Source organism: Urocampus carinirostris, chromosome 12, assembly GCF_059441175.1.
Source record: "Urocampus carinirostris isolate Australia breed hairy pipefish chromosome 12, RoL_Ucar_1.0, whole genome shotgun sequence".
In the NCBI taxonomy this organism is placed as follows: Eukaryota; Metazoa; Chordata; class Actinopteri; order Syngnathiformes; family Syngnathidae; genus Urocampus; species Urocampus carinirostris.
The window spans coordinates 32,501,569-32,714,866 of NC_142360.1; the positions used below are offsets into that span (position 1 = coordinate 32,501,569).

The following is a 213,298-nucleotide window of genomic DNA, read 5'->3' on the forward strand; positions in this document are numbered from 1 at the left end:
CATGTCAAGTCGAACATCGCACATGCAAAGCTGTATTTATACAAACGATTTGATGGTTCGGTCCAGTATATATAGGACACAATGTTGCACACATTTGCACTTTAGTTTGGTGATGGGGTGATGTGATGGGAATTTTTGGACAATTTTACAGGCTTGAAGCTTAGTTGCTGTCATGCACTTTCTGGATAAATTTCAACATATTATCTATTGTTTTCTTTTATTGATGTTCACTATGTTTTGTATACTGTTACCCAATGCTAAATCTATTGCACCCTGGTGGATCCTGGAAGGGTAATTACCACTTGTGAAGCCACTTCTCCAAGTTTCTTATTCTTCTTGCGCTGAGGTTTTGAGATTTTCCTTGTCCGCATGCTGGTTTAAGATCAGGGAATGGTGTCATTGTAACCTGTGCAGTCCTTTATGACATTTTGTGATTAAGGGCTATGCGAATAAATGTGACTTGACTTGACTTGATGTGACATACAAACCAGAAAGTACGGCAAATCGGATCGGCAAATGTCGAGTGCGAAAGACACCACTGGTTTATAACCTAACTGTTCAACTAACAGCCAGCTAAGTACTCACTACTCAACTAACGGTCTCTCCAATTAAATATTTAACAAACAAACGTGAACACAAATCAAAAAAGTTGTAACCTGTCATGGTTGCCCATTGCCCTCACCTGGGCCCGCCCGTTTGGCGCCAGCTGCGACTCGTTGCCTGAATTGCTTCCCTCCTATTTAAACTCAGTTTTCTCATTCACTCCTTGTCAGTCCGTCTCTGAACCTCTGCAATTGCAAGCCGTGTAATTTGACTCTATCCGGTATCCTGCTCGTGTATCCAGTGTCCGGTATTGATCCCGCCTGTCTCGTCCTGTCCGGTATTTTGCTCTAGTCTCCAGTATCCGGTATCGATCCCGCCTGTCTCCTCCAGTCCGGTATTGTGCTCCAGTCTCCAGTATCCGGTATCAATCCTGGCTGTCTCGTCCTGTCCGGTATCGGGCTCTAGTCTCCAGTATATTGTATCAATCCCGTCTGTCTCGTCCTGTCCGGTATCTTGCTCCAGTATCCGGTATCGATCCCGCCAGTCTCGTCCTGTCCGGTATCTTGGTCCAGTCTCCAGTATCTGGTATCGATCCCGTCGGTCTAGTCCTGTCCGGTATCTTGCTCCAGTCTTCAGTATCCGGTATCGATCCCATTTGTCTCTTCCTGCATCGATCCCGTTTGTCTCTTCCTGCATCTTGCGCCAGTATCCGGTATCGTTCCCGTGTGTCCTGTCCGGTATCTTGCTCCAGTGTCCGGTATTGGTCCCGTCTGTCCCGTCCTGTCCAGTATCTTGCTTGTGTATCGATCCCGTCTGTTCCATCCTGTCCGGTATCTACTTGTGTGTCCTGTATCGATCCCATCTGTCCTGTCCGGTTTTGATCTTGTCTGCCTATGACTTCTCTGTCTCACTTCTTCTGCCCAGCGATCGCCGCATCACTGCCCCATTCCCATAAAATAAAGCTTGTGAGAAAACTTTACGCGTCTGGGTCCTCCGTCTGTTTTTTCAAGAAGCCCATATTCGGCATAATTGATCCTTTTTGTGTGAATGTGTGTGTGTGGTGTGTGTTCAATGCACAGGGTGTGTAGTGTTGAAGTAGTAGTATATAGATGTTGGTAATTACTGCATGCTGCTTTTGCAACTACCGCCACCAGCTAGCCCCTTTATTGGTGAAAGAAAGAGCCGAGTGCGTAAGCCTCCTTTGCTCGTACATAGCCTCTTCACCACCAAGACTATTGTAGTGCCTCCTCTCAGCCACACATGGATACTGGGATCCCTGCAGTCTCAGGCCAAACAGCAGGGGATCGTGGAGCATCTGCGGGCCTCAGAGACATGGTGTATAGGCCTACCGTCGTGTCGACACTTATATGGCAACACTGATAGACCCCTTGCTAAAGAAAATGTAGAGAGCAAACTGGTCAACCTTAAGAAACCCAACTTCCAGAAGTATCAAGCAAAAATGGCAGAGAGATACACTCGAATTATGCAGAACGAGTGGTGGACAAAGAAGGCACAGGATATCCAGTCCTTTGCTGAGCACAACGACATACATAACTTTCAAAATGATGTTAAGACCATCTATGGCCATACAAACACTAAAACAACCTGCTTAACCAGGAATCTGATGTAGACATCACTACCCTTGATGACCTGCCAATACTCCTCCTGATAGTTCTTAGAAGATTTGGATGCACCAGTAACATCATACGCCATTTCCATGATGGGATGACAGTTCGGTTTGAGTACAGGAGGACCATAGTCCTCCTCCTTCCCTCTACGTACAGGTTTCAGGCAAGGGTGTGTACTGGCCCAAGTACTTCTATGTGTCACTTGGGTTTTTCACAAGGATAATGAGGACAACATCGTTGTGGCAGTAGACTTTTGTCTGGATGGTAACCGATTCAACTTAAGGAGGCTGCAGGCAACCATCAAACTGCAGAGGGAGAGCGTCATAGAGCTAAAACATGCAGATGACTATATCCTGGTATCTCACAGACCTCAAGACCTCCAGTCTGTTCTTAATGCTGCGGTGAGAGCATACAGAAGGATGGCACTGGCCGTAAACACCAAAAAGACAGAGGTAGTATGCCAATGGAGTACCAACACCCCATCTACACAACCTTTTACTCTCACTGCTGAAAAACTGACTGTTGTTTCATCCTTCAAGTACCTGGGAAGCATCCTGTCTGAAGACAACAGAGAGAGGTTCAAAACAGGGCATACCATTCATCAAAAATAAATTTCATGTTTGTTTCATTTAAAAAAATTTATTGACAGTAGAAACGTTTTCTCATCATTTGTTGTCATCATGGCTCAGCAGGTTATTGATATTGTTGCTGTAATTTTGGATTGTATTATATTTTTTGTTAAGACTAGGGTGGTGTAATTATAACCTGTGCAGTACTTTGAGACATTTTGTGATTAAGGGCTGTACAAATCAATGTGACTTGACTTGAATTGACTTGACTTAACAATAATCAGCTTGGGTTAGGAGGATCTGACATCGGGTCTCTGTGTACAAAGCTGCCCTTCTCTACAGCTGTGAATCCTGTGTTACTTAGAGTCGCCACAGCAGGGCCCAAGAGCAGTTCAACATACGCTGCCTTCAACGCATCTTGGGGATCTATTGGCAAGGCCGTGTGCCTCATTCTGAAATACTCGCTAAGACCAACTGTAGGAGTATCGAGGCAACCATTACACAGCACCAGCTACGGTAGATGGACCATGTAGTGAGGATGCCAATTAATCAGCTGTCTTGCAGGGTGCTATATAGGCAACTACATCATGGTCAATGCTCTGCTGGGGGGCAGAATAAGTGCTACAAAGATCAGCTGAAGACAGCATTGAGGAAGTGTAGGATTAGGCCTGACGATGGTGCTGCTGACCATAGCTCATGGCGTCGGCAGTACCAAGAAGGAACACGAATGACCGAGGAGGCCAGGACAGCCAGGAGATAGGAGACGAGACTCAGGAGAAAAACATTATCAAAAACATGTTGTACTGTCAAATAATTTTTCCTCTTTTTAACTATTGTTTTTGTTATTTTTTTGCATAAAATAAAACAAAAATATAGTCAAACTTAAAAATAGGTTAAAAATAATAATCAAATCCGAATTAACAGCAACACTATCAATAACCTCTATTACTTTCTGAGCCATGATAACAACGAATGATGACAAAACGTTTACACTGTCAATTAAGCTTTTAAAATCAAACAAACATAAAACTGGACTCGACGAATGGTGTGCGCCATATTTATAAATGGAAAAAAGTGTGCCTTGGCTCAAAAAAGGTTGAGAAACAGTTATTAAATCTATTCTTGCTAATGTGGATTGCACTGTGTAAAATACTATTAAATACTATATTTTGCTACTGTACATTAGTATAGAGTTTTGATAGCAATTAACACATCAAGAGTAAAACAATAATTTGGCTTTTTTGCAACAAGCACAATAAATTGTGGTTACAAATCCCCCTCCTCATGGTCTGATTTTAAAAATGGTGTTTCACCATCGCAACATTTTTTCCAAACAATTAATCGAATGCAAAAAAGATGCATTTGTTGAAAACCTGTATGTGTGCCACAGATAAATAAAATCAAAACATCGTGATGCTGTGTTTTTTAAAAGGTTAAAATCTTTTAAAAAACAAAACAGTTTTACTGCCATTTGAATGCATTTTTAATACACTTTTACTTTGATGATAACACATAATAATAAAGATAAATAATTACAAAAAACCCCACCACAAATAAATAAAAAAAACATTTAAATACAGTATCATTAGAACACAGCACCTGATTTTCATTGTAAGTCATGGTTAATATAGTATAATACAGTATAGGGGATTTTGCAACTGAAACCTCCCTGTTCTGTTCATTTTTGTCTTATCTGATGCTCCTCCTGTTTGTACAGGAAGGAAATATCTCCACCAAGATGACCATTGCTATCTGTTGCTACTGGGACAGTCATCAACTTTGGCCTTTTTCTCAGTTATCTCTAAAACTAAACACATCAAACTGAAAACCTATATATTTGCTTTTACATATTTTCCAAATATCTCACTTTATGTTTACATGGAAAATCCCAAAGCGTGAGGCATAATGAACAGCATCCTTATCTTCTCACTACTCGGTAAGTAAATTAATGAATAAAAGAACAAAAAACTTTACAGGTAATTACATTTTTTAACACATTTTCTTTCCTCATTAATATTATGATGGCCTATTGGAAGGCTGTTGTTGGACTAGTTATATGGTATAGTGTACGTGCATATACAGTATAAATGATTTTGCTGCTCATCCTTCAAAGTGGAGTGCGTCGTTTGAGGTATCCTTAAAAAGTTGAAAGTAACATATTTTTCTCTATTGATTATCTGTGAACAATGCTCAACTGAGTTTAAAGAGTCTTTATATTCTTCCCATTGCGCCTATCTCGCAACTCATTAAGAATCAGGAAAAGGGTCAGGGGGTGACATTGATTTCTTGCTCGCCTGTGGGTGTTTTAGTTAGAATGAAAATGGTAAAAGTAAGGCCCGTATCCAGGGTTGGATAGGGTTACTTGAACTTGATTACTTTCAATTACCTTTGGATTACTCCAATACCAAATATGCTAATAAAAGACAAAAGAAACTAAATATGAATAAAATTATGACTCACAACAGGTGGTAAGCTTTCTCTCCTGGCTTTGATCTGTTTGAGCTCCGGCAAAACTAACATAAAATGCAACAAAGACAAAATGAAAATAAATCCAAACAGCTTGCCAAGATCATTTTTGCCATTCCATGTAGTCCGTTACTCCCCTAGCCTGCACAAAATTTAGTCATTTTATTCATATTTAGTTTCTTTTGTCTTTTATTAGCATATTTGGTATTGGAGTAATCCAAAAGTAATTGAAAGTAATCCAGTTAAAGTAACCCTACCCAACCCTGCCCGTATCAAATAAAGTCCAAACACCAACCCAAACCCCAAAAAAGAAGAGTTTATTCGAGCACGTCTAAGAAAGGACCAACTGCGATCATGACATCAAGCCAGGAAACGGTGACAGAGAGTAACAAAGTTTGGAATTCTGGACATTACACTTAAAACAATATGTACTGTGCAAAAAGTGTGAATGTCTGTCATTGTAAATGTTTGTGTGAGTGGGGGGGATGATCACGCATTATGTAAATGACACATTTTTTAGGCTCCCATGAGGACAACGCGTGTAAAAGATTAATTAAGAAATGAGAGGCTGCCCTGTGTTACATTACACATGTGTAAATGGCTCACAAGCAATGTTACCTGTAATTTTCCACGGGTCTGAGCGTTCATACAAAGTCGGTGAGCAACGCTTGAAACAACAGGGAGCAACAGCAATCCCAAGTGTGGCAAGATAATTGATTATCAAACAGGTCCAAAACTTGACATTTTGCTGAGTTTCTGGTAATGCAAAATGATTTTTCTCTTTTGAATGAATTGACTCATGTACTATTGCAAAGGTTGTACGGCCTACAAACGTCATTTGTTCTTAAAATTCTTTCACAAGATATCCATTTCTTTTTTTTCCTAATATATTTTGTCACATAATATTAACATTTTTGGGGGCTTATTTAGTCGGTTGCGAGATACAGAACTGTACTTCATCACATTTTTAGTGGAAGTACATTGTTGGCAACAAGATTCACTTGATATAATTGGAAATTATTTGAATGCAACACTAACTTTTTCTTCTTTTTTCCGTGTTTTTTTTCTACTTTTTTTAAAATTCTTTAAAAAAAAGTCTCATTGTGTTTATTCTTTCCGAGCTGTTACTTTTTTCTTTTTGTTCTCTATTTCCTTTTTTCCTATGTTTCTTTCTTTTCTTTTTTTCTGGCTTTTTTTCTAAATTTTTCCTTCTTTTTTTCTCTTCATTTTGTTTCTTTTTTTCTCAGCTTTTCACTACTTTTTCATTTTGGTATTTTTTTCTTTTTTCTTCTATTCCCCCCTTCTTTTAAGTCATTTTGTGCATATTTTTACATAATATTTGGTCATATTGGGATTAAAGAAGCAAAAACAACCCGAAGAGCCGTTTAGAACCCGAAAGAGCCGGTTCCTTTTAGTGAGCCGAGCCGAAGAAGCCGGTTCTCGACAAACCCTACTAACTTTACTCAACTTCGTTCTACTTCAGCTCGACTTCAAAATACCGCATTTAGGACACAACGTCAGGGGAACCCGTGTATTTTTACCTTCACGCACTGTAACTTTGACTTAAGTCGCTTCTCAATTAGTAATTTTGAGCCCTCATTTTCTGCGCTGGCTAGATTTTCTAGTGCGCTGAGAATGTGCGAGCAGTGCGCAATTGCGCACGCGCGCAGCTTACAGGGAACACTGCTCACAAGGATCACTCCAACAGTGCATGTGTTTCTTTGTGTATAATGCTGCTCTTGATTAACCAAGCATATACAGGTACATACCATTTGTTTAATTAAGTCAAGATAATGTGTGTTGGTATCTTTGTGTGAAAAATGTTTCCTTCATTCCAGGTGCAGCAACATTTATGCTCCTCACCGCTTCGAACGGTAAGCAGCACTGAGTGGAAATTCGAATAAAATTCAAAAATGTCCAAAATGAGCATTGTTAGACAAAATAGATAGGACAGCAAAAATCACAGGTTATAAAGTATATCAATACAATCATGCGTTTAATGCAAAACCCTGGTGAAATTATTTCATACAGAGGACATCAGTCCCAAAATTTATCATATTTTCCAAACTATAAAACGCACCAGATTATAAGACATGACCCCCAAAAATAGACTAATGTCATTTATTATTCATACATAAGGTGCACAGGAGTCCTTATGGCGCATACAATTGAAAGTCTGTATTTGAGTCATACCTGTCAACCTCCACGGCTCCATGCCCTTACAAAATGTTGTATTTTCCCTTTCAAAATACAAAATAATCTTACACCGTATTTTTTTTCAAACGTGTTTATTTATGTCGTTTAACATCTTATATTGTACATGTGTTTCGTTATATCATATATATTGTTCATTAACATTTTGTTGTGAGATACTGAGTTGCTCGACATGAATGAGGTTTATTATAAAAAAGTTCAAAAATTAAGTAGCTTGGACGTTCACTGTAGAAGGAAAAAATACATGCAAATATAATTAAGTAGAATTTTCTTATTCAAATTATTAATTCATTTTCTGCATTCAATTACTGTTGGGAATATTCTGATTAAAGGGATAACCACAAACCTTTTTCATTGTCTCCTTTTATATTTCCTTTTTTCTGAACTTCTTTATGCAACATAATAATTGGTAATATAATACATCAAAGCAAGTGAGCCGTTTGAGAGGCGGCTCTCTTTAATGAGTTGAGCCGAAAAAGCCGGTTCTCCAAAAAGAGACAAACTTCCTTTCACTACACAAACTACCACATGAAATTCGAGGCGGCAGACGCATGCACACAGTAGCATCAAACGGCTCACTTCGTTTGCAACGGAAAAAAAAATACCGAGATAGAGGCTACCGCACCGAACTGGTTTGACTTGATTGGTTTGCCGTTTCGTAATAGTCGTTGTATACCGGATGGTACACATAATTGATAAATTTGCGTTTTTCTGTACAGATTTACTTGTATGTCGTAAACGTCTTAAAATACAAAATAAACGTACTTTGTACGGCAAAAACGTACAGGTTGACAAGGTATGTTGAGTACACTTACAGTAGACAGTATATTAATGCAATGGTTAATCAGTCTTATCGGGGCACTGAACCCCAAATGCCCTAGATAAGCAGGTAGTCCCCTGTGAAGAACATTGTGGGAGGTCTTCAGTGACTTGAATAGAAGAATAGCGCTACATAAAGTTAAGACCCTTTTTCATTTGCTGCATCACAAAACATTGTATGCAATAGAAATGGCGGTGACCTATGGATCGGAATTAGTCATTACATTATTATCACACTATTCTAACTCACAATGCCAGAACCATTGATCTATAGTGTGGTTTAACAGACTGTCCACTTCTTCACCTGTGCGTGAAAAACATTCCAGTTGAATGTGTATATGTACGTGAAAGAGCTTTTACGATATTTTGTTGAAATACTTTGTTTTCTTTATGCTCTAACTTTGTTGGTGAAGAAGTGGAAAGAGTGTTATCCTATGCAGTGTTCCTGGCCCCGTAAGTACAAAACGTGTGATGACAAGATAATCTCTAAAGCCTTTTGTATGGAATGTGATTGCAAATAACATGGGAGTGTTAGCATAATACTCTGTTACATCTGTATCACTATTGGTCGAGTGGTAAAGTGTCAGCGCTTTCACGGACACTGTTTGGCCATTAATCCCATGGCATGCATTGATTATTGATTCAAACCAGGTTTTGTCATAACACATACCCATAATTACTGTATGCATTTTTAATCTTGTCCAATGTATTCTGTGGTATACAAGGTATATAATATTGTACCTATATACATGGCCACATTTATTTCTTTAGGTGCGCCTTAAAGCCGGGAAAATACATTATATAAAGAAATAACAGGTTTGTGTATCATGATTTGATACTGAGTTACAGTTTATATTAGTGGTGCATGTAATGCGCTGAGTTTTTTACCACTATGAGATGTACTATTAAGTCACACATTCAGAGACAAGGACGAATTGACTCTTTGTAAGTTACAAAAAGTTGTTTATTGCCATCTACAGTTAAGGAGTGTCAGTGATCCTGAGTTTTTTCTTAGGAATATTTTCCGAAGGCAAAGGCCTAGGGCCCACTGAAAACGGGTCGGTGACCCATTTTTGGGTCCCAACCAATGTTCCCTCTAATTTTCCACGGGTCTGAGCGTTCACACAAAGTCGGTGAGCAGCGCTTGAAACAACAGTGAGCAAACATAATCCCAAGTGTGGCGAGATAATTTATTATCAAACATGTCCAAAAATTGACATTTTGCTGAGTTTCCGGCAATGCAAAATTATTTTTTTCTTTTGAATGAATTGACTCATGTACTATTGCAAAGGTTGTACGGCCTACAAACGTCGTTTGTTCTTACAATTCTTTCACAGGATATCCATTTCTTTTTATTTCCTGATATATTTTGTCGCATAATATTAACATTTTTGGGGGCTTATTTAGTCTGATGTAAGATACAGAACTGTACTCAATCACATTTTTAGTCGAAGTACAATGTTGGCAACAAGATTCACTTGATATAATTGCAAATTATTTGAATGCAAACTTTTTCTTCATTTTTCCGTGTTTTTTTCCTGCTCTTTTTAAAATTTCCTTTAAAAAAATCTCATTATGTTTATTTTTTCCGAGCTGTTACTTTTTCCTTTTTGTTCTCTATTTACTTTTTTTCCTACATTTCTTTCCTTTCTTTTTTTCTGGCTTTTTTTCTAGTTTTTTCCTTCTTTTTTCTCTTCCTTTTGTTTCTTTTTTTCTCAGCTTTTCACTACTTTTTCATTTTGGTATTTTTTTCTTTTTTGTTCTATTCCCCCCTTCTTTTAAGTCATTTTGTGCATAATTTTACAGAATATTTGGTCATGTTGGGATTAAAGAAGCAAAAACAACCCGAAAAGCCGTATAGGACACGAAAGAGCCGGTTCCTTTTAGTGAGCCGAGCCGAAGAAGCCGGTTCCCCGACAAACTCTACGAACTTTACTCAACTTCGTTCTTCTTCGACCCGACTCTAAAATACCGCATTTAGGACACAAAGTCAGGGGAACCTGTGTATTTTTACCTTCATGCACTGTAACTTTGACTTGAGTCGCTTCTAAATTAGTAATTTTGAGCCCTCATTTTTGTGCGCTGGCTAGATTTTCTTGTGCGCTGAGAATGTGCGAGCAGTGCGCAATTGCGCACGCGCGCAGCTTAGAGGGAACACTGGTCCCAACCCACTAGTTGAGAAACACTGCTTTACTCCTCTGCATAGATATACTTTAGAATTAAGTGAAAAAGATCAATCCAATTTTGTAATTCAAACACAATAAAACTTCAAACCCAGGAGACCCAAAGGTTAGCGTGACCGTGTGGCCACCGGGAATGCAGATCTTTCTCCGTGAGAGTGTGGTGCTGCACTGCTCAGTGGAGTCCAATTCCTCTTTGGCTTGGCGCTACAGCTGGTTCCGAGATGACCAAAACGGTACCCAAATGGGAAGAAACCTTCGACATTTGCTCTCTGGTGGCCCCTTTTCCATCACCGCCGTGATGGGAGAAGATTCCGGAAGGTATTGGTGTAAAGTCGAGCACTCTGAAAGTAACATCACAGTCTCACTCCTAAGCAGCAAGATTACTCTGAATGTGTCAGGTGAGTATAAGTTTATTGTTCAATGGAAGTAATGAACAAATGAATGAATGAATGAGCAAATGAATGGACAAATAATTGAATGAATGAATATATGTAGTTCAGGCACAGCACCAAAATAACATAACCAACCACTAATTAACAAGAGGGAGCAACAAACTATTTGCACAAAAAACAGCTGAACAATACGATAATATGATACATGAACATTTGCCATAAGGGAGTAGGCTGAATGAAAACTTTATTTCGAACATTAAAATAAAAACAGGACAAAAACAATGAGTCAACAACAAAATAACGTTACATAACATGTTCAAAAAGGGCTAGTCAGAAGCAATGTTCCCTCTAATTTTCCACGGGTCTGAGCATTCACACAAAGTCGGGGAGCAACGCTTGAAACAACAGTGAGCGACGGCAATCCCAAGTATGGCAACTAAATCATTATCAAACATGTCCAAAACTTGACATCAAGTTATATTTTGCTGAGTTTCCAGCAATGCAAAATTATTTTTCACTTTTGAATGAATTGACTAATGTATTATTGCAAAGGTTTTACGGCCTACAAACGTCATTTGTTTTTACAACAATTCTTTCACAAGATTTTGTTTTTTTTTTTTTCCTAGTATCTTTTGACGCATAATACTAACATTTTTGGGGGCTTATTTAGTCGGTTACATGATACACAACTGTATTTAATCACATTTTTTTAGTGGAAGTACAATGTTGGCAACAAGATTGACTTGGTATTATAATTGGAAATGATTTGGATGCAACACAAACTTTTTTTTTTGAATTCCTTTAAAGAAATCCCATTGTGTTTATTTTTTCCTAGCTATTACTTTTTTCTTTTTGTTCTATATTTACTTTTTTCCTTTGTTTCTTTTTTTACTTGTTTAGGGCTTTTTTTCTGAAATTTTCCTTCTTTTTTCTCTTCCTTTTGTTTCTTTTTTTTCTCAGCTTTTCACTCCTTTTTCATTTTGTATTTTTTTTCTTTTTTGTTATATTCCCCCCCCCACCCCCTTCCTTTAATCCATTTTGTGCACAATTTTACATAACATTTGGTCGTGTGGGGATTAAAGATGCAAAAACAACCTGAAAAGCCGTTTGGGACCCGAGAGAGCCGGTTCTCTTTAGTGAACCGAGCCGAAGAAGCCGGTTCTCTACTGACTTTACTTTTCAACTTCGTTCGACATTGACTTCAAAATATCACATTTAAAACACAGCGTCAGGGGAACCCTAGTATTTTTACCTTCATGCACTGTAACTTTGACTTACTTTTCTTCTTAATTAGCAATTTTGAGCCCTGATTTTTGTGCGCTGAGAATGTGCAGGCAGTGCGCGATTGCGCACACGCTTAGCTTTGAGGGAACATTGGTCAGAAGCAGATGCTTATTTTACCTACCCCTTTATCTTCCCTATTAAATACATTTTACAAATCCTCTTCTCCTCTTGTTTCTAATACAACACAATCTCATGGATATACTTATTACATAGGTCAGATATCAATAATTATAATAATTACAGTAATCACATATTTTAGAAAAATAATCTTCGTAATACCCATCCCTCAACGTCATAATGCTACTAGTTACCAAACATCACTGCGGCACCAATGATAATAATAACAATAAAAATAAGAATAATATTTATAATAAAGTGATATAATAATAGCAACATCAACAATAAAGTTAACCATAGTTTTAAACGCAGTATTTCCAATCTCACTCATATTCCATTTTATTCATCCCTGTATTTCGCCAGGAATGGTTTTTTTTGTATTTAAATTTGAACACATGAATAGTTGGACATTGTTTGATCTCATCTTGTAAATTATTCCAAAGTTTGACACACACATACTTTTCCTGGTTGTTCTCACCTTTGGGATTTTGAATTTACTACAGCCCCTCAAGTTATAATTTCCCTCTTTCTGAATGAATACTTTTTGGATGTTTTCCGGCACCATGTTTTGTTGACCTTAAATAACAGTTGTGAAGTGAAAAAGAACATGAAATAATCCAATTTTAATAATTAGGACTGCATGAATAAAATATTATCTTGCAGAGAAGACATATTCAAAATCAAATAAACAAATCAGAACTTTACCCTACAAAGGAAAATTAAAAACTCACTAGTACAGGATACACAAGGAAAATCTTAACATATTAATCTTTAGTACTAGGGGTAAATTAATCCAAAATAAGTATGATATGTAAACGTTTTTAATGAAATAAATATGTGACCTTTTTGATGTCATCACATAACTCATTCCACGAATGAAAAGTTTTTCAGGTTAAGTTATTTATTCCCCTGCGATAATGAGTGTATACTCTAGAGAGGAAATACTGTTGAATATTTGTTGGTAGTTAGTGCTTACTTGCTTTGTATACTAATAATAGGGATCAGGGTTGGGTAGGGTTACTTTAACTTGATTACTTTCAATTACTTTTGGATTACTCCAATACCAAATATGCTGATAAAAGACAAAATAAACTAAATATGAATAAAATGACTCAATTTTGTGCAGGTTTGGGGAGTAACGGAATACATGGAACGGCAAAAATGATGTTGGCAAGCTGTTTACATTTTTTTAAATTTTGTTACTGTCGCATTTTATGTTAGTTTTGCCGGAGATCAAAGCCAGGAGAGAAAGCTTACCACGTGTTGTGAGTTATAATTTTATTCATATTTAGTTTCTTTTGTCTTTTATTAGCATATTTGGTATTGGAGTAATCCAAAAGTATTTGAAAGTAATCAAGTTAAAGTAACCCTACCCAACCCTGATAGGGATTGAAGTTTCACTGTATCTTTGAATATGTTAATTTTTATATCCAGCCATATGCACGATCATAATAGCTCTCTTATGTAATCGAATAAACAATTATAAATTGCTTTTCCATACAATAAGTTAAATAAAGCAAAGTAGATGAACTGTAAATTCACTGTACAATCAACAATTTCCTATGCTGGCCACTCCCTGTTGAAATCCCTACCCACCAGGAGGCGCCATACAACTACGTTATATTTAAAAGGACATAGTGTACTTTTTGCGCCTCCTACTGGTTATAAAAAACTTAATTTAGTAAAAGACAACGATGTTGATTTTAGTCATAAGTAAAAACATGAACAGTAATATGAACGTGCATTTTTAAATACTATTGAGTGGAGTCATTTGTATTTATCTTACATTTCATGAGGCTCACCAAGACATGTTTTGCTGCTTAAGGTACCTGCAAAAAACAAAAACCTTGTGAAAGGCTAAACAAAAATAAATAAACGTAACTGTTTATTTACATAACATGACTTGACTATTTATAAATGGGGCTAAATGGCTCAAAATCTAAAATTAAATGTTTGTGGGGACTAATTTATGTCATTATAGAAGATGCCGTAAAGGACTGTCAGAAAAATAGAATATTATGTTGAATTACTTTATTTTCTGTAAGCAAGTTAGAGTTCTCTGAAAAGTGTTTTAAAATTAAATTTTTTGATGATAATTTTGATCAAGACCAAAATCGGATGATAATTTACATTAAAGGGCCATTAAAGGGAAAACCTGGAGGTAGATGACATGTTTGTCCGCCATTTTGCAACAAAACACCAATTATTAGACAGTGTCCCATTAAAGCAGACATTGCCACATGCTTTAATACTGATAATTCCAAGCTCCTGCCAGCTTGCTAACAAGCTGATGCTTCATCACCTGACTTGAAGAAGAGAAACCTCAACATGTGGCCCTCGAAGACTGGAGCGCCCAGGTCTTCTTTAAAGGTTATTTTTCCTTAAAAATAAAATTAAAGTTCTAGAGTTGAAAATTATCCAAATGACAAGCTTGTCGTGAAAAAAACAATCTATATGCACTTTCCTTAAAACAAAGAAATTGTGTTTCTCTTCTTTCTGTAAATTGAGCAAGACTAATGCGATTTTATACTTTGCAGTTTGTGCAAAAGAAAAACAAACCCTCTTATAAATGTAACCCTTTCAAAAACGGGTTTGTACAACTTAATCATGTCCAATTTCCAGCACTTTTTAAGGACTTATATGGTTGAAAAAACAACATTAAAATTCCTGCATATTGAAGATTCTCAAGCAGCGTGTAAGAATGAACAAAACATATGTTTGGAATCTCCCATTAATGGATTTTCAGTACAGTGGAACCTCGGTTCTCGACCATAATCCGTTCCAGAACCCTGTTCGAAAACCGATTTGTTCGATCACCGAAAATCGTTTTTCCCATTAAAAGTAATGTAAAATCTTTTTAATCCGTTCCAACACCCTGAATGCTTACCATGAACGTAAACATGAAGCTAACTCAGGCTAATCGTACGTTTGCGTTAGCGTAATCTTCCGTACGAAAGATTACACTAACATGAACGTGTACAACTAAAAGAATCAGGTCGTTTACACGTCATTTAGCACCCGGGTCTCCACAAAAAGTGGTGAGCGGTTAAAGGATAAAGAAGAGAATTATGAATAGGATTTCTTACCTTTGTGTAGGTCTGCAAAAGCCATGCTCTATTCCCTCGAAAGAAGGGAAACTTGCACACCTTTTTCATATTTTGCTATTATTTCTTTCTAAAATGCAATAGTTGTATGCACTACCCTTCTTTTTTCACCTGTAGCAACTTTGCTGCTTGCACCGACCTTCTTCGGAGGCACAATTAGGGGCTAAAACATTCCGTTCACCGATATCTAAAGCGAAAGCAAAAAGAAGTGCGCGCGCACGTTATAACAGTTCTTCACGAGGGGTAGGGGCAATCTACACCCGTACGCCACTCAGCATCGCACCCTAGCGTACCGGCGTTCGAACTCCGATTTTTTGAACGAAAAGCGAAGCAAGAATTTCTCGAAATTTTGGGTCGAGAACCGATTTGTTCGAACTGAGAGGCGTTCGAAAACCGAGTTTCCACTGTACTTGTTGTTTGTATTTTTACGTGTGCTTTGTTGCAGTCAAATATTACACAGTCAACATTTGACCTTTTTTTCTGTGTGCCGCAGAGCTGCCCCTACCCTCACTCACTCTCACCCCCAGCACCAGGCATATGTTTGTAGGGGAGCCATTCACCTTGCAATGCCCCGAGACCCTGACAAACTCTTCTGTCTGGGCCCTGAGGCAATTTCCTACCAGCCACATAATAAAGGTCGCTGATTTCAAGACAGGTGCCTGCTCCCCACCAGGCAATCCTAACAGATGTAGCACCAGCTTTGTATCTGCCACCAGGGGCCACAGTGGGCTGTACTGGTGCAAGGGGGCAGAAGGCCGAAGCAATGCGGTCCACATCACCATCATTTGTGAGTCTTCAGAATGATGTAAACACGTCTTTTGTCATTTTTTTATGACATCTCCTTTTTTTCAGCTGGTTCCATCATCATGAGGACACCTGCTTTTTCTGTACCGTACGGTGGCAGTGTGGTCTTAGCTTGTCGCTATCAGAATGGCAACCACACAAGGACCAGCTTTTTCAGGAATGGCGTCAAAATCACTACCTACAGTTTGCCGGGTCCAAGTACTGAAATAAAACTGACTATTGATAATGTAAGCGAAGCACATGAAGGCTTTTACAAATGTGCATCTGAGGATAGAAAATTGGAGAGCCTGCAAAGCTGGTTGTCAGTCCAAAGTAAGAACTTAATACAGGTAGATTATCTTTCTCCCTGTTTTTCTAAAGTGATGTTATGATTTTATTCATAGGCTATTTACCTGTGTCACCTGGCTCCACTTCTGGTAAACACTTAACCATATTTCCGTGATCTTGATTTTCTGTGAAGGGAATGTAATTATTCACCGTACGTTTTATACAAACATGCAAACGTCCCCACAAACATCTCATCTCATCTCATTAGCCGTACCGCTTATCCTCATTAGGGTCGCGGGGGGGCTGGAGCCCATCCCAGCAATCATCGGGCAGTGGGCAGGGGACACCCTGAACTGGTTGCCAGCCAATCGCAGGGCACACGGGGACAGACAACTCACTCGCTCATTCACACCTAGGGACAATTTGGACCGGCCAATTCACCTGAAATGCATGTTTTTGGAATGTGGGAGGAAACCGGAGTGCCCGGAGGAAACCCACGCAAGCACGGGGAGAACATACAAACTCCGCACAGGAAGTCTGGAGCTGGATTTGAACCCACGACAGGTTCCCATGACATGAACTGTGCCGCACAAGCGCTAACCACTGCGCCGCCGTGCTGCCCCGTCCCCACAAACATACACTTTCCAATTTAAATTGGAGGATACTTTTTAAATATACCTCCACCCCCTTTTTTTGGATTTTTGGTCACCAGGGTTACAAACACAAAACTATTTGAACATGTTCAATGGTATTACAACATTTAAGGTGACAATATAACAGAAACAATAAATAACCCAATACACACACAACAACTAAACCCACAACAACAGCAACTGCAACAAGACAGTGGGAAAAAAACTCAAATGAAATAAACTCAAATAAACCGTCCTTATGCAGTGGGTGGCTCACCGGACGTGAGACCCCTAAATGCATTATTGTACGTAAATGTATGTTAATAAATACATAACCTTGCGTGGCACATTATACATTTTGTGAAATGAAAATAGAACATTGAGCCCTTTTTATTTACAGAAAAAGGGTTAAAAAGAGTTTGTAATATCACTTTTCCCGTTTAACCTTAAACCAGCTAATTTCAGCAGCAGGGCGACGCAGTGGTTAGCGCATGTGCGGCACAGTTCTGAGGTCATGAGATCGAACCTCCTGTGTGAAGTTTGCTTGTTCTCCCCGTGATTGCATGGGTTTCCTCCGGGCACTCCGGTTTCCAGGGTTGGGGAGGGTTACTTTAACTGGATTACTTTCAATTACTTTTGGATTACTCCAATACCAAATATGCTAATAAAAGACAAAAGAAACTAAATATGAATAAAATTACTTAATTTTGTGCAGGCTCGGGGAGTAACGGAATACATGGAACGGCAAAAATGATGTTGGCAACCTGTTTGGATTTATTTTCATTTCGTTTCTGTCGCATTTTTTGTTAGTTTTGCCGGAGATCAAAGAGATCAAAGCCAGGAGAGAAAGCTTACCACCTGTTGTGAGTCATAATATTATTCATATTTAGTTTCTTTTGTCTTTTATTAGCATATTTGGTATTGGAGTAATCCAAAAGTAATTGAAAGTAATCCAGTTAAAGTACCGTATTTTCTGCACTATAAGGCGCACCGGGTTATAGGGCGCACCCCGAAAAAATAGTTTTTGGTCCTATTTTTGACATACATAAGGTGCACCGGATTATAAGGCGCTACAATGGGAACGTCAACAAAACAGTCAGATAGTTCAGTCAAACTTATTACCCCCTTAACATTCCAAAAGCTTGCAAAGACGCAAATACGTGTCGAGAACACGTGCGGATGCGGTGTCCGTACGATGTCACTCAAATGCATCGTTCCATCATTCGGAAGGTTAAAGTCTTGGGATTTAAGAAATGCCAACCATTCCTTAGTTTCTATTTTCTTTTTCGCTCGCAACTTTACTGTGCATATGACAATAAACACTTGGAATTGAGTTTAATTTAAAAATAGACACTCTATTCCATCCATTATCTGCACCGCTTATCACAGAAACATCGAGTTCAGTCTGAAACAAGATTCAGGGATAATATATAGCCGGAGTAGCTCACCGAAGTCGTTGTGTTCATACTAATGTGCAGCCAATGTCCTCTTATATCCGTGAGTGTAGTAAATCCAGGAGAATAAAATATTTACAAATATAGTATAGTAATAAATGCTTTCTGTATGCCGTCAACCACGTGCTATACACATTAATCTTTTTCGGCCATTTGCAGGCTTTGTTTTGCCGTTTAAGCCAATGCCAGCCTGTAAATGATAAAAAGGATCCGCCCCTTGACCTCCGAATAACTTTAGCCAATAGTGATCGATTCAAATGATGATTGACACATTGGTTAGCCAATGAAACGCCGGTAAATAAATCCCAGCATACACCGCGGACTACTTGGCGTTGGGGGGGAAATCTAGTCGGCGGCTGCAAGTTAGTTGGAAGACTTTGCGACTTAATGTTGATCCATAAATAAGGCGCACTGTATTATAAGGCGCATGGTCAGCTTTTGAAAAAAATAAAGGCTTTTAGGTGCGCCTTATAGTGCGGAAAATACGGTAACCCTACCCAAATTGTCCCTAGGTGTGAATGAGCAAGCGAGTTGTCTGGACCAGTGTGCCCTGCGATTGGCAGGCAACCAGTTCAGGGTGTCCCCTTCCCACTGTCCGAAGATAGCTGGGATGGGCTCCAGCACCCCCGCGACCCTACTGATGATAAGCGGTGCAGATAATGGATGGATGGATGGACAGTTCATTTCACCAAACATACACACACAGCACTAACCCCCATCAATAATACTAAATATTGTAAATAAATGTCATTCTAGATTAATCAAAAGAGGGAAAATTATTTTGTAATATCAATTACTTTTTAAGGATTTAAAATTATTATGTTACCATCCAAAAAACAGTCTAATAAAATTAAATGAATCACAAATTCCAATTTTTTTGGGAAGCATTTTTGAGGCAAAAAATTGCCACTCAAAGTGCTGTATAAAGACATAGCATACAAGACAGTAAAATCCCCATTAATATGAAAGTCCCCTAATATGAATGTATCGAATTAATCGACAAACACAATTAATATGGGGGGACATGATGTACCGTATTTTCCGCACTATAAGGCGCACCTAAAAGCCTTTATTTTTTTCAAAAGCTGACCATGTGCCTTATAATACAGTGCGCCTTCTATATGGATCAATATTAAGTCGCAAAGTCTTGCAACTAAGGCAAGCAGCCGCCGACTAGATTTTCCCCTGGAGGCGAAGTAGTCCGCGGTGTATACCGGCGTTTCATTTCCTAACCAATGTGTCAATCATCATTTGAATCAGTCACTATTGGCTAAAGTTTTTCGGAGGTAAAGGGGGCGGATCCTTTTTATCATTTACTGGCTCGCATAGGCTAAAGGGGCGAAACAAAGCCTGCAACTGGCCGAAAAAGATGAATGTGAATCACACGTTGGATTGCATAGAGAAAACATTTTTTACTATTCTGTATTTGTAAATATTTTACTCTCCTGGATTTACTACACTCACGGTTGTAAGAAAACCATGGTTACGTATCATTATTGAACGTGATGGTTGCAAGAGAACTTAGGTGAGCTATGTGGCTTTATATTTTCCCGGTATCTTGTTTAAGAACGATCTCGATGTTTCTGTGATGAGTCTATTTTTAAACTAAATTCAATTCAAAGTGTTTATTGTCGTATGCACAGTAAAGAACCTCGTTTCCATGCACAATAAAATTCTTACTTTGCTGTCCACACAGTTGCCAGCAAAAAATAAAATGGAAACTAAGAAATGTTTGGCATTTCTTGAATCCCAAGACTTTAACCTTCCGAATGATATTTGGAACGATGCATTTGAGTGATTGGTGACATCGTACAGACACTGTTTCCGTACATGTCTGAGACACGTATTTGCGTCTTTGCAAGCTTTCGGAATGTTAAGGGGGTAATAAGTTTGACTGAACTATCTGACTGTTTTGTCGACGTTCTCATTGTAGCGCCTTATAATCCGGTGCGCCTTATGTATGGAAAATATAGGACCAAAAACTATTTTTGGGGGGTGCGCCCTATAACCCGCTGCGCCTTATAGTGCTGAAAATACGGTAATTGTTTTCTTTTTTGAATTTCACGCTACAATATCACTTTACTCCACAAATATAACGAGTTCTTTTCACAGGTTCCTGGAGATGGGTTCTTCTTTCTTGCATTTCTATGATCATCATAACGCTTGTTATCTTGCCAATTCACTTCTTCAGGTTTGTTTCATCTTAAAAATGTCATCTTTAGTAGAGAGAGGGTCCATGGTTTATGACAAGGTTTTGCCTTCAATGGTTTATATTTATAAACAAGACAGAACGTGGCATCATTTATCACTAAGGTGTGCCAACACAAAGTCATGGACAAGTGGATTGTTTTTCTTCAAATTCTTATGGAAAAAAAAGTGACGCACAGGAGTACTGAGCAGTTATTTGTATGCTTATGCCGAATAACCATGTCATTGTTCTCCGACCATGTCATAATGTTGTATGCTAAGATATGGACTGTCATAAACCGAGGACCCCTTCGTCACAGTTCACATGTGTATAGAACTGGTTTCTATCAGCATTCTTTTTGATCAGTTGTGAAATTCTTAAGGTACAAGATACTATATACACAAAACTGTTGGAGAGCTTCTGGTGAAAAAATCCCAGCTGCTGTTCTTCCAGCCACTAAGCAGGACGTGACGGAGGTGCAGTGGGATTTGTCCTGGATGGAAATGTCTAACCTGCTGTATCCAACGAAATGAAGGTTTCCACTCGAGTCGACTGAGGATGTGAAGCTAATTTTTGTCGCATGAGCAATGCAATAAATTACGGTATGGTGAATTATGCAAACAATGTTTTCTTTTATTATAAATGATTTTCATTTACACATGCAGATGCACAGAGCTGTAACCCTGCAAAAGGTACATAATACGCACTGCATAGGGCATCAATTGCCCAGGAGGGCACAAAAACAAATCGGGGTCGTAAAAAAAAAGTTTAAAAAGTGTTAAAAATATGTGCTACTATGGTTCAACTATACAAAAGCAACATAAACCAAATTTGCAAGGAAAAGGGGTGAATCTGCTTTAAGCCCTGGCCTATCTCCAGTCTCATTGTGCCCCTCTCCCCAGTGGTATGTTCGATTATGCCTCATTCACAATTTGGTGAACATTTGTATGAACATGGCCTCGAAATGGTAACATGAGTCTGGAGCGAGAAAAAAAAAATTAAGAAACGAGATGAGGCTCATGCAGAGAGGCTCAGTCAATGTTAAAATAAAAAACTTCACCCATTTGGCGCACTGTTTTAAAGGGCACACTCTCCTTGGTTCCTTTTTTTTTTGGGCGGCTCATATGGCGCACTGCCCTATTGGATGCGACCACTTTCGGCGCACTGGCCTTTAATACCAAAACAAGTGTGCATATTAAAAAAATAATTGTATTTATCACAAAGTAAAACACAAGAATGCAACAAAATTGTAAACAAAAACAAAGACCAAACAGTTTTCTGCTTAGGGCACCCAATGGCTAGCAAATCTCTGTTTACGCTCACTAATCCACATTTCAGCCTTTTTTTACCCAATATAATTCAATCTTTGACGCCATACACATACCTGAAATGGGTGTGTATCAGTGGGAGAAGACATCCCTGACCATATGCATAAGAATCATGAATATACAGTATCTTTAAATGTATATGTGTTCTAAATTAAGAATCTTTCACCCTGGAATCTATGCACTGTTGGTTAAACACTGTAAATTTGTGCAGGGAAACTTATCTATCATACAAAGTTGTTTAAACCTCGTGGCATACATTTTTTTTGTTACACAACGTGTGCCAGTGTACATTATTGGGACGTGAACTTGAAGCGTGATAACTCAGCCATTTATTGATATTTTTTATTTCCAACCCCTCAAGAGTCAGCCCCCTATAGACATCTTCCCAAAGAGCTCACGATCCAATTGGATTCAAACAGCTGACAAATAATAGTTGAGATTCGAACAAGTTTTTATTTGAATGGTTTCCAAAGGAATCATTAAGATGTTTATCTTTCCCGTGGCAATCGATCAGGTGTTTATCCTTTGAAACAGCCCATTAGTGTTTTTGCTGTGCCAAGAGGCACACAAGCAAATCAAGTTTACGACACTATTTTGCAACAACAAGGTAGAAAGCGCAATATCTAGTAAAAAAAAATACAAAAATCCTGGGAAATGCATTGAAATACACCAGGTTTATGATAAGTCAAAGACTATCAAGTATAATGTATGTCTATACGTCCCAATAGTGTACATAGAACACTTTGTGTATTCTATTTGCAGGGATCAGAATGGAGATTTTCATTTTCAGCTGAAATAGCCAGGGTCCAGGGGCCGCAGGCCCCGGCCAGGTCCAGGGCGGAGCCCGGTGGGGGGCTCAGGGGGGCAAACCCACCCGAAGCTGACATTTATCTTATTTGCTATGTGAAAATTGCACTAGAATGAATTAAATCCAACCAAACAGAAACCATGTATTTTTTTCAGTTTTAAGATGTTTAAAACAATTAGGGGATTACAATGTTACAACCATCACCATTGTTGTTGTGTTTTGATGATGAAGATGGACCTTGTATTTAGCTACTAATCAACAATATATATGAAAATTTATACATTAATAACCATTCATCATTAATTTGAAAATAGAATGCACAAACTGAACATGCTTAAAGAAAATACATGTCAGTCTGTGACAGTCTTCTCCAGCCATGACCACTTAAATTTATTCTTGATTCCTTTATCAATCTCGGAGACAAAAGCCTCGTCTTCTTTTCTTAGTATTTTCATATTTACTTTTTCAAACACTCATTTCACCGTTTGAAAAGACCGGAAGGAGCGCCATGTTTGAGAAAGCCAATGCTCTGAACAAAAGCTCCGCTGATTGGTTATCAGCGAACCTATCGACCAATGGTAGGAGTCGATCTATTTGTTGTGTGTTATAGATCTAATGCGCTGCGCTTCTTTTTGCTGATTTTTCTAACTGCTAACTTGGGGTGATGAAACAGTCACGTATCATACCTCACCTCACCCCCCCCCCCCCCCAAAAAAAATATTTTCTCATCGAATTTAGACGATTTACGGAAATGACCTTTGGGGTTCAAAAACAGCGGAAATCCGCGGATCCGCGGAAAATTCTGATCCCTATATTTGGGTGAAATAACATATAAATCACAGCACAATGCAATTTCAAACATCTACATCAGGGGTGGCCAACCATTCAGCGACTAAGAGCCAATTGTTCGTCTGTGTTACTACAAAGAGCCACATTATCGGGGGCAATTTTTTTTTGGTTTTGTTTTTTTCTTTGTTACTAAAAAGCCACATTATACACATGGGTACACATAAACATAATATTTTAATCATGTGAGTTGGTTAACACACCCGACTGAAAGAGAAACACGTTGAACTAGTAGGACAGGATTCCTTTACAAGGATCGTTTTCTTGAAACAAACAAAGCCCATATTCAATTTAGAACTACGCGGACGTGGATTTGTGTGGATGGACGGACTCATGGCAGAAGACGTGGGTAAGTTCACCCCCTAACATAAATAATAGACATCATACTCTCAACCAGGTACTCATGTTTTACATATGGTGTATAATTCACTGGCTTCATATTAAAAAACACCATTTGAATGGCTCTTGTACAATTTTTTTCTTCGCTGTGGGTGTTACCAGTCAAAATAATGTGACAATCAAAACAGTAAAACTTGACTTCTGTAAAGTCTTTTTGATTTCCAACCGATTGGCTATCCGGATTGGCGTCAGTGGAAATGTTTAAATCTAAGATTAAAAGTCACTTCTTGTCAGACAGGACGAAAGGAAGACTGAGATCACTTGCGCTCGTTTTTTGGTTTTATTGAAAGGAAGGAAATGACAAGGTGGGATTCTTCGATCAGTTGGTTGGCGGATTGTCGGAACTTGACAGGCGGGTGAAGGCTTGGCGGGAATGGTCGCGGACAGGCATAATCGTAGTGTTCAGAAAAGAGTTCAGGAGTCAGACGGGCAGGGCAGATTTACAGAAACGGGTCGGCAACGGAGATCATTTAGAAGAGAACAGGGAGCAGGCAAAGAGTCAGAGGTACGGGCTTACTGAGCTGAAGGCAACAGGTAGCACGAGTTCAATCGAACAAAGTATTACCGGAAGCTGGGGATTTAAATATACAGGGTGCGCCAATCAGCTGTCCTGGCTGTTGGCGCCAAATCCTGAACACAGGTATTCCTGATCCGGGTGATTGTGACACTTCTACTCTATAGCATATGAATAACCTACTCTTCTCGTCGGCTCCAGAGCAGGGGAATGTATAATAATATTCTGAAAAATAGTCTGTGTAATATAGTGTAATAATCTGTGAAGCCCTTTGAGACTCTTCGTGATTTAGGGCTATACAAATAAAAATGACTTGACTTGACTTGACTATCTTACACAGTGAACTCCAGGCTTAAATATTTGCAGTAAACCTGGCGCCAGCTGCGGCTCGTTGAGAGATTGGCTTTATGTCTATATTAAGCTCAGCGCTCCCTTGCTTCCTTTGTCAGCCCGTCAAACAAACTTCTACCCCACAAGACGTGGGTTCTGACTCGATCCTGTTTTTCTGTTGGTATTCCCAGTCCGGTATTGTTCCCGTTTATTTTTGTCCTGTTTAATTTCGGGTTTGAGTTTTGTTTCCGTCTGTTTTTTCCTGTTTGTTATTTTCTCCAGTTTTTGTTCCCGTCTAGTTTCTCCTGTTTATTTTCGATATCCTGATTCGTTATCTATGTTGTCTGTCCCTTCGTGTCCGGTATTGACCCCATCTGTCCGGTATCAACTCGGGCAATTGGAATCGATGTCGTCGGCCTCTGGCTTCCTGTCTTTCCACGCCAGACTGGCAGCCTAACGTGCATTTACCGTAAAATAAAGGCTTGTGTCAGAATGTCACGCGATTGGGTCCTGATCCTGTTCTGGTTCTTGACAAATTGATTCATTCTTGTTTTTTTCTCACATTGATGATTTACCTAAGAATATCATTTTCTTTTTTTAATTCAATTTCAAAAGTCAAACAAAACCCTTAAAAAACTGTCGGTTGTGGTTTACCTACATTTTTATTGTACTTTAATAAAAAAAGAGTTTAAGGAAATGTAAACAATTTGAATTAATAACAAATAAAAATAACTAACACATCAAAATTGTGCATTCAAAGGGGAAATTAACTCACAAAATTAAATTGCAATAACATTTAGCATGTGCCTTAATGTGATGACCAGAAAAATACGCCTGCTTGCTTTTTTTTCGTCATTTGCTGATGACAGAAAATAATAATACAGTTACTGTATATTATTTTGCTTAGCAGACGTAAAAAAGATGCGAGAGAGAAGACTGGTCATCGTTGGTTCTAGGCGAAGTGGTAAAAGCTCATCTGCAAACACAATCCTGAGAAAAAAGAGAGTTGAGTGTGGTCGCGTTCGAACAACTCAATTGGAAGCCCGACATGAAATTGTGGAGAGCTGGAACCTTCTGGTGGTCGACACTCCAGGATGGAAGACTTCCACCTTCCCCCCTGAGATTCCAGAAAAAGACAAGCTACAACTCAAGCTCTATGCCTCCAAATGTCCGCCCGGACCGCATGCATTCCTTCTTGTAGTAGCCACAGATTCCAGATTCTCCTTCAAGCAAAAAGAGACCGTGGAAGAATACATGAAGCTTCTGGGAAAGCAGGCATGGAGGTACACCATGGTGCTGTTCACCTTTGGAGACTATCTGGGCAAGAAAACCATTGAAGAGTACATTGCAAGTGAGGGAGAGGCGCTCACTTGGCTGATAGATAAATGCCAGAACAGGTACCATGTGTTTAACAACAAGGACGAGAACAACACTTCCCAAGTAATTGATCTGATGGAAAAGATTGATGACATGATACAAGAAAATGAAGACAGCTTCTACATGCTAGACACACAGATGTTGAAAGACATTCAGATGAAGCAAGAAAAAGTGGCTCAGAGGGCCGAACTGAGAAGGAGACGAGCTTTGATGCAAAGACAGGAAATAAAAACGATCATTTCAGGTAAGAATGTGAAAAAAAACAGGGCTTATGTTTTTGTTTCACTTAAGGTTTTTTTTTTAATCACATCAGTTTTGCCTGTCAATTTTAACTATTAATCATCTTTGTCACCCATTTGAAAATCTGATATTTTCATTCTGATAGGATTAGAAATGAAATCCTTCCAGAAACTTCGAATTGTTCTCCTGGGCAGCCAGTTTGTTGGGAAAACCTCCGTAGGGGCCACCATTTTGGGAATGGTGGATCATGAAAAAGCAAGAACATTGCTTTCTGAGGTATATCAGGGTTCTCGGGGAACAATAGAGATAACGGTCGTGGATACACCAGGATGGCAGAAGGGCTTTCCCGCATGCGAAACACCCGAAATGATCAAAGATGAGATCCTGCAGAGCATGCTTAAGTGCACCCCTGGTCCTCACGTCTTCCTGCTGGTTATTGATGCGGACGCCTCGTTTGACACCACGCACATGGAAGCAGCCACAACCCACGTGCAACTGTTAGGGGAGAGTGTGTGGAAACACACAATGATTGTGTTCACGCGTGGAGACTGGTTGGGGTCAAACGGGATCGAAGACTACATTGAGGGAGAGGGAAAAGCCCTCCAGACTCTGGTGGAACGATGTGGCAACAGGTATCATGTCCTAGACAACACGAACAAAGACGACAGTAATCAAGTTGATGAGTTGCTGTGGAAAGGCATGCTGACACTGGCAGGGAATGGATGGCAACATTTTACACCTGATCAGAATATGCTAAATGCTTTAAAAGAGAAAGAAAAAAAGGTGAAAATAGAAGCCCGACTTAGAAGTCAAGCCAAGGCCACCAAATCATTGAAAGGTACTTATCACAATATTTTGTGTTTGTAAAAAACATGTTAAATACCATGGAACTAATTTGAAAAATGAAAGACATTTTTTCTCATGAATCGGTCCTGTTTGCCTCATATAAAAAATAAGCATTTAAAGAAACAGTCATTTCTCATGTTCAGTTCAAAGAAGCTAAACTTTAGCGAAGCCTTATGCAACACTTGGCACAAGGTGAAGATTTTTCAGTCAACTTGTATGTTGAATAAATTTAGAAGAAACCTGGCTTAATATATTTTTCAATAATAAGTAAACCCACCCTCCATTCAGCCCTACATAGTTTACTTTATGAAAAAAGTGTTCAAATGAAGATGCTATGGCATTTCTTTGTAGGAAATATTTTAAGTTGTAACTCCAAAACCATTACCCTGATTAGCTAGACAAAGGAAATATGGCTAGGTAATTTTGGATTAGTCTTTCAGCTATTAGACCAAGTTTCATGAGAAAACCTTGTCAGTTAAACACAGTTGTTTATTTGCCAATAAATATGTTTTAAATTAGTTTTGGGTTCGAATCTGCAATCAAATATTATTTTGCAGTATGTACCATCTACAGTATATATGTTTTTAATTTTCCAACTTTACTATTTTCAGGTCCAGCAAAAAAGTTGATTGATGTGAGAATTATGCTTTTGGGTGAAAAGATGTCAGGAAAGACAACAGCAGCAAATTACCTCCTACAGGGAAAAGTGTTCCCCACTCACCCAAATGAAGGCTGCATCGTCCGTGATGTGATGTTTCCTGGCAGGCGAGTCACAGTAGTAGACACCCCAGGCTGGTACAGAGACCCAGATTTGTGCACTTTGAAACAGGATCAAGAAATATTCCAAGGCCTGCTCCTGAGCCCTGCAGGGGTAAATGCCATCCTGATTGTATTTTCATTGGATTGCAAATTCAACCAAGCCAGTCAAGATGCCCTGGAAGATCATATTAACCTCTTAGGTGACAAAACTTGGAACCACATTATGGTTCTGTTCACAAATGTGGACACTTTGGGAGACAGATCCATTGAGGAGTACATTGAACGGGAACAAAAAGCTCTACAATGGTTGATAGACAAATGTCAAAACAAATACTTCTGCCTGAATGTCACTGATAAAACCAATGACGACCAGCACAGCAATCTGTTTGACAAGATAGAGGACATGTCGGCAATGAATAAGGGCTCTCTCTTCCACCCTGACATGAAAGACATTGAGTTGAAGATTGAAGAAAAGTTCCAGAAGAAGTATTTCAAAAACGCAATTCAAAATCTGATAGACCAGGCATTGAGGAACAGAGAGGCCGAACTGCATAGGGACTTTAAGAAGAAGCTTGAATATCTGTACCAAGACATAAAAAAGATTGTTCCTGCTCCGCTGGAAATGTGTAAGTACGGTTGAATTCCGTTGATTTTAACAGACTATCTAAATGTTCTTTCATTTTCACTTTTGCCTTTGATAAAGGGAGCGGTGCCAAGGGCAAGATCAAGAAGAATGATGTGCTGTCTGCTGTTGAACAAGAAATTCAAGAGCTGAATAAAAACATCATGCTGTTAACCAAACAAGATCGAAGCAGCATTGACTTTATGATGCCAACCTGTATGTGTACATTACTCTTTTTTAATTTAGCAAACAAGCTCTTTTAAGGTCTCCAATAAATTTTAAGTCCTTATTAATTTGCTTTTGTTATATGTTTGACAGGTTAGTGTTTTTATTACTAATAGCTGACCACAGGGCACGGTTAAAAATCTGTATTTACCTCAGGGACTGTTTTCTTCTTCTGGCCATTGTAGTTAAAAAAACAACTTGGGTTTTTAGCTAATTGCGTAACAGTGTTTCAAAGTCTTTTAAGTATTCCTTTGAGTATTTTCCAGCAGTAATGACAAGGGATAATTTATCCATCCATTTTCTTTCACTAGGGTCGCAGGGGGTGCTGGAGCCCATCCCAGTTATATTTGGGCAGTGGGCAGGGAACACCCTAAACTGGTTGCCATTCAATCGCAGGGCACACAGAGACAGAAACCTCACTCGCATAGTCACACCTCGGCCAATTAACCTCACAAGTATGTTTTTGGAATGTGGGAGGGAACCGGCGTGCCCTTTTCAGCTATTTTGAAATGTTTATTATTATGAATAATAATAAAATATTATTATTTAGAACTATACCAATACCAGTAACTTATTAATTTTCACTGTGGTATTTTATCTTGTAAATGTTCTTGCATCATCGGGATGGGACTCTTGGATTTTATTGTGCATTTGAAATGCTATAATGATAATGAATTAGGGGCGGCAGTAGCTCAAGAGGTAGAGCGCTCATCTTCGAATCCCGGCTTGTCCATGTTACATTTCAAAGTGTCCTTGGGTAAGACACTGAACCCCTAATACCCCCAATAACCAGGTTAGCGTCTTACATGGCTGCAATACAAGGCCGCTATTGGGAAATGTGAAGCAAACTGTAAAGCGCTTTGGGAAGTCATTGACTTGAAAAGCGCTATGTAAATGCAGATCATTTCATTATATTATTTTTTATTATGTGCTATGTGGAATTGATACTTTACATTAAATGTTTTGTTTTCATTTACAGTGAGTCAATCCACCCAAGAAATGGATAAAGTTCTGAACTGGATTTCCAAGCTCGAAGTCGGCAAAAGTCAGGGTTCGACCCTGACACTCAACTATTCAGTGTCATCAGGATATAGATCACAAACAATTTCTTTGCCTGATGACGAGAAGTATCATTTCATTGGAGTGTAAATCTGGGTGAGGAGTCTCAACTTTTTTTTAATCTCATCTCATAATTTGAGTTTGATTTGTTTTGACAATATTATCTCAAATCATATTTATGTTTGGATTGATATCTTCAACAATCCAACAGAAAAACCTTTAGAATATTTTCCAAAGGTTAACAGACTTACAAATGATCCATCCATCCATTGTCTGCACCGCTTATCTTCAGTAGGGTCGCGGGGGCGCTGGAGCCCATTCCAGCAATCATCGGGCAGTGGGCAGGGGACACCCTGAACTGGTTACCAGCCAATCGCAGGGCAAACAGGGACAGACAATTTGGAATGTGGGAGGAAACCGAAGTGCCCGGAGGAAACCCACGCAAGCACGGGGAGAACATATAAACTCCGCACAGTAAGTCCAGTAGCTGGATTTGAACCCACACAGGATGTTCCCAAGACCTTAGAACTGTGCCGCACACGCACTAACCACTGCGCCGTGCTGCCCACTTTTTTTTATCATTATTATAATTCCATTTTTTTGTTTTGGATTTCATGTTTAGCAATGTTTTTTGTGATGAATTTTGATGTACATTCTCTGAATGAGTAAATTAATTTTGTGTCATGCAAATTTGTTTATCATTAAAATTGCAATTCAAAGTGCTGTGTAAAAACATTCATTGTACTGTAAATGAGGAAGTAACTTGGAATGCTGCACTTTCGCACACGCACACGCACACACACGCACACACACGCACACACACACACACGTTATTTAATTTAAGAAAATAAAATGAATAAAAAATATAAAAATAGTAAAATACAATTACTGCACAGACTAACCAAGTGAGGAAAGGCACCCGAGTTAGGCTTATGCACAGTGATAGGGATGGCAGCAGACAGCCGCAGGAACGACCTTAAAGCAACACTTGAACAGCCTGTCTTAAATGAGGAAACACTGAAATTCAGGGAGGGGATAACACAATATGTTAGTAAACATGTAAAACATTAAAGTGTGAGGTTTGAAAAACTAATTTCTGGAGTAAAGATCATTGGAAGAAAAAAAAATTGAACCTGCATGCCTGAGGATCGACATTAAGTCTGCAGGGACCCTTGATAATATTATAAATAGTCAAGTCAAGTCATGTCAAGTCAAGTCATGACAAGTCATGAGTCTCAAAGGGCTGCACAGACCACAGATTATTGCAAACGGCAAACTATTATTACACCACCCCCTGATCTAAAACCTATATTACGGCAAGGAAAAACTCAAAAACCTCAACATGAGGAAAATGAAGAGAATGAAGAAATCCCCCTATCAAGATGACCAGGCTGAAATGAATTTTGCAATAACAAATAAAAAACAGATATTGTCAACATAAAATAAAGGTTATTCATATGCCATAGAACAGAAGTCTGTTTTAAGTTGCTGAAGTTGCAGATCGAATCTCAGGGGGAGGAGCAATCCACAGCATCGGCCGCAGATGGAAAACGCTCTCGAACCTGCGGATCTCTTCTTGGCTCTTAGGATCCCTAGCGTTGTAAGGTCGTACATTTCCATATTGTTTTCCAAAGTAGATGCACAGAGAACACAAGAAAAATGGGTAAGTGGTTGGGAATCAAGCCAAAACCTCAGCCCCGGAAGAAAGATTCAAAAGAAGCAACATTTATGACGCTACAAAACGTAAATGACATGATTACGGATTTAGAGCACCTGCGACTGCTTAATTGGCGCCAACAGCCTGGACAGCGGATTGGCTGATGCACTCTTTTTAAACCCCCGGCTTCCAAGAGGAAGCCGTCAGATCGTTATGCGAACTGTTGCCACCAGCTCAGTAAGCCCTTACATCCGACTCTGTTCCTGCCCTGCTTTTCTCTGCCTGACCTTTGTTGCCAACCTGTTTCCGGACCTGACTTAGCCCCGTTCTGCCTGCCTGTTACCTGGTCTGTTTTGCCCCGTTACCTGCCCGCCTCCTGTTGTCGACCTTGTTTCCGAACTTGACACCGCCTTTGCTCTCCAGTCCGCCTGTCTCCGATCCTCCTCGCTTAACACGGAAAGGCCACTTCCGCATCAACCGCTCCTCTGGTCTGTCAGTCATCGGATCGTGGAAGCAAGCCCCGCTCTCCCTCTTTATTAATAAAAACTGAGAAAACGAGCGCTATTGGGTCCTGTGTCCGTTTCTGGTCCGTGACAGCAAATGTACATTAAAAGCATCGTGGAAAGAGGAGTTTGCGTGGCTTGTAGCAGATGAGGCAACGCAAACATTGCATGAATGAAGATGAGTAAATACAGGTACATACTGATGGCAGATGGAAAACAGCGATGTCATATACATGCAATGGATGTTATAAGAAGATTTAGAATAAATTTAATTTTAAAGTGTTGTTCTGTTATATATTCCGATTATCAATCCTTAATACTTTGCAACAATTGTTTTTTTTTTTTGCGATTACGTAGTCTTCTTATTGTGTTTCAAGTTGTGAAAAATGGGGCAGGCAACTTTATGGCTGGGCAAGCAACTTTTCAGAGTTTTTGTCATGAGTTTCATACACTGTTATAGATTAGGAAATAAAAAACTATCTGTATTATTCAAAGGTTCAATATTATCGCACAACATTAAAAGGCTATTGTGCTACCCAAAACGGTATTCATTTATGGAATGATTTAAATGATGACCTTAAAAATGTCCCAGTTTAGTGGTATAATTGTATGCCTGAAATGCCATTTTTATTTTATTTTTTTTACATTTCCTTTCTGTGGGGTAGCCTTTGGGTTTATTGTTTGGACTTTCAATATGTTTTCCTACAATAGGAGGCTCAAGACATATTATTTTTGTTATTTTTTTAAAAATGCATTTGAATTGATTTTTTTTTTCATTTAGTTTCATTATTTTGAGTTCAAACCTTTTAGTACAGTTCCACCGTAAAAGGTTTGAAATCAAAATAATCAATGATTCAAAAAAATGTCTTGGGCCTCCTATTCATAGTATTATCAAAGGTCCCTGCAGAGCCAATGTCCTCAGGCAGGCAGGTTCCGTTTTTTTTCCTTTTTTGCAATGATCTTTACTCTAGAAATTGGTTTCCTGTAGATTTTGGGTGAATTATAATCATCCCTTCCAGACAAACTTCTTGAGAAGTAAAAACGTTTAAAGTTAAGTGGATTTGATTGCACTGGAAATTATTTGAAGAAAATATACAGAGCTGATTTTCTCTATATTTGAGTTGAATCATGTATTCAAACTAATGTTTGATTTGGACAATACTTGGACTGTCCTTAACGTCGTCTCATTTTCAGTAAACATAACATCTCGCTATCACCTTAAATTCCACGAGATGGCACTAAATATCTGGTTTTATATTTGAAGTGAGCTCTTGAACCAAGCTATTACTGAAATGGTGAATACTGCATATCCTTCCAAAATATCTTTCCATACTTATGTGTCACTTGTTTTCGGCATTTAAATGCTTCTGTTGGGTGATATTATTGGCAAGTATATTATTTTCCATTGCTATGCAGACGACACTCAAATGTATCTGCCAATTGAGGAAACTGCTTCATTAAATTGTGGAAATTTGCAGGCCTGTATCACTGAGATAACAAAGATGGACATCACTTAATTTATTGTGCCTCAACCCTGAAAAAAATAAAATCTATTGGTCCAGCTCAATGTTGTGACTTGTTCTCAAACACTGTTCTGAACCTTGATAAATTTAATAACAGCCATGAAAAATAATATTAGACCCAAATCTGTCGATTCAGTTACAAGTTAAGAACATTCCTAGAACAGCCCTCTCCCATTCTTTCAACATTGTAAAAATGAATTATATACGGTCCCAGTCAGATGCTAAGATTATAATTCATACGTGTGTTAGCTCCTGTCTCGATTACTTTAATGTACCACTCTCCAGTCTCGCGATGTTAAACATCAAAAAATTGCAGCTAGTAAAAAGAAATGCTGTTGCAAAACTAGGACAAGAAAGTTTGACCATATTACCGTTTTTTTCTGAACTGGATGGTTCTTTACTAAATTACTCACTGGGTAGCAATGCAAGACGTTACGTTTGGCGTAAAAGCAGCACAGCTCATCAACCTCAACACACCATCCCCACAGTCAAACATGGTGGTGGCAGCATCATTATCTCTTTGTTTTCCTTATATCCTCACTGTAAAATGTGGACAAAAATGGTGTAAGATATAAGACAGCCTCTAAGGGCATGGAGCCGTGGAGGTTGACAGGTAGGTTACTTTAACGTTGATAATGAAAGAGTTGTGTTTTAATCCCAGTTTTTATGTACAGTACATCATATTCAGTAAGTACACTGCATTGTTTTGACATCTGGTTTATTCCCTCCGCTAGATGGCAGTAAAAACACTTGAAAGGCGTGTCGGTGACGTCATTTAAAGGAGACGGAAGTAAACGCGGATGACTGTCATGAACCAATTTTCCATTTAAAATTGCCTTTAGACAGCACGGTGAAAACAAGGTGCGTGTTTTTCGGGATTATTTACCTTTATGTCTCTCTTTGTATTTCATGCAAACAGCTTTGAGTAGAAGTGTATTTGTTGTTGTTTTATTACGAATGGAGCTTATTGGGATGCTTTTAAAAATTGATCAAGTGTGCACGGACCTCATTATTTTCCTATGTTACTTCATACTTCATATATGTTTTTTTTATGAATTAAACAGGGGTCTCGTTAAATATCTCTCTCTTTTTTGTTGTGTCCTGCTAAATATGTGATTTTACAGTTTTTCAGGATAATATCTTTCCCAAACAGTATAACATGGTGAGTGATGGATTTCTGCCTGTTTGTCACTATATCATATTTGCATATGACGTACAATTTTTAATTTTTGACAGCACGGGCGAGTGAAAATAAAGTCAACCGCCCAACAGGAAGAGGAGAAAAGAAAGGAACGGGAGAAGAAATTGAAGATATACACAGCAGCGCGAGATGCGTGTTTTTCAAAGGTGCTTTTTGACAAAAGAATTTGAGTTATTGAGGATTTACACAGTATTTTATTAGATATTCGTTCGTCCACAGCAGCCCTATCGTGTTGAATGTATCTACTTTCAGGGTGATTTACTGCAAACATATTTTCCTTATAAATTTTTCATAGAGCTTTCAACCTCAATAACGAGAATGAAAACCCAAACGTTTGTATTGTGTAACTTCTGATAGGAACTGTAGCTTCTTGGGCGTGATGCACTTAAAATATTATTATTTGTAATCTTATAATGCCTATTTAAAATAATGTTCTGTATTTTGGATTGACATTTGTTGCAGGCCTAAATAAATTTTAACCACTGTGTAAACGGCGTTCATAACTCTATTAGGCTTTTGTGAACATCCCAGAAACGCACATCTCACCCTTCACTTCTTACACTGAGTAAATGTAACTTTTAATTTGCAAAATGTGGAATTAATATGAACTTTTTAGTTTACAGTCAAGTCAAGTCACATTTATTGATATAGCCCTCAATCACAAAAATGTCCCTAAGGACTGCACAGGATTACAATTACAAAATTGCACAATTACCTGATCTTAAACCAGCATGCGGGCAAGGAACAACTCAAAACCCTCAGTGTGAGGAGAAAAGAGAAACCTTGAGAAAGGACCTCACATGTGGTAATCCCCCTTCCAGGATTGACCAGGGTGAATCACCATTAGCATTACTGTACACAGAATAGTAAAAACTAGGTAAGATGTTGAAAATGTCCGGAAAGACCATGACACCGACGCAGCTTCCCATCTCTGCCAGCTCGTAAATGCAGGGGTTGACATGCTTCAGGTCAGACGCTGGTCGGCTGAGTCATCTCAAATCATCTTTCTCCATGCACCAAGAGGCTCTGTTCGTAAACTTATTCTGAGCAGATAAAACTAAACTGTGTTTACTTTTTAATTTTCAAACTGCTTACCTTTTCCCGGTACTGTTTTACCAATAGTCACAAATTAATTCACCCATCAAAGTGACCCGCAATAAGTAGTGAGGGAACACTAATTGCTAAAATGTATATGTGACAGAGGAAGGAAGGTATTTGTGATGAAGAGGCCCTACACCTGACCCAGCAGCTGCTATCATCGAACCCTGATTTTGCAACCCTTTGGAATTATAGAAGAGAGATCCTCATGCACCAAGAGGCGGTCAAGTAAGCTTGTCTAGACTTCTGAAATTGTTTTCATGTGTTCGAAGCAGTGTCTGAAATAACGTCTGCCCAGACGCCCGAGGCGTGCATCTTTTACGTCGGGCATACAACTTACAAAACGTCTCTGCCTGGGTGGCCGACAACTTTTTAAATTTGTTTTACAAACAAAACGTTTTATTCCGATTTCGAAATCTTTATGCGTTTTGGAAATTTCGGAATTTCGGTTCGTTTGGCAATTTGTATACTCTGCAGCCAATCAGAATCCTGCATCGAATAACTTCTTGCTTCCGGACTTTCCCCAGCGTTATAAGCTCACCCATTTGCATATCATTTTCCAAAGTAGACGAACATAGAACACAAGAAAAATGGATAAGTGGTTAGGAATTGTTAAGATTTGTCAATTTGATAGTGCTCTTACTCGTGGTATTGCGGTAAGACATTTTCCATTGTGTGACGTCATTACGCACGCACCATTTTTCGTTTTGCTAATTGTTGATTGCCATGTTGTATTGAATGGAGCCGTGTTCTTGTTTGCTTGCTGTTGAGGAAAAAATATGCTTAAAGGCTGAACCACAATGTCCTGCTTTTCTTCTCACGCATGAGGAAAATGTACACTCTGACATATCCTTACCAGGAATCAAGCTAAAACCTCAGCCCCAGAAGAAAGATTGAAAAGAAGCGAACAAAATTTATGACGCTAAAAAACGTAAACGTACATTAAAAGCATCGTGAAAAGAGGAGTTCACAGGGTTTTTAGCAGACCAGGCAACGCGAACATTGCATGAATGAAGATGAGTAAATACAGGTGATGGCATATGGAAACCAGCGATCTCCTATATGCAATGAATGTTCTAAGTATTTTTATAATAAACTTAATTTTAAAGAGTTTTTCTGTTGTATATTCAGAATATCAATCCCTAATACTTTGCAACAATGGGTTTATTTGCGATTAGGCGTCTTATTGTGTTTCAAGTTGTGAAAAATGGGGCAGGCAACTTTTCAGAGTTTTCTGCCCTGGTGTCCGGTAACTTTTTGTCATGAGTTTCAGACACTGTTTTGAAGTCATGGAAGGTGACTCAACAGGTTTAATATCATGTGATTTCAGAGATGAGATCGAAGTGCAAAAAATGTACCAAGTTGAGCTATCTTTTCTGGAGTCTTGCCTGAAAGTCAACCCAAAGTCATACGGCAGCTGGCACCATCGGAGCTGGGTCACGGAACGGGCGCCTGGAATGGATTGGGCCCGAGAGTTGAGCCTCTGTGACCGCTGCCTCAGCCTGGATGACCGCAACTGTGAGTATCGCTCTTTAAAAGAAAGATCATTCACACTTACAGGATTTTTCATAGTTGAAATTGAAGCAGAGGCGGTATCAATTTCATGATTTGGTAGTGATGGGAATTCGGCTGTTTTAGACGATTGGCTCGGATTACCAAAAAGAGTGAGCTCTTTCGGCTCCCAAACGGCTCTTCAGATGTTTGTTGTTCCTTTTAATCTGTATGTTATCAAGGATATTGTAACATAATGCATTAAAACAAATTAATAATTTTGGAAAAAAGATGTATAATATTACTATGTATTATAATGGCTATTCTTTTATCATGCTACAGTAAGATTTTAACTTTTAATAATTTATTATTTTTGTATTTTTTTATTGTAACTTTTATTCTAGGCAACTTTAAAGTCAAGCAACATGGAATCCCAGAAATACACATGACACAACAAAATGTTAATTAAAAATGTTTACTTTTCAGTGCCACAAAAATAAACTACAAAACAGATTAAAAGATTAAATATCTGAGATGTCTTGAAAAAAGAAAAACAAAATATACATAATATCAACAGATGTTGGTTGGTTGGTTAGTTGGATCCCTTAACTACGAGAGTCCTAGGGGAACTATTTCCTGTGGTGTGTCTTGGGCAAGTACATCCTGGTGGTGTCCATCCTTCTACAAGCCGAAACTAAATCATACAATACAAAACAGTTTTAACTTTTTGTATACTAAATTAGTTTAAAGTCAAACAACAATAAATCCATTAGAAGAAATAGTACTTGGCTATTATTCCTATTGAAAGTATTTATTTTTAAATTAATACATTTATTTTTACATTTTGTTTCGAAACAAGTGGATGAAATGATCCCTTTTATAAAGAAATAGACTATAAAACACATCTTGCGCAGGTAAATGCAACAAGTAAAAAAGGGATTGTGTATTTCAATCTATTTTCCTCATGTATTACTGAGGTATTAGATTTAAAACTTTCTATCGGCATTTACAAAAAAATCATTTAGATCAGTCAGCTGTTTTGTCTTCTTCCAACAAATGTGGCCCACTACCCAAAATGTTTGCCAAACCATGCTCCAAAGGATCAATTATTAATTCAAGAAAAGTCAATAAAAATAATAAACCAATAAAGAAACACTTTGAAAATGATCCTTGGGTCCGCACTCTAGTTAATGCCAGCAAGGAGGGCCTGGCTGGGCTTAATGGCTTACAGTACTACAGATAATTCCTCCTTTTTGTTGTTTTTTACCCAATACCTGCAGGAAAGTAGAAAAATCTGGCTAATTAATTAGGGTACCCTGCCTTTGGCCATCTGACACAGTTTTGGCCATGTCTCACTGTCTCCAACAGTTCACTGTTGGGATTACAGACGGATTGTGGTGAAGAAATCCGCCGTCCCAGCGAGAAAGGAGTTGGAGTTCACCGATCGTCTCATCAGCTCCAATTTCTCCAACTACTCCAGCTGGCATTATCGCAGTACCCTCCTACCTCTGCTCCATCCGCAGTCCAACTTGGGGTCCCCATTGGGGTCTTTGCCTTCCTCACTGCAGACACACTCCCATCGCGTATGTGAAGAGCAGCTGCTCAAAGGTAAATCGTCTGAAGACCGTCCAGATGGTATTAAATAGCTCCCACCCATAGGGGGCAGCCTGACTCCAAAATTGAAAGATGTGTCATGCAGCTATGTCTTGGACTATTGCAGGCAAAGAATATTGCTGACTTAAAAAAAAATCCACCTACACCGTTCTAAATGAGTAAGCACTGTACTTTATTAAAGTGGATTTATTCCACCGAAGACAAACGGTGCATGTCAAGAGAAAAAGTGACTGAGACTGTAATGCCTTACAGTAATTTCCCACTATTCGCACCATTGGAGCAGTGGGAATTGTGGAAAGCCCTTAGTAATTGACACCCCTTCCCTAAGTTTATAATTGACTGAACATTGCCGGTTCAAATTATTAAGACAAACTTTTTTCTTTAGAGTACCGCATGGGTCACAAAACAATGATTTCTAATGAAATTAAAACACTAACATTGGTCATTCAGAAAAGCAGTGGAAATCCATCCCTACATTCATTTTGTCCCAGTTGTAGTCTCAGGTCAGAAAACATTTTTATACAGGAAAACGTAAAACAGAAATGAATATTTCACCTCTGAGGAAATCCCAGCCATCTCCGGGCAGTGGGCAGGGGACACCCTGAACTGGTTGCCAGCCAATCGCAGGGCACACGGGGACAGACAACTCGCTCGCTCAGTCACACCTAGGGACAATTTGGACCAGCCAATTCACCTGTAATCCATGTCTTTGGAATGTGGGAGGAAACCCACCCAAACACGGGGAGAACATACAAACTCCGCACAGTAAGGCCGGTAGCTGGATTTGAACCCACGCAGGAGGTTCCCACGACCTCACAACTGTGCCGCACACGCGCTAACCACTGCGCAGCCGTGCTGCCCTCTTTGGCATGTTGCTCTCCCTAAAACAACATCAAACAGGCTCAGAGACCGTTTCTTCCCCAGGGCCTTAACCATCATTCCACAAGTGCGCAAAACTATGAAAATACATTTGTAGCAACTTATTTGGGAATTTTGGTTGCTGCTATGTTACTGCACTACCTTTCACTGCACTTCACTGATAATATGTGTATCATTTGCCCTCATGTTGGTTTTAGATGAGGGGATGGTGTCATAATAGTCTGTAATAATAGTTTGCAATAGTCTTTGATCTGTGCAGCCCTTTGAGACTCTGTGATTAAGGGCTATACAAATAAACATGACTTGATTTAACTTGCGCTACTGTCACAATGCACTGTTCTTTCATTGCATCTGTAAAACACTACTTTGTGCAAATTTTGCCTATTTATCCCGTCAGTCTTTTCTTATTTTTCTCTTTAAAGTATTTATTAAATTTTTACCCTGGAGTGCCATGTCCAATATCGTTGCATACAAAGTTTCACAACGCTGATTAAATGAAAAAGTGATTGACACTTTGTTTAACTAAATTTAAATATTCTAATATTACTGGTCACTTTGACAGCGTCATTTTTTCTTCTCAGAATATGAGCTTGTGCAGAATGCTTTTTTCACCGACCCCAATGACCAAAGCGCTTGGTTCTACTACCGTTGGCTGCTTGGCAGAGGTATTACTTTTTGAGCATGCTAATTTGTATGAAAGTGCATATAATTGGATGTGTTTGGAAAGGTTTTAAAGAACGTGCTTGAAAAGTGGGCATGTACTTGTCAATATTTGAAGTATGCATGTCAGTTCGTTTGGATATGTTGCACCATTTTTTTTTTTATTTTTTTTTTGTGCATGAGTTCAACTCCCTTTGGGAATTGGAATGAAAAGGAAGCAAGGTTTGCTGCAGAATCCATCGTCTTAATACTATTTGTGTATGTTTTGTAATTTCAGTTGTGTGTTTAGGGTTGGGGTATAAATAAATTATATTAGCAATAAATTAATTTGATGACTTTGTCATTTTAAAAATGGACAGTTTTATGGTATGTTACTTTTTTGAAATGAAGGGTTGAAATGCAATGGTTATTTTTAAATGACTCGGACATGCTGCTAATTTTCAAGCTTTAGTTAGTCATTAGTCAATTAGCAGTCAAAGAAACGGTATGTTTTATTTAGCGCCTCCTAGTGGTAAAGAAAGCTTAACTTATTTAACAAACAATATGATTAAAAAGAAAACATGGAACTATGATATAAAAGTACACTTTTGAAAATACTCATAGGTCGAGAAGTTTGCCTTTATTATAAATAAGATGAGCCTCACCTAAAAGGAGCTGACATTATTGTCTGCCATGTTACTGCTAATGGTACCCAATAACCTAAGCAAGATACTATTTTTTTTTTTGCAGTGTACTGATTCAAAGTCTTGTCTAAATAATGTTCAAACGATGTATTTTTATTTTATACAGCTGTCTTAAATTTTCGTCAGGTGCAGATTTTTGATTGAAAGCAATTGTAATTGTCCCGATAAAGTGTGTGTGTGTGTGTGTATATAAATAATATATGTGTGTGTGTATATACACACACACAAAAAATAGCACATGTTCAGTATATTTAATTCTGATGGTCCCAACTTTACGCTTGCGTCTTTTTTTGTGAAACAGCTGAGCGTAAGGAGATGATAAGTTGTATATACATCAGCCGAGAAGAAGAGACTGTGGCGGTTGCCTTTTCAAGACCGGTTCTGGTGGGTTATTTATTTACTTACTTACCTAGTCATATGTATATTACAGTGTTGCACATTTTTGTTGTTGCCCCACATGCTTTCATGCAGGCGCTGCCCGGGGACCTGCTCCTGATGCTTGATGGGCAACCGCAACAAGTTGACTGGAGGAGCGTCCACCCAATATTCAAACACAGTCCCGTCTGGGTATCCTTTTGTTTCCAAGTTCTGATTTTCCTGGATCGATTTTCCCAACAATCCCATTAATATTCATGTTCGATATTCAACAACTCCTCATGTTAAAAAAAATCAAGGCTAGACTTGACTCCAAGCACTTGCGTCTTTTTGGCTACCTCAGAATCAAAGTGTGAGTTGGTTAAAGTGCGAATGCCTGTTGATAGGTGACTGATCCAATGTGTCTCCCGGCAGCCTGAAATGGCCTCCAGCTTAGCTGACCCTATTAAGACGATGGATACTACAGCAAGCTTTGCTTCCTTCTAGTTCTAATTCCCGCAAGAGCCCATTTTATCAGTTAACTAGTCGGGCCTAGATTAATTAACACTGATGAGATTGTCTGTGTCATGTGCCAAGATTGTTCACCCTGCCGCTTTCACAAAAGGACTTTTCCTTTTTTTTTCTTTAAAGTTTTCAGGAGCTACCAGCACAGAGCTCCTTAGTGTTTACTTAAAAAGGCAGACAACTGATGTCTTTTGGGAGTTATAACTTTTGTGTGGTGCAATTCTCTTCGTGATTTGTTTACAGGCCTGCTGCTAGGAAAAGCCTGGAAAATATAAGACCAAATACCCTTATCTGTTTCCCATTCTGTTTAAGCGGATTGGTTTCTTGGTAAGAAACCATTACTGCCTTAAGGACATTGGTTATAATTCTGCCAAATATGCCATGAGAGTGCTATTACCCACTGGTTGTTTACACATTGGATAGGGCATGATTGGTTGGTTTTATATTTGAGGATGCACTAAAGGCCTGCCATTTTTAGAGCAATAGACTACCATAGAGACTACTTCACGCCCCCATCAAAATAACGGCCATTGGCTGCAATGTTCTTCCAGCCTGTCCTCAGTCACTAGTGGTTAGAATGAATTGCACTTCAATAGGCCAGAACTGATGAGGATCAGTTCTGTGAAAAGTATCTTCCTCAGCCTACTAATAAGCAAATTGTCAGTGGGGCTGAATAATTGTCTTTGGAAGGACAGTGTAATGGAGAATACTTGAACCATTCAGAAGTTGTTGTGCGTCCCATTTGTGGCTTAAAAAAAAAAAAAAAAACCTTAAATCGGGTCACTCTCACTGTTAATGAGCAGACTCCGTATGCAGTCTCATGCAAAGAGGCTCAGGTCGCTTTTGCGCTCCTGTGATCAATTGGTTCCAGTTATCATTCTCACATTTTGAACTGAGTTTTTTTTTCCGTTCCTGCAAAACTTTTCTTAAGCACAACTCAGATATGCAATCTTCCTCCTGGGTCCATCAGTGACATCTCTGATGAACACAATCTAATGGTGCACTGGTCTGAAAAAAACATCCGTCGAGACTGCGCGCTGTACACTGGTGAAGCAATGATTGTATTCATCCATCTCTTTAGGACCAAATGATTAAAATGGACTAGCGCACGGAGAGTGTGTCACATTGTTAACCGAAGCTAAGGCTCTTCTATACTCGTAAAATAGGTGTAGTTGTGACCAGAAAGGAAAATTTAATTCAGGAGTTCAAATAAGAACTTGTGCTATTCTTTTCTATCAGAATCTTTTGTAATTTCAATTCCCATAACTCCTTTAAAAACATTTTACAGAGATGGAGGTGTGAAAAAAAATCATCTTTTTAAGTTGGTGCCAACATATAGTTAAGTGTTTGGAGGTTTTGAATGCTATACAATTTTTAAATTTGTCAAAAAATGGCTGATCTTGCTGTTTGTTATAAAGTGACACAAATGGTTACGATTCTGCAAACCAAAAATGCCTGTTATTCATATGTATTATTGTGTCAAAGGAGAAATAAGTGTTTTTTTTTCTCTTTTTATTTAGTTTGAATTAATAGTCTGCTTAAATTGCTTACCAACATTGTACCTACTAAAATGCACCACTGATTATTAAATGAGAAAATGCTAAACACTTAATTTGTTCACTTGAGATTTTGTTCAGTAGATGAGTTAAGTTTCTGCTAATCTGCTTTTATAGAAGACATAAAAAACTAAACCAAATAACCACCTGTTTTAGCCTACTCAAATTTAAGATCATTGCGAAACTTTCAAAACAAAGTTCCCTTCCTCAGGTCGAAGTGAGAGCTGGTGTCGGGATTCTGCCACTGATCAGGAGCTTTTCAGGTAATTATTTGTTTCATGATGAAAGTGCCACTTTCACCCCTCTAGAAATGGTTTTAGAATTTTTAAAGTGTTGTCTTGTCTTTTTTTCCCCACAGGAGTGAACTCTCTGTGGAAAAGAGTTCCGTTTTGCAGTCTGAGTTACAATCATGTAACCAGCTGCTAGAACTGGAGCCGCTCAATAAATGTAAATGCTTTTAAATGCCATTTTTTTGTGCACGTGTTTCATGGTGCTGCAATGTCTTACTTGCCATTTGGTACGGTTTCTCTCTTGGTGCTGTCCAGATCAAGAAATAATAGATAGTTTTTCAAAGCACCTTGTGGCAAGGATGCAGTTTACAATCTGAGGAACTTTCATCGTAAGGATGAATGTATCCTGACACATTTATAATAGTCCCGCGGTATTGAAGTAGAGGAGTTTTGAAGGAGACATGCAATTTTAGGTTCTGTATTTGATGTTTGTCTCCACTAGTAACCTTTTTTCTAGATTTATTTACTACGGCATAGTTATTGTATTTGCTGGGGTTAGTAAGAAAAAGCCTGGTCATGCAAAACTAAATACTCAACTACCTCTTTTATTTTGTTGTTTTGTAATTATTTTCTAGTAGAGTTTTTCATTATTTGTAGCAAATTTAACTTCTAAACAATTTGCCACCCATGTGTTTTTATTCATTATTTTCCCCCCACAATTTTTCAAATAAAAAATAACATATGTTGATGTATTTTTTGCATATTAAAATTTTCGGGTGTTTATATAATTCAGTGTTAAAATCCACAGCGTTAGTTGTTAAATTATAAATTACAAAGGGTGTCAGTTATTTGTAGCTTATCTCAGAACAGAAGCTGATTAATTGACAATTGACTTTTGGGGATTCAGTGATAGTTTCATACTGTGGCAGACTTAGCATTGATTTTTCTTTTTTCTGTCCAAGGCTGTGACTTTAGGACACACTCTGATTGATTCTTAACAAAGAGGTTCTGTAGCAATAATTTTGTCCCCAAAGTGTAATTAAAGTTCGATGTTGAAGTTGTCATCCTGCAAGTTCTCTAATCAGAATGGAAAACGTGTTTGTCCTCTTCCATCGTCCGAATATTGATCCTTTCACAGCAACTTAGAATCTTCCTTCAGCCAAATGACAGTCGAGAAATGCAGACTGCATTGAAAAAAGGATCTTATTGAATAAACTCCCCCTCTGCGGAGACATCTCTCTGGCAAATTAATTTTCACTATATCAAAGTCATACTTCTGCAAGTCCACATTTGGCTTCAGATATCAGAGGGCAGTTTTGTTGCAGATGGACTCAAAGCCTATGGTGCGGGCCACCCCCCAAAGAAGAGGGCAGAGTCCATCAGGTTTTCGTTATTGGTCCCCGGCCAACCACATCTGGCTTTTGGTTCATTTTGGAACTGGCAGTGGTTGCGTTCAATTGCTTGTGTGTATCTGAGTTTTTGTGTATTTTGTAGAGACCTTGGCTCAGGTTATATCATATCCTACACTGCACCTGGTTTCAATTCCACATGGTGTGCTTAAAAATTGTGACATTTGAAATGTAGAAATCAGAGTTACAAAATTGCCAAAGAAAATGACTTAAATTGACCTATTCACAGATAACAGATAAGGTGAGGTGTGTAGTTTGAGGTGATGTTGAAAGTAGAATATTTTCTCTATTATGTGTTAACAATGCCCAACTTAGTTCAAAGAGCTCTTGTGTCTTTTTTCCCACCTAGCTTATCTGTTTTAATCGTTGTTTTAGCAAATGCGGTCGGGGGACAAGGGGGAGACTGGTCACATGCTTGTCACCGTGTTTAATTTTTGTTTGTTAGTGTAGCACGACAATGGTTGAAGTAGGAATAGGCCTGTTTCCGGTACAGTCATAACACCAATGCAACCCCCCAAAAGGATGCAAAGCATAAGTGCATTAATTTCCCTTAGCAGTTTGCTATAAACATGGTACCATTCTTGAAAGTCACTGTTGGCTCTCCTGTTTAGCCACAAACATTTAAAAAAATAGTCACACCAGTGTTACCAGTAAAAAGATTACCTTAAAGGTGGCCGCAATTTGAAATGTTCTACTTGCTGATGCCATTTTTCTTGCTGAAATCAGCAAAGGCAGCCTCTGTCAAGCTACTTGTGGGGTGCGTGCAAGTACATGTCTATCTTGGATGCACCTGAATAAACCCTTTTTTCATCTTTTGGGGGATTTGGGTTGGAATTTGTGTTTGAAACCGTCCTTTTCTTACTTTCACCATTTTCATCAGCACGCCCATAAAATCACTGTCCTTGACAAAAGCTTTTTTATTATTATTTGGACCTAGAGTAAGGATAAAAAAACAATCATTTTATAGTATTGTAATTGGTACTTCTTATCATTTTAGTCATTTGGTGTTGATTTTCAGACCCATCGAATACATATGGCTCAGTGTATTCTGTTTTTCCCTGCAGGGTGCTTGCTGACCATTATCCTTTTGATGAGGGCGCTAGACCCCCTCGGCTATGAAAAGGAGACGCTCAATCATTTCCAAACTCTCAAAGTAAGCGGTAGCATCTACAGCAATTTGATATATGTTCTGTTAACCGGCAATATATTCACACACTGCACGCTGAATTACCCACACCCCTCGGCCCCCTCAGGAAGTGGACTCCATGCGCTCGGCCTATTACAGCGACCTGTGCAGCAAATTTATGATCGAAAACACCATTTTGAAAATGGAGTATGCTGAAGTGCGCGTCTTCAGCGTCTCCGAAAAGGTTTGCGCGTAACAACTCTCGGCACTTTAGTCACTACGGGGGACGATCGCGCAATCAATTCTGGCTTCTTTCCACATCCAACAGAACCTGACCACCTTGTGCCATTTGGACCAGCTGCTCCTCATCACTCACATGAATCTGTCCTCTAACCAGCTGCGTCGTATTTCTGCTCAGTTCTCTATGTTGCAGTGCCTGGAGGTAAAAAATCAAACAACTTCGATATGTGTCCTGTCGGGGCAGTGCTCACTATTTACTTTGTTTTTTGTGTGTGTGATTTGCAATATGTCTCCTTCCACTTCATGAACCTCCACACTTGTAGGTGTTGGAAGCTGATAACAACGCCATAGATAATTTAGAAGGAGTCTACCGCCTACCCAAACTGGAGGAGGTCCTCTTGAAGGATAACAGTATCCTTCCTACTTCAGCATTTGCCACTTGAGAAAGTCGTAGTGCTCCATCACACAATTTTATTTTCAGGGGAGGGTAAAAGGAGCTTATCACGCCTGAGAGGAGGTAAATACTCACCTTTTAAAAGTAAAAATATTGCACTTTTATACCTATGACACACATGCAATTCGGCTATGATGTAAAGAGGTGCAGCAACTCATTGTTAGCCATCTTTTATTAATTGGTATATTTTTTAAAATTTTCATTAGAGGAACATTGTCAAATTTATCACCGACTACTTTTATAATTATCCAATCATTTATTTCACCTTTAGGATTACAATGTCTCAATAGTAGGTATTTGTCAGGGGAAAAATATTTTACATGGATATAAAATGTGTATTCTTTTCAATTGACAAATACATAGTGTTGACCATATATTTGCAAATATATATATATATATATATATATATATATATATATATAAAACGTGTATATATATGTTGTGTGTGTGTGTGTGTGCATATGTGTTTGTATATGTATATATCTATGAATATGTTCGCTTTACTTTATTTTGGAAAAATATTTTTTCTCAATATTGTGACGTGTAAGAGCCAACTAGTTGGTAACTAAAATATAATCCGTTTCTTACAATGATAATTTGAACTACTGATTTGTTTTAAAATTTGGGCATTGACATTAAAACGCATACAATTTATTTGATGAATCCACAAAATAACAAATGTTTTTGAATTTAAAATTATTTTTGGATGCTCTAAACAGTTTAAAGATACAAAGTTAGGGTAAGTCTTAGCACAAATAAACACAGCAACAAATTGAAAGCTACAGTACTGATAGGATTTATTTTTATATTTTTGAAACTGATAATTGAACCACACCTACGCTGCAATAAGGTGTTCTAACTGAGCTTCAAACGGGAAGTTATATTCCCTGTAGCTGTGCCTTACCTTCCCAAGTGCAAAATGTACCCATGTTAGTGAGAGATTGTGGACACAACGACACAGTTCCCTTTTGGTTAGCACAATTTCTTGTATTGCCATAACCTCGCTCTTTCAATTTGGATGTGTTTTTTTTATTCTGGTTCTGTTCCTCATTTAGAAAGAAACATTTTAGGTTCATAACAATTTTTATCTGTTTTTATGTGTTTCCCGTGAGCATTTTTTCAGTGTTTTGATGACAAATGACACTGAAGAAGCCTTTTTAGATGCAATTCAGTGAAAATGTGTTTCCCCCTTTCTTGATTTCTGTGTTTTATCACTCACAAAGGTTTCAGATCTTCGAACCAATTTGAAAATAACACATAAACAACCCCAGCAAATATGAAGTGCAGTTTTGAAATCTTCATTCCATTTATTAAGGCACCCCAAAAATCAAAAGCTATCTAGCTTTTTGTGAAAAAGTAATTGCCCCCTGAACCTTATAGCAAGTTGGGCTACATTTGGCAGTGATAGCAGAGATCAAATGTTAACAAGTTTTTCCACTACGCTGTTTGGGAATTTTGGACCACTTTTCTTTGCGAAATTGTTTCAAATCTGCCATATTGGAGGTTTCTAGCATGGACATCCCGTTTAAAGTCACACCACAGCATCTCCAGAACCTTCATTCTGTTTTATTTTTGGAGCCATTCAGAGTTTGACTTGCTCGTGTGTTTCAGATCAATTTCCCGCTGCATGATCCACACTTGAGGTTGAGGGTACAAACTAATGGCCAAAACGTTCTTCTTCAGCATCTTCTGGTAAACACTAGAATTCATTATTCTGTCGAGCACAGGAAAGTGTCGTGGTCCTGAGGCAGCAAAGCAGACATCGACCACTACACTGCCACCACCGTGCTTTACTGTTGGCATCATGTTCTTTTTGTCAAATGCTGTGCGAATTTTTTCACCAGACGTGCGGCACACCTGCCCAAAAAGTTACATTTTTGATTCATCAGACCACAGAATGTTTCTCCAAGTCTTGAGGATAATCAAGATGCTTTTTGGCAAATACAAGACGATTATTTATGTATTTTTGTGACAGCAGTGGTTTCGAACTCTCCAGTGTCTTTCTCATATAGGCGACTCATGAACACTTAACTGAGGCAAGCGAGACCTGCATGTCGTTGGATGTTTTTCGAGGTTCTCTTGTTAGCTCCTGGATCAGCCGTGGTATCACTCGTGGAGTAGTCTTAGTTGGTTCATTACTCCTGGGAAGGTTTGCCACGTTTCCCAGTTTTCTCCATTTGTAGATAATGGCTCTGACAGTGGTTCACTACAGCCTTACAACCTTGAAAATGGCTTTGTGAAGTTTTCCGGACTGATAAATTTCAATCATTTTTTTCTAATTTCCTCTGGATCTCATGTTCCTGAGATTTAGTATCCTAATTCACTTTCAGATTCAATTTAAGTAATTTTTTTGATTCAACACACGTGATGGGAATACATTCTGGTCGTTGCCTGTGGAATTGAACTCGGCCTTCCCAAAACTGTTGGTAGTTACAGTTACCTTGTGATGTGACAAGGGGGACAATTACTATTTAACCTAGGACCAGATAGGTTTTGATTTAATAAATTGAGTCAACATTTCAAAATGTAATTTTGTATTCCCTAAGGTTGTCTATGTGATGTTAATATTTGTTTGATCATCTGAAACCTAAAAAACACAGATATCAGGAAGGGGGGGCCAATACTGTACTTTTTCATGGCATTGTGGTTATATTGAGTGGGCATATCCACGAGCTGAAGCTGATGTTCTGAATAAAAAACATTGCAATAATGCTAATTACCTCCAGACAGTCTAACAAAACCGTTAGACATGATGATCTGGCTGCTCTTAAACCCACCAGGTCCTGTTATAGTCTGGTTTTATTGTACATTATTGAGCCCAAAAGCATAATCGTATTTACACACCAGAGCAATGCCAGTTATGTTCAGCCAATTGCCCATCTGCTAACAAAATTGACCTCGCAACAACCTTTTCAGGCTACGCTGTTGCCGCCAAAGAGTTATTTATTTATATTATTTTGTAAGCCCCTATTTGTATTGTTGCCCAGAATAATAAACATAAAGTCACATTAAAGTGAAAAAGTAGACCTAAATCCATAATCCATTCATGGAAAGGCATTCTCTCCTCTGTGGGGCGGTGTTGTGTTTACACGTTATCACTGTTCTCAAAGGAACGTCAACAGCATTTAATCCGCGCGCACAGTTGGCGGTGACTCAGTAAACGTTAGAATCAGGCCCTAACCTGCCAGGCTCATGGCTGCAAAGCAATTGTGAGCATCAAACGCCGTCATATATATATATATATATATATATATATATATATATATATATAATATGAGAGAGAGAAATCATTTAAACTTTGTTGAACCACGCAGAACGACTTGCTTTCTGCGGAATTAGAAGCCAGACATGAACAAATGGTCAATAAGTATTTTATACCCATTTCCTAAACATCGTCTGTGTTTGTGTCTTTTAATGCAGGATGTTGGTTTATTTATAAATCTTCCCAAAGATGTGATTCGCTTGAGAGAGGACATCAAACAAACGGATTGTGTTCAACTAAAAAGTCCGAGATAACTTTTGGTGTTGATATAGTCTTGTTTTAATAAAGATCAGGAAAACATTTACTACGTTTACATGGGGACGGTAATACAATAGTAATATTTAGGGTGCATATGGGTGCTTGAAATCATTACATTTTAATGTTGCTTTTTTTAGGATTGGAAAATGCTAGAATTCTGGGTGAAGTGCTTTTAAACATGTGAAGTTGTTGGCATGTTTCTTAACAAGTCTGCTTAAAATTGGCTCGCTGGCCGCTTGGCTTTGCCATTGCATTTCTTTTTTTCCCCAGTGATTAATGCCTGCTGGCATAAGTTTGTAAGGCAACACTTCCGGACTCAGGCAAAGTTAAGGGGAATCCATAGTGTTTCTTTGCTACTTTTATTTCAAACTACACTCATAACCTAGCAACCATCACTCATCTAAATTACTCGTAACACAGTTCAGGGATTCGTCCAGAGAAACACATCACTAGTCATTATATTTTGACTGTTTTCTTTTGGCGAGCTGGATGAAAAAGACTGACGGGCCTCATGTGGCCCGCAAGCCATATTTAGCCGAGATCAGAATGCACGTTAACATGGCTTTCCATAATCTGAATACTGGCAAGATTCCGTTTCAATCAGGTAAATGCTTGCATCTAAACATACCACCCAATTTTGATCATTTAAAAAAAATCCACAAAGACTAAGCGACTAAGCAAGACACATTCGTCCCCACTTTCAACCTTTTAGTGTGATAACTTGTCTTCATCGGATCGCTTGAGTGCCCGCACCTTAAATTTTTGGTTTCACAAAACAAACGCGCATCATTAGTTCACTGTGGCACTGTGTCCTACATGCTTCATTTCCTCCATTATTCTTAGCGGCGATTAACGAACTCTGAAGGTTAGAAGGTATTTAGTGTACGTACAGTATATCTTTGTTTTTCTGTTTGGACAGGCCTCCTGTGCAAAGACTTTGGCGATAACAGGTCAACACAACATTGTTGAATTCACATTTTTGGAATCTTGTAAAGAAGCTGCCGGTAATGTATATTGTACAACCGTGTCGCAATTATTATTTTGACTTGGTACACATTTTCTAAATTATGGTTTAAAACATAGAAAAGTTCCATTTGATCTGTCATTTTTTCTAGAAACAAACAACAACTATTTCAGTTTGATTTGGTTTGCCCACTAAGGAATACATTCATTTTCTTCTCTTCAGCTTTCTTGCAGGCGAGTTCAACTTTTTTGCCACATTTCCTCTATTTTGAAAAGCTTAAAGAAAGCTCAAAGCACACTGCTGTCACCACCTTGCTTCACCATGGGATATAATGTGCAATGGTTTTGTTTAGATTTTTGATTTATCAGATTACTGGATTACTTTCAATTACTTTTGGATTACTCCAATACCAAACATGCTCATAAAAGACAAAAGAAACTAAATATGAATCAAATTACTCAATTTTGTGCAGGCTTGGGGAGTAACGGAAAAAATGATGTTGGCAAGCTGTTTGGATTTATTTTCATTTGGTTTCTGTCGCATTTGATGTTCGTTTTGCCGGAGATCAAAGCCAGGAGAGAAAGCTTACCACGTGATGTGAGTCATCATTTTATTCATATTGAGTTTCTTTTGTCTTTTGTTAGCATATTTGGTATTGGAGTAATCCAAAAGTCATTGAAAGTAATCCAGTTCAAGTAACCCTACCCAACCCTGCTTACAAATATCGTATTCCACATTTTAACGTGAAAACATAAAGTTCCGTATCCCGGAGGTCTACTGTATAACCGCTATTAGTAGCGAATAGAAAATGCATTTCTTGTCTTTTCACATTCAAATCCAGTTCTTTGTGACACACGTGTACAAATAAACCAACTGCTCTCCCTTAGTGATGTTTATGGAGGACGATCGACAAGCCCTGCTGCTGAATTTTCGCATCCCACAATCCTTTGCGCGACGCAAGCCGGTGCTGCTCTTGATCCTGCAGAGTCCCGTCAAAGAAAACGACTGGGACCGGTTCACCTTCACTAGTCCATCTCTGCAGCCCAGGACCCAGGTCGACTCTGTTGCAATTTGATGTCCTTTTTGTTATAAAACACTTAGCAAAAAAGTGTGGAATCACCAGTCATGGGCAGCCCCTTACTCTGACGTTCCTTGTTGTGGAAAAAACTCACAAGCATGAAACAATTATAGGGTCATTCCGAAGTGCGACATCCTCAGAAACTGTAAAATAAATCGAGAAAAAACATTGCAATCAATGTTTCCTCTAAGCTGCCCGAGTCAAGTCAAGTCATTTTTATTTGTATAGCCCTTAATCACAAAGGGCTTCACAGGTTATTACACAGACTATTTTTTTCAGACTATTATGACACCATCCCCTGATCTGGAACCAACATGAGGGCAAGGAAAAACTCAAAAAACCTCAACATGAGGAAAATGATTCACGCGTTTGTTACTTCCAGTCTCGATTACTGCACTACTCTCCGGTCTCCCGAAGTCCAAAATCAAGAGTCTTCAGCTAGTAGAACATGCTGCAGCGAGGCTTTTAACTAAGACAAAGTTTGATCACATGACTCCGATTTTAGCTAACCTGCATTGGCTCCCTGTTAACTTAAGATGTGACTTTAAGGTTCTGTTGGTAGTATACAAAATCATACATGGACTTGCTCCCTCATATCTTTCAAATTTAATTTCCCCCTATGTTCCGGTCCGGAGTCTTCGCTCTGAAAATGCTGGTCTACTAGTGATCCCAAGAGCCAAGAAGAGATCTGCAGTTTGTAGCGCGTTCTCCATTCGATCTGCAACCTCAGTGGAAATGTTTAAATCTAAGCTTAGAACACACTTCTGTTCTACAGCATATGAATAACCTGTATTTTATGTTGACAATATCTGTGTATTATTTGCCCTCATGCAGGTTTTAGATCAGGGGATGGTGTCATAATAGTCTGCAGTTTGCAATAGTCTTTGATCTGTGCATCCCTTTGAGACTCTTAGTGATTAAGGGCTATAGAAAAATAAACATGACTTGTATTTAGTGGCACCACCTTTGGCTTTTAGGACAGCTTGTAGTATTCTTTATCAATCTGGTGCCAACTCTCTTTGATTGCAGTTGCCAGATAGTCTTTGCAGTCCGGAGCTTTACTGTGGACAATTGTTTTCAATTTCCACCACAGGTTTTCAATTGGGTTGAGATCTGGGCTATTTCCAGACCATGACATTGACTGGATGGGTCTTTCTCCAAGGAATGCTTTCACAGTTTTTGTTCTGTGGCATGATGCATTGCCATCTTGGAAAATGAGACATTTTATTTCAATTGACGGAATAAAAAAGCGGTCCAAAATGTCAATCTAAACCTGCGTCGTCAAATAGGCAGTCCTCTTTGTGAATTTCACCGGAACGGCACCAAACAAAATTTCCAGCAATAACACCTTGCCCAATGCAGATTTGTGACTCATCACTGAAGATGACGTTCATCCACAGTCCACAATTGCCTCTCCTTAGCCCATTGCAGTTTTGTTCTTTTGTGTTTAAATGTCAACAATGGTTTCCTTTTCACCTTCCTATACGAAAATCCCATTTCCTTTAGACGATTTTGCGCAGCTCTGTCACATACATTGACTCCAACTTTTTCCCATTTCCTCTTTATTTGTCCTGTTGTGCATTGTCTGTTTTCAAGACGTATGGCCTTTAGTTGTTTGTCCTGATGCCGACATGTCCTCCTTGGCTTACCAGTACTTGGTCCAAATCTTCGACTGTGAACAGCCCACGTCTTTGGCAACCATACGAGTAGAGTCTTTGGTCTCAAGAGACATCTCTCTTGTCGGAGCCGTGATTCTTGCCAATCCACTTAGTCCAGGAGCCCTCCAAAGTGGGATAACTGCACTGTTTTTAGCTACTGTCTAACTGGCAGACTTAATCTAAGCTAGGAAGGAAAGGATATCGACTGGGTGTGTCCTTATTTTCTACTCAAAATGCACTGATTTTTTTCTCAAGAATAAAATGTCTGGTGATTCCATACTTTTTCTCGGGGTTGCATGTTGAGTTTGGTTTTTATATTGTTTTTTGTGCAGACTGTGTGCATGTCAGAAGGAACGCAATATATTCTACTGACGGCAGAATCGTCCACGGAAGACCAAAAATGGACACTTGTCATCGACTCCAAATCTCCTACTATGAGTATATCTTATCCTTCTTCTTTTTGGGTTATTTTATTAACACTATTAAGTTTATATTGGTATAAAAAGTCTGTTTTTTGGGGTTTTTTTTTTCCTTGAAAAATCCTATTTCAATTAGATAAAAGCAACTGTAACAGGTTTTTAGTTATTATTAATAATTTTATTTGAAAATTTTACAAATGTAGTATAAGGCAGCACGGCGGAGCAGTGGTTAGCGCGTGTGCGGCACAGTTCTAATGTCTTGGGAACCTCCTGTGTGGGTTCAAATCCAGCTCCAGCCTACCTGTGCGGAGTATAGTGCGGAAAATACAGTACATGCAATAAATGTTATAAGTAGATTTATAATAAACTTAATTTTAAAGTGTTGTTCTGTTATATATTCTGATGATCAATCCTTAATACTTTACAACAATGTTTTTTTTTTGCGATGAGTCGTCCTATTGTCTTTCAAGTTGTGAAAAATGGGGCAAGCAACTTTATGGCTGGGCAGGCAACTTTTCAGAGTGTCCACTAACTTCTTGTCACGAGTTTCAGACACTGATAATAATAATGGGTATAGTTTACGTTTATTACTTTCCTTATCATAAATACTATTACAGTATTACAGTACTTTTTCTGTGCACATTCTCATCCAATTGTACTTCTTCCAGAGATCAAGATAAAAGAACTCCTTCTGGGTGGAAGTGCAAGAAGTAGCAGCGTGACGCCGGTTCTTCTTCTCACCCGGGAAGACGACATCAGGTTAGCCCGCATCCTTTTTTGTGCTCTCAATGTTTTTCTATACAACTGGTAGCAGTTAGGAACACTAAAGATTGAATCATATAGTGGTAGCCAATGTTCCCTGTCATTTTCCTTACGGGTCTGAGCGTTCACACAAAGTCGGTGAGCAACGCTTGAAACAACAGTGAGCAACAGCAATCCCAAGTGCGGCAACTAATCCATTATCAAACATGTCCAAAACTTGACATCACGTTGCATTTTGCTGCGTTTCCAGCAATGCAAAATTATTTTTCTCTTTTGAATGAATGGACTCATGTACTATTGCAAAGGTTGTTCGGCCTACAAACCTCTTGCACAAGATATCCATTTCTTTTTATTTCCTGATATATTTTGTCGCATGATATTAACATTTTTGAGGGCTTATTTTGTCGGTTGCAAGATACAGAACTGTACTTAATCACATTTTTGAGTGGAAGTACAATGTTGGCAACAAGATTCACTTGATAGAATTGGCAATGATTTGAATGCAACACAAACTTTTTCGTCTTTTTTCCCGTGGTTCTTTTTTCTACTTTTTTTTCAATTCCTTTAAAAAAAAATCTCATTGTGTTTATTTTTTTCCGAGCTTTTACTTTTTTCTTTTTGTTCTCTATTTACTTTTTCGTACATTTATTTCTTTTCTTTTTTTTCTGGCTTTTTTCTGAATTTGTCCTTCTTTTTTTCTCTTCCTTTTGTTTTTTTTTCTCAGCTTTTCACTATTTTTCATTTTGGTAATTCTTTCTTTTTTGTTTTATTCCCCCCTTCCTTTAAGTCATGTTGTGCATAATTTTACATAATATTTGGTCATGTTGGGATGAAATAAGCAAAAACAACCTGAAGAGCCGTTTAGGACCCGAAAGAGCCGGTTCCTTTTAGTGAGCCGAGCCGAAGAAGCCGGTTCTCGACAAATTCTACTAACTTTACTCAACTTCGTTCTACTTCGACTCGACTTCAAAATACCGCATTTAGGACACAGCGTCAGGGGAACCCGTATATTTTTACCTTCAGGCACTGTAACTTTGACTTAAGTCGCTTCTTAATTGGTAATTTTGAGCCCTGATTTTTGAGCGCTGGCTCGATTTTCTTGTGCGCTGAGAATGTGCGAGCAGTGCGCAATTGCGCACGCCCGCAGCTTAGAGGGAACACTGGGGGTAGCTCTTCTTACAAGCCTAATCCAGTCCAGTATCATGCTCACCGCTCCCATTGCTCCTGTTCGAGCAAATGTTCCAATATGAAATAATAGCTAATTGGTCCGCAGGGATGTGATTTTTCCGCTAATTCGCGGAATTCCGCTTTTTTTATCTCCAAAAATAAAATTTTAAAATTTCCGGTGTTTTAATTGGTAAAAAAAAAACGATTTCGTCTCGACAGCATGCCATTTGAGTGTTTCCGTAACTGAAATGAAACGTACTTGCGATTGGTTGAAGTCTCGTGTTGACCAATAAACGCGCTTGTTATAGGAGTGTGCCATTGTTCATTTCTCACACGTTTTTGCCGGGTGTTTAAAGAAAGATGTCCGTGATCGAACGCAAAGATGCTCCGCGAGCTAAAGAAATTGATAAGATTGTAAAAAACAAGTTTCGATGGGACTGGTTGGAGAAGGAATTATCTACGAATGTTGGAAAGAAGACTGTGACGAATTTGTTCAATGACTTTATTCGGAAGATCGATCGTGCCGGGAAAGCACTTTGCATTTGGTGTCATGATACCATCGACTATGGTGGGAGAGGTTTCAAAGCTCTTGAAAGTCACGCAAAGAGCAAAAAACACGTGAAAGAACTCCAGTCAAGAACGACAAATTATTCCATCGCTGGAAGTTTCGGTGCCCAAACGAAAACTCCAAAACTTTACGGCCTCCATCCCTTATTGACATCACAATCGGAAGCGGTAATAAAGAGACGTGATCCACCCCAACAACCTGTACCAGTTGCTGATAGAGTCGTGAATTTTGAGGTAGGTGGTAAACTTTTCAAATTTATTTGACAGTTTTCCCATTTTTTTCGAAAATATTATAACGTAATAAAAATGGCCATAAATATTTAACAATTACAATAATAGATTTTCATGTGTACATTACACCAACACTTTACTGTAGGGCCTATACTTATTGTACTTTTTACTGCCCTGGTCCTACCTGGTTTCCCCCCCCCCCCCCAGCTAGCAATCACCCCCCCCCCCCCCCCGCTAATTTTCAGATAATTTCACTTTGGTCAAATCACATCCCTGGGTCCGCTTACGTCCTCCCAAAAGCATCCAAGTGAACCCTAAAGGGCTTTAAAACGTATTTTCCTGATCACTAAGAACACATGCAAATAGTGATTTAGCATAAAGAATACAGTAATAAAAGAAATAAAATTATCGAGATCAAATTTCCCCTGCCACTGCCCGGAGATGGCTGGGATGGGCTCCAGCCCCCCCGCGACCCTAATAAGGATAAGCGGTACAGCTGATGAGATGAGAAAATGTGAGTTTATTATGAGCACTGTATTAAATGTGTGCGCGTTCTGCAGAGTAAGGGGTGGGGGTTGCAAGGAGGAGTCCCGGAGATCGCATACCTCTCTGGGGTCGAAGAAGCAGACCACTTACATGTGGGAGAGCTATAAATTGGCTAACGGTAGAAAAATCATCAGGCAAAGACTTGTTAAGTTTTTAACCAGCTGCAGCGGGGGGAGTGCGGTGAGGAGCGGACAATTTGCTCGCTTTCGGCTCACCAGTCACACTCACACTGGGTCACCCCCCGTCTGCCTCTGTGTTTTATTGAAACCACAAGACAGGAAAAGTACTGGTATGTTTAAACAAAGATAAAATACCGCCCCCATGGAAAAGTACCGACACCTTTAAACAAAGACAGCAAGACTAAGAAACGGCCAAAAGGAACATCAACTGATTAGAAATACACACCTTGAGTCAATACGTTTAAGCCTACTTTACAACCTCTCAACTTATGTTTTCCACGTGTTTATACATATATTTCTTTTCATTATTTTAATTTGTGGATGCTGTATATCAAAAAATATGTAATTTTTTAAGAACAATCCCGTTTTGCCCATTTCCCCGTCTCGGTCACTAGTAGCAGACGACAAGGTCATAGAAGATTGCTAATATTGTCGCGGTATTCTACAGTGTGTCTTGCTGTGAGTAAATAGGTGCTGAGTTGTGCTTACAAGGTTTATATGGCTTAATAAGGAGGATTTCGCAATCATTAACAAGGGAAGCAAAGCGCTTACTGTACACTTAGTTACTGTAACTTAAGATGAAAGTATAAGATAAAAATTTGACAGCACTTTTTCCCCCTGTAGTAGTTTGCATGTGCAAACTGGACAAGCAGATGCTGGCGGTTAGCCACGACGAGCGGCCTGTCGTGGTAGCATCTGGCACTGTTCGTGAACTGGATTTTCCTTTGTGGATTTATGGATTTTTTTTACTGATGTTCAACTGATGAAACTTACACAGAACAAAAAAAACAAGGATAAGAAGATAAAAGAAAGAAAGATGGAAGTTTGGATCTGGGATGGCAACACTAGGATAGGAAAACGTTGGCTTAAATTGTATTTTATATAAGATTTGAGGCAATTAGACATGATTGTAATTTAATAGGATTTCCCCCTATAGTCACGATTTATACCTGACACCATGAGATGGACTTGGGTCTTGGTTCTATGCTGGTGGCGTGCAGTTCTGATGTCCTCGGTGGTAGGGAGGCAGTTCTCGAGTCTGTGGGCCCAGTCTTGCTCAGGATCACTGCACGGCGTCGAAGCTGGGGTTCTTTACTGGATCCAACCGACTTGGTCGTGGGCTCTCTCAGGCTTGGATGCCGGCTAAGCAAGGTTCTTTGATTGTTAGCTTTGTTGGTACTATTCCGAATTCTCTTTTTCTTGTAAGCCAGAACTCTTGGAAGCCGGGTCCCTCTTGGCTCTTTGCTGGCTTAGGAGAACTCTTTGGTTTCTTTGCATGTTAAGATGGGCCTCTTGCAACCCAGACCTCCTGTCCGCTCGCTGGCTTACTTCAAAACTGAAATTTAGGTGCTAAGACCGCTCTGCTCTGGCCTCCTCGGGGTGAAGTGGGGGATCACCGCTCTGGCTGGTCCCTGGGGGAAGTTGTCAAGGCAACCTTTGCTCCACACATGCGAGATAACGCCAAACCTCACGCCAGTTGCTACATGAGCTTGTCAGTCACAGTGAATAATTATTGTTAATGAATTAAAGCGTAGCGTTCAATTGCCTGTTCTGGCATTATTTCATCATTTTGTTAACATTGCAAGACGGAATTCTTACCCAACGTTGAATTTCCTACTAGCAACAAGATTTTAAAAAACTTTTAGTGTTTAGAGGGGCTCAAATTAAGTAGTACCTCTGTATAAGTTTTTTGAGCAAGCAAAATAATAGGCCGACATAAAAATTCTCATTTCACACTGTAAAGTGAAAACATTTTAAGGCGGGGATGCCGTATCCTGGGGGCAATGTTCCCTCTAAGCTGCGAGCGTGCGCAGTCGTGCAATGCCCGCACATTCTCAGCGCACAACAAAATCTATCCAGTGCAATGTTCCCTCGAAGCTGCGTGTGTGAGTTTTTAGAGTTTTTCGAGAACCGGCTTCTTCAACTCGGCTCACTGAAAGGAACCGGCTCTTTCGGGTCCTAAACGGCTCTTCAGGTGTTTTTTGCTTCTTTCATCCCTATATGACCAAATATGTAAAATTATGCACACAATGACTTGAAGGAAGGAAGTTTAGAACAAAAAAGAAAAATGAAAAAGTGGTGAAAAGCTGAGGAAAAAAAGAAACAAAAGGAAGAGAAAAAAGAAGGAAATTTTCAGGAAAAAAAGGAAAAGAAAGAAACAAAGGAAAAAAGAAAATAGTGAACAAAAAGAAAAAAGTAACAGCTAGGAAAAAAATAAACAAAATTAGATTTTTTTAAAGGATTAAAAAAATCAGGGCAAAAGAAGAAAAAGTTTGTGTTGCATCCAAATAATTTCCAATTACCGTATTTTCCGCACTATAGGGCGCACCGGGTTATAGGGCGCACCCCCAAAAAATAGTTTTTGGTCCTATATATTCCATAGATAAGGCGCACCGGATTATAAGGCGCTACAATGGGAACGTGGACAAAACAGTCAGATCGTGCAAACTTATTACCCCCTTAACATTCCGAAAGCTTGCAAAGAAGCAAATACGTGTCGAGAACACGTGCGGATGCGGTGTCCGTACGATGTCACTCAAATGCATCGTTCCATCATTCGGAAGGTTAAAGTCTTGGGATTCAAGAAATGCCAAACATTTCTATGTTTCTATTTTCTTTTTCGCTCACAACTTTACTGTGCATATGACAATAAACACTTGGAATTCAGTTTAATTCACTCAACTCATCACAGCAACATCAAGATCGTTCTAAAACAAGATACCGGGAAAATATAAAGCCGCATAGCTCACCTAAGTTCTCACGTTCAATGATGATACGCAATCATGGTCTTCTTACAACCGTGAGTGTAGTAAATCCAGGAGAGTAGAATATTTACAAATACAGACTAATGAAACATGTTTCTTTATGGCGTACTTCAGCAAGCTTGCTACGCCATTGCTAAACTCGGCTGATTGCAGGGTTTGTTTTGGCCATCTAGCCAATCCGAGGCGCCGAATAAGTTCAGCCAATAGCGATCGATTTAACGGATGATTGACACATCTTTTTCGGTCAATTGCAGGGTTTGTTTCGGCCCTCTAGCCAATCCGAGGCTCCGAATAACTTCAGCCAATAGCGATCGATTTAACGGATGATTGACACATTGGTTAGCCAATGAAACGCCGGTATATAAATCCCAGTATACACCGCGGACTTGCTACGCCATTTCTAAACTCGGCCGATTGCAGGGTTTGTTTTGGCCATCTAGCCAATCCGAGGCTCCGAATAACTTCAGCCAATAGTGATCGATTCAAATGATGATTGACACATTGGTTAGCCAATGAAACGCCGGTATATAAATCCCAGCACACACCGCGGACTACTCCACGTTCGGGGTAAAATCGAGTCGGCGGCTGTTGAGTAAGTTGCGAGACCTTGCGAATTTAATATTGAGCCACATATAAGACGCACTGTATTATAAGGCGCATGGTCAGCTTTTGAAAAAAATTAAGACTTTTAGGTGCGCCTTATAGTGCGGAAAATACGGTATACCAAGTGAATCTTGTTGCCAACATTGTACTTCCACTAAAAAAATGTGATTAAATACAATTGTGTATCGTGCAACCGACTAAATAAGCCCCCCAAAATGTTAGTATTATGCGACCAAAGATACCAGGAAAAAAAAAGAAATGAAAATCTTGTGAAAGAATTGTTGTTAAAACAAATGACGTTTGTAGGCCGTAGAACCTTTGCAATAATACATGAGTCGATTCATTCAAAAGTGAAAATTTGTTTTGCATTGCCGGAAACTCAGCAAAATGTAACGTGATGTCAAGTTTTGGACATGTTTGATAATTAATTATCTTGCCACACTTGGGACTATGGTTGCTCACTGTTGTTTCAAGCGTTGCTCACCAACTTTGTGTAAACGCTCAGACCCGTAAAAAATCAGAGGGAACATTGCCTGGGGGTTTATCGTAATTCTGAATTCTTTGATCTCTCAAAAGCGACGTTTCCAGTTCCTCCCGACCTCTCCATTTCCTGTGCGATCTGTGCCGCTTCCTGAGAGACATCCTCCCCGGCCACCGTCCGGACGTCCCCCGGGTGAGACTGGACTCCCTTCAGGCTCAGCCCCCGGTCGCTTTGGGCCCTTCCTCCAGCGAATCGTTGCTGGCGGAACTCATCAACTCGTCGGCCCCCACATTCTTCTCCTTCACCGGCTCTTCGGATCGGGTCCACCGAGGGGAGCTGGCCATGTCTCCTGGCCTGATAGCTGCGCTCAAGCAGGGCTTGGAGCAGAACCTGGAGCAGATTACAGAAGTTCTACGGAACAAGGAGGACGGGCAGAAGAGCATCAAGAGGCTGGGCAGACTCTGCCAACTCTGCAATTTATCTACAGAGGATGTGGCTTCAGGTAATACCACAATTTTTAGAAAAATACAAAGGGTCATAAATTATTTGTTTCTGTTCATGTGCGCAAACTACGGCCCGTGGGCACATACACGTCAGTCTTATTATTCTGACCCGCCAAACGAAAGTGCTAAAAATTTTTTTTTATTGTAAATGGTCAATGGACTGCGTTTATATAGCGCTTTAGCAGTCACTGAGGACCTCGGAAGTGCTTTACAACACACTTCACTCTTTACCAATTCACACAAGTGCTCACACACCATTAGCTGAATCAGCAATGCAAGGCTACAGCCTGCATACCGAAGGGATTCAGTTATTTTGTCCCCCCCTTTGTGTGTCTCTCAATACATCAGCTAACCATCAAACCATGAGACCTATGTAAGCAAATTACGGAGTACTAATATCCATTGCATAGCAGATAAATAGGAACATTGGTTTAGTAGGTGGTTAAAAGCCAAAAGGAGTCTGGTCCCACTGAGAGTTGAACTCAGATCACTGTATTCAGAGTCCAGAGTGCTAACCATTACACCATGAAATTTACATAATTATGCTCGGAGTACTCCTTCTCGTTGCATAGCAGATAAATAGGAACCTTGGTTTATTCTGTAGTTAAAAGCCAAAGGACCCTAGTCCCACTGAGAACTCAAATAACTGGATTCAGAGTCCAGAGTGCTAACCATACTACCATAGGACCTTCATAACATTGTTTGGAGTACTGGTTTTTATTGCATAACAGATAAAAAGAAACTGTGGTTTGTTCATTGACTAAAAGCCTAACGGAGCAATGTTCCCACTGAGAGTTGAACTCAGATCACTGGATTCAGAGTCCAGAGCGCTAACTATTACACCATGGGACCTACATTAATTTATTTGGAGTACTGGTTTTAATCGCATAGCAGATAATTAAGAACATTGGTTTATTCTGTGACTAAAAGCCAAAACAAGCCTGGTCCCTCTGAGAGTTGGACTCAGATCACTGGATTCAAAGTCCAGAGTGCTAACCATTACACCATGAGACCTACATAACCACGTTTGGAGTACTGGTTTTAATTGCATAGCAGATAATTAGGAACATTGGTTTATTCTGTGACTAAAAGCCAAAAGCAGCCTGGTCCCACTGAGAGTTGAATTCAGATCACTGGATTAAGGGTCCGGAGTGCTAACCATTATACCATGGGACCTACATAACCCTGTGTGGAGTACTGTTTTTTATTGCATAGCAGTTAATAAGGACCATTGGTTTATTCTGTGACTAAAAGCCAAAAGGAGCCTGGTCCCACTGAGAGTTGAACTCAGATCACTGGATTCAATGTCCAGACTGCTAACCATTACACCATGTGACCTACATAACCTTATTTGGAGTATTGGTTTTCCTTGCACAGCAGATAATTAGGAACATTGATTTATTCTGTGACTAAAAGCCAAAAGCAGCCTGGTCCCACTGAGAGTTGAAGTCAGATCACTGGATTCAGTATCCAGAGTGCTAACCATTACACCATGGAACCTACATAACCCTGTTGGAAGTACTGGTTTTCATTGCATAGCAGATAAAAAGAAACAGAGGTTTGTTCTGTGACTAAAAGCCTAATGGAGGATGGTCCCACTGAGAATTGAACTCAGATCACTGGATTCAAAGTCCAGAATGCTAACCATTACACCATGGGACCTACATAACCTTATTTGGAGCACTGGTTTTCATTGCATAGCAGATAAAATGAAACAGTGGTTTGTTCTGTGACTAAAAGCGCAATGGAGCATGGTCCCACTGAGAGTTGAACTCAGATCACTGGATTCAGAGTCCAGAGTGCTAACCATTACACCATGGGACCTACATAACCCTATTTGGAGTATTGGTTTTCATTGCATAGCAGATAAAATGAAACAGTGGTTTGTTCTGTGACTAAAAGCCCAATGGAGCATGGTCCCACTGAGAGTTGAACTCTGATCACTGGATTCAGAGTCCAGAGTGCTAACCATTACACCATTGGACCTACATAGCCTTACTTGGAGTACTGGTATTCATTGCATAGCAGATAATTAGGAACATTGGTTTATTCTGTGACTAAAAGCCAAAAGGAGCCTGGTCCCACTGAGAGTTGAACTCAGATCACTGGATTCAATGTCCAGACTGCTAACCATTACACCATGTGACCTACATAACCTTATTTGGAGTATTGGTTTTCCTTGCACAGCAGATAATTAGGAACATTGATTTATTCTGTGACTAAAAGCCAAAAGCAGCCTGGTCCCACTGAGAGTTGAAGTCAGATCACTGGATTCAGTATCCAGAGTGCTAACCATTACACCATGGAACCTACATAACCCTGTTGGAAGTACTGGTTTTCATTGCATAGCAGATAAAAAGAAACAGAGGTTTGTTCTGTGACTAAAAGCCTAATGGAGGATGGTCCCACTGAGAATTGAACTCAGATCACTGGATTCAAAGTCCAGAATGCTAACCATTACACCATGGGACCTACATAACCTTATTTGGAGCACTGGTTTTCATTGCATAGCAGATAAAATGAAACAGTGGTTTGTTCTGTGACTAAAAGCGCAATGGAGCATGGTCCCACTGAGAGTTGAACTCAGATCACTGGATTCAGAGTCCAGAGTGCTAACCATTACACCATGGGACCTACATAACCCTATTTGGAGTATTGGTTTTCATTGCATAGCAGATAAAATGAAACAGTGGTTTGTTCTGTGACTAAAAGCCCAATGGAGCATGGTCCCACTGAGAGTTGAACTCTGATCACTGGATTCAGAGTCCAGAGTGCTAACCATTACACCATTGGACCTACATAGCCTTACTTGGAGTACTGGTATTCATTGCATAGCAGATAATTAGGAACATTGGTTTATTCTGTGACTAAAAGCCAAAAGGAGCCTGGTCCCACTGAAAGTTGAATTCAGATCACAGGATTCAGAGTCCAGAGTGCTAACCATTACACCATGGGACCTACATAAGCTTCTTTGGAGTACTGGTTTTCATTACATAGCAGATAAAAAGAAACAGTAGTTCGTTCTGTGGCTAAAATCTTAATGGAGCATGGTCCCACTGAGAGTTGAACTCAGATCACTGGATTAAAAGTCCAGAGTGCTAACCATTACACCATGGGACCTACAAAACCTTCTTTGGAGTACTGGTTTTTATTGCATAGCAGATAAAAAGGAACATTGGTAGGTTCTGTGACTAAAAGTCTCAAGTAGCATAGTCCCACTGAGAGTTGAACACAGATCACTGGATTCAGAGTACAGAGTGCTAACCATTACACCATGGGACCTACGTACCCTCGTTTTGGAGTACTGGCTTTAACTGCATAGCAGATAAAAAGAAACTGTAGTTTGTTCTGTGGCTAAAAGCTTAATGGAGCATGGTCCCACTGAGAGTTGAACTCAGATCACTGGATTCAGAGTCCAGAGTGCTAACCATTACACCATGGGACCTACATAACCTTATTTGGAGTACTGGTTTTCATTGCATAGCAGATAAAATGAAACAGTGGTTTGTTCTGTGACTAAAAGCGCAATGGAGCATGGTCCCACTGAGAGTTGAATTCAGATCACAGGATTCAGAGTCCAGAGTGCTAACCATTACACCATGGGACCTACATAAGCTTCTTTGGAGTACTGGTTTTCATTGCATAGCAGATAAAAAGGAACATTGGTTTGTTCTGTGACTAAAAGTCTCAAGTAGCATAGCCCCACTGAGAGTTGAACACAGATCACTGGAATCAGAGTCCAGAGTGCTAACCATTACACCATGGGACCTACATAACCTTATTTGGAGTACTGGTTTTCATTGCATAGCAGATAAAATGAAACAGTTGTTTGTTCTGTGACTAAAAGCGCAATGGAGCCTGGTCCCACTGAGAGTTGAACTCAGATCACTGAATTCAGAGTCCAGAGTGCTAACCATTACACCATAGGACCTACGTAACATTCTTTGGAGTACTGGTTTTCATTACATAGCAGATAAAAAGGAACATTGGTTTGTTCTGTGACTAAAAGTCTCAAGTAGCATAGTCCCACTGAGAGTTGAACACAGATCACTGGATTCAGAGTCCAGAGTGCTAACCATTACACCATGGGACCTGTACAAGTGTATTTGGAGTACTGGTTTTCATTGCATAGCAGATAATTAGGAACATTGGTTTATTCTGTGACTAAAAGCTTAATGGAGCCTGGTCCCACTGAGAGTTGAACACAGATCACTGGATTCAGAGTCCAGAGTGCTAACCATTACACCATGGGACCTGTACAAGTGTATTCAGAGTACTGGTTTTCAATGCATAGCAGATAATTAGGAACATTGGTTTATTCTGTGACTAAAAGCCAAAAGGAGCCCGGTCCCAGTAAGAGTTGAACTCAGGTCACTGGATTCAGAGTCCAGAGTGCTAAATATTATACCATGGGACCTACATAACCCATGTGGAGTACTGGTTTTTATTGCATAGCAGATAATTAGGAACATTGGTTTATTCTGTGACTAAAAGCCAAGAGGAGCCTGGTCCCACTGAGAGTTGAACTCAGATCACTGGATACAAAGTCCAGAGTGCTAACCATTACACCATGGGACCTACATAAAACTAATTGGAGTACTGAGTTTCGTTGCATAGCGGATAAAAAGAAACTGGTTTGTTCTGTGACTAAAAGCTTAATGGAGAATGGTCCCACCGAGAGTTGAACTCAGATCACTGGATTCAGAGTCCAGAGTGCTAACCATTACACCATGGGACCTACATAACCTAATTTGGAGCACTGGTTTTCATTGCATAGCAGATAAAATGAAACAGTGGTTTGTTCTGTGACTAGAAGCGGAATGGAGCATGGTCCCACTGAGAGTTGAACTCAGATCACTGGATTCAGAGTCCAGAGTGCTAACCATTACACCATGGGACCTACATAACCTTATTTGGAGTATTGGTTTTCATTGCATAGCAGATAAAATGAAACAGTGGTTTGTTCTGTGACTAAAAGCCCAATGGAGCATGGTCCCACTGCGAGTTGAACTCAGATCACTGGATTCAAAGTCCAGAGTGCTAACCATTACACCATGGGACCTACATAACCTTCTTTGGAGTACTGGTTTTTATTGCATAGCAGATAAAAAGGAACATTGGTAGGTTCTGTGATTAAAAGTCTCAAGTAGCATAGTCCCACTGAGAGTTGAACACAGATCACTGGATTCAGAGTACAGAATGCTAACCATTACACCATGAGACCTACGTACCCTTGTTTTGGAGTACTGGTTTTAACTGCATAGCAGATAAAAAGAAACGGTAGTTTGTTCTGTGGCTAAAAGCTTAATGGAGCATGGTCCCACTGAGAGTTGAACTCAGATCACTGGATTCAGAGTCCAGAGTGCTAACCATTACACCATGGGACCTACATAACCTTATTTGGAGTACTGGTTTTCATTGCATAGCAGATAAAATGAAACAGTGGTTTGTTCTGTGACTAAAAGTGCAATGGAGCATGGTCCCACTGAGAGCTGAACTCAGATCACTGGATTCAGAGTCCAGAGTGCTAACCATTACACCATGGGACCTACATAACCTTCTTTGGAGTACTGGTTTTCATTGCATAGCAGATAAAAAGGAACATTGGTTTTTTCTGTGACTAAAAGTCTCAAGTAGCATAGTCCCACTGAGAGTTGAACACAGATCACTGGATTCAGAGTCCAGAGTGCTAACCATTACACCATGGGACCTATATAAATGTATTTAGAGTACTGGTTCTCATTGCATAGCAGATAAAAAGAAACTGTTTTTTTCTGTGGCTAAACGCCTATTGGAGTATGGTCCCACTGAGAGTTGAACTCAGATCACTGGATTCAGAGACCAGAGTGCTAAACATTACACCATGGGACCTACGTACCCTTGTTTTGGAGTACTGGTTTTAACTGCATAGCAGATAAAAAGAAACGGTAGTTTGTTCTGTGGCTAAAAGCTTAATGGAGCATGGTCCCACTGAGAGTTGAACTCAGATAACTGGATTCAGAGTCCAGAATGCTAACCATTACACCATGAGACCTAGGTACCCTTGTTTTGGAGTACTGGTTTTCATTGCATAGCAGATAAAATGAAACAGTGGTTTGTTCTGTGACTAAAAGCGCAATGGAGCATGGTCCCACTGAGAGCTGAACTCAGATCATTGGATTCAGAGTCCAGAGTGCTAACCATTACACCATGGGACCTATATAAATGTATTTAGAGTACTGGTTCTCATTGCATAGCAGATAAAAAGAAACTGTTTTTTTCTGTGGCTAAACGCCTATTGGAGTATGGTCCCACTGAGAGTTGAACTCAGATCACTGGTTTCAGAGACCAGAGTGCTAAACATTACACCATGGGACCTACGTACCCTTGTTTTGGAGTACTGGTTTTAACTGCATAGCAGATAAAAAGAAACGGTAGTTTGTTCTGTGGCTAAAAGCTTAATGGAGCATGGTCCCACTGAGAGTTGAACTCAGATAACTGGATTCAGAGTCCAGAGTGCTAACCATTACACCATGGGACCTACATAACCATATTTGGAGTACTGGTTTTCATTGCATAGCAGATAAAAAGGAACATTGGTTTGTTCTGTGACTAAAAGTCTCAAGTAGCATAGTCCCACTGAGAGTTGAACACAGATCACTGGATTCAGAGTCCAGAATGCTAACCATTACACCATGGGACCTACGTACCCTTGTTTTGGAGTACTGGTTTTAACTGCATAGCAGATAAAACGAAACGGTAGTTTGTTCTGTGGCTAAAAGCTTAATGGAGCATGGTCCCACCGAGAGTTGAATTTAGATCACCGGATTCAGAGTCCAGAGAGCTAACCATTACACCATGGGACCTACATAACCTTCTTTGGAGTACTGGTTTTCATTGCATAGCAGATAAAAAGGAACATTGGTTTGTTCTGTGACTAAAAGTCTCAAGTAGCATAGTCCCACTGAGAGTTGAACACAGATCACTGGATTCCGAGTCCAGAGTGCTAACCATTACACCATAGGACCTGTATAACTGTTTCCGGAGTACTGGTTTTCATTGCATAGCAGATAATTAGGAACATTGGTTTATTCTGTGACTAAATGCCAAAAGGAGCCCGGTCCCACTAAGAGTTGAACTCAGATCACTGGATTCAGAGTCCAGAGTGCTAACTATTATACCATGGGACCTACAAAACCCTTGTGGAGTACTGGTTTTTATTGCATAGCAGATAATTAGGAACATTGGTTTATTCTGTGACTAAAAGCCAAGAGGAGCCTGGTCCCACTGAGAGTTGAACTCAGATCACTGGATACAAAGTCCAGAGTGCTAACCATTACACCTACATAAAACTAATTGGAGTACTGAGTTTCGTTGCATAGCGGATAAAAAGAAACTGGTTTGTTCTGTGACTAGAAGCCTAATGGAGCATGGTCCCACAGAGAGTTGAACTCAGATCACTGGATTCAGAGTCCAGAGTGCTAACCATTACACCATGGGACCTACATACCTTATTTGGAGTACTGGTTTTAACTGCATAGCAGATAAAAAGAAACGGTAGTTTGTTCCGTGGCTAAAAGCGCAATGGAGCATGGTCCCACCGAGAGTTGAACTCAGATCACTGGATTCAGAGTCCACAGTGCTAACCATTACACAATTGGACCTACATAGCCTGATTTGGAGTACTGGTTTTCATTGCATAGCAGATAATTAGGAACATTGGTTTATTCTGTGACTAAAAGCCAAAAGGAGCCTGGTCCCACTGAGAGTTGAACTCAGATCACTGGATTCAAAGTCCAGAGTGCTAACCATTACACCATGGGACCAACATAAAGCAAATTGGAGTACTGAGTTTCGTTGCATAGCGGATAAAAAGAAACTGGTTTGTTCTGTGACCAAAAGCCTAATGGAGAATGGTCCCACTGAGAATTGAACTCATATCACTGGATTCAGAGTCCAGAGTGCTAACCCTTACACCATGGGACCTACATAACCTTATTTGGAGTACTGGTTTTCATTGCATAGCAGATAAAATGAACGTTGGTTTGTTCTGTGACTAAAAGCGCAATGGAGCATGGTCCCACCGAGAGTTGAACTCAGATCACTGGATTCAGAGTCCAGAGTGCTCACCCTTACACCATGGTACCTACATACCCTTGTTTTGGAGTACTAATTTTAACTGCATAGCAGATAAAGGAAACAGTAGTTTGTTCTGTGACTAAAAGCGCAATGGAGCATGGTCCCACCGAGAATTGAACTCAGATCACTGGATTCAGAGTCCAGAGTGCTAACCATTACACCATTGGACCTACATAGCCTTACTTGGAGTACTGGTTTTCATTGCATAGCAGATAATTAGGAACATTGGTTTATTCTGTGACTAAAAGCCAAAAGGAGCCTGGTCCCACTGAGAGTTGAACTCAGATCACTGGATACAAAGTCCAGAGTGCTAACCATTACACCATGGGACCTACATAAAACTAATTGGAGTACTGAATTTCGTTGCATAGCAGATAAAAAGAAACTGGTTTGTTCTGTGACTAAAAGCCTAAGGGAGTATGGTCCCACTGAGAATTGAACTCAGATCACTGGAATCAGAGTCCAGAGCGCTAACCCTTACACCATGTGACCTACATACCCTTGTTTTGGAGTACTAATTTTAACTGCATAGCAGATAAAAAGAAACAGTAGTTTGTTCTGTGGCTAAAAGCTTATTAGAGCATGGTCCCACTGAGAGTTGAACTCAGATCACTGGATTCAAAGTCCAGAGTGCTAACCATTACACCATGGGACCTACATAACCTTCTTTGGAGTACTGGCTTTCATTGCATAGCAGATAAAAAGGAACATTGGTTTGTTCTGTGACTAAAAGTCTCAAGTAGCATAGTCCCACTGAGAGTTGAACACAGATCACTGGATTCCGAGTCCAGAGTGCTAACCATTACACCATAGGACCTGTATAACTGTGTCCGGAGTACTGGTTTTCATTGCATAGCAGATAATTAGGAACATTGGTTTATTCTGTGACTAAAAGCCAAGAGGAGCCTGGTCCCACTGAGAGTTGAACTCAGATCACTGGATACAAAGTCCAGAGTGCTAACCATTACACCTACATAAAACTAATTGGAGTACTGAGTTTCGTTGCATAGCGGATAAAAAGAAACTGGTTTGTTCTGTGACTAGAAGCCTAATGGAGCATGGTCCCACTGAGAGTTGAACTCAGATCACTGGATTCAGAGTCCAGAATGCTAACCATTACACCATGGGACCTACATACCTTATTTGGAGTACTGGTTTTCATTGCATAGCAGATAAAATGAAACAGTGGTTTGTTCTGTGACTAAAAGCGCAATGGAGTATGGTCCCACTGAGAGTTGAACTCAGATCACTGGATTCAGAGTACAGAGTGCTAACCATTACACCATGGGACCTACATAACCTTATTTGGAGTACTGGTTTTCATTGCATAGCAGATAAAATGAAACAGTTGTTTGTTCTGTGACTAAAAGCGCAATGGAGCCTGGTCCCACTGAGAGTTGAACTCAGATCACTGAATTCAGAGTCCAGAGTGCTAACCATTACACCATAGGACCTACGTAACATTCTTTGGAGTACTGGTTTTCATTACATAGCAGATAAAAAGGAACATTGGTTTGTTCTGTGACTAAAAGTCTCAAGTAGCATAGTCCCACTGAGAGTTGAACACAGATCACTGGATTCAGAGTCCAGAGTGCTAACCATTACACCATGGGACCTGTACAAGTGTGTTTGGAGTACTGGTTTTCATTGCATAGCAGATAATTAGGAACATTGGTTTATTCTGTGACTAAAAGCTTAATGGAGCCTGGTCCCACTGAGAGTTGAACACAGATCACTGGATTCAGAGTCCAGAGTGCTAACCATTACACCATGGGACCTGTACAAGTGTATTCAGAGTACTGGTTTTCAATGCATAGCAGATAATTAGGAACATTGGTTTATTCTGTGACTAAAAGCCAAAAGGAGCCCGGTCCCAGTAAGAGTTGAACTCAGGTCACTGGATTCAGAGTCCAGAGTGCTAAATATTATACCATGGGACCTACATAACCCATGTGGAGTACTGGTTTTTATTGCATAGCAGATAATTAGGAACATCGGTTTATTCTGTGACTAAAAGCCAAGAGGAGCCTGGTCCCACTGAGAGTTGAACTCAGATCACTGGATACAAAGTCCAGAGTGCTAACCATTACACCATGGGACCTACATAAAACTAATTGGAGTACTGAGTTTCGTTGCATAGCGGATAAAAAGAAACTGGTTTGTTCTGTGACTAAAAGCTTAATGGAGAATGGTCCCACCGAGAGTTGAACTCAGATCACTGGATTCAGAGTCCAGAGTGCTAACCATTACACCATGGGACCTACATAACCTAATTTGGAGCACTGGTTTTCATTGCATAGCAGATAAAATGAAACAGTGGTTTGTTCTGTGACTAGAAGCGGAATGGAGCATGGTCCCACTGAGAGTTGAACTCAGATCACTGGATTCAGAGTCCAGAGTGCTAACCATTACACCATGGGACCTACATAACCTTATTTGGAGTATTGGTTTTCATTGCATAGCAGATAAAATGAAACAGTGGTTTGTTCTGTGACTAAAAGCCCAATGGAGCATGGTCCCACTGCGAGTTGAACTCAGATCACTGGATTCAAAGTCCAGAGTGCTAACCATTACACCATGGGACCTACATAACCTTCTTTGGAGTACTGGTTTTTATTGCATAGCAGATAAAAAGGAACATTGGTAGGTTCTGTGATTAAAAGTCTCAAGTAGCATAGTCCCACTGAGAGTTGAACACAGATCACTGGATTCAGAGTACAGAATGCTAACCATTACACCATGAGACCTACGTACCCTTGTTTTGGAGTACTGGTTTTAACTGCATAGCAGATAAAAAGAAACGGTAGTTTGTTCTGTGGCTAAAAGCTTAATGGAGCATGGTCCCACTGAGAGTTGAACTCAGATCACTGGATTCAGAGTCCAGAGTGCTAACCATTACACCATGGGACCTACATAACCTTATTTGGAGTACTGGTTTTCATTGCATAGCAGATAAAATGAAACAGTGGTTTGTTCTGTGACTAAAAGTGCAATGGAGCATGGTCCCACTGAGAGCTGAACTCAGATCACTGGATTCAGAGTCCAGAGTGCTAACCATTACACCATGGGACCTACATAACCTTCTTTGGAGTACTGGTTTTCATTGCATAGCAGATAAAAAGGAACATTGGTTTTTTCTGTGACTAAAAGTCTCAAGTAGCATAGTCCCACTGAGAGTTGAACACAGATCACTGGATTCAGAGTCCAGAGTGCTAACCATTACACCATGGGACCTATATAAATGTATTTAGAGTACTGGTTCTCATTGCATAGCAGATAAAAAGAAACTGTTTTTTTCTGTGGCTAAACGCCTATTGGAGTATGGTCCCACTGAGAGTTGAACTCAGATCACTGGATTCAGAGACCAGAGTGCTAAACATTACACCATGGGACCTACGTACCCTTGTTTTGGAGTACTGGTTTTAACTGCATAGCAGATAAAAAGAAACGGTAGTTTGTTCTGTGGCTAAAAGCTTAATGGAGCATGGTCCCACTGAGAGTTGAACTCAGATAACTGGATTCAGAGTCCAGAATGCTAACCATTACACCATGAGACCTAGGTACCCTTGTTTTGGAGTACTGGTTTTCATTGCATAGCAGATAAAATGAAACAGTGGTTTGTTCTGTGACTAAAAGCGCAATGGAGCATGGTCCCACTGAGAGCTGAACTCAGATCATTGGATTCAGAGTCCAGAGTGCTAACCATTACACCATGGGACCTATAAAAATGTATTTAGAGTACTGGTTCTCATTGCATAGCAGATAAAAAGAAACTGTTTTTTTCTGTGGCTAAACGCCTATTGGAGTATGGTCCCACTGAGAGTTGAACTCAGATCACTGGATTCAGAGACCAGAGTGCTAAACATTACACCATGGGACCTACGTACCCTTGTTTTGGAGTACTGGTTTTAACTGCATAGCAGATAAAAAGAAACGGTAGTTGGTTCTGTGGCTAAAAGCTTAATGGAGCATGGTCCCACTGAGAGTTGAACTCAGATAACTGGATTCAGAGTCCAGAGTGCTAACCATTACACCATGGGACCTACATAACCATATTTGGAGTACTGGTTTTCATTGCATAGCAGATAAAAAGGAACATTGGTTTGTTCTGTGACTAAAAGTCTCAAGTAGCATAGTCCCACTGAGAGTTGAACACAGATCACTGGATTCAGAGTCCAGAATGCTAACCATTACACCATGGGACCTACGTACCCTTGTTTTGGAGTACTGGTTTTAACTGCATAGCAGATAAAACGAAACGGTAGTTTGTTCTGTGGCTAAAAGCTTAATGGAGCATGGTCCCACCGAGAGTTGAATTTAGATCACCGGATTCAGAGTCCAGAGAGCTAACCATTACACCATGGGACCTACATAACCTTCTTTGGAGTACTGGTTTTCATTGCATAGCAGATAAAAAGGAACATTGGTTTGTTCTGTGACTAAAAGTCTCAAGTAGCATAGTCCCACTGAGAGTTGAACACAGATCACTGGATTCCGAGTCCAGAGTGCTAACCATTACACCATAGGACCTGTATAACTGTGTCCGGAGTACTGGTTTTCATTGCATAGCAGATAATTAGGAACATTGGTTTATTCTGTGACTAAATGCCAAAAGGAGCCCGGTCCCACTAAGAGTTGAACTCAGATCACTGGATTCAGAGTCCAGAGTGCTAACTATTATACCATGGGACCTACAAAACCCTTGTGGAGTACTGGTTTTTATTGCATAGCAGATAATTAGGAACATTGGTTTATTCTGTGACTAAAAGCCAAGAGGAGCCTGGTCCCACTGAGAGTTGAACTCAGATCACTGGATACAAAGTCCAGAGTGCTAACCATTACACCTACATAAAACTAATTGGAGTACTGAGTTTCGTTGCATAGCGGATAAAAAGAAACTGGTTTGTTCTGTGACTAGAAGCCTAATGGAGCATGGTCCCACAGAGAGTTGAACTCAGATCACTGGATTCAGAGTCCAGAGTGCTAACCATTACACCATGGGACCTACATACCTTATTTGGAGTACTGGTTTTAACTGCATAGCAGATAAAAAGAAACGGTAGTTTGTTCCGTGGCTAAAAGCGCAATGGAGCATGGTCCCACCGAGAGTTGAACTCAGATCACTGGATTCAGAGTCCACAGTGCTAACCATTACACAATTGGACCTACATAGCCTGATTTGGAGTACTGGTTTTCATTGCATAGCAGATAATTAGGAACATTGGTTTATTCTGTGACTAAAAGCCAAAAGGAGCCTGGTCCCACTGAGAGTTGAACTCAGATCACTGGATTCAAAGTCCAGAGTGCTAACCATTACACCATGGGACCAACATAAAGCAAATTGGAGTACTGAGTTTCGTTGCATAGCGGATAAAAAGAAACTGGTTTGTTCTGTGACCAAAAGCCTAATGGAGAATGGTCCCACTGAGAATTGAACTCATATCACTGGATTCAGAGTCCAGAGTGCTAACCCTTACACCATGGGACCTACATAACCTTATTTGGAGTACTGGTTTTCATTGCATAGCAGATAAAATGAACGTTGGTTTGTTCTGTGACTAAAAGCGCAATGGAGCATGGTCCCACCGAGAGTTGAACTCAGATCACTGGATTCAGAGTCCAGAGTGCTCACCCTTACACCATGGTACCTACATACCCTTGTTTTGGAGTACTAATTTTAACTGCATAGCAGATAAAGGAAACAGTAGTTTGTTCTGTGACTAAAAGCGCAATGGAGCATGGTCCCACCGAGAATTGAACTCAGATCACTGGATTCAGAGTCCAGAGTGCTAACCATTACACCATTGGACCTACATAGCCTTACTTGGAGTACTGGTTTTCATTGCATAGCAGATAATTAGGAACATTGGTTTATTCTGTGACTAAAAGCCAAAAGGAGCCTGGTCCCACTGAGAGTTGAACTCAGATCACTGGATACAAAGTCCAGAGTGCTAACCATTACACCATGGGACCTACATAAAACTAATTGGAGTACTGAATTTCGTTGCATAGCAGATAAAAAGAAACTGGTTTGTTCTGTGACTAAAAGCCTAAGGGAGTATGGTCCCACTGAGAATTGAACTCAGATCACTGGAATCAGAGTCCAGAGCGCTAACCCTTACACCATGTGACCTACATACCCTTGTTTTGGAGTACTAATTTTAACTGCATAGCAGATAAAAAGAAACAGTAGTTTGTTCTGTGGCTAAAAGCTTATTAGAGCATGGTCCCACTGAGAGTTGAACTCAGATCACTGGATTCAAAGTCCAGAGTGCTAACCATTACACCATGGGACCTACATAACCTTCTTTGGAGTACTGGCTTTCATTGCATAGCAGATAAAAAGGAACATTGGTTTGTTCTGTGACTAAAAGTCTCAAGTAGCATAGTCCCACTGAGAGTTGAACACAGATCACTGGATTCCGAGTCCAGAGTGCTAACCATTACACCATAGGACCTGTATAACTGTGTCCGGAGTACTGGTTTTCATTGCATAGCAGATAATTAGGAACATTGGTTTATTCTGTGACTAAAAGCCAAGAGGAGCCTGGTCCCACTGAGAGTTGAACTCAGATCACTGGATACAAAGTCCAGAGTGCTAACCATTACACCTACATAAAACTAATTGGAGTACTGAGTTTCGTTGCATAGCGGATAAAAAGAAACTGGTTTGTTCTGTGACTAGAAGCCTAATGGAGCATGGTCCCACTGAGAGTTGAACTCAGATCACTGGATTCAGAGTCCACAGTGCTAACCATTACACCATGGGACCTACATAACCTTATTTGGAGTACTGGTTTTCATTGCATAGCAGATAAAATGAAACAGTGGTTTGTTCTGTGACTAAAAGCGCAATGGAGCATGGTCCCACCGAGAGTTGAACTCAGATCACTGGATTCAGAGTCCAGAGTGCTAACCATTACACCATGGGACCAACATAAAACTAATTGGAGTACTGAGTTTCGTTGCATAGCGGATAAAAAGAAACTGGTTTGTTCTGTGACCAAAAGCCTATTGGAGAATGGTCCCACTGAGAATTGAACTCATATCACTGGATTCAGAGTCCAGAGTGCTAACCCTTACACCATGGGACCTACATAACCTAATTTGGAGTACTGGTTTTCATTGCATAGCAGATAAAATGAAACAGTGGTTTGTTCTGTGACTAAAAGCACAATGGAGCATGGTCCCACTGAGAGTTGAACTCAGATCACTGGATTCAGAGTCCAGAGTGCTAACCCTTACACCATTGGACCTACATAGCCTTACTTGGAGTACTGGTTTTCATTGCATAGCAGATAATTAGGAACATTGGTTTATTCTGTGACTAAAAGCCAAAAGGAGCCTGGTCCCACTGAGAGTTGAACTCAGATCACTGGATCAAGAGTCCAGAGTGCTAACTATTATACCATGGGACCTACATACCCCATGTGGAGTACTGGTTTTTATTGCATAGCAGATAATTAGGAACATTGGTTTATTCTGTGACTAAAAGCCAAAAGGAGCCTGGTCCCACTGAGAGTTGAACTCAGATCACTGGATTCAAAGTCCAGAGTGCTAACCATTACACCATGGGACCTACATAAAACTAATTGGAGTACTGAGTTTCGTTGCATAGCGGATAAAAAGAAACTGGTTTGTTCTGTGACTAAAAGCCTAATGGAGTATGGTCCCACTGAGAATTGAACTCAGGTCACTGGAATCAGAGTCCAGAGTGCTAACCCTTACACCATGGTACCTACATACCCTTGTTTTGGAGTACTAATTTTAACTGCATAGCAGATAAAAAGAAACAGTAGTTTGTTCTGTGGCTAAAAGCTTAATGGAGCATGGTCCCACTGAGAGTTGAACTCAGATCACTGGATTCAGAGTACAGAGTGCTAACCATTACACCATGGGACCTACGTACCCTTGTTTTGGAGTACTGGCTTTAACTGCATAGCAGATAAAAAGAAACGGTAGTTTGTTCTGTGGCTAAAAGCTTAATGGAGCATGGTCCCACTGAGAGTTAAACTCAGATCACTGGATTCAGAGTACAGAGTGCTAACCATTACACCATGGGACCTATACAACTGTGTTTGGAGTACTGGTTTTCATTGCATAGCAGATAATTAGGAACATTGGTTTATTCTGTGACTAAAAGCCAAAAGGAGCCTGGTTCCACTGAGAGTTGAACTCAGATCACTGGATCAAGAGTCCAGAGTGCTAACTATTATACCATGGGACCTACATACTCTATGTGGAGTACTGTTTTTTATTGCATAGCAGATAATTAGGAACATTGGTTTATTCTGTGACTAAAAGCCAAAAGGAGCCTTGTCCCATTAAGAATAGAACTCAGATCACTGGAATCAGAGTCCAGAGTGCTCACCCTTACACCATGGTACCTACATACCCTTGTTTTGGAGTACTAATTTTAACTGCATAGCAGATAAAGGAAACTAGTTTGTTCTGTGACTAAAAGCGCAATGGAGCATGGTCCCACCGAGAATTGAACTCAGATCACTGGATTCAGAGTCCAGAGTGCTAACCATTACACCATTGGACCTACATAGCCTTACTTGGAGTACTGGTTTTCATTGCATAGCACATAATTAGGACCATTGGTTTATTCTGTGACTAAAAGCCAAAAGGAGCCTGGTCCCACTGAGAGTTGAACTCAGATCACTGGATACAAAGTCCAGAGTGCTAACCATTACACCATGGGACCTACATAAAACTAATTGGAGTACTGAGTTTCGTTGCATAGCGGATAAAAAGAAACTGTTTTGTTCTGTGACTAGAAGCCTAATGGAGCATGGTCCCACTGAGAGTTGAACTCAGATCACTGGATTCAGAGTACAGAGTGCTAACCATTACACCATGGGACCTACGTTCCCTTGTTTTGGAGTACTGGCTTTAACTGCATAGCAGATAAAAAGAAACGGTAGTTTGTTCCGTGGCTAAAAGCGCAATGGAGCATGGTCCCACCGAGAGTTGAACTCAGATCACTGGATTCAGAGTCCACAGTGCTAACCATTACACCATGGGACCTACATAACCTTATTTGGAGTACTGGTTTTCATTGCATAGCAGATAAAATGAAACAGTGGTTTGTTCTGTGACTAAAAGCGCAATGGAGCATGGTCCCACCGAGAGTTGAACTCAGATCACTGGATTCAGAGTCCAGAGTGCTAACCATTACACCATGGGACCAACATAAAACTAATTGGAGTACTGAGTTTCGTTGCATAGCGGATAAAAAGAAACTGGTTTGTTCTGTGACCAAAAGCCAAAAGGAGCCTGGTCCCACTGAGAATTGAACTCAGGTCACTGGAATCAGAGTCCAGAGTGCTAAACATTACACCATGGGACCTATACAACTGCGTCTGGAGTACTGGTTTTCATTGCATAGCAGATAATTAGGAACATTGGTTTATTCTGTGACTAAAAGTCAAAAGGAGCCTGGTCCCACTGAGAGTTGAACTCAGATCACTGGATTCAGAGTCCAGAGTGCTAACCATTACACCATGGGACCAACATAACCTTATTTGGAGTACTGGTTTTCATTGCATAGCAGATAAAATGAAACAGTGGTTTGTTCTGTGACTAAAAGCGCAATCGAGCATGGTCCCACTGAGAGTTGAACTTAGATCACTGGATTCAAAGTCCAGAGTGCTAACCATTACACCATGGGACCTACATAACCTTCTTTGGAGTACTGGTTTTTATTGCATAGCAGATAATTAAGAACATTGGTTTATTCTGTGACTAAAAGTCAAACGGAGCCTGGTCCCACTGAGAGTTGAACACAGATCAATGGATTCAGAGTACAGAGTGCTAACCATTACACCATGGGACCTATTCAACTGTGTTTGGAGTACTGGTTTTCATTGAATAGCAGATAATTAGGAACATTGGTTTATTCTGTGACTAAAAGTCAAAAGGAGCCTGGTCCCACTGAGAGTTGAACTCAGATCACTGGATTCAGAGTCCAGAGTGCTAACTATTATACCATGGGACCTACACAACCCATGTGGAGTACTGGTTTTTATTGCATAGCAGATAAAAAGGAACATTGGTTTGTTCTGTGACTAAAAGTCTCAAGTAGCATAGTCCCACTGAGAGTTGAACACAGATCAATGGATTCAGAGTCCAGAGTGCTAACCATTACACCATGGGACCTATACAACTGTGTTTGGAGTACTGGTTTTCATTGCGTAGCAGATAATTAGGAACATTGGTTTATTCTGTGACTAAAAGCCAAAAGGAGCCCGGTCCCACTAAGAGTTGAACTCAGATCACTGGATTCAGAGTCCAGAGTGCTAACTATTATACCATGGGACCTACATAACCCATGTGGAGTACTGTTTTTTATTGCATAGCAGATAATTAGGAACATTGGTTTATTCTGTGACTAAAAGCCAAAAGGAGCCTGGTCCCACTGAGAGTTGAACTCAGATCACTGGATTCAAAGTCCAGAGTGCTAACCATTACACCATGGGACCTACATAACCTTCTTTGGAGTACCGGCTTTCATTGCATATGACCTCACCTTAGTGGTCATTAAATAGTATTCCACAGGCTTGCGTATACTAATGTCTGATATAACATTTTGATAGATGTATCCTGTTGGGGTGCACGTTATACACGATGCTTTATGGCCGGGGTCACGTATGGCTCTTTTTATGAGTATTTCATGGGTATGAGATAAAATTTTGATTATGAAAATTTCATCTACAGCGTTCTAATTCTTATAAGTGCAGAGCCGAATTTGCATAGCCCACATATTGCATACGAGTAATTAAGCATTTTAGGAGGAGATCAAGGTTCAGACAGACAAGCTGAAAGAGGGTGTCGCCATATGCAGGCAATACACAAAGGGGTAAGTATTAGTTTCAGGAGCGAGCAGCAGCAAGTCAACTGCAGGAGAGAGAGTGGGAAAGGTGAGATGGCACAACATTCATTTGGACAGGTAACTTAAAATTAGTTTTATCTGGTTATATCAGTATCAGAAATATTTTATTAACACTCCACTTATTGAAACATGAATATTTTGTTTGTTTGTTTGTACATGATTCAATTGTTTGTTTGTTTGTAAATGATTCAAATTGAATCTTTTCTTCCGGCGCCGTCACGAATGGCAGCCACTCCAGCAGCTCCCGTGTTATTTTCGATTGTTCTCGATTGTTCTCAGCTCAGGGATGCTGCTGGAAATGTGAATTTCCCTTCGGGGATGAACAAAGTATCTATCTATCTATCTATCATATTCAGTAAGTACACTGCATTGTTTTGACATCTGGTTTATTCCCTCCGCTAGATGGCAGTAAAAACACTTGAAAGGCGTGTCGGTGACGTCATTTAAAGGAGACGGAAGTAAACGCGGAAAATGTACCAAGTTGAGCTATCTTTTCTGGAGTCTTGCCTGAAAGTCAACCCAAAGTCATACGGCAGCTGGCACCATCGGAGCTGGGTCACGGAACGGGCGCCTGGAATGGATTGGGCCCGAGAGTTGAGCCTCTGTGACCGCTGCCTCAGCCTGGATGACCGCAACTGTGAGGATCGCTCTTTAAAAGAAAGATCATTCACACTTACAGGATTTTTCATAGCAAACTTGTATGTTGAATAAATTTAGAAGAAACCTGGCTTAATATATTTTTCCATAATAAGTAAACCCACCCTCCATTCAGCCCTACAAAGTTTACTCTATGAAAAAAGTGTTCAAATGAAGATGCTATGGCATTTCTTTGTAGGAAATGCCAAATATTTTAAGTTGTAACTCCAAAACCATTACCCTGATTAGCTAGACAAAGCAAAAATGGCTAGGTAATTTTGTATTAGTCTTTCAGCTATTACACCAAGTTTCATGAGAAAAACTTGTCAGTTAAACACAGTTGTTCATTTGCCAATAAATATGTTTTAAATTAGTTCTGGGTTCGAATCTGCAATCAAATATTATTTTGCAGTATGTACCTTCTACAGTATATATGTTTTTAATTTTCCAACTTTACTATTTTCAGGTCCAGCAAAAAAGTTGATTGATGTGAGAATTATGCTTTTGGGTGAAAAGATGTCAGGAAAGACAACAGCAGCAAATTACCTCCTACAGGGAAAAGTGTTCCCCACTCAGCCAAATGAAGGCTGCATCGTCCGTGATGTGATGTTTCCTGGCAGGCGAGTCACAGTAGTAGACACCCCAGGCTGGTACAGAGAACCAGATTTGTGCACTTTGAAACAGGATCAAGAAATATTCCGGGGCCTGCTCCTGAGCCCTGCAGGGGTAAATGCCATCCTGATCGTAATTTCATTGGATTGCAAATTCAACCAAGCCAGTCAAGATGCCCTGGAAGATCATATTAACCTCTTAGGTGACAACACTTGGAACCACATTATGGTTCTGTTCACAAATGTGGACACTTTGGGAGACAGATCCATTGAGGAGTACATTGAACGGGAACATAAAGCTCTACAATGGTTGATAGCCAAATGTCAAAACAAATACTTCTGCCTGAATGTCACTGATAAAACCAATGACGACCAGCACAGCAAGCTGTTTGACATAATAGAGGACATGTCGGCAATGAATAAGGGCTCTCTCTTCCACCCTGACATGAAAGACATTGAGTTGAAGATTGAAGAAAAGTTCAAGAAGAAGTATTTAAAAAACGCTATTCAAAATCTGATAGACCAGGCATTGAGGAACAGAGAGGTCGAACTGCATAGGGACTTTAGGAAGAAGCTTGAATATCTGTACCAAGACATAAAAAAGATTGTTCCTGCTCTGCTGGAAATGAGTAAGTACGGTTGAATTCCGTTGATTTTAACAGACTATCTAAATGTTCTTTCATTTTCACTTTTGCCTTTGATAAAGGGAGCGGTGCCAGGGGCAAGATCAAGAAGAATGATGTGCTGTCTGCTGTTGAACAAGAAATTGAAGAGCTGAATAAAAACATCATGCTGTTAACCAAACAAGATCGAAGCAGCATTGAATTTATGCCGCCAACCTGTATGTGTACATTACTCTTTTTTAATTTAGCAACAAGCTCTTTTAAGGTCTCCAATAAATTTTAAGTCCTTATTAATTTGCTTTTGTTATATGTGTTGACAGGTTAGTGTTTTTATTACTAATAGCTGACCACAGGGCACGGTTAAAAATCTGTATTTACCTCAGGGACTGTTTTCTTCTTCTGGCCATTGTAGTTAAAAAAACAACTTGGGTTTTTAGCTAATTGCGTAACAGTGTTTCAAAGTCTTTGAAGTATTCCTTTGATTATTTTCCAGCAGTAATGACAAGGGATAATTTTTCCATCCATCCATTTTCTTTCACTAGGGTCGCAGGGGGTGCTGGAGCCCATCCCAGCTATCTTTGGGCAGTGGGCAGGGAACACCCTAAACTGGTTGCCATTCAATCGCAGGGCACACAGAGACAGAAACCTCACTCGCATAGTCACACCTCGGCCAATTAACCTCACAAGTATGTTTTTGGAATGTGGGAGGGAACCGGAGTGCCCTTTTCAGCTCTTTTAAAATGTTTATTATTATGAATAATAATAAAATATTATTATTTAGAACTATACCAATACCAGTAACTTATTAATTTTCACTGTGGTATTTTATCTTGTAAATGTTCTTGCATCATCGGGATGGGACTCTTGGATTTTATTGTGCATTTGAAATGCTATAATGATAATGAATTAGGGGCGGCATAAGCTCAAGAGGTAGAGCGCTCATCTTCGAATCCCGGCTTGTCCATGTTACATGTCGAAGTGTCCTTGGGTAAGACACTGAACCCCTAATACCCCTAATAAGCAGGTTAGCGTCTTACATGGCTGCAATACAAGGCCGCTATTGGGAAATGTGAAGCAAACTGTAAAGCGCTTTGGGAAGTCATTGACTTGAAAAGCGCTATATAAATGCAGAACATTTAATTATATTATTTTTTATTATGTGCTATGTGGAATTGATACTTTACATTAAATGTTTTGTTTTCATTTACAGTGAGTAAATCCACCCATGAAATGGATAAAGTTCTGAACTGGATTTCCAAGCTCGAAGTCGGCAAAAGTCAGGGTTCGACCCTGACACTCAATTATTCAGTGTCGTCAGGATATGGATCACAAACAATTTCTTTGCCTGATGACGAGAAGTATCATCTCATTGGAGTGTAAATCTGTGTGAGGAGTCTCAACTTTTTTTTAATCTCATCTCATAATTTGAGTTTGATTTGTTTTGACAATATTATCTCAAATCATATTTATGTTTGGATTGATATCTTCAACAATCCAACAGAAAAACCTTTGGAATATTTTCCAAAGGTTAACAGACTTAGAAATGATCCATCCATCCATTGTCTGCACCGCTTATCTTCAGTAGGGTCGCGGGGGTGCTGGAGCCCATCCCAGCAATCATCGGGCAGTGGGCAGGGGACACCCTGAACTGGTTACCAGCCAATCGCAGGGCAAACAGGGACAGACAATTTGGAATGTGGGAGGAAACCGAAGTGCCCGGAGGAAACCCACGCAAGCACGGGGAGAACATACAAACTCCGCACAGTAAGTCCAGTAGCTGGATTTGAACCCACACAGGAGGTTCCCAAGACCTTAGAACTGTGCCGCACACGCGCTAACCACTGCGCCGTGCTGCCCACTTTTTTTTATCATTATTATAATTCCATTTTTTTGTTTTGTATTTCATGTTTAGCAATGTTTTTTGTGATGAATTTTGATGTACATTCTCTGAATGAGTAAATTAATTTTGTATCATGCAAATTTGTTTATCATTAAAATTGCAATTCAAAGTGCTGTGTAAAAACATTCATTGTACTGTAAATGAGGAAGTAACTTCGAATGCTGCACTTTCGTACACGCACACGCACACACACAGCGTGGCTTGTAGCAGATGAGTCAACGCAAACATTGCATGAATGAAGATGAGTAAATACAGGTACATACTGATGGCAGATGGAAAACAGCGATGTCATATACATGCAATGGATGTTATAAGAAGATTTAGAATAAATTTAATTTTAAAGTGTTGTTCTGTTATATATTCCGATTATCAATCCTTAATACTTTGCAACAATTGTTTTTTTTTTGCGATTACGTAGTCTTCTTATTGTGTTTCAAGTTGTGAAAAATGGGGCAGGCAACTTTATGGCTGGGCAAGCAACTTTGTAAATGAGGAAGTAACTTGGAATGCTGCACTTTCGCACACGCACATGCAAATGCGCGTGTGCGCACGAACACACACGCACACACACACACGTTATTTAATTTAAGAAAATAAAATGAATAAAAAATATAAAAATAGTAAAATACAATTACTGCACAGACTAACCAAGTGAGGAAAGGCACCCGAGTGAGGCTTATGCACAGTGATAGGGATGGCAGCAGACAGGCGCAGGAACGACCTTAAAGCAACACTTGAACAGCCTGTCTCAAATGAGGAAACACTGAAATTCAGGGAGGGGATAACACAAGATGTTTGTAAACATGTAAAACATTAAAGTGTGAGGTTTGAAAAACTAATTTCTGGAGTGAAGATCATTGGAAGAAAAAAAAATTGAACCTGCATGCCTGAGGATCGACATTAAGTCTGCAGGGACCCTTGATAATATTATAAATAGTCAAGTCAAGTCATGTCAAGTCAAGTCATGACAAGTCATGAGTCTCAAAGGGCTGCACAGACCACAGATTATTGCAAACGGCAAACTATTATTACACCACCCCCTGATCTAAAACCTATATTACGGCAAGGAAAAACTCAAAAACCTCAACATGAGGAAAATGAAGAGAATGAAGAAATCCCCCTATCAAGATGACCAGGCTGAAATGAATGTTGCAATAACAAATAAAAAACAGATATTGTCAACATAAAATAAAGGTTATTCATATGCCATAGAACAGAAGTCTGTTTTAAGTTGCTGAAGTTGCAGATCGAATCTCAGGGGGAGGAGCAATCCACAGCATCGGCCCCGGATGGAAAACGCTCTCGAACCTGCGGATCTCTTCTTGGCTCTTGGGATCCCTAGCGTTGTAAGGTCGTACATTTCCATATTGTTTTCCAAAGTAGACGCACAGAGAACACAAGAAAAATGGGTAAGTGGTTAGGAATCAAGCCAAAACCTCAGCCCCGGAAGAAAGATTCAAAAGAAGCAACATTTATGACGCTACAAAACGTAAATGTCATGATTACGGATTTAGAGCACCTGCGACTGCTTAATTGGCGCCAACAGCCTGGACAGCGGATTGGCTGATGCACTCTTTTTAAACCCCCGGCTTCCAAGAGGAAGCCGTCAGATCGTTATGCGAACTGTTGCCACCAGCTCAGTAAGCCCTTACATCCGACTCTGTTCCTGCCCTGCTTTTCTCTGCCTGATCTTCGTTGCCAACCTGTTTCCGGACCTGACTTAGCCCCGTTCTGCCTGCCTGTTACCTGGTCTGTTTTGCCCCGTTACCTGCCTGCCTCCTGTTGTCGACCTCGCTTCCGAACTTGACACCGCCTTTGCTCTCCAGTCCGCCTGTCTCCGATCCTCCTCGCTAAACACGGAAAGGCCACTTCCGCATCAACCGCTCCTCTGGTCCGTCAGTCATCGGATCGTGGAAGCAAGCCCCGCTCTCCCTCTTTATTAATAAAAACTGAGAAAACGAGCGCTATTGGGTCCTGTGTCCGTTTCTGGTCCGTGACAGCAAATGTACATTAAAAGCATCGTGGAAAGAGGAGTTTGCGTGGCTTGTAGCAGATGAGGCAACGCAAACATTGCATGAATGAAGATGAGTAAATACAGGTACATACTGATGGCAGATGGAAAACAGCGATGTCATATACATGCAATGGATGTTATAAGAAGATTTAGAATAAATTTAATTTTAAAGTGTTGTTCTGTTATATATTCCGATTATCAATCCTTAATACTTTGCAACAATTGTTTTTTTTTTTTGCGATTACGTAGTCTTATTGTGTTTCTAGTTGTGAAAAATGGGGCAGGCAACTTTATGGCTGGGCAAGCAACTTTTCAGAGTTTTTGTCATGTGTTTCATACACTGTTATAGATTAGGAAAAAAAAATCTACCTGTATTATTCAAAGGTTCAATATTATCGCACAACATTAAAAGGCTATTGTGCTACCCAAATGGTATTCATTTATGGAATGATTTAAATGATGACCTTAAAAATGTCCCAGTTTAGTGGTATAATTGTATGCCTGAAATGCCATTTTTATTTTATTTTTTTTACATTTCCTTTCTGTGGGGTAGCCTTTGGTTTTATTGTTTGGACTTTCAATACGTTTTCCTACAATAGGAGGCTCAAGACATATTATTTTTGTTATTTTTTTAAGAATGCATTCGAATTGATTTTTTTTCATTTAGTTTCATTATTTTGAGTTCAAACCTTTTAGTACAGTACCACAGTAAAATGTTTGAAATCAAAATAATCAATGATTAAAAAAAATGTCTTGGGCCTCCTATTCATAGTATTATCAAAGGTCCCTGCAGAGCCAATGTCCTCAGGCAGGCAGGTTCCGTTTTTTCCTTTTTTGCAATGATCTTTACTCTAGAAATTGGTTTCCTGTAGATTTTGGGTGAATTATAATCATCCCTTCCAGACAAACTTCTTGAGAAGTAAAAACGTTTAAAGTTAAGTGGATTTGATTGCGCTGGAAATTATTTGAAGAAAATATACAGAGCTAGTTTTCTCTATATTTGAGTTGAATCATGTATTCAAACTAATGTTTGATTTGGACAATACTTGGACTGTCCTTAACGTCGTCTCATTTTCAGTAAACGTAACATCTCGCTATCACCTTAAATTCCACGAGATGGCACTAAATATCTGGTTTTATATTTGAAGTGAGCTCTTGAACCAAGCTATTACTGAAATGGTGAATACTGCACATCCTTCCAAAATATCTTTCCATACTTATGTGTCACTTGTTTTCGGCATTTAAATGCTTCTGTTGGGTGATATTATTGGCAAGTATATTATTTTCCATTGCTATGCAGACGACACTCAAATGTATCTGCCAATTGAGGAAACTGCTTCATTAAATTGTGGAAATTTGCAGGCCTGTATCACTGAGATAACAAAGATGGACATCACTTAATTTATTGTGCCTCAACCCTGAAAAAAATAAAATCTATTGGTCCAGCTCAATGTTGTGACTTGTTCTCAAACACTGTTCTGAACCTTGATAAATTTAATAACAGCCATGAAAAATAATATTAGACCCAAATCTGTCGATTCAGTTACAAGTTAAGAACATTCCTAGAACAGCCCTCTCCCATTCTTTCAACATTGTAAAAATGAATTATATACGGTCCCAGTCAGATGCTAAGATTATAATTCATACGTGTGTTAGCTCCTGTCTCGATTACTTTAATGTACCACTCTCCAGTCTCGCGATGTTAAACATCAAAAAATTGCAGCTAGTAAAAAGAAATGCTGTTGCAAAACTAGGACAAGAAAGTTTGACCATATTACCGTTTTTTTCTGAACTGGATGGTTCTTTACTAAATTACTCACTGGGTAGCAATGCAAGACGTTACGTTTGGCGTAAAAGCAGCACAGCTCATCAACCTCAACACACCATCCCCACAGTCAAACATGGTGGTGGCAGCATCATTATCTCTTTGTTTTCCTTATATCCTCACTGTAAAATGTGGACAAAAATGGTGTAAGATATAAGACAGCCTCTAAGGGCATGGAGCCGTGGAGGTTGACAGGTAGGTTACTTTAACGTTGATAATGAAAGAGTTGTGTTTTAATCCCAGTTTTTATGTACAGTACATCATATTCAGTAAGTACACTGCATTGTTTTGACATCTGGTTTATTCCCTCCGCTAGATGGCAGTAAAAACACTTGAAAGGCGTGTCGGTGACGTCATTTAAAGGAGACGGAAGTAAACGCGGATGACTGTCATGAACCAATTTTCCATTTAAAATTGCCTTTAGACAGCACGGTGAAAACAAGGTGCGTGTTTTTCGGGATTATTTACCTTTATGTCTCTCTTTGTATTTCATGCAAACAGCTTTGAGTAGAAGTGTATTTGTTGTTGTTTTATTACGAATGGAGCTTATTGGGATGCTTTTAAAAATTGATCAAGTGTGCACGGACCTCATTATTTTCCTATGTTACTTCATACTTCATATATGTTTTTTTTATGAATTAAACAGGGGTCTCGTTAAATATCTCTCTCTTTTTTGTTGTGTCCTGCTAAATATGTGATTTTACAGTTTTTCAGGATAATATCTTTCCCAAACAGTATAACATGGTGAGTGATGGATTTCTGCCTGTTTGTCACTATATCATATTTGCATATGACGTACAATTTTTAATTTTTGACAGCACGGGCGAGTGAAAATAAAGTCAACCGCCCAACAGGAAGAGGAGAAAAGAAAGGAACGGGAGAAGAAATTGAAGATATACACAGCAGCGCGAGATGCGTGTTTTTCAAAGGTGCTTTTTGACAAAAGAATTTGAGTTATTGAGGATTTACACAGTATTTTATTAGATATTCGTTCGTCCACAGCAGCCCTATCGTGTTGAATGTATCTACTTTCAGGGTGATTTACTGCAAACATATTTTCCTTATAAATTTTTCATAGAGCTTTCAACCTCAATAACGAGAATGAAAACCCAAACGTTTGTATTGTGTAACTTCTGATAGGAACTGTAGCTTCTTGGGCGTGATGCACTTAAAATATTATTATTTGTAATCTTATAATGCCTATTTAAAATAATGTTCTGTATTTTGGATTGACATTTGTTGCAGGCCTAAATAAATTTTAACCACTGTGTAAACGGCGTTCATAACTCTATTAGGCTTTTGTGAACATCCCAGAAACGCACATCTCACCCTTCACTTCTTACACTGAGTAAATGTAACTTTTAATTTGCAAAATGTGGAATTAATATGAACTTTTTAGTTTACAGTCAAGTCAAGTCACATTTATTGATATAGCCCTCAATCACAAAAATGTCCCTAAGGACTGCACAGGATTACAATTACAAAATTGCACAATTACCTGATCTTAAACCAGCATGCGGGCAAGGAACAACTCAAAACCCTCAGTGTGAGGAGAAAAGAGAAACCTTGAGAAAGGACCTCACATGTGGTAATCCCCCTTCCAGGATTGACCAGGGTGAATCACCATTAGCATTACTGTACACAGAATAGTAAAAACTAGGTAAGATGTTGAAAATGTCCGGAAAGACCATGACACCGACGCAGCTTCCCATCTCTGCCAGCTCGTAAATGCAGGGGTTGACATGCTTCAGGTCAGACGCTGGTCGGCTGAGTCATCTCAAATCATCTTTCTCCATGCACCAAGAGGCTCTGTTCGTAAACTTATTCTGAGCAGATAAAACTAAACTGTGTTTACTTTTTAATTTTCAAACTGCTTACCTTTTCCCGGTACTGTTTTACCAATAGTCACAAATTAATTCACCCATCAAAGTGACCCGCAATAAGTAGTGAGGGAACACTAATTGCTAAAATGTATATGTGACAGAGGAAGGAAGGTATTTGTGATGAAGAGGCCCTACACCTGACCCAGCAGCTGCTATCATCGAACCCTGATTTTGCAACCCTTTGGAATTATAGAAGAGAGATCCTCATGCACCAAGAGGCGGTCAAGTAAGCTTGTCTAGACTTCTGAAATTGTTTTCATGTGTTCGAAGCAGTGTCTGAAATAACGTCTGCCCAGACGCCCGAGGCGTGCATCTTTTACGTCGGGCATACAACTTACAAAACGTCTCTGCCTGGGTGGCCGACAACTTTTTAAATTTGTTTTACAAACAAAACGTTTTATTCCGATTTCGAAATCTTTATGCGTTTTGGAAATTTCGGAATTTCGGTTCGTTTGGCAATTTGTATACTCTGCAGCCAATCAGAATCCTGCATCGAATAACTTCTTGCTTCCGGACTTTCCCCAGCGTTATAAGCTCACCCATTTGCATATCATTTTCCAAAGTAGACGAACATAGAACACAAGAAAAATGGATAAGTGGTTAGGAATTGTTAAGATTTGTCAATTTGATAGTGCTCTTACTCGTGGTATTGCGGTAAGACATTTTCCATTGTGTGACGTCATTACGCACGCACCATTTTTCGTTTTGCTAATTGTTGATTGCCATGTTGTATTGAATGGAGCCGTGTTCTTGTTTGCTTGCTGTTGAGGAAAAAATATGCTTAAAGGCTGAACCACAATGTCCTGCTTTTCTTCTCACGCATGAGGAAAATGTACACTCTGACATATCCTTACCAGGAATCAAGCTAAAACCTCAGCCCCAGAAGAAAGATTGAAAAGAAGCGAACAAAATTTATGACGCTAAAAAACGTAAACGTACATTAAAAGCATCGTGAAAAGAGGAGTTCACAGGGTTTTTAGCAGACCAGGCAACGCGAACATTGCATGAATGAAGATGAGTAAATACAGGTGATGGCATATGGAAACCAGCGATCTCCTATATGCAATGAATGTTCTAAGTATTTTTATAATAAACTTAATTTTAAAGAGTTTTTCTGTTGTATATTCAGAATATCAATCCCTAATACTTTGCAACAATGGGTTTATTTGCGATTAGGCGTCTTATTGTGTTTCAAGTTGTGAAAAATGGGGCAGGCAACTTTTCAGAGTTTTCTGCCCTGGTGTCCGGTAACTTTTTGTCATGAGTTTCAGACACTGTTTTGAAGTCATGGAAGGTGACTCAACAGGTTTAATATCATGTGATTTCAGAGATGAGATCGAAGTGCAAAAAATGTACCAAGTTGAGCTATCTTTTCTGGAGTCTTGCCTGAAAGTCAACCCAAAGTCATACGGCAGCTGGCACCATCGGAGCTGGGTCACGGAACGGGCGCCTGGAATGGATTGGGCCCGAGAGTTGAGCCTCTGTGACCGCTGCCTCAGCCTGGATGACCGCAACTGTGAGTATCGCTCTTTAAAAGAAAGATCATTCACACTTACAGGATTTTTCATAGTTGAAATTGAAGCAGAGGCGGTATCAATTTCATGATTTGGTAGTGATGGGAATTCGGCTGTTTTAGACGATTGGCTCGGATTACCAAAAAGAGTGAGCTCTTTCGGCTCCCAAACGGCTCTTCAGATTTTTGTTGTTCCTTTTAATCTGTATGTTATCAAGGATATTGTAACATAATGCATTAAAACAAATTAATAATTTTGGAAAAAAGATGTATAATATTACTATGTATTATAATGGCTATTCTTTTATCATGCTACAGTAAGATTTTAACTTTTAATAATTTATTATTTTTGTATTTTTTTATTGTAACTTTTATTCTAGGCAACTTTAAAGTCAAGCAACATGGAATCCCAGAAATACACATGACACAACAAAATGTTAATTAAAAATGTTTACTTTTCAGTGCCACAAAAATAAACTACAAAACAGATTAAAAGATTAAATATCTGAGATGTCTTGAAAAAAGAAAAACAAAATATACATAATATCAACAGATGTTGGTTGGTTGGTTAGTTGGATCCCTTAACTACGAGAGTCCTAGGGGAACTATTTCCTGTGGTGTGTCTTGGGCAAGTACATCCTGGTGGTGTCCATCCTTCTACAAGCCGAAACTAAATCATACAATACAAAACAGTTTTAACTTTTTGTATACTAAATTAGTTTAAAGTCAAACAACAATAAATCCATTAGAAGAAATAGTACTTGGCTATTATTCCTATTGAAAGTATTTATTTTTAAATTAATACATTTATTTTTACATTTTGTTTCGAAACAAGTGGATGAAATGATCCCTTTTATAAAGAAATAGACTATAAAACACATCTTGCGCAGGTAAATGCAACAAGTTAAAAAGGGATTGTGTATTTCAATCTATTTTCCTCATGTATTACTGAGGTATTAGATTTAAAACTTTCTATCGGCATTTACAAAAAAATCATTTAGATCAGTCAGCTGTTTTGTCTTCTTCCAACAAATGTGGCCCACTACCCAAAATGTTTGCCAAACCATGCTCCAAAGGATCAATTATTAATTCAAGAAAAGTCAATAAAAATAATAAACCAATAAAGAAACACTTTGAAAATGATCCTTGGGTCCGCACTCTAGTTAATGCCAGCAAGGAGGGCCTGGCTGGGCTTAATGGCTTACAGTACTACAGATAATTCCTCCTTTTTGTTGTTTTTTACCCAATACCTGCAGGAAAGTAGAAAAATCTGGCTAATTAATTAGGGTACCCTGCCTTTGGCCATCTGACACAGTTTTGGCCATGTCTCACTGTCTCCAACAGTTCACTGTTGGGATTACAGACGGATTGTGGTGAAGAAATCCGCCGTCCCAGCGAGAAAGGAGTTGGAGTTCACCGATCGTCTCATCAGCTCCAATTTCTCCAACTACTCCAGCTGGCATTATCGCAGTACCCTCCTACCTCTGCTCCATCCGCAGTCCAACTTGGGGTCCCCATTGGGGTCTTTGCCTTCCTCACTGCAGACACACTCCCATCGCGTATGTGAAGAGCAGCTGCTCAAAGGTAAATCGTCTGAAGACCGTCCAGATGGTATTAAATAGCTCCCACCCATAGGGGGCAGCCTGACTCCAAAATTGAAAGATGTGTCATGCAGCTATGTCTTGGACTATTGCAGGCAAAGAATATTGCTGACTTAAAAAAAAATCCACCTACACCGTTCTAAATGAGTAAGCACTGTACTTTATTAAAGTGGATTTATTCCACCGAAGACAAACGGTGCATGTCAAGAGAAAAAGTGACTGAGACTGTAATGCCTTACAGTAATTTCCCACTATTCGCACCATTGGAGCAGTGGGAATTGTGGAAAGCCCTTAGTAATTGACACCCCTTCCCTAAGTTTATAATTGACTGAACATTGCCGGTTCAAATTATTAAGACAAACTTTTTTCTTTAGAGTACCGCATGGGTCACAAAACAATGATTTCTAATGAAATTAAAACACTAACATTGGTCATTCAGAAAAGCAGTGGAAATCCATCCCTACATTCATTTTGTCCCAGTTGTAGTCTCAGGTCAGAAAACATTTTTATACAGGAAAACGTAAAACAGAAATGAATATTTCACCTCTGAGGAAATCCCAGCCATCTCCGGGCAGTGGGCAGGGGACACCCTGAACTGGTTGCCAGCCAATCGCAGGGCACACGGGGACAGACAACTCGCTCGCTCAGTCACACCTAGGGACAATTTGGACCAGCCAATTCACCTGTAATCCATGTCTTTGGAATGTGGGAGGAAACCCACCCAAACACGGGGAGAACATACAAACTCCGCACAGTAAGGCCGGTAGCTGGATTTGAACCCACGCAGGAGGTTCCCACGACCTCACAACTGTGCCGCACACGCGCTAACCACTGCGCAGCCGTGCTGCCCTCTTTGGCATGTTGCTCTCCCTAAAACAACATCAAACAGGCTCAGAGACCGTTTCTTCCCCAGGGCCTTAACCATCATTCCACAAGTGCGCAAAACTATGAAAATACATTTGTAGCAACTTATTTGGGAATTTTGGTTGCTGCTATGTTACTGCACTACCTTTCACTGCACTTCACTGATAATATGTGTATCATTTGCCCTCATGTTGGTTTTAGATGAGGGGATGGTGTCATAATAGTCTGTAATAATAGTTTGCAATAGTCTTTGATCTGTGCAGCCCTTTGAGACTCTGTGATTAAGGGCTATACAAATAAACATGACTTGATTTAACTTGCGCTACTGTCACAATGCACTGTTCTTTCATTGCATCTGTAAAACACTACTTTGTGCAAATTTTGCCTATTTATCCCGTCAGTCTTTTCTTATTTTTCTCTTTAAAGTATTTATTAAATTTTTACCCTGGAGTGCCATGTCCAATATCGTTGCATACAAAGTTTCACAACGCTGATTAAATGAAAAAGTGATTGACACTTTGTTTAACTAAATTTAAATATTCTAATATTACTGGTCACTTTGACAGCGTCATTTTTTCTTCTCAGAATATGAGCTTGTGCAGAATGCTTTTTTCACCGACCCCAATGACCAAAGCGCTTGGTTCTACTACCGTTGGCTGCTTGGCAGAGGTATTACTTTTTGAGCATGCTAATTTGTATGAAAGTGCATATAATTGGATGTGTTTGGAAAGGTTTTAAAGAACGTGCTTGAAAAGTGGGCATGTACTTGTCAATATTTGAAGTATGCATGTCAGTTCGTTTGGATATGTTGCACCATTTTTTTTTTTATTTTTTTTTTGTGCATGAGTTCAACTCCCTTTGGGAATTGGAATGAAAAGGAAGCAAGGTTTGCTGCAGAATCCATCGTCTTAATACTATTTGTGTATGTTTTGTAATTTCAGTTGTGTGTTTAGGGTTGGGGTATAAATAAATTATATTAGCAATAAATTAATTTGATGACTTTGTCATTTTAAAAATGGACAGTTTTATGGTATGTTACTTTTTTGAAATGAAGGGTTGAAATGCAATGGTTATTTTTAAATGACTCGGACATGCTGCTAATTTTCAAGCTTTAGTTAGTCATTAGTCAATTAGCAGTCAAAGAAACGGTATGTTTTATTTAGCGCCTCCTAGTGGTAAAGAAAGCTTAACTTATTTAACAAACAATATGATTAAAAAGAAAACATGGAACTATGATATAAAAGTACACTTTTGAAAATACTCATAGGTCGAGAAGTTTGCCTTTATTATAAATAAGATGAGCCTCACCTAAAAGGAGCTGACATTATTGTCTGCCATGTTACTGCTAATGGTACCCAATAACCTAAGCAAGATACTATTTTTTTTTTTGCAGTGTACTGATTCAAAGTCTTGTCTAAATAATGTTCAAACGATGTATTTTTATTTTATACAGCTGTCTTAAATTTTCGTCAGGTGCAGATTTTTGATTGAAAGCAATTGTAATTGTCCCGATAAAGTGTGTGTGTGTGTGTGTATATAAATAATATATGTGTGTGTGTATATACACACACACAAAAAATAGCACATGTTCAGTATATTTAATTCTGATGGTCCCAACTTTACGCTTGCGTCTTTTTTTGTGAAACAGCTGAGCGTAAGGAGATGATAAGTTGTATATACATCAGCCGAGAAGAAGAGACTGTGGCGGTTGCCTTTTCAAGACCGGTTCTGGTGGGTTATTTATTTACTTACTTACCTAGTCATATGTATATTACAGTGTTGCACATTTTTGTTGTTGCCCCACATGCTTTCATGCAGGCGCTGCCCGGGGACCTGCTCCTGATGCTTGATGGGCAACCGCAACAAGTTGACTGGAGGAGCGTCCACCCAATATTCAAACACAGTCCCGTCTGGGTATCCTTTTGTTTCCAAGTTCTGATTTTCCTGGATCGATTTTCCCAACAATCCCATTAATATTCATGTTCGATATTCAACAACTCCTCATGTTAAAAAAAATCAAGGCTAGACTTGACTCCAAGCACTTGCGTCTTTTTGGCTACCTCAGAATCAAAGTGTGAGTTGGTTAAAGTGCGAATGCCTGTTGATAGGTGACTGATCCAATGTGTCTCCCGGCAGCCTGAAATGGCCTCCAGCTTAGCTGACCCTATTAAGACGATGGATACTACAGCAAGCTTTGCTTCCTTCTAGTTCTAATTCCCGCAAGAGCCCATTTTATCAGTTAACTAGTCGGGCCTAGATTAATTAACACTGATGAGATTGTCTGTGTCATGTGCCAAGATTGTTCACCCTGCCGCTTTCACAAAAGGACTTTTCCTTTTTTTTTCTTTAAAGTTTTCAGGAGCTACCAGCACAGAGCTCCTTAGTGTTTACTTAAAAAGGCAGACAACTGATGTCTTTTGGGAGTTATAACTTTTGTGTGGTGCAATTCTCTTCGTGATTTGTTTACAGGCCTGCTGCTAGGAAAAGCCTGGAAAATATAAGACCAAATACCCTTATCTGTTTCCCATTCTGTTTAAGCGGATTGGTTTCTTGGTAAGAAACCATTACTGCCTTAAGGACATTGGTTATAATTCTGCCAAATATGCCATGAGAGTGCTATTACCCACTGGTTGTTTACACATTGGATAGGGCATGATTGGTTGGTTTTATATTTGAGGATGCACTAAAGGCCTGCCATTTTTAGAGCAATAGACTACCATAGAGACTACTTCACGCCCCCATCAAAATAACGGCCATTGGCTGCAATGTTCTTCCAGCCTGTCCTCAGTCACTAGTGGTTAGAATGAATTGCACTTCAATAGGCCAGAACTGATGAGGATCAGTTCTGTGAAAAGTATCTTCCTCAGCCTACTAATAAGCAAATTGTCAGTGGGGCTGAATAATTGTCTTTGGAAGGACAGTGTAATGGAGAATACTTGAACCATTCAGAAGTTGTTGTGCGTCCCATTTGTGGCTTAAAAAAAAAAAAAAAAACCTTAAATCGGGTCACTCTCACTGTTAATGAGCAGACTCCGTATGCAGTCTCATGCAAAGAGGCTCAGGTCGCTTTTGCGCTCCTGTGATCAATTGGTTCCAGTTATCATTCTCACATTTTGAACTGAGTTTTTTTTTCCGTTCCTGCAAAACTTTTCTTAAGCACAACTCAGATATGCAATCTTCCTCCTGGGTCCATCAGTGACATCTCTGATGAACACAATCTAATGGTGCACTGGTCTGAAAAAAACATCCGTCGAGACTGCGCGCTGTACACTGGTGAAGCAATGATTGTATTCATCCATCTCTTTAGGACCAAATGATTAAAATGGACTAGCGCACGGAGAGTGTGTCACATTGTTAACCGAAGCTAAGGCTCTTCTATACTCGTAAAATAGGTGTAGTTGTGACCAGAAAGGAAAATTTAATTCAGGAGTTCAAATAAGAACTTGTGCTATTCTTTTCTATCAGAATCTTTTGTAATTTCAATTCCCATAACTCCTTTAAAAACATTTTACAGAGATGGAGGTGTGAAAAAAAATCATCTTTTTAAGTTGGTGCCAACATATAGTTAAGTGTTTGGAGGTTTTGAATGCTATACAATTTTTAAATTTGTCAAAAAATGGCTGATCTTGCTGTTTGTTATAAAGTGACACAAATGGTTACGATTCTGCAAACCAAAAATGCCTGTTATTCATATGTATTATTGTGTCAAAGGAGAAATAAGTGTTTTTTTTTCTCTTTTTATTTAGTTTGAATTAATAGTCTGCTTAAATTGCTTACCAACATTGTACCTACTAAAATGCACCACTGATTATTAAATGAGAAAATGCTAAACACTTAATTTGTTCACTTGAGATTTTGTTCAGTAGATGAGTTAAGTTTCTGCTAATCTGCTTTTATAGAAGACATAAAAAACTAAACCAAATAACCACCTGTTTTAGCCTACTCAAATTTAAGATCATTGCGAAACTTTCAAAACAAAGTTCCCTTCCTCAGGTCGAAGTGAGAGCTGGTGTCGGGATTCTGCCACTGATCAGGAGCTTTTCAGGTAATTATTTGTTTCATGATGAAAGTGCCACTTTCACCCCTCTAGAAATGGTTTTAGAATTTTTAAAGTGTTGTCTTGTCTTTTTTTCCCCACAGGAGTGAACTCTCTGTGGAAAAGAGTTCCGTTTTGCAGTCTGAGTTACAATCATGTAACCAGCTGCTAGAACTGGAGCCGCTCAATAAATGTAAATGCTTTTAAATGCCATTTTTTTGTGCACGTGTTTCATGGTGCTGCAATGTCTTACTTGCCATTTGGTACGGTTTCTCTCTTGGTGCTGTCCAGATCAAGAAATAATAGATAGTTTTTCAAAGCACCTTGTGGCAAGGATGCAGTTTACAATCTGAGGAACTTTCATCGTAAGGATGAATGTATCCTGACACATTTATAATAGTCCCGCGGTATTGAAGTAGAGGAGTTTTGAAGGAGACATGCAATTTTAGGTTCTGTATTTGATGTTTGTCTCCACTAGTAACCTTTTTTCTAGATTTATTTACTACGGCATAGTTATTGTATTTGCTGGGGTTAGTAAGAAAAAGCCTGGTCATGCAAAACTAAATACTCAACTACCTCTTTTATTTTGTTGTTTTGTAATTATTTTCTAGTAGAGTTTTTCATTATTTGTAGCAAATTTAACTTCTAAACAATTTGCCACCCATGTGTTTTTATTCATTATTTTCCCCCCACAATTTTTCAAATAAAAAATAACATATGTTGATGTATTTTTTGCATATTAAAATTTTCGGGTGTTTATATAATTCAGTGTTAAAATCCACAGCGTTAGTTGTTAAATTATAAATTACAAAGGGTGTCAGTTATTTGTAGCTTATCTCAGAACAGAAGCTGATTAATTGACAATTGACTTTTGGGGATTCAGTGATAGTTTCATACTGTGGCAGACTTAGCATTGATTTTTCTTTTTTCTGTCCAAGGCTGTGACTTTAGGACACACTCTGATTGATTCTTAACAAAGAGGTTCTGTAGCAATAATTTTGTCCCCAAAGTGTAATTAAAGTTCGATGTTGAAGTTGTCATCCTGCAAGTTCTCTAATCAGAATGGAAAACGTGTTTGTCCTCTTCCATCGTCCGAATATTGATCCTTTCACAGCAACTTAGAATCTTCCTTCAGCCAAATGACAGTCGAGAAATGCAGACTGCATTGAAAAAAGGATCTTATTGAATAAACTCCCCCTCTGCGGAGACATCTCTCTGGCAAATTAATTTTCACTATATCAAAGTCATACTTCTGCAAGTCCACATTTGGCTTCAGATATCAGAGGGCAGTTTTGTTGCAGATGGACTCAAAGCCTATGGTGCGGGCCACCCCCCAAAGAAGAGGGCAGAGTCCATCAGGTTTTCGTTATTGGTCCCCGGCCAACCACATCTGGCTTTTGGTTCATTTTGGAACTGGCAGTGGTTGCGTTCAATTGCTTGTGTGTATCTGAGTTTTTGTGTATTTTGTAGAGACCTTGGCTCAGGTTATATCATATCCTACACTGCACCTGGTTTCAATTCCACATGGTGTGCTTAAAAATTGTGACATTTGAAATGTAGAAATCAGAGTTACAAAATTGCCAAAGAAAATGACTTAAATTGACCTATTCACAGATAACAGATAAGGTGAGGTGTGTAGTTTGAGGTGATGTTGAAAGTAGAATATTTTCTCTATTATGTGTTAACAATGCCCAACTTAGTTCAAAGAGCTCTTGTGTCTTTTTTCCCACCTAGCTTATCTGTTTTAATCGTTGTTTTAGCAAATGCGGTCGGGGGACAAGGGGGAGACTGGTCACATGCTTGTCACCGTGTTTAATTTTTGTTTGTTAGTGTAGCACGACAATGGTTGAAGTAGGAATAGGCCTGTTTCCGGTACAGTCATAACACCAATGCAACCCCCCAAAAGGATGCAAAGCATAAGTGCATTAATTTCCCTTAGCAGTTTGCTATAAACATGGTACCATTCTTGAAAGTCACTGTTGGCTCTCCTGTTTAGCCACAAACATTTAAAAAAATAGTCACACCAGTGTTACCAGTAAAAAGATTACCTTAAAGGTGGCCGCAATTTGAAATGTTCTACTTGCTGATGCCATTTTTCTTGCTGAAATCAGCAAAGGCAGCCTCTGTCAAGCTACTTGTGGGGTGCGTGCAAGTACATGTCTATCTTGGATGCACCTGAATAAACCCTTTTTTCATCTTTTGGGGGATTTGGGTTGGAATTTGTGTTTGAAACCGTCCTTTTCTTACTTTCACCATTTTCATCAGCACGCCCATAAAATCACTGTCCTTGACAAAAGCTTTTTTATTATTATTTGGACCTAGAGTAAGGATAAAAAAACAATCATTTTATAGTATTGTAATTGGTACTTCTTATCATTTTAGTCATTTGGTGTTGATTTTCAGACCCATCGAATACATATGGCTCAGTGTATTCTGTTTTTCCCTGCAGGGTGCTTGCTGACCATTATCCTTTTGATGAGGGCGCTAGACCCCCTCGGCTATGAAAAGGAGACGCTCAATCATTTCCAAACTCTCAAAGTAAGCGGTAGCATCTACAGCAATTTGATATATGTTCTGTTAACCGGCAATATATTCACACACTGCACGCTGAATTACCCACACCCCTCGGCCCCCTCAGGAAGTGGACTCCATGCGCTCGGCCTATTACAGCGACCTGTGCAGCAAATTTATGATCGAAAACACCATTTTGAAAATGGAGTATGCTGAAGTGCGCGTCTTCAGCGTCTCCGAAAAGGTTTGCGCGTAACAACTCTCGGCACTTTAGTCACTACGGGGGACGATCGCGCAATCAATTCTGGCTTCTTTCCACATCCAACAGAACCTGACCACCTTGTGCCATTTGGACCAGCTGCTCCTCATCACTCACATGAATCTGTCCTCTAACCAGCTGCGTCGTATTTCTGCTCAGTTCTCTATGTTGCAGTGCCTGGAGGTAAAAAATCAAACAACTTCGATATGTGTCCTGTCGGGGCAGTGCTCACTATTTACTTTGTTTTTTGTGTGTGTGATTTGCAATATGTCTCCTTCCACTTCATGAACCTCCACACTTGTAGGTGTTGGAAGCTGATAACAACGCCATAGATAATTTAGAAGGAGTCTACCGCCTACCCAAACTGGAGGAGGTCCTCTTGAAGGATAACAGTATCCTTCCTACTTCAGCATTTGCCACTTGAGAAAGTCGTAGTGCTCCATCACACAATTTTATTTTCAGGGGAGGGTAAAAGGAGCTTATCACGCCTGAGAGGAGGTAAATACTCACCTTTTAAAAGTAAAAATATTGCACTTTTATACCTATGACACACATGCAATTCGGCTATGATGTAAAGAGGTGCAGCAACTCATTGTTAGCCATCTTTTATTAATTGGTATATTTTTTAAAATTTTCATTAGAGGAACATTGTCAAATTTATCACCGACTACTTTTATAATTATCCAATCATTTATTTCACCTTTAGGATTACAATGTCTCAATAGTAGGTATTTGTCAGGGGAAAAATATTTTACATGGATATAAAATGTGTATTCTTTTCAATTGACAAATACATAGTGTTGACCATATATTTGCAAATATATATATATATATATATATATATATATATATATATAAAACGTGTATATATATGTTGTGTGTGTGTGTGTGTGCATATGTGTTTGTATATGTATATATCTATGAATATGTTCGCTTTACTTTATTTTGGAAAAATATTTTTTCTCAATATTGTGACGTGTAAGAGCCAACTAGTTGGTAACTAAAATATAATCCGTTTCTTACAATGATAATTTGAACTACTGATTTGTTTTAAAATTTGGGCATTGACATTAAAACGCATACAATTTATTTGATGAATCCACAAAATAACAAATGTTTTTGAATTTAAAATTATTTTTGGATGCTCTAAACAGTTTAAAGATACAAAGTTAGGGTAAGTCTTAGCACAAATAAACACAGCAACAAATTGAAAGCTACAGTACTGATAGGATTTATTTTTATATTTTTGAAACTGATAATTGAACCACACCTACGCTGCAATAAGGTGTTCTAACTGAGCTTCAAACGGGAAGTTATATTCCCTGTAGCTGTGCCTTACCTTCCCAAGTGCAAAATGTACCCATGTTAGTGAGAGATTGTGGACACAACGACACAGTTCCCTTTTGGTTAGCACAATTTCTTGTATTGCCATAACCTCGCTCTTTCAATTTGGATGTGTTTTTTTTATTCTGGTTCCGTTCCTCATTTAGAAAGAAACATTTTAGGTTCATAACAATTTTTATCTGTTTTTATGTGTTTCCCGTGAGCATTTTTTCAGTGTTTTGATGACAAATGACACTGAAGAAGCCTTTTTAGATGCAATTCAGTGAAAATGTGTTTCCCCCTTTCTTGATTTCTGTGTTTTATCACTCACAAAGGTTTCAGATCTTCGAACCAATTTGAAAATAACACATAAACAACCCCAGCAAATATGAAGTGCAGTTTTGAAATCTTCATTCCATTTATTAAGGCACCCCAAAAATCAAAAGCTATCTAGCTTTTTGTGAAAAAGTAATTGCCCCCTGAACCTTATAGCAAGTTGGGCTACATTTGGCAGTGATAGCAGAGATCAAATGTTAACAAGTTTTTCCACTACGCTGTTTGGGAATTTTGGACCACTTTTCTTTGCGAAATTGTTTCAAATCTGCCATATTGGAGGTTTCTAGCATGGACATCCCGTTTAAAGTCACACCACAGCATCTCCAGAACCTTCATTCTGTTTTATTTTTGGAGCCATTCAGAGTTTGACTTGCTCGTGTGTTTCAGATCAATTTCCCGCTGCATGATCCACACTTGAGGTTGAGGGTACAAACTAATGGCCAAAACGTTCTTCTTCAGCATCTTCTGGTAAACACTAGAATTCATTATTCTGTCGAGCACAGGAAAGTGTCGTGGTCCTGAGGCAGCAAAGCAGACATCGACCACTACACTGCCACCACCGTGCTTTACTGTTGGCATCATGTTCTTTTTGTCAAATGCTGTGCGAATTTTTTCACCAGACGTGCGGCACACCTGCCCAAAAAGTTACATTTTTGATTCATCAGACCACAGAATGTTTCTCCAAGTCTTGAGGATAATCAAGATGCTTTTTGGCAAATACAAGACGATTATTTATGTATTTTTGTGACAGCAGTGGTTTCGAACTCTCCAGTGTCTTTCTCATATAGGCGACTCATGAACACTTAACTGAGGCAAGCGAGACCTGCATGTCGTTGGATGTTTTTCGAGGTTCTCTTGTTAGCTCCTGGATCAGCCGTGGTATCACTCGTGGAGTAGTCTTAGTTGGTTCATTACTCCTGGGAAGGTTTGCCACGTTTCCCAGTTTTCTCCATTTGTAGATAATGGCTCTGACAGTGGTTCACTACAGCCTTACAACCTTGAAAATGGCTTTGTGAAGTTTTCCGGACTGATAAATTTCAATCATTTTTTTCTAATTTCCTCTGGATCTCATGTTCCTGAGATTTAGTATCCTAATTCACTTTCAGATTCAATTTAAGTAATTTTTTTGATTCAACACACGTGATGGGAATACATTCTGGTCGTTGCCTGTGGAATTGAACTCGGCCTTCCCAAAACTGTTGGTAGTTACAGTTACCTTGTGATGTGACAAGGGGGACAATTACTATTTAACCTAGGACCAGATAGGTTTTGATTTAATAAATTGAGTCAACATTTCAAAATGTAATTTTGTATTCCCTAAGGTTGTCTATGTGATGTTAATATTTGTTTGATCATCTGAAACCTAAAAAACACAGATATCAGGAAGGGGGGGCCAATACTGTACTTTTTCATGGCATTGTGGTTATATTGAGTGGGCATATCCACGAGCTGAAGCTGATGTTCTGAATAAAAAACATTGCAATAATGCTAATTACCTCCAGACAGTCTAACAAAACCGTTAGACATGATGATCTGGCTGCTCTTAAACCCACCAGGTCCTGTTATAGTCTGGTTTTATTGTACATTATTGAGCCCAAAAGCATAATCGTATTTACACACCAGAGCAATGCCAGTTATGTTCAGCCAATTGCCCATCTGCTAACAAAATTGACCTCGCAACAACCTTTTCAGGCTACGCTGTTGCCGCCAAAGAGTTATTTATTTATATTATTTTGTAAGCCCCTATTTGTATTGTTGCCCAGAATAATAAACATAAAGTCACATTAAAGTGAAAAAGTAGACCTAAATCCATAATCCATTCATGGAAAGGCATTCTCTCCTCTGTGGGGCGGTGTTGTGTTTACACGTTATCACTGTTCTCAAAGGAACGTCAACAGCATTTAATCCGCGCGCACAGTTGGCGGTGACTCAGTAAACGTTAGAATCAGGCCCTAACCTGCCAGGCTCATGGCTGCAAAGCAATTGTGAGCATCAAACGCCGTCATATATATATATATATATATATATATATATATATATATATATATATATATATATATAATATGAGAGAGAGAAATCATTTAAACTTTGTTGAACCACGCAGAACGACTTGCTTTCTGCGGAATTAGAAGCCAGACATGAACAAATGGTCAATAAGTATTTTATACCCATTTCCTAAACATCGTTTGTGTCTTTTAATGCAGGATGTTGGTTTATTTATAAATCTTCCCAAAGATGTGATTCGCTTGAGAGAGGACATCAAACAAACGGATTGTGTTCAACTAAAAAGTCCGAGATAACTTTTGGTGTTGATATAGTCTTGTTTTAATAAAGATCAGGAAAACATTTACTACGTTTACATGGGGACGGTAATACAATAGTAATATTTAGGGTGCATATGGGTGCTTGAAATCATTACATTTTAATGTTGCTTTTTTTAGGATTGGAAAATGCTAGAATTCTGGGTGAAGTGCTTTTAAACATGTGAAGTTGTTGGCATGTTTCTTAACAAGTCTGCTTAAAATTGGCTCGCTGGCCGCTTGGCTTTGCCATTGCATTTCTTTTTTTCCCCAGTGATTAATGCCTGCTGGCATAAGTTTGTAAGGCAACACTTCCGGACTCAGGCAAAGTTAAGGGGAATCCATAGTGTTTCTTTGCTACTTTTATTTCAAACTACACTCATAACCTAGCAACCATCACTCATCTAAATTACTCGTAACACAGTTCAGGGATTCGTCCAGAGAAACACATCACTAGTCATTATATTTTGACTGTTTTCTTTTGGCGAGCTGGATGAAAAAGACTGACGGGCCTCATGTGGCCCGCAAGCCATATTTAGCCGAGATCAGAATGCACGTTAACATGGCTTTCCATAATCTGAATACTGGCAAGATTCCGTTTCAATCAGGTAAATGCTTGCATCTAAACATACCACCCAATTTTGATCATTTAAAAAAAATCCACAAAGACTAAGCGACTAAGCAAGACACATTCGTCCCCACTTTCAACCTTTTAGTGTGATAACTTGTCTTCATCGGATCGCTTGAGTGCCCGCACCTTAAATTTTTGGTTTCACAAAACAAACGCGCATCATTAGTTCACTGTGGCACTGTGTCCTACATGCTTCATTTCCTCCATTATTCTTAGCGGCGATTAACGAACTCTGAAGGTTAGAAGGTATTTAGTGTACGTACAGTATATCTTTGTTTTTCTGTTTGGACAGGCCTCCTGTGCAAAGACTTTGGCGATAACAGGTCAACACAACATTGTTGAATTCACATTTTTGGAATCTTGTAAAGAAGCTGCCGGTAATGTATATTGTACAACCGTGTCGCAATTATTATTTTGACTTGGTACACATTTTCTAAATTATGGTTTAAAACATAGAAAAGTTCCATTTGATCTGTCATTTTTTCTAGAAACAAACAACAACTATTTCAGTTTGATTTGGTTTGCCCACTAAGGAATACATTCATTTTCTTCTCTTCAGCTTTCTTGCAGGCGAGTTCAACTTTTTTGCCACATTTCCTCTATTTTGAAAAGCTTAAAGAAAGCTCAAAGCACACTGCTGTCACCACCTTGCTTCACCATGGGATATAATGTGCAATGGTTTTGTTTAGATTTTTGATTTATCAGATTCCCAAAAGCTTAGCCTGATTTTCTTTTTCTGCAGAGGTGAAAAACATGAATTCCTGAGAGGATTGCGAAGAACAGACTATCTCAAAATCAGATAATTAGACTGCAGTAGTTATTAAAAAATAAGCTAGGATTTAGGGTGTTTAATCATTGTCTAATTTTTATTTGTGCCATTTTTGTGAATCAGACATTAAAGGCTTAAATCGGATTTTCCAAAAATAACCTCTTTATTTGTATCAAAGAACAATGTAACTTAAATCTACCCTTCCACCTGCGCACATTAATTTTTCTACCAGTAATTACTTTTTTCAATTTAAGTATAATTTTTACTACTTTACTGGATTAACTTGTTATTGTTGTTTTTTTAATGAGAAAACTGCTCGAATATGGAAGTATGGGGGGTATAGGGTATGTCTCTATCAGTTTTGCACATCGATAAACTGATATTTTTGCCCATTCCTCCTTGCAAAACAGCTCGAGCTCAATGAGGTTGGATGGAGCGTGTTTGTGAACAGCAGTTTTCACTTCTTTCCACAGAATGTCAATTAGATTAAGGTATCGACTTTGACTTGGCCATTCGAACACCTTGATATGTTTTTGGGTGAACCATTCCATTGTAGCTTTTGCTTTGATTTGGATCATTGTCTTGTTGGAAGACAAATCTCCGTCCCAGTCTTAGGTCTTTTGCGGACTCCATCAGGTTTTCTTCCAGAATAGTCCTGCATTTGGCTCCATCCATCTTCCCTGTCCCTGCTAAAGAAAAGCAGTCCCAATCCATGATGCTGCCACTACCATGTTTGACTGTGAGGATGGTGTGTTGAGGGTGATGAGCTTTGCTGCTTTTACGCCAAACATAAGTCTTGGATTGTTGCCAAAAAGTTCAATTTTGGTCTCATCTGACCAGAGCACCTTCTTCCACATGTTTAGTGTGTCTCCCAGGTGGCTTGTGGCAACCTTTAAACAACACTTTTTATGGATATCTTTAAGAAATGGCTTCCTTCTTGCCACTCTTCCATAAAGGCAAGATTTGTGCAGTATACAACTGATTGTTGACCTATGGGCAGATTCTCCCACCTCAGCTGTAGACCTCTGCAGTTCACCCAGAGTGATCATGGGCCTCTTGGCTGCATCTCTGATCATGTATGAGCTGAATCTTGAGGGGGGCGGCCCAATCTTGGTAGATTTACCGAGGTCTGATACTCCTTCCATTTCAATATTCTTGCTTGCACAGTGCTACTTGGTATCTTTAAATCTTGGGGAATCTTTTTGTATCCAAATCCAGCTTTAAAATTCACGACAGTATCTCGGACCTGCCTGGTGTGTTCCTCATTCTTCAGGATGCTCTCTATGCTTTAAACAGACCTCTGCGACTATCACAGTGCAGGTGCATTTATACAGAGACTTGATTACAAACTGGTGGATTCCATTTATCATCGTTAGTCATTTAGATCAACATTGAGTCATTCAGATTATATATATTTATATATATATATTTATATATATATATCTCATCTCATCTCATTAGCCGTACCGCTTATCCTCATTAGGGTCGCGGGAGGGCTGGAGCCCATCCCAGCCATTTCCAGGCAGTGGGCAGGGGACACCCTGAACTGGTTGCCAGCCAATCGCAGGGCACACAGGGACAGACAACTCATTCGCTCATTCACACCTAGGGACAATTTGGACCGGCCAATTCACCTGAAATGCATGTTTTTGGAACGTGGGAGGAAACCGGAGTGCCCGGAGGAAACCCACGCAAGCACGGGGAGAACATGCAAACTCCGCACAGGAAGTCTGGAGCTGGATTTGAACCCACGACAGGTTCCCATGACATGAACTGTGCCGCACAAGCGCTAACCACTGCGCCGCCGTGCTGCCTATATATATATATATATATATATATATATATATATATCGATCTGTGTGTGTTTGTACAAACGTATGTATAAATTTGTGTATATACGTCTACGTATACGTACATATATATATTAAACCTGGGACCTCTGAACTGGGAGGCTGAAGCGCTGTTCAGATCCATTTATCCCTTTTCTCATGCATTCATACTTTCCACCCCATTTTTACTGGCTTGGAGAACTACCACTGATTGCTGATTAGTATTGCCCTTCATAATTATCTTTAATTTTATTGAATTTGCTGGGTAATAAGGCAGTGTAGTGTAACCCATCTTTGTTTCGCCGAGATCTGAATTGCATTGTTTGTTATCTTGTGGCATTGCCCTCTGTCATTCCTGCTGATGATGAGACATATGCATCAACCCGTCTCAACAACTCGCCCATAAAAAGTTTCTCCTTTAACCCTGCACGCTCAGACATCTCCACGCTAGCTGTCCTGCGTCCGCTCGCCACCTGCCCCAAGCTGCGACACCTCGATCTCCGCGGCAACCCCGTCGCTCAGATTGCCGACGCCGAGTCCCTTTTGATGGAGCTCCTGCCTTCCCTGGTGTGTCTCCTGCTCTGATGCGCAGTCTTTAAGCATCCTGCCCGTCACTCAGAGGACGCCCCCGCCTCTGCTGGACTGTTGCAGACGGTGTGAGTGGATGATGTTTTTATTTTTTATTGTGTAGTGTCGCTTCCATTCGTTTGGCAGGAATTTCATCAAAACAGCCCCCACTCGTCTGAAGGCGGATATCAAAACACCTGTAATGAAAAGTCTGCGTTGGTTTGTGTGTTTGTGAACATGTGGGTGTGCATGAGTCCTAAGCGCTTTTTATCTCCAAATGTGTGAATGAAGGTCTAATAATATCTCCAAATGCATGCTGCAACACCTCTGATATTGGGGAAAATGGCAATTTATGGAATGTGTCAGTGTGATCACATTTTGGAATCTTTTAAGTTAAAGCAACAGTAAGGATCAATTATGAAACTTATTCGACCATGTAACAGAAGATGAATATTAAGCCCGCAAATAAAAATGGACTATCGACGTCTGTTGGCATAAATGGTCCTTTGTGTAAATATTAGAAAAATGGATTTGGCTCAGAAAATATGGCAGAAAATCCAGTATCCTGATGGTATCTCTTTCCAACCCAGTGCCGTAGGTTTGAACAGGCATCGGTGACCACAAGTTAGCTTAAACCAACAAGTTAGACCAAAAAGTAGGAATATTAGATCACAAAAGAAAATAAATATGTATCCACTTGTATGTGTCTGTCCCAAAGCTATAAATCTGACTGCTACTGAAACATTAGGTCAATCACTTAAAAAGGTTTTGCACACAATTCTGAGCTTGTACGGGTGCTAAAAATCCTTGAATATCCTGGAACTTTAATGTTCTGTTTTCAAGGTTTGAACAATACATGAATTTTGGGTAAATTGCTTGTAAATGTTTGAAATGGTTGCCTTGTTTCGCATTAAGTATGGTTAAGATTATAGCTACACTGCTTTCTTGTGGCTTGGCCATTGCATTTCTTCCATCGTGCTTAACGGCAGCTGCCATTAATTTGTATCGCATTACCCTATGACGTCATTGTGCCCTACAGTTCGCGCCAAATAGTACAGGTGGATGCTGCACCTAACTAAGGCACTATGAAATGTGTATTAGTGCAAGGATCACGTATCAATTATGGTCATGTTTATTGGGTCATTCAAAAAATTAAGGGAGCGTTTTCCATTAGCGACTTGTAGAGAGAAATAATTCCTGCAACTGAAAATGCAACTTGTATATTATTGTCATTTTACCCAACACCTATAAAGGGAGAGATTTGTCTCAAGAGTATTTACCGGTACAGACATATTTTTCTGATTCACAAATATATTTGCGATCTACTCAATTAAATAATGCAATATGTTTTGATAACGCTTACGCAAGATAACAAATTGTATATCTTCATCGCAGACAAAAAGTGCTAGAATTTGACTATGAAAAAGTGTATGAACCCTGACAATTGCTCAATACATAAAACGGTTATAAACATTAAATACAAATGTACTGAAGTTGAATGTTAAATGCATCTGAACAATATTTTGACAGCTGTTTGCTTCATCGACTGCTCTGGAAACTCCAAGTACAACTAGTTTTGTGATAAGCACTCCAAAAGAGTCACTGAACCAGAGCCTGACTGTAGTTTCATAACACTAATAGACAAAAAGCACTTTAGTGAGTACTGAAACCTCACAAGTGACCATTATAAATAATTGACTATATCAATATTTAGTTAGTAAATATACCACTAACTATAATCAAGCAATGCTAAATTACAGTTTTAATTGTATAGTGATACCGTTGAGAATAATGGTTTATGAATTTGGACATAGAAAGTGTATGTGCAATGATGACTCCCTAACATCCCTGCTTAAAGCTTATGAGCCCCTGTATTGCTATCCTACTGACATTAGATGTGGCCTTTGAAACATTTTAGAACAAGTGAAACAAGAAGAGGATGCATTGAAATTAACCTGTGGGCTTAAGTCAACCTGTTTAAATAAAACAAAAACAGTCCCTCCCCAAAGCATCCTGTTTTTTTTGTAATGCCATCCTCGTTTGATTCACAGAAGTCCTTATCTACAGTATATACAATGCATTCTTTTTCAATATGTATATAATGGCCAAAACCTAAAAAACACATCACAAGTTTAGGTTCATATTACAGCAGTAAAGCTCCTGGGTCAGTTTGATCCAATTTTATCCAGAAGTTTCTAAGGAGTCTAAAAAATGATAAGCACCATCATAAGAGCACTGAACAGGTCAGTATGACTTTTTGTCAGAAATGGATAAAATAAATCCTAATTAACATTTAGATATTTTAACCAATAGTGAGAGAAAATACTCCATGGATTTCATTTCCTTTGGTATTACTGCATAGTATATTATTTCTACGCAATAACTTGTTATCATTGATCAGACTTTTAAAGGCCATTAGACTCACTACTTCACAGGAGTCACCAACATTTTGAAGCTGAGATTTTTTTGCCTACGAAGGCTGATCAGTTTTATAAACATTTCTAAAATAATAGTATGTAGTTACAACTTTATAGTTTGTAATTATTAGACATACTGTAAAAAATGGGCACAGTCCGCTAGTAAAACATCAGCCTTGTATTAGGGGACTGAGTGATCTACATATGTAGATTATAGGTGAATTTTTAAAACAATCTTGGAAGAAATCATGTATTTAAAGACCGATTAAAAGTCAAATCTCCTAGAAAATCGCAATAACCCATCACTGGTAAGCTATTTTCAGAAACTCTGTGGGCTACTCTGGTGTTCCTGGGGGGCTACCTGATGCCCGTGGGCACTATGTTGGTTACCCCCAACTTATGGATAAAAAAAAAAAAATCAACTCTTTTAAAAATCAGCTTTCTTTAACCCGCCACATCAAATCACGTCTAAGTTTAGTTTTCAATGTACAAAAAGTTTTGTGCAAACTGTGACTCAGACTAACGCAAAAGCTGGCAATTTATTTTTTTGCTCGTTTCTTATTGTTGCTTTAACAGCCAAGGTTCATGAGTGATGATCACGGCGTCGTCTACTTGTCACGTGTCGTGTATTTTCAATCACTCTGTGGCCAAAATCATTTTCTGTATTTATTGTAAATGTCACCAGAAGCGTCTATACGAAAACATTAAATGGTGTCACTTGCCTTAACATGGAATGCTTCCTGTGTGGTTTATGTACTGTGCTCAGGTATTTTCAAGAAAAGGAGTGTCCTCTGATTCAACCTGCAGGAATTGTGCTTTTTTTTTCTTTTCCTTTTTTCAAAGATTCTCTTTGTTGCTCATTCCATGAGATTATGCAACCTGAATTGTTAACATGTAACACACAAATGGTTGTATAAAAATTAACAATTGCTCCAAAAACTAAATTGGAATGAGCTGACGCAAAGTCGACCTATTTTCATTTTGTGTATTTCTTAATAAACATACAAAAAAAAATCAGATTGAAGATGATATACCGTATATTCCGGACTATAAGCCGCTACTTTTTTCCCAAATGTTCAGCCTTGCGGCTAATTCAGTGAAGCGGCCAATTTATTCTGTCATGTGTTCTACGGGCGAATCAAAAAGAAGGGGCGGCGCAAACGCGGGCTGATGGGAAGTGGGTTAAAGCTGAGTTACCAGTAGATCTGTCTGTTGTCGCAGCGGACATTAGTGGATCGATATTTTTCCCACCCTTAACTTTGGAAATATACATTTTGTTTCCTTGGATTACTTTCAACGGGACCCGGACTTTACAAGTCTGCATCATACGTTAATTACGGGTATCATTTTCTATTCATGATGCCGACTGTTGTTCTAGGATTGTGTACTATTGACTTAAGGATTGTGTCGATCCAAGGCTAGGATTTTGACTCAGCCTCTTGGCTGGGGGCTAGTGTCTCGGCCTATTGGCTTTGTAGTGTATTATGATTTGACCGATAACGGACGATGGATAATTGATAATGAATATAGAACAATCAACCCCTACAAAATCACAATTGTGGAATTTACAGCCTGGTCTGGATTAAACTTGTGATAGTATCAAAGTTTTGATGCGGGCGCATGCGGCTTATACCCAGGTGCGGCTTGTGTAAGTACAAAAGTGGAAAATCACTTTAAAAGTGGTGGGTGTGGCTTATAATCAGGTGCGCTCTATAGTCCGGACTTTACGGTTCACCCCTCAAAATCAATCACTTTTTAGTATAAAAAAGGTTTCAACACCATTGTTCTCCTGCATTACTTTTTTGCATGTGTATGAAAAGAATGGTAAAATCTATTCACTGTTGGACCAAAAACCTGTCCATTTCACATTATCGTCTTTCCTTTTCTTTCTTTGGTTCACCGCAGAATCGATATTTGTATTAGATACTGCAAATTGATTTCAAAGAGAACAATCCAAATCTATTTGTATTGCACTTTTCATACACCGAAATGCAACTCAAGTGCTTCATCAAAACATTCAATATACAATGAAATAAAACAACCACTCAGCCGCAGTGCTGCCTTCGATTTTTTTACATAACTTATAAAACATTTTTCAAAAGATCTTGATTAAATATACTCTTTGTACATTATTTATATGGAAAATCAAATTTTGCCACTCTTGGACTTCCTTACTTGTAGAATTTGACATATGACAAGAAACAAACATTTATGTGTGACAGAACCAGAACAGACCGAGGACCCACACGTGTAACGTTTTCACACAAGCTTTATTTTATGGGAATGGGGAAGTCGTGCGCATAGACACAAACGCCAGTGATTCGGCGATCGCTGGGCAGATGAAGGGAGACAGAAGTCCAGGACAGGACGGGACGGACAGGATCGATACCAGATACACGAGCAGATACCGGACAGACTGGATCGATACCAGACAGGACTGGACAGATGGGATCGATACTGGAGACTGGCGCAAGATATCGGACAGAATGAGACTGGCAGGATCGATACCAGATACTAGAGCAAGATATGAGACAGGACGAGATAGATGGGATCCATACTAGAGACTGGAGTCAGATATCAGATGGGACGAGACAAACGGGATCGATACCAATTACACGAGTCGATACCGGACAGAAGGGATCGATACCAGACAGGACTGGACAGATGGGATCGATACTGGAGACTGCCGCAAAATATCGGACAGAATGAGACAGGCAGGATCGATACCAGATACTGGAGCAAGATATGAGACAGGACGAGACAGATGGAGTCCATACTGGAGACTGGAGTCAGATATCAGATGGGATGAGACAAACAGGATCAATACCAGATACACAAGCCGATACCGGACAGAAGGGATCGATACTGGACAGGACAGACTGGATCGATACCGGACAGGATACACAAGCAGGATACAGGACAGAGTTAAAATACATGTCTTGCGGGTGCAGAGGTTCGTTGACGGACTGACAAGTGCTGAGTGAGCACTGAGCTTAAATAGGAGGGAAGCCAATCAAGCAGCGAGCTGCAGCTGGCGTCAAATGGGCGGGGCCAAGTGAGGGCAATGGGCAACCGTGACAACGTCCATATTTTGTACATCATTTATAAATTAATGGGCAAATAGTTTGTGCTCTTAATTAAATGAATACTTTGTAAATAAGTTTATAAATCACAGTTGGTCAAAAATGACAACAGCACGACTGCATATTATCCCCTTATACTGTATTTTTCTTTATTTCAATAAAGGGGGTAATTAATTAAAGGGAAATAAAAACTTTTAAATGTACAAAAAATTAACTAGGAAATCTGCCACCTCGTCAAGTAATAAATTTGCAAAAAGAAATTTAGAAATTTACAAAAAAACAATCTTCTGTATGAGAAATTGTGAGATTTTCTTCTTGCAAAGTCGTCACTTAAAAAAAACACCCGTTTTTAACCTGACATTTTTATCCTTTTCCCCATCAAAAATATTAAATCTCCCTAAAAATGACACATACTGTATGTACATATTCTTTGCTATCCAATTATTCTTGCTATTATTCAAAAATACTTTATAAAGTGGCGAGTCTGCGTGACGAATTTCACAAATTTAAGAGACAACAAACTTTTGTATGAGAAATAGTTGACTTTTTCTTGTGTATTCAGCGTTTTAATGAATCAGCCATTTTAAACATTATCTTCCTTTCCTTTCCTCGAAATTCAAATATAACCGGTTGTAGAAAAAATGTATTTGTGCTGTACTATATGTTAATATTATTTTTAAAAATTTATTTTTGTCTACATAAAGTAAAAATAATTTCGTTATTACTTAAAAATATGCCATACACCCAAAATATATTCTACCCCTAACACGCTGTGTAGTTTTTGTTTTCCACAAAATATTTTTTAAGAAACACATTTTAAAATATATGACCCTAATTCTTGGTTAGTGCGTGTGTGGCACAGTTCTGAAGTCATGAGATCGAACCTTCCTGTGTGGAGTTTGCATGTTCTCCCTGTGCCTGCGTGGGTTCCCTCCGGGCACTCCGGTTTCCTCCCACATTCCAAAAACATGCATGTCAGGTTAATTGGCCGGTCCAAATTGTCTCTAAGCAGGGTTGGGTAGGGTTACTCTAACTTGATTACTTTCAATTACTTTTGGATTACTCCAATACCAAATATGCTAATCAAAGACAATACAAACTAAATATGAATAAAATTATGACTCACAACACGTGGTAAGCTTTCTCTCCTGGCTTTGATCTCTGGCAAAACTAACATAATATGCGACAGAAACAAAATGAAAATAAATCTAAACAGCTTGCCAAAATCATTTTTGCCGTTCCATGTATTCCGTTACTCCCCAAGCCTGCACACAATTTAGTCATTTTATTCATATTTAGTTTCTTTTGTCTTTTATTAGCATATTTGGTATTGGAGTAATCCAAAAGTAATTGAAAGTAATCAAGTTAAAGTAACCCAACCCAACCCTGTCCCTAAGTGTGAATGAGTGATTGAGTTGTATGCCTCTGTGTGCAACTGGCTGACAACCAGTTCAGGGTGTCCCCTACCCACTGCCCGAAGATAGCTAGGATGGGCTCCAGCAACCTCCGCGACCCTACTGAGGATAAGTGGTGCAGATAATGGATGGACGAATGGACCCTGAAAGATTTTATCCATTTGACTATAACGAATATCGTAAAATTAACTACAAAATAAGTACATGTACTCAGTTTGATGCAGTAGAGAGATTCACTGACTGTTTTTCTTCAAGGTACATTAGAAGGTTAGGCTGTCTGAAATCCATCAGATGTCTTTTGATAACAGAATTCCTGTGAATGCTGACGTAAGAATGCCAGACACACATGGACAAACATCCGCGACGCCCTTCGGCGAGGCGGCGGCACGCCCATGGGAGGAGTCAGCACACCCATGGGAGGAGTCAGCACGCCCAATGGGGGGTGGCCGATGCCCCGACGTGTCAAAAAGACAGAAGACGGGAAAAAAAAGACAGACAGGAGCAGAGACAAAAAGATGAGAGGCTCGACAAGACTAATTAGACTAATTTGACAATAATTTGGCAAACTTCGATGGAATTCACTTAATAAATGATATAAGAAAATAAATCTGCCCCCTATGGAAAAGCCTGTCTCTTGTCAATACGTTTCCCTAAAATTAAGAAAATGAGCATGCATTGTTAGGAGAATAAAGTTTGTGTTTGGTTAATGGAGTCAGATAACTAATCCGAACAATTTGGTCAACGATATATTTGTAAATATAGTTTAATTCCTAACAACCCTAATTCTTTTTAAGAAAAAGAAACATTGTTTGAATGTATTTCTTTTTATGACATGTTCATCTCATTAATGTACTGTATCTATTTTTGCCATCCACAAAACATTACTAGTTTTATCATCTGACACCTTCCATCTCCATTACATACCCTGCTGGCCATCTTCACCGGGTAAGTTGTCCTTTCTACTTGCTGAAAGCCACTTAACCTAACAGTGCAGATAACATGTCAGTCTGTCATCTTATGTGTGATCTCCGACACAGAATGTATTATATGGACCATTACCTTCTCTTCCTCTATCCTCGCTCTTACAAAGATGAGGACGTCCATTTTGGATGGCACCGAAATGATGAGCAAAAGGGTTACGTTGAGGTCAAAGTCAAGTAAGAAGGTTCCTGACTGGATAAGTAAACTGCCATACGGCAAGGCATTCCTGTATTTTTAATTTTATACAGTGGTTCTCGACTATAATCCGTTCCAGAACCCTGTTCGAGAACCGATTTGTTCAATCACCGAAATCATTTTTCCCATTAAAAATAATGTAAATCGATTTAATCCGTTCCAACACCCTGAATGTTTACCATTAACGTAAACATGAAGCTAACCCAGGCTAATCGTACGTTCGCGTTATCGTAATCTTCCAGACGAAAGATTATGCTAACATGAACGTGTCAAAATAAAAAAATCAGGTCGTTTACAAGTCATTTAGCACCACAAGTGCCTAGTACTTCATTGGAAAGGGGCTCCGTTCCAACACCCTGAATGTTCACCTCGAATCATAAAGCTAACCCAGGCTAATCGTACGTTCGCGTTATCGTAATCTTCCGTACGAAAGATTACGCTGACACGAACGTGTAGAAAAAAAAAAAAGTTAAAAGAATTATGAATAGGGTTTCTTACCTTTGTGGTGGTCAGCAGAAGGCGCATGCTGTATTCCCTAGCAAGATCGGAAATTTGTACACCTCTTTCATATTTAGCTATTATGTCTTTCTTAAAGGCAATAGTTGTACGAACAACTTTTCCTTTTTCACCTGTCCTGCTTGCACCGACCTTCTTCCGAGGCATAGTTAGGGGCTAAAACACTCCGTTCACCGATATTAAAAGCGAAAGCGTAAAGAGGCAAGTGCGCACGTGGTTGGTCACGAGGGGTGTGGGCGATCTACACCATCTACACCCGCACGCCGCTCAGCATTGCACTCTAGCGTACGCACTCAGGCATTACCGGCGTTCGAACTCCGAATTTTGGACCGAACAGCGAAGCAAGAATTTCTCGACATTTCTGAGAGGCGTTCGAGAACCGAGGTTCCACTGTATAAGCCTTTGGAAACACATGGCATCTTGGTGAAGTTCCTATGCTCTTTATTTGTACGGTATTTGTATAACTGCTGTACTGTGTAATATAATATCCATGCCTTATTGTATATGCAGCAAGAATCATTTGACTTACATGATAATAAAATATATTACTAGCAAGCACAATGCACAAATGCTTTGATGAGGATTTAAGTATCAAGTTAGTTTGAATTTTACTTCTGGTTATTATTTTCATTTGCTGCAACTTAAAATATTGGTTACCATGACTTAAGCCCCCCAAAATGTTAGTATTATGCGACAAAAGATACCAGGAATAAAAGAAATGGAAATCTTGTGAAAGAATTGTAAAAACAATTGACGTTTGTAGGCCCTGCAACCTTTGCAATCGCACATTAGTCAATTCATTCAAAAGTGAAAAATAATTTTGCATTGCTGGAAAACTCAGCAAAATGTAACGTGATGTCAAGTTTTATTTGATAATGATTATCTTGCCACACTTGGGATTATGGTTGCTCACTGTTGTTTCAAGCGTTGCTCACCGACTTTGTGTGAACGCTCAGGCCCGTGGAAAATTACACGGAACATTGGTGACCAGATGATGAAGATGCTGCTTCTGAGTAAGATCAGGAGGTTTTTCCCTGATACTGGACACCATGGAAACCAGTGGTATCTGTTTCATTTGGGGGAAAAACCCCTACCTCAAAAAAACTGCCTGGAGGGGGATGGGCGCCAACATGCTATATTTGCCCAAGACACCACAGGAAGTGCCGCCCCGACGACCATGGTGGTTAAGGGATCCAGGTGAGGCATAGTCTAACTAAAGGGTAGAGAACCTATGGCTCGGGAGCCATATATGGCTCTTTTCATGAGTACATATGGCTCCGAAACTATTGCACATCTCTCTGTGGCGTTCCAAAGTCAAGTGATTTCATCCCGATTTTGGTCCATATAAAGCCAAAGCAACTTAACGCAGAGGTTCGATAACGAAACCATTTAAACTGATAACTAAAAACGCTGACAAACGACTTTGATTGGGTGAGCAGTACAGGTGGGCGGATCCCTGCACACAGCGCAAGGCATTTTCTTCTTTCTCTCTTGCTCAGTGCAGTCTACACCGAAAGTGGATATGACGATATGCTTATCGTTTGCAGTCATTTGTGACATTTTTACAAAAGAACTTTGCATGCACATTGTTTTGAAATCGTTATTGAGGACAAATTTCATGGAAAAAATTGCCTCAACACTCTTAACTGAAGGTGGAAGACAAATTGTAAATGGCATATTTATATTGATTTGGGACACAGGATTTGGCATTATTATCATTTCATACATTTGATTAAATCATCAAATGACACACAATGAAATCAAATGTGCTGAAGAATTAGCTTTTGTCCAGAGAGCGTGTTTGGCAGCTTTTTCAATTTTGTATAAAAATATATGATGTGGCTCTCTCAATTTTTTTTGAAACATTTTTTGCTTTTATGGCTCTTTGAGTCAAAAAGGTTCCCTGGCCCCTGGTCTAACTGCACCTCACTTCAACATACAATGGAAAATTGAGTTTTGACGTCTATAATCTTCAGATTGAATTTGAATTCGGCGTCTTGTTCATCACGGTTTAAGTCAGAAGCCTGCATTAAAAACATACTTTTGGAAAAGTTTTAAGACTCAAATGAGCGCGTGGGTGTGTAGTAAGAAGGGAGTGCCCTCAGCGTGAGCGCACGACTTAAAAGAGGCGTGAGCAACCAACATGCAAGCCGTCTCTGAAAACACCACAAAGCCTTCGGGAAAAGATAGACAATTTTTCTTTCTTCCTCCGCCCCCGCTCGCCATCCTTTTTTGTGTCCCAATTCGACTGCCAGTGCCCTGAGTGAGTCGTTCTATGATATCTTTATTTGCAGTTTTGGGGAACTCCTGGGACTTTCGGTGGAGACTTGCTGTCAGACTTGCTTTGTAAACAGTTTGTCCTGGAGATTTGAATCTGTTTGTTGTTTTGATGGCCAGGCTGTGCCGTTACTTTGCTGCATCGCGAGGAGAAATAGAACAAGTCAGTGGCAATTAAAGTCTCTTTCAGGATCTTCACTCGGAGCCAAAGCAAAAACAAAGGCCAGCTGTACTTTTATAGGATAAAATTTGCCACAGAGGGAAATAAACAGTTCTTTTTCCCAACTTTGCATCTTGTTCTAAAGCAAAAATAGTTACCGATGTGGCGTTTTTTTTTATTAACTTTGCTATGCCACTTATGAAACACTTAAAGGGACAGTGTGTGTCATTTAATGCCTCCTCGTGGTAAAAATCCTGTCATTGGAAAAATAAACCTATCAATTTAAATAATAAACAAAAATGAATGACCTACCATAAAAACATGCATTTTAAAAAAATACTTGTAGATCAGAATCGATAGCATTCACATAACATGAGCCTCACTAAGAGGGAGCTGACATGATAGTTGGCCATCCTGCTGCTAAGGGTACACCAAAAACCTTGTGGAATGTCATGTCCTGCACGGTTGTCATGGCGCCCAGCTGGCCCCGCCCCTTGACACCGGCTGAGACGCATTGGACTGATTGCTCTTGGAGTACTTAAGTGCGCTCCTTTGTACTGTGCGTTGCTGGAACGTTTGTTAAACCTGGTTAAACTCTGCGAGACTTCTGTTAAATCCTGTTAAATGCCTAGTTCTGTGAATCTGCCCGTATTTTGTCCTGTTTTGTTTTTGGTCTGATCCATTTGCTCGTTTTTGAGAACTTTTCTTTTGTTTCCTCCTCATCCTTCCCCCAATAAATCGTGAGTACGTCTACGCGAATGGGTCCTTTTTTTCCTGTTTCCCGCTCCGCTCCGTGACAGTGGAAGGCAGGACAAAAAAATGAGAAGTAAATGGGGCGTTTTGGTCACTTTAAGTCTCTGTACTTTGCATTCTTCCTTGTGCTTTTAAACACTCATTTTCTGTTGCATTTGATTAAGTTCCCTAAATAGGAGTTAAACTTCTGATATTTCCAAAGATAAAATTAATAAACACTTTCTATAGCAGTTTTCAAGTCATTAAAGACCTCCAAAGCACTTTACAATTTGCTTCACACTTACCTATCCACACATTTTTTGACAGGTCTAAAAAAACAAATATCATTAATATTATATTTGTGTATGATAAATAATAATAAGGGCAGCACGGCGGCCCAGTGGTTAGCGTGTGTGCGGCACAGTTCTAAGGTCTTCGGGAACCTCCTGTGTGGGTTCAAATCCAGCTACCGGACTTCCTGTGCGGAGTTTGTATGTTCTCCCCGTGCTTGTGTGGGTTTCCTCCCACATTCCAAAAACATGCATTTCAGGTGATTTGGCCGGTCCAAATTGTCCCTAGCTGTGGATGAGCGAGCGAGTTGTCTGTCCCTGTGTTCACTGCGATTGGCTGGCAACCAGTTCAGGGTGTCCCCTGCCCACTGCCCGCTGATTGCTGGGATGGGCTCCAGTACCCCCGGGATCCTACTGAGGATAAGCGGTGCAGCTAATGAGATGAGATGAGAAATAATAATAATAATGATTAATTCATGATCATAAATATGTTATTTTATGTTATTTTACAGTGTTAAAATCATCATGTTAAGTAAAACTTGAGACATTGTTGTTTGCTTTTCACATTTCTACTGCGCAAAAACTTTACTTTTTAATGATATTTTATGCTCAACAGTATGAACATTGTCACACCATGAACTCTCAAAGGCCTGAAACAACACCCGTTTTGTGTTTAAAAAAAAGTAACACAAGGAGAGGTTAACTCTAATTTGCGTGCGTATAAGACATTCCAGTTTGAATTTTACACTATAAAATGTGCTTTATTTGGCACGTGACAACAACAAAAAGGTAAACAATATATACAGAAATAGATTATGGATTCAAATGTGCAGTTTTTGATAAGAATGAAAACATTGCTATCCATTTTTTCCTTTATTTTTATGCAGATTATTCGTCCGTATCTTCTTTTTTCAAGTTTATATTTCATAATCCATTTTCCGTCCCTCATTTTCTGAACAGCAAGCTACATTTTTCAGTGTAAAACATAGCACTTATGGGCTACTTGATTTTACATGTTAGTTGGCTCAGCCCATTTGAATTCAATCCGAGGCGAGCTGACAGCGAGCACAGTGCGCGTAATCTTTGCAAGGCTGGCAAGCCTTTAAGCCAAACACTCCAAAAGTGAATGTTCCTTTTTGTTTTTTTCGACAGTCAGCCTCAACAACAAGCAGCCCGCAGGCGAAAGCAAGTCTCAAATGGTCCCCCTTGTTTCAGAGGTATCATCTCGCAAGAAGCCATGTTGAATCCGACATCACGCGGTAGGGGGTGGGCGTGTCTTTTCTTTTTTTTTTTTTTAATAAGTGGATGATCTTCATTCATGGGATTTTTTTTGCGCTCTGGGCGTTTGGTTGCGTGGAATGTCGCGCACCAGGTGATACAATCTGTCATGTGATTGTTCGACATTGACGGAATATCGCTGCAAAACACAGACAATACTTGTTTTGCTACCTGCAGTCTCTCTAGTACAGCATCATTGCACAGGGTAGAGTGCTTGAAATATTTGAAATGGCTTGAAATTCGTCTTCAAGGATTGAAAAGTGCTTGAATTTTGGGTGAAGTGCTTGTAGATGCTTGACATTGTTGTCATGATTTTCAACAAGTCTGCTTAACCCCATGCTGTATTGTCTACACCAGGGGTAGGGAACCTATGGCTCGGGAGCCATATATGGCTCTTTTCATGAGTACGTATGGCTCCGAAATAAAATGTAACTATTGAACATCTCTATGTGGCGTTCCAAATTCAAGTGATTTCATCCCAATTGTGGTCTATATAAAGCCGAAGCAACTTAATGCAGAAGATTGATAAGAAACAATTTAAACTGATAAATAAAAACACTGGCAAATGATTTTGATTGGGTGAGCAGTGCAGGTGGGCGGATCCCTGCACACAGGGCAAGGCACTTCCTTCTCTCTCTCTCTCTCTCGCTCAGTGCAGTCTACACCCAAAGTGAATATGTCGATATGCTTATCGTTTGCAGTAATCTGTGACATTTTTACAAAAGAACTCTGCATGCACATTGTTTTGAAACCGTTAAAAAAGCGTTACCGCTTTTATGGCTCTTTGAGTCAAAAAGGTTCCTGACTCCTGGTCTACACAGTTTTTGCCATTTTTAATATTTTGTTTTTGAATTAAATACAAAGATTATAGAAGAAAAAAACTGAGTGCTGACATTCCCATAGAGTGTTTAAATTGTTCTGTTACTTTTTTCTTTTTGTTCTCTATTTACTTTTTTTCCTTTGTTTGTTTCTTTTCTTTTTTTCTTTTCCTCTTGTTTCATTTTTCTCAGCTTTTTCACTTTTTTCTTTTTTGTTCTATTCCCCCTTCCTTTAAGTCATTTTGTGCATTACTTTACATAATATTTGGTCATATAGGGATGAAAGAAAAACAACCTGAAGAGCCGTTTAGGACCCGAAAGAGCCGGTTCCTTTTCGTGAGCCGAGCCGAAGAAGCCGGTTCTCGAAAAACTCTACTTACTTTACTCAACTTCGTTCTACTTCGACTTGGACTTCAAAATACCGCATTTAGAACACCGCGTCAGGGGAACCCTTGTACTTTTTACCTTCATGCACTGTAACTTTGACTTAATTCACTTCTCAATCAGCAATTTCGAGCCCTGATTTTTGTGAGCTGGCTAAATTTTCTTGTGCGCGGAAAAGTTTTGGGTAGTGCACAATTGCGCACACATGCAGTTTAGAGGGAACATTGCGCTGGATTTTCTTGTGCGCTGAGAATGTGCGGGCAGTTCGCGATTGCACACGCGCTCAGCTTAGAGGGAACATTGCTTGTACCTCAACTGTGTATGCCTGCCGGTCATCCATGATCATGGGTCTCCTGGTTGCTTCTCTGATTAGTTTTCTCCTTGTTAGGCCTAAAAGTGGAGAGAGATTGCCAGGTCTTGGTAGCTTTGCAATGGTTTCTCGTTTTTTTATGTTATCGCTTGCACAGTGCTGCAGAAGAGAATTGTAGGTGTGTAAATGTATGGAATCTTCTTGTATTCCATTCCTGCTTTGAACTTTTTCACAACTTTATCCCGCACCTGCCTGATGTGTTCTCTGGTCTTCATAATGCTGTCTGTTCTCCAGGGTTTGCTCCAGGTATGAGCCCATCACAGAGCCGGTGCTTTAATTTGAGACTTGACACGCGTGTGCACTTTATTTGTCATTGTTAACCATTTAGGTTGACATTAGATCATTCAGAAGTCATCGGGGAACTTCCAGAGTCTGTTGACTGAGCTGAAAAAATAGAGGGCCAATATCTTTGCAACACCTACTTTTCCTTTTTTCGTAGTAAATATAATGTAAAATGTTGAAATAATTTGGTTTTACTTCATGATTGTGTCGCACATGTTGATTCTTAAAAACGTTTTGAAATTTTAAGCCTGAATTTCAGCAATATGATAAAAGTTCTGTATTTTATTTTTGAAACCCAACTTTAGGAGCGTCTGTGTCAGCTTTTAATTACATTATGATCAGAAACTATAAAATGGTGTCAGTATTATTGGTATTTGTATCTAAAAAAGCCAGTGTGAGAGATTTCTTCTGTACAGTGTCACTAATTTAGGTGAATACAACGTTTTACAGGATTCGTACAGGTGTTTGAAATCCTTGAAAAGGCTTAAATTTTAATGTGTTTGATGTTTGAAAAGTGCTTCAATTTGAGTGATGTAAACGCTTGAAATATTTACCATGTTTCCCAGCAGTCTGACTCAATAAACCACACTTTAAATGAAGAAAGATAAAACAAGTCTGCTGAAAAGTGAAGCCGACATGCCCGAGTTCACACATAAGTTAAACTTCAGAAGAATTGACTTAACCTTTTCTATACAGTTTGACGTCACCAATAGGCAAGGCAAGGCAAGTTTATTTGTATAGCACAATTCATACACAAGGCAATTCAAAGTGCTTTACAGAAATGGCAGACAGGTTAAAAACACACAATAAGACATTGAACATTTCAAATGTGGTTTTAAAAATCCATTAAAACCACAGATAAAACATATTAAAATCAACGAATTAAAATAAGGTAAACGTGAAGAGTGCAGATAGAACCCTTTCAGTTGTATGCACCGTTGAACAGAGCTGTTTTCAGCCTGGACTTAAACATTGTCGGAGTAGACGCCTGTCTGACGTCATCAGGAAGACTATTCCAGAGTTTAGCTGGATGGAACTGAAACGCAGCTTCACCCTGTTTAGTCCTGGCTCTGAGCACCAACAGAAAGCCTGTCCCTGAGGTTCTCAGGGTCCGAGATGGTTCATATGGGACCAACATGTCACAGATGTACTTTGGTGCTAGACCAGGAAGAGACTTGTACACCAGCAGAGCTGTTTTAAAGTCTATTCTCTGAGCAACAGGAAACCAGTGCAGAGACTTGAGCACAGGACTAATATGGTCGTACTTCCTGGTTCTAGTCCGGACCTGAGCAGCAGCGTTCTGGATGTTCTGCAGCTGTCTTACAGCTCGTTTAGAAAGTCCAGTCAGAAGGCCGTTAAAGTCGTCTAACCTAAATAAATAAATGCATGAATATGTTTTTCTAAGTCTGGTTTAGACAGTAAACCTTTGATTCTGGCAATGTTTTTGAGATGGTAAAATGCTGATGATATTATCAATTTAATGTGGCTGTTCAAGTTTAAGTCCGAGTCCATTATTACCCCGAGATTTCTAACCTGATTTTTAGCTTTTAAACTAAGTGATTCCAGATGACACTTTCTCTGGGTTTTTGTGGGCCAAAGACAATGACTTCAGTCTTGTCTGAGTTTAGTTAGAGAGAGTTGTTTTGCACCCACACAGTGATCTGTTGGAGGCAGTGACAGAGTGAGTTCACAGGCCCATGTTCTCCTGCTGTCAGCGAGATGTAAATCTGAGTGTCATCTGCATAGTTATGGTAGGACACGTTATTACTGCGTATTAACTGGCCCAGGGGCAGCATGTAAAAATTGAACAAGAGGGGTCCCAGGATGGACCCCTGGGGGGACCCCACAGGTCACTGCCAATTGGTCTGACACATAGTACTGTCATTAAGAAAAAATTATCAGGAACCTTTGATATAGCAAAAACCTATGAAATGGAGCACAGAAATTTGATTTCATTTTTAATGCCCCATTCAGGAAATGAAAGCTGCTGGTTAGATAGATAGATAGATAGATAGATAGATAGATAGATACTTTATTCATCCCCTAAGGGAAATTCACATTTCCAGCAGCATCCCTGAGCTGAGAACAATACAATAATAAAGCCAAAAGAATACAATATACAAATACCCAGTGTGACGTGCAAATGCCCACTTTAGCATGTTATATAGAGTAACTAAATAGTGCTACACAGAACACATAATACAGTAAGATTCGGTAATATCCAATGTAGGTGGTGTGGTTTAATGTGGGCCTTTACTCTGCCGGGTGGAGTTAAAGAGCCTCATGGCATGAGGAAGAAAAGATCTCTTCAGTCTGTCCGTAGTACAAGACAGTGACAGCAGTCTGTCACTGAAACTGCTCTTCTGTCCGGAGATAATGCTGTGAAGCAGATGCGATGGATTGTCCATGATTGACCTCAGCTTTTTCAGTGCCTGTCTCTCAGCTACTGTTGTTAGGCTGTCCAGCTCTTTGCCCACAACAGAGCTCGCTTTCCTAGCCAGTTTATTGAGACGAGAGGCATCCTTCTTCTTGACGCTGCCTCCCCAACACGCTGCCGCATAGAAGAGGGCGCTTGCCACTACTGTCTCATAGAATATTTTCAGGAGCTTTTTGCAGATGTTGAAGGAGGCCAGCCTTCTGAGGAAGTAAAGTCGGCTTTGCCCTTTCCTACATAGAGCTTCTGTGTTGGCAGTCCAGTCCAGTTTGTTGTCCAGCTGCACACCCAGGTATTTGTAGGTCTGGACAAATTCTACACATTCTCCCTTGATGGTTACAGGAACCGGGTGAGTTCTGGTTCTCCTGAAGTCCACCACCATCTCTCTGGTCTTGGTGGTGTTTAGGTGCAAGTGGTTTGCATCGCTCCATCGGACAAAGTCCTGAATAGATTTCCTGTACTCCTCCTCCTGCCCGTTTCTGATACATCCCACGATCGCAGTGTCATCGGCAAACTTTTGCACATGGCAGGACTCAGAGTTGTACTTAAAGTCCGATGTATATAGAATGAATAGGAACGGAGAGAGAACGGTCCCCTGCGGAGATCCTGTGCTGCTAACCACGGTGTCCGATGTACAGCCCCCCTGTTTCACATACTGCGGTCTGCCTGTCAGGTAGTCAGTAATCCATTCTACAAGGTGTGAGCTAACTCCCATCTCTGTCAATTTCCTACTCAGTAGCAGAGGCTGTATGGTATTGAAGGCACTAGAGAAGTCCAAAAATGTAATCCTCACAGCCCCCTTCGCCCTATCCAGGTGAGAGAGGGATCGGTGTAACATGTATAATATAGCATCCTCCACTCCCACCTTCTCCTGGTAAGCAAATTGCAGTGGGTCGATGGCGTGACTGACCTGTAGCCTCAGGTGGTGCAGCAGCAGCCGCTCCATGGTCTTCATCACATGTGATGTCAGGGCGACTGGCCTGAAGTCGTTGAGTTCCTCTGGTCTTGATTTCTTTGGGACTGGGATGATGCAGGATGTTTTCCACAGCTCAGGGACCCTCCCCTGTTCAAGGCTCAGGGCTCAGGTTACGTATTTGGCTTAGGATTTATCAAATTTTCTGGTTCTTTTTCCTACATGCAGCAATAAGTAATCTCAAACAACAGGGATATGGAGTGAACCACATTGGATTTCTTCTTAAAATAGTACAGGAAAAATGTTACTTTAAAAGTCCTTGAAAATTGCTTGAAATTGGCAATGAAAAGGTGAATGAACCCTGGTTATAGTGGAATTCTCCCATTCCTTCTAAGCTAGTACACTGATCGGATTAATCTTCAGTGCAAACTCTGCATCTAATACATGAAAGATTGTCATCTGGTTTGCGTATATTAGCTGTTCATTGGGTTGTTGTGGATTTTTTAGAGCGCATTGTTAAAATATGACAGAGGCAGTCGCTAGCGGCGTGCCACACTCGAGATTCAAGTTGTTTTCTTTGCTGTCTGTCTGTCCGCTCGCAGCCCACTCATTGTCTGGACGCCATTTTCATATGAATGCAGCGCCAGCCCATTGTCGTCGCATAGCGATTTCCCTACAAAGGGCCGGGATCAGCGAGGCGGCGCATCACGGCACTCCTTTGAAAACTGTAAATAAAGTACGGGGCAGCATGCAAAAGGAAATCCGTAAGCGCTTTCTATTTTCCAAAATTTGCGGTTCTGCAAATTTTGTTTAAGCTTGGTGGAGAAGCAGGGGTAAAAATCCAGCATTTTTCAAGCAAACTTTTTCTGATATGCTCTTGGGAAAACATCGAGCAGCCTAAACTGGTGAAAATCATTATGGGTTAAAAATCAAATCTGAATAAAGTGCTATCATTAGTGCATTTTTGCTATTATTACCAGCTCGGTGGCTTGTGGGTAAGGCACCCGCTCCGAGACTGGGAGGTCGCTGGTTCAAGCCTCGGCCGAGTCATACGTAAGACTTACAACATTGACGCTCGGCATTATGGGTTGGAATTGGGGGGGTTTGGTCACCTAATGACTCCCAATTGGGTCTAAAATGGCGGCGCCCTGTTAGGCTGCGGCTACATGGGCTCGCTAAAGTTTAACTGTACGGGTCAGATGTATCGACATTTCGTTCTGTGTGCATGGGCACAAGAATGACAATAAAAATAAATTCTATTATATCATAACTGTTATTATTAATATTATTACAATTGTTGTCATATAATTGGTGTGTTTAATAGGGAAAATGAAGGGTAGGGAATATAAGCATTTGCTTTTGACTACCCCTTTTCAAACATATTACGTGATATTATTTTGTTGTTGAGTTATTGTTTTTGTTCTGTTTTTATTTTAATGTTCGAATAAAGTTTTCATTCATTCATTCATTCATCAACATTTGGAACTTGACCTTTTCACTGCAATATGAGAATTGTATATTCCATCTGACATAGCAAACAATTTGACTTATTTTAAATATTATTGTTTAGATAGGAAAACATGTTTAAGTAAGATAATTAATACTTAAAACAAGCCACATTTTCTGCCATTGCATAATGTATATTTTTTAGCACTATAACTGTGTTGTATTAAAAAAAGAAGGTTAGCAAAATGGTTAAACCAAACCTGGTAAAAGCCCCTAAAATAAATTGATGCATGCATGTTTACCTTTTTTATATTTTGGAAGAGGTCTTTTATTTTTTTCTTTTACTTCTCAAAAAGTCAAGTGAAGTCAAAAGAGATAAATCTAAATTAGTGCCATTGATGGCGATATATTCAAAGCTCATCTTTCAATTTAAAGGGACAGTTTGTATTCGACCACTAGATTTACCTATAGTCTGTAGTGCACCTGAACACAAAGCACAGGGAAGAATACAAACTACGGAGACCGAAAGTGTCCAAAACCGGTCTCTTTTCTCCATTTCTACCCAGCCTTTCGCAAGGTTTTAGTTTTTTTTGGGTACCCGTAGCAGTGAGATAGTGGACAATTATGTGATTTTTCTGTAGGTGAGCCTCGTGCTTTGTAAGATGAATAATAATTTCTCAACCGCTGGGTAGTTTTAAAAATCCACTTTTATTAAATAGTTCATGTATTTTTCTTATTATTAAAATGAATATAATTTTTTTTATTAATGTTTTTTCACCACCTACGAGGTGGCAATTAATACACAATGTCCCTTTAAAACTACTGGTCATTGTTCGATGCAATGCTTTTCTTAGCATTGTCTCAATTTAAGTCATTGGTGGACCCTGATCCGGCCTGCTAACCGTATGTTTGAGACCCCTGATCTACATAAAACTTAAGTCCGCCTCCTCAAAGTAATTTGAATCTTAAAAAATACTAATAATAATAAATAAATGCCCATTTTATATATGTTGCAGTGATCCATATGCGTTCATATCACGTCTTGAAAACGTCCTAGTGTGAGTTGGGTTAACTTTAGTGTGAAGAAAACTGGCCAAGTCTTGAAAATCTGAGCACACGCTCACTTCCTCCTTCCTCAAGGCGCTCCCCCACTCATCAATCAAAGTCGGCATCAGTGAATTGGATCTTGAGCGCCTTTGATGGGATCAACACGTTGCACTTCCCGCTTCCTACCACTGGGGAGGAAGCCCGGGATGAAAGACTAACGATTATATCTCCAGAAACTCAATACTTGTCAGGACTTCTCAGTGTCCTCTTGAGTCAACAAAAACCGTCCGTTTTTCGAGGCATTATATTATTTTGTATTATATCACATTATCCATCCATCCATTTTATTATATTGCATTTTATCATATTATACATCCATCCATCCATCCATTATCTGCACCGCTTATCCTCAGTAGGGTCACAGGGGTGCTGGAGCCCATCCCAGCCATCTTCGGGCAGTGGGCAGGGGACACCCTGAACTGGTTGCCAGCCAGTCGCAGGGCACACAGGGACAGGCAATTTTATTATATTGCATTTTATCATATTATACATCCATCCATCCATCCATTAACTGCACCGCTTATCCTCAGTAGGGTCGCGGGGGTGCTGGAGCCCATCCCAGCCATTTTCGGGCAGTGGGCAGGGGACACCCTGAACTGGTTGCCAGCCAGTCGCAGGGCACACAGGGACAGACAATTATATTATATTGTATTTAATCATATTATACATCCATCCATTAGCTGCACCGCTTATCCTCAGTAGGGTCGCGGGGGTGCTGGAGCCCATCCCAGCCATCTTCGGGCAGTGGGCAGGGGACACCCTGAACTGGTAGCCAGCCAATCGCAGGGCACACAGGGATAGACAACTCGCTCGCTCATTCACACCTAGGGACAATTTGGACCGGCCAATCCACCTGAAATGCATGTCTTTGGAATGTGGGAGAAAACCGGAGTGCCCGGAGAAAACCCACGCAAGCACAGGGAGAACATACAAACTCCGCACAGGAAGTCCGGTAGCTGGATTTGAACCCATGACCTCAGTGTCTGTGACGCACACGCACTAACCACTGCGCCGCCCTGCTGCCCATATTATATTATATTATATCATGTATTTTACTATATTTTATTATATATTATAATATATTATATCATACCACAGTGGACAGTATTCTGGCATACAAGCTTACTGTATTTTTTAAATCTTTCTCTTCTCTTCTCCTCATTTCTATTATGCCCCAAAATATTTAATATTCAGGCAACTCGTTTACAACTACACTTAGCAATTTTAGTGAAATTGCGTGGGAATGCTGGAGAGCTCAACACTGGGCTGCTCCAGAAGCTTTCGTGCAGGGGTCCACAACCTTTTTTAAGCAAAGTGGTACTTTTTGTTTTGTTTTTTTAGAGTGAAGGGCAACCACTTATATATGCATTTTGGTTGGTCAATCATTTAATGCTTATTCAGATTTTTTCTTCTTCTTGGTTACAATGAAAAAATGTGGTACAGTTTTTACTCTTGGACACCTGCAATGTATATTGCTTAGGATGCCAGGGTTGTTGTTATTTTGACTATGTGCACAGTTTACCTAATTGTCCCTATTGGCCAATAATATTCCTGTTCTTTGATTACCCCACCATTTAGGGCTGAATAAAAAGAAAGTCCTTGGGAATGAACCTTTAGTTTGTTGGCTTTTTTGCATCTTCATGGTTCTCCTTGCGAGTTCAAAATTCTTTGATGTCTGCCCTCGTTGTTTCGGGTGTCCACTAAGCTATAAACTTATCACAGAATGTTACTACTATGTTCCCACTGTATTATTATTGTGTAATCACCAGGTAGTAATTATTTCAAAGTAGGGTAAACCACCAAAACACCATGTCAGATAGAATTATTATTCCCAAGAAAACTACAATGACCCATCACTAGTGAGTTCTTACAAACTGCAGTCCACTCAGATGTTCTTATGGGGCACCTCGTTTGAGACCTGCTGCTTAAGTGGAATAATAGTTTCCTGATACTTGATTCAACTAAGTTCTCTGACTTACGGAAAAACAGGAGAAGAAGAAGATTTATACATGACCTGTTGTAAATGACATCTAATTGGGTAAAAACAGCGTAAGATAACACAAAAAATTATTATTGGGGCGGCAGTAGCTCAGGAGGTAGAGCGCTCGTCTTGGGATCAAGGGATCCCAGTTCGAATCCCGGCTTCTCCGTGTTACATGTCGAAGTGTCCTTGGGTAAGACACTGAACCCCTAATACTTCCAATAAGCAGGTTAGCGTCTTACATGGCTTCAATACAAGGCCGCTATTGGGAAATGTTAGCACGCTGTAAAGCGCTTTAGGAAGTCATTGACTTGAAAAGTGCTATATAAATGCAGATCATTTCATAGTAACAATAATTGTAGTAGGATTTCAACCATGTATTGACCGCTTTCCATGTATAGTTTCTACCTCAAGGTTATAATGACTCTTGTGAGAGGGACAATTTGACCAAACGATGAGACGTGTGTCCCACCATGTTCAAACATAAGGGTGTCCATATGTGCACTTGGCACCAGAACAACCTAAGCCACAGTTCGATGATCGACTTTGTGGTCGTGTTATCGCAACTGCGGCCGCATGTTTTGGACACTAAGGTAAAGAGATCACCACCTTGTGGTGAGGTGGCTCTGATGGTGGGGGAAGATGCCAGTCCAACCAGTTGTGAGGGTCTGTTGGGAACGGCTTGCAGAATCTCCTGTCAGAAAGAATTTCAATTCACACCTCCAGCAGAACATTGCCCATGTCTCAAGGGAGGCTGGTGACATTGAGTCAGAGCGGACCATGTTCCATACCTCCACCCTCGAGGTGGCTGATCGAAGCTGTGGCCGTTAGGTAGTCGGTGCCTGCCGTGGCGGCAACCCTCAGACCCGTTGGTGGTCACTGGCGGAAAGGGATGCCGTCAAGCTGAAAAAGGGGTTATACTCCCAAGAGCGCCTTGGGAGTATGGGGTACCGCACAGTCTTACCAGGGCTGTGCAGTCCCTGTATGCCCGGTGCCAGAGTTTAGTCCGCATTGCTGGACGTAAGTCGGCTTCGTTTCTAGTGGGAGTTGGATGACTTCAGGGTTGTCACTGATTCTGTTTATAACCTTTATGGACATAATTTGTAGATGCAGCCTTGGTGAGGAAAGGGTCAGGTTTGGGAGCCTCAGCATTGCATCGCTGCTTTTCACAGATGATGTTGTGTTGTTAAATTCCTCAAGCTGTGATCTTCAGTCCTCACTGGAGCGATTGGCAGCCGAGTGTGAAGCGACTGGGATGAAGATCAGCACCTCCAAGTTTGAGACCACAGTACTCAGCCGGAAAAGGGTGTCATACTCCTTACGGGTTGAGGATGAGATCATACCCCAAATAGAGGAGTTGAAGTATCTCAGGGTCAAGTGAAGGTAGGATGGAGCAGGAGATCAACAGACAGATCGGTGCATCATCTGCTGTCATGCAGACCCTGTACCGGTCCATCATGGTGAGGAGGGAGCTGAGCCAAAAGGCAAAGCTCTCGATTTACCGGTCGATCTACGTTCCTACCCTTACCTGTGGTCATGTACTGTGGGTCATGACTGAAAGAACACAATCCCGAATACAAGTGGTTGGACTGAGTTTCCTCCGCAGGGTGGCTGGGCTCTCCATTACAGATAAGGTGAGAAGCTCAGTCATCCGGGAGTGACTCGGTGTAGAACCGCTGCTCCTCCGCATTGAGAGGAGCAGTTGGTGTGGCTCAGATAAGGATGCCTCCTGGACGCCTCCCTCGGTAGGTGTTACGGGCATGTCTCACCAGCAGGAGGCCTCCGGACGACCCAGGGCACGCTGGAGAGACTTTGTGTCTAGGCCTGCCTGGAAATGCCTCCGGATACTATCGGATGAGCTGAATGAAATGGCTCGGGAGGTCTTGGCTTCCCTGCTGAGGCTGCTGCCCTTGGATGGATGGATGGATGGATGGATGGATGGATGGATGGATGGATGGATGGATGGATGGATGGATGGATGGATGGATGGATGGATGGATGATTGAGACGGGTAATAACAAGTGCTGGAGTTGATCAGTTTTTTTCTTTTTACAATAAAAATTTGAATTAAATGAAACGCATTGTAATGGGCTTGTGAGTATAGAATAAGGCTGCAATGATTATATAAGTGGCCTTTCAAAATGGATTACCATCATTTTTATACCAAAGGGGCTGAACACAGAATTTAGTGGAAAATTCCCTCTGCACCATCTTTACATCTGTCCTTTGTTCGGCCCGAAACTCATATGATTATGACCATACATAGACAGTGACACGATTCACTATTACGACACATGGATGAATGAAGCTGAAAGCCAATGGTTAAAGTACAATTCACGTAGATAACTGTCAGGGATATAGAATAGATAGATAGATACTTTATTCATCCCCGTAGGGAAATTCTCACTTCCAGCAGTATCCTTGTGTTGAAAATAAAACAATAATAAAGTAAAAGGAATATAATACATAAATATCCGATGTAACGTGTTGATATAGGGTATTTATAAATAGTGCTACATAAAATACACACTGTAATAAAAATACGGCAATATGCAATGTGGGGGTGTGATTTAATGTGGGCTCTTACTCCCCTGGGTGGAGTTAAAGAGCCTCATGGCATGAGGAAGAAATAATATCCTCAGTCTGTCTGTGGAACAAGACTGTGACAGCAGTCTGTCGCTGAAGCTGCTCTTTTGTTTAGTAAGTTAGGTCTGTAGGCTGGAGCACATATAGAGCAGTGTTTCCGCACCTTTTTTGAAAAAAGACTACCGTAATTTCCGGACTATAAGCCGCTACTTTTTCCCCAGATTTTCAAACCTGCGGCTTATTCAGAGATGTGGCCAATTTATGTAACTTTTCTAACGGGCCGCCAGCGGCGCTCGAGTATGAGAGGTAAGATTTAGACCGGTGAAATATATGTGCCGAGGAAGATCGCAACTTATGAGCGTAAACATACCCTCGTCGTGCAAATTGCACAAAATGGGCTCATGACGCAGCTACTATGTCAAAGGCAACCGGCATATTACTGGAAAGTATTGAAGTAAGGGAGCGTGGAACGACGTCATCATGGCATAATTTCTTTCCGACATTGAAAAAAATTTTTTGGATGTCTTTACCAATAAGGAAGAAACGGGTAGTCTGCCGGGGATTTTGTAAGGTTTATTGTTCTATATTCTTTATCATTTATCCATTATCCGTTATCGGTCAAATCACTATACGCTACAAAGCCAAGGGGCCGAGACACTTGCCCCTAGCCAAGAGGCTCAGTCAAGGTCCTAGCCACAGAGCAAAGCAGCGTTCAGTGCGAATGCACCGTTCCCGGAGGTACTGCAATACCGGGCCGATGCGTGAAGTGGACAGAGCAACCTCTTATTCCATCTCCCGATTGCAAAAATCAAATGTAACATTATAGATAGTGCACAAAATCGGGACGAAACATTTGGAATCCCACATCTGGCGACTTCATAGATAGTACACAAATCCAGGCCCATAGTAACTTCATAGATGGTACACAAATCCAGAACCACAGAGATTCTTTCGATTACGGCTTTTAGTTCCTTAACGGACTGATTACCAGGTATGCGAGCGTCTTTTTAGTAGCGTGAGGCTACCTCCCAAAGGCACAGTTTAGGATGAAAGTTATATTATTATTATTAAAGCTTTGAAAACTCTCTCGGTGTACCGTCTTTCTTTGTAAATATGTGTAATATGTATTTGTAACTGTATATTTTTGTAATGGGCAGCACGGTGGCGCAGTGGTTAGCGCATGTGCGGCACAGTTCATGTCTTGGGAACCTCCTATGTGGGTTCAAATCCAGCTCCAGACTTCCTGTGCGGAGTTTGTATGTTTTCCCCGTGCTTGCGTGGGTTTCCTCCGGGCACTCCGGTTTCCTCCCACATTCCAAAAAAAACATGCCTTTCAGGTGGATTGGCCGGTCCAAATTGTCCCTAGGTGTGAATGAGCGAGTGAGTTGTTTATCCCCGTGTGCCCTGCGATGGCAACCAGTTTAGGGTGTCCCCTGCCCAGTGCCCGATGATTGCTGGGATGGGCTCCAGCACCCCCGCGACCCTTCTGAGGATAAGCGGTGTAGCTAATTAGATGAGATGAGATTTTTGTAATGTATTTATTTGTATTTATTTGAAACACTTATTCTGCACGAGCACATTTAAAAAGAGGGGCGGAGCAAACGCCAACGCTGATTGGAAAGTGGGGACCGGTAAAAGTGAGTTTTTGTGGACACGGCGGACAATAATGGATATATATTTTTCCCACCCTTACCTTTGGAAATATACACATTTTTTTTTCCTTGGATTACTATCAACAGGCACCCAGAATCTGCAGGTCTGCAACACATTTTAAGTACCTATATCATTTAGCGTTCATTTTGACGGCTGTGATTTTTGGACTGTTGGCTTCAATGAAGGACATTTAGTTCCAATCGCGGGACTTGAAGTTTGGCTTGGATTGATCTCATGTTTGTTTCATGTGGGTTCATGCGGCTTATATACAGGTGCGGCTTGTGTATGGACAAAATCGGTTTTCCCCTTAAAATGTGATGGGTGCGGCTTTTAATCAGGTGCGCTCTATAGTCCGGAATTTACGGTAAATATATATCCCTGAACTACCTAATGACCAGTTAATTGAAATAAAAGAAATAAAATCATAATTTGCTGCCACCTACTGATTTGGATGAATCCTACAGTTACTCGGCTGATCACGGAAAGAAAGCAAATATACCGAACAACTGCAATTTCTTGCGTCACGCTCCACAAGGTTGAAAAACACTGATATAATAGGTACAAAGTCATCCTGTGGGTGTAGCCAATGAAAGGAAATATATGTTCTAATTGAATCAAGGCAAGTAAAAAAAGTTGCCAAGTGGGTGTATTGTTTCAATATTGTCAGGGAACAAGCCCTGAAGAGACGTAAAGATTAATGAGAGGACAAAAGAATGTAATTACCAAAGCGCTGCTATGACAAGAGCATCTCCTTTATTGAAATTCCTTTTCAACGTTTTATTGTTTCTTTTTTAACACCACGGGTTACGGATACATTTTTCTTCCCTTACTACAGAGCGGCAGAGGCTCTCAGCGGGTGGGGGGACCGAAGAGGGAAGGAGGAATCAGGGCTGTCAGGAAACAAAGGATGATAGTGCTAATTAAAAGTGAGTCATCGCTAATGGCGCTTCAAAGCTAATGGTGAACCCTCTTTCAATGAGAAACGGCTTAGGAGGCGGACCGAGCTGTAAGATCAATCGCCGGAGGTGTTGAGCGTTTAACTTTGAAGGCGGGATTTACACTGCGGCTCTAATTATCATTTAATGCCCGATCTGTTTTTATTTATTTATTTTTCTTGTTGTTGTTGTTAGGAGGATTAAGGTGCAGCGGAAACCTAAGAAAGTCCATGTGACATTCAACTATATGGTGAATGGGGATTGGCCCACGCCTGCCACTGGGTTAAGAGCGTCTGATGTACGACGTTTAAAGTTCAGCTGTTCGAGGAGGTTTTTTTTCTCATTTGTTTTTCTCAGCAGAGGCCTGAGACTTTTGTTTCAGAGTTTTTGATTCACTTGGGCAGTGAGATCCGATCTGCAACCTCAGTGGAAATGTTTAAATCTAAGCTTAAAACACACTTCTCTATAGCATATGAATAACCTGTACAGTGGAACCTCGGTTCTCGACCATAATCCGTTCCAAAACCCTGTTCGAAAACCGATTTGGTCGTTCACAGAAATTTTTTTCCCATTAAAAGTAATTGTAAAATCGTTTTAATCCGTTATCCTCACTGTAAATGTGGAACTGGAGTCGTCAATTTCGTTGTCACAGCATACCCCATGTTGTAACAATGACAATAAAGGCATATTCTATTCTATTCTATTCTATTCTATTCTATGACCGTAAACATCAAGCTAACCCAAGCTAATCATACGTTCGCGTTAGCGTAATCTTCCGTAAGAAAGATTACGCTAACATGAACGTGTAAAAATAAAAAAATCAGGTCGTTTACACGTCATTTAGCACCCGGGTCTCCACAACAAGTGGCTAGCGCTTCATTGGAACATTCCAACACCCTGACTGTTTTACGTAAACAAAGCTAACCCGGGCTAATCCTACGTTCACGTTATCGTAATCTTCCGTACGAAAGATTCAGATAACATGAACGTGTAAAAATAAAAAAAAACAGGTCGTTTACACGTCATTTAGCACCTGGGTCTCCACAACAAGTGGTGAGCGGTTAAAGGATAAAATATTTATGAATAGGATTTCTTACCTTTGTGGTGGTCTGCAGAAGCCATGCTCTATTCCCTCGAAAGAAGGGAAACTCGCACATCTTCTTCATATTTTGCTATTATTTCTCTCTTAAATGCAATAGTTGTACGCACTACTCTTCTTTTTTCACCTGTAGCAACTTTGCTGCTTGCACCGACCTTCTTCCGAGGCATACTTAGGGGTTAAAACACTGCGTTCACCGATATTAAAAACGAAAGCAAAAAGGAGTGCGCGCTCACGTGACAACAGTTCTTCACGAGGGGTGGGGGCAATCTACACCCGTACGCCGCTCAGCATCGCCCCCAGCGTACCGGCGTTCGAACTCCTGGACGAAAAGCGAAGCAAGAATTTCTCTAAATTTTTGGTCGAGAACCGATTTGTTCGAACTGAGAGGCGTTCGAAAACCGAGGTTCCACTGTACTTTTCGTGGACAATATCTCTGTATTATTTGTGATTGCGGCATCCTTTGCTGTCTGTTGATCCTGAAAGGGGGATGCCACATGTGCAGTCCCCTCTCAAGGTTTCTTCATTTTCCTCATGTTGAGGTTTTTGAGTTTTTCCTTGCCCTCATGTTGGTTCCAGATCAGGGGATGGTGTAATAATAGTCTGAAAAATAGTCTGTGTAATAACCTGTAAAGCCCTTTGAGACTTTTTGTGATTAAGGGCTATATAAATAAAAATGCCTTGACTTGACTTGACTGCTGTGTGGTGCTGGTAAGGCAGATTCAGATAGATGCATCAATGGAACTAACAGATCCCTAAACCACGTGGGTCGTCGGGGCACCAATGAGGAGGCAACTCGACAGCTTTCTCAACTGTGATTGGTCCCTTGCCTGTTTTTGGGTCATAGATAGATAGATACTTTTTTCATCCCTGCAGGGAAATTCACATTTCCAGCAGCATCCCTTCGCTGAGAACAATACAATAATAAAGCAAAAGGAATACAATATACAAATACCCAATGTGACGTGCTAATACCCACTGTAGCGTGTTCTATAGAGTATTTAAATAGTGCTACATAAAATACACACTGCAATAAAAGTACGGTAATATGCAATGTAGGGGGTGTGGTTTAATGTGGGCCTTTACTCCGCCGGGTGGAGTTAAAGAGCCTCATGGCATGAGGAAGAAACGATCTCTTCAGTCTGTCCGTGGTACAAGTCAGTGTGTCGCTGAAGCTGCTCTTCTGTCTGGATATAATGCTGTGTAGCGGATGTGATGAATTGTCCATGATTGACCGCAGCTTTTTCAGTGCCCGTCTCTCTGCTACTGTTGTCAGGCTGTCGAGCTCTGTGCCCACAACAGAGCTCGCTTTCCTCGCCAGTTTATTGAGACGAGAGGCATCCTTCTTCTTGACGCTGCCTCCCCAACACGCTGCCGCATAGAAGAGGGCGCTTGCCACAACTGTCTCATAGAATATTTTCAGGAGCTTTTTGCAGATGTTGAAGGAGGCCAGCCTTCTGAGGAAGTAAAGTCGGCTTTGACCTTTCCTACATAGAGCTTAATAATAATAAAATGACTAGTGTTTGTGCAGGCTTGGGGAGTAACGGAATACATGGAACGGCAAAAATGATGTTGGCAAGCTGTTTGGATTTATTTTCATTTTGTTTCTGTCGCATTTTATGTTAGTTTTCCCGGAGATCAAAGAGATCAAAGCCAGGAGAGAAAGCTTATCACGTGTTGTGAGTCATCATTTTATTCATATTTAGTTTCTTTTGTCTTTTATTAGCATATTTGGTATTGGAGTAATCCAAAAGTAATTGAAAGTAATCCAGTTAAAGTAACCCTACCCAACCCTGGGCATAGGACACATCAAATAAAGCTTCAACCCTCATTTTTCAATTAAAAAGCATCTTTCTAGCTTTTACCATTGTTTAGTAAACCACAGTTGAAAATACTCGTTTCCAAAAAAACTTCTGAGAAAAATGGCTTTTTGTGAAAGTTGCATAACAAGCAGAACAGTGTCATCCCTTCTCTTATGAGACAATGACGGTGGGACCTCATCATCTTTTTCTGAAAACAAAAAGCGCTTTTGAATTTCTGTTGCCCATTCGTCTATGCCTTACGAGTTTCACCACACTGCTTCGGTGCTCCTACTTACTCATTCTCCTGAAAAAGAAAGTGGGGGCTTCCTCGATGCAAGTTCAGTTTAGAAAAATTCAATTTTGAGATGTAATTATCTATTTTTTGAGATGAGGCCATGGTTATACTATTTATTTTTGGGGGAGTTCACCATCTAAGACACAGGTGTCAAACAGGCGGCCCGTGGGCCGGATTACGCCCACTAGGGGATTTGATCCGGCCCGCGAGACAACGCTCAGAGAAGCGCAAGAGAAAGAGAGCTGTAAGTCGAACTAGGTCCACTTGATGTTGCCAAAGCCAGGTGCCTCTCACAAACGCTGCACTTTCTCACATTTCTCTCTCTCTCTAATCACTCTTTATCTCTCTCTTTCTTCCTCCATTTTTCTCTCACTCTCTCTATCTCTCTCTTTCACTCTCTCTGTCTCTTTTTCTCTTTCTTTGTTCTTTTTTGTCTCTTTGTCTCTGTCTTTTTACCTTTTTTTGCTCTCTCTACATTTTTTCCTTTACTCTCTTTCTCTCTCTCTTGCCGTCCCTTTCTGTCTTTCCCCGTTCTCTCTCTCTCCTTCTTTCCTCTTTTTCTCTTTCTATTTCTCTTTGGATTTCATTCTTTCTCTTTCTTTCCCCCTCTCTCACTATTACTGTTTTTATCTCTTGTTTCTCACGCTCTTTCTCTCTCTCTCTCTCTCTCTCTCTTTTTTGTCCCACCCTCTCTACCTGTCTCTCCCTATCTTTCTCTTATTTCTTTCTCTCTTTTTTTCTTTCTCTCTAATCTACTAAACCGGCCCCCGAGAGAATGTTTGTTCTATCGTGTGGCCCCCAAGCTTAAATTAATTTGACACCCCTGATCTAAGAATTATTGCACCCTCACATGAGGCATACACCCACATCCTAAGCACTGGGTCACCACAGGCCTGCATGCTAAGCTCCTCCTCTGCATCTACACATATGACTGTGGTCCGGCCCACAGAAGAATAACTTATTGTCAAGTTTGCTGATAATACCACAGTGGTCAGGCTGATCTCACAAAGCCATGAGGCAGCCTATAGAGAGGAAGTGCTGGGGCTTGCTACCGGGTACTCCGTAAATAGCATGGCCCTGAACACACAAAAAAAACAATGAGATTATTGTTTACTCCAGGAGTGTGTGGAAAGGGACACACGTTTACGTTCCCGACGATCTCCGACGTTTTCTTCTGATCAGCTGTCAAGTTGGCCGTTTTGGATATAAATCCCGCAGAATTCTGTATTATGTAAATAACTTGTTTTTATGTTCCTAAATACAAAAACGATCTTTCTCACACACACACACACACACACACACACACACACACACACACACACACACATAAAACAACGTTTCAATAATCAGTCTAATTATATCTCTTGTACGTTTATCAATCTTATATTCTTTTATTTTGAAGTTGTGCTCATGTGTGTGCTGTTTACACCGACGAATAATAAACCACGCCCTCTCTAGGGGGGAGTTCTCTTTTTTCTATTTCAACCATCATGGAAGACGTGAGTACTTTTGCTCCTGGTATCACGATTTAGGTTTTAACAATATATGTATTTTATCTGTGTAAATACAGCCACCAAAGAGTCTTAATAATGACTATCTCTGACATCAGCCAATACCACTGCCATCATAAAACAGGCCTACGAGTGTTTCCATTCCTGAGAGTCCTCAGGAGAAACAACCTGGGCAGAAAGCTACTGCTGGTCTCCTACAGCTCATCCATTGACCTTCTAGGTTTCTGTCTGTTATGGGAGCTTCACTGAGGAAGACAGAGGAAGGCTGCAGAGTAGAGTGAAAGCACGCCATTCCCCCTGATAGACATATACTCCTCAGCAAAGCCCAAAACATAATTAAAAACATGTTATATCCATTGGTCTGCTTTTAATACAGCGCTTTTCAAGTCAATGAGGACCTCCCAGAGCGCTTTACAATGTGCTTCACAGTTTTCCCTTTTACACACTAACTATCCGATAGCAGCGTCAGCCATGCAAGGCAACTACCTGCTATCGGGGGCATTAGGGATTCAGTGTCTTGCCCAAGAACACTTCGACATAGCCGGAAATCGAACATGGGACCTATTGATCCCAAGACAAGCGCTCTAATCTTTTACCCGCTGTCTTTGGGAAGGGGATACAAGAGCATCAAAACTAAAAGACAATGAGGAACAGCTTCTTCCCAGGAGCTATTATCAGCCTGAACTCTCATCTACAACATCCGTGAGCACAATGTACTGTGCAACTACCACAGTGAATTTGCACATATCATATAACATTTTTATCCTTTTAACATTTTAACCTTTTTGATTTGTTTTACTTGCACTAAAATCAGCCCTCCAATTTTGTTCTACTTGTATAATTACAATAATGGCCATTCATTCATTTGTGGATTTTTTCCTTCATTGGACTCATTTATTCCTATGGTGAAACAAATGGTTCTTGGCAGCTGCTCGCTCTTAGTATTTGAAGGATGAATATAAAAAATTACCAGGGTTGGGTAGGGTTACTTTAACTGGATTACTTTCAATTACTTTTGGATTACTCCAATACCAAATATGCTAATAAAAGACAAAAGAAACTAAATACGAATAAAATTATGACTCACAACACGTGGTAAGCTTTCTCTCCTGGCTTTGATCTCTTTGATCTCCGGCAAAACTAACATAAAATGCGACAGAAACAAAATGAAAATAAATCCAAACAGCTTGCCAACATCATCTTTGCCGTTCCATGTATTTGGTTACTCTCCAAGCCTGCACAAAATTTACAAATCTTATTCATATTCAGTTTCTTTTGTCTTTTATTAGCATATTTGGTATTGGAGTAATCCAAAAGTAATTGAAAGTAATCCAGTTAAAGTAACCCTACCCAACCCTGAAAATTAGTGATTAAAAAAAGGAAATAAAAAATGGTGAAGTTAGATGAGAAATATCACTATTTAATATAACCATTTAATATATCTTATAGAGTTTATGTCTTATTTCCATAATTTTATATAAGGCTTGCTATTCCTACTAATCTGAACTGATTCGATTCAAATTCACAAAAGGTGATTGTGATGCAATATTGATTATTATTTTGCGGTTTATATAACGATCCCAGGGCAGCACGGCGGCGCAGTGGTTAGCACGTGTGCGGCACAGTTCTAAGGTCTTGGGAACCTCCTGTGTAGGTTCAAATCCAGCTACCGGACTTCCTGTGCGGAGTTTGTATGTTCTCCCCGTGCTGGTGGATGGGCCGGTCCAAATTGTCCTTAGGTGTGAATGAGCGAGCAAATTGTCTGTCCCTGTGTGCCCTGCGATTGGCTAGAAACCAGTTCAGGGTGTCCCCTGCCCAGTTCCCAATGATTGATGGGATAGGCTCCAGCACCCCGCGACCCTACTGAGGATAAGCGGTGCAGCTAATGAGATGATAATAATAACGATCCCATTGGCTGGCCCCACGCCTTAAAAATGTATTTTTCCACTGATCATAACACGGATTGTCCTTTTTATGTTTACACATAAAGGGAACAACCATGAGAGATTGAAAAAAATAATACATTTCATATTGAATCGATATTTTCCCTTATCTCTTTGCCAGGATGCCGGCGGAGACGCGCTTTTCGGGAGACGTGTCAGCCGTGGGTCGATTCCCGAGTGTCTCTCTCAGCCCGGTAGACGATGACCCCGAGGGGGACGATGAGGAGTCCCCAGAGTACGGCGAGGACGGCGTATGTCGGAGGTGGTTTCGCAGCGCCTGCGGCTGCTGCTTTCCCGAGACTGACGACGACATGACCGACACGCTAGTGACAGGGTTACAAGAGGCGAAGGACAACGGGGAGGTTGGCAAGATGCCTGCGCCAGGCGATAGTGAGCTGGGAGGTATGCACCTGGCAAGGTGGCCATATTGTCGGTTGGATGACTATTGTCTGTAATCCTGCAATTCTACTTGACCCAATTCAGTCAAGGCACGTTTAAGGAACAGTTACGACAAAGCTAGAGTCTCCTACTTCTCCACCAAAAACTAGAACTGTCTTCTTCAAGAATTAAGATTGTCTGGTCATTTACATATGTCAAATATATTTTCTTTGCAACCCCAGTGTACAGTATTTATGAAAGAAGTTTAAAACAAAATGTATATCTCATCTCGAGTCATTAGCTGCACCGCTTATCCTCAGTAGGGTTGCGGAGGTGCTGGAACCCATCCCAGCAATCTTCGGGCAGTGGGCAGTGGACACCCTGAACTGGTTGCCAGCCAATCGCAGGGCACACAGGGACAGACAACTCACACCTAGGGACAATTCGGACCGGCCAATCCACTTGAAATGCATGTCTTTGGAATGTGGGAGGAAACTGGAGTGCCCGGAGGAAACCCACGCAAGCACGGGGAGAACATACAAACTCCGCACAGGAAGTCCGGTAGCTGGATTTGAACCCACACAGGTGGTTGCCAAGACCTTAGAACTGTGCCGCGCACGCGCAAAAAAAAATAAATACTATGTACATGAATTCTGTGTTGTATATGTACATTGAGATTCGGCTGAGAAGAGAAATTGCATTGTGCTGTGGCTTGTAGCCTTGAATGAATGAATAAATGAAAACTTTATTCAAACATTAAAATGAAAACAGAACAAAATCAATAACTCAACAACAAAATAATATAACATAATATGTTCGAAAAGAGGTAGTCAGAAGCAAATGCTTATATTACCTACCCCTTCATCTTCCCTATTAAACACACCAATTATTTAACAATTGTAATACAGTGGAACCTCGGTTCTCGACCAGAATCCGTTTCAGAACCCCGTTCGAAAACGGATTTGTTCGATCACCGAAATCATTTTTCCCATTAAAAATAATGTAAATCGTTTTAATCCGTTCCAACACCCTGAATGTTTACCTTGAATGTTTAACGTTAACATTAAGCTAACCCAAGCTTATTGTACGTTCGAGTTATCGTAATCTTCCGTACGAAAGATCATCCTGCATCAATAAGAGCCATTGCTGCTGATCTGTTTGCTCTAAAACCATATTGACTTTCAATAATCAATTTATGTTCATCTACAAATTGTTCTAGTCTATTATTGTAAAGTTCCTCTAATATTTTTATTTGATTGTCGTGAAGTTAGGGGTGGGGGGTGGCTAATGGAATCGACAGCGGTAAGAAAAAAGCTGTCTTTCAGTCTGTTTGTGGTGGCGCAGAGGTTCCTGTACAGCTTACCTGATGGAAGCAATACGAACAGTCTATGGCCCGGGTAGCTAGGATCCATGGTCATGGCTCTTGCTCTTCTCTTGACACCTCCCGATTGCATTCTAAGTCAGGGAGCGAGCAGCCCACAATGCCCGTGCACTCCTAACCACCCATGCTAGTTGTTTCCTCCTGTGTGCCATACAACACGGTCACGTTGAAGCAGAGAATCCTCTCGATTGTTGTTCTGTAGAAGTTGAGAAGCAGCCTTAGGGAGAGACCAACCCGTTCAAGTTTCCTGAGAAGATCCTGAGCTGTGCTTTCTTCACAAGGCAGCATTTGTTAGTAAACCAGGATAGGTGTGATGTGGTGTAGAGCCCCAGGAACCTGATGTGGTCCACATGCTCCACCACTTATCCATCCATAAGAAGGAGTGTAATCTGTCTTTCTGGACCTCCTGTAGTCCACACTGACCTCCTTGGTCTTCTCAGTGTTCTGCACTATGTTGTTTGGTGAGAGCTGCTAATTGGTGGATATTCTCTATTCATTGGGTTTCATTGTTGCCTGAGATGAGACCCACCACTGAAGTGTCATCCATGAATTTCACAACAGTAGCCAAAAATGGTATCCTTCTGTTTTGTCAAAAATAAGCATGGCCTTTTTTCTAAAGGTAGTTTTGTCTTCTACACAGAAAGGTAGCTTCATCCATGCGGAAAATTTGTCTTATTTTCTTCGCCACAGAAAGATGCTGTCCTCGTTCTCACAGCAAATGATGTGTATAATCAACACCGAAGGCAAAAACTAGCTCCTTCTATTTTACCGATTATAACTATCGTCTTCTTTTCCACATAAAGATAGTGTTTTCTTCCTCTATGGAAAAAGATAGTTAATCTTGCTCGAGGCTGCAAATGAGCATTGTCTACTTCTACACTAAAATTAGCGTGTTTTTCTGCCACATAAATTAGCTTTGTCTTTTCTAGTTTTGTTTTTAAATACAGAAAACTAGCTAGAAATATGCAGAAAATGTGTGTTTTTATTCTTCAATGCCAAAAAGCATTGTTTACATCCATGACTAGCTTTTTCTAGGTTGAATTGATAATTTGTGTGAACGTCCTATCCATGAAAATTGGTGTATATTATTTCTCCACAAATACTAGCTTCTTCTTTTATGATAAATATTACCATGAATTCTTCTTCAGTAGAAGCGAGTGTCTTTTCCTTTGCTGAAAATTGTTGTTGTCTTTTTTGCCACAGAAAGAAAACGTTGTGTTTTTCTACTCCAAAAACCAGCTACTTTCCTTACACCAAAAACTATTGTAATCTTCTTTGCCATAAAAGAAAAGCTTGGTTTTCTTCTACTACGAAAACTAGCTTCCTCATCACGCTGTAAAATAGTGTCATCTACTTCTGACAGATGCTAACTTTGTCTTCAACAAGGCAAAAAATTAGCTTCTTTCACATTGAAAATCTTTTTTGCCACAGAAAGAAAATGTTGTGTTTTTCTACTCCAAAAACTAGCTACTTTCCTTACACCAAAAACTATTGTAATCTTCTTTGCCATAAAAGAAAAGCTTGGTTTTCTTCTACTACGAAAACTAGCTTCTTCTTCTACGCTGTAAAATAGTGTCATCTACTTCTGACAGAAGCTAGCTTTGTCTTCAACAGGGCAAAAATTTAGCTTCTTTCACGTTGAAAATCTTCTTTGCCATGGAACGATAGCGTTGTCTTCTACGCTGTAAAATAGCTACTTCTTCTAGACCAAAAATCATTGTCGTGTTCCTTGCCACAGAAAGTTAAGTTGTCTTCTTCTACTTTTAGAAGTAGTTACCCCAATACCAGAAATGAGCTTGGTCTTCTTCTACGCCAAACATTAGCATTGTTTTAATTTGTGCTAAAAAGTACTGTAGCCTTTTAATTATTTAGCCCCATAATTAAGTAAAGAAGATTTTACAGATTTTCTTCGTGCCTGTCATCCTACGTCAGGGGTGTCAAACTCATTTTAACTTGGGGGCCACATGATACAACAAACATTCTGTCTGGGGCCGGACTAGTAGATGAAAGAGAAAGAAAAAGAAACATAAAGAAATAAGAGAAAGAGGCATGGACAAGGAGAGAGGGCAGGACAAAGAAAGAGAGAGAGGGAGAGAGCGTGAGAAAGAAAAGATATAAAAAGAGAAGTTGTGAGAGAGGGGGAAAGAAAGGGAGAGGAAGAAAGAAATCCTAAGAGAAATAGAAAGACAGAAGGAGAGAAAAGAGAAAAGAAAGCACAAAGGGTAGGAAGAGAGAACGAGAAAAGGAAAAAAGGAAGTTAGAGCAAAATAAGTTAAAAAGACACAGAGAGAGAAAGAGACAAAGAGCAACAAATGGAAGAGAAAAAGAGAGACACAGAGAGTGAAGACAGAGACAGAGAGTGGGAGAAAAGGGGTGGAAAAGAGATAGAGAGAGAGAAATAAATTCAAGTACAGTGTCTTTGTGAGAGGCACCTGGCTTTGGCAACAACAAGTATACATATTTTAACCTGCAGCTCGTTTTTCTCTTGCGCTTCTCTGAGTGTTGTCTCGCGGGCCGGATTCAATCCCTTAGCGGGCCTGATCTGGCCTGAGGGCCGCCTGTTTGACAGCCGTGTTCTACGTCAGATGTCGAGCGCGCAAAAACTTTGCACCGTTCTTCTTCTCTGCTAAAAATAAGTGTCGTATTCTTCTATTTTTGAGCGGCGTCTTTTTCTTCACCAAAAACTAATTGGGATTTTTGTGTTGTTGTTTTTCCTGCCAAAAAGTAGTTTCTTTTTCTACACTGATAACTAGTTTATTTATTTATTTATTCATTTTTTCAAAATAGACCACGGAATATGATTTTTCTTTAGTTTTCACCGCCTGCAATTCATGTTGCAGAACTTTTTATCGTCCTTCAAATTAAAGGTTCACTTTTCAGTCTGGACTACTCGTTATGTTTTATAAATACGGATTTAATTTTCCTTCCTGTTACTTTCCGTGGCCACATAGTTACACGCAGGGTTGGGTAGGGTTACTTTAACTGGATTACTTTCAATTACTTTTGGATTACTCCAATGCCAAATATGCTAATAAATGACAAAAGAAACTAAATATGAATTAAATGACTAAATTTTTCTGCAGGCTTGGGGAGTACCGGAATACTTGGAACGGCAAAAATGATGTTGGCAAGCTGTTTGGATTTATTTTCATTTTGTTTCTGTCACATTTTATGTTAGTTTTGCCGGAGATCAAAGAGATCAAAGCCAGGAGAGAAAGCTTACCACGTGTTGTGAGTCAATATTTTATTCATATTCAGTTTCTTTTGTCTTTTATTAGCATATTTGGTGTTGGAGTAATCCAAAAGTAATTGAAAGTAATAGAGTTAAAGTAACCCTACCCAACCCTGGTTACACGTACAAATGGACCCATTTTATTATTTTGTTTTTGTTTTATTAAAGCCGCGGTCAATCATGGACAATTCATCACATCCACTACACAGCATTATATCCAGACATAAGAGCAGCTTCAGCGACAGACTGCTGTCACAGTCTTGTACCACGGACAGACTGAGGAGATCTTTTCTTCCTCATGCCATGAGGCTCTTTAACTCCACCCGGCGGAGTAAAGGCCCACATTAAACCACACCCCCTACATTACATATTACCGTACTTTTATTGCAGTGTGTATTTTATGTAGCACTATTTAAATACTCTATACAACACGCTACAGTGGGTATTAGCACGTCACATTGGGTATTTGTATATTGTATTCCTTTTGCTTTATTATTGTATTGTTCTCAGCGAAGGGATGCTGCTGGAAATGTGAATTTCCCTGCGGGGATGAATAAAGTATCTATTTATCTATCTATCTATCTATCTATTAGGTGAGAGTGGATATTTTGGCCGCATGCACCTGATCTCTCAGCGCTGGCTAATCCCCGAGTTCACGCTAATCTGCCCATTTCTGCAGAGCTGCCCCTCAAGGTGAAATCCATCGATCTGATGAAGAGCAGAACTGGAGCCGAACGGCTGGAGCACCGAACGCACCTCTACCCATGTGACGACTTCATCATCCGGAGAGGACAAACGTTCCACATGTGGCTTACGTTATCGCGGGCGTTCCGGCCTGGCACGGACAAACTTCACATGGAACTCAAAACCGGTCAGTCACTAAATGGGAATGTCGTCCTTGTAGCTCGAATTGCTAGTGTAACGAGCTAATCCTCCCTCCATCCATCCATCATCTGCACGGCCATCCTCTGCAGGGTCGCGGGGTTGCTGGAGCCCAATGTTCCCTCTAAGCTGCGTGTGTGTGCAATTGCGCACTACCCAGAGCTTTTCCGCGCACAAGAAAATCTAGCCAGCTCACAAAAATGAGGGCTCGAAATTGCTAATTAAAAAGCGAATTAAGTCAAAGTTACAGCGCATGAAGGTAAAAATGCGGTATATTGAAGTCAATGTCGAAGTAGAACGAAGTTGAGTAAAGTCAGTAGAGTTTTTCGAGAACCGGCTTCTTCGGCTCGGCTCACTAAAAAGAACCAGCTCTTTCCGGTCCCAAACGGCTCTTCAGGTTGTTTTTGCTTCTTTAATCCCTACACGACCAAATATTATGTAATATTGTGCACAAAATGACTTGAAAGAAGGGGGGGAATAGAACAAAAAAGAAAAAAAATACCAAAATGAAAAAGTGGTGAAAAGCTGAGAAAAAAACAAAAAAAGGAGAGAAAAAGAGAAAAAAAGAGCAGGAAAAATTCAGAAAAAAGCCAGAAGAAAAGAAAGAAGCAAAAAAAGGGAAAAAAAGTAATAGAGAACAAAAAAGCAAGAAAAAAGTAACAGCTAGATAAAATTAAGCACAATGAGATTTTTTGTAAAAAGAAATTTAGAAAAAACGGAGAAAAAAACAGGGAAAAAGAGGAAAAGCTTTTGTTGCAATTAAATAATTTCCAATTATATCAAGTCATCAAGTTAAAGTAATCAAGTTAAAGTAACCCAACCCAACCCTGATTATTACAGACTATTATTACACCATCCCCTGATCTGAAACCAACATGAGGGCAAGGAAAAACTCTAAAACCTCAACATGAGGAAAATTAAGAAACCTTGAGAAGCATGTGGTAATCCCCCTTTCAGGATGACCAGTCAATTCATTAGCAAGCATTTGGCTCTTCCGACTCCCTTAATTCCAACAAGTGTTCACATCCTCCTCCGAGGCACGAGTGGAAATTCTGATTGGGCGATACGGGTAGGCCGCGGTCTCATCTCAAATTTAGAGAGTGGAATAAGAATGCGTTGCTGCAATTTCCTTGGCGAGATGGAAAGGGGGAGATTGCACAACCCAACACCCCTCCCCTCCCCGTCCCCCAAAAAGAAAAGATGGAACCAAGTGACGGGGAGGTAGAGACGGAAGAAAGAGGGGTGGATTTTGGGCCACTATTGCTATGGCAACGACTCCCAGTTGCTATGCTCCAGACAGAGATTGCCACGCGTTCGGTACAGAGAAATCCTTCCGAATGACAATCCGCTCTTGTGCTCGCCACAAGGGCCACGGGGGCCCCCTGTTTACGCCGCCTGCGATAGGTGATGACAAGGGGCCCGTCTGCATCCCGCAATTATCGCGACATGTGATGCTTGGCTGGAGAACTTAAGCGGAGATAGAGCACGGCTAAGCAGAGCTTCGCCGAGGTTCCTTTCTTTGAATTCTTTTTTGGAATCGTGATTGCGTAAAGCACAATTGATTTTCCTTCTGTATGACCGATGATGTGCAAATTGCCTCATCTTACCTTATGCTATGTGATGCATTTCTGCCCACATTTTAATCAGATTTCACAGGTGTCAGAAATGCAGAGAAAAAAGAAAAAAGAACAATAAAATAGGATTGAGTACAGGGGCGTTATCTGCACCGCTTATCCTCAGTAGGGTCGCGGGGCTGCTGGAGACCATTGCACCCGACTTCGGGAAGTGGGCAAGGGACACTCTCAACTTGGCACACAGAGACGGAACATTCACTCTCTCATTCACACTGTTAGGGAAAAAACTCATCTCATCTCATTAGCTGCACCGCTTATCCTCAGTAGGGTCACGGGGGTGCTGGAGCCCATCCCAGCAATCATCGGGCAGTGGGCAGGGGACACCCTGAACACAGGGACAGACAACTTGCTCGCTCATTCACAGCTAGGGACAATTTGGACCGGTCAATCCACCTGAAATGCATGTCTTTGGAATGTGGGAGGAAACCGGAGTGCCCGGAGGAAACCCACGCATGGAGAGAACATACAAACTCCGCACAGGAAGTCCGGTAGCTGGATTTGAACCCACACAGGAGGTTCCCAAGACCTTAGAACTGTGCCTGCACACGCGCTTACCACTGCGCCGCCGTGCTGCCCAGGGAAAAAACTATATATTACAAATTTAGCGTTCATCAAATTGTTCGAATTAGTTATCTGAGTCCATTAACCAAACACAAACTTTATTCTCCTAACAATGCATGCTCTTCTCTTAATTTTAGGGAAAAATATTGACACGAGACAGGCATTTTCACACGGGGGCAGATTTATTTTCTTAAATTATCCATTAAATGAATTCCATCGAATTTTGCCGAAATATTGTCGAATTAGTCTAATTAGTCTTGTCGAGCCTCCCATCTCCCGTTCTCCGATCTGATCTCCCCTCTGTCTCCCTGCTCCGTCTTCGTTTTCCGTCTTTTTGACACGTCGGGGCATCAGCCACACCCCATGGGGCGTGCTGACTCCTCCCATGGGCGTGCTGACTCCTCCCCTAGGCGTGCTGACTCCTCCTCCCATGGGCGCGTCGCCGCCTCCTCATCGAAAGACGCCGCCATGTCTAAAGGACTCACAACAAGAAAGCTTATCATAAACCTTGTCTCCTTTTCCCACGTCAACCCTTGTCCTCGTTCTTGTTTTTCTGTAAACATAATTCTTGTCCAGGCCACACTGACCCCAAGCTTTCCCTGTGAAAAATCCCCACTACATTCAACAAATGTAATTTGTATTATATTAAATCCCTTATAGTAAATAAAATAAAATAAAAAAATCTTTAAACCCCTAGGGACAATTTGGACTGGGCATTTAACTTGACATGCACGTCTTTGGAATGTGGGAGGAAACTGGAGTGCCTGGAAGAAACCCACGCAAGCACGTGGAGAACATGCAAACTCTGCACAGGGCGGCTGGTAGTTTGGATTTGAACCAATTTTGACATTCTTAATACTCAAAAAGTTTTGAATCCAGGAAAAAATGTACATTGACCAATCACAATAGAAAAAAGACTATTTCCGGGACCATAATTCGGACGAAAAAAAATGAGCCGGAGAGAAGCTGTTCAGTTGAGGGAATTTATAAAAAAGTTTCAAAGTAAAATTAAGTAAAACAGAAGGCATTCCGGACCGATTGATCAGAGAAACACTCTCCTACCAAGAGGCCAGGAGTGTGCTCCCCCCAAATGGCATCAAAGAATGTTGATACGGCAGTTTTTATAAGCGAGGGTTGTAAGTATGCAAAAATGGAACACGGAGCAATAACAGGAACGTCTGGGATCTCACGTTACAAGGTCAAAAGAAGAAGTCCATGTACAAAAGATTAGCACACAGCTGAATCTGCAATGTCGTATGATAAGAACATTGCTGGAAAGTACACCGATATGAAAAAACACATTCAGCAAGTAAATATTTCATTAAAATATGTGGATAAACATATTGTGCATTTATGACAATGTTAGGAAATAAATATTTAAAAATGTATCGTTTACCAAATTGTTCGAATTAGTTATCTGACTCCATTAACCAAACTTTCATTCACCTTACATTCCATGCTCGTTTCTTTTTGGGAAAAGATGGACAAGAATAGCCGACATTTTCACACGGGGGCAGATTTAATTTTTTAAACAAATTAACTAAGTGAATTCCATCGAATTAGCCGAATTAGCCGAATTATTGTCGCTCGAGTCTTCGTCGAGCCTTTTCTCTCGATTGTCCCTCTCGTTCTCCCATTTTCGATCTCCTGAAGTTCTCCCGGCCCAAGCCTTTTTCCGCCAGCTGGTGCGCCGGCTCCTCCCATGGGCGGGCCAGAAACTCCCCACGTGGGGTTTACCTCGTCTCCTCGTTGTCTGGACCTCGAGCAAAACATATCAGAATAAGTGTCTAAAATAAATACATTACAAAAATATACAGTTGCAAATACATATTATACATGGGTAAAAAAAAGTAGTGGCTTATAGTCCGGAATTTACGGTACTTTCTCTCAGATTATCCTAGCACAGTAGTAATTGGGCCATCCACATATAATCATATTTCTATATAAAAGCACAGGTTAATCCTTTCAAAGCTCAACCTTCCTTGGAAGAGGTAATTAGTTAGTCCCTTCATTGTTTTTTGCCGACGAGTAAAAGGGGATTACTATTGAAGAGCTGTATTTTCCGACCACCCCGCCTCGTTTGATGTGACAACACAAAGACACATCCAGCTGGCAAACGATGGCGCCGCCCGACATCTCAAAGGCGTTTTACTGCTGGTGTATTTGCGCCAAGCCGAGTTCAAATAGCCATTTTCTTAAAACCCGCCGTGCTGACTTTTTGCACGTCCGATTGAAATTTATGGTTGTTTAACACACCTCTTGTGTGAGGACTGTTTTGGATTTTTGTTGCATATAAAAATTATTTTTTTAATTGCATCAAAGCTTCTTGACTTTGTCAGGAATGTCTATTTCAACAAAACACAGTGGAACCTCGGTTTATGAACGTAGTGCGTACAACTATTGCATTTAAGAAAGAAATAATAGCAAAATATGAAGGAGGTCGTCCACCTGCGCCTTCTGCTGACCATCACAAAGGTTAGAAATCCTATTCATAATGCTTTTCTTTATCCTTTTTTTTATTTTTACACGTTCATGTTAGCGTAATCTTTCGTACGGAAGATTCCGATAACGGGAATGCACGATTAGCCTGGGTTAGCTTTAAGTTTACGTTGAACATTCAAGTTAAACATTCAGGGTGTTGGAACGGAGCCCAACATTGAGGGTATTGGAACGGAGCCCCCTTTCCAATGAACCGCTCACCACTTGTTGTGGAGACCCGGGTGCTAAATGACTCAAACGACCTGATTTTTTAATTTTTACACGTTTATGTTAGCGTAATCTTTCGTACGGAAGATTACGATAACACGGACGTACGATTATCCTGGGTTAGCTTTATGTTTACGTTAAACATCCATGGTAAACATTCAGGGTGTTGGAACGGATTAAAACGATTTACATTATTCTAATGGGAAAAATGATTTCGGTGATCGAACAAATCGGTTTTCGAACAGGGTTCTGGAACGGATTATGGTCGAGAGCCGAGGTTCCACTGTCTAATGCATCAAAGCAAGTGAGCCGTTTGAGAACCAACTCTCTATAATGAGTTGAGCCGAAAAAAAAGGGACGGACTTCCTTTCACTACACAACTACCACGGTGTCACAGACCAGAAACGGACACAGGACCCAATAGCGCTCGTTTTCTCAGTTTTTATTGATAAAGAGTGAGAGTAAGGCTTGCTTCCACGATCCGATGGCTGACGGACAAAAGGAGCGAGCGGTGTGAAAGTGGCACTTCCGTGGCTCTCGAGGAGGATCGGAGACAGGCGGGAATATCAAATCGTGGGCCGGGACTGGAGATCAAAGTCGGTGTCGAGTTCGTAAGCGAGGTCGGTAGCAGGAGGCAGACAGGTAACGGGGCAAAACAGGTCAGGTAACAGGCAGGCAGAACGGGGAGAAGTCAGGTCCGGAAAGAGGTTGGCAACAAAGATCAGACAGAAAAAAGCAGGGCAGGAACTGAGTCGGACGAAAGGGCTTACTGAGCTAAAGGCAACAGTTCGCATAACGATCTGACGACTTCCTCTTGGAAGCCTGGGGTTTAAAAAGAGAGTATCAGCCATTCAGCCGTCTGGGCTGTTGGCGCCAATTAAGCCGCCGCAGTTGCGCTCAATCATGACACACGGAATGATGCATGATGGGATATGGCCAGGCGGTAGACGCATGCGCACCGTAACATCAAACCGCTCGCTTCGTATGCAACGAATAAAAACGACACCGAGATAGGCTACCGCGGCGAACTCGTTGACAAATTTGCGTTTTTCCGTACAGATTTTCTTGTACGTCGTACACGTCTTAAAATGCATAATAAACGTACTTTGTACGGCAAAAACGTACAGGTTGACAGGTATGGTATTGCGAGCCGGCAGCAAGAGAGGTTGGAGCGCATGTTGAGTTTAATAGTTTGGAGGCGGGGGTGATTTTACCATGATTGGTCGACCTTAGGCCAACTCATCCCCTGGAGAGTTTGGTCACTTCCTGTAAGTGGAGTTGGCTGGCGGCATTTCTCCTACACCTCATTTATTTCCTTAGCTATGGCATTGGATAAGACAACTTGAACCCTTATCTCTTCGTATGTTTCTAGCTTTCATCATTGTTTAGTAAACAAAAGTCGAACATTGTCGTCATAAAAGTTTCTACCTCACAGGTTTTGCCTGTTGCGAGTTCCATGTTGAAGCTAACCCCCGTAAAAAATGAGAGATTACTGTATAAATGTATGCTGGCAGTTTAATACTGGTTTGGATCCTCAGGCCTGGTGTCAAGTTAATCTACTTCTCATTGTTTTGTACTAAGGCAAATTTCGCTGTAATTACTCTTTGCGCTTTGCCGTTTCAAAGATTTATTTTTTTAGTAGTATCGATGTTCCTCAAATCTTTCTCTCTTTATGGGTTGGGCTTGCATTTTAACGTTTGGAGTTTTATCTTCTTGAGACAAATTGAGAGCAAGTGGATCAATTCTGTGTCCAAACTCCGACTTAATTGCCCCAATAAAATGCGCTATATCGATTCACAATCGGTAATTGAGGACAAAGGTTACTGTGCTGGTTCGTGAACTTTAAATTGGATCTCGAACATTTCCAAAATTGCTGAAACGGCTTTTTGGGAACGCGAGTCGAATCTTAATCGTTAGAATAAAACTCTTTAAAGTGCAGCATCAACCCCCTCAATTTCAGTCAAGTAGTCTCTAGTGGGTTTTTGAGTGGACTGTAGAACACTTAATACACTGTAAAGAAATATATTCCAGAAAATTCAACGTTTTTATACCATGAACAAAAAGTTGGCTCTAGAGAGCGTTTTCCCGCCCATCGAATATAAAATTACCTTTAGAAATTATAGACAATAGTATTGAAGACATATTCTTTGCTATAACCTATGTTTTAAACATTGTATATTTTAATGATTTTTTTCTTAAAGGAGACATATTATTTAAATAGAATACATAAAAATAAAGGGTGGGAGAAGTACTGATACCTTAAGGCGCCCGCTTTGAGACTGGGAGGTCGCTGGTTCGCGCCTCGGCCGAGTCATACCTAAGACTTATAACATTGGTAAAATGGCGGCGCCCTCTGTTGGCTGCGGCTGCATCGGCTCGCTACAACGGGTCAGGTGTATCGACATTTCGTTCTGTGTACATTGTTACAAAGAATGACAATACAAAGGAAATTATTATTATTATTATTATAAGTATCAGTGCTTGTAGCAAACATTTAAAAAAATAAAACTAATATGTTGACTACTAGATGTTACCTTCTTATGTAGTAAAACCAAAAAATCGACTGTTACAAAGCACAAGGAAGGTTACAAACTACAGGGACTCAAAGTCATTAAAACTAAACTCTTTTTTCCTCATTTCTTTGCAAAGCTTTTCTCAAGGTTTTTAATTTTTGGGGTACCCTGAGCAGCAAGATGGTAGTCAATCATGTAGGCTCCCTCTATGTAAGGATCATGATATGTTAGAAATATATACATTTTTCGAACTACAAGTATTTTACAAAAAATGCACGATCATATGGCAAATCATGTATTTTGTGCTTCTTGTTCAAATCAATATATTTTTTTTTAAAATATGATCTTTTACCAGTAGAAGGTGCTAAATGAAAAAAAAACGTGCTAATAACAACACTTTTAAAGGTACAGTGTGTAACTAGAACTTGCTGTACTGTATTGTGTAATGAAACCAAAAATGAGTGCTAAAAGCATGAGGAAGAATACAAACTACGTAGACGCAAAGTGACCAAAATGTACTGTTTTTCCTTCATGTTTTTGCCGCGCCTTTCATGATTGAAAGAGAAAAAAGAAAAGAAGAGAAAACAAATAAAAATAAAGGAAAATGGGAAGAGTAGAAAAAGAAAGATACAGGAAAACTGAAAAGAAAAACATGGAAAAAGAGAAAAAAAGAAAAGAAAAGTAGGAAAAGTGTGAAAGAGGGAAGACAGAAAGAAAAATGAAGAAATCGCAAAATAGAAAAAGAAAGAAAAAAGATGACAAATGGGAATTTTAAAAAAGGAGAAAAAAGAGACCCCCCAAAAAAGAATAAAGTGAGGTCAAAAATAATCAAAGAAAGACAAGAAAGGGAAAAGTCAGAAAAAAAGAAAAGTTAAAGAAAGAAGAAGAAAAGAACAAGAAAAAAAGAGGGGTACACTTAATCATACAAATATGTCAGCTAGTGAGCCTCATCCTATTCTAATAAATACAGATTCCTCCACCAACAAGTATTTTAAGAAATATATTAGAGTTTATGTATTTTCCCTTATGATTCAAATCAATATTGTTTTCTTTTAAACAAATAAGATTTTCTTAACCACTAGGAGGCGCTAAATAAGACACAATATCCCTTTGAGGTCTCGGTACTTGGATATGTAGCCCGCTTCAACACAGGCTGCCCTCCAGTGACCACTTAACATTCAGAAACTGGAAACTGGAGCAATATTAATATTATCCTCCTTGTTTTATAACCTTATCTTCTCTGTTCCTTTATCTTCTTGGCTTTTTACCTTACTGTGGATGTGTGAAACTGGAGTGTCAAGCCCAATTTCGTTGTCACAATATGTTAACCCATTTTGTAACAATGACAATAAAGGTATATTCTATTCTATTCTATTCTATTCTATTCTATTCTATTCTATTCTATTCTATTCTATTAAGTGAAAACAATCAATCACGATCATAATTAAAATGATGTCGGGATTTTAAGGTGGTATAAGTATCAACAGGGTTGGGTAGGGTTACTTTAACTGGATTACTTTCAATTACTTTTGGATTACTCCAATACCAAACATGCTAATAAAAGACAAAAGAAACTAAATATGAATAAAATGACTAAATTTTGTGCAGGCTTGGGGAGTAACGGAATACATGAACCGGCAAAAATGATGTTGGCAAGCTGTTTGGATTTATTTTCATTTTGTTTCTGTCGCATTTTGTTAGTTTTGCCGGAGATCAAAGAGATCAAAGCCAGGAGAGAAACCTTAACACGTGTTGTGAGTCATAATTTTATTCATATTCAGTTTATTTTGTCTTTTATTAGCATATTTGGTATTGGAGTAATCCAAAAGTAATTAAAAGTAATCAAGTTCAAGTAACCCTACCCAACCCTGGACCGTATCAACGAGTATCGGTAGTGAAGTGAGAAAAAACGGTTCAGAACGTTTCCAATGTCAATGTTTAACTTGTTTTTTGCAGGATGTGTAAAGTATCAGTGTGATGCTGTGTTTTATTTACATGGCGACAAAGCCTACAAATTTAATAATACATGAAAAGGGAATGTACAGCGGGTACCCAGACTGACTTATTTATCAAGTAAAGGCAGAATTGCTGATGCAGGCCTTGGGTTGTACACTTGTGAGAAAACAAAGACAACAGCGTTTGGTAGTATTTTTGTTATTTTTTTCGCAGTCCTCTTCTCAAATGATAAATCAGTATAGTATTAGAGGGATTTTTTTAAGCATGAATCAACAGGGTGTACACAGAAAGACAATAGTTTGTGCTAGAGCTCTTCTCCCACCCGAAACTAATTGCATTGTTTGGATTTTTTCTCAATTTTTTTGAGAAACAATTCACAAAGGTCAATGATGTCTGGCAGAAAAATGGTATGATAAACTCTTTTTTGGAGATTGTTAAGATTTTTCTTAGGTTTTTTTTTTGTTTTCAAATTAAAAAAACAATCTCCATAAACACTTAGTAGCAAAAACAATTCCACAGTTGTGTGCCTTAAAAAAAAAATCACAATTTGCTTAGGTAAAAAGGCACATCATATTTGCTGTAAACCTGAATTGTAAACCATTAGATTATTATCCCCTATTTTTCGTCTGACTACTCATTGTTAAAGGAACAGGGTGTACTATTTAGCGGCTCCTTAAGAAAAACTTGATATAAATTATAAGCTAAAATGCATGAACTACCGTAAATTCCGGACTATAGAGCGCACCTGATTATAAGCCGCACTCACCACATTTTAAGAGGATAACCGCTTTTATACTCACACAAGCAACACCTGCATATAAGCCGCATGCGCCCACATTAATATATGTAACACAATCACGAAATTAACCCAAATCCGACTTTGAGTCCTGCAATTGTAACTTAATATGAAGTACACAGTCCAAAACAACAGCCGGCAAATTGAACGCAAAATGATACCGGTACTTAAGATATGACGCAGACCTGCAGAGTCCGGGTCCCGTTGAAAATAATCCAAGGAAAAAAAAAAATATATTTCCAAAGGTAAGAGTGGGAAAAATATATATCCACTATTGTCTGCTGCGTCCACAAACACGTCTCAACTTTACTCCACTTCCCATCAGCCCCCGTAGTATTCGCCCCTTTATTTTGATTCGCCCGTGGAAAACATATAAGAATAAGTCTCTAAAATAAATACATTACAAAAATATACAGTTGCAAATACATATTATACATGGTTACACATATTTACAAAACAAGACGGTACACCGAGAGCTTATTTTTTCAAAGCTTTAATAAAAATATTATCACTTTCATCCCAAACCGTGTCTGTGAAGGGTAGCAAAACGCTACTAGCAACACGCTCGCAACACAAGGAAACAGGTCTGTTAAAAAAAAAATACGGTACTTGTAAAAATCATGGTAAACTGTGCTCATCTTCCTCCCTATAACTGACGTCATTAAAGTCGTCCTCCCCAGTATGGGAAAGAGACTTTGTCATATAGACGTCGTCCTACGCTCCTTTATTCAAAAACACGCTAGCAGCACACTCGCATATATTCCACCGGTCTAAGTCTTACCTTTTGTAATCGAGCGCCATCTTACCTTTTGTACTCGAGCGCCGCTGGCGTCGGTTAGAAAAAATACATAAATTGGCCGCATCATTGAATAAGCCGAAGGGTTGAATGTTTGGGAAAAAAGTAGCGGCTTATAGTCCGGAATTTACGGTATACAGTATATAATTATTAAAGATCATTGAGGTCACATTCACTGACAAGGTCTTTTAGAAAAGGTGTACTAATACTACTTGTGATGGATTGCTACATTTATTAAAAAAAGTGTGAAGATTTATCTTATTGAGCGCCTACTAGTGGTTTGAAAAAAAAGCATGCATTCATTAAAAAAACAAATCAATATTGATCTGAATAATAAGCAAAAATACATGAGATATCATAAAAACGTGCTTTTTTTAAGATAATCGTAGGTCAAGAAATGTGTATTTATATTACATTACATAAGCCTCATCTAGAGGGAGCTGACATAACTGTCCGACATCTTGCTGCTACGGGTACCCCCAAAACCCCAATTTTTCCTGAAAAGCTGAAAAATTAGAAGAAAAATAGTGCCGTTTGGTCAATTTGAGCCTCCGTAGTTTGTAGCCTTCCTTGTGCTTTTTAACACTCATTTTTGGTTGCACTAAACAATACAGAGACATCTACCGGTAAATGTCAAATATTACACTGTCCCTCTTAGACAAGGGTTTCAAACTCAAGGCCCGTGAGCCATTTGTGGCCCCGAGACGATAGTTTAGGGGCCCCAGGTAATCATATGAAATCTTAATTTTTGCGAAAGTGCACTATGTCAATCTTTCTGTCAATCTAGATAATATACTATCAATAATAATAAAACATTATGCACCAAACTATTTAGTAATTAGTAATTTCAAAATGTTTTGCATGGAATCCCTAAAAATAACAAGGATTATGTATTAAAATTTTCTCAGATCTCCCTCCCAAAATTGTACAATACAAAACTAGTTTAGCTTTTTACACACTGAACTTATTTAAAGTGGAACAACAACAAAAAAATCCCTGAAAATGCAAAACAATAAAATATACATTGAAATATGTAACTCTTCAGTGCTATCAATAAATGATCAAATATAAAATAATTAACTATTTACAATTCTATTTTCACCACTTTAGACACTGATCCTCTAAAAAACACGTAAACGAATATAAATTAAAATCAGGGTTGGGTAGGGTTACTTTAACTGGATTACTTTCAATTACTTTTGGATTACTCCAATACCAAATATGCTAATAAAAGACAAAAAAAACTAAATATGAATAAAATGATGACTCACAAAACGTGGTAAGCTTTCTTTCCTGGCTTTGATCTCTTTGATCTCCGGCAAAACTAACATAAAATGCGACAGAAACAAAATGAAAATAAATCCAAACAGCTTGCCAACATCGTTTTTACCGTTCCATGTATCCCGTTACTCCCCAAGCCTGCACAAAATTTAATCATTTTATTCATATTTAGTTTCTTTTGTCTTTTATTAGCATATTTGGTATTGGAGTAATCCAAAAGTAATTGAAAGTAATCAAGTTAAAGTAATCTTAGGTAAAACAAAAAGCAAAAGGTCAGCAGTCAATTAAAATGTGTCCAAATTTGGCTCATTATTCTGTGTTTATGGAGCATTTTCCATGTTTGGAAACATCTTTGAAGCAGAATTGCAGAATTCATGTCAGTTTACAGCAGTCCAATGACAAAAAGATCATAGATCATTTATAAGAATGGCACAAAGTATGTGATAGCAGAAAGATAGCAACTTTATTTTACTTAATAAAGACAACAACAACAAAAAACGTTCTTTTGATCAGCGCAGGATTTCTTCCTTTGAAAGTACTGCGAAAAATGGCCTTGAAAGTGTTTGAAAAGTGCTTGGATTTGGGCATGAAAAAGCGATGCGAACCCTATATACAAAAAAAAGTGAGTCCGCCTCTCGGTGAAACTGTCAAGAGGCCGTCGTCATTTTCTAGCATTCCACCGTACGACGATTACGGTCTGAGTTGAATTCATTGCGAGCAAGCCTTCTACTACGGAAAATATTTGTTTGTCGTCGCTATAGCAACGCTTTCCCGGTTCCACTCCCCATCGGTCGTGTCCGAGCAAAGTCATCGGAATTCGGGTGCGGCAACACTACAAAAACCTGACGGGCCGATCTCTGAGGCGGAACGGGAACGCCAACTTCCGTTGAACTCCCTTGGGGTGTCTAACATACCGAATCAGGCCCAATGCTGAGAGAAGCACAAGAGACAAAATCAGCAGCCCCACTTCAAACAATAACCTGCAGTTTTAAAAATGTCGATTTCTTGTTGCCAAAGCTAGATGCCACTCCCAAGGCAATCAACCTAGCTGTATTTTCCGACTACCATTTATCAACCAGAGAAATTAGAAGTCACGGACGCGCTGTTTACAATCGGACTCTCGGTTGGTGGGTAGTTGGGAATTAATAATTATAATGTACTACTTACCAAATTGTTCAAATTAGTTATCTGACTCCATTAACCAAACACAACTTACATTCACCTCACAATGCACGCTCGTTTCTTGATGGAAAAGATGACCAAGAGACACGGGGGCAGATTTAATTTCTTAAATAATTTAACTAAGTGAAATCCATCGAATATGGTCGAATTAGCTGAATTAGTGTCGCTCGAGTCTCTGTCAAGCCTCCTCTCTCGTTCTTCTCGCTTCTTCCCTCGGCCCACGTTTTTCCAGCAAGCTGGTGTGCCGGTTCCTCCCATGGGCATGCCAGGAAAGCCCCCAAGTGGGCTCCACGGCTCCACCACCTTGCCTCGATGTCTGGAAAAACTCAAAACAACACCGAGGGTTTCTACGTCATCATGGCCTTGTTCTCCAAACATCACCTGCCATCCCCCGTCAGAGTCCTGTTATCAAAATTCCCCAGCCAAAACATTCCACTTTCGGATCAGCGTGACCTGTCATTGAATTAAAGCCTACTCGGTGAAAATCTTCATTGCACTCAATAAATGTAACTTGTATTTAATCGTATAAAATCCTTTATAGTAAAATGTATAAAATCCTTCAGGGTGGATGTCGCTCTTAACCTTAATTTGCTACTAAATGACTTTTCTCATCCCCAGTGATTGGAAATAATCAGTTAGCACCGGGATTGAAAATCAAATAAACAAGACCGGGGTCTCTTTGCATATATTTATCGAAGCTTTAGCTTCTTTGTCTTTGTGTTTAGAAATCCACATAATAAAAGCTCTAATTTGAGCTGCCCAATAATAATTTCTAATATTGGGTAGATTCAAGCCCCCTTTATCTTTGGAAGCTAAAAGGGTTTTACATTTAATTCTTGGTTTCTTATTTTGCCAAATAAATTTTGATATCAATGTATTTAACACTCTAAATTTAGAGTTCGGAATCAGACTAAGAGGAGACTGAAACAGAAATAATAGTCCTGGTAATATGTTCATTCTAATTGTTTCTACTCTTCCAATGTCACGAACCAGGGCAGGAAAATGATTGAGAACCCAATAGTGTAACATACTCACAATTTATTAGGGAGAGGAGGAATGCGCGCACACTCGATCCGGGGATCGATGTTTGCAGAAGTGGATTGAAATCCAAACAAAAGAGTGGTAAAAATCAAACAAATCAGGCCAAAGATAAAACAGGATCAAACGCAGGCAAATTGACAGACTAGGCATTTCACAGAGTTTAACAGGAGTCTTGCAGAAGTTTCACAGACGCTCAACTAACGGCTCAAAGGACCGCGTTTAAGTACTCCTAAGGAGCAATCAACGCGTCTCAGCCGGTGTCCATGGGCAGGGCCAATTGGGCGCCGTGGCAACCGCGACAGAACCCGGCGCCACACGGCTGGGACCAATTGGGCGCCATGGCAACCTTGACACCCAATAAGTCTTAAGGGCAAAATCTTTACAAATCTTTCTTCATTTCCTTCATCAATTTCCCATTATTTGCACCAAACAGCTGTGTGGAATGTGGTGCAATAGTCACCTCCAAATATTTCAACCCTTTATTTGTCCATTTGAAATCGAAAATTTTTGTAACCTCTGTTGGACAATTTCCTGTTATCATCATTGAGACTGAATTGCTCTCATTAGTCAAATACCCAGCAACTTCTCCATATATTTTTAGGTTCTCCAACAGTGGTGGTAATGATACAGAGGGCTCTTTCAGATTAGTAACAAGTCATCTGCATACAGCAATATCTTATGCTCTACTCCATATTCATCTCATATGGAGAATATGATTTGCTCATTTTGTTTTAACGATTCCGCCATTGGTTCTATTCTAATTGCAAACGAGGGGACTTAAACAGTCCCTTTGCCGGACTCCTTTTTTGAGATCGAAGAAGTACAAACATTGACCATTTACTCTTAATGACTGGCTGACAACCTGTTCAGGGTGTCCCCTGCCCACTGCCCGAAGTTAGCTGGCGTGGGCTCCAGCACCCCCGCGACCCTACTGAGGATAAACTTTGCAGATAATGGATGGATGGATAGACCACATGCTCCTTCCTGCTGCTAGAGGTCAGCAAAGAGTCTGGAGTTGGAGTATTGTATCTTCTTAAGTAGCCCAGCCAGACAAAACTCTTATTGTCTATTCATTTATTTTTTAATTCGAAGCCGTATGACAATTGACACAAACATATTTTTATTCATCTTGTCAACAATGTCCTTTATTATTTTGTTTGATTCAATTTTCCTTGTCATGTAGATAAACAGGGTTGGGTAGGGTTACTTTAACTTGATTACTTTCAATTACTTTTGGATTACTCCAATACCAAATATGCTAATAAAATACAAAAAAAACTAAATATGAATAAAATTATGACTCACAAAACGTGGTAAGCTTTCTCTCCTGGCTTTGATCTCTTTGATCTCCGGCAAAACTAACATAAAATGCGACAGAACCAAAATGAAAATAAATCCAAACCGCTTGCCAACATCATTTTTACCGTTCCATGTATTCCGTTACTCCCCAAGCCTGCACAAAATGTAGTCATTTTATTCATATTTAGTTTCTTTTGTCTTTTATTAGCATATTTGGTATTGGAGTAATCCAAAAGTAATTGAAAGTAATCAAGTTAAAGTAACCCTACCCAACCCTGTAGATAAACATAGTTAGTAGGTATCAAACCACTTGTTAATTTCCTATTGATCAATCATTATCCATATCAACAACCTGAAAAAAATGATAATTTCAAGCTAAAAATATGTTTAGAATATTGCTTCCTTCATTATACATGCAAAACACAATGGGCTATTTCGAATTAATTGGGGTGGGAAACTGGGAGCCCTACCCACTGGCCGAATGGGTAACCACAGAATTAGATTCTTAATTAGATAAATATGATTTAAAGCGGGCAGCACAGCGGCGCGGTGGTTAACGCGTGTGCGGCACAGTTCTGAGGTCATGGGTTCAAATCCAGCTACCAGCCTTCCTGTGCGGGGTTTGCATGTTCTCCCCCGTGCTTGCGTGGGTTTTCTCCGGGCACTCCGGTTTCTTCCCACATTCCAAAAAACATGCATGTCAGGTTCATTGGCCGGTCCAAATTGCCCGTAGGTGTGAATGGGCGAGCGAATTGTCTGTCCCTGTGTGCCCTGCGAATGGCTGGCAACCAGTTCAGGGTGTCCCCTGCCCACTGCCTGGAGATGGCTGGGATGGGCTCCAGCACCCCCGCGAACCTACTGAGGATAAGCGGTACAGATAATGGATGGATGGATGGATGGATAAATAATTTAAAGTAATTTTCTCTACCAGCTTAATAATGAAAAACGAAGTTATATATTTGGCGTTTACATTTTTTTACTGATCGGAGCCACCTGAAAAAAATAACTTCTAGATCGGTCCCCCGAGCTGAACTGAGTTTTCCATGCTTGCTGTAGTGGAAATGAACTAAATCCAAATAACGTCAATTATGGTTTTATAACAAATCTTACACCCCCAATTCATAATTATAATTTAATAGTGAGCCACAGGAAGGTCCCTAACCCGACAGATAGGCCACACTTTGTATGTCATTAATTTACTAATCCGGCACCCGTGAGTGTTTTTCTAATGTTGCCACAGAGCTAAAATGAGTTTGACACCTCTGCCATAGGGCCTGTACCGACGGTGTCAAAGGGAACACACGTCATTGTCCCCCTTGTGGATGAGTTGGGGGATGACAAACGTTGGCAAGCCCTCCCGGTGGAACTGGACAGTTCCAGGATGAAGCTGCTTGTTAGCTCCTCGGCCGATGCCGCAATCGGACGCTATCGGCTCCAGGTGGAGACGGAAAGCCCCGGTGGACGTTCCATTTCTGCACACGACCCGGCTAATGACATCTATGTGCTGTTCAACCCCTGGTGTAACGGTATGAAAACACACAAACACACAAAAAACTCCAAGACACACTTACTTCCAAGCCCCTCCTGGGTTTTTGTCCAGGTTTCTTCACTGCAGTAATTCTGAAACTACGTTATTGTGCTCAGGGGTTCTCTCCGGTAATTAAAAAATTCCTACAACGAACTCTTATGAGTTTATTATCATCGCTGTCTTGGAATAGAAAGGTACACTTTTTCTTTAATTGAAAACATCTCAGGCACAAGCGCTACTAAATTGAACTAATAATAATTTTTCTTTTTTTACGTTTAATTCAGTCACGTATGGTAAGGCTTGTGTCTAGTGAAGAACAATAAGAATATAAAAACTGTAATAGAAAAAAAGCATTTTATTGGGAGAAGATCTTAAGCCAGGGGTGTCAAACTCATTTTAGCTCGGGGGCCACACGATAGAACAAACATTCTGTCGGGGGCCGGACTAGTAGATTAAAGAAAAAGAGGTAAAGAAATAAGAGAAAGAGGGAGGGAGAAGGAGAGAGGGCGGAACAAAGAAAGAAAAAGAGAGAGGGAGAGAGCGTGAGGAACAAGAGATAAAAAGTCGTGAGAGAGGGCGAAAAGAAAGGGAGAGGAAGAAAGAAATCCAAAGAGAAATAGAAAGACTGAAGGAGAGAAAAGAGAAAAGAAAGCACGAAGGGTATGAAGAGAGAAAGAGAAAAGAGATAAAATGACAAAAGGAAGTTACAGCAAAAGAGGTTAAAAGACACAGAGAGAGAAAGAGATAAAGAGCAACAAAGGATGAGAAGAAGAGAGACACAGAGAGTGAAAGAGACAGAGACAGAGTGGGAGAAAAGGGGTGGAAAAGAAAAAGAAAGAAAGAAAGAAAGAAAGAGAGAGAGAGAGAGAGAGAGAGAGAGAGAGAGAGAGAGAGAGAGAGAGAGAGAGAAGAGAGAGAAATAAATGCAAGTACAGTGTCTTTGTGAGAGGCACCTGGCTTTGGCAACATCAAGTTGACATATTTCAACCTGCAGCTTGTTTTTCTCTTGCGCTTCTCTGACTGTTGTCTCGCGGGCCGGATTAAATCCCTTAGCGGGCCTAATCCGGCCCGCGGGCCGCATGTTTGACACCTGTGTCTTAAGCCAAAGGCCAAACCTCACTAGAGCCCTAACTGAATCATAGGCTGGACCTAAAATGTCAATCATTACTTCTGGTTTGGGCCTTCTTTCGCTTGATTGGCACTCGGCACGTCCGCGGGTGACATTGCGCGAAAGGGAGATGGAATCCATTAAGCGTGTTGATCCTCCACAAGGAAAAACAAACTAAGAACAATGACAGGTGGATCTTTTTTTTTAAGTCATTAAGAGAAAAGCTCTTTTCCTCACAATTAAAATGTTTTAAAAGTCCTTCCAAAAAAAATATGAAATATCAGGTTTGCTTCGGGCTTGGTCTCTTAAATTAAATTAATTTGTCGGCTTTAGACTGGGTTGGGTCGGGCTGGATTATTTAAATTTGGTTTTATCTCTAATCCCCCACTACCTAACTGTCATACAGTGTTCCACAGGGATCAGTTTTAGGCCCCCTGCGATTAAAAAGATAGTTTTGTGTGTGTTGTGGAAGCCAGAAACCTTTTTTGTAGAAATAATTCTGAGGGGATGTATGGGTCCCCTTTTTTCCCAGGCTTTTTCCAATACATTTTTAATAGGCCTAAATTATAGACAGGTTTATTCCCAATCCCGAGAAAATATATTTTATTCAGTGACGGGCTATGAGGTTTGTGTCAGATTTACAAATTAATGAGCCTACATATCATTCATCATTTGATTGGCAGGGCAAGAAAGCAATATTAAACTGTTGAGGCACTGTCAGATTTACAAATACATGAACCGACATCGCAGAGAAGGAAAACAATTAGCCGAGCAGCGAATAACCTGGAACAGAAGTTGCTGGTGTCCTTCACAAAGCCTCAGTGGAAAGCATTTTGGCATCTGGCATCACCGTTTGGTATGCTGGGAGCACAGCACAGGAGAGACAGAACATTAAAAGAGTAATCAACACAGCCTAAAAGATCATCGACTGCTCTCTGCCCAGTCTAGAAGACGTTGCAGGCTCGTAATACTATTGCAGAGCCGTTTAATTATAAAAGACAATTCCCACCCCGACGACCACCTCTTTGACCTGTCTCCCGCTTGGTAGGTGCTGCAAGTTCCTTAAGATTAGGACAAACAATATCAGGGACAATTTCTTCCCCAGGGACACCACAACTCTGAAATAATGCACAAAACTTCTACTACTTATACTACTTATCTATATAAAGAATATATCTTGTGACAGTTGGGAGTTCATTTCAAGTCAAGTCAAGTCATTTTTATTTGTATAGCCCTTAATCACAAAGAGTCTCAAAGGGCTTCACAGGATTACGCAGACTATTTTTTCAGACTATTATTACAACATCCCCTGATCTGGAACCAACATGAGGGCAAGGTAAAACTCAAAAAACCTCAACATGAGGAAAATGAAGAAACCTTGAGAAGGGACCGCACATGAGGTATCCCCCCCCTTCCAGGATTACCAGACAGCAGAGGATGTTTTTGTTGTTGCCAATTTTTTTTTTCCTTTTTTGACTTCAGTTTTTATATTTACATGTTTTACCCTGGAAATGCCATTTTCTAATCTTGTTGCATACAATGTTCCACAAGATTGTTATCAATGAAAATAAAACAATTCTAATTGTAATCCAATATACAAACTTTGGTATAGAATTGTTTTTTAATTGTCTTTTATCCCACTCAAAGGTAGGATTTCAAGCCCAAACCTAAACCCGACCCGAGCCCGAACAGAAATTTGGGTCAGACCTAAAATGCATAAATTATTTTTTTCCCAGACTTTTCCAATGCATTTTAATTGGCATCAATCATACACAGATTTTTTTCCATATCCCATGAATCTTTAATCTAGTGACGTGCGCTGAGGTTTGTGTCGGATTCACAAATGAATGTGCCTACATCTTACTTATCATTTGATTGGCAGGGCAAGAAAGAAATACATAAACTCTAGCATATAAAAAAGTTTGTCTTATCTTAACTTAAAAATGAAGTCTATGTGCTGCTCCTTTTGAATAAAAGCATCATAAGATGTACAGTAATTTGGTCTTGCTAGTTTTATTGTACTTTAAATTGCTTTGCTAGTAAATAATACAAATGTCTCTGAAAATGAGTAAAATTACGTGCCAGGGTAACACACTTTTTAAAATTACATTTTAATTTATTTGGTTTTTGAGTAAAAAAAACAACAAAGAATTGTATAAAATTAGACAAAATATTTTCCCGTGGAACACGATTTTGGGATACAATGTTAAAAAAAAATCTTCAAAAAAAACCTCATAAACCCAAATTTGTACCTGTATGGTAAAACTGATCCACTGCCACCTACTGCCATGTAGGATAATTGCACTTCCTGTGTCAATCCCTTGAAAAAAACAGCACAAATACTCTGCAAAGGCTGTCCTGCTATAATGACCAATCTTTTGAAATCTTGTAGAATAATGTGGCGGAGAAACATTGTCATAAAATATTTTGACTGGCTTCACCGTAAATTAATCTCCGAGCATGTAAAAAACCCTGAATTTATACGAAAGAAGAGCCATTCTTATTGGTCGAATGCCAGATTTGTTTCCTCCCTCAAAAGCTCAACAAATGCCTTCTACTACTATTACATAATAGACAATAAATTAAGCTGGAAAACACAAATCAGACACATACAAACTAAGGTATCTAAAAGCATTTCAATAATTAATAAAGCCAAATTCATTTTAAACTCTAATGCAATGTATTTATTATATTGCTCTCTAGTTCTGCCATACTTAACATATTATGCAAAAGTCTTGGGCAATAGTTACAAAAGTTCACTACAGCCCCTCTTGATCCTCCAAAAACGTGCAATTAGAACCATACACAGGGTAGGATATCGCGATCATACTAATATTTAATTCCCGCAGTCCAAATTATTAACATTGGATGATTTTGTAATTGTTTTCACTTCACAACTGCTATTTAAGGTCAACAAAAACACAATGCCAGAAAACATCCAAAAATTATTCACTCAGAAAGAGGGAAGTTATAACTTAAGGGGCTGTAGTAAATTCGAAATCCCAAAGGTGAGAACAACCAGGAAAAGTATGTGTGTGTCTGTGTGTGGAGTCAAACTTTGGAACAATTTACAAGACGAGATCAAACAATGTCCAACTATTCACGTGTTCAATTATAAGTACAAAAAAACATTGCTGGCAGAATACAGAGATGAAGAAAATGGCGTATGAGTGATACTAGGGACTGGGAATACTGTGTTTATAACTATAGTTAACCTTTTTGTTATTGTAACTATTATATCATAACTGATATTATTGCTATTGTTGTTATTATCATAGGTGTCACAATGATATCTAGTAGGATTATACCTTTAATCGATGGGTACTACGATGATTAGTGTATAAAATATCTGACCAATGTTCCCTGTAATTTTACACGGGTCTGAGCGTTCACACGGTGAGCAACGCTTGAAAACAACAGTGAGCAACAGCAATCCCAAGTGTGGCAACAAAATCATTATCAAACATGTCCTAAACTTGACATCAAGTTACATTTTGCTGAGTTTTCGGCAATGCAAAAAAAAAAAAAAATCACTTTTGAATGAATTGACTAATGTATTATTGCAAAGGTTGTACGGCCTACAAACGTCATTTGTTTTTACAACAATTCTTTCACAAGATTTCCATTTCTTTTTTTTCCTGGTATTTTTTGTCGCATAATACTAACATTTTGGGGGGCTTATTTAGTCGGTTCCACGATACACAACTGTATTTAATCACATTTTTTAGTGGAAGTACAATGTTGGCAACAAGATTGACTTGGTATAATTGGAAATTATTTTAATGCAGCACAAACCTTTTCTTCTTTTTCCCTGTTTTTTCTACTTTTTTTTAATTCCTTTAAAAAAATCTTATTGTTTATTTTTTCCTAGCCGTTACTCTTTTCTTTTTGTTCTCTATTTACTTTTTTTCCTTTGTTTCTTTCTTTTCTTTTTTTCTGGCTTTTTTCTGAATTTTTCCTTCTTCTTTCTCTTCCTTTTATTTCTTTTTTTCTCAGCTTTTCACTACTTTTTCATTTTGGTATTTTTTTCTTTTTTGTTCTATTTCCCCTTCCTTTTAAGGCATTTTGTGCATAATTTTACATAATCTTTGGTCATGTTGGGATTAAAGAAGCAAAAACAACCCGAAGAGACTTTTAGGACCCAAAAGAGCCGGTTCCTTTTAGTGAGCCGAGCCGAAGACGCCGGTTCTCGAAAAACTCTACTGACCTTACTCAACTTTGTTCGATTTTGACCTTGACTTCCAAATACTGCATTTAGAACATAACGTCAGGGGAACCCTTGTATTTTTTACCTTCATGCACTGTAACTTTGACTTAATTCGCTTCTTAATTAGCAATTTCGGGCCCTGATTTTTGTGAGCTGGCTAGATTTTCTTGTGCGCTGAGAATGTGGGGGCAGTGCGCGATTTAGAGGGAACATTGTATCTGACTATTGTTATTATTATAATTATTGATCTCTGACCTATGTAATATGTATATCCGTGAGACTTGGTTATATTAGGCACAAGAGGAGCTATCTGTAAAATGTATTTAATTGGGAAGACGAAGGGGTAGGGAAAATAAGCGTCTGCTTCTTACTACACCTTTTCGAACATGGTATGTTAACATTATTTTTGTTGTGAAGTCATTATTTTTGTCCTGTTTTTATTTTATAATGTTCGAAATAAAGTTTTCATTCATTCATACTACCTACACCAAATACAATTTCTGAGATTAAAGTGACACACATTCGCAGTTACTTATAAAAATATAAATGTAATACATAAAAACCTTTCCTAAACAAAGGAAATAACCGACACTTCATAAATAGTTTTTGACATTTACAGTGTTCCCCTGTTAAGACTCGTCACCCTGATAAAATGATTTTTTTCTCTAACAAAGCACAACATTTTGCTTATAACAACAATTGCCTTCATGTATTTTTGATTTAATGCAGCAAATCAAAATCTTGGATGAGATTCAGCTTTTTAATAAGCAATCCCACAACTCGGATCCCACAAATTGTTTTATTTGTTTAATTTGGGAGCACTCGCTTGGAACCTTTGGTGGCGGAAAAACAGCTCCATGGTAGAAAAAGAAATTATAATCATAACATACTTGTTTACAACTTGCATTGCGCGGGGTACGCTTGGTTTTGTTGTACACAATGTTCCATGGATGCCGTCTGATGACTTTTTGCTAAATTCATTGCAATGTGTTTTGAAGCGCACATATGGAAAATGGAATTTTGAATAGCATTTGAAATATTCCGGCGCGATTACCCGTATCAACAGGGTTGGGTAGGGTTACTTTAACTGGATTACTTTCAATTACTTTTGGATTACTCCAATACCAAATATGCTAATAAAAGACAAAAGAAACTAAATATGAATAAAATGACTCAATTTGTGCAGGCTTGGGGAGTAATGGTATACATGGAACGGCAAAAATGATGTTGGCAAGCTGTTTGGATTGATTTTCATTTTGTTTCTGTCGCATTTTATGTTAGTTTTGCCGGAGATCAAAGAGATCAAAGCCAGGAGAGAAAGCTTACCACGTGTTGTGAGTCACAATCGTATTCATATTTAGTTTCTTTTATCTTTTATTAGCATATTTGGTATTGGAGTAATCCAAAAATAATTGAAAGTAATCAAGTTAAAGTAACCCTACCCAACCCTGCCAAGAACGACCCCCCCCCCCCCCCCCCACACACACACACACACAAAATCCACTCAATTGGCAAAAAGCATTTTCATGATTGTTCATTTATATTTATCATTACTATTATTGTTATTCCTCAGTTAATATACATCAGTCTTTTTCTTATTGTAATAAAAACAACTGTTAAAATAATAAAGGAAAATAATGAAAATGTAGTGACATTGTTTTCTTAATTTAGTACAGTATTTCCTTTGTTTATTCAAAAATAAGAAAATATCTACATAGACTAAAATTTTCATTTTTATTTTTATTTTTAACCAGTTTTTAAGTGAACAGCATTATTTCAAATGACCAAATTTGTCTGATATTGCGATAAGTTTTGAGTATTTCCTTTTACATGTGGCAACACGGCGGCTGAGTGGTTAGCGTGTCCGTGGCACAGTTCTGAGGTCATGGAATCAAACCTTCCTGTGTGGGGTTTGCATGTTCTCTCCGTGCTTGCCTGGGTTTCCTCCGGACACTCTGGTTTCCTCCCACATTCCAAAAACATGCAGTTCAGGTTAATTTGGACTAGGTGTGAATGAGTGAGTGAGTTTTCTGTCTCTGTCTGCCCTGCAACTGGCTGGCAACCAGTTCAGGGAGTCCCCTGCCTGGAGATAGCTGGTATGGGCTCCAGCACCCCCTCGACCCTACTGAGGATAAGCGGCGCAGCTAATGGATGGATGGATGGATGGATTTTTTAAAATAATTAATAACCAGGGATTTACCAACACTTTAAGAGGACATTTTGTATCATTTAGCGTTTTCTAGTGCTAAAAAAACTCCATTAATTGATAAAATAAAATATTGTTTTGAATAACAGGTAAAAATACATGCACCATCGTATAAATGTCCATGTTTTTGAATACTCCTTGGTCAACAAATCTGTATTTGCATACTTACATAACATTAGACCCCTGGAGGGTTTTTAGTTTTACCGCTCTATAAACTCTATAATGCTAGTATTCACCTAATACAGTATCATTCAGTCACCAATAATGACAATAATAACAATTAATGACAGTTATGACAATTATAATTATTATTATCATTATATTAATATAATAATATTAATAACAATGTTGATTTGCTTACTTCTACCTTTTGCTATTTCATTCACACACCATTTTCTTCCTCTCTGTACTTTGCCAATATTGTTTTTTTGTATCTGGATTCGAACAGGTGAATGCTTGGACCTTTTTGAGCTCATCCTGTAATTTGTTTCAAAGTATAACTCCACATACAGACACAAGCACACTTTTCCTGGTAGTTCTCACTGGTTGGATTTTAAAGTTACTACATCCCCTCGAGTTTTCGCTTCCTTCTTTTCGTGTGAATAATTTTTGTAAGTTCTTTGGCACTTGCTTTTGGTTGCACAACACAATACAGGTGGTCAAATATTACATAGTGAGCCTATAAAAAAATAATGTTCAGTTTTGTACGGGTGCTTGAAATCTTTGACAATATGTGTTTTTTTCAAGCCTTGAAAAGTAATAGAATTTTGTTTGAGGTGCTTGTAAATGCGTGAAAATGTTGCCATGATTCTCAGTAATAAACAAAAATGAAATGGGGCATAGAAACTCTGTTTTATTTACCTTTTCTACGCCCTATTCAGTAGACAAAAGCTGCTAGTTAATATTTGGCTTGGGATTTATCCATTTTCTGGTTCTTTTTTCCACAGGCAGCACTCAGTGACCTCAAACAACAAGGCCAAAAATGTATTTACTCTGGATTTCTTCTGTAAATGGCACTGGAGAAATTGGAGATTTTGCTTTGAAAGTCCTTCAAGATTGCTTGAATTTAGCCATGAAAAAGATGGAATGAATCCTGTAATATGTAAAATAACCAAAATATTTCTTTCGAATGAACCAAGTACCGTATTTTCCGCACTATAAGGCGCACCGGGTTATAGGGCGCACCCCGAAAAAATAGTTTTTGGTCCTATATTTGATATACATAAGGCGCACCGGATTATAAGGCGCTACAATGGGAACGTCGACAAAACAGTCAGATAGTTCAGTCCAACTTATTACTCCCTTAACATTCCGAAAGCTTGCAAAGAAGCAAATACGTGTCGTAGACACGTGCGGATGCGGTGTCCGTACGATGTTACTCAAATGCATCGTTCCAAATATCATTTGGAAGGTTAAAGTCTTGGGATTCAAGAAATGACAACCATTCCTTAGTTTCTATTTTCTTTTTCGGTCGCAACTTTATTGTGCATATGACAATAAACACTTGGAATTGAGTTTAATTTAAAAGTAGACACTCCATTCCATCCATTATCTGCACCGCTTATCACAGAAACATCGAGTTCAGTCTGAAACAAGATACAGGGAAAATATATAGCTCACCAAAGTTCTTGTGTTCAATAATAATGTGCAACCATGGTCCTCTTATATCCGTGAGTGTAGTAAATCCAGGAGAGTAAAATATTTACAAATACAGTACAGAATAGTAAAATACTGTTTTCTCTTTACCGTCAACCCAACCTGCTATTTACATTCATCTTTTTCGGCCAATTGCAGGCTTTGTTTTGCCCCTCTAACCTATGCCAGCCTGTAAATGCATTAGTTGCAAGATTTTGCGACTTAATATTGATCCATAAATAAGGCGCACTGTATTATAAGGCGCATGGTCAGCTTTTGAAAAAAATAAAGGCTTTTAAGTGCGCCTTATAGTGCGGAAAATACGGTACTTTTTTTTCATCTTTTACTTAGATTTTGACGTGAAGTTCTGGCAGTTTTAGAGTGCCGTATATTAGGCCGTGAGTGCAAGCACATAACTCAAAATAAAGCGCAGGGCAGGAAATTATGAGTTATGGTGGCTTGTGGCTTGTGTTTGTCAGAGGACGCAGTGTTCATGGACGCAGAGGATGAGCGCCAAGAGTACGTCCTCAATGACGTGGGCTGCATCTATTACGGCACGCAGGACCAAATCGCTGTCCGGACTTGGGACTACGGGCAGGTGAACAGCTCGTCATTCATCATTGGAGGAGGACGTTGACATATTTTGTGTTCTTTTTTATTTAGTTCGATGAGGGGATCTTGGATGCATGTCTTTTCGTCTTGGAAAAAAGCGCAACTCCGCCATCCGGGTGGGGTGACCCCGTCAACGTGGTGCGAATCGTGTCTGGCATGGTAAGGTTTGGTTCCGGCTAAAGAAAGATGAGGAGATAAATTGTGCTGCTAAAGTACTCAGTGACATGCACCACTCAAATAATTCCTATTAAAGTGTCTTTGATGAAATGAAATGATCTGCATTTATATAGCGCTTTCAAGTCAAGACTTCCCAAAGCTCTTTACAGTGTGCTTCACATTTCCCAATAGCGGCCGTGCAGCCATGTAAGGCGCTAACCTGCTTATTAGGGGCATTAGGGATTCAGTGGCTTACCCAAGGACACTTCGACATGTAACATGGAGGAGCCGGGATTCGAACTGTGATCTCTTGATCCCAAGACGAGCGCTCTACCTCCTGAGCCACTGCCGCCCCTAATGAGAACAACTTTATTGCTATATTTTTTCAGTGATTATGTTCAGTCTCATTTAACTTTTTTTTTTTTAGATTTTATTCATGTAAAGCATTACTGCGTGGAGTGTCTACTGATGCAGTGTGAGGCACGCAATTTTCCTGCTTCACGGCAGAGCAATAGTGAGACCAAGGATTGTAATTAGTTGCAGACCTCAGCCCCAAACAATAGAATAGTGATCCATTAGCAATGTTAGGAATTTAATATATTAAAATGTACCGTTTACCAAATTGTTCGAATTAGTTATCTGACTCCATTAACCAAACATAACCTTCATTCACCTAAGTGAATTCCATCGAATTAGCCGAATTAGCCGAATTATTCGATTTAGTCTTCGTCCAGCCTCTCTCTCATTCTATCTTCTGAAGTTCTTCTCTCGACCCACGTCTCTCTCCCAAACTGGCGTGTCAGCTCCTCCCATGGGCGGGCCAGAGAATCCCCATCTGGGCTCCACCTCGTCACCCTAATGTCTGGACTCCTGCATCACGAAGGCCCCTTTTGCGCCGGGAAGCGCTGATTATCATATCAGCCCTTCGTCCCAGTTCCTGCTGTTTTCTGTAAACATCATTCTTCACAAGGTTGCATTGACCTCGCCCCACAGCTCAGGGAGTGAATCTTTTGCATTTTAATGTAATTTGTATTTGATCGTACAAAATCCCTTATAGTCAAATATATAAAATCCTTCAGAAAGCTGTCATTGTTTGGCACCTGCAGTCCCCCCCTCCTCCAAGAGGTGGCAGCATTACCCCATTTTCCAGTCTTCCTCTTTCCTCTCCTGTCCAGGTGCTCCCAATCAAAATTGACTCCGTTCTACAAATACTCCGGTCTCCCACTCTAAGTTGCTGATCGTCCTTGTTCTTTGGCAAGCTCTTCTTCCCAAGACTTCCTTGGCCATGTATTTTCTTTAAGATATTCCTCAAACATTCTATAAGGCTGAGACCACCTCCCACTCAAATATTATTTTCAAGACTTTCACCGGCCCAAGACCATCTCTTTTAGTTTTTTTCCCAAGATTTCCCTTCGGCAGTCCCAGTTCTATTCCCTCTTCTCAGTAGTGATTCTCATTTTTTTATCAAATAAACGTCCCCTGTTGGGGTTTGACCGCATGCCCATTTTTCGTCTCCTTGTGTCCTGCTTTTGGGTCTGTCCGACATTGTGTGACAAGCCAAGTCATCCGGAATTTTCATCGTTGCGTGGACTTTTTTTTTTTCATTATGGAGGATTACCTAATTTTTAGTTATACCTGATTACCTGCAGTTTATGCTAGTTTATATATTGCTTTCTTGCTCTCCCAATCAAAGGATGATTGAGATGGAGGTTAATCTATTTGTAAATCAGACTGCGCCTCAACTGACACCAACTTCACCACACATCCCTAAAAATACTTTTGTCATCTTCTTTAGATAAACTCCCGAGACGATCAAGGTGTTGTTGAGGGAAACTGGTCAGGAAACTACGATCAGGGAACTTCTCCAACCGTCTGGAGCGGAAGTATGGAAATACTGACGGAATATCACAAAAACAACGGAACTCCCGTCAAATACGGCCAGTGCTGGATTTTTGCTGGGATCGTCACCACAGGTTGCTTGCCAAGCCGACACGTACCTTATAGTCAATATTTATAGACATGCTTACTGTAAATTCCGGATTATAGAGCGCACCTGATTATAAGCCGCACCCACCACATTGTAAGAGGAAAACCGATTTTGTACACCAGTATATAAGCGGCATGCGCCCACATTAAAAAAAATGTAACACAAACACAAAATTATCCCAAACCCGACTTTAAGTCCCGCGATTGAAACTGAATGTCCTTTATTAAAGTACACAGTTCAAAAATCACAGCCGGCAAAATGAACGGAAAATGATACTGGTACTTAAGGTTTGATGCAGACCTGCAGAGTCTGGGTCCCGTTGAAAGTAATTCAAGGAAAAAAGTGTATATTTCCAAAGGTAAGGGTGGGAAAAATATATATCCGCTGTTGCTTTTTTGCATTTTGCATGATGAGGGTATGTTTACGCCAATTTAATTTATGCACAAGCCAAGAAGTTGCAGTCTTCCTCGGCGCATATATTCCACCGGTCTAAATCGTACCTTTTGTACTCGAGCGCCGCTGGCGGCCGTTAGAAGAATTACGTAGATTGGCCGCATCACTGAATAAGCCGCAGGGTTGAGCGTTTGGGAAAAAAGTAGCGGCTTTTAGTCCGGAATTTACGGTATATTTAATTTGTAATTCGATAGTGAAACTCACTTTTCGTTGCATCCTTAGAGTTTATTGTTATTGGCCACGAGTGCACGCTCTTGCCGTCACGAATGGCAGCCACTCCAGCAGCTCCCGTGTTATTTTCGATTGTTCTCGATTGTTCTCAGCTCAGGGATGCTGCTGGAAATGTGAATTTCCCTTCGGGGATGAACAAAGTATCTATCTATCTATCTATCTATCTATCTATCTATCTTTAACCGGAGAAGAGGCAAAGAGCGAGGAAATGGAAATAGGGTTCAAATTAGAATTGTATTCATTGTCATTGAGAACATTGTGTACAAGATTAAGCGTGGCCCTCCGGGATAAATGAGAACCATTACTTGACAATGAACATTTCGGTTCCGGTTTCTGCTAGAGTGGCTCGTTGTTGGGATCAGCATTTTGTTTTGTCACCATAAAACAACAGTTAACCAATTTGGTAATGTTGAGTTACAGGGTTGGGTAGGGTTACTTTAACTTGATTACTTTCAATTACTTTTGGATTACTCCAATACCAAATATGCTAAAAAAGACAAAAGAAACTAAATATGAATAAAATGACTAAATTTTGTGCAGGCTTGGGGAGTAACGGAATACATGGAACGGCAAAAATGATGTTGGGAAGCTGTTTGGATTTATTTTCATTTTGTTTCTGTCGCATTTTATGTTAGTTTTGCCGGAGATCAAAGAGATCAAAGCCAGGAGAGAAAGCTTACCACGTGTTCTGAGTCATAATTGTATTCATATTTAGTTTATTTTGTCTTTTATTAGCATATTTGGTATCGGAGTAATCCAAAAGTAATTGAAAGTAATCAAGTTAAAGTAACCCTACCCAACCCTGTCGGGTTATAAGAAAGTAGATGAAGTGACGGGTATTTACATAATTAATGTATTTATTGAGCAGAGTACAGCAGGGGCAAAGCAAATGATGGCCAGTTTGATTTGTTTATTACTTTTTACCCTTTGGTGTTCATTTAAGATGGCAGATTAGGTTTAATCAGATGAGTGCAGCAATGGATGTTTTTCTTTGGACAGGGTTCAGTGTACAGGAAGTCAGGGAAGGGGCAATAATCGTAGTCCGAGAGGGAAGCAAAAGGTTGGTGATACGGTACACTCAGGTCAGAGAAGGTAAAGCGCGAAAACTTCGGCGGGTGTAATCATGGTCTGGAAAGGAGGCTTTGGTACATTGGCAACAAACAAAGCTGTGACATAAAGGCTTGGAAGGCTTGCAACGAAAAATGTAGCGGACTAGCACAGAACCACAAAACAGGCATGCTTAAATAGTGACCAGGAGAGGTGATTACAGATCAATCAGAGCAAGTGACAACCAGTGAGAGTGGAAATCAGAGAAAGGGAGGAAGTGAACAAATAAGGCAAAGGAAAATGAGAGGGGAGAGAGAATGTTTTGGTTAAAAAAATACATTTTATTATCCAATTTATGAATGGAATTTAATCTACATCGCATTTAAACAGCATTCCGTGCTAAGGCAAACACCATAGCATTAGTGGCTAGCAGCTACTTTCACAATGGTTGTTTTACTAGTTAGCAGTTTTCTGCTAATTAATTAGCATGCTAGCAGCTGAAGCAAAATTGGCCTCCAAAGAGATTTCTTTTTTTTAATGATGCAGAGGTTTTGCTTGAGTAAATATGCGATTAATTCAGGTCAGTGACTCCCGGAACAGAATAGAATTGTCCCCAGAGACTATCGAACGGTCTTGGAATCTCTAAGCTCACAATTTTATGTCCTTCTCCATTTTATATTATAATATCGTCTGCCTCTGCTTCACTGTTAAGTAAATGTTGAATAAACCAGTTAGGTATTAGAATTGGCATTGGCCTCAATCCATGGACTCATTTTTTTTTTTCAAACTTGCTTAATTTACATGAGAGTTGATTTTCTCTTAGCATTTTTAAGCTTTTTGATGAACTTTTTATAATGCTGCACTGTGTTGTGTTTTGTTGTTCTAATTTACAAATGTATTTTAATTCTTATATTTGATTTTGGAACATATTGTCTTTTTTAACACAGCATGTTTTTATTTAAAATTGGCTTCAATTATGTTTAATTTTTGTAAACAGAAAGCCACTAGGGCGCAGTGGTTAGCGCGTGTGCGGCACAGTTCTAAGGTCCTGGGAACCTCCTGAGTGGGTTCAAATCCAGCTACCGGACTACCTGTGCGGAGTTTGTATTTTCTCCCCGTGCTTGCGTGGGTTTCCTCCCACATTCCAAAAACATGCATTTCAGGTGAATTGACCGGTCCAAATTGTCCCTCGGTGTGAATGAGCGAGCGAGTTGTCTGTCCCTGTGTGCCCTGCGATTGGCTGGCAACCAGTTCAGGGTTGGAATGGGCTCCAGCACCCCCGCGACCCTACTGAGGATAAGCGGTGCAGCTCATGAGATGAGATGAGATGAGATATTAATACATTAGAAATAATGCATGATATGAAGAGAAGACAATACATCTCGTGGTCAAATGATACACACTTTCCCTTTAATACAAGTACAGCCCGCGCAACTTATGGATTTATTTATTACTTAGTGACTGGTTTATTTTTACAGTAGGTTTTTTATTTTTAGATCACATTTTGTGTATTAAATTTTATAAGGGAAAAGTGGATGTTTTTATCAATGCTTTTCATGTGGAAAACCTAATCGGGTCAATTATACCTGGCTTGGTTGGCCCCCAGCCAATCCCAGGGCAAACAGACACCATTCATTTACTCGTCCACAACTACGAAAAATTGGGACCCGGAAATCCACCTGATATGGATGTTTTTGGAAAGTGGAATTGGTCCAAAACCTGACATCAAGTTAGTTAATTTTGCTAAGTTTCCGGCAATGCAAAATTATTTTTCACTTTTGAATGAATTGACTAATGTACGATTGCAAAGGTTGTACGGCCTACAAACGTCATTTGTTTTGACAATTCTTTCACAAGATTTCCATTTCTTTTTTTTCCTGGTATCTTTTGTTGCATAATACTAACATTTTGGCGGGCTCATTTAGTCGGTTGCACGATACAGAACTGTATTTGATCACATTTTGTAGTCGAAGTACAATGTTGGCAACAAGATTGACTTGTTAGAATTGGAAATTATTTAAATGCAACACAAACTTTATTTTATTTTTACCTGTTTTTTTCTCCTTTTTAAAAAAAAATCCTTTTAAAAAAAAAACCTCATTTTGTTTATTTTTTCCTAACTGTTACTTTTTTCTTGCTTTTTTGTTCTCTATTACCCTTTTTCCTTTATTTCCTTTATATCTCCTTTTGTTTCTTCACAGCTTTTCACTACTCTTTCATTTTGGTATTTCTTTTATTTTTTGCTCTATTTTCCCCCCTTCCTTTGTCATTTTGTGCATATTTTTTACATATTATTTGGTTATGTAGGGATTTTAGAAGCAAAAACAACCTGAAGAGCCATTTGGGACCCGAAAGAGTCAGTCCTTTTTAGTGAGCCGAGCCGAAGAAGCCGGTTCCCGAAAAACTCAACTGACTTTACTCAACTTCGTTCTACTTCGACATTGACTTCAAAATACTGCATTTAGAACACAGCGTCAGGGCAACCTGTGTATTTTTACCTACTTGCACCGTAACTTTGACTTAATTCTCTTCTTCTTCTTCTATTCTACTCTATTCTATTCTATTCTATTCTATTCTTAATCAGCAATTCCGAGCCCTGATTTTTGTGAGCTGGCAAGATTTTCTTGTGCGCAGAAAAGCTCTGGGTAGTGCGCAATTGCGCACACACGCAGCTGAGAGGGAACATTGGAAACAATATTTTATTTTATTCAGAATATAATTGCTTTTTTTTTTCAACCGACATAAATGTTTGTTCTCAGTGCTGCGGTGTTTGGGTATCCCCAGCCGAACGGTGACCAACTACAGCTCGGCCCACGACACCGACGTTTCCCTGACCACGGACATTTACCTGGACGAGGACATGCAACCTTTGGCTCATCTCAATTCCGATTCCGTCTGGTGGGTGCCCTAACCGCCTGCCCCACCGCGTCACGCTCGGTCCAATGTTACGCTTCTTTTACCTGTCGTGACACGCCGGTCCAACCGAATGGAAATGAATAATTGGTGCAGCACCCAGAAGAAAAAGTATATATGAATGAATATATATTAGGAGGGGAGCAAGAAAAAAAAAAGAAAAAGAATAAAAGGGAGATACTGGCTCCATGTGAGCGTGGCTACTGCTGGATGATGACGTTCTGCAGTCATCATGGTGGAATAGTTCAATTGAGTTCTGTGGCACGGTCGTGACCACAATAAATGGATCAGAGTCTGTGCCCAGTGTGGGGAAGAGTGAGTTTCGTGCACGCATGGTTAAAAAATTGTTTAATAGTTTTATTAAAGCAAACATGTCAAACATGCAGCATGCAGGCCGGATCTGCCCAGCCAAGGATTTTAATTCGGCCCGCGAGACAAATTGGTGAGAAGCTTAAGAAAGAAATGAGCCGCAGTTTTAAATATGTCCACTTGATGATGTCAAAGCCAAGCTCTACTCTCAAAACAATTGGAACTGTATTTCTTTCTCTCTCTCTGTCACGGTTGCTCATTGACCACAATTGCCCCCCCGTTTGGCGCCAGCTGCGGCTCATTGACTTCCATCCTATTTTGCTCTCACTCACCCTTCGTCAGTCCGTCAACGAACCTCTGCACGTACAAGACGTGTGTTTTGACTCCGGTATCGATCCCGTCTATCTCACCATGTTTGATATCTGACTCCAGTCTCCAGTGTTTGGTATTGGTCCTGTCTATCTCGTCCTGTTTGATATCGGACTCCAGTCTCCAGAGTCTGGTATCGATCCCGTCTGTCTCGCCCTGTCTGATACCTTGCTACAATCTCCAGTATAGGGTATCGTCCCCGTCTATCTTGTCTTGTTTGACATCGAACTCCAGTCTCCAGTGTCTGGTATCGATCCCGTCTGTCTCGTTCTGTCTGATATCTGTCCCCAGTTTCCTGTATCTGATATCAATCCTTTTTGTCCCGTTCTGTCCGGTATCTGCCTGTGTATCCTGTCCGGTATCGATCTCGTCTATCTCGCCCTGTTTGATATCTGACTCCAGTCTCCAGTGTTTGGTATTGTTCCCGTCTATCTCGTCCTGTTTGATATCGGACTCCAGTCTCCAGTGTCTGGTATCGATCCCGTCTGTCTCGCCCTGTCTGATACCTTGCTACAATCTCCAGTATAGGGTATCGTCCCCGTCTATCTCGTCTTGTTTGATATCTGTCCCCAGTCTCCTGTATCTGATATCAATCCTGTCTGTCCCGTTCTGTCCGGTATCTGCTTGTGTAACTGGTATCGATCTCATCGGCCTCTGGCTTCCTGTTGTTCCACGCCAGACTTCTGCCTTACTTCTTCCGCCCAGCAATCGCTGAATCACTGGCGTTTGTGTTAACGTGCATTGCTGCCCCATTCCCGTAAAATAAAGTTTGTGTGAGAAACGTTACGCATCTGGGTCCTCCTCCTGTTCTGGTTCTAACACTCTCTAGTTCTCTCTCTCTGTCTCTCTTTTTCTTCTCTTTCTTTCTCTCTTTTTTCCTTATTCCTGTCTTTTTTGTTTGGTCTCATTCTCGCTCTCTCGTTCTCTGTCATTTCTTATTTCTCTCTCCCTTTTCGAGATCTAAAAGTCATGAATAAAGCATACAAATATTGATTGTTAAATTTAGTTTCCTATTATGGTATTGACTCATGCCCCAAGTCATTTCTGCTCATTTCTTCTATAAGGTTAGAACACCTCCACTGCAACATATTGGAAATTTGCATTATTTCCAACTACAGTAACTCAAATATTCCTAGATTTACCTCTCGACTCTGCAATGTTTTCAAATTAGACCGAATAAGCCCTGTGAAATCCTAATAACGGCATGTGAGGTTTCCAGACTTCCAGTCTTAGGGTTTCAAAGTAAGTTACACGGCCTGCTTTGGATTTTTAAGAAGGGTTTACAAATTACAGGTAGGGTTACAAGGAATTAGGTTTTCAAATTAGGGTTTGAAGTCAAGCTTTGAGGCTATAAATTAGGTTTTCAAACCTAGGTTAGACTCTGTGATGCACTTAAGAGAGTCAATATTAGATTTTACTGTTTCAAAGGAAAAATAGCTGCCCAGAAAATTAAGGTTTTAAGTCTAGGTTGGTTTTTCAAAATTAAATTATTGGTCCAAGCAAGGGCTAACTACAAAATTGCAGATTGCAATGCTGGGTTTTGATTCTTGTTTCCAGCCAGATGACATTATAATGTTTAAGTTTCAAACCTTGGTTAGGGTTTGAAAGTAAGGTTCATGGGCTACTTTTGGATTCCAAATAAGGGTTAGAATTCAATTAACATTTCCTTCAAGTGTTAAACCATCAAAGTGCAGTTTCAAGCAAATGTAAGTTTTTTTAATTAGGGTTTGAAGTTAAACTTCCAGGACTAAAGTTGAGGCTGTGTTAAACCTGGGTTTGAGTTGCTCAATTAGTATACTTTGGAAAATGTTAGCATTTCAAAATAAAATTTCTTGCTGTTTGGGTTTAAAGTCTCGGTCGGGGTTTCAATGTCCTTTATGAGCTACTTTTGGGTTCCAAGCGAGGGCTAGCCTCCAATAGCATTTCAGTTAAGGTTAGGCTTACAAAGTAGGGTTTCCAGCAAGTGGGTTCAATTTAAGGGATGCTCAGGTTTTAAATTAAGGTTTTAAACCTGTATTAGCTGCAAAATTATATCTTAAAATTAATTTTAAATGTTAGGGTTTATTTATGTTTCCATACAGATGAGGATGTAAAGCTTAGGTTTCTGCTCTTGGTTAGGGTTCCAAAATAAGGTTCATAGTCTATTTTGGGGTTCCAAATACAGTTTAGCATACAATTTGAATTTCAAGAAAGGGTTACGCCTACAATGTATAGTTAAAAGTAAAGCAAAGTTTTTCTTACTAAGAGGTTGAGATACATTTTCAGGTTTGTTTTGGTTTGTTTTAAATAAAGAGTTTTTAACCCTAGTTACGCAGGGAAATTGTTAAAGTAGATTTAAATGTTGGGGTTTGAAATTAAGGTAAAGAGACTCAGTGTATAAAGTTTAGGTTTTTCTTATTAGTTAGGGTTTAGTGTCTGGACCAGAACGGAAACAGGACCCACTTGTGTTACGTTTCTCACAAGTTTTATTGGAGGAAAGAGAAAAAGTGGGACAGGTGGGAGTCAGGGTTGAAAAAGGCTTGCCTAGTATTCGGTTCACAGACGGTCTGACAAAAGGTGACAGACAGGACTGGGTTCAAATACTGACAGGGAACCAATCAGAACCCACGGCAGTTGGCGCCAAATGAGCGGGCACAGCTGAATCACATCAGTAATCATGACATTTAGAGTAAGAAGAATTGCGTAGTTTTGTGTTCCAAAAAAACACTACCATCAGACTAAAATGTAAATGAAAGCGTTGGGACTTAAAAGTCCATTTTCAAGAAAATTTAGCCATCAAGGGTTTCTGATAAGGTTTCCACAGCAGATGAGCGTATAAAGTTAAGGTTTCGAGTCTCAGTTTGCATTAAAATTTAAGGTTCTCTTCCAGGTTTTCGTTTCCAAACAAACTAGGGCCAGGGCTATAAAGTAGGATATTGGATTACATAAATTCAAGCTTTAAATTGTAGTTCCAGAACCAAGTTAGGGTTTTACACCAATGTGAGGTTTTTAGAGAGGGTTAGCTTTGCAAATTTTGATTAAAAGTAGTGTGAAATAAAAAAAAATAAACTGGAGTTTTTTGGGGGGTATTTTAATGTATCAAATGTTTTAAAACAGGGCCAGGGTTTATAATGTAGGTTTTAGACAGCATTGATTAAAGTCTTGATTTGGGTTTCCATGTCAGGTACGGTATTCAATGTCAAATGTGAGTGAGGTCTTTGAAGTAGGGCTTCTATTTAAGGGGTTAAGCTTTGTTTGTAGTTTCAAATGGGAGTAAAATTATCAGATTTAATTTTCAGTTCGTGTTGGCCTTTGAATTTGGGGTTCTCAGTGAAGCTTTGACTTTACTACGTTGTCATTGATGAATAAACGAGAACGTTGTAATGACATGGTCATTCAAAGAGGCAGTGAATGAATCGTGCTTTGCCTGCAGGAACTTCCACGTGTGGAACGACTGCTGGATGGCGCGTCAGGACTTGCCGCCGGGAATGGGAGGCTGGCAAGCCCTGGACGCAACGCCCCAGGAGACCAGCCAAGGCACCTTCCGCTGTGGCCCCGCTTCACTCACCGCAATCCGCAACGGGCAGGTCTTCCTCAAGCATGACGCCCAGTTTGTATTCGCTGAGGTCAGTCGAGGCCGATTGGGGCTGAGGATTTTCATTTTTCTGACATTTCACGTTTACTGTTTTTTTACTGGTTGTGGTCCCTTAGAATTACAAAAAGAATTGTCATTGATATCAATGTTGTTAAACGTTGGATTCAACAAAATAAGACATGAAATACAAAGAGACAAAAGAGGGCGGCATTAGCTCAGGAGGTAGAGCGCTCGTCTCAAGATCAAGAGGTCGCAGGTTCGATTCCCGGCTCCTATATGTCGAAGTGTCCTTGGGCAAGACACTGAATCCCTAATAAGCCAATAAGCGCCTTGCATGGCTGCACGGCCGCTATTGGTGTTTGAGTGTGTAAGTGAAGCACATTGTAAAGCACTTTGGGAAGTCTTCATTGTAAAGTGCTATATAAATGCAGACCATTTACTATCAGGATGACTATGCCCAAAAATTAATAATTACAAAACAGTGCTTAGAAAAACTGGCTAAGTTAATACTAATGCAATAAAGAATAGTTCAATGAAAACAAGTGCGATAACATTTTCACATATACACACATAAATAAAATAAATAAATAATAAAATAAATAAATATTCCTAGATTTACCTCTCCACTAACATATATATATATTCAGAACTGAATGAAGGGAACAGCATTGTGGGAAGTAATTTAGTCTTCCTTATTATTAAACAAATGGCTGCACTGATTCAAAACGTCTGTCATCTAAGATTCTTAGATTGAGCTGAGAAGAGTGAAACAATATTTTTTTAGACTCTAACGCATCTGGAACAGTGACTAAAATATAGTGATAATGAAATTAAAGTTAATGGCTTTTTATGTGTTGTTTGTATCCCTAGTGGTCTGGTGGATAATCTCTGGTGCTCTCTTCACCGTATTCCAGGTTCAAACCCGGTTAAATGTTATGATATGCAATTGTGAACAGCCACCCATGTCCCTAGCTGCCTGGTTGTTAGGATTCGGTACTTTTACCATTGCTGTACGTTTGATCTCCATTGCCACCATTGTTATGCATTTGTGGTCAGTGATAACAAATAACGACTAATCAATAATTGCACAAATAAGGTAACACATTTTCAATTTGTTCCCGTAAATTTTTCGGTGCACCTCATAATCAAAGTTTAGCGAAAGAGACCCAAATGTAATGACATTTTAGGTCCGACCCGTGGCTGAAACTTGGGTCATGTCACGTACCAGAAACGGAGACAGGACCCAGTAGCGTTCGTTTACTCACTTTTACTAATAAAGAGAGAGAGCAGTGCTTGCGTCCATGATCCGATGATCGACGGCCACAGGTAGCAGGTGGCTGGAACGCGGAAGTGGCACTTCCGTGTCGAGTGAGTTTAATCGTAGACTTGCAGGAATACTGGTCGTTAGTCGGGACGGGAGAGCAAGGGCAGTATCAAGTTCATAAACGAGGTCGGCAACAGGTGTCAGGCAGGAAGCGGAGCAAAACAGGTCGGATGTCGGGATGGCAGAACAGGGCATAAACGGGTCCAGAAACAGGTCGGCAACGGGTATCAGGCAGAAGAAAACAGGGCAGGAAAAATGTCGGACGGAATGAGCTTGCCTAGCTGGGAGCATAGGGTTGCAACGATCTGACGGCGTCCCCTTGAAAGCCGGGGGTTTAAAAAGAGTCTCTTAGCCAATCAGCTCTCAGGCCTGTTGGCGCCAACTGGGTAGTCACAGGTACCTTTAATCGGCAATCATGACAGGTCAGGGTCGAACTTGAGCTTGAGATTTTAGCTCCAAAAGAGACCCACTAAATTGTTGGTATAGTTTAAACTCTTCAATCTACATTTACTTGTTGTCTTGGAAGTGTTTACCATCATATAAACGTAATTTAATTAGAGGCTGTTTACGAGTGGCAAGCAGACAGTCCTGCCTCCGAGCATGGCCCGATACGTGACTAATCAAACCCGACTTGAACGATGACAGAAAACCCACGTACACCGTGTAGCCATATGGAACCCGTCAAAAATGACACTTTGCATCTGTTCCGAGCTTTTCTTTTTTTGTAAATCTACCCTTCGGCATTCTCAGGTGAACAGCGATAAGATCTACTGGCAGCGGAGCCCGGACGGGACCTTCTCTAAAATCTACAGTGAGAAGAAGGTCGTGGGCCACCTCATCAGTACCAAGGCCGTCGGCTTAGACGAACGGAGCGACATCACACACCTTTACAAGCATCCTGAAGGTGTGATTGGACTTTTAAGACCTAATTCAAAAAGAATAAAAATCACATAAAGCATTTCTTGCTGCATAACGTTCAAGTATCTTGATGTTGAGTGCCAATGCAATAATTGCTGTTTTTTTTCCCTGGCATAAAAATGAATGAGGTCTCACCATAAGTTCATGTGTAACTGTGGGATGCATTTCACTGGCAAATGTATGCATAATAGTAGTGGATCTTGCTGTAAAATGGTTCAGATTTTGAGTGTGTCCTTAATGAGGAGCTAGGTTTCCACAGTGGTATCTGGCTGGCAGGTGTATGCATAAAAGTGGTAAATTTTGCAATCTGGTTACCTTCGCAAAAATTGTCTAGAATTTGGGGGTAATTATTTGCATAAAAATGAGCCCAGTCCCACCGCTAAGTGTATGCGTAATAGTGGGCTGCATCTCACAGGCAAGTGTTTGCATAAAAGGATCTCAGCGAGTGCTCTGCATCGACGGTCATTCTATGCGTAATAAGTGAGCTTGCACATTCTTCACTTCCTTGGCACTTATCTAAACCAGTGTTTCTCAACTGATGGGTCGGGACCCAAAAGTGTGTCGCGGAACCCATTTTCAGCGGGCCTTTCCATTGGCAATATAATGCTAAGAAGAGGGAAAAAAAACAACGGGTCAAATACACTCCTCAACAGTAGATGGCGATGATGCCCAGTTCAATCTTCTTTTCCTGTTCAGTCAATGGCGCCATCCCACTTGTGTTTGAAAATGGGTCACAAAAAAGTTAGTGATATGGGGAAGGAAACATGCAAACAGGGTTGGGTAGGGTTACTTAAAACTTGATTACTTTCAATTATTTTTGGATGAATCCAATACCAAATATGCTAATAAAAGACAAAAGAAACTAAATATGAATAAAATGACTAAATTTTGTGCAGGCTTGGGGAGTAACGGAATACATGGAACGGCAAAAATGATGTTGGCAAGCTGTTTGGATTTATTTTCATTTTGTTTCTGTCGTATTTTTTGTTAGTTTTGCCCGAGATCAAAGCCAGGAGAGAAAGCTTACCGCGTGTTGTGAGTCATAATTTCATTCATATATAGTTTATTTTGTCTTTTATTAGCATATTTGGTATTGGAGTAATCCAAAAGTAATTGAAAGTAATCAAGTTAAAGTAACTCTACCCAACCCTGCGTGCGAAACAGTGACAACTATGATCAAGTCGAAGAAGGAAATGATTGCGAAATACTAATAGAAGCGCTGCTGAAAGCTACAGCTAAAAATGTTATCCTTTTAGCTTTTTACCAGTATAATGCCCCCAATAAGCAGGTAGGCGCCTTTCATGGCTGACTCCCTATTAGTGTGTGAGTGTGTGTGTGAATGGTTAAGTGTAAAGCGCATTGTAAAGTGCTATATAAATGCAGAACATTTATCATTTACCATATATGGCTCGGTGGCCTTGGAGGTAGGGCACCCACGCCGAGACTGGGAAGTTGCAGGTTCAAGCCTGGGCTGAGTCATACCTAAGACTTACAACATTGGTACTCATTGCCTCTCTGCTTGGCGCTCAGGATTAGGGATTGGAATTGGGGGGTTTGGTCACCTAATGACTCCCAACACATCAGTTGGGTTGAGCAAGGGGGCTGGGAATCCCCTCCTGTGTATCAATCTTCCAGAAAGAGTCAGGAATGTGTTGTTCACTCTAGCCACCTCCCACTAGGGGGATATGGCTCTGGTATATATACATATATATATAGATCTACATAATTATATAATTATTAATAATGTTGATAAATTTCTTTTAGTATACAACTACTCTAGAGCAGTTTTTTAATATGCAAAGTCGGCTTATATGCGAGTTAAATCGTGCTTGAAGGCAGTTTGGTTTTGCTGGTCATTTTGTTTTTGGGAAGAAAAAAAAACAGTGAATTGATTCTACTATCTCTGATTCAAACTGGACAATCCTTTAACTCCCTGAATTTGAGAAATTGAATTTTTTCCTTGATTTGGGTCACTGCTTGTCATAGGGGGGAAGCCTTTGTCCTGAAGTCATGCTTGTTGAGAACCACTGATCTAAACAACCGTCTCGCTGATAAGTGTATGCATAGAGTTATTTTGTTCCAATTTAAGAATGCTCCCCTCTGTGTTTTTGCATTAAGGAACGGAGGCGGAGCGCATCGCCGTGGAGACGGCTTGCCGTTACGGCTCCAAGGCGGACGTGTACTCCCCTCCTGAGGTGGAGGATGTGTCCGTTAAGGTGTCAATGAAGGGGGAAGGTCCCCAAATGGGACGGGATGCAGAGTTGACTGTCACTCTGCAGAACAAAAGCTCCCAACACCGAAATGTCGTCCTGCACAGCCAAGTTGCTGTCATGTACTACACCGGCGTTCACAAGGCCACCGTCAGGACGGACCACACCGACCTGGACTTGCAACCCAATGAGGGTAAGTTGCCTAAAATCTGATGATTTTACTCCCATTTGAAACTACAAAATCTCAATTTAGTTGTAGCTCTCCAATTTTCTTGCAGTTGGATAAAAGAAGATAATTTTCTTAATAATAATACTAATTTTACCCTTCTTTTATTGCAGTCTTATAAAGCATACCCTTGCCTTTTCAGTGTTCGACTTTTGCTTCCTCAGTGCCCTGCAGATTTTTTGTATTAGAAGTTCCAAGGCAAAGTCAATGCGCAAATAGATTTTTGCGCATTTAACTTTCAACATCAAATAAAAGAGGATCCTTCAGTTCCCTCACCAAAATCAATGAAGCACTGTGCTCGTTTTCTCCTCGCTCCAGAAGTGGACTCCATTTCTGTGCCCCACATGCTTGCTTGACTTACACTATATATAGATAGCTACAACTTTGGCGTCTAGCCTGTGGGAGCAGAAACTAAGAAAATAGAGTAATCAGATCTTTCCAACTCAAATCTTTTTTTGGGAAGCTAAATATGTTTTTATGTATTGTGTCCTTTATTCAGTATATGTTCTCCTCATTTTTTTTTTAACTGGAGTTTTTACGAAATGAGAGCAGTTCCACGATGCAAGAAGTCCAGTGATAAACTAATTAAGAGAAAAGTAAAGTAAAACCAAGAAAAAGTCAATTCAAATATCGTAAAACAAAGTATGTAGTTTAACTAGTGTTTCAAATCATCAGCAGAACAAGACAATTTTACTTAAAAAGAAACATTTTCACTTGTTCTTCCTTCAAGTTATTTAATTGCACGTTTTTACAGCTCCAAGTTTGAAAAACTATACAGTAAAAAAACAAAAAGTAATTTTAAAAGTTTAATGAAGTAAGGCAAATACAAACACATGTACTTGGAAAGATTTTTTTTTTATTATTTTTCCCAACATGTATTATTAAGCCCCTTATCGGGATAAAGAAAATAATACTGATTTAAATATTAAACAGTAATACATGAACTATTATAAAAATGCCTTTAGGTTGAGGAATTTGGATATATTTTAAAATAACATGAAGCTCATTTACAGGGAGCTAATATGATTGCCCACCATATTGTTACTACGGGTACCCCCAAAAAACAAAAACCTTGTGATAGCCTGGGGGGAAAAAAGAGAAGAAAGATAATTTGGTTCCTTTGAGTCTCCGTAGTTTCTATTCTTCTTTGTGATTTGTCGCATTAGTATTGGTTGCACTACTCAATACAGCGACATCAAGTGGTCAAATATTACACAGTGTCCCTTTTAATACACAAAAAAGTGACCCATTTTTTTGTTTCCCACAGTCTACTAAGATATAAAATATCCCTTCCTATGGATACTGCACTGCTCTGCTATACAGTGTCAGCCATGCTGCTTCACCCGTTTTCTCATTGCCCTCAATGTCCTCACAGATTAAAAAAAAAAGCCTCACTCTCATCCTCGCACTTATATCTTTTTCGCCGCGTCTCATCCTGTCCGACGCAATCGGCTCGGTGGGATTTTCACAGTCCCCGCTTGACTATATTGAATCAAGCTCTTTTTTTTCAATGAAGAGTGTTTATTGTTTACGAGCTTTCAATGTAACCTTCTGCTTCCAGCGCATTTAAACCCTGAAGAACCCTGATGGCTCTGCCACAATTTTATCAGTCCTGGCAATCCTTTGTCTGCCTCGGTTGCTTTTGAACACAAACACGATATATCAAATGGCAGGACCCATCAGTGTGGCTGTCAGTCACTTGTGTAATTGCAGTGGGATTTTTTTGTTGTTGTTGTGTGTCATCTTTATTCCTTTAGAGGAGGTTTTGGAGTGGACTTTGGAGTACAAAGATTACAAGGACCAACTGGTGGACCAAGCTTCCCTCATGCTGACGGTGTCAGGCCGGGTCAAAGAGACGCAGCAGGTCCTCGCCACTCAGTTCAGTTTCAGACTCAGGACTCCAGACCTCCTTTTACAGGTGCACCACTTAAATGTTCCTGACTTATATCAGTGGTTCTCAGATGGGTCGCTGTAAAAATGGCCGTTTTGGATATGTGCATTTCTCAGAATTCAATGCAATGAAAAAAACTTGTTTTTATATTCCTAAATATAAACACAATCTCTCTCACACACACACATATATAGTCACGCTTCAAACATCAGTCTAATTTCCTCTTTTATACGGTTCTCTATCTTGTATCCTTTTATTGTGAAGTCACGCTCGTGTGTGTGTGTTCCTTTTCCTGTTTTCTACTGACAAATAATAAACCACGCCTACCGAGTGGGAGTTGCAGTCCGCCAGGGACACAGCCGGGGGAGCATGGCGTTAGCAGGGCTGCAGCTACCACGAAGTAGATTTAAACCAAAATAGGTGCTTTTACTTGGGTAATACTGCCACCAAAGAGTTTTTATAATGTTTAACTTTAACAAATGCGCAGCCCTGTGGTCCCTAAAAGGGGCATGTTTGACATCGGGGAACTTTTTTTAAAATTTGTAACTGTTCTAGAGCAAAGTGCAATTGCGCCTCCACTACATTAGGGGGCAGTGGAGGCTAATGTTAGTTTCTGTCTGTTTTGTGTTTCTTTTTTACTTTGCTCCTTGCATTTTGCAGTTTTGGTCTTTGTTTCTGACTTGGACTTTGTTTGGTTTAGTTTTGGTTTCTGATTTCTTGTTTTGTCATTTTGTTAGATTCTTTGTACCCAATTGTTGGTTTGATTTGGTTTAAAGTACCCGTGTTTCCAGTTCATGCCTCCCCTAAAATTGCTCCCTTACCCTGGTACTTAACACCGCCAAATTAATATAATGTCAAAAAAGTCACACAACTACCATCTCATTTGCTGGCATGTCCTCATTTCCCTAAAATATGGCACACTAAAACCGCATTGAATGTTGTTGGAAGTTCACCATCTGTTCCCAACTGCATGATTTGTGACTGGCCCATGCAACGGATAATAGCATCAAGGCTTCTCTTTTGAGTTTTGTTTTCATTCTGTTCCTTTATTAAAAAAATAAGTGGAAGAAAGGATGTGAAAAAGGGACATTGCACCGACAAGATCGGAGAGGTGACAGAAACATCACGAGGCAATTAGCAGCTTTGATACATGTAGCTACAAATACGTTTTAAAGAATGGCTAATTATTTAGTGACACGCAAGCGTGGTCTCCATTGATGCAATTATATGAGCTCATAAAAGAGTTGTGCTTATTTGTTAATGGAAATCGTCACCGTGTTTCATGTTTTTGCAAGTCCATTAAGGACTTTAGTGTCACTCTTGTCCCCTGAGTCCCGTTGTTAACTCCCCCCATAAAAATATATTATTTATAAAGCATTTTAACCGTGCATTGAGGCATACTGCAATCATTAAAATGATGTAAATATCATGGCTACATTTCTTTGTTAATTTGTTTGTATTATATCGAATTAATTCATCAAAAACTTTGCCCACTACAGTAAAAGAAGGTGCTGAAGCTCATGTAACTCTGCCTTCTTTCAAGAAAGTGCAATTTAAGATTTTTAATCTGTTAAAAACATAATTATTGAGGTGAATACGGACCAACACTGTCTTTTAGAAAAGTTGCCATGCAAAAGCTAGTGTGAATCCTATACGTGTTTATTATTTTTAAAGAATAAGTGCCATTTTTCTTTTCTGAGCACTTTCCTCTACAAAATGCCAGTGTACAGGATTATAATACATTGTAAAAACACGTGGCAAAAATTACCAAATTAACCCAAATTAGGGAAAAATGAACCAAATGCCTAAAAAATATGGATCCAACTGTTTTATTTTTTGTTTGTATGCAAAATAACCTTAAAAGTAGGGACTCAGTCCTGTTATTAGAGTTAATGGAAGAAAAAAAGGTCAAATTTAACTTTTATAGATCCATTGTCAAATATCGTGGAATAAGACTATCCTTGGTTCTATCAATATCTCAAAATCGGGCTACAACTTGCACAAAAACGTATTAAACCCCCGATCCACAATTAAGACCTTTTTGCCTCTTGTCTTAATTATAAAGTGTGCCATCGGTACTTTGGGACTTCCTACAATGGTGCACCCCCTGAAGTACCTAATCCTGAGTATTAAGTCAAATCAAGTCATGTTTATTTGTATAGCCCCTAATCCCAAAGAGTCTCAAAGGGCTGCAGAGATCAAAGACTATTGCAAACTTTTATTACAGACTATTATAACACCATCCCCTGATATTGTCAACATAAAACACTAAGGTGCCTCGTACAGCATGACTCACAGAACCCCAAAAATATTCTAGCATCATTTTAAATTGTATTTTTTAATATGATTTTTTTTTTTCATAAATCGAATTTTATAATGAAAAAAGTGCAGTAAAGCGAAAAAATGAGAAATGTCAAAAAATAAATTATATGATATATTATAAAATCAGAATCAGAATGTGGGTGTGACTGTAGCCACCTCCCACTAGGGAGATATGACTCTGTTATAAACATACAATACTTACAAATTATAATGATTATCGCAGCAATAGTATGAACATATATAACAAACAGGGTTGGGTAGGGTTACTTTAACTTGATTACTTTCAATTACTTTTGGATTACTCCAATACCAAATATGCTCATAAAAGACAAAAGAAACTAAATATGAATAAAATTATGACTCACAAGACGTGGTAAGCTTTCTCTCCTGGCTTTGATCTCTTTGATCTTCGGCAAAACGAACATAAAATGCGACAGAAACAAAATGAAAATAAATCCAAACAGCTTGCCAACATCATTTTTGCCGTTCCATGTATTTCGTTACTCTCCAAGCCTGCACAAAATTTAGTCATTTTATTCATATTTAGTTTCTTTTGTCTTTTATTAGCATATTTGGTATTGGAGTAATCCAAAAGTAATTGAAAGTAATCAAGTTAAAGTAACCCTACCCAACCCTGATAACAAAATATTCATATTTTTATAATATATACTGGTAAATAGGTAATAGTCATTACACGATTCAATAATATACATACAAAAGATAATGGATATGATTAGATTTTAATAAGATGATAAAGATCCAGAATAAATTACAAATTATTAGATAATCCAGTCGCCTCAGATAAACTGAATCGGATTCAATCTTCTTTTTAAAGTTTATATAAGAAAATAAAATGTCCGAATTAACTTTTTTTTCCAGCCTATCGGGAAGGCCATCGTCGGTGAGAAGTTGAAGGTGGAGATTTCCTTCACTAACCCTCTACCTCAAAAACTTAAATCGGTCATGTTCCACGTGGAGGGACTCGGGCTTGCTGCCGCTCGAAAGATTCATTATGGGTGAGTAAATTCCATCAAGCTTTTTTTTTTCTTCCTTTTTTTTTAATAACAGCCTTTTCCTGTGCCTCCCCTCAGAGATATCGATAGTCGAGCTAGCGTCTCCCTGACCGAGCACTTGGTGCCTACGCTTGCCGGGCCCAGGAAATTGCTGGCGTCCCTGCACTGTCGGCAGCTAACGCAGGTCCACGGCGTGACCGACATCACTGTGCACGAAAGGAACTACGGGGCGCTCTAGGGGCCGACCTTTCCTGTAGGAGCTGTCCGGAAAACGTGGAGTCAAACTTTGCTTCAAGTCTGACATTGGCCACTGCGGAGGAAGAGGGGTGGGGAAAAAGCCCTTTGGCTAATGCTGAATTTCACCTCCGAAGGGACTGAAAGTCAACGTGCAAGCTGGACCTGCAGTCAGAAATAATTAGCGAGTCTGTGTCCTTTACAGTGCGCTTTTAGGCATGGTTAGGTCGAAATAAGTTTTTGCACATGGTGGAACTCAATAAGGGCAGTGCAGGGAATGACATACTAGCATTGCTGCTGCCTGTAGATTTATGTTTTCAAGTTTGATTCACGCCCTCTACGTGGGAATTAAACAGAGAACTTTTAGAATCCTGATGGCCTTATTGCATGGTTGAATGAATGAATGAAAACTTTATTCGAACATCAAATTAAAAACAGAACAAAAACAATAACGTGTGACTGAAACGACAGATTAGGATCAAATATAACACCTAATATAATCTAATAATAATAAAATAAATAATATAAAATATTTTACGAGACAGTTGTGGCAAGCGCCCTCTTCTATGCGGCAGCGTGTTGGGGAGGCAGCGTCATGAAGAAGGATGCCTCTCGTCTCAAAAAACTGGCGAGGAAAGCGAGCTCTGTTGTGGGCACAGAGCTGGACAGCCTGACAACAGTAGCCGAGAGACGGGCACTGAAAAAGCTGCGGTCAATCATGGACAATTCATCACATCCAATACACAGCATTATATCCAGACAGAAGAGCAGCTTCAGCGACAGACTGCTGTCACTGTCTTGTACCACGGACAGATCTTTTCTTCCTCATGCCATGAGGCTCTTTAACTCCACCCGGCGGAGTAAAGGCCCCTATTAAACCACCCCCCCTACATTGCATATTACCGTACTTTTATTGCAGTGTGTATTATCTGTAGCACTGTTTAAATACTCTATACAACACGCTACAGTGGGTATTAGCACGTCACATTGGGTATCTATCTATCTATCTATCTATCTATCTATCTATCTATCTATCTATCTATCTATCTATCTATCTATCTATCTATCTATCTATCTATCTATCTATCTATCTATCTATCTATCTATCTATCTATCTATCTATCTATCTATCTATCTATCTATCTATCTATCTATCTATCTATCTATCTATCTATCTATCTATCTATCTATCTATCTATCTATCTATCTATCTATCTATCTATCTATCTATCTAGATTTTTGACCGAGTCATTATTGGTGATATTACATTTGTCTAGGGTCAGGGTAGTGTTTGAAAACAACTGGCGACAGTGAGCTGGACCAATAATCAACATTTCAGTTTTTTCTGGGTTAAGGCGTAAAAATTAAGTGACATCCATCTTTGAATCTCAGTAAGGCAAGCCTCCAGATTTCTACAACTTGAATGTCCAGTTGTTTCCAATGGCACATACAGTTGAGTGTCATCCGCATAGCAATGGAAACTAATATTATACTTGCGGATAATGTCACCAAGCGGGATCATATAAATACTAAAAAGAAGGGGGGCAAGTACAGAGCCTTGAGGAACACCACAGGGGACATTAGATTGTTTAGAGGTCAGATTGCCATAATTAACACATTGCATCCTGTCTGACAGGTAGGACCTAAACTACGAGAGTACAGTTCCTGAGATACCAATGCATTCTAGACGAACCAGTAATATGTTGTGGTCGACACTATCAAAAGCAGCGCTGAGATCCAGCAGCAACAAAAACAATAACTCAACAACAAAATAATGTAACATAATATGTTCGAACAGGGGTAGTAAGAAGCAAATGCTTATATTACCTACCCCTTCATCTTCCCCACCAAATACACCAATTGTAATGATATTAATAATAACAGTTATGCAGGGTTGGGTAGGGTTACTTTAACTGGATTACTTTCTATTACTTCTGGATTACTCCAATACCAAATATGCTCATAAAAGACAAAATAAACTAAGTATGAATAAAATTATGACTCACAAGGCGTGGAAAGCTTTCTCTCCTGGCTATGATCTCTTTGATCTCCGGCAAAACTAACATAAAATGCGACAGAAACAAAATGAAAATAAATCCAAACAGCTTGCCAACATCATTTTTGCCGTTCCATGTATTCCGTTACTCCCCAAGCCTGCACAAAATGTAGTCATTTTATTCATATTTAGTTTCTCGCGTCTTTTATTAGCATATTTGGTATTGGAGTAATCCAAAAGTAATTGAAATTAATCAAGTTAAAGTAAACCTACCCAACCCTGACAACAATGACAAAGCATATGGAGATAAAAGCAGCACACTATAAATCCCAGGCATAAATTGAGCTGTTCAATACATACTTTGAGATTAAAATTTTGAACTTTAAGCACGAACCACAATATCGAAAAAGCACAGTTCTAACAATCTAACAATTGTTATTGTTTATCTTCGCAGCGTAAAGGGAAAAAGCATCGGTAAGCTTCTTTGCAAGTGGCATTAGCTCTATTACCATACGTCGAGCTTCACAAATCAAATCGGATCATCCCAAAATTATTTTCAGCAAAGCCTGATTTGGTCCTCTCCGCTGAGAGCGAAGAGCAAGAACGCGCCGCCATGCTTCATCATTAAATGTTGACAACACCGACTGCAGCTCGTTTTTGAATAAATTCCCAATTACTTGTCGCTCACCTTAGCACAAAGTTTCAGCTCTCTGCGCTTCATGTCAAACTCATTCGAGCAAAGTTCAGCAGATGTGAAACCAGTTATAAGCAATGTTCCCTGTAATTTTCCACGGGCCTGAGCGTTCACGCAAAGCCGGTGAGCAACGCTTGAAACAACAGTGAGCAACAGCAATCCCAAGTATGGCAACTAAAGCATTATCAAACATCTCCAAAACTTGACATCACGTTACATTTTGCAGCAATGCAAAATAATTTTTCACTTTCGAATGAATTGACTAACGATTTATTGCAAAGGTTGTACGGCCTACAAATGTCGTTTGTTCTTACAACAATTCTTTCACAAGATTTTAATTTCTTTTTTTTCCTGGTATCTTTTGTCGCATAATACTAACATTTTTGGGGGCTTATTTAATCGGTTGCACGATACAGAACTGTATTAAATCACATTTTTGAGTGGAACTACAATGTTGGCAACAAGATTGACTTGGTGTAATTGGAAATTATTTGAATGCAACACAAACTTTTTCTTCTTTTTTCCGTGTTTTTTTCTTCTTTTTTTTTTAATTCCCTTAAAAAAAATCTCATTGTGTTTATTTCTTCCTAGCTGTTACTTTTTCCTTTTGATCTCGATTTACTTTTCTTTTGTTTCTTTCTTTTCTTTTTTTTCTGTCTTTTTTCTGAAATGTTCCTTCTTTTTTCTCTTCCTTTTGTTTCTTTTTTTCTTAGCTTCTCACTACTTATTCATTTTGGTATTTTTTTTTCTTTTTTGTTCTATTTCTCCCCATTCCTTTAAGTCATTTTGTGCACAATTTTACATAATATTTGGTCGTGTAGGATTAAAGAAGCAAAAACAACCTGATGAGCCGTTGGGGACTTTTTAACGAGCCGAGCCGAAGAAGCCGGTTCTCGAAAAACTTTACTGACTTTACTCAACTTCGTGACTTCAAAATACCGCATTTAGAACACAGCGTCAGAGAAACCCGTGTATTTTGACCTTCATGCACTGTAACTTTGACTTAATTTGCTTCTTAATTAGCAATTTCGAGCCCTGATTTTTGTGAGCTGGCTAGATTTTCTTGTGTGCGGAAACGCTCTGGGTACACACGCAGTTTAGAGGGAACATTGCGCTGGATAGATTTTCTTGTGCGCTGAGAATGTGGGGGCAATAGCTAATCAATGCGAATTGTCATTTAAATCGGTTACCATTGGCTAAAGGTATTTGGAGTTAAAAAAAAAAGCTATCTCCCTTTTATCAATATAGGAAAATGCGGGCTGTGAACCGTGAAAAAAAGCCTGCAATGAGCCAAGAGTAGTTTTACTCAAAAGTTCAGAAGCTAACGGCCATATTGACAGCTGGGATGAGCTCCTTCACCCTGAAACTCTACTGAAGATAAGCAGTGCAGATAGAATAAAATAGAAAATAATAAAATATACCTTTATTGTCATTGTTACAAAATGGGTTGAACATATTGTGACAACGAAATTGGACGTGGCACTCCAGTTTCACATTTAACAGTGAGGATAAAAGAAAACAAAGAAGAAAAGGGAAGAACGAAGATAAAGATAAAGGTTATAATTTACACAATATTTACGCAAGAAATGTGGGTATTTCTTGTGTAAATACCATGTCAATTATAACTATAGCCTTATCCCCCTTGTTTTATAACCTTATCTTCTCTGTTCCTTTATCTTCTTGGCTCATACCTCACTGTGAATGTGTAAAACTGGAGTGTCATGCCCAATTTCGTTGTCACAATATGTTAACCCATTTTGTAACAATGACAATAAAGGTATATTCTATTCTATTCATGTAGGATGGTACATACAGTTTTGGGATCGTATTAGTGCGATATGCGTTAAGTGCAAAAATAGTCAACATTGTGCAAAGTGAGCATAGGCATAAATACATTTTCACATCTTTATGAGGTAGTGTGTTTGCAAGAGTTTCAAATTTTTGTGCGGTGTGTTTTAAGGGTGGTAATGGCTCGGGGGAAGAAACTGTCTCTGAGTCTGTTGGTTTTTGTTTTGTGTGACCTGTAGCGTGTGCCGGAAGGCAGCAGGTCAAAGAGGTGGTGGCCGGGGTGAGAAAAGTCCTTGATGATGTTCTCTGCTCTGCTGAGGTAGCGAGAGCGGGCAATGTCCTCCAGACTGGGTAGAGAGCAACCAACGATTCTCTGGGCTGTGTTGATGACCCTCTGAAGTGTTTTCCTGTGTGCTGCCTTGCACCCAGCATGCCACACCGTAATGCAGTATGTTAGAATGCTCTCCACTGTGACTTTGTAAAAGGACACCAGCAGCTGCTGTTTCAGATGATTTTTTCCTCAGCACTCTCAGGAAATGGAGTCGCTGCTGGGCCTTCCCTACCACGGCTCTGTTGTTTGCAGACCAGATAATGGATGGATAGAGTTTTTCAGGCACCTTGCATTTTCACCGAATGCCCCTTGTTAATTCATTCACAGTGTTGGCCATGTTACCTTTAAAAAGTAATTTGTTATAGTTACTCGCTACTTCTTCCAAAAAGTAACTGAATTACTCTATAGTAAAATGGTGAGTTGATCCGAAAAGACAGGACGTAAATAACTCGACGGAAAGCGTAAAACCGCGCTGAAGCCGGTGTCAGGCTTGCGGGGGCACGCCACCATTGGCGTTCTGCTGTTTCTGTAGCTATACAGGGACCCCTTGCCACTTTGTGCTTCAGTTATCACTGGTTCACTCCATCGCTAATTTTGAATTTATTTATTGTCATTTATATTAACGTATTGTGCATTGTGCTCTGATAGACACCAAACAGCGGGGACAGATTAGGGAGTGCGCTGCGTTCGTTGGGTGAGACTGTCTGCCTACGTGACTGGCGCTGCCTCTCAAAACAAACTGGGAAGCATAGCGACTGCTATCTTCTCATGAGTCATTACACTTAAAAGAAATTCATCAATTAAATTGAACTGTGAGGAAAGTCAGAAAAGCGCAAAGAAATGGTGATCACCAGCAGGTTCTCAGTGGATTATTTTCGGGTTTGACAAACAACTGGGGGGAGTCGGGCAGAAGGCAAGAGGCTGCTGGTCTCACCTCTTGCTAAAGCTAAGCTACGTAGCAACCCTGACAAACTACCCTCGCGGAGCCTGGAATCCAGCAATGCCAGGTCCATCACCCATTAAACGGATGACCTGGAGCTACACCTTGTGGGAAACAGCTACACTTAGGACTCTTTGCTCAATTCAAGGACATTCAATCTTAGCACGCAGTTAGTCCGCCGCTGTCTAAATTCCTTTCTTACACTGAAAGGAGAAGCCCTCCAATTTTTTTTTCATTTTGTATGACAATAAAAACATTTATCCAACTGTTATTATGTGCTGTGTGTTATATTTGTACATCTACAGGTATTTTGTTACAGTCGTTTACTTTCAGTCAGCAATGATGTCATCTAAGGTAAGTTTTACCCATTTTGGCTTTTATCAATGTGTGACGCTATCACTTTTCGTGGATGGTGATGGTCCCCATTAACAGCGAAAACGGAAATATTTCGGTATAGCCATAAGACGTATCAAATGAAAGCGTGAACACTCATGTTTCATTAGAAATTGTATGTTTTTAGCTTTTATAATTTTTGGGTAAACAACAGTTAAACATTGCAAAATTTCTTGAAAATACTTGATTCCAAATTTTCAGAGAAAAACAGCTTTTGTGAAATGTGTCATGACCGGTACAAGCAGGGGACCCAAATGCGTAACGTTTCACACAATGCTTTATTAGGGGATCAGGGAAGTCAGGGCGAAAGGAAAAGCAATCTGGTGCTTGCTGGGCAGGAGGAGCGGGAAACCCTCGCGAACAAAGCGTTGTCGTAGATCAGAACAAGTCGGGCAGCAGTGACGGGAGAAAGGAGATTGGATCAGGGATCGATACAGGAAACAGAATCAGGGTACAGGTAACCGGGACAGGAGAACGGAGCTTGGATCAGGAGTTGATACAGGAAACAGAATCAGTATACGGGTAGCCGGGACAGGGGAACGGAGCTTAGATCGGGGATCGATACAGGAAACAGAATCAGGATACATGTAGCCGGGACAGGTGAACGGAGCTTGGATCGGGGATCGATACAGGAAACAGAATCAGGATACAGGTAGCCGGGACAGGAGAATGGAGCTTGGATCGGGGATCGATACAGCAAAAAGGACGGGATCAAAACGGGAGCTAGAGTCAAAAGTGCTTGCCTTGCATGCGCTGAGGTTCACAGACGGCCTGTCCAGGAGTGAATGAGAAAGACATGTTTAAATAGGAGGGGAAACAATCAGGAAACGGGCAGCAGCTGGGACTCAGTGAGTGAACGCAGGTGAGAGCAATGGGCAAATCATGACAAAAGGATTTTTTTCAAGCGGAACTTTCACTTGAGTGCTTTATTTTCTCATTTGTGATACGTTCAATATCCAAACAATGCTTTCCATAAACAACACTTGAGCATTTAGCGTGCAAAAAAACCCAAACTAATTTTTGCAAGAGCACTGAACTCATGCATGAAGTATGTGTGAATAATACATGAACTTGGCAAGGACGAAATGTTTCCAATGAATTGATCACACCATCTCGGTCACAATGGCGGCCGTGTTCCCTCGGGCGACCACATTCTTGTGGACATGCACTTAACACCATCCCTTCTGACCAGACGATGACGATGGGACTTATTCATCTTTTTGAACGGAAAAGTCTCTGCGGAAAGGTTAACTACAGGTATTTTTTCATCAAATCCACATCTCACAACTCTCACCACACTGCTTCACTGGGCCTGCTCGCCAAATGGGGCCACCTACACTCACTCATTTGTCAGATATGGGAAATGGCTTATACTGTTTGTAAAAATATCTGATCAAAGCCACTCTTGCCATCTAATGGTGATTTATCATACTGAGACTATCCCCAGAGGCTTGATACTTACCGCTGAGCAGCGCCAAAACCTTTATAATTGTTTCCTTTTTTTAATAAAACAATAACATGTATTTTTAAGTGGTATTTCAATCATCACAGAGACTTGGCTCAAACTGAGGATCCCCTCGCTAACATCTGCTCTCTACATCACTTCTTGCACTAAAAGGTGAAGCCCTCCAATTTAATAGTACTATTGCATAACGACAAAAAGTTTTTAGTTTTGACACCAAAGGACAATGCTCTTTCAAACCTATTTTTACGCCATGGTATTGAATGAGTTCATGAAGGGCGAATGTGCTGTTATTACCGCAGTGTTCATTTTACCTCTGAAACGTGATGGGTCCCGGGGATTCGCATGCTCAAAAATCTATGGGTCCCAACAGAGATCTATGGGTCCCCAAAATGTAGTGTTAACGAGGTTGAAATTGTAAATCAGTGACAAATATATAATATAAATCTATATATTCATTCAGTTTTAATCATCAAATTATTAATTCCTTTTCTGCATCAAAAGTTAAAGGTGTAACCACAAACTTGTATTTTTTTCATTGTCTCCTTTTATACTTACTTTTTTCTTAACTTCTTTATACAACATAATAATTCGTAATATAATGCATCAAAGCAAGTGAGCCGTTTGAGAGACGGCTCTCCTGAATGAGTTGAGCCGAAAAGGCCGGTTCTCTAAAAAGAGACGGACTTTTCGCTACGCAAATCGAGATCGGCGTGCAGACGAAAACTCGAACCGCGAGACCAAAACAACATCTGCCGGATCTGCCTGCCGAAAAGTTTGGAGTGCGGTAAATCTTCGTTTAAAAAAATGTAATCAGGTAATAATGACAATTTTGTGTCATAAAAGTTGCGTCCCCAGCAAAAATGATGCGTCTAGGACGCAGGGACGCGGGCAAGCGAGAACACTGATTAAATGTGATGGCCTTTCGGTATCCAGACAACAGCAGCAGGGTGTGCCTTTTTTGGTGCTGCAGAAAAGAAACCAAAAATTTGGGATATTGATGAAGGGATGTTTGCAATCTGCTGACGTAATTGAAAAAGGAAAGAACTTTAATTCTTGTTTCCTGCAACTCTAATAAGCTCTGACAATAGCACAAACACTGAAACACAAGAAGAATTTTGTGCTGCCCTGCCGCAATTACTCATCCTCTTGAAAATGCTCTCTTTCACTAGAATTTGCAGATGAAATACAACCTCGGAGACTACTACGAATGCAATGTGCTGATTTTACATACCAATACTAAACACAAAACGTAACCAGATCTTGTATGCAGAAAAGAAAGGAATGTCTTAAATGTTTTCACTTGATTACCCTCAAAACAATGCATAATACATTAGAATTCAAATTGTTTTTATTATCACTGAAAACAACGTAGTGAACATTGTTTCCAACAAAACTAGATGTGACACTCCAGAATAAACATGTATTAGATTCTTATATGGGAAAATCACGGTTCCCGGATCCTTTAACCACATAGGTCTGTTGGGACACCAATGATGGCGCAACTCTGTACAGCTTTCTCCACTGTTGACGGTCCCTGGCCTATTTTCAGGTTGTTGACCCAGTCTTTTTTCAGTGTCCTCTCCTCCTGCCCCCTTGGACTGTGCCATGGAGAATGATCTTGGCCAGTCCTGATGATCTTGTGACGTGACCATACCACTGAATTTTCTTTCTGTGCAGTTGACAACTGTTCTTCGCAGGGTCCAATGTGCCCTCTGTTGCGCACCGTTTCGTTTTTCTCAGGCAGAGCCGGCTTAAGGCATAAGTAGTATAACAGTATAACAAATAGAATAATATAAAATAAGATAGGGAAACTAAAATAATACATAAAATACAATGTGTAGCAAAAGTAATCGCCCCCGAGAAATGTTTGTAATATTGCCACATTTCAGGCTTTAAACCTGAAGTTAAAAGACTAAAAATATTCCCTAAGAACCTACAACCTGAAGTGGAACCCAATTTTTTTTAACAATTTGTAATATATTTACACAAATAAAAAATGTAAAGGTCCCTGTCCTCACAGCTCATTCAATTGACTCCAGAAAATTCCTGATGACTTCTGAATGATCCAATGCCAACCTAAATGACTAACAATGACAGACAGAGTGCACCTGTGTCTCCATATGCCGTAGTTTAAATGCACTTAAACCGACCACATTGTGAAGCATTATGACAGCATTATGAAGACCAAATATTACACCAGACAGGTTCAGGATAAAGTTGTGGAAAAGTTCAAAAGAGTAATTTGATACAAGAAGATTTTCCAACATTTACACATATCTTGGAATGCTGTGTGAGCATGAATGTCAAAATGGAAAGAGCATAAAACCACTTCAGACCTACCAATCTCTGGATGTCCCTCTAAACTTTTGGCCCAGACAAGAGGAAAACTAATCAGAGAAGCAACCAAGATTTGATGACCTGCAGGCACACACAGTTAAGGTGGGACAATCAGTGCACGAGACAACTATTGGCTCTCTTCTATGGAAGAGCGGCAACAAGAAAGCCCTTTCCGAAAGAAAACCATAAAATGGCCCTTTTGGCGTTTGCAAGAAACCACATGAGAGACAAGAACAGCATGTAGAACAAAGTGTTCTGGTCAGATGAGACCAAAATGGAATATTTTGGGCGAAAAGCAAAGCGTTACGTTTGGCGAAAGCGAAACAGCGCACATTACCCTGAAAACACCCAGTGTCAAAACATCATGCTCTGGGATTTCTTTTCTTCAGCAGGTACTGGGAAGATCTTTTGAGTTGATAGGAAGATGGATGGAGTCAAATACAGGAAGATTCTGGCAGAAAATCTGTTGTCATCTGCAAGATACTTGAGAATGGGCCGCAGGTTCACTTTTCAACAGGACAACGACCCTAAACATAAAGCAACATAAAGCACCTACAATGGAATGGTTTAAAACTTGGAAATTAAGTGTCAGAATGGCCAAGCCTACAGACCATTTGTGGAAATATCTGAAAAATGCTGTGTACAAATGACCACCATCAAACTTTAAGGAACTTGAGCTGAAAAATGGGCAAACATTTTTGTTTTAAGATCCGCCAAACCTATACCCAAAAAGACTTAAAATAGGTTTTGTGAAGGATTAGCTCCAATGGCCCCGATATTTTTGCAATACCTGCTGTTCAGTTGTTTATTTGCAGGGTTGGGTAGGGTTACTTTAACTTGATTACTTTCAATTACTTTTGGATTACTCCAATACCAAATATGCTAATAAAAGACAAAAGAAACTTGATATGAAAATAAATGATGACTCACAACACACGGTAAGCTTTCTCTCCTGGCTTTGATCTCTTTGATCTCTGGCAAAACTAACATAAAATGCGACAGAAACAAAATGAAAATGAATCCAAACAGCTTGCCAACATCATTTTTGCCATTCCATGTATTCCGTTACTCCCCAAGCCTGCACAAAATTTAGTCATTTTATTAATATTTAGTTTCTTTTGTCTTTTATTAGCATATTTGGTATTGGAGTAATCCAACAGTAATTGAAAGTAGTCAAGTTAAAGTGACCCTACCCAACCCTGTTTATTTGTTAGCAGAATAAAATAATTTAAATACGTTTGTCTGCTTTTCACTATTGTGCTTCACATGTTGTTGAGTTTTTAATGAATGTGTTTCAAGCCTGAATCAGGGCAATATGTCACAAAGTTCTTAGGGGGGGCAATACTTTTGCAAGGCACTGTAATTAATATAATTTTAAAAATCTGTCAATAGATATTTTGAAATATCTAATGCCAGCCTAGTTTATCTGAATCCTGAATGTGAGCATTTGAAGTGAATGATTCAAAACCTATTAGTTATATATAGATTAAAATGGAAGTAGGTCATTCTAGCAAGTATCCAAAATGAGTTCCCCGTCTCAGTCTTGTCGCATGACTTATTTATTATCGCCGCTCGGGTTACTTTCTCGTTTCTCGACCGTCCCTCGCAAAAACGACAACCGTCGACATCTACAACTCCTCGCACATCAAAGAGTTTGGCAACGTCCAAACTTCTTTTTTTTTTCAGGCGAGTGACACTGATCCCTTCCTACCTTCTCGTAGGCGAAAAGAAGAACGTTCCTCCCGCTCCTCGGTGTGTCATTTTCAGTCTGCCCGAGGAAAGCTGTCAAAAGAAAGAAAAAAAAACGCCACTCGCCTACCATTACCAATCGTCCTGTCCGTCATACGTGTTCTGCTGCTTCTTAAGCCGCTTTGCTGCTCGCCGCGGAGCTCATCGGATGTATAAGGCCGTGTTACTAGAGCTCAGGCCGTGAATCGGGTTCAAACCGTGTGATCTTTCAAAAATGTGTTACAGAAAAGTTGAGTCTCTCTGCATTCGTAAATGTGGCACAAAATAATAAAATGATATATTCATAGAAAATGAATCGGTATCGGATATGCCATGGTCCTGCACACTGAGTTCTTGTTATTGTCTGTTCTCTCTCGCTCTTTTTCGCTCTTCTCTTACTTGTCCTTACCTTTTTTGGTCACACACTTCCACATTCTATTTTCCCCGTCACAGCTTTTGTCACTTGTATTGAGTTCTCCGCAGATCCCCCTTGTATAACAACTCTTCTCTTTCTTTTTTCAGTATAGTAATCCCTCATTTTTCACAGGTTGTTACATTCAGAAACGTACCCGTAACCGTCAAAATCCGCAAAGTAGAAACGGATGACCTGGAGCTACAACTCATGGTAAACCGTAACCTCATAGTTAAAGCTACTGTTGTATTTTAATCATCACAGAGACCTTGGTCAGCCGAGGATCCCCAACCTAAGCTTGCAGATTGTTAGCTGCTCTCTACCCTTCTTGAGCTGAAAGGAGAAGCCCTACAATTTATTTTGTGCTATTGCTTTCATGATCACTGATTCGGGTCACCTGCGGCTGCTCGTTGGCTGATTGGCTGTGAACTCTTTTTAAACTCCCGTCTTCCGAAAGGAACCCGTCAGACTGTCTGCGAACCTATGATCTCAGCTAGGCAAGCTTTCGTACTCTCCGACATTATCCTGCCCTGTTTTCCTGCCTTATACCTGTTGCTGACATTTTTCTGGACCCGTTTTTGTTTTGCTCCTCTGTCCTAGCCATCAACCTTTTTTCTCGCTGTCCACAACTTCCCTCGCTCAACACTTCCCGCGTTCCTGCCATCTGCTACCCGTGACTGACGATCATCAGATCGTGGATGCAAGCACTGCTCTCTTTCTTAATAAAAATTGAGTAAAACGAACGCTGTTGGGTCCAGTCTCCATTCCTGGCTTGTGACAATTGCATAATGACAATAAAGACCATTTATATATATATATATATATATATATATATATATATATATATATATATATATATATATATATATATATATATATATATATATAAATGGATATTTTTAACATTTTCGTTGGGCTGTATGTGGCATGTAGACTACAGTTGTAAATGTGTAGTGCTACCAAAAACAAGTGCTCCAAGGAACAATACAAACTATGGGGAATCATTTCCCATTAAATATATTACCCAGCCATTCAAAACGTTTGGTTTTCGAACATATTAACAACACAATGGCGAACGATCATGTCAGCTCCCTTTAGCTGAGCCTAATGTTTAATTAAAAAAATAAAAGATTCTTGACCAAAAAGTTTTTATTTTATTATTATTTTATTATTCTAACAAGTATTCTTTTTCCTTTTTTCGATAAATGAAGATGAAGAAAATGCTAACTCAATGTTCTATTGAAATGACACTATGTAATATTCAACCATTCGATATCTCTGTATTGTGCTACAATGCACGAGGAAGAATACAAACTTTGGAGACTCAAACAAAGTGTCCAATCTCATCTCATCTCATCAGCCGTACCGCTTATCCTCATTAGGGTCGCGGGGGGGCTGGAGCCCATCCCAGCCATCTCCGGGCAGTGGGCAGGGGACACCCTGAATTGGTTGCCAGCCAATCGCAGGGCACACAGGGACAGACAACTCATTCGCTCATTCACACCTAGAGACAATCTGGACCGGCCAATTCACCTGAAATGCATGTTTTTTTTGGAACGTGGGAGGAAACCGGAGTGCCCGGAGGAAACCCACGCAAGCACGGGGAGAACATACAAACTCCGCACAGGAAGTCTGGAGCTGGATTTGAACCCACGACAGGTTCCCATGACATGAACTGTGCCGCACACGCGCTAACCACTGCGCCGCCGTGCTGCCCAGTGTCCAATCTGCATTTCTCAATTTTTGCCCAGACTTTCACAAGGTCTTTGGCTTTTGGGGCACCCATAGTAGCAAGATGGCGGCAGAATCACGTAATCTACCTCTAAGTGAGCCTCATGTTATATAAAACAAATGCAATTTCTACCAGTGATTAAAAAAAACACCTATATCTGGTTGTTTTTCTGAGTTTTTTTGCTTTATTGTTCAATTCAATATTGTTTTATTTTTTTCATGAATGAAGTTGTCTTTATCACTGGAAGCCTCTAAATAATACACAACATCCTTAAAAAGGCTTTATTGTACCTCGCCCTAATACTGGTTGGTAGGATTCACTTTAGCTGGTGCTGTGATTTATCGTATTTCATTCTTCGCCTAATGATTGTTTTGTATCCATTTTTCTGTGTTTTATCAGCTCGGCTCATCAGTCACTCTGCAGTGACTTTATTTATTTAACACGGTAGCTTAAAAGGACTTCGACTGACGAGAAGATATGAAAGATGCCGTCTCCTGGCGCGAGTTTCGCTTTTTCTTTTTTTATCGCTCGTCTTCATCCTGCCGATGTGTCACCCATGAAAATAAGCCAATTTAGTTGTGACACAGGCCTACGTTTTTGTGCGTCTGCTGCGATTTTTTTGCAATAAATTGGGGACAACGAGTGACATCCGTCCTGGAGCAACATCCGACGCCGGATGTATCAAGCACTGGCAACAGGGAGGCTGAAGTACGTCCAGGTGTCAGCAAATCTGCTTTTGCTTTCATTAAAAAAAAGAGT

The 213,298-nt window shown here is 39.8% G+C and overlaps 5 protein-coding genes, 49 non-coding genes and 1 pseudogene across 64 annotated transcripts; 5 read left to right on the top strand and 50 right to left on the bottom strand.

Moving 5' to 3' along the window:
* The first annotated feature begins 4,507 nt into the window (after window positions 1-4,507).
* LOC148355561 (Fc receptor-like protein 3) lies at window positions 4,508-21,276 on the top strand. Its single transcript, XM_088349205.1, has 8 exons — window positions 4,508-4,676; window positions 7,045-7,080; window positions 10,518-10,820; window positions 15,813-16,106; window positions 16,172-16,435; window positions 16,507-16,539; window positions 20,589-20,667; window positions 21,047-21,276. The coding sequence occupies exons 1-8, from the start codon at window positions 4,646-4,648 to the stop codon at window positions 21,195-21,197; spliced, it is 1,191 nt and encodes a 396-aa protein (XP_088205331.1). The 5' UTR covers window positions 4,508-4,645; the 3' UTR covers window positions 21,198-21,276.
* Window positions 21,277-23,910: 2,634 nt separating this feature from the next.
* On the top strand, window positions 23,911-85,619 carry LOC148355562 (GTPase IMAP family member 8-like). Of its 7 annotated transcripts, none has more exons than XR_015852319.1 (9): window positions 47,723-51,744; window positions 52,592-52,758; window positions 54,773-54,878; window positions 55,528-55,618; window positions 62,256-62,662; window positions 82,081-82,315; window positions 82,781-83,554; window positions 83,632-83,766; window positions 84,759-84,908. XR_015852319.1 is itself a non-coding variant. In XM_088350560.1 (7 exons), the coding sequence occupies exons 1-6, from the start codon at window positions 23,968-23,970 to the stop codon at window positions 30,105-30,107; spliced, it is 2,514 nt and encodes an 837-aa protein (XP_088206686.1). In that variant the 5' UTR covers window positions 23,943-23,967; the 3' UTR covers window positions 30,108-30,113; window positions 30,310-30,736. The 7 variants fall into 7 exon arrangements, 4 of the variants coding, with proteins under 4 accessions (XP_088206689.1, XP_088206686.1, XP_088206687.1 ...); XR_015852320.1 differs by lacking the exon at window positions 47,723-51,744 and adding an exon at window positions 51,930-52,301; XR_015852318.1 differs by lacking the exons at window positions 47,723-51,744; window positions 52,592-52,758; window positions 54,773-54,878; ... (3 more) ...; window positions 82,781-83,554; window positions 83,632-83,766 and adding exons at window positions 23,943-23,995; window positions 25,797-26,510; window positions 26,652-27,344; ... (1 more) ...; window positions 28,815-28,949; window positions 85,381-85,615 and having other exon boundaries at window positions 84,759-85,004.
* On the top strand, window positions 34,480-47,513 carry LOC148355563 (geranylgeranyl transferase type-2 subunit alpha-like). The gene is made up of 16 exons (XM_088350564.1): window positions 34,480-34,561; window positions 34,825-34,862; window positions 34,937-35,047; window positions 36,103-36,227; window positions 37,330-37,517; window positions 38,859-39,098; window positions 40,565-40,648; window positions 41,628-41,710; window positions 41,798-41,893; window positions 43,147-43,252; window positions 43,973-44,024; window positions 44,120-44,208; window positions 46,465-46,553; window positions 46,654-46,770; window positions 46,855-46,968; window positions 47,090-47,513. Exons 2-16 carry the CDS (start codon window positions 34,860-34,862, stop codon window positions 47,207-47,209), a joined length of 1,617 nt encoding a protein of 538 aa, XP_088206690.1. The 5' UTR covers window positions 34,480-34,561; window positions 34,825-34,859; the 3' UTR covers window positions 47,210-47,513.
* Window positions 64,254-64,325, bottom strand: trnaq-uug (transfer RNA glutamine (anticodon UUG)). Its single transcript has one exon. It is a non-coding gene; the product is annotated as a tRNA-Gln (tRNA).
* trnaq-cug (transfer RNA glutamine (anticodon CUG)) lies at window positions 64,416-64,487 on the bottom strand. Its single transcript has one exon. It is a non-coding gene; the product is annotated as a tRNA-Gln (tRNA).
* trnaq-uug (transfer RNA glutamine (anticodon UUG)) lies at window positions 65,064-65,135 on the bottom strand. Its single transcript has one exon. It is a non-coding gene; the product is annotated as a tRNA-Gln (tRNA).
* On the bottom strand, window positions 65,226-65,297 carry trnaq-cug (transfer RNA glutamine (anticodon CUG)). The gene has a single exon. It is a non-coding gene; the product is annotated as a tRNA-Gln (tRNA).
* Window positions 65,712-65,783, bottom strand: trnak-uuu (transfer RNA lysine (anticodon UUU)). The gene has a single exon. It is a non-coding gene; the product is annotated as a tRNA-Lys (tRNA).
* trnaq-cug (transfer RNA glutamine (anticodon CUG)) lies at window positions 66,037-66,108 on the bottom strand. The gene has a single exon. It is a non-coding gene; the product is annotated as a tRNA-Gln (tRNA).
* Window positions 66,523-66,594, bottom strand: trnaq-cug (transfer RNA glutamine (anticodon CUG)). Its single transcript has one exon. It is a non-coding gene; the product is annotated as a tRNA-Gln (tRNA).
* trnaq-uug (transfer RNA glutamine (anticodon UUG)) lies at window positions 67,170-67,241 on the bottom strand. The gene has a single exon. It is a non-coding gene; the product is annotated as a tRNA-Gln (tRNA).
* trnaq-cug (transfer RNA glutamine (anticodon CUG)) lies at window positions 67,330-67,401 on the bottom strand. The gene has a single exon. It is a non-coding gene; the product is annotated as a tRNA-Gln (tRNA).
* On the bottom strand, window positions 67,492-67,563 carry trnaq-cug (transfer RNA glutamine (anticodon CUG)). The gene has a single exon. It is a non-coding gene; the product is annotated as a tRNA-Gln (tRNA).
* Window positions 67,654-67,725, bottom strand: trnaq-uug (transfer RNA glutamine (anticodon UUG)). Its single transcript has one exon. It is a non-coding gene; the product is annotated as a tRNA-Gln (tRNA).
* On the bottom strand, window positions 67,979-68,050 carry trnaq-cug (transfer RNA glutamine (anticodon CUG)). Its single transcript has one exon. It is a non-coding gene; the product is annotated as a tRNA-Gln (tRNA).
* trnaq-cug (transfer RNA glutamine (anticodon CUG)) lies at window positions 68,141-68,212 on the bottom strand. The gene has a single exon. It is a non-coding gene; the product is annotated as a tRNA-Gln (tRNA).
* trnaq-cug (transfer RNA glutamine (anticodon CUG)) lies at window positions 69,112-69,183 on the bottom strand. The gene has a single exon. It is a non-coding gene; the product is annotated as a tRNA-Gln (tRNA).
* trnap-cgg (transfer RNA proline (anticodon CGG)) lies at window positions 69,599-69,670 on the bottom strand. Its single transcript has one exon. It is a non-coding gene; the product is annotated as a tRNA-Pro (tRNA).
* trnaq-cug (transfer RNA glutamine (anticodon CUG)) lies at window positions 70,074-70,145 on the bottom strand. Its single transcript has one exon. It is a non-coding gene; the product is annotated as a tRNA-Gln (tRNA).
* Window positions 70,397-70,468, bottom strand: trnaq-uug (transfer RNA glutamine (anticodon UUG)). The gene has a single exon. It is a non-coding gene; the product is annotated as a tRNA-Gln (tRNA).
* trnaq-cug (transfer RNA glutamine (anticodon CUG)) lies at window positions 70,557-70,628 on the bottom strand. The gene has a single exon. It is a non-coding gene; the product is annotated as a tRNA-Gln (tRNA).
* On the bottom strand, window positions 70,880-70,951 carry trnaq-cug (transfer RNA glutamine (anticodon CUG)). Its single transcript has one exon. It is a non-coding gene; the product is annotated as a tRNA-Gln (tRNA).
* trnaq-uug (transfer RNA glutamine (anticodon UUG)) lies at window positions 71,042-71,113 on the bottom strand. Its single transcript has one exon. It is a non-coding gene; the product is annotated as a tRNA-Gln (tRNA).
* Window positions 71,365-71,436, bottom strand: trnaq-uug (transfer RNA glutamine (anticodon UUG)). Its single transcript has one exon. It is a non-coding gene; the product is annotated as a tRNA-Gln (tRNA).
* Window positions 71,527-71,598, bottom strand: trnap-cgg (transfer RNA proline (anticodon CGG)). The gene has a single exon. It is a non-coding gene; the product is annotated as a tRNA-Pro (tRNA).
* On the bottom strand, window positions 71,841-71,912 carry trnaq-cug (transfer RNA glutamine (anticodon CUG)). The gene has a single exon. It is a non-coding gene; the product is annotated as a tRNA-Gln (tRNA).
* Window positions 72,164-72,235, bottom strand: trnaq-cug (transfer RNA glutamine (anticodon CUG)). Its single transcript has one exon. It is a non-coding gene; the product is annotated as a tRNA-Gln (tRNA).
* trnaq-uug (transfer RNA glutamine (anticodon UUG)) lies at window positions 72,811-72,882 on the bottom strand. The gene has a single exon. It is a non-coding gene; the product is annotated as a tRNA-Gln (tRNA).
* Window positions 72,971-73,042, bottom strand: trnaq-cug (transfer RNA glutamine (anticodon CUG)). The gene has a single exon. It is a non-coding gene; the product is annotated as a tRNA-Gln (tRNA).
* On the bottom strand, window positions 73,133-73,204 carry trnaq-cug (transfer RNA glutamine (anticodon CUG)). The gene has a single exon. It is a non-coding gene; the product is annotated as a tRNA-Gln (tRNA).
* On the bottom strand, window positions 73,295-73,366 carry trnaq-uug (transfer RNA glutamine (anticodon UUG)). The gene has a single exon. It is a non-coding gene; the product is annotated as a tRNA-Gln (tRNA).
* Window positions 73,620-73,691, bottom strand: trnaq-cug (transfer RNA glutamine (anticodon CUG)). The gene has a single exon. It is a non-coding gene; the product is annotated as a tRNA-Gln (tRNA).
* Window positions 73,782-73,853, bottom strand: trnaq-cug (transfer RNA glutamine (anticodon CUG)). The gene has a single exon. It is a non-coding gene; the product is annotated as a tRNA-Gln (tRNA).
* Window positions 74,753-74,824, bottom strand: trnaq-cug (transfer RNA glutamine (anticodon CUG)). Its single transcript has one exon. It is a non-coding gene; the product is annotated as a tRNA-Gln (tRNA).
* Window positions 75,240-75,311, bottom strand: trnap-cgg (transfer RNA proline (anticodon CGG)). The gene has a single exon. It is a non-coding gene; the product is annotated as a tRNA-Pro (tRNA).
* Window positions 75,715-75,786, bottom strand: trnaq-cug (transfer RNA glutamine (anticodon CUG)). The gene has a single exon. It is a non-coding gene; the product is annotated as a tRNA-Gln (tRNA).
* On the bottom strand, window positions 76,038-76,109 carry trnaq-uug (transfer RNA glutamine (anticodon UUG)). The gene has a single exon. It is a non-coding gene; the product is annotated as a tRNA-Gln (tRNA).
* Window positions 76,198-76,269, bottom strand: trnaq-cug (transfer RNA glutamine (anticodon CUG)). Its single transcript has one exon. It is a non-coding gene; the product is annotated as a tRNA-Gln (tRNA).
* Window positions 76,521-76,592, bottom strand: trnaq-cug (transfer RNA glutamine (anticodon CUG)). The gene has a single exon. It is a non-coding gene; the product is annotated as a tRNA-Gln (tRNA).
* On the bottom strand, window positions 76,683-76,754 carry trnaq-uug (transfer RNA glutamine (anticodon UUG)). The gene has a single exon. It is a non-coding gene; the product is annotated as a tRNA-Gln (tRNA).
* On the bottom strand, window positions 77,006-77,077 carry trnaq-uug (transfer RNA glutamine (anticodon UUG)). The gene has a single exon. It is a non-coding gene; the product is annotated as a tRNA-Gln (tRNA).
* On the bottom strand, window positions 77,168-77,239 carry trnap-cgg (transfer RNA proline (anticodon CGG)). Its single transcript has one exon. It is a non-coding gene; the product is annotated as a tRNA-Pro (tRNA).
* On the bottom strand, window positions 77,644-77,715 carry trnaq-cug (transfer RNA glutamine (anticodon CUG)). Its single transcript has one exon. It is a non-coding gene; the product is annotated as a tRNA-Gln (tRNA).
* trnaq-cug (transfer RNA glutamine (anticodon CUG)) lies at window positions 77,804-77,875 on the bottom strand. Its single transcript has one exon. It is a non-coding gene; the product is annotated as a tRNA-Gln (tRNA).
* On the bottom strand, window positions 78,289-78,360 carry trnaq-uug (transfer RNA glutamine (anticodon UUG)). The gene has a single exon. It is a non-coding gene; the product is annotated as a tRNA-Gln (tRNA).
* On the bottom strand, window positions 79,258-79,329 carry trnaq-cug (transfer RNA glutamine (anticodon CUG)). Its single transcript has one exon. It is a non-coding gene; the product is annotated as a tRNA-Gln (tRNA).
* trnaq-uug (transfer RNA glutamine (anticodon UUG)) lies at window positions 79,420-79,491 on the bottom strand. Its single transcript has one exon. It is a non-coding gene; the product is annotated as a tRNA-Gln (tRNA).
* On the bottom strand, window positions 79,905-79,976 carry trnaq-cug (transfer RNA glutamine (anticodon CUG)). Its single transcript has one exon. It is a non-coding gene; the product is annotated as a tRNA-Gln (tRNA).
* On the bottom strand, window positions 80,065-80,136 carry trnaq-cug (transfer RNA glutamine (anticodon CUG)). Its single transcript has one exon. It is a non-coding gene; the product is annotated as a tRNA-Gln (tRNA).
* trnaq-cug (transfer RNA glutamine (anticodon CUG)) lies at window positions 80,227-80,298 on the bottom strand. The gene has a single exon. It is a non-coding gene; the product is annotated as a tRNA-Gln (tRNA).
* Window positions 80,389-80,460, bottom strand: trnaq-uug (transfer RNA glutamine (anticodon UUG)). Its single transcript has one exon. It is a non-coding gene; the product is annotated as a tRNA-Gln (tRNA).
* Window positions 81,197-81,268, bottom strand: trnaq-uug (transfer RNA glutamine (anticodon UUG)). The gene has a single exon. It is a non-coding gene; the product is annotated as a tRNA-Gln (tRNA).
* A 4,029-nt stretch (window positions 85,620-89,648) lies between the features above and the next one.
* On the top strand, window positions 89,649-110,487 carry LOC148355613 (geranylgeranyl transferase type-2 subunit alpha-like). 3 transcript variants are annotated; one of them, XR_015852249.1, is made up of 18 exons: window positions 89,649-89,730; window positions 89,994-90,031; window positions 90,106-90,216; window positions 91,272-91,396; window positions 92,499-92,686; window positions 94,028-94,267; window positions 95,734-95,817; window positions 96,797-96,879; window positions 96,967-97,062; window positions 98,316-98,421; window positions 99,142-99,193; window positions 99,289-99,377; window positions 101,634-101,722; window positions 101,823-101,939; window positions 102,024-102,137; window positions 102,259-102,452; window positions 106,837-106,921; window positions 107,033-107,234. XR_015852249.1 is itself a non-coding variant. In XM_088349959.1 (17 exons), the coding sequence occupies exons 2-17, from the start codon at window positions 90,029-90,031 to the stop codon at window positions 109,725-109,727; spliced, it is 1,734 nt and encodes a 577-aa protein (XP_088206085.1). In that variant the 5' UTR covers window positions 89,649-89,730; window positions 89,994-90,028; the 3' UTR covers window positions 109,728-110,487. The 3 variants fall into 3 exon arrangements, 1 of the variants encoding a protein (XP_088206085.1); XR_015852248.1 differs by having other exon boundaries at window positions 106,837-107,234; XM_088349959.1 differs by lacking the exons at window positions 106,837-106,921; window positions 107,033-107,234 and adding an exon at window positions 109,579-110,487 and having other exon boundaries at window positions 102,259-102,346.
* A 9,966-nt stretch (window positions 110,488-120,453) lies between these two features.
* On the top strand, window positions 120,454-199,699 carry LOC148355614 (protein-glutamine gamma-glutamyltransferase K-like). 3 transcript variants are annotated; one of them, XM_088349280.1, is made up of 15 exons: window positions 120,478-120,579; window positions 122,928-122,992; window positions 144,734-145,014; window positions 150,283-150,474; window positions 167,522-167,776; window positions 177,414-177,532; window positions 177,598-177,705; window positions 179,498-179,675; window positions 184,180-184,318; window positions 188,424-188,616; window positions 190,660-190,813; window positions 192,946-193,230; window positions 195,021-195,181; window positions 198,356-198,492; window positions 198,568-199,699. In XM_088349280.1, exons 3-15 carry the CDS (start codon window positions 144,735-144,737, stop codon window positions 198,725-198,727), a joined length of 2,361 nt encoding a protein of 786 aa, XP_088205406.1. In that variant the 5' UTR covers window positions 120,478-120,579; window positions 122,928-122,992; window position 144,734; the 3' UTR covers window positions 198,728-199,699. The 3 variants fall into 3 exon arrangements, with proteins under 3 accessions (XP_088205405.1, XP_088205406.1, XP_088205407.1); XM_088349279.1 differs by lacking the exon at window positions 122,928-122,992 and having other exon boundaries at window positions 120,454-120,579; XM_088349281.1 differs by lacking the exon at window positions 120,478-120,579 and having other exon boundaries at window positions 122,978-123,034.
* Window positions 136,091-136,228, bottom strand: LOC148355615 (U2 spliceosomal RNA; annotated as a pseudogene).
* Window positions 199,700-213,298: the final 13,599 nt, after the last annotated feature.

Coding starts and splice junctions, on each gene's coding strand:
- LOC148355563 (XM_088350564.1), top strand. Junction 37,518..38,858: donor CAGCCTGGATGACCGCAACT/GTGAGTATCGCT, acceptor TGTCTCCAACAG/TTCACTGTTGGGATTACAGA. Junction 44,025..44,119: donor ACTGATCAGGAGCTTTTCAG/GTAATTATTTGT, acceptor TTTTCCCCACAG/GAGTGAACTCTCTGTGGAAA.
- LOC148355614 (XM_088349279.1), top strand. CDS start 144,735: ATGCCGGCGGAGACGCGCTTTTCGGGAGACGTGTCAGCCGTGGGTCGA. Junction 195,182..198,355: donor CTCCAGACCTCCTTTTACAG/GTGCACCACTTA, acceptor TTTTTTTTCCAG/CCTATCGGGAAGGCCATCGT. Junction 198,493..198,567: donor GCTCGAAAGATTCATTATGG/GTGAGTAAATTC, acceptor GCCTCCCCTCAG/AGATATCGATAGTCGAGCTA.
- LOC148355613 (XM_088349959.1), top strand. Junction 101,940..102,023: donor TCTTCAGCGTCTCCGAAAAG/GTTTGCGCGTAA, acceptor CACATCCAACAG/AACCTGACCACCTTGTGCCA. Junction 102,138..102,258: donor CTATGTTGCAGTGCCTGGAG/GTAAAAAATCAA, acceptor CCACACTTGTAG/GTGTTGGAAGCTGATAACAA.
- LOC148355562 (XM_088350561.1), top strand. CDS start 23,968: ATGGACGGACTCATGGCAGAAGACGTGG. Junction 26,511..26,651: donor AATAAAAACGATCATTTCAG/GTAAGAATGTGA, acceptor TCATTCTGATAG/GATTAGAAATGAAATCCTTC. Junction 28,738..28,814: donor TCCTGCTCCGCTGGAAATGT/GTAAGTACGGTT, acceptor CCTTTGATAAAG/GGAGCGGTGCCAAGGGCAAG.
- LOC148355561 (XM_088349205.1), top strand. CDS start 4,646: ATGAACAGCATCCTTATCTTCTCACTACTCG. Junction 4,677..7,044: donor CCTTATCTTCTCACTACTCG/GTAAGTAAATTA, acceptor CCTTCATTCCAG/GTGCAGCAACATTTATGCTC. Junction 16,540..20,588: donor GTCACCTGGCTCCACTTCTG/GTAAACACTTAA, acceptor TTCTTTTCACAG/GTTCCTGGAGATGGGTTCTT.